Source organism: Phalacrocorax carbo, chromosome 4, assembly GCF_963921805.1.
Source record: "Phalacrocorax carbo chromosome 4, bPhaCar2.1, whole genome shotgun sequence".
NCBI classification, from domain to species: Eukaryota; Metazoa; Chordata; class Aves; order Suliformes; family Phalacrocoracidae; genus Phalacrocorax; species Phalacrocorax carbo.
Window position 1 is genome coordinate 75,723,066 of NC_087516.1, and position 240,742 is coordinate 75,963,807.

General features: G+C 42.2%; 1 protein-coding gene across 1 annotated transcript; it reads right to left on the reverse strand.

Moving 5' to 3' along the window:
• Positions 1-64,653: 64,653 nt before the first annotated feature.
• FAT4 (FAT atypical cadherin 4) lies at positions 64,654-215,243 on the reverse strand. The gene is made up of 17 exons (XM_064450492.1): positions 209,501-215,243; positions 135,960-136,091; positions 132,519-132,780; positions 129,608-129,958; positions 124,479-125,401; positions 123,545-123,719; positions 106,310-106,490; positions 101,636-101,886; positions 94,452-98,801; positions 87,149-87,253; positions 85,122-85,429; positions 81,265-81,350; positions 79,657-79,836; positions 78,668-78,792; positions 77,316-77,533; positions 72,339-72,600; positions 64,654-68,161 (listed from the first exon to the last, which is right to left on the reverse strand). Exons 1-17 carry the CDS (start codon positions 214,784-214,786, stop codon positions 66,285-66,287), a joined length of 15,072 nt encoding a protein of 5,023 aa, XP_064306562.1. The 5' UTR covers positions 214,787-215,243; the 3' UTR covers positions 64,654-66,284.
• Positions 215,244-240,742: the final 25,499 nt, after the last annotated feature.

Genomic DNA, 240,742 nt, shown 5'->3' on the forward strand with positions numbered 1-240,742 from the left:
TGTGCATGCTCTATTGTGAACCTCTGCATAGCTGCTCACTACTTGCAAGAGCCTCCTTAAAGTACAACTTCCTACACTGAGCCTCGTCGCTATAGTGGAGAAGCAGGGAACCTTTCACCACAGGGTAAAAGGTATTAACAAGCAGGGTATTGCTTCCACCTCCTTCTGGGATATGTTTTAAAGAAAGCAATGAGTGTTGCCGTATTTCATATGAAGTCTGATGTGGTAGATGCACCTGTATATGTATATATATATTTGCACACTCAGTCAGGCAGCATAATCTAAGGAACACAGGTGTCAAATACTTGCAAGGTGAAATTAGAACTAAAGCTTCTAAAATGAAAGCACATCTAGATTGCAGAGCTTTGTAGGACTGTTAAGCAGTCAAGCCTGCATTTTGAAGGCTGAAATTTCAGGTTTGGCTGCTAAGTCCTATCAAAAACCTGCTGGAGACGCCCCCTGCCTTTTGCAAAGCTAGGTCTTCCATTTTATATAGCCTGGGGCCAGGAGATAAATTTTCTGGTCTAAGTTGCTTCCTCTCTCTATAACAGCCCTCTGTACTCAGAAAGCAAAACTTCTGCCACATACCTTGCTCTCTTTCCAGATAATTAGAAAAGCTGTATCACAAATTAACAGTTCTTCAGTATCTCTTACTTCTTTTTCTCCCAGTTTTAGTTACTCTAGGCTCATTATTGGAGTAAGGCAAGCAGGGCAGATGCTTGCTCACTATATTTACTGCTTTCCTGTTACCGCGACTTTCTGCTCCCTCCCCAGATGTTTTACCCACTCACCAAATAGGGAGTGCATGGAGAAGAGCATATCAGTTAGGCACATTTGCCCTTTTCAACCGCTCACGGGATTGAGTCCTACTTTGCTCACAGCAGAACAGTGCAGCAGAGGAAAGAGCTGCTCAGAACCCTCGGTAAGCAGCCAAGTCAGAGCACTGGATAGATACTGAGCCTCACCTCCAAGCCACCTCCAATGCTGCCCATAATAGGAGGTTTTTAAGTAAATGTGGAATTTTGCCCCGAGACAGTTTTTGTGACCTATTCTAAATGTGCAGGCTTAGTTTATTTCCCAGACTATCCATGTTGCAACTTAAATTCCACTGGTTCGGTCCCACTGATATAAAATGAAACCGTTGTTAGCTCCCAGCCCTCACGGCATATATCTGCTGGACTACTCTTCTCTTTCTCCTGCTGGGCTGTTTCTTCTAGGACAATGAGGTCAGCATGCTGGCCATGGTTTATGTGGAGGCACACATCTTCTCAGTTATTTCATTGCCTGGGTGTTAAGCCGGCACTCAAGCCTTAAGCCACTTTCATAGTACTTTATTTAATTTTCCTTGTCCTTATGTGAGGAGTTTTCTCCCTTTTAATCACTCTAGGACTGGCTCAACCAGTATTATTTACTCTCCAAACTCTCTGCTTGGAGTGTGTCTCTGGCTCAAGCACCTCTCAGCAGTTCGCGGGTCTGAAATCATAGAATGATTTAGGTTGGAAAAGACCTTTAAAGTCATCAAGTCTGCCTGTTAACTTAGCACTGCCAAGTCCACCATTAAACCATATCCCTAAGCACCACATCTACGCATCTTTCAAATACCTCCAGGGATGGTGACTCAACCACTCTTGCCCATCTTGGTGACATCTACAAACTTACCAAGGGTGCATTTGATCCCCTCATCCAGATCATGGATAAAGATACTAAACAGGATGGGCCCCAACACTAGGCCCTGGGGAACACCACTTGTGACTGGCTGCCACCTGGATTTAGCTCCAGTCACCACAACTTTTTGGGCTGGGCCATCCAGCCAGTTTTTTACCCAGTGAAAAGTACGTCCATCCAAGCCATGAGCAGCCAGTTTCTCCAGGAGAATGCTGCGGGAAACGGTGTCAAAGGCTTTGCTAAAGTCCAGCTAGACAACATCCACAGCCTTTCTCTCATCCACTAAGCAGGTCACCTGGTCCTAGAAGATCAGGTTAATCAAGCAGGACCTGGCTTTCCTAAACCCATGCTGGCTGGGCCTGATCACCTGGTTGTCCTGTACGTGCTGTGTGATGGCACTCAGGATGATCTGCTCCATAACCTTTCCATTTCAAAAACAAACTTTTTGACTGAGATGTCGCTAGGGGACGAGTAAAAATGCTATAGACGTTGAGGCTGAGGAAAGGCAAAAGCATGGGGGAAGAGGAGCTAAGCCAAACTGTAGGGAAGTGTGTAAGGCAATCGGCTCTGACTGCCAACACTGGCCACTCAGCTTTTCCAATGGTGAGGCACAGGCTGTGCTTGAGACTCTTCAGACCTACAATAAGGCCCCAGTTTTTCCATAATTTTTCTTTCTCACCTCTCTCATATCCTTTTAAATCTATATTTATAACTTTTTTTTAAAGAGGTGAGAGCAAGAAACAGGCAATCAGTTGATCATTAATCTCCCATCTTACTGTCAGAAAGGAAAACAGTCTTTTGACAGAGTTAATTTAATTATTTTTATGGGATACTTAAATCTCATTAAGTGCATTATTTAGTAAAAGAAAATCCCCAGGAGTGGAGACACTGGAAGGCAAAACTAAGCCTTTCTTCAGCTGAGCGTTCCCACCTCTCCTGCCCCGACACACTCTGCTCCATGAACAAGGCTCGTGCAACAATTGCTGCGTCGCTTCCGGGGACAGAAATCACACCAGCAGAAGAAAAAGAGAATGGGGTGCTTGAAAACAAAGCAGTAGAAAGCGGGTGTAATTTAAAAGCCACATAAGAAGTGCCATCTGCCTGATAGTAAGTTAATTTGTGTTAGCTGTCTGAAACTATGGTCTGCTTTGTGTGGATCTTCTCCTGAAGGGCTTTGATCAACTGTTAATTGATTAGCTGTTAAATGAAGAGATGAAAGTCTGGTGCACCTATTCCTGGAATCCTTAGGCAGGTAACAAAGGAAAAACAGCAAATGCTATCCGGACAGATTTTTACTTAGGTATTATAATTCACTTCAGGTGAAAACTGGCTGCTTTCTAAGAGGTCATAACAAATAGAAACTCTTACTCAGTCTCTCCTAGAAGACAGAGTATTTTACTGAGGCACAGCAAAAGAACAGAGACTTAAAATGTGAATAGATTGGCTGAGGTATGAAAGGGCTCACACAGAGCTTTCCCTCAAAAGGTGAAGTAGCAGCTAGCTGGAACAGTAGTGTGGAGGTCTATACCTTTTTTAAAAAATAATTTCTTCTAATCTGGCTGCACGAGGTACCACCCCTTTGCTGCTGTCTTGTAACAGTCAGAGTTTGGCAGCACCAAACCGTTTTGTCACTCAGCCCGTAATGGGACGTTACGTGGTGTCACACAGATGGCTGGCACTGGGCCCAAGCTGAGAAATGTCCCAAAGCAATGTTGCCAAGAACAAGTTTAGCACCTCCGCTGATGGGAAATGCTTCTAGGTGCTACAACTCTAAAGTGTTTAAAAGCTCAGATGCCTGTTGAGGTCAACGTACATGTAAAAGACAACAAAGAAGCTGCAAGTTCTGGGTTGCTGGGAGTCCTGGAAACATAGAAGCAACAACATCGTCTGGTCAGCCAAAAGAGACCTGACATGGACATCCACATCTACATCCTTTGAACGTTTGCATTGCAAGGGATGAAGCGGATGGGGAAGGCATGGGGGCAGTGGGGAAGCACGGCTGCATCCTGTTAGTATCTAGTGGCTAAGCACAGAAAAGCAGAGACATAAAAAGAGGAGTGATGTGTATGAATAAACTCTTCTGGAGGAACAAAGAAACCTCTGCCTGGAGTCTGGCCCTCATGACAAATCCTTAATCCATAATGCTTGCCTCAGCCTTGTTCCAGAGCTGGGTTTATTGACCTAAAATGCTAGGCACATGCGAGAGCGTTTAAGAGAGGCATGTGCTTCATGTCACACTTATCTTTTAGAACAGGAAAAAGGAGGACAATTGGTTTTTCTCCATGTTTCAGTTTCAGCCAAAATCTGAAAGGAATAATAGAATAGCATCTAGGTCTGCTCCTTTAGGCAGTTTTTATGCTAGATAAAATTCAAACCAGAAACTATCCTACCATAAAAACAAATGCAGAAAGATAAAAACTTTGTAGCAGAAAGTGGAAAATAATGGTTATGTACTGGATTTCTCCGTAGTTATTTGGGTATCAGTATGAAAGTCATGAACAAAAAGAAATTGAGCTATAACATTTGGAGCTGCTCTGACCGTGCTGAAAGTTTTGATCTGGGCCCTGAAATTCTGGGCTGCTAGTAAAGAACATCTCAAGACTGAGAAAAATCTCACACTGAAAGAATGCGAGATCAGGTCAGTGAGGGAACACTTCCTTGCCACAGCATGAAAGGTTGAACTGGGAGGTGTTAACCGCTTCAAACACAGAGCTGAATCGGGACTGGTGTGATATCAAAGCAAGATGCATTTTCTTCAGAAACAGTTGCCATGCGGAAGCTTTCTGCTCACTATTTTTAATATGAAGAAACTGAGCTGAAATCCAGAGTTGTTATGTTTGGTTTATTAATTTACTCGGTTTGCTCAACCTCATATGTCAGAAATTTCAGAGCATCACTAGAACTACAGATGTCAGCAGTTATCAGCCAGTGATTTCTGGCTCCTCAGAGGTAATTATTCTCTTGGATTCCCCCGTGAAAGGTTTGAAATTCACCATTGAACAATACTGCTTTTCTGCTTCAGGTCCAGGAACTAATTTCTTCTGACTAGTGTAACAGTGAAAGTCAGAGAAGCTGTTTGCTTTTTGATGTTGGATGGTTCCTACCTATCACTGCAGTGCCATAAACTGGTTCTACCTGTGATCAGATCACACACCATAAAATAACTAACACACAGTTCTGCCTACAAATGGATAAATAAAAAAAAACAGGACCTTTTTTTTTTTTTTTTCAAAACAGGAGGTTAACAATTAAAAAACAATTACTGATTTTGGATTTCAAAGCAATATTTTGTGCTGATTTTATTTTTAGTAGCAAACACTGAGTTGCTAGATAAACCCAAAGAAATTTTTTTCATCTCCATATCATCACTTGATTACATTAATGCACTTGAAGTTTAGCTTGAACTGTGTAGGACTGGGCAGAAACAATGGTACTCTCTGCTCCACTTCTCAAGTTAGCTACGATGTTAGGAAGTTCTGCATTTGAAGGAAATTAGTCTGGCTTATGGTAAAGAAGACAAGTTGGATTTAAAAGTTATTTTAGCACACATTGAATAATTTACAAAATATAAGCTGTTGATGCCATAGATATGGAAATGAAAGAGAAACCTCTCAGAAAGGCTACAGATTTTGCTCGTGCTGCTCTAGTAGCGAGCAATGATAAGGCAAGAACACAAAAACACATTACTAAACTTTGGTATACAAAAGAAAAAAAGATAAATTGTGCTTTTAGTGGAAGATGCACTGCCTTTCCTAAAGTGCTGCTACTGAAAAATTCAGCCTTGCAAGATCACACGGGATGTCAGTGCCACACAAGCTCGCCCTGGGCAGGAGAGACTGAAGACTGGGAGGGCTGCAGCAAGCATAAGGCAGATCGACAGATCCCTTCTGTGTCCGACCAGCAGCTGTGCAACCCCCCCGTGTTTTGGGAATAAAGCACTCAGCTGGGACCAAATCATACAGTCCGTTCAACGGTTCTCGCAGTCGTGTGTCTATGAATGGCCTTGTACGCAGACGTATGCTTTAAGTGTACATGTACGAAAACTATCTAGCTCTATATTAATATATTTCACTTCAAAACAAACATGGAGCTTTTACTGTGCCTTACAAGCAGAAGTATTATTTTACTTTAGTAAAATAATAGTATTGTAACTACGGCCCAAAGTTTAAATTACCTATCCTAAACACAAAGTATGTCTGTGTGTCTTGAGTGAAGGCCCAGGAATGACTTCCAGCTCCCAATATAAGGTTCTTTTCACACCAAAAGTCTATGAATAAACACCCCTTGAGTGTACCAGAGTCCTGTGATTTCACCCAGACAGAAACTTAATAGACACATATCATCTGTTCTGGAGACATCTTTTAAAACAGCAATATTAGAATTATGAAATTGATTTTTTTCAAAAGGTTCCACAACCACTTTTCTGACATTTAACCAAAGAGCTCATCACACAGATGAACTTAATAGTATGGTGTTATGCGTTGATCATCTGAGTTATTGCTGATGAGCGTATTATACTATCAACAATAATTAATCAGTTAGCTTAAAAAAGTTAGTATACAGTGTTTTTCACCTCCAATAAATCAAGCTGTATAAAAGCATAAACATACAAGAGAATGTTTATAGATGGAAACTCTGACCTAAGGCTTTAAACAGACTCAGACCACCAGAGTTTTGTCCTCTTGTGATTCACGCGCCCTGTGGTTGTCTGCGTGGCACTGATGACTCCTCAGAGCAAATCCCGAGCAAAGCCCTTTGCAGCAGGAATCTTTAGCAGGGAGAGTGACATCTGAGGTGGCAATGGTGCCTCGTATGTCAGGGAATGAATTTTTGGACTCAAAAGGACAATGCTGCTCAGTAGCTGTCCTGTTAGCTTCCTGACATAACAACAAGCATTTGTGAGGGGCTATACAGACAAATGCCCACGGTCCATTTCTTAGCAGAGGCACTCATTCCAGCAGAAGTTTTTAACTAAAAGGACAACAGAAGTAATGGAGATTTTTTCCTACAGCTATTGGTTGGGCATTAGGGATGAATGGAAGAGGACAATTAGAGAAAAGCCTGCAGCAATCAACTGGTGAAGCTAGTGAAGTCACAATAGACGCTATTTCAGATGGGAAAGAGCTTCCATCCAAGCAGCATAAAACCAGTTTTGCAATTTAAGTAATACAAAGTGCACAAAAGAGCAACAAAAGATTATGCTTTTTTTTTTTTTCTCCCAACTTCTCTTGCCATGGGACAATTAATCCGCCTGAAGGAGGTGGCAAGCTCAGCATTTCAGACCTTTAGTGTTGCATTAATGGGAAGAGAAGGAGAAGGAGAGATGGGACACCATTGGCGAGTCCAATTAACACATCCTTACAACTTTACTGCAAAATACCATTAATTCATTTTAAGAAAGTATTTATTTGTGTTTCCTACTGGTGCATAGCTTATACAGTGTGTTTCAAGACACACTTCCATCAAAGCAAATCAGCCCTAAACAGAAGAAATCTATCTGAGAGATTTTTTCAGCTAATTTAAGTTTCCCTTTGAGGTGGCTTCTGAGGCACAAGTGTCCACCATGCTCTTCTGTCAAAGTTCCTCGATACAAGAAAGTAATCTGGTAGAAGCCTACTGCACCTGATTTTCTCAGAGAGCACAGCTCACAGCCTTGGATACTGATTTAAACCACTGCCTGGTTTTGAAAGCTTCATGCTGCCTTCTGGACCTACGTGAGTTAACGGCAGTAAAGGCGATTTGCTTGAATTGGTCTTTTGCACATAGACTTTAGACCCTCCCTCAAAAAGCTTTAAAACCATTGTGAACATCTTAGTCTTAGCCTAGTAAATCAAAAAGACATTCTGAGTTTTAAATTTATGCTCTCCTATAATAAAAAGTCCAAGATAGTATAGCAACTTTCTCCTCTGTGTAAGCATGAGGCTTTTAGTGACCCGCTTTAGAGGCTGAAGTTCAAGACATAGTCAGCATGTTGCTGACATTATGAACGACAGCTAAATAGTGGGTAGATGGTGTAACAAGTGTATACATATACATGTTAAATCACATATACAAGTTATATTCCTGCAAATATGTTGCTGTTGAGGAGTAGCGTTTGCGTTTCCTAGGGGTTTCTGCATGCGATGTTACCTAATAGAAATAGGTATAAATATAAAAAATAATATATATTTAAAATATAAACTGAAAAAAATATATAAACATATAAAAATACATGTGAAATACTGTTAAAAAGACAAGACAAAGGAAATTCCCTGGGTAACAGGAACGTCAGCGCATAGAAAGAATGCATGTTTTCTCAATGGGCCTTTTAGCCTATTAATGGAAATTTTCACCTCATGTATCTCACCGCACGCCAAAGTTCACAAAAGCCATTCCCCTCAACTTTGGCCGAGGGTGGTAGAAGACCCGGGCTTGTTGTGAGGGCAGCAGCTTCAGGTGAGGACGGGCACACGCAGGTGCCGGGGACCCCCCCAGCCCCGCCGCCGGGTCGGAGGGGTGAGCTGGGACGCTGGCTGCCCGGCCACGGGCACCCTGCCGGCGGCGGCGGCGGCACAGGCGCCTCTCCGCACGCACCGGGCTGCGGCACTGGTCACCAGCTGAAAGCACCAGCTAGTTTTTTTGATCTGGCAGAGCTCTGTGTCCTTTGGTCTGCTTACAGAAACATATATAGGTGACTACGGAGTCTGTAAAAGCTGCTTACATGACTTTTATGACTTTGTTTTTAAATGAAAATGGTATATTCTGTCATTTTTGTCAAAAAGGCCCAAACATTTACTTTGGAAAGAAATCATAAGGAGCCAGAGCTGCCACTGAAATGCAACAAAGATAAACATTACTTTATGGTAATTAATTGATAAAACCTATAAAAAAGTTTCAAACAAAAAAAAAATCTTGTAAGCCTGAGGTAATTTCTTTTATTTCTCTGCCATGAATTCCCTCTTTATCCTTCACACAGGGAGAGAACAAGTGGATTCGTTTTGGTCTCTGGCACAAAGTACATGTTATAAACACTACTTTTTTATGGCCTCTTTAGCTCATTAAGGTATCAAAAGTTTCACTAGACTTCATTCTGCGTAGGGTGCTAGGCACTGTTGGACATAGGAGGCTTGGCAGAGGCTTCTTGTGTTTTACTTGCCAAACCTCTAATGAGAGGTTTGCCTTTGAAGTTTTTGCCTACTTGCTGTAGGACCACTCTGTCCTATGGTAATCCCATTTCCAACGAAAAGCTTAACTAGAAAGAACTTTTTTGACACATTTAACTCTTGGAGACAGAGATTGTGTAGCCTTATGTCAGGGGCAAAACAAAACACAACTCTTTGATTTTGGTGGCAGCAAATGGGTGGGTGGTTGTTTTTTTCAGCAGCTGTCCACTGTGGCAAACATAGCTCTAAATCAGTCAGTGAAACTGTTTCCTTGTTCCTTATGCTCTTAAAAAGGAGCAAGTGAGAAAGCCAGGTTCATATCTACACCCTAGAAAAATTTAGCAAGAGTTTCATCACAGAGAGGCAGCTTTTTACAGTCATGACAGAGCACTGAAATGATGATCTTGGAATCATGCTTAATGGACAAATAAGATTGCAATTTGGATCAATATTCCCTATTTTTCAAGAGAAAGATTTTTTTATTAGGCTGTTAACAACCAAGTTTCAAATATCCCTGGCCTGGAAATGAATAGTGGTACTTCATACTTTGCCAAAAGCTGGGGAAAGTGGTTGGTCTTAGCATGTACTATGAAGATATCCAGGAAGACAAGGTTTTTGAATGAATTTGTTCTTGAAACTCAACAAAGAACCCTTTGGTGACTGATACTAGAGGCTAAAGGATGCCAGAACAAAGTTCACAAGTCAGCTCACTTAAAGGAAATTCAGCTCGGGTGTCCCTATTTACTTACCCATGCAAACTGTTGTTCTGTGCTGGAGGTCTGGACCACTGCTCATATTGTGGATGTCAGATACAAGCAGCTGCAGTCTGCGAAGACTGGACTGCAGTTTTCCAAGGCAAAGGAAAGAAATATGGTATTATGTGGGACCATCTGAAAGCCCTCAGGCAGGATAATTGGTTGGTAAACCTTACGAATTGATTATTCTTTCTCCATTCCAGTTGGCCTTTAATAGGAATTTCATCAATTTCTCCCTTAACCATCTCTTCTTTCTTCTGTTGAGACCCCCCATCTCTTTTTAAAACCATTTTGGTTTTCTTTTTTCAAATTCTTTAAGTCCCACTTTTTCTGTAACATGCAAAACTGGTTTGATTTACTGAATATCACCTTATTTTTACGCCTCTGGATATTCTCATGTTGAACCTTACTGAGGATGCATCCTGTTCTTAGATGAGATTTTTATATCTATATTTAGTTTTTACTTTCATAGTATTTGAATATCCTGGCCAAAAAAATCTGTTCTATAACAAATAAGAGTTACTCAGAATTACTCGACAATGGCAGGCAGGTAAAGACTCCATTGTTTAAAATTAAGAGATTTTTGCTGAATAAGGAAAAAGTCTTGTGCATTGTATCTTGAGTGAGTTTGCCATGATTTTTTTTTTCCCAGATGTTGAGTATGGAGCCTTTGGAAATTTGCTTTCCGAACATGCTCAACAGCTGAAGTCTCTACAGGATTTCTTCATTTAAAGAATGAAACCTAAAGCTCCTATTGTCCTGATCGTTGTCTTTCAGAACACAGCAAACGTTAGGAAAGTCATGTTTAAAACATTATGTCTGTAAAACCTGAAAAAATTAATTTAAACAGTGTTCATGGGAAAGAGGTATTACAACTGGAATTTCACCAAATTAAAGATCAAATGTTAATAAGTCACATGAAACTGCATGAGATGAGAAAAATAGATGTTAAAATGAAAAGGTCAAAAGTTTTATTTGCTCTCAAATTGGTGCATAGATTGGTGCATAAATTTACACAAAAATCATTAAGATATCTATACTGTCCTTAAAAGCTGTGAAAAAGCTGTACTATAGTAATTATGCCTCTTGTGTAACAGTTACCTTTTTTCTATTTTACAGACAGTTACTCAGTCATCCCATTAACATTTCTGTTTCTTCAGAGCTTTTTCTTTTCTCTGGCTCCATACGCTTCATGCTCTAGATACTACAGCTCCCAGCACTTATAAATGATTTACACAGGTTACACAATGCTTCGTTTATGTATAGAAATTATACAAATGCACTGGAGTATGAATTGGGAAAACAGAGTCAGCTTTACGTAGTACATTTTCCAGTTTCCATAGTATTTTCCTAATTCTGTCAAGTTAATTCATGTACTGCTAGACACTTGACTTTTAAACAGGCTTCAATTGTTGGTTCAAGAGAATTATAACGAATGCTATTTGTTCCGCTTCATTATTATGCGTTTGTAAATGGCAACAATCACCTTCCACCAAAGGAAAATAGCTTTGAGGAGAAGAAACAGGGTTCTCCTACTGCAGGAAACTGTGCGCTTTCTTTCATGAACAGTACCCTCGTAAAACTTAACCATGAGTGGGAACCAAGAAGACATACCATAGCATGTCTTAGACTGACCCTGACAATATTTTGACAATAACAGGACCCTGATACTATCGCTGATACAGAGCGTTGTGGGTTTTTTTTCCAGTCATATTTTTTGCCAATCCTTTCCTACTCTTCCATTTCACTTTCACCAGACTCAGTGAGTGACTGCACTGGACTTTACGTGGCTGCCAGATGGTGTTTCAGTTTAAATCACTGAACTAGCCAAAGATTTGACAATACAGGTTATGCTAAAAAGTACTGGAGGCTGTGCTCTACTGGGATAAATAATCACCAAGACCTGCATCCCAGTACGCAAAGTAACCAGTGACGGTCTTGGCAGCTGTCAGGCTCAAAAATAAAAATTTGGAAGCATACCCAAACCATTGTTAATAGAGACCAAACATTTTTTTGGCTTTTGCCAGGTGGTTATTATAAAGCTGACATCTCCCTGGGCATTTCTGCTGTCTCTTCCTCCTCTCATACATCAGGATGCTCATCTGGCCACTAAAGTCAAAGCGTCACACCCTGAACATCATCAGAACCCTAACATTCCCCTTTCTCTTCTCCAAAATGTCCTCATTGTGCTTGCACCCCCCACCTGCACCCAGTAATTTTAGTGAAGGGAAGGTCAGATAGGAAACCAGTAGAATATCTTTACTTACAGGAAAGCATAAACAGGGTGCTGATAAATAAGACTTGAGCTTAACTTCAGGACCAGAAGTTGACCTTTAGACTAGATATTTTAACATTATTTTTCTGCTCATAATTAATGCTGAGCCTAATAATAAGTGTAGCATACTTACCTTCTTGTGCTCATGATGACCACGTGCAAAGTCTTAAGTTCACCCATTGGGCTTTCCCCATGCTGTGACTCCATGGGATGGGGCAGCTCACGTCATGCTGCCCTTTCACTTTGTTGCTGAGCCATCTGCAGCCAACAGGGAGAAGGCCTGTCCCATAAACAGAAACATGTATCAGAAGCAAAAAAACCAGTTCCATAGATACCTTTTCAATATATAAAAATATCAATTAGTTTTATTTACATCTTTGGATTTACACAGCTTGCATTTGTAATGGTGACCTTCGAGTCTGGCATTTCCTGACAGGTAATGACCTGTGAAACTCAGGCCTGGTGGTTTCACCATACCTTGTACCCCGACTAGTCATTAGCTGTCAGGAAATGTCCTCCCCATTGGTCATTACTTCTCAATTATGTTCATTGATTCCACCTGTGAAATGCACCCTGAGTGAATTTTAAAGCATTATAGGAGTGTGTCGATGAAAATATTAGCGATGACCTTTTTTTCTCTCTCTCTAATGGGTGCTGTATGCTATTTTCACTTTTAGAGTTAAGGCTATTTCAACTTTTTTCCATTATATAATTCTCCCCCCTCAATGGTTTATAACTGTGCAATAAAAATTCGCTCAGTTTGAATCTTGGCAAACAAGGTTTTAAGTCAGAAAAAAAGTCACTAAAGCCAAGTTGGAGTTTAAAGAGTGTAAAATAGAAAGGAAACTGAATTTTCTTAAATACATTTTTGTGCATGTATAAATGAAAAACAGGTTAATTCTTTATATTTATTGAACCTTGATTGCCATACAAAATAAGTTCACTGTTGAGCGTGTTTTCGTTGGTCCACAAGTACAGGCACGTTAGGTATATTACTTATTGTCAGACTATGGAATGGAGAAAGGTGGTACCTAGGAAAGAAAAATAATCATATGAATAATTAACTTGAACTTGAAAAAAAGCTCAGAATATGAGGTTTTCCCAAGGTTGTCTACTTAAGTAATGAGGCAAAGCATTCATTTAAAAGAAATGTAATCTACCTCACAGTCTCAAAAATTCAGGGGACCATTTTCCTCTCAGAAATGCACAATGCATGATATATCATATTTTTATCTGATCTTTATTCACTTCTAGGACATCTTCAAGCGATCTACCTGAAACAAGATGCTCTAATACATCTCCTGGTTGCTTTAGAAACGCTTGTGAGAATGGTGACATAGACTGCAAAACAGCCAGCACCTCTGCATAAGCGCATCTAAATAGATGTGATGGTACCATGGTGAAAAGCAAACCTGGAACACAACATGCTGCTCACAAAACATTACTTTGCTGTGGCTAATCAAACCACTTATCAATGCCTTGTAAGACAGATTAATGACTTTTATCATTTTGACCTCAGTGAGGGAAGGTGCTGTTAACAGTAAAGCATCTCAAAGCACCCAGAATTTGGTCATTTAGCTGTGTTAAATGATGTTTTAAAGCCAAGAAGATGAAAAGGGTCTCAGTTCACGAACATGTGAAAGATGTCTCATCTGATATCTTTACACAGTGTGTTTTATGGCTCTTTCCTGTTTAAGTACAGGAGCTATGAGCTCTGGAGTAATTTATGAAAGGATTTTAGCTGCAGTCAAAGTAAATAAGTGCTAGGCCAGAAGCGTAGTCAGAGTTACAAAATTATTAAGCATTTAGTTCTATTGGTGGTCTTCACATATGAAAAATAAAAGTGACTGACAAGGAAGATGAGGAGAAACAATCAGAATGCCAAGACGTAAGGTGAAGCCAATGGTGTCAGGTCCCATACTGAACTCTCGAAGTACTTCTGTTTTGAAAGATGCTCTGATCTCTCCTCTTAGTGGAACAAGTGTTCCTCTGTCCAGTCTATTGCCAATATTTTGTTTAGGGCCCTCGTTATCTTCAGAGCAAAGAGGCTTTTCATCAATCTGCACTTCACTGCTCAGCCAGTCTAGAAGTCAGTTTCTGGGACTGAGCAACATTCACCCGTCCAGTTATGAGATTAACTGTAAATATACCAAAAATTTATCACTTGATTGATTACAGTATGAGCAAAGATGAGCAAAGTCTGAACATCCAATTATCCTTTTCCCTTCGTCTCTGCCTTGGCAAGCATTTTCAGTTTCACATGACGAAAGAGACCTTCTCTTTTTTTCTCATGGTCTGTAATCAATATCTTTAGGACGCTGAAAGCTGGAAACCAGGATGGGAAGGAAAGAGTAGCAAGATGACCACTGTTCTGGCTACCATTTATTCCTGTACCTAAGACATACTGGCTTTTCCCAATCATTCATTTACTTGCCTTTATCACGTTATCAAGTCTCTAAAGGAGCTGTAGTCATATGGTACCTTCAATCAAAACAGTTCAGATTTAGGAAGCTGAAGAAGACTTCCTCAATGCAGTTTCATTATGCATTTTTGCTCCAAAACAACAAGCCTTTATAAAATTCAGTGTAGAATTGAAAACTACTGCTTAATGGTTAGAAAAATGTTCCAAGAATCACAGTTCCTGATCTTTATTGTTAATGTTTCACTATTAATGTTGTCCGCACAGTTGTTCTCTGGCTTTGGCAAGTAACTTACTTAGTTTCTCCTAGTTTCTAGCTTTATACTTTACTTAATTCTGATGTAAAATGTATAATGTATCTAGTATATATTGTGTAGGGTATGTTATATATTTTATAACTGTAGAATAAATAAATGTGCAAGGTAGCCATTGTAAAGAACTCTGAAGGCCTTCAGTAGAGGTGCATACCTGCAAATAGTTCAAAACACATCTAATAACCACATTTTCAATATTTCAGGCAACACATTTCAATACGTCATGTGCCGTTGATAAGGGAGAATTAAAGGAGTACAGTAAATTTACCCAAGAGTTACAATCTCATATAGATGTTTCGTGTTGCACCAAGAATAAGCTGGTGCTATATAGTCCGTACTCTCCTTCAGAGATTAGTAATCATGAGAAAGTAAGAAATGTATTCCATTTTGTACTGTTTCCCACAACAGTCTGACACAAAATATATTAGAACTTTGGCAAGTCCCTAATATAATAAAATGCTTAGTTTACAAAGCAGAAAGTGTGCCCCTTTTTCTTCCATAAATCTACTATAACAGGCACTTGTGGCAAAAAATATGTTTCTGAACACAGAGAAAACACAGATTACCGCATAATCATGATGTAATTGGTTGAAAACGACCACGGCTGTTTTCTGTTGCAAACAGTATAAAAGGTTTTTGACTATTTTAAGTTCAGGATGAAATGAAGTGAGAGGAAGCCTCCGCAGATTTAACTTTGCTGGAAGTCACGTGAACAAATGAAATGAGATCAACTTGTAAAGCAAAGGCAAGTTGTAGCTGGAAAGGTTTCCTCAGCTCAGTAATGGCTGCTGCATTACTAAGCTCAGAGGAGAACTAAAGCAATGTAGACCATTACTAGGTAGGTAGTGGGCTGAATATGTTGCTCTTCTTTTCTACCTTGCACTCTTACATCAGGTTCATGAGGTATGGATGGTAGCTCATTCACTGATCAGCACAGCAACATAACCTCTAAACACACCAAATACCAACACAGAAATGAGTCCTGATCCCAATGAGTGCTGTATGTCTGGCTGTTCCTATGAACAAACAAGGGATCTTTCCAGGAAGAAGTATTAGAAGCCGTTCACAAATGTGTTGCATCAACCCAAAACATTTATAATCATTTAATTTTGGTTTTGGGCACAGGGTTTCCATTTGCGCACACACACAGGCAGACGGATCCTCCCCGTCTCCCTCCCTCTCTCTCTCCCCCCCGCCTCTCTCATGTTTTCTTATAAAAGCAGTTGCTATTTCCTGACTGGCTTTCTTCCAGATTTGTGAACTAATTTAATTTGGCACCTTTTAACTCATTCCATTATGCCCACCACAAACCTAGCCTAGAAGAAAAATAAAGAGAAAAGAAAACATGGGATTGAAGGAAGAAGGGAGAAGAAAACTAGAGAAGCCAGGGAGCCAAGTGTACCGATGCTGGCGTATAAAACATACAGGGCTACCAAAGTGTATGCATAGTGCGTGTAACGTGTTTCCGCAGAACCAAAGGTGTGAGCTAGAAATGGTACGGCTGTGCTCACAGGGTACGGCTGTGCTTGCTCGCAGGCTTCCTGACCCAAGCCCAATGCGGCGCCTACCTGACATTACTGCTTTCGGGCCCCAAGTTAGCATCTGCACGCAACCTTCTTCGGAGCTGCCTCCAGCCTCTCGAGCATCATTACACGGGGCAGACAAATCCCCTGTCTCAGGAGCCTCTCCACCCTGTTGCAGGATACTGCCACCCTCCCGCATGAACGGGTGGAAATTCCTGGGACTTTCTGGAGGCCTTTGGATGCTCCTGCGCTGCGGGGAGGGAAAGGTTTCCCCACTACCCCGCCAGGTGACAACTCCCCCCTGACAGCAGGGAGAAAACTGCAGACAAAGTGTGACCGACACACTGGGGCTCCCACACCGGTGTTGAGTCAGCGCAGCTGCATGCTCCGCCACCTCCCGAGCTGCAGTCCAGCTGTACGGCTAAGGCGCCCCAGCGTCACGATCATGGAAATGTACGGCTGCAGTGAACAGCCGTTGCGTTTCTTTCCCAGGAGCTCTTAGAGCAGCTCAGAGCAGCCCTTCGAAAGGTGTAAGGCATTTGGTAAGTGATATGAATAGTCTGAATTTGCAGTATCTCCTCCCATATATCTCTGGGTGACCGAGGTCTTTATGAAGGTATTAAATATTAAGACACACTTTTTGTTAAAAACAAAACAAAACAAAAAAAAACCCCAAACAATAAAACCAAAATAAAACCAAAACAACTAAACAGATATTTTACTGCAAATTGTAGGTTTCTCATACTACTAGGAAGAAACTAACTCAGCTTCTCAGTCCTGACTGTGTAAAATCACTTCTAGAGAAAGACTCAAAACACCTGAATCAGACCAACTCAGTTGCCTCCTTTTCAACAACTGAAGGATCAGGATCCCTCAGGCAACAAATGTACAATTTATGTGGTGTGATATATGTAAGTTTATATGTGCCACCACAGAAGAATCAGTGTGACAATATTTCTGCACTATTTACAGGTAGAATAAACTTAAACAAAAGGTATTAGAAAATCTAGACCCATGACTTCAGTCATAGTTCATCTTGCCCAAGGCTGCCATTGTGACCCCTCATTCCTATAACACAGCAGACATTTATATCCTGCCTCTACCAGCCTGGAGGGGGAATATTTGAACATCCTCAGATCCTCACACTGCATGTAGGGCTGCATGCCCTACAACCTAGCTCACAACATCCTTGCTGTCAGGACTACCACGAAGAGCTGTCTGTCCCTAAGCCAGACACAGGGGTCAGCGTGCTTGTGCCATGCTCAGGTCTCAGCTCCCTTGCAGCAGCTCCTCCTGGAGATACCTGCTGAGAACAGTCATGGTCCTCGCAGGGACAAATGTGGACACAGAGACTGTGAAATTGCAGGGTAGCGGTGTGAAAGAGGGCCAGCCAAGGTGGAAGGGGCCTTGGTTATGAGTGCAGAACATGGCACACGTGAGAATAGGAGGATTCACCAGCCAGGTCTATGCAAGGATATTGTGTGATACCACTCTGGACACAGTGCACAAGGAGGACATGGAAGAGTAGCACGGGTAGAGCAAGCATGGAGTTAAAAACATAGTGGGTACGCAGTAAAAAGCACCTGACCTTCTCCACATGTGCAAAGAAGTTGGGAACCCAACTAAATGGATGGTATTTGGTTTCTCAGAGTATCTATGATTCTGCACTGAGTCTTCTCAGTAGTTAACCACTATGGGATCAAGAGCAGAGTTATTTAACGTGCCACATGAAAAATTCACGAGTTGCAGCTGAAGTGGCAGAAATAACTGATCCACCCAGCAGAGAGCGAGGCTTACATGAAATTATACGTGAGCTCCCACTGGGACGAAGCCGGGAAGGCGCGCATGGCCGGGGAGGGGGTCACGCCCTTCTGATGTTGTGCGACGAGATTATCTTGTATAAACAGTCACTTGAAATTCATCTCTGCATGTTATCACAGTTAGTCTTGTCAGAAGTGGTGTCTGAACCAATACAGTGATATTATACAGGACTTTCACATTTTCACAGTTCCAAAAAGTCCCCCTCCTCAACAAGGCCCACTGCTTAATGCATTAAGATTGTTGTCGCAGTGAACTAATAAAAAGGCGAAACAAATCTTCCCAAACCGCTGTCGCCTTGTAAGCAGAATTTCCCAGAGTTACCTATCAACATCGCGGCTGGAAAAACATGAAAGTTTTTTCTTTCTCTTCTCAGCGTGGTGCTAAAGAGAAAGAAATCTGGTTTCTGGTTCACAGCTCAGAGCAGGGCTGCGCTTTCTGGGAACGGTCCATCCGTGCTCACCTCGCCTGTCAGGAGGAAAGCAGTCCCTTCTCCCACCTATGTCAGCCTGACGGGCATGTTTATCTCTCTTAAAATGAGGTTCTCTTTCTGTTTCATGAAAATGGCAACTGTAAATTATTTTCATGAGTTCAGAATAACACAGTGAACAGGTGAAATGTCTCAGGAAAGACAACGCCGTCCCTCAGACAACACATGTTCCTACTTAAAATACTGAGAGAGTTGGAGCACATTGTTAACAGTAGGAGCATAGGAAAAAGGTTCTACAGACACAGAGGAAAAAAAAGAATGCAACTTTCAGTCAACTCTAGTGTTGACACCACTATAACTAGAAGCAAAACCTTTTCAAATGGTTGCCTATATTTTTTTTAAAAGCTTGATTAAGCTTTATTCTCAGATCATCAGCCATTGAATCCTAAGCTTGTTTAGGATAGCTAAGAGGGGCATTACATACCTACTTGCAGGAAACCAAAAACAGCTGAAAAATCTCACGACATATGGACTGCCTTACCAACAAGGATGTACAAATCTTTTATTTTAATCTAGATCTGTAACTTTTACACTTACATAAAGGAGATCTTATTTAGGGACTATCACATATATCTTACAGAATTTGCTGATTTGTTTTCATCATGAATGTTCTATCTGACAAACAGGCTAAGTAGGAGAAAGCTCAAGAGAATCCCTAAATAATGTGTTGATTAGAAAATGGCGCCGGGTAGCTTTGTTAATTAATCTCACTAACACCTTCGTCAGCGGAGTTATTCTCTTTGTTACCTACACTGACATCCCTCTGTTTTAGTAACACAACGTTCTTAAAATTGGAAAGAAACTGAAATTCTAAAATTTCTCATCAATAAAGCAAAACCCACATATATGTTAAGCATCTTTTCCCACCACCAGCTCACAGTCCACTCTAATCGACCCCTTCCATTAATGCCAGTGGCCCTAATTTCGATGTCATCATTAGGAAAGCTTTCATTTTTATCAATAGATGTAATGTGAATTGAAGAAACAGATAAAATAGTTATAAGAAGCATACTGTTAAAGTCATAAGTTATTACAGTGCTACCATCTAATAGTTGCGAGTCATAAGTTGTAAGACTGTGATATACAGAGGTCCCTCCCGATAAAATTGATAGAGGTCATAAATAAACTTAAGTGGAGGCTTATCTGTATGCAAGTACACAAACCAGAAAACCTTCTCCTTTTCCTTCATTTGTCAAACTTAAGTTGTTTACAGCCTTCATGGCTTTGCGATACCTTTTCTCCAAAAAAAAGCTTCTTTACACAATACCTTAATATTGCTATATTGAACCCTTTTCGCCACCATTCACATACAAATAATTTTAAATTAGATTTCATATGCATATGTTTCTCTTTGTATTTCTTTCAGGAATCAGTAAAAAGAAAGCTGAAAATTATTCCTTTCTAACTCACTTTACATTGAAACTGCTTTTCTTTTTTTGCCAGAAACAATTCTGCTTGAAATCTTCAGAGTGCAAGGCTGTTTTCAATATGGACAGAAGCTTTGGGGGAAATTCTCTGCATTTACTGAGGCCTGGCAGTGCTGGCAAAAAAATTAGGAGCAGCTGCAAAAATTACTAATGCAAAATGGGGCAATGAATCATAAAATTCGAAGTCAAATATCTCCTCAAATTGTAGAAGTTGGGAAGAAGCGGCAGCGATTTACTTGCACCTCCTCCAAACCAGCACTTGGAAACGTGCGTGTGCGTCGCAGTCCCGCTGACCCGAGCTGGTAAGAAACCAGAGGGAGATGAGAGATGTGAGGGTGTGAAAGGGCAGCAGGGCACGCGCGATCACTTTTCTCTCTAGTCTGAGTACAGTCTCAAGGTGTTTGGTTACAGAAAAAAAGTGCCAAATCATCAGAGGGAACAGACTATGATGAGAGCCATAAATCTATTTAGATTAACTGAAATTTTCACCATTTGGCTTCAAGTAGAACTAAATATTTTTCCTTGCAACTAATCTGTTTTGACTCTATGAAAAACATTTTCACTGCAATAAAGTTATTAAAGTCTTAGCACTTACTGTTTTGTAGTTAATATAGGAACTTTTTTCTCCCCGCCTGCTAGTTTATCTACAATAAATTTCCTTGCGCGGGTTGGCTCCTCACTCTAGTTCTCTTATTACTTAATTTAAGAGAATAATTTATTTTAAACCCGAAACCAAACATAGGATTGAAGAGTAGAGGTTAAGAAATGGAATAAAAAGAAAGCAGACCTTCACCTTTCATTATGCTTGTCTTAAGTATCTGCTTTATTAAACTTACTCAGTGTTTAAGTCTGGTTTATTAAAAACCATCAATGTTTAGCTTATGCTATTTTTAAAGCAGCCTGTACTGTGTAGTATTTAATAGGCTGTCCAAAACATATGAGGTTTTTTTTCTTTTTGAAAAGCAAACCAATTCAGAATGCTCCAAGATATCCATTTGTATAAAATAGTTAACATTCACATAACCTTGGCCAATGTCATATCAAGTTTTTCTTTTATAAGTCGAAATCTGAAGTGTGTTTATTGCGTCTAGTATAGCTACTCATTAAAGACATAATCTCACTTGTTCTTAGAAATCTTAGCACAGATTGGCGCTTAAATCAGTGTTTAACCACACTCTCTATCCGTATAAAAATGTCTTTACACTGTCAAGACCATGTAAAGAAGCACCTGTCCGTACTAACACAATTTTCTGTTCTACTCCTAAGATCTCAGCTGATGTACCAAGAATCACTTATAATCAGCTCAACCATTGCCACTCAGTGCGATCAATGGGAAATTTGTTAACCGTTTAGGTGAGGGCGGGGTCCGTGTATGGTGATTCAGAAGCAGGGTCCAGCAACAGTCACGGTTTTTAAAATGTTACCTCTGTGCCATTGTTCCCATGATGTTCACAGGGAATGCTGCCAAAATAAGGCACATGATTTTGGCTATCAAGTGTTATTAGGTCTGAAGCAGCATACTTGTAGCTTCTCCACTGCATCATCATTTTTAGAAACAAGGAATTTGGTATGAATCACGTACATCTCTTATTTGGTATTGTTTTTCCCTTTCTCTTTGTATGATGCAGTTTGGAAAGCTACAGTAAGAGTCATAATGCCTCAATCCATCCAGGAAAGTCCTGGTTTCTGCGGTCCTTATAAAAATAAGACTACTTAACACATGATAAGAGCAGCTGTATATGATACAAGGAGATCTTTCCCAGCTCTGAATAGCCAGCATCTATAACTCTAAAGACAACAGATAGCACAGGATAACTTTATTTGCCTAAACACAGGGCACCTTGTGCTGTTTTAGATGCTGTAAGACATGACTCTTCTGTCACCTGGCCAAAAATGCAAAGCAATTTTTTAAATCGGTGCCCCTGCCCGAGAGGTGGCCCCATACAGCTGAAACCTGTATCTACAGAAGCCAGGCAGCTCCTCCAAGACTGCCTCTGAGACAATTCCCTTTACCCCCATCCCGTTGTGTCTCCTATGTCACCGCAAGGCTGGCCTGCTCTCAGCCTCCCGGGAGCAGGCACCAGTCAGCCTGCAGCTGCCAGGGCCACACGGACATTCACTGGCATAACCACAAAGGGCACCACTTGCTTCCCTGCAGCCACCCTACCTTTGTCCCCAGCCACGGTTGTTTCATTGCTGGCTGGTTTCCTAGCTCCTGAGGGTGACCAGCAGACCATATGGTCCTTACAGGGTGGGTGGTTTGCAGCCCACGTGTTTTTTCCTTCCCCAGCCTGACTTATGCTTGGCCGCGTTCAGCATCTCGTGTCTGTTTGGCAGGACTCCTCGGTCACGCTGCGGAGCTTCGCCAAGGCCAAAGGCCAGTGGGTTTGGTGGGACCCACCTGCGTCCTCCCATCTGAGGAACCTCTCTGAGCCACCAGCGAGGGCCAACACTGTCATCAGGGACACCTTGCATGTGTAGGCAGGCACTATAAGGGATACTGCCCATACATTGTCCTTTCTTGTAACTAAGCCTTATGAAGTACAGCTCGCTGGAAGTCCGTTTCCCTTCCCTGTAAAAATACACCAGTATTTTGCAAAAACAAACAAAAAGCCCCAAACTTTGTTCCATGTCAGAATGAAAAGTGAGCATTTTTAAATTCCCAGTAGATAAAGCCACGTTTGAGCAAAACCAAATTTCTGGACCTCACAAGTTGCCACACAGCAGTACTGTTGTTGCCCTTCAGTCAGCTCTAATTATGCACTAATTGGATGAGTTTTTGTTTCAGACATTTCTGTGAATAGCCTTAAACTACAGTCATAGCCAAACTTCTTAATTTAAAAAGCTGCTCCTGCCTTTATACTCAAACATATTGCATACCCTTTTGGAATACCCCGGAAAGCAGGTAAATAATTCAAAATTTGTAGCTCTCCAGCTTATCCCCAAATCTAATGTCTAGCACATTATAGAAATAACAGTGAAAGGAAATAAATGCAAGAGGGAGAAGTCATAAAAACAAAGCTCTATGAGGTTCCCATGTAAGGTCACCAGAAGAGTTTAGAGTGTTGTTTTTCTTCTTCCTAACAGAGAAGCCTAAATTTAATTTCTCTTTTCATTTTCTACTTTCTTCTGCTCTTTTCCTCTCAATCTCCGTCCTCCTCCTCCTCCTTTCTTCTCCTCCAGTTTGAAATTCCATTCCCAGCCATATGTTTCTCATTGTGATCCACCTTCCATTTTTGGTCATACAGCAAAATGTGGTTTGAAGATCCAAGAAAGTCAGTGTGTGTTGACACAAGGACGTTGGATTCTAGGTTTTGTCAACACTGAGCTGAAGAGCTTTGGGCCTTGAATCAATTTTAGCCTCCTTGACCAAGGAAACCCTGCAGAGAGTCAGGCTAAGATCAACGAGAACAGATTTTCAAGTGAACAGAACCATATAAGTATATCTTGCACAAAAGGGGAGTGATTTTTATTTTCTGTATGATCTGCCCTTGCCCCAGTATTAAATCCAAACGCTACTCAATTTTGCTTGGCATGCAGCTCTTTGCAACAAAACCAGAAAGTTTTCTCGTCGGTGATAGCCAGTAATGAGAGCCTCAAGACAAACCTGAATTTCGAACATCAGATGGCTTTTTTTTTCTAGAAAACAAGATAAATAACAAACCCGAACAACTCCAATGTCTCCCGGCGATCCATACTGTGAGCAGCGCCGCTGGCAAATGATGGAGAGTCCTGCTCCTTTTCCAGATGACCTGGGAATTTCCTGTTAAAATACTGTGCTCCCAGACGTCTGGGCGCGTGAAAGTGGGTCCCCCGGCTAGCAGCTGAAAGTCCATCCCCTACCTTGCGACTCAACCAGAAACCTGCGTATAATGCTGGGGAATGGAAGAGGGCGTAAGGGAAGGAGAATTAAACTGATGTTGACATTATTTGAAATTTGCTTTAATTCATGCTCTGCCAGATAGCTGAAGACTAATCTGAAACTGTTTATTTTAATGTATCATATTTCTGACTTCCAGCTAGCTATCAGCTGGTGTAACATAAGCTTTAATTTTGGCACCATCAAGTCTTCATTGTGTTTACATTTTCACTCACACTTTCTTTGGTTTTATCCTAAGCAATTTCATGATTTAATGGCACTTACTTTCCTGAATAAGAACAGGTGTAGTTAATTTTTGGAGATGGGAGAGAGACTTTTTATAGACTACCTATTTTCCACGTGTAATTGCTTGCAACGTCAGGGGATTTGAAAGATCCCATAGCTACACATCCATTTCTGAGGGAAAGTGAAAATGAAACAGAGGATTATTTGTTTTTAAATTCTGGATTAAGGATCGGGTGGATCTGATTAAACCTGAAAAGTTTTAATCATTTTTTCTAGCTAGGACTCCAAATTCCACATTGAAAATATCACATTTTAATTTTGCTCAAACAGAGCTATATTATAATCAGGAAACAACCAGGAAAACACTGGCAATATATTATCATAGCAACTAGTAATGAAAATAGATATTTTGCTGAGCGAACAGTTATCCTAGTGCAATCCATTCTATGAAAGAATTTGGATTAATTCATTTGACGCAAATGTCTTGAAGCACTTAGAAATATTGTTTCTTTAAATTAGTGTACACCTACATAGGCAGACACTGGGGGTGTGCGAATCCAGACTAAGTGCCCGCAGTAACCCTTTGCAGCTCCCGATAGCCATGGCTAGGGAGGGCTCACTGCTGTCACCTCGTCGGCTGCGTGGTCATCTTCCCTAGGACAGGACTGGCTGTGGCGCTCGAGTCTCTTCTCGCTCCCTTCCTCCTGCCAAAGGAAGAGCCCAGCTCTAGACTAAATTTACAACTGCTGGTCTGGTTTTAGGATCTGGGGCAGGTTTCCAAGGTGACATACTGGTCTGTTCAGATGCCTCCAAAAAGTGGCAGTGACACGTCTAAGAGGAATTTTTATGAAATTTATGTACATAAATCTCAAGGATTCATATTTTACATGAGACAATGCAGTCTGAAGGTTCAGCCTTTCTAACCAAGGCAATAATGCTGAATTGTCCTAAACTACACTCCAAATATTACAACTCACAAAACACTGTAAGACCTCACAAGTGTGGAGACACACAAGTAGGAGGCAAAATACATCATGACTTCTAGCCAGCTTTCTTGGCTTGAGAAGGTTTCCCAGCTAGACAAAGTTACTCTGATTTTGGAGCACATGAGAGAGATTCAGACAGAAGCAACACACCTTGAACATACATAAAACAGTGCGGGGGAAAAAAGACAAGGGTTTTGCACCTATATCTACAGATTTTATCCTCTTGGGACACGGAGAATTCACATATAGCATCTGTGGGAGAAAATGAAATGTGTAGTGGTAATGAAAACAGAGAATGAGAAAATATAATGAAGGCAATAAAAAGAAAAGAATAGGAGACAACTCCTAGACCTCACACAGCCTCTGTTAAACAATGGGAAGAAAATCTTTCAGGAATTCAGTAAGACCTGAGAAGAAATAGAGGGACTGTCGGAACAAATGGCTGCTGGCTCAAGTTCTGCTGAATGACCTTGACTGTGCACATTAGAGCTAGTCGTTACATCAGGCACTGAAATAGAGAACAGTCCATAAAAAACTCTGAACATTTCCTCCCATAAGATTCCTTTGTTATAGGACTCTTTTGTAGCATTTAGTAATAATTTCCTCTCTGACTAATGTTCTTGTGCAAATTATAATGCCATTATGTTCTGAACAAACTTTTCCCTCATTTCTTAGTTAATTCATCTTTATAGAAGTTCTTCAGCTGCCAGCCGATACTGTAAAGTTATTAATTTCAAGTGACTTTAATAGTGCATGGGAGCTGAGGAGAAGTTTAGCAAACTCTCAAAATATTTCTTTACCAACACTTGACTGAATATTCTATTTGTCCACTAATTTCTTTTTTTTTGCTGGAAATCCTTCACCTGGATCTCTGCCACGGTTCATGGCTTTTTCAGCTCTGACAAGGAAGAATAGGTAGGTTGCCAATAGGACGCACAGGAAAAATTGAGGCCAAATCGGCTCCATTTGCATGGTAGGTCAATCATAGGGTTACTGTAAAACCTCGTCTCCATTCTTTTCTGCACAAAATGTAAATTTTGTTACACATGTAGCAGAGCCAAGGAAGGCAGACAAAGCGAATGAGGAAAAGAGCTGCTCAGACTATTCCTTCCTGTGTGGTTGGCCACATCCAGCTATCAAAGTAAAGGTGTTTCAAGACAGCATGAATTTACCTCTCAACTATTATTTCTTTTCTGGTTGTCCAGAATATTGCTTTCACATTTTCTTCCTTTATACTTCTGTAGTCCATAAGCCCTAACGCACCCTCTAAGTTACGGTCTAGTGGTGCCAACACCTTCACAAATTATTGTTCTCCCTGCTTCACTAGGAGATAACTTGTGCTCGGTCTGATTAAAAAACCTGGCAAAAGATGTAACATGATTGATGCGCCAGAAAGACTGACTTTGGGAATTCATCTAATACTCGCACAAAAGATGGTAGAAAAATATCTATAACGCAACTTGCAAGAAACTCAGGTAGCAGGAGGTACCAGAGTTCCTGTTCCTATGTTTACGGTTGGAATCATGTCCAAGACTGCACTATTTCTTCTAAATAACTCTAACAAAAACACAATAATAACCCTGTTTGCTTTAGAGTATCTGGTATTCAGTACCTGGCAACCACTTGACTGATCAAGAAGAGAGCTACCCTTTTGTTCCGCACAACCTCAGAGGAACCGCACAAATGGGAGCTTACTTATCCTAAAGAAAGTTGTCTGGGGAAGGGAATATTTCATCCTTTTGTAAGTTTCCAAAAAGATTCTTCTGACTGGCTGTGAAAAATCAGCATGATCTCTCTTTTCTTCTGTTTGGCTTTGTTCAAGTTTAACACAAACAGCTTAAATTCTGTGTGGTTACTGGAACAAAATATACTGCCAAGGACTGAAACCATTAAATTTTTTCTTTTATCTGGTCCTCATGAATATCACATGCCCAGACAAATTAGGTTGTTCATAAAAGTCTCAGCTTAATATTTTCCCTGCTAAAAAGAAAGTACTTGTGATAACATACGTAGAGATGCACCCCTCTGCAGGGAATTCATAGCATTTTTTTCCAATGATGTTAATTAAACAGATTCATAAAGGCTGTAGCTGGATACTATTAATTTTGCAAGGCATGTATTTGCCATGATGCCCCGTTTAGCAGCTTGCTCAGGATCTTCAAATCCTAAAACGATGTATCTTCTTTTTAACAAACTAATTACACCAGGGGACAGTTTTTGGTGGCTGGGAGACCAATTAAATAATACCATCAGCCAGGTGCTGCTCACTTATTCACCCCGGGATTAATAGTCTAAAGTAGATAGGGGTACTAGTCCTTCACCAACAGGGGCCATCACATTCAGCATCTACACAAAATGAATAAAGCAACCCACACAAGAAAGAGTGGTGGAGGAGAAAGCAATATGTTGCATGAGCAACCTGGGAATTTAATCCAGCACTTCACCTTACTGAAGGGCAAGGACAAAAGCCAGGGCATTTTGGGATCCGCTGAGATGAAAGTGTCTCGCAAGACTATGTCCAAACGGATCTGATGCAGCCCTTTGCAGTGAACCAGCCCCACACTAAATGTGAGCTGGACCACATCCATCCCCGGCTCGGATGTCTGAGGAAATGGGCGCAGTCTCACCAGTTAGCGTGGACACGGCCTGAATACCCATGAAGGAGCACATCCCTCACAAGATGTGTTGTTGGAGACTAGTTAGGGAGCAGCAAGCGAGAGTGGAAACACGGTTCTTGTGTGAGACTTTCCTCTGCCTGTCTCTACAGGCGTCCTTCAGTGCTGCTTCCCCTGGATACCTCTTTCCTCCTTTCAGCTGGCAGAGGCAATAGGAAGGAAAGCAATGTTTTGTTGGATGCCATCAGTGAAGATAATCCTGCTTATCACCACAGGAGGTTACAGCGAGTGTCTGAAACCACAAGCTGTGAACGGAAGCGGCGATGAGGTGTCCGGGTTCCTGTTGCTGGGACTCTCATGTGCTCAATGTACGGCTGACTGCTGCCGCCGGTCGTGCTAGGTGGGTAGGAAGGCATGGTCTCTCTGTCTCTGAAGGAAACGGGCAAGGAACTTGTTGGAAAGGATCATGAACGGTGGACGGATTGAGCAGTGGACAAAATTGCAGTAGTCACAGAGCATTTCTCACCAAAATGGAGTTGCATCATTAATGCATAAATAAGGTAGGTGTCTAGAGTAAAACTAAAGCCTGATCAAGTATGAGGAGAAAATAAAATATTATATTGAACTCATAGTGAATTTTTAAAGATGAGACCTAAGCTGTATTTAGTCATAGTTTTCCAAAGGTCCAAATAATGCAGGTAAAAATAAAGTATCTAAATGATCAGTTTTGATGAGGAGACCAAGAAAGGAGAAGGAAGAAACCAAAAAAGAGAAAACCTGAAATAAAATAAGAACAAGCCACTGAAAAACATGAATTTCGGGAGGTTTGTATGGAATACCTGAAGTTCAAAGCTTGCTTCTGTATTGAAGTATAGTTCAGCCTGGTTGATTAAAGATCACTGCATGTTTACTCTGTGACTGCAGTTTGTATGACAATAGTGGCAGACAGACTACTTTAGCACGGTCTTGAAAACCTACATGAAAAATAATAACTTTATTTAACTTTTTTTTCTATTAAACAAGCTAATCATTTGAGATTCTTTTAATAACTGTCACTCCAACCAAGTCATTTCTTTCACTTTGTGTTATTTCTGCAGACGTGGAAGCCTTCACAGCCTTACAAGAAGCAACAGCCCTCGATCATCAGTCACACCACAGCTAAATAATAGCCTGACACGCTGATCTATTCTTTACTCACTGCAAACTGCGGTAAGAAAGGACCATCTTGCAGTTTCTTGCTGTTTCTCTTTTTGTGCAAGAAAAAAGCTTACCATCTAACCTGCTCTCTGCCAGTAATCCAAGAACGTAATACACATCTTTCTAGCAGGAGAGCTATAGTCTCTAACAGTGGATCCATCAAAGTCTGGCTACTCTGAAAGAGAAAATCCATTTATGGTATCTTCTGTGTTACGTAAGGGAATTAAGGCAAATGTCTGATGCACTTGAAAGAACTTTGAAATCTCGTGTTACCCAAAGTTTGTTTGTTATAGTGGTGTCATACACTCAGTACACCAAGCGTCAGCTCTTGTGCTTGGATTCCTCCAATACTTTCATGTCATTGTAGCAGCAGAAAATCATTTCCGCATGCTGAACCATCCCACCACGAGATCAGGGCAAACAAAACTTGGAGTTTAGCCACCCAGAAGAGGGAGGGAGCAGATCTGCTGACAAAGGGAGAGATTAACTTTGAACTGCCTCCTCTTGCCCCAAAACACACCAACATCTGGAGCTCTGCTAGTGACCCCTGTGCTCAACAGGACACATTTTTAAAACCTGAGCTCTGACTTTCAATGGCAAAGTTGCTGCTTCAGAACATTTCTGGATGATCTTTAGGGTATCTGGAGCACAGAAAATATCTGCTCTACTTGTTTAATGTTATAGTAAACTCTCTTAGAAGTTTTAACTTTGTAGAGTTTAAAATTTATAATTTGTTTTTAAAGGGTTTCTGAGCATCTCAATTCTTTTGCCTGGACCTCTGACTTTAACTCAGTAGACTTTGATTTCATAGCATATAGCCAATAGGAAGGGGAAAAAAAAAAAAAACAGAGTTTCTTTCTGAATGAGATGGATGTTATTAGTAAGGTTCAAAAGACAAAACAGGAAGATAGGGATAAGCCCTTGAAAGGATAAGTCAAATTGTTAAGCTTCGTGCAGGAATGCCTAACCACAGTAATGAAAGCACATGCAAATGTTATCCGGTTAATTTGTTAATACTGCTGTTTAACTCAGCAAATTTTGTCTGGAGTTGTCTGATAAAGTGCTCCACAATTACAGTTCATCCAACACGTATTAAGAATCTTGGGAGGGTGCTGAATTTCAGTTAGACAGGATTTTAGATCTTTTCCTTAACTTTATGTAATCTTCCCCCCTGTATGTGCACTGCTGAAAACAACCAAGAACGTGGTCACGTCGAAGAAACATATCTTTGACCAATATCTATGGAAGACCTTTGGCCTTACATTTATCTATTTAGGGTGAGGTTTTGCTTTGGAACTGGAAACCTCCAAACATATAAACACTGTGTAGGTTTAATTCTTTGAGTATTCCAATCTAGTTCGCTTGAATTGTCTAACAGCAATACTAAGAAATTAAATTTGCTAATGACTATGTAGATATCTGTTAGAGAAGGAGAAAGAAGAATATATACGTGTACTTTTTATTGTTCCCTTTAGACATCCCGGCATTTAGCACAAAATTTGATTTAGAGTCTTCAAATAAAAATCTGCAAACAAAATAAGAGCAGGCAAAAAAAAAAAAAAGCTACCTTAAATGGAGAAAAACCTCTGCAAATAAAACATACATGCCAACAAGGAGCTAAAACATTAATAGTGATGCGGAAGCAATGAGGATAAAGTACTAGTGTTGGGTATTCTGGGATTTAACAAGACCTTCACTCTGTAAGTGACACTCTGAAAGACTCAGTATCTAGAGAAGCCACAGCCAAAAACTTGGCACTTTCAGCTGGCCCCTTAGTTCCACTTCGAAGTAGCAGAGCAGAGAGATTTATCTGTCTGTCTTTGCATGCTTAGCACAAGCACTCTGTGAGCATTATAAAAACCTGATAATTTTTTGGCAAGACTTTATTGTGAGGGCCATTTCAACAGCAACCCGTACTTGTCTAGGAAAACCAAACTGTGAGCTTATTAATATCCACTGAACTGATATTTTTTATGCAGACAAAAGAATCTCACTTTCAAAATCAAGGGTGAATGGTTTATTGTTTTTTTTTAATATAAATTTGCATCATGCTGTATTTACTAGGTTCATAGGATCTTAAAATATAAAGATCAGGAAATAATTAAACTGCACCTATACTAGAGTTTTTTCATCAACTTTTCTAAAGGAGCAGCTATTTTTCCTTGCATAAGTTAGTATGAAATTTACTAGCCTTTCCTAACAAGGTAAAAAAAAATTGTTAAATCTGCATTAAATGGTAATAATTAAGTTACTGCGCGTCCACAGAATTACGCTTTTCCTGAAGAAAATTATATTTACCAGAGTAATCTCTAATTGTTTTCATAGAAAAACTAGTAACAACAACAACAGAGATTAACAGAAAGATTTTAATAGCAGCACTATTGTTGCAGCTATAGTGGTCCAAGGGCATAGGAGAGGAATCGTTAGTAAGAGGATGCAATATCTTTTCATTAGAATGACACAGCCATAAAACACTGAAAGATCTTGGACAAAGAACACATAGCTCAGAAGAAAATCCAGAAATATGGTAAATCAAACATAGATGTCCTCATACCTCATAGAGGAGCTCTTTAAACAGAGCCCCATTGATGCTGCCAATACCGTAAGGTTTCACCCAGCCAGGTTTCAGACATTGCACAGAAAGGTGTGCCAACAGGCATCTAATTAAATACAGCTGTACCTAGGTATGTTTACCACTTTAAAAGAAACATATTAGTCTGTTAGAAGAGGTTATACTTCATCAAATCCAGGGAACAAACTAAGAGAGATGTCACTCAGTGTGATTTGTTCTTCTGGAATTTTATTTATGACTGCTATACTTAAAGCCGCACTGAAGTGCTGGCCAAAGGCAGACTTAAATTTAAATTTGGATTAACCCCGACTAAAGTTTATCCTGAAGAGGATGACTTTGTATTTATATCTCAGACTCAAGTAAACTGTTTTCTCTCTTATCCTCTCCTTGCACTTGAGCTATGTGGAAGAAACTGAAGTCTACTCATCTACTAAGGAAGCAAAAACAATTGCAACGATTTATAGTCAGACAATCCCATTTACTTGTAATGAAATGTAGGTGTTTATTACTGAGATTAGATTTAAAACCTGAAACTGAGGGAAAAAGCTTTATGGTCATATCCAACAACTCAAGAACTTTGTACATTAAATCAAGATGGCATGCTACAAAGGAGTGGCCAAATCCAGGATTCATTCTGGAAGAAAAATGTGATGAGGGATCACTAGACCATCAATTCTAACGTTACAAAAAGTGTATCTTTGAGTTCTGTTGGCCTTTGCTTCCTACACCTGCCCTCAGCAGGACTCAGCTCACAGCTCTCATCAGTCTTCCAGTCAGCTTGGCATACATAAACCTAACCACTCGCAGGATCAAAACGGCTGCGCTTAAACATACAAACAACAATTTTTAGTTAGTCACATGTTCAAAATAATTTGTTAATATCACTTGCACTTCTTATATACATTATTATATACAGACACAAAAATCTTATCCTGTTGCACAAAATGCTAGCTTTACAGAGGTGCGGATTCACTGATGCTACTGTATTTTGTATTTAATTTTGACAAAGGTGACAGAAGCAGCAAAAAAGAAACAGAATTTTTCTTTTAAAGAGCCAAATGAAGGAAATGCTTTTGAATATTAAAATTCATTTAACCTTAATTTGTTTGAAATGCTGCTCACAAGTATTACAGTGCTATCAATGAAACCAACGGAATTAGGGCATTGCCCTGAAGCCCTTTTTTTTTTTTCAAGTTACAAAACCAGAAATTATTGAGTGCAACTGAAGCTGGTCACTGTGAAGACAATGGAAATCTAAATTCAGGTGAGAAACTATGCAACCGGGGAATCCACCAACCATCTCTTTCTACTATAAGGGAGGTTCCTGAAAGGTCTTTGTTAAATTATGGGCTACATTCGGCCTCATTGTAGAGAGTTCTCTTAAAAATACATGTCTACATTTCCTGTCAAATCTGTGAAAAATGTGTTGAACAGGAACAGCATCCAAGAATATACCACTTCTTTAGCAGTGCCAGACAATACAGTTTCTGTGGGTATTAAGGCGGGGGCAGTATTTCAGACCACTTAACACCATGAGTGAATATCACATGTGCTGTGGAACGGTAGAATATTAAGTCAGAGGGAATAGAGAAAGACTGTCTTGTTAGAGAAGGAAGGAAGATGTCATTTCCCTCTGTTTGAGAGCATCCAAGCAGCATCTCTGACTGTAGCATTCAGATTCACATTTTGTTAAGTTGTTGTGGCCACTTGGCTGGAGAAAAACGAGTTTTGTAACTTGTCAGATCACCACAGGTTTTGAGGTTTTCATTATTTCATTAAAAGAAAGTATTGCAATAAGAAACTGTTTTCTTTTCTCTCCCCAACACAGCAGATTTAAGTAGAATACAACTCTACTTGTATTTTAATCTGCTTACACCTGCAGTGTCGGGGAGAGAAAGAACAGAGGATAAACAAATAGCACTTCTGTATTGTATACAAAGGGGGTTTTATATTTTAGCTGTAATATACATTAATATATTTTCTGTAGAACATCATTTTAAGCACTAACAGAACCAAAATCAAGAAACATTCTTTGTTCATCACAAGAACTCAGATCCTAAACTTCAGCCTGTGGCCTTCTGTCCATGTTGCTTTAACCCCTTCAGATTTTTGTTTAAAACTAAGAAAATAATTTGTGTTAAAATTTTCACTTTAGCTGATGCAAAAGAAAGAATCTTTAAAACTGAGTATCCTGTCAAAATACCCACTGTCCTGTTTTTGTCTGGGATAGAGTTAATTTTCTTCCCAGTAGCTGGCGTAGAGCTGTGTTTTGGATTTAAGATGAGAGTAGTGTTGATAACACACTGATGTTTTCGTTGTTGCTAAGTAGTGCTTACACTAGTCAAGGACTTTTTCAGCTTCCCATGCTCTGCCAGGTGCACAAGAAGATGTGAGGGGGCACAGCCAAGACAGCTGAGCATCTGCATAACATATGACATCATGCTCAGTATATAAACTGGGGGCAGCAATCGCTGCCTGGGGACAGGCTGGGCATCGGTCGGCGGGTGGTGAGCAGTTGCATCACTTATCTTTCCTGGGTTTTGTTTCCATCTCTCTCTCATTGTTTTCCTTTTCATTACAATTTAGTATTATTGCTATATTTTAACTACTAAACTGTTCTTATCTAAACCCATGAGTTCTATTACTTTCACTCTTCAGATTCTCCCCCCCATCCCACCAGGGGCAGAGAGGGTGAGTGAGCAGCTGTGTGGTGCTTGGTTGCTTACTGGGGTTACCATGATGAAAGAGGCTTTGTCAGAGACATTAGGTGACTGGTGGAGGAGTTCTGACTCTGACATGAGCAAGGCAGGCAGCCAGGGGGACAGTCTTCACATCCCAGTTCCTTGCTGACCGGCTTCACCAGACTTGAGAAACATTAATAGCAGAGATCCAAATTTAGTTGTGCAAGATTTCTTTTCTTCTAATGTATGGTTGGACTTGATGATCCTAGAGGTCCTTTCCAACCTTAGTGATTCTATGATTCTATGTATGAACACCACTAATATTAAGAAAGAACTACCTGATATCCTACAGATTTACTTCCTCTAGTTGCTGGAGTTTTACATGTACACATCTGTTTACAGCAACAACTAGACAACTAGTGTTACTGGCTTGTGGTAGCTGAACGGTCTTCTCTGTCAAATAACTACAGCTGTAGTAACTTTAGGGTTTATTGTTCATGACTATGCAAAATTTGACCAACCGTCTGATAAATCTTCCTTTCTAAACTTCTGAGTTATATAAGTAGGGGTTTATCACTGTTACCTTCCTCTTTTCTACTGAATAGGCTGTAAAATACTTAAAAATGAATTATCGTGTAAATTCTTAAACTGAAGTTTTTATGTAAATAGTCCATAAGTAATTTATAGCATTCTTGTTTGTATAACGTTCTAGCTTATTCTAGCTTATTGGCATTTGTCCTATGAATATACTGTTTTGGAAATTATGCACTAGGGTTATAAAACGTTGTTTTCCCAATACACCATTTAAAAAGAAAAAAAAAAAAGAAGAAAATCAGTCTTGAAAGACTTGTCTGGTAAAATATTTTAAATTTAAAGATCATGGTGAATATGTACTTTCATGAGGTAAGGAACCGATAGCTTGTTATTAGAGCAACCAACTTTTGTATAGGTATCCAGCAAAGCCTACAAGGCTTTGGGACAAGCATGAATGTCATTTAAATTACAGGGGCCTTGGGAGTGCTAACCACCTCATACTGACAGCAAGAATAGGCACGGCCTGAAGAAACAGCATCCAAGAAAGAGAAAACAGACTGTATTGAAGGAGGCTGGACAAAATGATGGGAATTGTCCATGTTCACCAAACTTGCCAACAAGAACTGATAATGTCCAAACCCCAGAGCAGGGTGTTTGCCCTGCTGATGCTGAGCTTTAGTGTTTTTCACATTGACGCATAGGAGTGTTTGATCCAAATAAGCAAGCACATACGAAGCAAACACACACGCAGAATCAAAGTGAAAAAATACAGGAACCTTGCTTGCATGGGAACCACTAAGAAAGGTTGTTGCACTTCAAGTCAGTCAAGCATATTTCACTCAAATTAGCCATGATGTTGTTGGGCATTTATTGCACATACAGCTTAAACACTTGCAACAGTGTTTGAGCAGGAGCATGTAGCATGCAAACGTGCTCAGGAAAATACTGGTTATAATTCAGGAAAAACAGCATCATCTTCAGAGTGCTCTCTCTGCTCAAGAAGAGCAGAAGGCTTCTCCATTTATATAATGATCTTTTTTATTTGATCCCTGAATCTGTCTTTCTCTGCATTCTCTCAAGCCCGTCTAAGGCCCTAGGAACATGAAAAATACCAACAGCCATGCTTTCCCTTAGGAGGAGGAGGCTGGAAGGAAGAAAAGGTAGGTGTCCTTATACTAACTCGAACCTGGATAAAAAGTAATAACGACAAAAGGATTCCATATACCCAGAATAACAGGGGGCTCAATTTTATTCTGCAAAGTTATGATTTGGCCACAGCCTCTAACTTGTGTGACAAAAGATAGTGTTTTGTCTTCTCAATGCATTAAATACACATGTATCAGGCTTAAAAAAAAAAATCACACAATTTCCAACAAACAGGCTAAATAATGGATGCAAAAGCATTAAATGAGGGAGGGAAGCAAAATAAAGGCTAAGCTAAACTCTACTGTAATTATAGTCTGAAAAGGTCATAACTATACATAAATCATTATCAGTTTCAAAGTTATATCAATCCCACTATTATTCATGCAGACTTAAAATATCAGTGATGTGACATCACTAGTTTCCGTTTGTTGGTTGATCACTATCCGCAAGCTAATATTGTACTTTTGCTTTAAGTGCTCGGTATATTCTTGATTCTCTAAGAACAAAAAAACATAGGAACATTCCCATTCTTCGTTTACTCCCTCCCATATCTACCCTCCATGGGAGATGGAAGGTATCAATTTGAATAAGGTTATAAATGGATATAAATGTCATCATGACACTGAAGAACCCTATAAAACAATGAAACTATTGAAATATGTAATTCTTCAGATCCTTACTAATAACATGTAACTTAAGCAACTTGGGCAGCACTTTGAGCAATGCTAGAAGTCATGTGCTGAGCAGAGACTTCTTAAATCCCTTTGGCTTCAGTGACACTTAACCACATGCATAAGCTAGAAGGGATCAGGATTTAATTAAAAGCACAATAGACGTTGAGCCAGCATTTTAAAAGCATTCAGGCCCTAGGCTTCCTTCGATCACCTTTTCCCCCTCCAAATCCAATCCTTATGTCTCAAATTTCCAAAATACTGACACTGCATTTTCCATTCTGATAGGTTATTATGCTCTCTTCGTGCTACTTCTTACCTGAAATTCACAAAGGAGAGCTGATGAACAGGACGGTACGTGAAAGAGAATTACATGATCACATAATAAAGGAGACATTATAGACAGAAATAGGAGGTAGAGTGTGTTTTAGATTGTTAGGGGTCCCCAGAACAGTGATTTGCATTTCCATCCCAGCTTTCATGCTAAGTTTTGAAAGATAACCTGTGTAATACAGACACCAAAAAAACCTGAAGCAAGAATTAGAAAACCAAAATAGATTCTACTTTACAGAATAACAATCAGCTTCAAACCCCAACCAAGTGGGGAAAAAGCTTTCCTCTTGTACATCACAGCAGAAATCATATTCTTTGGGATTAGGTTTGTAGGAGGAGCATCTTCAGTTTTAATCACAACCTAGCCTAGCCTGCAGGTTGTTTGAGACAAGATCCATTTGCGTTCAAAGGAGATGGTACTTGGCACTCAAACACTTCCTGGAACTTCTCCAGTTTCTATTGATCAGTGATTGATTACATCAAATAGTGGCTGGGATTTCATATCGGATTGATACTTTGAATGTTGAAACATTACCTCTACCTTCTGAGCAAACCAGAGGCATCTAATTTCCCCCAGCACATCTGTAAATACTACATTACTCTAGCAAGTAAAATTTAAAATCTCACCATTGGACTCCCTTTTGCAGCCTACCATATCAAGAAATTCTCATTCCTCCCTGGATCTCCTGGGTTTTCTCTCACCCACGCTGTGACCAGCGCCTCCCAGCACGGTCCTGTACCCTGTAGCATTGAGCACCGCATCTGGCTCTCAGCTCAGGAAAGCAAGTGATGCCAGGCTCTGACCTGGTACCAAGCTAATCAAAACCTCACCTTGAGCTAAGCCTTACCTCCTGCAGCCTTTCTTAGGTCTGCCTTCACTCTCCTGGGTAAAGCATATACTTTAGCTCACACTCTTTAAAAAGATGAACCTTAAGACTCTCCCAGAATTTTGTACCTACTCTAAGGAACGGTATTATTATTTCCACAGGCTGCCAGCCCTGTGTCCCCTCACCCCGGCTGCCGCTCTCTCCGGGACTGCTCGAGGGAGGTCTAGGTAGGAGGCACACACCTCGCTCACCCCAGGGACCCTCCTGCTCCTAAGCAAGCTGCTCCGCCAGCTCATCTACCATCTCCTGGGGAAGAACAGCTGTCCCGCTGTAAAGGACTGGTTTTAAAACCCCTTCCCCAGCAGCCCGGTGGATTAGGAGTGAGAGGGAGGCAGACAGACGGCAGCACACCAGGTGCTGCAGAGCACGGGTTTCTGCTCCCTCGCTCTGCCCAGCAGGCACGTTACGCAAGTTTGCTCAAAGGCTCCTGACTGAAAAGAGACCCACAAATAAGGTTTCGCTCTCTGAAAGAGTCAGCTGTTCTTGTTGAATCTAGACTACGTGGCCTTGTGCTTTTTTTTTGTGAGTTTTCTGACAGATGTGATGAGGCAGCGTGGGTGCCTTCTCTGTTCACCTCTCAGACCTTAATATATGAATGAGCAAATTAAAGTCTTCATTCTTCCCAGACATCAGACAAAATGGTATCACCAGCAGCCCGCGTATAAACAGATTTCTTAAGTCTTTTCAGAAACTAATCAGCATCAGAAAACATTTAGTTTCCTTCCTCTAGAGAAGTCCTCTTAGACTGGCAATGCTATTTGCAATAGGAAAGGCAGCCAAACATTTTCTTGGGTTTAGTTTTTTTACTCCTTTGTCTACCCAAACAGCATTTGGATGGTTTAGCGCTCTCCCAGCTCAGGAATAACAGTGCTGGCAACTACAAAAACCCTTAAGAGCAGATCAGATACAGCCAGTACTACTGCTACAACAGTAGTCAAAGCAAACCTTGCACATGTCTGCCTCTACAACCTTATTCCTCAGACATGCTTCTGGTTGCTGACTTTGAAGGAAGTGCCTGATGCATCTAACCCACTCCATGAGATTGGCAGAGACACAAGAGAAACTGCCCTATTTATACACACTGTGTACAGAAAGGGCCCTTCTCCCACCCTGCAGGGAGAAATGGGACTGGGATCAAACAGGAACAGCTCAGCTGCTAAAACCGGTTATGACAGGAGGGTTAGACAGGTATCAACAACATTGATTGACAGCTGCATTTCCAGAGAATTTAAATGCTTCATTCTAATCCAAGTAAGTCATTAGATTTAATGTAAAGATATAAAATGAGATGAACTGCAATATGCAGAGTCAGACATATAACCTGCATGATTTTTGAAAGCTTAATGTAATTTGAAGTAGGTTGTTTGTTATTTTGAGCTATCAGAAGGAAACACATCAAGATATAAACTTGTAAACTGCTATCCTAGTGATATATTTAAGTACAGTGCCTTACCAACTCTTTTGTTTGGACTCATAAAGACACACCAACCTTAGTTACTAAGATTAAAAATAAGCTTAGCTTAAGTCAACCACCACGCAAACCAACAGAGTTATGCTCCCTTTCAAATATACTTATATTATGCTCCCCTTGTCCAAATTACAGAGGTAAAAAAACCTCTTCTATTAATCTGTTACAAGAAACAAATAAGAAATCTGAAAGAAGAAAGAAATGAGGGGGAAAAAATGCCAGAGTTCAAGAAAATTCCTGATGTGGAGAAAAGCAAAATATATTATTATAGGAGTAGCAGTAATAATAATAATAACAACAACAATAGAAGTTTCATTCCTTACAAAAGCATGAGCAGCCCTCTTCCAAGGTCCTCCTGGCTCAGCTTTATAACCTCGGTGGAGGAGTGGCTTCCTCACACTTCTCAGAAGAGCCACTGGTCTTCATCAACATGCTGATGGGCTGCAGGTGGCTCTTTCCCCCCAACAGATAATTACTGCAAAGGGGTTTTACCTGGGAAGGGTTCATTTTTTAACCCTGCCTCTGCCAGATCCTGCTTGTAAAGGAATTTGACCCATCATTTCCTCAGATAGGCCATGCACACCCGGAGAGCACTAAAAGGGGAGGCAGAAAGTGGAAGCAAGCTACCATTCAGTGTTTATGCTGCTCTCCTTAGCAGCAAGGCCTCAAAATAACAAAACTGTCTTCAATTGCTTGTAGCATCTACCTTGCTCTGATATCTCTTTTATAGATGTTTTGAAGAAGGTCTGCAGGAGAAGCGAGGTACTTCATTGCTGCCAACCCCAGAACACTGTTCTCAGAGACTCCCTGCCTGGCGCTTGCACAACTGTTCCTTCGGCACGTCAGCATCTCCTCGCCACGTGCAAACCTTGCAAAGCCTTGCAAGTGGCGATCAGCTGCCCAGCTCAGGCTGCGCCTCCCTCAGAACCCCCCAGGAGCCCCCCACACCAGGCTGTGCCCCTGCAGGGTGTAGGGAGAGCCCTCACGCTGCCTTTGTGCACCCGAGCCCAACCTTCCTCTGCCTGCGTTCAAAACTGGCTCCATGTGGCCTGTTCTGATGCTAAGAGCCAGACGTGAGCGCAGCGCCTGGGATAACATGTGCCCTTCTCTGACATCAGCTCTGGCACACCACCGACGCTGTGCTACACCCTCTGGGCAGGAGGTGGCAGGGGTTCAGCTAGCTGGAAGTGTCAGCAGAATAACTCATGTCTGTCTACACCTAACTGCATAGACTGGTTTTAAATTTGGCCACGCCACATACCAACACTTGAGCATTCTGACATCTCTCCAGGACTCAAAGTCCTTTATTCTTGAAGGTGTGAAGATATTTCCAACCTTCTACAATTCATAGGCTTGGGCTGGCTTTTAGGGGGGTGAATAAAGCCAAGGTGGATGTTTTCCCTTTCAGAAAAATAAGGTAGCTCTGCCCACTTTCCCTTTCCCCCATTAACTGAGAAGCTCCCACCTACGACATGAAACACCTAGATAAATTTACCCTTCTTTCCTAAGATCCCCTATTTTGGTAACACGGGTCTGGAACTCCCCACCCAGCCCTTCAAATCTGGTCCTTCACAGTCGGCCATGATGGTGCAGCTGATGACAGATTTTCAGGAGCTGAATGTGCATGTCACCAGCGACCACCAACCGCGGCGTCGCAATACCCTTCCCAAAGCCCTCTAAGCTTAGCACCAAGAGTTTATCTGACTGGTGCCTTCACACTGAGCCATTGGAATGTGGGATAGAAAAAGGCTCTTCCGCTTTACGTGGAATTAATGAAGCATCCAGAGCATGGAGTGCAGCTCTCTAAAGCTGGTGTCACGCCTGGAGGGCAGATCTAGGTTTCGATCCCTTACTCCAGTGATTATTTTTTTTTAATTCAAAATTCATTGAAGGAGGCCTTGGATTCACTGGTTCCATCCTCCTTTGAATCTCAGTCTCACTACTGAGCTGCTTGGCCACTCAGCTTCTTGCTCCAGTTTAATGATGGTGTAATTAGTTCAGGTAAAAAGAAACAAAGGTGAAGGTGAAATTAGCAACCACGTGGGCCTGGATGGGTGGGAAGCAGAGGCTGAGGAGATAGGGAGGGGTGTGCTGAAACTGCAGTTCCTGACTGTCCATAAGAAGAAATCTGTGTGTTGAATTAGGACTAGAGTGACTGGTCATGCTTGTGAGCATGTTTTCAGTAATATTGAGAATTAAGCAGGAGCCTTGGCTAAATACACAACCATGCAATTTACAGTCCTTGCAAGTCAAATGAAACTTTCAAAACTCTCTTCAGGGTGGGTTAAAAGTCCGTAGTTTTTAATAAAAAGAGACATTTGCTTTTACAGAGCTGGACTCTTGGTAACTATATTTCTCTGCTGCTTTGTTATAAGTTTAGCCTGAAGCTATTGGAGGGCTTATGTAGTTCATAGTGAAGTCCCTGCCACTTGTTTGCGTCCAGCTGCCTCCTTTGCTGTGCTGGTACCAGTGCCCTAGGGCAAGTGGACGAGGAACCTGAGAGGAGGAGACTCATTGATGAAAATCAGTATTGCCTTGAGGGGTCTGCTTCAGGCTGTGGCACTAGTTGCACCCAGAGCTGCTGGAAGTGAAGGCGTACCCGAATCCGAGGAAACCAAGTTATAGATGCTCCTGGCTGCATACCCTGGTTGTTGTGAGGGCTGGCTGGAGTGAGGGCTGCGGAGAGGCTGCCCTCTCTCTGACAGAGGTGTCGGGGGGCTTTTTGTTGAGGGGCTGGTGCTGCGCTGCCTGACTCACATCCCTCCCCAGCCAGCAAGGCAGGAATGGGAGATGACTGAGAATAGACTCCATGTGCAGACCACGGTTTTAGGGGAGAAGAAAACACGCAACACAAGAAAATAAAAATTAATTCTCTTTGGAGATGCCAAATACTGCCTATCCAAATAACTCCAATTAAGGAAAGTTAGAAGTTTTATTTCACAGTAGTGATTTTTTAACAGCTTAGGTGCCTAAATTTTTAAAAGACGCATATCCTGCCCCACCCCACCCACCCCCCCAAAAAAAAAGGCGGGGGGGGGGGATAATTCCTTCCCCTAACATTAAACTAGTGTTTTCCAGTTCCTAATATAAAAAACAGTGCCTTAGGAACTGCAGTGAATGGGACTCTGGGAATTCTTGCTAGTGCTGATTCCTGACATAGGCTTTCTCACTCTCATCCAAGTCAGGAGAGTGGAGAGCGGGAGAAACATCTTAAATACAGGAGCTGGACACCCCTGGAGCTGCCAAGGGTGACCAAAGCTTGGAAAAAAAAAGGGCGAGAAGTGAGGACGAACTGGGACTTGTTATCATGACATGTCACCCTCCCTGCCAAAAACACACTTGCCACTGGTCTTTCTAAAGGTGGACAGGCCACCTGTACTTAACCTGGGAAAGAAACATGTATGTAATTATATATGTTTGATAAACAAACATAGAAACTTCCGTACTGATTCAGAGTAGTGATCCACTTTATCCTTTCTCTCAGGTAACAGCCAGTGAGAGAGGTCTCAAAAAGTGAATAAAAGAGGAAAAAAGGATCCCCAGGGAAAGCACTGTGAATTAACGGTTGGCTTATGCCACAAAGGATGATGATTTTTATTCTGTTTTCTCTTTCTAATCTTACACTACTTTTTAATCCTTCATAATGCAGATTTGAATTTACATAAATCCCTAAACTTTCTCAATTCCTGCCAGATCCTTTATATCAGTAATAACGTCTGGGAACGAGTTTCACAAATTTGTTATAACCTGCCAATACATGTAAGAGTGTGTTTGTGTATTTTCTAAGCTTTTTAAGTGCTGTCCTTGTGTTTTGTAGATGATTCTTGTTTAAACAGCCAAGAAAAATAGAAATAGCAGCAAAATTCTATTTCAAAGCAGAATAGGAAAAACACCATTGATACACACATTTGGAAAACAAGGGGAAAGGATTTGTAGTTCTATGCCACAATCTACAGAGTCATAAATCTTGGAGGGAATAGAAATATTAATATTGTACTTTCAGCAGTAAAATATCTCTCCCTTTACCCGTTCCTCTGGTGGATGACCACTGACTGACTTAGCCATCTCCTCTCTCTGCACTGTTTTAAAATGTGGGTACACAGGACACAGCCAGAGGTATAGAAAATTACCTGCACTTACTTTTCACCTATCAAATTCAGAAGAGAAAAAACCTAGGAGTTTAGGTGGGCTCTTCCTCAACATTCATAGCTTACATCTCAGTTTCTGAACAGATATCCCTGGCGGGAGAGAATTCCTTTCTGCTATTCTTGAACGGTGGCTGAAGCCTGGCACATGAGCATTTTATCAGTTTGAAAGTATTTCAAGGCCTACTTTCTCTTAGACTTTTGGGGGATTGTTACTGAAAAATCCTTTGCCAGGTTAAATATTTATGTTTGGGTTTGTGAGGCCAGAGACCCAATTTGCTAATGTTTCATACTAATCCAACTACCATAACCAAATGGAGATTAGATTGGGACGCTCTCACAGAAGTATCATAAAAAATTGCTGTTGTTCTACCTCCTTCTGTTATCATTGAGGATAATTTTCCCATGCAAATGAAAGCTACCAAGAAAAAAAAAAAGAAAAAAAAATCTTAATTTTTCTGTGCTTGAATAATTCCTATAGAAAGGCCAGCGCTACACATGCAGCATCTATCAGAGAGCTCTGACAGGACTGGCAGCAGTTATTGGTCTCCGTCTACTGGGAAGTTAATGCCAGATGAAAACTTTTCTTTATCCAAAGCTTAGATGTTCAGTTAAATAATTACATATGTACTTTATATTACCTATTACACATGACACAAAATATTTGCCTGATTTTAATTAGGCCAATGTTATTTGACCATCGGGGGAAACAGGAATCAGATCAGAGTACAAAAAAGGACAAGTAACATTTAAGCAATATCAGAGTGTGGCTGTGCTGCTATCAAAGCGTCTGTCGGAGTGGTAGTACAGAGGTCCGTGTTTAATGTCTTCCAGCAATTTCCGCATTAAATTTGCTCAACATAAAGAAACAACAGTGGGGAAAAAACAAACTGCTTTTAAACTGGAGCTGGAAATGTTCAAAAAAGGTAAAGAGTATATCGGCCTTGTGATAGCCCATCTCATAGCTTGAGGAGGTCCCGCAGAGTTATACGTACACGTAGCATAACCCAGCCTGGCTTTAGGCTTGCTAGAGTCACAGCAGGAAAGAATTTGCCACATACTTTTTCTAATTGCCAGGAGCTCAAAACATCCAGCAGCAACTCAGTTCCTGGAATCAGGCACTGAATATAAAAATTTTATTAATATATTTTAATATTATGAATTATTTAATTATTTAATATCTCCCATGAAGGAAGCATCTTTCTTTTTGTCTGTATTGCCACAGTGCCTTATCTTCCTGGGCAGAAGAACACAGCTAATCTGGGTTTACTTAGCAGTTATTAATCTTCAGTGTGATCTCGGCCCATTTTGAAGTTGACAAGCACGGAGACTTTCCTCCAGCAACTGCCAAACTGACTTTTAATTACCAGAAAAATATGTTCCCAGATTTACCTGTGTACTTCAGTGACTCTTACTGGATTTGAAGTAGGATGTGTTTTTGCTCTCCCCTACAGTTTACAGTAATTATTTTTTTCTGTTTAGAATTGAAGTGGTGACCCATAATTAAGTGCTAAACAATAAAGGATTATTTGTGTTAGGCTTGGGATTTACAGAAAATTGTTTTACACTGATCTGGGGAAAACCTCAGATGAAGAAGATGATGAGCTGGCTTGGAAGGAAGAAAGGTAATTAGCACCATACGCATTGCATAAGTGTTAGGAGTATTTGGACTGTTGACAGCTTTTGTCTCTTCTTCTCTCCTCCTTTGTCCCTCTTTGCCTGCTTGCTTTAAAGCTCCTTCTGCAGAAGATTCATCAGTAGCTGAATGGATATTAATGGGTTGGGCCATCCTTTGAAAAAACCCTGAAATCTTCACTCGGGACTTTCCCCCCCCCCCTCAGAAGAGTGCCCAGCTGAAAGTGTACTTGACACTATTAGCAGGAATTCCATCTGCCTTCCAGGCAAACGACTTTTTTTAGCAAACCCTCTTTAATATTTGTGAAGTGGCCACCAAACACCATCTCTTTGATCCTATTGCAGAATAGCTGCTCCAAAGCAGGGACTTTCCACAGGGTTAAAAGGTTTCCTCCACAGATATATGCACCATCCTTTAACATATGGAGTTTGAGTAGGGTCCCGAGCGTGACGCACAAGCTTGGGAAGGTGCCTAAGCCATGCTGTGCAGGAGGATGTAATCCTGGAGGCACTGCAGAATGTGACCATTTGAACCCAGCAGCCAGGTAAAGGTGTCAGTGCTTCGCCTTTGGACCTGGAGTCAGTCAAGTACCTGCTCACCTGCCTGGGGTGCAGAGATGGCACTGCAAACCTAAGGCTTGATTTATGATCACACCTTATAAGTGTTGCCCTTATGAAATATTTCACTGCCTTCAGACTGATTAATTACAACCCCTCCTCCCTCCCTTTCCAAATTTATCAATAAGGACTCAGTCTGAACTGAAATTAAGCATAGGTTTTAAGATCACAATCAACCTCATGCTCATCAGCTCATTAAAAACCTTAAGTCTGAGCAGATCTCTACCCAAGACTGGAAAGGTAGCAATACTGAAGACATAAGGTGCTAGTGTCCCAGTCCATCTGTAACCCCCCAAAACCAGAACCCCTCTGCCAGGAGCAATCAGACCAAACCCTAGCTCTGATTTCCTGCCTTTTTCATTCTTATTAGTCTATAATGATATTATATTATGTTTCACATCTCTAATTTTGATCAACAGTGACAAGCCTAGAAAGAGAAGCAGTGGAACAGGGGATCCGCTCGAGGGTCAGGACGCATACGGTGAACAGCTGTATCGCAAACACCAAGGCCGGCTGTGAATGAGCTCATACAGCTGAGGCTGGGGGAAGACAGCTTTAAGGCTACTCAGAATGTCACTGCAAACAAACCCTCTATTTTCCCAGCTGAATCATAGCCGTGTGGTTAGAGACTGTGGTAGAAATACAACGGGATACACCGAAATGAATAACTACGGTTCAGGTCATGAAATCGCTGCAGCACATCTTAATTTCCCCCTGCTGCAGAGTACCTCCGCACTGCATCTGGGAGTATTGTAGTGTGCAGTGGGTAAACCCTTGAGTAAGTTATCAAAAGTTTAGGTGTTAAGTTTGTTTATAGAAACGGGAAAGTGCTTGAAAGTTGGGAAGTTCTTTCCAGTCTTATCTGAATCATCATAAACTTCTTTAAAAGTTTGGGACCACGCTTTCATGAAGGGGTTTTGGTACTTTTCAGACCTTATTCTGCTTGGAAAGGCCCGTCAGCTTTGAGCCTTACTGAAACACAGCTTTTCTCGCTGCATTTCGGTAATGCTGTCTTGCTAGAGCCTTAAACCACTGCAAACGGTCAAGAAGCAATCCCATGCCTGTACAGGATGTGTCTACAGATAGGTAAATGTACAGTTACTTGTTGTTGTAATACGTTCGCCTATTTAACAAAAGCAGCTTTTCAAAATAAAATAACAACATTTGGCATTGTGGCTTTAACAAACGTATCACTCCGTATTTCCTTCAAATTAGCTTGTTTCTTCCGATGATATTGAATGAGCACAGAAGCAGAACCGCCCAAATTTTACCTATCGCACAGTAAAGGCTTTTGAATGACGTAATGACTCCGCTATGGAGTCATTATTTCAGTCTCACTGTTAAGTTTAATTTGCAAGTCACATTCTGCTGCTGGTTACCTCAGTGCGTGTCTGAGATAGCGCAGCCTGAGCTGCTTAAAACTCCAGAAGTGCAGAAGTAACCCTGAGCAAAGCCCACGCTATGAAAATTAGGCTGTCAGCAGAGAGCAGATAGTTTTTGGAGCCACCACGGAGCACGCTGGCTTACTGTAACACACTGACTCTCTCAGGTTTCAGTTCTTCTGCCTCCTCCAGACTCTGCTGATTTCCTATCCGATTAAAACGCAGTCAGTGTAACAGAAGTATTAGGGGAAAAAAAATCAAGAAACAGCAAACCTCAGTAATGTTAGGTTATGTTTAACTGGTACCGACTGAAAGAAGTCAATGAATCTCTGCAGTGTAAATAGTACTGAAAGAAAAGTTGTAGGGAGAAACGAAGCCTCTGTCACTTTAAATGTTATTAATTACAAAAACAAGCTTGGTTGCTGAGTGAATATTTCATTTTGAGAAATAAGGCTTGAAGGACTGGCAGTGCAGTTTGTCACAGCAGATACACTATAACACAGTATAAATAATCATGGCAATGCCGGCCTTCATCACCATCATAAACTATTTATCAGCAAACTGTATTTAACTGAATGAGCATTTTTGCTTGTGGAGAGGTCACCTCTTGCAGCAGAGATTGATTCTGCTAATGGATTTTCCTTACCTCTCTGAAAAAGGCACTCTATGCTTGACGGTGATACCCAGCACACCCGTGGAGTTTTGCACGATGAGAGGCTGGCGACAAAACGTCATCGTGCTTTGCTTCTCTTTGGCGCGTAGGGTACCAGGGTGCTGGATGGTGCTCTGCCGGGCACTGGCCTCTTGGCAGCACAGTACAGCATTAGCTGGGCTATTTTTGCAGGGCTGTCACAGAAATGTAAACACAAAGGTTTTCAATACGTTTTGCATCTGATTCTGATCTCAGTTATCTCAGTGTAAATCAGAAATCACTGCCGGGAAGCCAAAGGAGTTCCACTAATTTAAAACTAATGAGAACGGAGACTCAGGCTGAGTTCTCCCTCTCCCTTTTTTCTGCCAATTACTGCCTTCTAGTAAGGCATATTTTTCCTTATGAGGCTACAAGCCCACGGTGGATTTCACAAACCAGCACTTTGTCTCTTTGCCGCCAAGAGCACCAGCGTGGCTCTGGGGCCCCAGCCCCGTTGCACTGCCCGCCAGGACAGATGCTGCTCCGCTAGGGGACATCTGGCAATCAATGCTATCAGCTGGGGCCCGTCTAGCGCTCAATGCCACCTGAGATAACTCAGCCTCAGAAGAAAGCATTTTCCAAAGCACTGAGGGCTGGATAGTTGCTAGGTTGTGCCCTTCACTCTGTGCTAATACCAGTTTGTCTCTCTGAAAAGGAGTTTTTCATCCCCTTTAGCATTTCAAGGCTATAGAAATGCAAGTTTGACTGACTTGATGCTCTGACTAGTGACTAGCCCAGAGTCTGATTGTAATTAGTCAAGAAGGAAAACAAAAGAATGAAAAAAAGAAAAACCCAAACCAAAAAAAAACCCCAAACAAAAAAAAAAAAGAGAAAGGCTGTGAGGAAGGAGTCATAGGGAGGTAGAGGAACGGCTTCCAGCTGGGCGATGCGGCATCAACCCAGAACCAAATGGGTGTTTTACCTCACCTTTCTGAAGGCTGACAGGCCATACAGAAATTGTGTTGAAACTATTGTAGATGATTAAATTGGGTCAGCTAATTCATGCAGTCTCAGAGGTGGCCTGACTATAATTTAGTACTGGGAATTTGAAAGCAATTGCTCTTAATTTTCTGTTCCCATCCCTGCCACCAGCTCAGTCCGTTATCAAGTCTGTTGGTGAATTTGGGATGAGGTTTTAGCTTGATTACCCCTCTCCCTCCTGAAAAATGCAACCAAATATTCTGTGGCCTGGTCTAATTCCAACAGATGCCACACGGGTAAAAAAAAATAAGGGGGCAGGAGAGGAGAAAGTCACAAAACAGAAGGGAAAAAAGGAAAAGAGAGGGGCCAGATGAACAAACTCACTGCAGTTTGCTATTTCCTTGACAGATGAAAATAGCTTCAGCAAGTAATGTTTTGGACAGTCATTACTGTTTTCTCACACCAGCATTTTGTGGAATGATGATAGTGGAGTTTTACTGGTCAGACTGTCAATTTATACAATGATAATACAATAATAAACATACCAAGTCATGACTCCAGAGCCATGCTGTTGAAAGAGTAAAGCTTTGGAAACACAATGGTTTACTGAGGGCAGTCCTGCCTCCCCCGCCCCCCCCCCCCCCCCATCCCAGAATCCCAGCAAGCTTGTTTATTTTTCAGGGTCTTCTTATCATTGAGTATTAAAAACAACCCTTCCCCTCCAAAAAAAGAACCACCCAGCAACACAAAGAGTGCTCTTGTAAAGACAATGTGCAGATAGCAAGAACAATATTGCTTTTTTTTTTTTGCTATCGTAAGGTCGAATGTTTGCTCCCAGTTAATCCATAAGTCTATCTTTATTTCAGTGAACTCATTCACAATATAAATGCCAGCAGGCTCTTCCAGCAGCATTTATAGAAATAAGGCACTTTGACAACACTCTGCTATGCTTCCCATTATTATGAAACTAAAAGAAAAATAGTTAGGTCTTGATAACCCCATATTTTGGACTCACTAGATGCTGGCTTAGCTTTTTGGTTTTATAGAAAAAGTTTATGCAAGGGACTATATAACTGGAGAGACACAGAAGGGCTCTGCTTTATGTAATGCTATACAGGGGCCATGTGGGCAAACACAGCTAATGCGGGGCTGCTTTGACAGCCTTAAAGACAGCAATCAGTACCTCCTTGTAGTCATGCACTCTGATATACCATCCGAGTAAATTGGAGACATGAGATTGGATTTAACAAGTGTAAAAATCAGTGTTTGGAGAGCAGGTAGACCCTGGGCTTGCTCGAGAGCTGAGGTCCATCACGGCTGCTCACACTAGGCTGCAATGGAAGAGGCCAGCATGGGCATTTTTGCTTTCTGCATGGCAGCGCGTGCCATCAAACCTGCCTTTTTTTGTTTTTGTTTTTGTTTTTGTTTTTCTGATGGTCCCTTCCTATCTGCTATTTAAAGAACAATTCCTCCAAGCAAGACAAAGTTTCATTAGTGGAATATAACAGCTCTCCCAGCTAAACCCATCAAAAATGTGGACAACATGGAACATTTTGTGATTAACGCCGTTGAAGCTGCACACCAGAGAGGCATGTAATTGTACTCTGTGGCATGAAACGCTGAATGGGTGTTATTATGACTAGTATTATACTCAAAACACATAGAAGATTTATTCCCAAAGACTTAGGTGCCTCAACACAAGTGAGCAAAGCAACCCTTGCGCTAGCAGTCCTTTCAAAGTGGCAAAGCTCTCACGAAATTCACATACCCCCATGCAGCTCTAACCCCTGTTAGTATCAGTGAAGACAAATAAATCTGCCTTTAATTAGCAAGGCAGGGGAGTGGGGAATGGTCACAAAGAGAAACACAGTCTCTTCACAGCACAACTTTTTCTCATTGCCCAGTCAAGCAATGCTGAGCACCGTGAGGATCTTCTGTGGACGAGAGAGGGTTAAATTTCTGTTTTGGTGTGCCTCCATCAGCACTTTGCTAAGTGCTACATTTTCTCTGGAGTTTTTCCTAGATTTACAGCTTCTAGCTATAATTGATCAGCTGTACACAGATCACATAAACTGCTAAAAGAAGTGCAGTATAAACAAGCGGAAAAAGTCATCCAAAGCCAGGAAAGACTGAACAACAAAATGTAGATCAATTACCCCAGTTCTTTGCAGACTGTGGAACTAGAAAATGGGCCTAAATGCTGACCACATATCACTACTTATATCGGGGATTTGGAGCACAGGGTTTGGAGGATAATCCTTTATTCGAGGAGGAACCAGAAGGGTGTCTCGGTAGGGCACTATAGCCTGAGTTCTTTTAGGTGAGACTTGCTCTGGCAAAGGGTGGTACATCATCCTGATATATTACTGAGATGAGGTTCAGAGGCAGAAGATTTGGTAGTCTTTAAGTGTCAGTAACTAACCGTTGTCTGTTTTGGGACTGGAGATTTCAGCGAGAATGTAGCACTTTTTAAGTGGGGGAAGGAGGAGGGGAGAGGATAAACCACAGCTGGTGTCCTTAGGGAAAAAAACAGAGAGTGGCAAATCTGCAGTGGGGAGCTCCTTAAGGCAGTCTTTCATGTGGTTCTGCATCAGATGAATCCATCTACTTAGCTATTTCAGCATTTTTGGTTAGTGGGTGACCAGAGCATTTTGGTGTAAAACATAGCATATGTATATTTTTCTCTTTGTTCTTGATTCCTGACCCTAAATCCCACTGGCCCAGGGAAAAGCTAACTCATTAGTTAATTAATGAAGGCTACTTCAGTATTTTTGTGCATAACTTGAAGAAAAGAAAGTTTTGATGTTTTGAGCTGCAGTTTGAGCTGTTTTGAGTGGTGCAGTTGACACACCTGAAGGACAGGGTGTCATCCAGAGAGACCTAGACAAGCTGGAGAGGTGGGCCAGTGAGAACTTCATGAGGTTCAACAAGGCCAAATGCAAGGTCCTGCACATGGGTCGGGGCAACCCCCGGTATCAATACAGGCTGGGGGATGAAGAGATTGGGAGCAGCCCTGCAGAGAAGGACCTGGGGGTTCTGATGGACAAAGAGCTAGACATGAGCTAACAACATGTGCTTGCAGCCCAGAAGGCCAACCATGCCCTGGGCTGCATCAAAAGCAGCGTGGGCAGCAGGGTGAGGGAGGGGATTCTGCCCCTCTGCTCCACTCTGGTGAGACCCCTCTGCAGCGCTGTGTCCAGCTCTGGGCTCCTCACCACGGGAAGGGCATGGACCTGTTGGAGCAGGTCCAGAGAAGGGCCACAAAATGACCCGAGGGCTGGAGCACCTCTGCTGCGAGGACAGGCTGAGACAGTTGGGGTTGTCCAGACTGCAGAAGAGGAGGCTGCGGGGACACCTTATTGCAGCCTTCCAGTACTTAAAGGGGGACTAGAGGAAGGATGGGGACAATCTCTTTAGCAAGGCCTGTTGTGACAGGACAAGGGGTGATGGTTTTAAACTAAAGGAGGGTAGGTTTAGACTGGATATAAGGAAAAAATTTTTTACTATCAGGATGGTGAAACCCTGGCACAGATTTCCCAGAGAGGTGGTAGATGCCCCATCCCCGGAACCATTCAATGTCAGGCTGGACGGGGCTCTGAGCAACCTGATCTAGTTGAAGATGTCCCTGCTCACTGCAGGGGGGTTGGACTGGATGGCCTCTAAAGGTCCCTTCCAACCCAAACCCTTCTATGATTCTATGGCTCTACCCCACCACTTAATCCAGTATTGCTTCTCATGTGTTTCCATTTCAACCTACGAAACTTTGTGGATGCACTTATCCTAAGGAGGGCCTCCCGGCACCTAAATTCAGGTATAAAACACTATCTGAGCACGCATCTCTGATTTCTGTGCCCAGGAGTCTGGGTGTGTGATGGGGGTTAGAGCTGCAGCACACTGGGAAAAGCTGCCTGCTGCCCAAACCCCAGACACCCTGCCACATCCCAGAGAGGTAGACCTAGGTGCAGCTGGGAATGAAGCGGCTGGTTTGTGGAATAATAAGAATTTCATTAAGGTGAAAAGCAATGGCATCTGGTCGTTTTAAAAACAATAGAAAAGTTCTCCTCTGTCCCTTTTGCCCAAACATGTTTTCTTATGCATACAAACCTGGAGTGCAGCATTTGACTGAGCTCTTTTTGTAACAGCTGCTGGAGAAATAGCACCAAATGAAAAGCAGTACACAAAGAAATTCATTAGCCCCTTCTCCAAGACTGAGAGTCCAAAAGAGATAGTTGCTAAACATGGTGTGTCTTTCACCACAGGCCTGGTAGAAACATTAAAACTAAGATCAGCAACTACCATAAACACAGGTTCCTTAAAGACAAGCAGTTTGTTTGCTGTCACTCATTGCAAGGAGAGGAGGCCAACGCTGGAGATCCTTCCAAAGTGTTACAATTTAATGCTGAGTGTTTAGGCTTCAGGATAGCAGATAGCTCATAACCGCACACAGTGAGTAAATAACAAATACTAAAATACTTAATGACTCTAAAACACTGCTGAGAAATTAATTTGCTGTTTATAGCATTGTAAAGACAAACTTGTCCAAAGCATGGGTCATTAGCCATCAGATCCAAAGCTGTCGAGAAACTGCTTTTGGAGCTCGTAAGATTTCTGCCATTTACCTGGAAGGGTCACTCTTTATTGTTAGGACTGAATAAGCCTATAAAAGCAATGCCCGTAGCCCATTGCCAAGGCAGGAGGGAAGGAGCCTGCAGCAGCTCTTAGCCCGGGAGCCAAACCAAGAGCAGGAAACATTCAGAGCAAGAACATCATGTTTGGATACTGTACTGAACAAGACCCCTGTGGAGCCTCTGTGTGTGTGCACCTCTGTGACCATCAGGTAGTGTTACTGCCTTACCATGCTACAGCCTCACTTCTCCTTTATTTCTCTTCTTGTTCTACTCTTGTCATTTGCGTTACCTCCAGCAGCAAAGTCCCTGCTGTGCCGTAGCTACCACACTAATAAAGCCTGCCTCTTTTCACCAAGCTGGTGCCCCTTAAGCTGCTTTGAGACTGGATATGGCTCTGGGCAGTCCTGGTCTGGGCACCGATGGACACAAGGAGCCCTGCCAGTTCCAGCCTGTGAGCTGCACTGAACACCTGGGGTCGTACAAGAAGCCAGGTTTGGTTCTCTTCTGCTTGATTAGATTCTGGAAAGCCAGCTGGGAAACAGAGATGTGGTCATGTAAATCAGCTCCAAGTGGGCTGCGAACACAAGTCCTGCATTGGCTCAAAAGCATCACAGAGGCTCTAGGTAACTGGTGGCTGGACTCAAACTGGCAAGAATAACCTAGAACACATCAATACCTCATGGAAGTGTAAAGAGCTAAACATTTGGGATCAAGATAAGTTGGAAATGATCAGACTTTATAGGAGCAACAGAACATCCTCGCAACATAGCATGGTGTCACCAGACCCTCGCATCTTACCCCATCAGCAGGAGACCTCGCAGCTTTGCTTGTGCTTACCTTTTTATTTTGCTTTAATTCTGCGGTGAGCAAGTAGGTGTGGAGTGCTAGTTTACATCCCCAGCAGAAGAGACGCCAGGGAGCAGCAAGGTGATCACTGAGCTTCAGGAGCACCCGGTTGCACTCTAAAGGGCCGTTCCCTCACTATAAATGTCAGAAATCAGGGATAAAGAGGAAGGAATGTTTCCTACCACAGCCGCTCCCAGGGCAGCAATCTTTGGTGACGTATGGAGTGGAAAATGTGTCAAAGTGGCTTAGCAGGAAAGAAAAAAACACGATGAAGAGAAGGGCGGCTGAGCGACAAAAGAGTCATGAAACAAACATCCAACCACAAATAATTTGATGGTTTGATTTGTTCATATTACACTGCTGACACGGCAGGTTTTTCCCTGCTGACTGCGCTTGCCATATCAGCGCTGAAGTCTGACAAACCTAGAGACTGCTTTCCCTGTAACAAAAGCGATTATAATCAACAGGCAACTGCTTGCATATCGCCTGTATCTAGTTGCCAGATTAGTGTAATCAAGAAAAAGGGACCTTGAAAATCGAGGTCACTTTGATATGGTTTTCTGCAGCAAAAGAGCGGTACAGCCGCTTTGGTGCAGCTGCAGCTGTGGCAATACAGAGCTGCTTGCCTTTCACACCCTCACAACTCAGTGCTGGCTGTGAAAACTCAGAAGCTGTTGCCTTTAATGATCCCGTAGCTGGGAAATTGGCTGAGATCCTTCTTCTGGCAGTGGGATCTGCATAACCTTGTTAAAATAGTTGTTCAGGTAACCCGCGTCCTCTGAAAACGGGGTTGCGTGGCCCAAATCCCTGGATGTACAGCACTGTGCCGATCGTAAGACTCTACCTGGGATCAAGTAAGAAGATTAAAGAAAAAACAGATCTGGGTGATGGTTGACTATTTTGGCATCAAGTTGGGTCTAGAAGAAAGAAAAGTAAAATAAAAGGCTCACGCTGGACGCTGAACCCTGGTGCCTTTCAAAGGCGGACAAAGATTTCTCTCCTCCATGTGGGTTTTGCCCAGTGTGGAAGGTCATCTGGAATTGTGTGTGACCCTCCCAATCATTTTTAAAGCCTCAATAAGCAGGGAAAAGAACCCACCAGAACAAGAAGAAAGGAAAGTACAATAGAACAATTAAGACCATAAAGGGCTGTGGAAAAGGAACCTTAAAAGACTTTTTCCACAGAACTCTCAGAGTTTACAAAAATGTAAAGGACCCCTTGAAAACATTAGGTTGCCTGCTGCTTTTTGTTTAGGAACTTCCATCCAGCCGTCACAGGAAAGATACACAGCCTCTTGGACACTTCCCTAACGGTTCTCCTTTTAGGTAATGTAAATAACATTTTTTACATTAACATCTTATTTATGTAGAATCTTCTGTCTCAACAGATGTCCTACAGCTGTAGGTGTATAAAATACAGAGCAGGGCTGGGGGTGGGGTGAGAGGATTAATCTCTTCCTTACACTTACAAAACTAAGGAGGCAATTCAGTGCAGCTATGGAAGCATTATTAGATAGAAAATATCACATGAGCCAGACACTGGACCCAGAGCTTTGTTTGCTTAAGACACCGTTTGCCTCATCCCTTGATGTCTTGCATATTGCATTTTACAGTCAAAGACGTAGAGAGAAGCAAAACCTTTTCGGGGTAGGAAAGCAAAATAAATTCACAGGTGGCAGCCTTGTTTGCTTCAGATCTGTTTTTTTATCTCCTCAGGGATAGTCATGCCATGGCAGCCAACAGACACGCAGCAGTGTGGAACCAAAACAAGTTCTTCATCCACATAACCCCCTTGCCACACAGTGAAAAATTATAGCATTTGTGGACCACTAATGTTTGTAAGTCAGCTGCCTTTTTAAGGAGCTGGAGCATCTTGTCCAAACCATCAATGACCATGTTTGTTGGGACATGGGTTTGAAACGCAGATTTCCCCTGGCGTGCTGTTTCTCTGCTTACTTGTGAGCCCACCTGTTGCCAGATTAAGCCTTTTCTGACTCGCTCCTTTAAAAGTACAACCAAACTTTTAGAATTTTATTAATTCTGAAATACAGCAGCCTGTAACCACTGGGATCCACACGAGTGGTCAGTGTCTATAAGGGCACAAGTAACAGTTAACGCAGCGATGCTCTAACTGCAGCCAAAGGCGAAGAGGCGTGCCTTGATTGAGGCACTAGTCAATTAGCAGGGAAATGCCTGGTGTGTGTAAACTGTGCCATAATAATTGCTAACATGGGAAGTTGTTTAAATATTTGAGTCAACACTTTGTGCAGCTGGCATCTCAGTGCATCAGTAGGAAGGCAGCCCACGTATACCTACAGAGAGGCACCTAATTCAGCTGGCACGCTTCACCCAGACTGGCCAATTCAGAACTGTACACCCGTGTCGCCAAGGCACAGAAATCTGCTCACTGACGTCTGGGGACCTGTGCTGCTGTTCTTAACCAGCCACGAAGACTCAGGTCCTCAGCTGCTATAAATCAGCAAAGCACCCTTATTTTAAGCAGAGAGGGGCCAGTTTTGCATCAGGACTTTCAACCCTTCAGAGCAAGACCCAGTATGAGGCAGTTAAACCTAGGAATCTGCGCTATTTGACCTTATTAAAAACATTTATCAAGGGTGTATTTTAGCTTTATAACCTGTTGCTTGTTGTGCATGAACTCTATGGTTTTCCTTATTACCTCTGTTTTTCAGCGGCTATAGACTCTGCAGCTTTGTTTTTCACTCTCACCGCTCTACAAAGTCCTAAAATTCATTTATAAGTGTAAAAAGTCCCCCCAGACCTAGACTCCTAAACTAGCTACAGAGAAGTCCAGGACATAGTGTACTGCACGAGCAGAACAGTTAGATACGTACATGTCTAACTACTTCATAGATGGAAAAAGAAAAATAGATACAATTACAGACTTGTCAGTCTCCACTTCTTTTTCTTCAGAGTACTGAATGTCACTTAAAACAAAACAAACAGCCAAGTTCCTTTCCCGTGACAAACTTCCAGGGACATCTTAAAGTCAGAACAGAAGCAATGAAAATCAGAAGGCAAAGGAAACTTTGACAAAGCTTCAGAACCTTGTCAGATGCGATTACTAAGTGTACTCAAATCAATGAGAAAGAAGGGCCCCCTTCATTGCAAACTCCTGAGCAGTATTGGAAGGTTTCACATGCGCTGCTGTCTGCAGTGCTCTCTTAATAAAGAAACTGTTGTAGGTTTTAATGCTAAGAACAGGTGAACAAAACTGATAGTGAGAAAGCCAAATGGGGTACAGAACAGCAAACAACAGAATCTCTGCTAACACTATGAAAAGAAGTAAAAGTGCATATAATTTAATATAATCTCGTTCATAATAAACTACTCCTTACTACAATTAAAAACTTCAATCACAGAAATCAGTTATGTTGAAGTAATGTGAATATTTCTTACTTCTTTCACGTGACTCAAGCTGCAAATTACTTTGGAAAAAAAAATTGGATCAAACCCATATACATAACAGGATTAGAAAAGCCCCAAATGACACCCATCGTGCATGATTTGCCCTAGCTGAAAAGTTATTTCCTAACAAAATTGAGGCTACAAGGTTGGAGCATCACTGGCACTTACCAGGCATTACTTCCTTCGGGAGACTAGGGAACAGTTGTCATCCTCTGGGACCTATTTGTTCCCTCAGGATCTGTTTTCTACTTGCTGTGCTTTGGGTGATGGGGTGGTGCTGTTAGTGCAGCCAGTGCACCGTAGAATCTGTGGGTAATTTTAATAGAAGTGTACTTGATATGGATAAAATAATCTGGTTATTTGGCTCTGCTGTGGCATTTCTGGGAGCCAGAGTTTTATGCAATTGCATAATACAATTGCTGAAACATTGGGGTGCTCCTGTAGATTAGATACATTCATTTTTGGCTTTTAAAGGATTGCATTCTTACATGCTGTTACGTTTAAGTGCTTTCAGTTTTGATTAAACCTCAAACAAAATCGAGTTTCCAGTCTATATGTTGCCTATATACATTCTAATTCAAAACCAGAACAGCAGTCAGCTCAAACTGTACTACGGTATCTCTGAGCCAGTACCTGTTAGTGTAGCAGTGCCTAGGCTGTCAGGGCACACTGCTTGAATGATGGGTCAGACGGGTCAGTACCCAACCAGCAGGCAGTGACTCCTTTCCAGCCCACACACTGGAAAACTAGTATACAATTGGAGGCATGATTATGTGTCCAGACATGGTCTTGGCTCTGGGAAGGGGAACATGTCCTCAGGTTGTACCTTTCTGGCACGGAGGCATATGACAGTCAAGGACTGTCTTTGGCTGTCCTCAGAGCCTCCTTCACTTCCTTCAGAAGATATTTGAGTTTCCTAAAGAAAAGGAATACTTGCTATTGATTGTCATGCTTCTGCTGCCATCATTAGAAAACATGCTGCTTTCCTGCCCTCCCAAAGTATTATTTGCTCACCTGTTCAACCAAAGAGCTTCTGAAGGACAACACGGACAAGAAAGGTGTCTGCAACAGAGAAGATGACAAGCTTTTGCCCATCGTTTTTCTTGGTGACGGTAAGGGGTTCAGACTGAAATGCCAATCAATGTGCCATTGCAAAAGCCCTTTCTCCCTTGTAAATAGGTATTTAGGCAGAAATTCCCAGGCAGCTACGAATGCTGCCCTGGCAATATCACGGGCAATGGCTGCATTTGGGACCCGACCCCAGTCCAAGCATTCTGAGGCTGAGGGCGGGTTTTCTGTATCAGATCTCACCACTCTTTCTCAAAACTAGCATCCTGCCTCTGGTACTATGGTGTAGTAACTTTCTTCCTAATAACGTGTCTTGTCAATTGTAACCTCCTTCTGTAAAGCGGGGAGCCTTATCTCCACATCATCACAGAACTGGGGTTCTCTGCCACGTGGCGTTATGTGGCTCTACAAAGTCCAGCCTCTTTTGATGATTGCAATGAATAGATATAGATAGGTGTAAAAAAAAACCTGTAAAAAAATTTTTCCTTTTGCTTCTTAATACGCTTACCAGCAGTTTTTCTGAGAAACAAACCACTCCAGTTCTCACTTAGCTTTCTACAAACTACAAGGAATTCTTATAAAATCATGTTGTCACATAATGTCTTTGCCAAGGTTTGACAAACTGTTTTAATAGAGACTTACGTTATTAAGCGGGACTTGTATTTTAAAGGAAATTGCAATGCATATTTGGAAGTATACTAGATCATGACACCAGAGTATGCTTTTTGACTGTCTCAACAATATCCATTCCTCATCCACTATGCGTTCTTTTGTATTAATGTTTGGTTTTGGTATTAATGTTTATTTCTTATTCCCTATTTTGCTGTTTTAGCTAATTGCACAAGATATGCAAGAATAAACACTAATTACTAAATCAGACTCTGGATTTTAAAAGACTCGGGGGAAATAAACAAATGAACGGGAAGACAGGGACCTGCTTATTTTCCCCACTCCTTGTCTGAAGGGCTGCACAAAGACTCACAGTACTTTAAGAGCACGCACAGAATTATGTGCAACAGTGGCTTGATTTTTTTATTACTGGGGGGAGAGATGTTGCTAATCTGTTTTCCAATCATGGAGTCTTGCCAGGAAATTTGCACGGTATTAATTGCCATATGGAAAGCATGTTCATGAATGCCTACATACATAGTTTGCTATGCGTACGCACCAACCTATGATATGAGCATAAAACCATCCTGCTTTGTACAGAGAGCTTCTGCTGACATTTTTTTTTCAGGCTACGCAATAGTTGCTGACCACACACACCTGAACTGTTCCCTTGTGTGTGCTGACTGTGGCAATGAGGGTGTTCGATGAGGGTGAGGCTCCTTGGGAAAAATATATAAAATTTTGATTCCATCGTGGCCTTCTGTGTTCTGCTGCTGTTCCCTTCATCTCCTCTTCTACTCCTGGCTTTTCAGTGCAGCACATCTTTTCACACTGAGGTTTCTGACCTTCAGTGGCTACTGCTTTATGATTTCCATTCCAAGCTATCTCACTTTCTTGACAATTTTAACACAGTAGTTGACAGAACACGTGAGTGATCAGAAATATCACGCGTCATCCTTGGGGCTCAGGTGTGTGATATTTCAGATACCTCTAGAAAGACTGTAATCATTTCGGCTTTTAATTGGTATGGCGTTGATTTGTCCTGACTGAAACACATTTTTGCATGTGGGGCTTTTGCCTTTGTTTTCTTGTAGCTGATGTTGTTTGATGAGTCTCTGAAAATGCCCCCTCTGAAAGGATTTAATTTAAAGGCATTTACTTTAGCATTCCTGTTTACCAGTGGCTAGGAGGAGCCAGTTCTACTTATTCCCTGCCTATTGCTAGTTGTGCTTTCCAGTTGTAAGCAACGTCTTTCTGGATCCTCATTTTGCCCCAGGCTGAAAGCGGAGAAGCAGAAAGATTGTGTAAATAGGGGATGATGTAGAGCTGCAAGCAGCCACGGTATGATCCATAACAACCACAAAGAACAGGCAGAACATGCCGCCGTTTGACTGGCAGAAGGCCCTGTGTAGGGTCTTCCCAGAACCAGCCCTTCGTGAGTTCTGAGCTGAAAAAGGGCTTGAGGAGCTCAAGCCAAGTTGGTGGAAACTTCTGAAAATTGCATCCATCCCCCAAATGAAATAATTCCTTGGAACCACAGATTGAGGGCCTTTTTCTTCCCCACTAGTTAGTGGCAAATTAGAGGAACAGATTTTTGGTCATTCATGTGGAATTACTTCAGAGCGGCCCCTGGAAACCAGCCCTTCGCTTTGCTCGGAGGCAAAAGATAGTATTACTTTTGAACATGTCCTCAGCTAAGGCTCTTAAAGAAAAAAAACTCAAAGCACGCTGTAAGAGCTTCTGGCCTTGCGTGCTGTCAGAAGTGGATCCCAGCTGAGGCCTGCAAGGTGGCCAGGTCTGAAAGGTTCCCTGCACAAGATGGCTTCTACGCAGTCCCTGCTGAGGGCATCTCATTGTTAGCTGGTCGTCAAGGGTATTCGCCATTAGTGGGAGACATGCTTGTCAGTATTTTCTTCCCAATGGAGAATGCAATCAACTGAAATGCCCTGCGGTTTTATTTTAGCAGGTTGCCAAACTTTCTGGCGCTGCTTTTGTAGACTCTTTCCCTTACGTTTAGAAGTTGTTGAGAAATTCGCCTCCTACTATTACAATGCCATTATTTATTTATTTTTCGTACATGCTCTTAAATGAAATACATGTGGCCATAAAATTGAAGAGTGATTCTGTTGAGAATTTACTTCACGAAGGCCAGAGATAAAGGTATTTTTAAATGCAAAATCCAACTTAGAAACACTGTCTACTGCTGATTATCTCAGTACAGAAGGATGATGAAACCTGGAAGTCACTGGAAAAAAGGCTGTAAAATTTACTAAGAATCCAACTGGATTTGTTTGCTGGAAAAAGGTCTTGTAAGCCTTGGCTGAATGGAAAGTGAAGTTCATACAAAATACAGGAAAGGCCAATTGAGTGTAAATCCCCACCTTTTCAAAAAAGACAGGCTGCGATGCTTACCGACAACCTGAACACGTGCTGTCAGTCACCCTCATTAAGTGTTATTTATAGAAAGGCAAAGGGAGCACGTTGGGATGAACAAAGCACTGGCTTCACAGAGCAAAGATTGTTGAATGAATATGTAGATGGACACAGAAAACGATAGGCGGGTGAACAGTAAACTGCTGTCATGAGAGAGCAGAGAGAGCAACCTTTTCACTTTCTTCCTTCCCTCAGTCCTACTTCAAAAAAGAGCAACCTTTTTTCTTAACCATCTTTTTCTCCTCATTCTCCTTCCCAAATTTCAAAAGATCTACAACAGAGAATATTAATTAGGGGTCTCCTACAGATTTCAGTTAAGAAAGTGCTTTTACATAGCAACAGTTTAAAATTAAATATTGACACTGCAAGATACAATTTTTCAAATTTATTTAATTATGCTTCAGAAATATAACCTACAATACAATTTAAAAGTGGCACTCTCAAAGTGGCACAGGAGGTGATCAGTAAAACACACAACACATCATCCCAGCTGGCTGGCAAGAATTAAATATGATCAATGTTAGACAGAAGAAATAAATGAAATACAGTAAATTGCTGTATTGAAGCTAGATTAATTTACTGATATCAGCTCAGGGTGCTCTTCACGATCCTCATTTGTGACTCTGATAGAAAGGTTTTCAGTGTATCAGAGCTAGAGGGGTGGTGCCCCAGGGCAGCACGTCTCATCCATTTCTTTGTATAACATGAAGGGGAAATAGAGGGTGCTGGACGTACCTGGCATCACAGGATCGTTCAGGTTGGGAGAGCCACGTGGTCCAACACCCTGCTCAAAGCAAGGCCAGCTATGAAGTTAGATGAAATTCATCAGTACATTGTCCAACCAAGTTTCAAATATTTCCAGGGACAGGGATGCCACAACACTGCAGGGCAACCTCTTCCGTCACCTAACCTCCACCATATCCAATGGGCATTTACCTTGTGACCACCGGAGCTCTAGTCCTCTTGCTGGGCACCTCTGAGGAGTGTCTGGCTCCACCTTATGTCTTTGAAAGTACCCCCTTCCCACCCAAAGCCTTCTCATTTCCAGAGCGGAGTAATGCAACTCCAGCTGGATTTTGCACTGCTAACCAATACTCTTTGACACAGGTTGTGGTCTGCAGCAAAAACTCACAGTCCACTTGCCGATGGCAGATGTTTTCACCAGAATGTGGGGCTTCAAGTTAATTTTTGCTGTTGGGTGTCTATTAATTTTGTGGTTCTTAAATTACATAACTTTGATAAAAATTATTGGAAGGTCTTGAATCAGAAAAATCTAGATTGCATTTCTTTTAATAACTTATCCCCGTACCAGAAACTACAGAATTTCAGGACTCTGGTATGTTTTCCTTTTCATGGGTACACAAGAGAATGCCGAGTAAATCTGCCATATCCCTGTCCATTTTCATCTGAGCAGTCATCAGAAGTAAACATCCCCATCCCCATCTGAGACGCACCAAGAGTTCAGCTGTAGCCCTCTAGAAGAAGGTGGACAGGGGCAGAGTTCCCTCCCTCATCCCGCGGGAAACAGGAGTGTCTCTCTGCAAGCTACTAGCAGAAAGATAGGTCACCGGGTCAAACTGCTGACACGAGATGCGTTTGGAGGCTCCCGTGCTCTGAAGTGAGCAGTGCAGACCGTTTTCCTTTCCACATATTTGTGACTTATAATATGTCCCAGACCTTGACACAGGACCGCGCAGCTCTGATGATGAACGAAGGGAATTATGCAGCTCGCTCCTCACGACTCTAAGAACTTTGGATGATAGTTTCAAATGATTCATTTGGAGCCCCTTTCTGATCCTCATCATGAAAGAATTAAAAAAAAAAGGCAGAAATGGATCATATGTTAAGTGTCAGAAACATCTCTGCTTTTCAGAAACAGGGAAACAAGGAAATCAGTAAAATATACTCCTCTCTATTATAGAAAGTGACAAAATTTAGAGGAATGAACTAAAATTTGATAAACTGTAAATGGCATTAAAGTAATGACCTAAATTTTGTCTAAGTCCACATTGCATATTATTTTCCTTTAACAAAACTTTTTGGTAATCTCAGAATGCTTAACTGGCATAATGCAGTTCTCAATATGTTTGGTGTTAGTTTTAAAAGATTTCATTTGTTAAAGTTTTCATGTGTTATTAAAATCGCTGCTTGGATGTGGTACAGTTTGTATTAAAGAGTAATATCCAAACTAAACATACAGCTTTTTAACAGATGTTTAATTACAGCAGCTTCTCAAACTCCGAAATCATTTGTGGATCTCTTGTTATTTCAGATGAAACTACTTACATACAAATGTGGCCTGCTTTGGCCCATTATCTTTTCACCATTGTGGGGCAAGATGAAGTTGTCAGAATTTTTAGCCAGAAGGAGTAGGTTCTGAGACAAGCTGACCAAAAAACTTGAAAACAGTCAAGTAACAGATAAAAAAAAAACAAACCCTCAAATTGTTTTTCTTTTTCTAAGTCCTCTAAACAAAATACCACTCATTCAAAGTGTAACCTCAGAACTCACCTCTTGCCTGCAGTCTTAACTTTTTCACTCTTTGCATTCTCTGACAAGTTGTCCAAGTTTGATTTATTCTCTCATAAATATACAAGAATGCAGTTATTTATTGTTCAGCCGCTGCTTTAGTAAAGAAAGCTCTTGTTCTCACACTCCGAACTATCTACGTACTGGAAAGCTTCAGCTCTGAGCGGAGGTGGAAGTGTTGGTTAACAGAACTAAAACCAGTTGCTACTAATAAACCCCTATGGGCTAAAATACAGTTTTATTACATTATTAGAAATCTGAAAGTAGGTTTGGTACTTTCGGACATTACCTTAGGCTCAACAATGTCCCAGTACCACCTCTTCTCCATCTTCCTGAGATAGCTGAAGCCTGCTGGTTTTTGATCACGTCAGGGTCGCTCACAAAATGCAAGAGGGATACGCTCCATCCTTCTCTCACCCTTGGTGAAAAATTCATCCCTTTGTAAGGGGCAACAACACTGGACTCAGCGGGACTTCAAGAATTGCACTGGGCTCGTGCTGCCCCTCTGCAGAGAAGTTAATTTAATTTCCACAGTCGTACCAGTGCTGCCTTCGCTGCGAATGAACTCCGAATGCATAATTTTACATCATCACCTTGCTTCTTGAAGCCCATTTTATGAATAAAAAAGCTAGTAAAAGTGAAGATCAAGGAGTGGAAAGGAGAGAGAGAGAAAAGTTGAAAGGTTTCAAATAACACACACTGAAGATTTTAAATAAATATTTTAATTCTATTATTGGCATTTACAGGTAGAAAGCATACAGTATGTTACAAATTTATCAAAATGTGAAAAATATGGATGTTACATAAGTAACAAATGTAAAAAAAGTATTTTTCTTACCTTCCCTGAAAGTAAGAAAACTATTCAGCATAGGAAAATATTGATATAAAAACACAGCTTAGGTAAAAAAAAAAAAAATTGAAGTTTTTACACAGTACAATAGGTTCATCAGATCTGCATGAAAATGTAAGGACTTTGTGAGGTTCTACTTTGCCTAAAACTTTAGGGAATCTGGGACAAACAGTAAGCTACATTAATGAATCTACAAGTAGTTTTCCCTCATATCCGCTCCAAAATGCTAGAGTGCAGTAATTTTCTATACAATAAATAATTCTTCAAAGTTTCCATCATAGAAAATCATATAATGCAGAAAATGCCACTCCAAGGTCACAAAGGCTAGGCAGTGCTTTAATAATAATTATGATAATACTTATTATAGTGCTTCATAATGTCTAAGCACTTCAGACGAGTTAACTAATTAGTCCCCACAACACCCCTGTGAGGTAGGCGAGTAAGTGTTAGTCCTACCTTTCTATAGTACAGATGGGAAAAGGAAACCTGGGGAGAAGCACAGACCGCAGCAGCAGCACAGCCGAGATGAGAGGCCAAGAGATGTGGAAATGGAGGGGTTTCTCCCTTGCTCCCGTTGATCGTGCCGCTGCCGCGAGCCAGGCTACCTGGCCGGGCTGACAAATGCCGATCGCTCCCCCCCCCCACCACTGCACGCGCTCGGCGGGTGGGGAGGGGCAGGGATCGGGGTTAAGCATCCCAAAATATTTCATGGAGATTCAGAAGCTCTCACACAACTTTGTCAAAAAAACAAACTAACCCAAAAGATTTAAAAAAAAAAAAAAAGGCAAAAAAAAGGCAAAAAAAAAAGAAACCCCCCACCCCTCACCCCCAAACAAACAAATAAACAAGCTGAAAAGAAAAAAAACTCCTAAAGTGCTGACTGGCTTGAGCTGCTTCTAGCACCTCTTGTATGGAATAAGACTTATAGCACTGTTGCCAGCAGATATTCAAGCTGATTTCATCACATCCATCATGTGAGCAACTGCAGGATATGGTAGCTACGTTTTCTGAGACACCTTACTACGGTAATTCCTTCATTCACCATCCTTCTTCCATGCACTTCTTATGGAAAATTAAATCCTCAATACTCTTGCATTGTAAAAAAATGTTAGTAGCTGGAGACAATATGCACATCCTTCACAATTAAAAAAAAAAAAAAAATTAGTTCTTTTTCAGAACAAAGCATTATTAATTTAAGAATCACAAACCAAACAATGGTAAATAGGGAACCCTTTTCAAAGGCTGCATGCCGAATATCTTGTTTTCAAATACAATGCATGCAGGAGAAATAAATTCATCCAAGCATAATTAAATTAAAAACGTTTTAAGTCTCTTTCAGCAGCATAATGGTTATTATTTTTAAAGTCTCCTCCAACCAAACTGGCCTGGGGTTCAAATGCTGACCTTTGCTTTTCTACAACCATATAACGGTTCGACCGGCCCCCGTGGCTTTGCACCGTGGCAATACCAGGAGATAAAGCCTATACGTACTGTTCTGCTTCCCCGTCCTTGGAAACAGGCTTCGTTGTACCACCTTTGCTGTCTTCACTTGCTGCTGCTGCTGCTGCTACTTTTTCAGGAAGTGATGCCAAATCTTTGAAAACATCCACATAATGCCCAAAGCCCGGGCCCCAGTTCAAGAGGTTGTCCCAGTTGAAGCTTCCCGCTTGCTGCCCCAGCTTCACAGGCAGGGAGCTCTCCCCCGCACTGGCGGTGGTCGCCTGTGCCCCCACCGGACCCCCCTCGCCTCGGCGGCCAGGGTACCGCCGGGGCTTCAGCCTGGCGCCGTAGTTGTCCTCGTCATCCGCATCGGACTCATTGACCTGGGATAACTTGGGCATCCTGGAGGTGTATGCTATGGGCTTATCCCTGTCGTATTCCATCTCTGAGCAGGTGAAGGACTCGTGGGAGTCGCTGTCGGAGGAGGATTCGGGCGCGGGAATGCCATCGGCCGGGTTCCTCGTCCGGGACAGAGGCCTCCTGCAGTCCTCCTCAGAAGAGGACCGTCCATGGTCTGCGCTGCAGATGCTGGGGTTTCTGGGGCGAGGGGTGTTCAGTCTCTCCACCTCTTCGATGGACAGCCCCACCGGAGGAGCAGAATCCAGAGGGATCTGCCCAATGGGCTGCTTCAGGCGGCTTCCCGGTCGGGAACCATGGCTCGCCATGGTCTGTGGGCTCTTACTTCTCCTCCCCAGCCGAGTGGCATAGTTAAAAATGCCAGGCTGGCAGACATCATTGTGCATCTCCAGTGGGCTCCCTTCCCTTATGGCGAGGTGCAGCTCCCTTGCTGGACTGTGCCTGTAGAAGGTCGACGATTTGGAGAAGGGTGCGGGGCTGTGCCGAGACAGGGGGTTGGGAGTAGGGCATGCCGAGTGGCTTAAAGACGTTGTCCTCAAGCCCTGCCCGTAGGCGGGCTGGTAGGTCAAGCTGCTGGCTCCCAGGGGCATGGGGGACTGCCGTGCGAAGCCCAGCGGGCTGTGCCTCTGGATGGAGAACTTGGGCGTGTGGCTCCGAAACTGCTTGTAGTGCTGGATGATGTCGGCGTCCGAGGGGGCGATGCTGCTGGCGTTGTCGATGTCGTAGTGCTCGATCTCGGGCTCAGGGGAAGCCAGCGGGGCGCTGGGGATCGTCTCCGTGGCGTGCGGGATGTCGGTTTCGTCATAGATGAGATACGGGTTTTCTCTTTCGATGATATCGGGTTTGGGGTTCCCTTCAGGCTGCTTCCTGACAGTCATGTCATCGCCATATGGCGGGATGTTGTCAGGGTCATCAAATGCCACGTTCTCGCTCCCTTTTTTCTTCTTCTCCTTTGTTTTCTTCTCCTCTTTTGGAGCTTTTGACTTCTTTCCTCGGCACTGGTTGCAGAGGATGAGGCTGAGGACCAGCAGCGCCAGGACAGTGGCGCAGCTGCCCACGATAGCTGGCACGGCCCAGAGGGGCAGCGAGAGCTCGGCGGGGTGTGGGGACGGCAGGCAGACGTGACCACCATTGATCCCCGCTCTACACTCGTGGCCCGGGGCGCACGAGACCCCCAGGCACGCCACCACCGCCTCGCACGTCCGTCCCGCGTACGCCTCGGGGCAGCTGCAGGTGAAGCCGGCGTGCGCCCCGGGCTCGCAGCTGCCCCCGTTTTGGCAGGGGCTGGAGGCGCAGGCGCCCGGCGGGACGCACTGGTAGGCGTACCACTGGTTGATGCACATCAGCTCACCCCAGCAGGGACTGCTGGCGCAGACGTTGGGACCGCGGCAGCCGATCTTCACCGAGGGGTCTGTTTTGGAGAGAGTGGCGAGGCTGTGCTTGCCCGCAAAGGGAAGGCTCTCCCCGCCGTACTTGATGTAGGAAATGCAGCCGTCAAAGCCTAGGAGGAAAAGCAACAGTCACGTCGGGACCTGAAGACTGAAGCCGCTGTCAACAGAGGCCAAAGACACTCTGAGCAATACCACGCGAAAGGAGAAACCTTTCGACCAGCAGGTGACGAGACCTGCGGTGTGCCTGTGTGCCCTGAAACGAAAGGGGAAACACAAACACAGAAGCAACAAAATGGAAACCCCGATGCTGCAACAGTGGTGACAGCCTTATTTCTTGATGTGGTTTTAAGCAGTGCACAGTGTGTTAGCTACACACATGAAGCCTCTGTATTTTCACGAGTGAATCTTACGTGTACTGAGCTTACACTGGTTCCCCAGACTGTGATTAATGTACAAATTTCTGTGATATTAACCATAGCGGTGCAATATTTAAGTAATCACGTATATCGCTAGAAGGACGGCCTACTCACAGATGTTTCAGTATCTGACAATCTGTACTGAATCATTTAGGCTCAGGTGTAAGGAACGTTTTGTTGCTTCTGTTAAATATTTCCTCTTACACTGTAATGACTATTTTGTTCGTAAACTTGTGATAATTTTGGAGGCTCATATTAGATAGGGACTGAAATCTACTTTTAAGAAGAAGATTAAGTAAAGGCTGGTCACCCCTGGTGCTTCTGGAATAACGTCTACACATGCACCTTTTAAAATTAATGATTTTCACATCTCATCTGCGCACAGAAATGGAGAGTGAAGATAAAAAAAGTAATTAAGCAATTCCTCTGAAGATATATGCATGATACTTATCAAAATGATACCAAGATATCTTGGTTCTTTTAAGTCTGCCAAATAAGAATTCAGAAACAGGCCATGGTTTTTACCTTCAACATTAAGATTTCAAAGCAATGAAAATACTCTTAAGTGAGTAAATAGAATGTACCAAAACCTGCAATTGAGATGCTGTAATTAACATATGTTTTCTAGAGGGCCTGTAAGACATTTAGCACTCCCACTGAATTCATTAAATCTGAAAAAAAACAGGCAGTTGTAAGCAGAAGCCGAAATATAATTTGAAATGTTGATCTGGCTTTTAAGAATTCTATAGGCTGCGCAGGAGAAGGAACTACTGCCCGATTAGGAAGTATCTACCTCAAGCTTGGAGACTGGGAATAAAGTTAAAAGTGAGGAAAAAACCTTAATATAAAATGCAACGAAATAACGGAAATGTTTTACCTGGGTAAAAACAGGTTGCTCACACATAGACTCAACTCTGCTGCTCACTGAGCAGATGAGACTTGGGGTTTGCAATGCAAATGGATACTTTTGTGATAGTAGCGTGCTTATTTACAGAAAGACTCATCGAAGGAAGTCAGGAGGTTATATTCTCAGATTTTTATTATAATGTAGTTTCCCCTTGAAGCAGAATTATTTTGCCAAAATACTAAGCGACGAGCAAATGGCTGAATTTTGCAGAAACATGGTATTTTCTAAAAATATATTGTTAAACTGACTCAATTTTCAATTTATGGACCCATTTCACTGAAGCTAAATGAAAGGCTCCATTGTTCAGTAAATAAGCCAAGAATTCAAGTGGTTACCATAGGGAAGCATCTATTCTAATAGTATTTAATGTCTTTAAAGTGAATTTGAACAAATATTCCTTCTAATGACTTCATTCAAGATACTTAAATGGTTTTGTTTCCTAATTTTCCCACATTCCTAAAGCTTATCATCCACACGGAGAAACCTGTGTGCAAGAAAACATCAGCTTCCATTCCCCTTTGCTTGTGTGCTTTCCAGTTTCCCCTGTTCCAAGCTGAAGTTGCTCTCGTGCCTCTGCTAAGCCTCCTGTCTTACTGCCCCCTAAAATCATGGCAATACTTTTACGTTTCTGAATCGTGAGCGGCCTTTCCCCAGGCTTCCCACAGCTTGGCTGTAGCCCCGCCAGTGGTGACGCCGAGTTTCAGTGCTGGGAGAGCCCAGGGAGGTGGGATTATCCCCAGCCTCTGTGCGGTGGTCGCGTGTGAGGTCGCAGGAAAATCCAGCCTTTTGCCAGCCTAATAATTCTTTGTGTTCCCAAGATTCAATCCTTTCTGCAAGGGTTTTAGGACAGTGCAACCTCCTGCTGGCCTCTGCTCTGAGCTGTGACAAAATGGCACACAGAGATGTGTTTCTAAGTTACGCTCTGAGTGTCCACATGTGCACTTGCTGTAAGAAACATGTTTGCTTCTCCTTAACTTCTGTCCTTGGGATGCCGTACGTGGTGCCAGGTTTACAGGACGATATTATTCAAGACCAAATTTATCAGGTATTTCCAATAAAAATAATCACCAAGGAGAAGGAAAGTGCCACTACTCAGTTCTGAAGCCTCGCACTTGTGTGAAAGAATAAACAGGAGCAAATTTTCCATACATGAGAGTGTCAGTGAAAGATTAATTTCTGCAAACGTATGCTGGGATGGAAGAACGGCCGCTATGAATGGTAACTTTGTGAATAATTGTGGAAAGCCCTGTAAAAATGGGTAGCACAGAGATAAATGTTATGAATATTTACTCTGTCATGAAATAGTAAATACACTCAAGTTGTATGACATTACAGATTTATAATCTTCAAAGTATGTTGGTTTAAAATTTGAGCACCCTCTGATGTCAGAAATGAAATATGAGCGGGTATCAACATCAAATACATTTCACTAAGAGCTGCGAGTCAGGTGGTGTAAAGGGACATGAAAGAGCCTTCTAAGTTCTGCAAGCACGCTATTTGTGTATTATTTCCATTCTGGAAAAGTTGTATTTTCTTTCACCGTTACTTAGTTTCATTTTCTCCAGTTTTTACATTCCCAAATAAAGAGGAAATTGAGGATTTAGGTTCAGGTGGGAGCCCAAGCAAAATGGACAATTACCTTGCCACACGCTTGGTGGTCCCTTGCAGCAGTGATGTGATAAACAGCAACAGGGATTTTGTCAGCTCTACCTGGGTTTGAAAATGTTATTGGACAGACCAGCTTCACAGCCCTGGAGTTGTCACCCGCATACATTTTTGTCTGCCTTTAATGGTACTGCAAATATTTTTGACTCTCTGAGTTCATGCAGAGTTTTATACCTCCCCCTTGTAAATCCTTGGTATGTCGTACACAGTGTAATCTAATAATAAAATCAAATCAAATCATATGAATCAGAGATTTTGGATTGTGTTTTCCTAATGGAAGCCAGACAATCCTAATTTGTCTGCCACAGCATCAGGCAGTGGTGAGGTTTTAGCATCCTCAATTTTCTTTTTTCCAGCTTTTTTAAAAGCCTCTGACTTTTCCATGCATACGTTGCTCCTAAAACATACATGTAAAAACGGTAAAGGTAAGCACAGAATTCGTATGACTTCATACAAATTCACTGTACACAAATGCGAAGCACGGATTTGCCGCACTCAACCATCCTTTATCTGGTCACAGGGCTTGAAGACAGGAAGATTTTTCAGTACAAAAGCTCTGTGAAACCTACGTGCCTGCATTGTCTGGAGTATCTCACAGTTTGTAGCTAAAATCACTTCCATCTTTACTTATCGCTGGGGAATGATATCAAATATATGTTATCTACTTCTTTTGCCAGGGTCTAAGAGAGTTGCTTTAACTCTTAAGGGAGACTGATTTACCTCTTAACAGTTAGATTTCAGTCAGAGGGTGGTTCCTTATTGTCCTTGGTTTCTGTTGCTCAGAAATAAATCCTATTCTTCATTTGACAGCAGGATAAAGCAGGAGGAAGTTGGAGTTTCAGAAAGTATTTTAATCATATTAAAAACAGGCTAAATCCCGCAGTACTTACCAAACCCCTACAGAGACAAAGTTCTCATTTAGCATTTTTACCCAAGTAAAAGATTTGCTTTGATTTTCCAGATTCTGACCCAGGTGAAGAATAGATCCTTTCTTCTCCATTAGCATAACAAAATTATAACAACTGATTTGACAGACAAGCAAGCAAACCCACTCCCCGCCTCCAGAAAGCTGTGGGGACGAAGTGCCTGCTTTGGAAACAGCAAGGCTGCAAAGTGTATTGAAGGAACAAAGTCTGCAATCCTTCCTCATTCAATGTGCAGCTTTCCTGGCGAACTATGGAAGTACATTAGAAAATAACAAAGAATTACAGTACATTCTGCAACCTTCAACCAAACAGAGACCCTTTCTCTTCTCAAATCTGCTTATGTGCAGCATATTAAAATAATAATAAAAATTACCTGCAACTGTACTCTTGAAAGGTTGGCTGGATGGGATTCCTCCCAAAGAAATCGTAAGAACATTTAGTCCACCAAAGTCTTGCGTGGCGTGGAGAATCTCTCGGCTATGAGTCTTGTCGACCGACAGGATAGTAGCGGACCCGTTCTTCTCAATGAGTACCGAATGCCACTGCCCATCTGCCGCGTACACTTCTGGGATATTTCTTTCCACTTTCCCAGCAATTCCAGCATCGGATACGTAATGCACTTTCCCACCTTTTATCTGATCAGGAAACAGCAAAATGTATGATTTTAAAATGATACACACGTAACCACTTCTGTCCACACATAACCAATGTAATGCCTATTCAGCAGAGCTGCAGTAACACATGGCTTCGGTTGTAATAGGAAGCCTGGGTGTATTTTTTCCCAAATAACCATTTTGTACTAAAAATTCATTAATTATTTAGTACTAAAAATTTGGGCACATTTAAATACATCACTGTATCGGTAGAAAACTTGGAGCTGCCACCCACTCATTCCGCGGCTAATCTCATACGAGAAAAACCTATTGAGGGGCCAGCAACAGGGCATGGACGTGACAAAACATTTTAACCAATGAAAGAATAATTCCTCCTCCTGCTTCAATGCAAGTGTGGAAAATGCTTTGCAGAGTAAACAGATGTTGTCCTCGCCCAGAAAACTTGCATCTAGTTTTCATTTTGACACGATTCGGTATGTGTACAGCATGGCAGGACTTGAACAAGACTCCCATTTCCTACCTGTTTTTGCTGCTAATTTGCATTTTGCAGAAAACCAGTTGTGTTTTAGAAACCTTTCTGAAGAGGTGCAAAGTGTATTATCTTGTGCGAGTTTTCAAACGGTGCTTACTTGAGCAAACCGCTTTTAAACCCGTAAGATGTTAGGAAAAAAGGTTTCTATTCAATTCCATGAAAAATGTTTTGGCTTTTCCTCTAGGAACAACGCCTCGCAATTCTACCGAATCATGCGATGCAGGATTTCAAACCTCTTACTAGCTCAATATTAAATGACCAGTGCAAATTCTGCATTTAAGATATAGGCGTTTAAGAAAACCCCAACATCCAAACCTGCCAGCTTCTCAAATACTGGATAGGAGTTAGGTACGTCAGGCGGCCTCCTAAGGGTGTACAGATTCGCGTACAGCTCATACAGGGTGGCTCTGCAACTTGTTGGAAGTTTCCTTCCATACTCTGCACGTTTGGCCATACACGTTAAATAAGCCGACCGTTTCCCCTCCCGCGTTCCTCGCTGCAGCTCGGTCGGTCCGTGACGCGTAACACGAGCGTGCAGAACGCGTGCACGCGTAGCCCAGGAAAGGTCGAAGCCCCAGGTTTGTTGAAAGCTCTCTAAGCCTCGCGTGCTTTGTTCCAGGAAAAATAACGTTCACCTGGGAAGAACTGCGAGGTGACACACTGGCTACAAGAATGCTGCTCTCGTTTCCAGAAATTGTTAAATGCTCTGGATTTACTTCCTTAGTGATGCAAGCTGAGGACTTTGTTCATGCAGATCAGCTTTAATATGGCTGTAAGACCATGCTCATGCCTTGGCAGCAGCCTCAACTGAGCGTATCTAGCACGTATTCCATTTGGATCAAGAAATACGACGGTTAATATATGCACGCACTCCATCTATACATGCAATAATTTGGACTGTTTGAAGACGCATTGTTTGAGGGGCTCTGATAAAGCTGCCCCTCAGAGGAGGGATGCGTTTGTCACTGGCAAACGCAGGTGGCATACACCTGAACCAGCACACAGGCACAAAGAAAATCCCACATTTGGAAATGCAGTCACACAGACATTTGTAGCATATTAAACAACATTTGCCAGAATCAAAAGTATTTATAAAAAGATTAACTGGGTGGAATATATACGTATATTCATGTCTGTAGCCTGTAACCGGTTTGTTAGTCTTATTTTGTCTTTTATGCTCCATGAAAATACTAGCTTGTATTTTGGTCTTTACGTAAGCAAAAAGAAATACACCGTATCAGACAATATCCTCTAAGCTTATGGGAAGACTGAGCACAGAATCGTAACTTCTAATCCCGCATTAGAGAAAAACTGTAGAATTATTTACCTGTCAGCAACTGATATTTTGCATACTGATTTATGACTCTCTAGCTCCATTTCTGTTTCTTTAAAATTGCATGTGACTAATGCTAACAGACTCATAAATAACATACTAGTGACTTTTGGAAAATAAAACTTCCAGAGACAAGACCGGGCCATGACTTCTTCAACCAGGAAAAAATAAGGAATGTTCATCTTGGTTCCTTGAAGCACAACATATTTCTAAATTTGAAACAAATGCTGATGCTGGCAATATTGAGTAACACCCATTTCTGGGTTTTATTTAAACGGCAGAGCAACTGACAAGTAGAATATAATGAAAAGAATGAACCACTAAAGCAAACATATTCCTAACTACAAGAATGATTCAACTTTACTAACACTCTGAGCCTGCTTTACTGAACAAATTGCTTCTTATTTGTCTTAAATCTGAGCACTAGCCTTTACAGATTTACGGCTCACTGGATGAGATACCATTCAAATGAATTATGTTCTGGTTTGTTCCTGCGACTCAATATGTGCATAGAATTGCAGAATGGTTTGGCTGGGGAAGGACCTTTAAAGATATCTAGTCCACCACCTCTGCCACGGGCAGGGACATCTTTCACCAGATCAGGTTGCTCCAGGCCCTGCCCAACCTGACTCTGAACACTTCCAGTGATGGGGCATCCACAGCTTCCGTGGGCAGCCTGTCCCAGTGTCTCACCACCCTAACGTATTCGTCTGTTAGCTCATATAGGTTACATGCAATCCACATTCTCCACTCGTACAATTCATAGATCTTAGAGCTACAGCTTTGCTAGTTTAATCCGATTTCTGATGAGATGTTCAGCCAAAACAAGGCAGACAATTTCACCTTTAACCTGCGGTATTTGTCCCATTACTTCTACCTGAATTAGCTGCAGTGGGTATTATTTGTGGGAGAATAAGCTGTGACAAAGAGCCTTACGAACACGGAATCCCCTACCTTCTTCCTTTTTGTGTGTTTTTAGGGAGACATTTTCCATTTGAATTTGACCATTGCTTAGTTTAATCTGATAATTTCTGTATCTTTCCTGGACTAAGGATCCCTGTATATCATAAAGACCTCTCTCGCGTTTTTTTTGGGGGAGTTTACATCCATCTTTTAGTGAACCAGCTGCTCGCAATCTTAGTGGATCTGATTTATTACCATTTCTCAAAATTTTACCCCAATCCCATCTCACCAAAACCAGTTAACTACAGGAGGAAAAACGTGGAGGCACGGCGGTAGCCACAGGACTTTTAGGTTTTTCCCTAGCACAGTTTAATATTTAAAAACATCTGGCAGGTTTTCTCTGAATGCTTACACTTTGGATAACAGCATACTAAAAGACCCCCAAATCCAGTTATAAGATTGTCTACTTTGAAGACTGAAGGGACAGAAGCTCCTAAAGCTCATCTTCTGCACTGGGAGCGGACTGAGATGCCAAGGAGACCTACGCGTGGGTTGGCTTCGCTGACATCGTGGGCCACCGCCGAGGGGAGTGCTTGTCGTGATACCTCCTCCAGGTATGAGCAGCGGCGCAGAAGCCATCCTGTACTAACTACAGTTAAATTACTACGGTTTTATTAACTAGAATCATCTGGGAACTTTTCGGCAATAATCGGTACAGTGATGTTACCTCTCCTCCCTCAAACTGCTGCTTCTGTTACTAGGCAAACCTCCCTCCACTCTTTGCCCTTGCACAGCTGGGGCTGGGACTTGACACCCTCTGCTTGCTTGTATAACTTCACCAATATTAACAATAATAAGACTGTTTGCATAAACACACCACTAGTGGTTTCAGCCAGGAAAGGCAACTCTCTCCTTTTTTTTTTTTTAATAATGCTTATAGAGCTGACCTAGCAAATTCTACCAGGGAGAAGAAGGTAGTATTTGTTTTTTCTCTCCAGAACTCAAAATAATGAGATCTTATCTGCTAATATGACTGAAGCAGAAACCTCCTATCAAATGATGCAGTAAAAGTGTACTCCAGGGAGGTAATGCAGACTTGCTTCTTAAAGACAGCCGGTGTGTCGGGAAAGCTCTGTATCTCTGACCAGGCAGGTGAAGAATAACCATGGGGATGAAGCTTAGAAAGTGTGAATTTCTGTATGAGTTTCTTTAAAAGTCAGGGAAAAAACTTGGAAAGCCTTACAGCAGTCAAGGAAACTTGGAGCTTACACCAACCCAATAAAGGGGCTTGCCAACATCACTGCTGTACTCATTTAGAGTTATGAGTAAATGGACTGAGTCATAGCCAGGAACTGAACCATCGCTTTCTCTTGAGAAAGGTAACTTCTGCAGCAATACACTCTTTGGGAAAAAACCCCAAAACTGTGTGGCATTTGAAGCACTAATTCAGCTATGTATCTCCAAAATAATTTGATATTGACACTGGTCTATGGGTAACCTCACAAATTCAAGTTATCCCTCACTTCCTAGTTTGATAAGCACGAGCCACACCAGTAGGAATTAATGAAAACTTTTTGGCAGTTGTTTGCTTGGCTTAAGAAGGGTCTGGGTTCAAGGCCCGAAAAATCAGAAGATAAAAGGCCAGTGATTAAATTATTTGTTCTGTAGAGTGTAACTTAATGATGATAACAAATATGGCAATGAGTACTGTTCCTGTGGCCTTAAAACAGTCATCATTTGGAGTCTAGACAAAACTGATTAGATGCAAAACCATCAAGATCTTCTGATACCTTGGCAAATAGCAAGGGAATTGTTGAGAAGATGAATGATACTGGAGCAGTGCCTAGCCTTGGTTAAAGACCTAATATTTTATAAAGGAAACAGCAAGAGTAATGGAAAAATGTGATTTTGATCACCACGCACGAGGCAGTCCAATCTAATCAAGCTCAGCATTAGCTCTAATCTTACCTTCACAGTAGTGAAGTTGCTGCTTTCCTGGACGTGAACTAAAACACCGTTCTCGCTTCTTGTCCTGAACTTCACTTCCAAGCGGTCCGCGCTCGGGGGTCCTGGGCCAGCGCCTCGAGTGCCGTGTCTCATCACGTATTCTCGCTTCTTGTTTGGGCTCATGTGGTAGTCGAGTCGTCCTTTGCCTTCTAGCGATAAGGCAGTGTCGGCAGTAATATCTGGGACAAGGAGAGGGAAGCGCTGAGTATGCAGCTCCTTACAGCTATAGCGATCATCTGCCTAATAACAACCATTTTCTTCCAGGGCAGAGATCAGGTTCAGAGCAGGTCAGGGACAGAGCAGGAGTGAATAGTAATTTCTACCCCTCTATTCTTTGGCTTCAACCAGAATGTGCGTTTGAGAGTGGGAGTGTGCTAGTAATTTACTGCTGCTATCAGTCAATAGTAAATTAAAACTCGCCAGGGAACAAGTGAGGGAGTAAGGAAAAAAATTTGGCTCTCAGAACTGTAATTCCTTCCCAGGGATGTTACTGTTTCCATTACTGCAAGCAGGGTTTCATGATATATTGAACTCTAAGCTCTTCAGGGCAGAGATAATGACTTTCTATTTGTTATGGCATAAAAAAAAGAATAAAAAATGGCAGAGCATTGACTACCAAATGCTGTTAAAATTATGGCTAAATTCTTTTGTAAACCAGCGCAATAAAAGCATATAAATCAGCCAAACAATAATGGGACATGTAAGAAAACAAAGCCCAGTCATTATGCTACAACTACATGGAAATAAATCACGTTGCCCTCCTATACAATCCTATACTGATTTACAGAGCTATCCATATGTGAGCTAATAACCCCAGAGTGTAAATGGCTTGCTTTTGTTTACATTTACCATATTTTCTTGCATATAATCTGACGGTCGTTTGCTAAAAAGGCCTACAGTTTGGAGAAGCCATAAGCACATGAACACAATGTATACATGAGGCGAAGGGTTTTCCTTTACCCTCTTACCTCCCCGTAGCAGACAAATCCCTCCTCTGGGATAGCTTTATTTTAGTTACTGATTATACTTTATTGGGAAGCAGTAGTTTTAAATGAGTTCAAGTTACCTGAAATGCAACATACAGACCAGAAAATATAATATATGTAACTTGTTGCTATTTTTAGCTCAGGAAAGGACAAAAGTCCATTGTGGACTTTTCCTTCAAAATTATTTAAGAGGCAAGCATGCTGCTTGTTTTCATTATTTTATAAAATCCGTTATCCCATGCCCCTGGAAAGAAACCCTTAATGGCATCCAGTTAAACCACAGTTAGGTGTACATTAAAGAGGAAACCAGTAAAACCTTCTCCATACATTTTTCACAGTGCTTTCCCGTCAGTCCATCTTTGCAGTGGCACTGCTGCCATGACCAGTGATCAACACAGGTGCCACCATGTTGGCAGGGGCTGGTCGTGCAAGCACCTTCTAGTCTGGGGCATCTGAAACCAATCAGAAAAGTAGATGCTGAAGAACATACGCACAAATAAGCCAAGAAACTGTGCTGGGAAGCGTCCTCCCCCCAGAAATGCAAAAATGGAGAGGCTTTTCCTCATACACAGCTCATGTTTCTAAACAGATGCCAATTTTCAGCATCAAGTGATGACAGTCTTATGAAACAGAAAGGAAATCGGAGACAGTGAAACTCCTATTATCTGTTACACAAGAGAAGAAACTATTCTAGGTGCTTTTTACGCTGCAGATCTCCAGAGGCGACTTATCACAACAAACAGCACGAACTTGGGAGTTGGAAGAGGAAGGGTGAGCTAGCAAATCTGGACGCAAGGCTGACCTAATTGCTACAACTCTGACTTCAAACATTGAGATGAAAAAAGCAATAGAATCACACAGTCCATCATTTCTGAAAGGCCTCTCGGAGGGTACAAGGGAAATTCGGTGATACTTGAGAGGCAAAGTGATAGGACAGACGTTGTGGATTAAAGAGAAATAAGAGGGGGTAGAGATTTAGTGAACCGTACGAGTACGGTCAAACCCAGGTGGAATATATGAAGAGATGCAGTAACAGGGCTACTCTGTTTCAGCCTGCAAAGCAACATCAATAATAATTGGCAAGAGAAACGTAATGATGCTGCTTTTTTGAAGCCTCTGCAATCTTTTGTGAACCTTTTATTCAAATTCACTTTCTTCTTAAAATTTTTCACACTTGCTTCTTAAAATTTTTCACAGTTTTCATTTTTTTTTACAGGAGCTAGCTGAAGGTGTCTGAACGGAATAGCATCTGACTTTAATGACAGCTTCCTCTGTTGTAAACGTGGTCCATTCGATACCATATATAGCAGACGTACTGATCTAAGATTCCTTGAGCTGCCAAAGCCTGGCTGGGCTCCAGGGGACGTCCGTTGACGGCAAACTCCATTATACAGCCCACAAAATCATGGCTTTCCACCTGTCCTCTCCTTTGAAGGATAGGCTCTACAGACCTGATGCCACCAACAGTAACTCGATTTGGTTGTACATCGAGAGTCCTATAAAAGAGTCAGAGAAATAATTTATCGGTATCAGACGTTAAGATAGCAATGACAACAGAGGAACTGTAACAATCAGCTACGGTCTGCGGCTAAAATTCCTCTGCCAGCATTTGTGTTTTACATTTAGAAGGGGAGACAGAGAGATCAGTAGCACTTGAACTAGCAGTTATAACGGGTACAACTAAATTCACACTCAGTTACTGTATGGCAAAATTTCTATTCACTTGACTAAGCAGCATGCTTGAAATCATAATGAATAAGGTTTTGTACTCAATTACTATTTAATTTGTAGATGATATTTAAATAGCTGGAAGATGGATTCATTAATTTACAAAGATATAACACCTTTGCTAGTGGAGAAACCACATGTGACAGGAAATATGGTTGTGCTTACTGTAAGAAATTAGCCAAAGTGATTGGGATTAAACTTTTTGTTATCTTCAAAGAGGATCTAAAGATGTGACAGGAAGGCTTCTGAGTTAGTTACAGTAAACACAAGAAATAAGGTTTGTTCTCTGTATGGGCCAATTTTAAGAAATGAAAACGGTAAAAGATGACAGCTGGATATTACTGAAAACAATGTCAAAGTATTCACTAGTTTGTTTTTTTTTAAAAGAAAGCGGTAATCAGGTGATGTTATTTCTTCCACATTTATAAGAAATGAGAGGTGCAGTTTAAATAAATAAATAAATATTACATACAAGATCCCAAATCGAATCCCAAAACTGAACACGGGAGTGAGACATAGGTGCTGTTAGAGTAATAACATTTTGAGTCTCAGCCTGGTTTTGACAAGATAGATATGATTCAAAATATAAAAGTGGAGGAAGCTTTGCTAAAGATTTGTAGGACTAAATATTGTAGAACTTCAAACTGTCAAAGAGTAGCACTGTATATTTAAGAGCCTGTTGACTATAACAAATACATTTGTGTTTTATTGTCTAACTAAGATTCAAAAGTTGTCAGTAATTATGAGCACCTGATATTCTCATTTGTTAACTCTAGATTATGATGTGAAATCCCCATTTACACCGCAGTGCAGACTACCCACAGCCATCCATTTCTTGTCTGCCACCAGAACCTGGGGACAGAGACAGAGTCGAGAACTGGGGACTTCTGAATAAACTCCTTGTCATGAATAAATGCCATGCAGAAATGCAGCCTCAGTTAGAAAGCAGCAGTACATATAGAAAAATTTGATTTGCTTCTGCAAAGACAGGAGAAAATGACGCTTTGGAGCCTTGCCTTTGCAGGCCTCTGAAGGAGGGCATCTGAGGTATCTATCTCTTGCTTGCAGATGGGCTAAGGGCACGTAATCATTACTCCAAACTTCTCTGGCTTTAGAAGGTGATTTCTTTTTCATTTAACTTTTCATTTCACTCCAAAAAAAAAAAAAACCACCCCACAAAATGAAGAGTTATTTACCAGTCAGTAGAAACAGCAACATTGCTAACAGTGCAGTAGCCTGGCTCCTGATCCTCAGAGCAGGAATCCACCGTCAGTGATGCTGCCTGCAAAAGCCACACACATAAATATGCTGAACGTTACATGGCTGTAGTCCCCAGCCACGTTGAATACTTATGATTAAATACATTATATCAAGGACTTGGCTAGAATGGAGCACTTGTATATTACTCTGTCACTCGGGATTGCAGGGTGCTTCAGAGCCACTGATCAGCTACATTCTCCATCAACATAGTGAATACCAAGTTGTGGATGCTAACGGAGAGTGAGCTAACCGACTGCTTCAGAATTAGTTAAACACAAAGTTTTCAGATTTGGGTAGGGTTTCTTTCATGTTTGTTTGATTTACTCCTCAAACCTGCAGTTATTTTGGCTCGTACTGTATCCTACTCTTGATCTGAACAGAGAGCTGCTCCCTCCAAACACGAAGGACATTCCTTCAGGGGCTTGACCGTGACATTAAACATATTGCTTAAACTTGATAAAAAGCACGTTAGAAAAGCTGGGAGTACAAACACTTGAGATTGTAAGTTAAAAATAATAACCAACCACTCAATAATACTCAAAGAGTAACCAAGTGGACCTGATTAAGGTAACCTTTGGGCTGATACGTCACGAGGGATGTTTGCCCCACGTTGGCTACGGTGAAACACGTGGATACCTACAGGGGAACCAAGCTGATGGGACCAAGCTGTCGTTCAGAGAAGTACCAGGCATCACCAGCACTTCGAGCAGTCTTCCTCTTTATCATTACCTCCAAGTCACAAAGCCCCAGGCAAACACGTTGCCTCATTACCCATCTCAGTCATTTACACTAAAGCAAATCATGGCACTCTTATTTGTAATCTGTAAAAGTCTAACCAAAGCTTTCACTAAAATAATGAAATAATGCCTGCTGATTTTAAAAGGAGTTTTTATTTTACTCCTTATTTAGCAAAGAATTTTCCCCACAGCGATTTATTAATAACAGATGCGGAGCAAAAAACCCCTGAAGGTTAGTTATTCCTTAAAACAAATTTTCAGAAAAATAAACATAATCTCCAAATTGTACATATCAGCTTCTCATGTTTCAACTAGATGTGTGGTACAGTTTTACGGCATATTTAAATCAAACGTCACTTCTTAAAATGCCTCAGTTTATATTTTGATTTAGATTACCCTACAGGAGCTGAGCAAACAGCAATAGTTATCAGTGCGGCATTACTCTGCAATGGCTTTTCTTCCTGCCTGCACCTAAGCTCACTAACAACGTCCTGTTGAGATCCCCATGGATTGTCCATGCTGTTTCCAAATACCTGCTGACCTGATGCATTGTATTGACCAAATGAATTAATAGCTCTTAGCCCTAAATCGTGCCCTACGGTACGCCTAAATTGTTCAATTTGCTATTTTAAATGAAACCTTATCTTGAATTTCTTTCCATACATAATGAGCAAACTGCTTCTCCCAAGAAATGTCAGTCTGCAGTTCCAAAGCAGATTATAGCCCAGTACAAATGAAAGAATTCATAGAAAGAATAATAAGCTGGCTGGTCTGTATGCCATCGCACACATGCCTATTTTCCTTCTGAATATCAACAACAAAAAATGAAATCAGTTTTTTGTTCTTAGCTCAATCAGTGTAATCTCCCTAACTTACATCGCTATGCGCTGTGAAAGCCAAGCTACAACCCCAGCTGAAGGGCTAGATATTTGAGAATATATTTTACTTGGACCAGAGTTCATACAATTTGTTTTCTAACGTTAGTCAAATGTTCCCGCTTGTTACTTAAACATTACTCTACAGTTACCTTGCTGCATTATGAGACTTTCTATCCTGTCACTCTGCAATAGCTCAGGACTGACAACTTAATGATTTTACCAGTTTCCGATAAAATCCCACTGTGCTGTAGGAAATGACAGATTCTGAATTCTGGAGGGGGGCTATTTTATACAGTTTTGGACACCTGGGAGACATTTTTCCTGCAGCAGAAATATCTAAGACAAAGGTGACTCTTTCCACATAACAACTGTGTTTGTAAACAGCTGACGTTACTGACGTTTTTTTTAAACATTTAAAAAAACCAAACAAACCAAAAAACCAAAGGTATAGGTTGTCTTAAACATTTGCTTTCAGTCTGAAGCATTCATAGCTGAAATTTTCTGCAAATAGTCCTTCTAATGTTACCTCTTCTTCTATAGTCTAGCCCTCTGGCATATCTACAAGTAAAACATCTTCCTGCTCTATTTTTTCTTAAGTGTATTGCATTTATTTGTTGAAATTTCTAAGGTGTGCACCTACACTTAGCCATTTAAATCTTACTGATAGAAATATCACATTAATTTAGCTGCTAAAATGGGAACCTGGAGCCTTTCAAGATTTAGGTGCGCCTTAGGGCTTTACCATTTGGAAGCTGCGATGCAAATTATTAAGTATCTGATATTAAGGCACATTAAAACACAGTTATTACTCAACTTCACAATTATCCTTCATCTGATTTGGATTGATAACACATACAAGCACAAACAAATTGGATTCGTAAATCTAGCTGAAGACTAAACCATCCCCCCCGTCAATAAATGAAGAAACAGGTCTTGCACTACACAACTGAAACGCAGTTTCGGGCTCAAGGGTCTCTAAGAGAGAAGAAAAAAGCAGTATATAGGAAGGTCAGGAGACAACCTTGGCCCTACAAAGAATCCCAGACCACAAGGTGGTACATCCCTCTGCGGCTCTCGGGACATTTGTGCCTACAGACATCTCACCCCAGACCTGAAGCTCTTCAGCAGAGCCGCCTTCTGCAGCGGTTCACGATGGGAAATCTCTCCAGGGGCTCAGGGGGAGCCACACTGGGTAGAACAGTTTATTCTTATATTCCCTACATCATTTCTGGCTTGAAATATATAAAACAAAGTGTGGAGCCCCAACCATATATTATTCTTATATGACTTGAATTTCAAACACGGGAAGAATATGGGATTCCGCATAGGCTGGCTGTTTCTGCCTGAGAAGGGAGCTGTTGGGCAATAGTTACTGATTATGGATGGCAAATAGATTTGGTTTCATTTCTAACTCAAACACTGTGGAGTCAAAAGCTTGGCCTGAACTCAAAGAGCATTTGGTTTATGTTCTGCTTTGGAAATAATATTAAAAAATGAGAGAAGATGAATAGAAAACATTTACTGGAAAAAAAACTGAAGGCAGGAGAGGGGTCAGAGTACCAGGCATATGGCAATCAGTTGCCCCAGTCCAGTTTTTGGCAGAATTCCTCCCCTCAGATACTTTCTGGGGGACAAAAAGTAATCTCCCTCCCTCTCCCCGAAAAATCCTCTCAGTGTAGCACCTTTGAACTTCTTACACGTATGCTACAGAGGAAAAACAGGCTTCCAGACCGGTGGGGTTGGTAGAATCCCTGAACTAGCTCAAGGAGGTCAGGGATGGCTGGAATTATAAATTTGTCCGCTTCTATTTCGCAAATGTGCAGAAAAAATATTTTGAGGCCTTTTGCAGTTGCTACGGTTAATTAGCCTTCCCTGATAATCACCCCTGTAATCTGCACCCGTTAATTAGCCTCATGTGTAGTAATTTATTTCCTTAATTATTCCTAGTTCTCATTCTTTCACATTTAGAGTGCAGGGCATTGCACATGGTTTTGTTAATTGTTCTTTATCATCATCATACTAAAAAAACCCATTACAGGTCTTTGAGTCAGTTGAAATAAGACAGAAACGAGGGAGGTTTTTTCCAAAGTCAGAGGTTCTGCCAGCAAACGGAGCTCACGTGGAAGCCTGAGTGACTTGGCTGAACTTGTCTTAAGTTCTCATTTTAGCATTTCTTACCATTCCAGCCCTCCGGGCAATAACTGTGTGAAACTGTCCATCAGACACCTTCTTAGTTGTAGAAAGCTTGTACGTGCCACTGCCAAGGTTGTAGGAGAATCTCAGCCTCTCTTCTGCTATTTCCAGGGCCAGAAATTCTGCCCGCTCTCCCGTTTGGTTATCATAGTTATACAACATTAAGGCGTTCCTTTTTATAGTGGCAAACTTTATATAGATGTAATTATTGTTTGGATCCATACTGGGAAACTCCATATATGACAACTCTTCAAATCCGTAACTGTTCAGTTCACAATGATTCCCAAAAACACCTGCAAAATGAAAAGTAAAATCTGGTACCAGATAGTTTTTTCCTCACTGAACGTCCTCCCAGAAACATGGTACTGATGTGCTCTAGACAGGGCTACGATACACAGGCTCTTTAAGAAACCTCTGGTGTACGATTAAAGGCATGTAACTTGAACAGAAGAATCCTGTTACCCGTAGGTGGGCATTGAACTGTATAAAACTACAACTGAAAATTGAGTTACAAATGACAGTTACATCTATTGAAAAGCAAAGTACATTTCATTGAGCTCTATGGTTTCTTTAGAAAACAAAGGCGAGTTTGACAGCTACGTCAAACACAGTTGTTAATTATCATCAGGCGTTTGTTAATGAAGTTACGGAAATAAATTTGCAACTTGAGCTTATTTTTCTCTTTAGAGCTGTTATCTGAACTGTTTCTCAATTGGTGGTTCATTTTTTATACTTATAAGCATGTGTGATTAAAACATTATGCCTTCTCATGTTTTATTGACCTGAATATTTTGGTGCATTCTGCATACTTCTTTTCAGATCTCTGTCACATAATTTCCCTTGATATTGTTTTTACTGCTGCAAAAATGAGGAAAAAAGTACTTAATTTATGAATATTAGTTACATTTACAATGGACTATGACTATATAGGAAATGAATAAACTCAGAGGAAATGTAAAACAAAGGAAATAAAGCAGAATAAAGAAGTTGTTCCACATGTTAGTAGACAACCGTATCCAGAGGTAGTTACAAATGTGTACTGAGAACTACACTTTTGTGTGAGGGTTTTCAGCAGCCTTAAAACACTGTAGATGATTTCTCAGGTTTATCTGTTTTTTGATTAATCTGTTACGTTTACTTTCATGCTTTTCTATGACATGAAAATTGACAACGACAATTCTGGATTAATCTGCATTCAGAACAAATCTTGCTGCAATTATATCGTGTTATCATCTGTGGTGTTTTATGACTTTATTAGGTTCATTCCACAAAACAAATTTGGGATAATTAAATTCTAATAATTATTAAACGGCTTTGGCAGCACTGTATGCTTCTCTGATTCTCAGAACAGTACTCTGGTTTTGGAACTTGTAGCTTTATGAATATACCATAAACTGAATGGGCAAGTACTGGTCTGGGCTAACAACGATGTTTTGATTCGGTCAGGTTCTCTTAATCGAATCTACTATACATAAAAGTGCCAATATCTAATGTTGTGCTCCTCACTTGCAGAATAATGTGGGTACCCTCTAATTCTTGCTTTACAGATATTTTGACAAGTTATGCAAACTTCTCAAAAGAAAACCAAGCCCTCTCTGCTCAACATCATCCCAAAGTCCCTTTTTCTAGTTTAAGATTATGACGACTTCCTTGCACTTTGCAAGTGTGTAGGATGTAAGAATACGGATGTTATTTACAGTGGCCTTACTCTTCAGATCTCCTAAAAGTGTCTATTATTAGGCAGGAGGGCAAGCGCTGCTCTGAGCCCTCGGTGTGCCCCCCCACGCTGCCATGTGCTTCTATCTCCTGCTGTGCTGGCACGAATACTGGCTTCTCCCTCTTGCAGCTGGGGAAAAATGGAGATGATGAGGCCAGGAGACGACCAAGACCTGCCCACGGACCAGGATCCATATACACACCTGTCGGCTTTATGCAGTAAAAATAAATAGCGATTTGAGAAATGTTACTAGGGAAAGCGAACATCAAGCAGAGGGGAGGAGAAGCGTACTCACCGAAGGGGCAGTGGCAATAATACCCTTCCACCCCACTTTGGCAGGATCCACCGTTGAAACAGGGGTTGCACTCACAGTAATTGACAGTGGAGTCGCATGTTTTCCCTGTAATTAGGGAATAAAAGCAATTTCCAGGTCAGAGTATTCAGGCCAATAGCAAAGTCAGGCTGGTATTTAAGTAATGAGCTTATGAACCAATGCTGAACGCATGGCCAGGAGGGAGGGTGCCAGGGACCAGCTGTAGCTGTGGGATGGAGAGAGGAAACACAGACACGATGCTGAGCTGCTCCCAGCCCTGACACAGGCATGATACACAGACCAAAGAAATTAACTTTACTTTTCAAGAGTCTTATTGTAATTATCTCATAGAGGTGGTTCTATTTTTTAAAAATTATTATTAATTTTATTAACTGATATCTGCAAAAAAGAGATCATTAAATGAAAGAAGAAGCTGAACTAAAAAAAAAATAATAAATTTCCCCCCCTGTGGAATGCAATGTACTTAATAGTGTGAAGGAGATACAGACAGCCCTTGCTGGACCCTCTATGAACACGGGATGCCGAACACAGGCTGCTATTGTACATTATACGATGTTTCTTATTTTTCCTCATCAATTACAACCTCCTTCCTGACTAGGAGGGACCACAGTCCTCTGGAGCTAAAACAAATTACCCTGGATACAGTCCTTTTTCGAGCAGACATTGTCACATGTGGTAAATATTATTCACCAGAGAATAAACTGAAATCACGTAATTCATTTCAACAAGGAAGGGAACCAAGAGAAAAAGTGAAGATTTTAACAGATGCTGAATACTGACAAGGGGATTCTTTGTACAGAACTAAGATTTTCTTTGTATGGAAACTAACTACAGAGGCATTGGTCTTCACTTCTAAGTTTTTCATTGCTTAGCTTCTATCAGTGTAGCAACATTTCCACTATATACCACTGCCTGCCTTCTGCCAGCAGTGCCAGCCTTCACTGCCTGCTCAGCAAAAACTTGAAAATACCATCATGTTTCTCTCCAAAAACTGGCAAAATCAGCTACGCTCTTCCAGACTTCTCCTTGAACTTCATCTAGGCCAGGATACATACACATAGCACAGGCTAAGACTGCCTCTTAATGCTTCTCATTGCACTCATAAGGAATTATTTTATTCCTCACACCATATAAATATAATGTATGTTTAAGTTAAAAGTGCCACATGAGCTTGCATAGTGTCCGTTCTCATGTGTCACATATATCTTATAATTGTTACATCTCACATGACAGCAACGTGCAATACATGGCCCTTAGGGATTGCTGGTCCCTACAACTGCAGAAAACCAGGACTGTACTATATTAACTCTGCTCGCTTTTTCAGAATTTCACAACTTCAGTCACCTAATTAAGTAAACCTCTTTTTTTCCACTCTACTTTTCTGTTTAACCTAAAGAAGTTTGCAGGCAGCTCTTCCGTGTGAGCAGCAGCCCTCCATGTGCGACTGCAAGCAGGATGGAAACAGCGCTGGAGGATTCCTGTGGTTAATACGTAACGTGTAGATTCACCATAAATCCAGGAATCAGCGTCTGAATCTAATTATGCTTTTGGGGTATTTATTTATATTTTATTCTCTAATGGGCATGACTGAAGGATGAACTAGTTTTTTATGTCAGGTTTTGCTGTTTTCTTTATTTTATAATTAGGGTGTATAGTACAGATCTTCAACTCACCGAGGAGAACACGTACCAAGAGTGAGGCAGAGATGCTTAAAATAGCTGTGTTGTTTCTTAGTTTTCACAAAAACCAAGCGTAGCTGACAAGGCTTACTTAGTTTTTCGCAATTCAATCTAACTAAATACCCATCTTTTTCTCAGCTAACATTAAAGCTGGCATATTTGCTGAGTCAGCAACAGAATATGGCTGTTTATTTTAGCTGCACATATTTTAACCAGTGAATAACAACATCATCTTCATATTTAATAATTGTTTGAATAATTCACGAAACTAATAAAAGCGTGTTTGCATTTATTCCAACTGTTTTGACACAGGAGAAGACGAATACTCTGATTTAACAATTCATCAGAGCTATTAAAACTAATATTTATTTAAAATGAAGAAGAAATTTTGGCTATTTTTTGCCATTCACTGAAGTGCTAAAGACCTGGGAAAAACCTATCTATTTACATTTGGAATTACGATCCAACAAAAGATGTCTACGAAGCTTATTTTCCGTCTGTAAACGCACGCTAAGCATGCTTATCCTAGAAAGCAAGAGTCCTTCAGCCAGATAACAGCAGGACAAAAGTATAACTTGGGAATGCTATTCTAGTTTATCACTATGGTTGTGCTGTGTAAGGGTTTAACAGAAATTACTTTGATAAAGCAAGATCATTAGAAAAACCTGGTAAACAGATGATAAGGGTTATAAACTAGAAACTGATAAATAAGTAGGTAAACAGTATCATGTAATGTCATGGAACTACTACCAAAAGAATAGACACTTCTTTTTATTTAGTATATAACTCATTTTCTATTAAAAAAAAAATCCTGGTATGACCCCCTAAAGCTCTTAAAGACAACCATCTTTTTCTCCTGCTTTAAGACAATTTTTAGTTACACTTTTTTTTCTTCTAAAAGATGCCAACTCTCCTGAATTTCTTCTCCTATGTGCATCCCTCCAGGCAACCTTACCTACCAATTACCTTACATCAGCTTCTTCTGAAGCCAGTTGCTGCTACAAGGCCTCGTTCCCTCTTTTCTGCAGAATCCTGAACTTCATCAATTTATCCAAATTTCCTGCTACTGTCAGATCTTTGGTCTTAGACTCCTCTGAGACAGAAACTCTCGCGCATTCCTCATCCATCCTCTAAGAAAAGGGCTCCATATTTCAAGCTATTATTGGCAGCCTGCACTGCTTACTCTGCCGAGATCCAGACGGTTTCTATCAACTCCTGGTTTTTGGATGGTCCAACAGTGCTCAGACTGCACCTTCTTCCTCTTCCCGTTTCATCTAAACCACGTTCCTCCTGTGCTCCTGTTTCATCTAAACCACGTTCCTCCTGTGCTCCTGTTTCTTCCCCTCTGTTGTTATTGCCCAGACTTGACTGGCAGAAATGGATCTTTCCAGACATCTGAACAAGGACATGTACCTCAGAAATAATGGAAAAAGTTAGACTGGAGGGACCTTGGAGGCCATGATGTCCAACCCCCATTCAAAGCAAGGCAACCTTCGAAGTTATGTCAGGTTGCTCAGGGCTTTATCCAGCAAGGGTTTTTCGTGTTTGTCTTTTCTTCACCCTGGGGACTCCTCCAGGTAAGTTGCTGTCATACCAGTTACACTGTACTTGGTCCTGCGACTTCTACTAAACTTTGGCTTTTTTAACACCTTATTCTTCTAGCAAGTAGAGCCATCCAGGATGGCAGCAGGTTGTCCTACCACCTTCAGCGACCCCCCTCACAGCATGCTAACGCTAGCTTTCCAGTACCTTAGGAAAAGCGTGTATTTGTTCAAGTCCACCTCGATGGGCTACGGGTTTCATGGGTTACAGACACAATAAGGTGTGGTACTAAAGATTTAGATTTGGAAAAACAAAACATAGCTTGCAAACCCATTGTTTTTATTGTTCTGCCCAAGACATTATGCTTATATCTAGACACTATTTTTTGTGGTGAGGAAAAAAAAAAAAGAAAAAAAGGAGTTTTAGAGAGGACTGTTTTTCTTGAGCAGAGAATTTACACAAGTACTAGCTACTTTGAAATTCGCTCTTGCACAGACAAAACAAATCATTCAAGGAAACTTAATGGACTGAAGAAGGTAAGAAACTGTTTGCCACCACGCATAAAAGCATCCTCATCTGAACCCAAGTGCTCAGTTTTACTGCTTACCAGAAAAATAATCCAAAAACCATAACCTCACAAAACTAAAGTAGCTTTGGTTTCCAGAGGTCATTTTCCACAACAGTCTGCTGATTAAAGTTTTACAATATGAATTTAAGAGTAATCTTACAATAGACCTTTATCCCACCTAAGTAACGTGCCTTGAAAAAATGAGATGTGTGTCTTTTCAATGGCTTACACAAGTCAATTTTCAAGAAGCGTTTCCACACATTTGGACTACTATGCACTTCTCAGCTGGGGAAGAATTTTATTTGGACAGCATAAAGAATTAGTCCAATCATATACGTTTGCTTAGTGTTTCAGGGTACCAAATCCAGCGAGGGGAAGGAAACATGTCAGCCAATGATTTGGGAACCAGGGAGACTCCAAACCAGAGCCACCCCGGCAACATTCCAGTTGAGGTGAACGTTGTGGTTAGTTGAGTTTATAGGTCTCTTCTCAGCTGAAACACTGAAAGATTGGGGTATTCACTTTTGCGTCAGAAAGACCTTTGTCTGAAGACCATGAAAATTAGGATAACGCTGGATAATTGATAACAGACAGCATTGAGCACTTAGCATTCATCACCTCAAACCGATGATATCACATGCAGGGGCTTATGCAAAAATCTAACTTCCTCCCTTTTTTTTTTTTTAATTGAAAAATGTAACGGGAACGGATACCAGCTGAATGCTCGTGGGTTAGATTTCAGCTGATTTGAGAGTTTTAGTTTTTGTGGTTCTCTGCGTCCACCTTTCAAAACGGTTGTTCTAATATTTTAATCTTGCATTTGAAACAATTTCACAAACCTACATTCCTTCATCTTAATGAGTCCTGGAAAACAGGAAATGAAGGGTTCAAAGGAAGGGCAGACAACTACTGTAAATCACAATGTATATTCCCTCCAGAAAGTGATTATTTTAAAAACAAAACCTGACCATCATTAAGAGATGTAATTATAACAGATTGTTTAAACCTTAATGATGTTGCTCTGAGGTAATCAGTCTTTATAATCCTTTTCAGTGAAAAGAACTATATTACCTTTGCAGTATGATGAAGTGAAATGCAGCTGACAAAACATAATAAATCAAGGAAAAGTAAGACTCTCAGTTTTCAGGTAGGCCATTATAAAGGTCTACAGCTCATGTACTCTACGGTGAACAGAGAGCCTGTCTCAGAAAATACTAATTTCTACTTGTATGCAGTACCGTGTAAATATTTTTTTACCGAGCATGCAAATTCAATTATGAGACTGTATTTTCATTTCAAGAGAAGCAGCAAAGCTATGTATATGGTAAACTGGATTAGAAATCTGCTATTTTGGATGTGGTTTTGTTTTTTTTTCTGATGCATTCAAGGTTTATATTCACAAAGAAACAGTTTCAGGCTTTATTTTTACATTTGCTATGGCCATCTTTAATCATATTTGAATCAGGATTAAATGCCCAAGCAGCTGTGTTCTCTTTCTGCTGGCAGTATAATAATGACGTAATAGTCTCTACATCAAGCATTCTCAAACAATCTGTATTCTGACATTTGTTTGCAGAACCTATTGAATATTAAATTTGCAGAACTTCAAATATGCTTTTGCAGACATAAAATGCCTAAATACACTGAATATTAATTGTGATCCTACCTAATAAGGTCTGCTGATGTTCATCTCCACAGATATTTTGGTTTTTGATTGCATACTTTGGTGCCATTTGTTTTCTGTCTTGATCAATTAATCTCCAGACACTTAAATAATTCTTGATTCTGCAACAGCCAACCCATTTAAAAAGACCTGACTCTCAAATAGAAACGTCTGCCTCAGTGGCAGCCTATTTTAAAGTTATTTGTGTTGACAAGGAGTTTAAGAAAGCTCATATGAGATGCCACATTTAATTCATGGCATCAAAGAAATCCAACACTTAAAAATGTAAGACTCTCTCATCACATTTTCTTAGTTAAAATGCTTTTTTTTTTTGAGCTTGTCACATGTAGGGCTTTATTTTTAGTTGACGTAAGGGTTGAACATCAAGATACGAGCTTTAATACCCGAAAAATATAGCTGGATGTTTCTTTAATACTTCAGATTATAGGCTAGAGACATATACTATAGTATGCTGCTAGAGTTAATGAAGTGTTTTGCTTCATTGCAACAGCAAACATATGCCTGTGTAAACTCTGGTGCTAATGACCTAAAGAGTTACAGGAGATCGGTGCCCTAGAATTATTTCGCCACGCTCCTGGCAAAATCATTTGATGTACTAATACAACTTGAAATAAAACCCTGGACTGGTAACTTAATTAGAACTGCTTGTCAATTAACAGCAATTGCTCCTAACCTGAGGCTCAGCAGTACGTTTGTGAAGTTCACACAAAAGATCACATCAGTGTCCTTTATATCAACAGACCTTTCACCCTGAATATGTACCCGCTGCTGTAGCTGTGTTTTAAATGAAACAGTTAAGCCTTTATTTTGAAATTGATTAACCTTCTCCTTTGCAATAAAATGTATAATATCTTCTGTACTAATCTGGCTTAAGAAAAAAAAAAATCAACCCAAAAGAACAATCAACGCCCTGATCACTCCACTGGTTACAAATGAGTTTTAGTGGCAGCGGTGGCAAGCCCGAACACCCACACCGTAACGAGCACGGCTGTGCCGACCTGGGCTGCCCTGGGGCATCTGCAATAGAGAAATACTCGTCAGAAAAGGTAATGAAAACCTTACCTAATCTGCCGTGGTTACATTTTTTTTATGATGTCTGTAAAAAGTGGCCACAAGCAAAGGTTAAAATTGTTCAGACCTTCCTTAAATATCGTACTCATGACAGAAGCAAACACCAGCCTGCTTTTCTAGGGACAAAATGCTGCTATGGTTGAATGTGTAATAAGTATTAGAGAAAAAAATACTCGGAAGAGGTAGAAACGCTGCAGACATTTCTGTTGTTAATGAAAAAAAAAAATTACAAAGGGACAAAACACAGAACATACATGCTTGATCATTTTGCCTGAATTCTGGTTTTTCCCATATCCTTCAGCTGTTTTCTGTCTTGTATGACTGTAAGCAATTTGGGGCAGAGGCCAATTTTCTTGCTTGACACACTCCTAGCAGACTTGAAACGCTACCGTGATATGCATAACAATACAAGAAGAGAAAAATCATACTTAAGCATTAGAAATGGTTTCTACATGTTTAATAAATTAAAATAGCTCTTGTAAAAATCTTTCTGTTCTAATATAAATCAGGTACGTGAGATTTGCCTGAGGATAGAGCTAAAACAAAATAATACTGTAGCCACCTGGTCTTCTGAGTCTTCATAACTACAAATACCTCCTTTAGATTGACCTCTTCACCTCTTGGGGATGCTCATATTCAGAAATTCTGTGCTAAAAAGGCATGTTTCTGCCCTCTTTCTATCTCTTCCGGACTGCAAGATACAAAGAAGTAAAAACGTACCTGTATACCCGGTTTTACAAATGCAGTTGAAGCTTCCAGGGAAGTTCTGGCAGGCGGCACCGTTTTTGCACGGGTTGGAAAGGCACTCATTGACGTCCCTCTCGCAGGCCATGCCAGTGAAGCCCTCTGGGCAGCTGCACGAGAAGCCCCCCACCAAGTTGTGGCAAGTCCCATCATTGTGGCAGGGGGAAGGTAGGCATTCGTCGATGTCCGTCTCGCACAGGCTCCCATCGTACCCTGGCATGCACCTGCACACGAAGGGCCGGAGGGGCTCGTTGGCCACGATGATGACAGGGATGCTCTCGTGGCTCTTGAGAGCCGGGCTCACCGCCAACCTCCTCAGGCAGCTCCCTCCGTTTTGGCAGGGGCTCTGCAGGCACCAGTCGTGGTCCACAGCCTCGATCCGCACCCCGCTCTGGCGGAAGAGGACATCTTTGATGCTCTCGAAGAAGGTGGCCACGCCACTGGGATTCACGTACTGGCTGTTGCCACGTTTGACGGCCGCCATCAGGAAGGTGTGGTTGCTCTCCTCGTACAGCCCGTAGAGCTGCACAGCAGTGCCCAGCCCCGTCAGCTGGGAACTGGCGATGCGCAAGAAGTGCAGATAGTGATTTGTCAAGAAATCCCGCACGCTGTGGGCGCTCAGGCGGAGGAGGATGCTGTTGTCAATGGTGGCGTTGCTGAAGCCCGCGAAGAAAATCCGGACGCTGCTGGTGACGGCACCATGCAACCCATCGTTGCTGAGGACAGCCAGGTCAAACGTGCCATCCGTGGACCTCGCCTGCGAGTGCAACTCGCAGGTACCCCCTGGAATGCTGAAGAGGCTGGTAACTCCTGAGGTGAGGGAGCACTGGAAGCTGTCTAACACATCTGGATCCTGTGGCTTTACGTTGCCCAAAATTCCACCTGGGAAGAGGTTGCCATAATAATGAACAAAGATTTCTACCGTTCTGGGCTGAGATGGGTTGTCGTTTTGGTCTATTACCTTGATCTGCACAGTTCCTGTGGAAGACATCTGAGGAATGCCAGAGTCTCTCGTAATCACTGACAGGTAGAAATCGCTGATTTGCTCCCTGTCAATCTCTCTCGTCGTTGTCAGCACGCCAGCGGTACTAAGGCTGAAGTAGCTGGTTGCAGGGCCAGTGCTGAGCAAGTAATAAGTAAAGGGACCTTGGTTTGGAGGGAGATCAGGATCTGATGACTGAAGCGTCATCACAAGGGTTCCAGCACGGTTATTCTCCATGACTTCTCCTTGGCTGGTGGACAAGGTAGGGCCATTGTCGTTGATATCTTCCAAAGTTACCAACAAAGAGGCGCTTCCTGTGGCAGACGGTGTTCCCGAATCGACGGCCAGCACAGACAGGTTGTACACAGGCAACGTTTCTCGATCCAGCTCGGCAGTGACCGTCACCTGCCCTGTCTGCGGGTTGATGGAAAAGGCACTGTTGTTGTTGCCAGACCCAATGAAATAGGAAAACCTGCTCCAGCTAGGGACAGAATCTGAATCAAAGGCACTCACAAACGTGACATGGGTGCCTGGAGGAACACCCTCGCTGATGCGTATATTGTAGGTTCCCAAGGTAAATACGGGAGGATCGTTAGCATCCAGTATAGTGATATTAACAGTTACTTCATCTATATCTGCACCACGAATGCTCCCCAAATTTTTTGCGAGGACTTTCAGAGAAATTCGTTCTTCTTTTTCTCTGTCAAGAGGCCCTGAAACGTAGATCTGGCCACTTTTCTCATCTATCTGGAAGCCTTTCTTTCTGCTGTTGCCAAAGATAAGGTAGTGGACTTCTCCATCAGTTCCCATATCACGATCACTTGCAAAAACTTCACCTACAACAGTACCTTTGGCGGCTGCCTCAGACACCTCAAAATAATAAAGCTTGGACACAAAACGGGGCACATACTCATTTGTCCCTTCTAGCTGGATGTTGACACTAGCGAAGCTGCACCTCTCTTCATCTGGAACATTAAAAGCCTTTACCGTTAGATGGTAACTTTGCTTTGTTTCATAATCTAAAAATCCCTGGGTGGTGATCGTTCCTGTATTGGGGTCAATGACAAAGAGGTCACTATCTGAGGACTGAATAGCATATGCAATCACAGCGTTAGGTCCAGAGTCAGCATCAGTGGCATTTAAACGAATAACGGTTGTCCCGCTAGGGGCATTTTCTAACACATTGGGAAAGTAGTCCTCAGGGCTGAATGCTGGAGAATTATCATTCACGTCAACGACACTAACAGTGACACTGCAGTAGCCTGTTCTGGACACCCAACCTCCGTCCGTGGCAGTAACAACTAGCTCATGCTTTTGGCATAACTCAAAATCGAGTGGTTTTGCTAGCGTCAGTGTACCAGTAGTTGTATTAATAGCAAAGATGCCAGCCTCATTTCCAGAGGAAATATTATACCTGATTAAGCCGTTCATAGCGGCATCTCTGTCTCGGGCTGAAACCGTCCTGACCACTGTTCCAACAGAGTGACTCTCCGGGATGGTAATGCTCATACGGCTTTGAGAAAACTCAGGTGTATGGTAATTTTCCTCTGTTACTACTATTTCAACAGCTACCTCAGATGAGAGTGGAGGATTACCTTTATCCTTTGCTTTCACTTTAAACAGAAAGTTTTTGTTCAAATCAGCCATTAGTGAAGATGCCACAGAAATCCAGCCTGTACTCCTGTCCAGCCTGAACTTACTAATTTTGCTTTCATCAGAGATGAAGTACTCCACTTCAGAATTCAACCCAAAGTCTTTTTCGTCCGCTGCAGTAACTTTAATTAAGTTTGTGCCAACCTTCACATTCTTAGTAACGGGAGTAAAATACTTATGAGCAAGGAACAGCGGTGCGTTGTCGTTGCTGTCTACTATGTTAACGGTGACGGTCGTCTCGCTCATTAACGGAGGACTGCCTCGGTCCGAAGACGTAACGATGAAGCTGTGCCTATTAATGTTGACATTGCTTGAACCGCTGGAGTTTTGGTACCTTAAATACTGCTTGTTGAAAATTTCCCCTGTGGTTGCATTAATTCGGAAGAACTCAGACTGGGATTTTATGAAGTAAAAGACTTGGCCGTTCGACCCTTCATCGGGATCGGTGGCTGAAACCTGGGTGACCTTCAACCCAATCCCAGGAAGCTCAGGACACTCCAGGTAATAGGATGGCTTTGTAAATCGTGGGGCATTGTCGTTGATATCCGTGACAAATATGGTGACATCCGTGCTCACCGTCCACCCGGAGTCGTGTGCAGAGACCCTGATTCTGTAGCGGTCTGTGTCCTCCCTGTTTAGGGGTCTGCTGATAGTTATGTCCCCCGTGCTGGGATTTATGGTAAACGGGAGACTCGTATCCCTTATGGAGTACCTGCTGACCGCATTCACCCCAATGTCTTCATCTGACGTCGTGACTCGAGTTACCGTGAAACCCAGAGGTGCATTTTCGGGCACAGAAGCGCTGAATATCTGGGAAAACCTTGGAGCGTTGTCATTTTCATCCAAAATATTAATGATAACTTTGACAGTCGTGCTCTGGAGCGGGGTGCCTTTATCTGAAGCTTTTATGGTCAGTGTGTATCGAGACAGTTTCTCCCTGTCCAAGGGCCTGACGCTTCTGATCTCACCAGTGGCTCGATTGATACTGAAACTATTCTCCATGTTGCCCTCAATTATTTCATAATTTAGCTGTCCATTTAGACCACTGTCCCTGTCGACAGCAGCCACTGTCAGTATCTTCCGCGGAGACAGGTTCTCCGCTATTTCTGCAACGAAGGGATCTTGTTCAAACTCCGGTGCGTTATCGTTGACGTCTATCACTGTTACTTCCAGTTTCTTATATGAGGAAAAGGGAGGAAAGCCCGTATCTCTGGCCTCAATCCAAACCACGTATTTCTGTATGGCTTCGAAATCTAAAGCCCGCCCGACAGAAAGCTGTCCCGTCACCTGGTCAACCAGGAAGGTGCTGCCCAGGTTACCGCTGGCGATGTAGTAAGACAAGGAGCCTCCTCTGGCTGAAGACCCAGAGACAGTGGTGACAACCGTACCGACTGCTTGGTTTTCAGGAAACGTGAAGGTCTCCTGATCCGCCTGTACGCGAGGAAATTCTGCTCTGTTCACAAACCTCACGGTGACCGTTGTAGAGTCTGTCTTGGGGTACCGTCCGCCATCCCTCACGTGAACAGAAATGGTGACTTCGGACTCTCCTGCCAGTGGGTTCGCAGCCAGGATCGCTCCCCTCGCTGGATCGATGTGGAATTTCTCAGAGTTTTTCCCCACGAGGGAATAATGCAGCTCGGCATTAGAGCCAGCATCCGCATCAGTGACGGTCACAGCAAACACGAACGAGCCTGGAACGGAGAACAAAGTTAGGGCATCTTCTGATGCACTGGTCATAGGAAACACAATGCCAGCTTTTCACCTGGAAGCACTCGAGAGGGCCCCCCTCCCAGTATTCGTCCTGGAGCAGTACGCTCTTCTGTACACTCTTTCCGAGCAGTATGCTCGGAAAATGAACTGCTTTTTTTGGGCTTGAAGGGGTGTCAGTGGCTGCACGTACATCTGCACTGGAAAACAGAGACCTGCAACTTTCTGGAAGTCTAGCATCCCATTTCTAGAACATTCATGTTATAGAAGCCATAAAAACTAATAAGACTGAATGCTAGTTTGATTTTTTAAAATTACTTATAGTTTATTTATCCATGTAATAAAAACAACCCTGGAATTCAACGAGTATTGAGGTTGTATAAGTGAGCAGGCAGCACCCATGGACATTTCCCCTACACACCCACCTTCCCTTGCAGGCAGTTTTCCTCCTATTCCCCAGCTGCTGCCCCTTTGTCCCCAGTAGCCTCTTGCTTTTGATTTTGTAAATGTATTCTGAGGACAGTAACTAGTGGGACTGCATTTGTAAAAGCACGGTGGTCCTCTGAGATTGGGGTAAAATCACACCGAAATACAAAACTACCGCACACTAGTGCAATAACGTGAATATGTTATGTTTCAGGTCTTTCAACTTTATGCTTCACAATGAGCTTGACTATACGGGCACCATTTGCTTTAACCTCTGTATTTGCCTATCTGCAAGGAGAATCCAGGGTGTTCTTTTGCACTAGGGTTTACAGATCTAACGCGCGGCCTGCACGCGCACAGCCTGCCTTTCACATTTGACACTGTCCAACCAATTTGCAGAACACTCTGTCGATGTTTTACTGGCACTGGAATTTAGAAAATACCCACTCCTGTATAAAAGTCATGTTGTTTTCAACCTCTTAAGGCAAAATCATTTACAGGCAGGAATGACTTTGACAGCATCCCCTTAAAACTATACTTCATGTCACTATTTGTCATGTGCAATGATTTGTACTCCAGGGGGAGGAATATGTAGACAAGGAACAGTATTCAAACCCTTGTGAGAAACAGGACAGGAAAAAGTTAAGATTTTTCACTTCAGTTAAGCAAATTATATTGTTAACTACTATTATCGCTAGTTTCCCCTTTTAAACTTGATTTAAAAAATAACAAGGAAATTAAGCTTTTTCTTTCAAAATGTACACTAGATATTCTGTGATTGGAATAAAAGCAAAAGTCTTGATCAAATTTTGAGGGTCTGTTTTTTTTGTTTGTTTGTTTTTTTAAGAAAAGCTATTTCAGACACTGCATCGGACTGCAATAAAGTTGGGTTTGTTTTGGTTTTGTTTTGTTTTGTTTTTTTTTAATGGACACCATGCCTGCTGGTAACATCATTGTCAAAATAATGTGAAAAGAGATTAACATTTCCTTTTAAATGAAAGTGAACTATCAACCGAGGAAGCTGCAAATAAAAAAGTGCACGCATCCCTAGGTTTTTACTGAGTTACAACCAGAGTAAACACAGCTGAGGCTTTCTGTATGTTTCAATGGGTTTCATACAAAAAGCATCCGAAAAGATATTGCCAAAAAAACATTGGTTAAACTTATGTGTACTCCCTCATGAACGCATTTAAAAGAAACACCCCAAAAAGAACCGCACAAAGGCACAGTGCCCTACTCAGACTACACAAAGATTCACCAATGCAATAATAAAGTAATTTCATGATGCTGTTCAGGAAACAGGGAAGAAAAGTAAACGCACTCATTCTTCCATAAAAAGGAGAAGTATTTGCAATTGTTTAAAATTTAGAGAGAAAACACAAGACATGGAAATAAGCCCCTTTTTTTTGTTGTTCTTTTAAAGCAAATTTTGTTTTGTAAACCATTTGTCTTGGAATCCTCTCTGTAGGCATCACATATCCATGTATGCATATGCATGTGAAAACACACAGTGTCGCTGACTGCCACAGCCAACCACTCTGCCTGTAGTTTGGTGAATCTGTGGTAATACAACGATCATGTTATAAAATTGCTTTTACTGTTTTGCGATAGTAGAGTCCTGATATTAGTCCATTTTAAATCTTGGGGAAAAAACCCTCAGAATAGCAGAATCTTTCAGTAAATTCTCTCCATCCTCACACAAAAACACATATTCTCCTTTTTTTCCCCTTGCAATGCAAATTCTTCAGATAGTATGCGAATATTAGTATTTTTGACTTACCCATTTCTAATGTATTTATTTATCGTGCTTGTTCAAACATAAACTGAATCAGAAATTAATTCCTGCACTGAGTGAAGTCATTTTAATCTGGGTGTAGGTTCCACTAAAGGAAGGTTGCAGCGTGGCTTTACTTTTATTTTATTTTACTTTACCACTTGGCTCAAGGAAAGGCAACATATTTAACATCTAATATAGATACAGCCTTTTTGGAAGCGGTTGACAAAATCCTCTTTAAGAATTGCTAAGGGTGGAAAAGGAACGTCTACATACAGGAAGAGACCTTCAGAGGAAAAAAGAGGGCACTGCCTTCCTAACCCTGGCAAAATAATTTAATCACTCGTTTGAGCGGGCGCTCGTTTACACCACGTCTTCTTTATGTAACTGCAGGAAAATAAGTGAATTTGGATGGAAGGAACAAACTAAAAAAATGGCTAAATTGCAGGTGATGTATTGAGCTTTGCCGTTATTCATTCCCATCCAACACAAAGACAACGAAACCTAGAAAAGAGCTGCAGAGGAATATCAGAAACCTCTCTTGTGGCACAGCTTTGCACTTCGTTTAGGTGTTTACGCAATCTGAAGCATCCCAAGCACTGCCACCGGTCAGGTTACCTGAAGTGGTAGGTGATGGGACGTGGGTGACGTAGGGATGGTGTTGAAACTTGGGCGGGTTGTCATTCACATCGGCGACGGAGACGAGCACGCTGGTGGAACTGGAGAGAGCCCTGGGGAAGCCCCCGTCACTCGCCACCACCACCAAAGTGTAGTTCTCCCTTGTCTCTCGATCCAGGAGAGCACTGGTTATGATTTGTCCTGTTGATGGGTTGATTGTGAATTGCGAATTGCCACCGGTAAGCCTATAGCTGTTTGAAAGGCGAAAACAAAGAAGGAAAATTCAGTTAGTATTTCATAAGGTAGCCCGCTGCCTTAAGATAATAACAATTGTCTATTCTCTTCAGACCACCGTGCTGATGGGTATCAACCCACAGATTTTCCTCTGACCGTCCATCTGTCTTCACTTTTTCTCTCTTTCATATTTTCAGACCTGTCATAAATGACATTTATGGGGATTTAAAAGTGTTGTTTCTTAACACAGATAGATTTCTAACAAGCGAGGAGCAGACTGAGCCTTTGTACATTTGGAGATACAGTTGGACATACTTTCTTGTCTTAGATCTGGCACTTCAAATCTGGCCTTTCGACTAGTCTGCGCTGACCCTTCTTACCTACGCTACCTTTAACTCTATTCTATCTTTAACAGGACTGCTCAAAAATTGCCTACTGGAGGCATCCTCTATCACCTATTTCCCTGGGCTAATGCACTAGGCGTTACTCCAAAAGGCTGACATACCTCTTAACTAAATCCACAGAATATAATTAGAAAAAAAAGCCAACTATTTTCTGAAATAAAAGGATGACAATTTTACAAAATAGTACAAGGATTTATAATTCATAATGTTTCCTGATACTGAGCTAAGTTTTGCTATTCAAGATTTCAATGTTAATTCATGGGAATTCATAGCAAATTAGCAACCACAGAGCCACGTTAATAGAGACTAACCGGGACCAGAATTTGACCCTTGACTGGTGTATATGTATGTGCACACATTTGTGCGTGTGTGCGCAAAAATGTGATTTGATAAGAACTGACTGTGTGCTTACTGCAGTGTGTTGGCCAGGCTACCTCCGGCTTCCTAGCACAGTGAATTTGTCCTTTCTCTTTGAACACTCACCCAGCTTGCATTTGTACAGAATGAATATCAAAGATATGTGGAGCACCGGGCTCTGTTTTTAAAGGTAACTGATTAATATTAAGTTTTTTATTGATTCGGATAATGTTTTCTCTACAAAACAGAGGGAACAAAATCTGGCTAAAATGAACAATTCTCACGTTCAATTTTTTAACCCTGACAAAACCCAACAGAGCTGCGACGAGCATTGCTTCCTCAGAGAAGCCTGGTACAGCACAGTAGCAGCTTTTTTGAGGTACATGATTCTATAAAAGATTCAGAAGAAAACGGCTTTTATGAAAGGGAGTAACATTCCTGTCTTTACCTTTTTGAAATCAGAACAGGTTATGACAGAACTGATAACACAGGCCAGAAGCTTTACGTAGAGGATTGATAGCCAGTCTGTGTAATAAGCTGTGGCAACTTCTCCTGTTCAGTCATTAACCTCTACAGGCCGCCACGAGCATACTTTAATTGCTTAATTATGATATGATGGCATACGTAATTATTCTCCAGCCATGGCAATGTGCATCTAGGGTGGAAAGAACGTGCACAAAGCCTAAAGCGCCACTTAAATCTCCCTAAATACCAGCAGCACGGGCAAGCTTCATCTGTGATTTGCAATGTTTTAACCCCATGTGAGGTGTTGCAGAAGACAGGGACTTTCTCTTTTACCTTTCCACACAGATAGAATGGCTCAAGCTTTAGCATTGGAAAGATGCTATGAAAACCTTGCTTTTTTAAAAAAAAAAAAAGACAATAAAGACTAATTACACATGCCATAGGATATTCTGAGTAACATCTGAGTACAACTGCATGCAAACCACTGGACAATATAAGTGTGTCTCAGCACAGTTAAAAAAAATTCCAAACCCAAGCCAAAAAAAAGAAACAAAGCCCCCAAACTTTAATGGTGACAACTAGCATAAAAGGAATTTGACTGAAGCGCTTAAAATCTGGCCTTTCAACTAGTCTGTGCTGACCCCTCTTATCTATGCTATCTTTAACTCTATTCTGTATTTAACAGGACTGCTCGACTGTGGCCTTGCCATTAACAACCTCATCAGCCTCCTTTAATATCTTCACAGGTTATCACAAGGAATAAGAGAAAAAAAGTCAGCATGTATGGATGTGTAACAGTTTTGCAGAAGATTATCTACTTCTTGCGTGACACAGTCCATGTTTTGACTTAACATTAACATTTTAGCAGAGGATTTTACATACCGTCTTTGGAAACCAAAGGTCTGATTTGGAAACAGGCTCTAACAAGACTGAAAAGGAGTTCTGAGGGCTCAACACCTCTGACAAGATGACCTTATGTGCTCTGGTCCCTCTAGCTTTTGCCAGTTTCGTAATACCAGCCATATTTTAAGGTTTGCATTACTCTAAGTGCTGAATCTGGACAAAGTCTGTCCAAGAAAAACAAAGTATGTTCCTGAGTCTAAAAAGTGTAAAACAAAACCTGAAAACATTTTTTAAATAGCTACTTATGAAGGAAGAGAATATTTTTATCAACTATTCTACTATGAGGTACTGAGTGAATGACAAAGACTAATGGCCGAGATATTAAAGCAATTCAGCCACACTAAAGAAATCCGATAGCACCCTGATAATTTCTGATTATGGGATGCAATCATTAAAATTATTCATGCTTTGTATGGAATTCTTTTTTTCTAAAGGAGCTTGCCAGAAATAGTTTCTTAGAGTAAGAGTGAATAGAATTAAAAGCTTCATTGTTTCACAATTTAATAAACGGTAACTCTGGATGCTTTTCAAATATTTAAAGATGTCAGAACATAAAGTTTCTATTTTTGGCTTGTAGCTAGTTGGAAAGAAAATATAACAGCATATTATACACACTTGCTTTGCCATAACATAGTTCTGTTTTACTTTACTTCCTTTTTCTAAGAGAAGTGACAACCACAATGATATTCTTATTCTCTTTGAAGAGTGGGCTGAGGTGAACTAACAAAAGTAAATAAAGAAGCTACCTTTATATCCCGCTTTGCAAGTTTGGAAACAGAGGTACAGGTGTTTGTAGTCACAACAGCTAAATGTGATGAGATTACCTATGTGTCCTTCTAGTTAATAACCAAGATGAATATGCTTTGTATGCCATTAGCTTGTCACTGCCGCTCAGCATCTTCGTTACTCTTGTCTATGGAACTGGGAATGGACTATCCAGCCCAGTGCCCAGTTAAGTTGCATCAACTGAGCTCTGCAAACCAGTTAGCTTTTAAAGCAAAAATGCCAAATTCTAACATTTTAACTGGTTTTCCAAGCAGGATAAACTTTACGGCTCGCCTGGCGTAATTTGCATTCTAAACTTGCTTTCTAAACCAAAGACATTAACTGTCAATAAATTTACCCAAGGAACATGTTGGCTTTCAGTGAAAATTGCTTATTACATGCGAAGGCGTGAATGCCGCGGCAGGGCAGGCAGTGGTTTCTGTTGACCGTTCAGCGGTCCGCAGCGTCTCCCGTAACACGTGTGCTATTACCGTGTTGGGTGATATCGTACCTGCTTGGCTAGGTTATTATAAATGCATCCAAGTCTGTATAACCAGTCATCAAAACTGCAGTTAGGTTTGAAAAGCCATTTAAGGTTCAAAATAAGATAGCGAAGTCTTCCCCAAACATATGTAGGCTATCACCGAATTAACATTATCCACCAGTTTGGACGTTTTTATGCAAAAATGTGATACTGATTTCTACATTTGCCTAGCTTAAAAATTAAAGTTTAAAGATGACTACGGCTGCAAAATACATTCTGTACTTTTTTTGTAGTTTCATATGAAGTTTCAACGTAAGTGGAAAAAAATTTATTATTTAACTCTGCCCTAAAGTCAGCTTTTGTAGCAAACTTGAACAGTACCTCCTCCTCTTCCACACCAAGCCCTTCCTGAAAGCTCCTTTGATTAATATTTAAGAAGTCTGCCACCCTCCAAGAACAATGATTTCTAGCTTCTTCAGGAATACATTTTAAAAGATTTTTATTACATCTATTAACGATATCCTTCATTACAAGGCCTCAACTCTCAAAGCTACACTAAAAAGAAGGCAAAAGCCTTTCCAAAGGCTACACAAACCGATGGCAGTCAGTAATGATTATCATTCACAGCCTATATCGTATTTCTTTATGTAGAGAATGTATGCATAAGGACTGCAAGCTGAAGTGCTTAATCCATTTCTGATATTATCTGGAGTTTCAGGGTTTTCTTTGGTTTTCATCTTTTAAATTCATCTACCTCTACACTTATTGAGAAATATAAATCTAGCCTATTAACAGTTACACTCAGGTGCAAGTTAACCTCGCTTCCCTTTCGCTCAGTAAAAAACTAAAATAACACTGCAACTCTACTTGTCCGTAATATAACTCTAAAAGCCTATTAACAACAAAAAAAGCCAGATTTTCCAAAATAATTTAGCTACACACACAGAGCTGCCCTTTGGTGCCTTACCGCTTTATGGCATGTGGGTGATGGACACTGGGGAAAAAAAAGTCTCCAGGCAAGGTATGAGGCGGTATTACATAAAGCAACAGTAAACGACCTACCTAATAACAGCATTTGTAGAAGCATCAGCATCTGAGGAGTTTACAAGCAAAATATCTGTCCCCGTAGGTGCATCCTCCGGAACAGTGGCAGAATACACGTTAAAGGCGAATGTGGGAACATTGTCATTGACATCATCCACCGTGACAGCAATGGTTCCAGTGCCAGTGAGGGCAGGAGACCCTACGGGAAAGAGGGATACAAAATGCTAGAGGTTACAAAATGCCACCATGCTAATCTGAGGTCTGCCATCCCCGATTTAAAGCCTAGTGCTTAAGCATGTCACCGTTCACAGAGCAAGAAAGCCAATCCAACGTACAGGACAGGGTCGGATTTGTTCCAAAGGCATCTCAACATAAAGTACAAGTTGTGAAAGAAAAAAAAGGTTGTTATTTTTCTTGCTCCATCTAATTCCAGAAACACTTTGTAACACAAGCTTAGCGGAAAAAGATGGTCTTGGAATCACTCAGAAGCCTTCCTGTAACAATTAGGACCAATTTGAACATGTGGTTGACTTTCCTATTTCTCTAAGAGAAGGCGTTCAAAGGTGGCACGCTGACAGCCCGGAAAACTCCAGCCCTCAATTTATTTATCCACAGAACAAATAGAGCGGAAACAGTGGCAAACCCCAGCCTTCTGCGCAGCTTTTCCACTGCCGGTCGCACCCCTGACCTGGGAGACCGTCTCTGAGCGGGTGAGAAGGCTGCACAGTCTCCAGCCCCATTCAGACTCAATTTCTCTATAGAAGCAACCATCTCTAGCAGCAAATAATGCTCGCTTGGATGAGATATTGGCTTACGGGAAATCGGACTAGCTTATTTAACCTAGGGCTTTCATCTTCCTTGTTATTCTAATACTTAACTCTGGACAGCAGAAACGAGTGAGAAAGAGCATGTTTATTCATAAGCAACTTCTCAGTATTTATTCTCTTAAGCTTTTCCTTTGTCAAATCCAAAAAAAGAGAATGAAGAATTTTACAAGTTCATGTTAGTTTTGCTAGTCTATTACGCTTATGTTCAGCCAAGAATCAGCAAGACATCTGCTAACCAAATTCTTCACTGAGGGTCCCTGAAAAAAATGGGATCATTCCTTTCTTTGAATATATAACCAAAAGTAGGAGAGAGTCACAGTGGAACATAAAACCCACGAGTTATGGCCCCTTTTACTCAAAACACAAATGATGACCATGCCTGTTTTATCCAAGATCGCACCGCTTTCCACTTCAATCTCAAACAGATACAACCATTCACCATTTGCTGGGCTGGGAAAACAGCGATGATAATGAAATGCTTTGGGCCAGAGACTGGTTTGAGTCCTTGCCTCAAGGCAAGCATATTACATGGAGCTGTCATTTGATGAAACACAGGCAGCCCCCATGTGACCGCCTTAGTCCTTCCATCCCAGCAGATGATCAGGTCGCTGCTACCCAAGGTTATCGCTGGACCTCAAACTTTGGGCTGGGAAGGAGGGGGGCTCTGCTCTTGGGTCTCATGTGGTCCTGGCAAGGGCTCCAGGCATTCAGCTCTCGTATAAAAGAAGAAATAACGACCCATTTTCCCACATGTTAACCCTTGGTGGCCGAAGTATCACCATGTTGCATCGCGGGAAGAGGCTGGGAGCAGCTTCTGCACGGGAAGGAGGTTTTTCACCGCGAACTACTTCAAAGTAACTTGGCTTAAGGCACAAACGGACTGAACGAAAGAGCTTCCCATTGAAAGGCGCTATAAATCTTGCAAGGCTGACTTTGAAGCCTGTTGATCGGACGGGCCGGATCATGACACCGGGGGAAGAAGGTGCAAGCCAAAGAGTATAGGTTTCACGCCACGGCCGCGCACAATGGAGGCCTTTCTCTGCTCTAGTCTGAGGTAATTCATTTTGCCAATTAATATACTTTCAGCCAGGAAGGTTACATTAAGGCAATAAGTCTGACTCATTTTTTACCCTTTCCCCCTCTCCTCCCCGATTTTGTCATTTAGCCAAACTCTTATAGATAGAAAAGACTGCAAAAGCATTCTTGATTGCTGAAATATTGCCCATGGAGTGTTTATTATTACTGCATTAAATGAAACAGAGTCCTCAGTGGTGTTTGCTGCATGTGTCATCAAGCTCTAGCCTTCCAAACACATTTAATCGACATTCATCTCGCAGCTAATGAAATGAAAAGTTGAAAGTTGTTAAGTTTCACAGGTGATTAAACCATTTATACATAATTCAGAAATTAAATCTTGGGTAAGTCACAATCAAAGATCATCAGTAATGCAATTCAGTCTGGAAAGGAAAGCTAACTTGCAGCTAAAACCTGACAGTCATTGTTGTAAATGTATTTGCTAACACAAAGAGCCGACGCCGGAAAATTCACACTGTTGGTTTATTCACAAAAATGAACCGCAGCAGCAGCTCCTCCAAACCGTGCCTTCAGAGGCAACCCAGCGTCGGGGCAATGGGACTAGCTCCAGCGCAGCTCTGCAGGCTGGCCCTGTCCTGGCTGGTGGCACCAAGCTCGGGCACGGTGCCACGCTAGCTACGCTCACAGGGCTGGTGAAGAGAGGAGAATGGGAAGAACGCGTTCACGTCTGCTGGCAAAGCACCGCCTGGGCAGCAAAAGGCTGCAGTGGGCTTCTTCGTTCTCCTACATGGCCATCAAATCTTCAGCCACATAATGGAAATGGTCAAAAGGGACGCCAGATGTAATGGGCTGGGGATATTCTCCTGCTCAGGGTTACACTGACAGCAGCAGCTTTTGACTCAGCCATTTGACCCCAACCAGCCCCGGCTCCCTCCCCTCTCTGAGGAATCTGAATTTGCAGGGTACCAAACAAACGCTCCAAGGGTCAAACCCCAGCCCTCTCCTCAGCCCCCTGCATATCCCATGCCGTTATTCTCCCATTCCACTTCCCCATTGGATGCGCCTACAAGGCACTCTACAGCGCAGTGTGGACATACTTATAATTAGCCTCAGAGACATGAACAAACCAGCCAAGGTTGAGCACCATAGTAATAAAATTAGCTAGGGTAACGTAAGTTACCCAGATCTCATTCAGTGCTAGCCTGTGGCTGCCTTGTGCTCACAGAAACATCCCAGAAGTCCAATATTAATTCAGCTGTTTGTAACATCCCAAGTCACTGCTCTTCAGTTCAAAACCCAAAATCTTTCTCATTTTACTTAGATGGAAAAACTCACGCATCTGCATTGGTTTCCTGTCTACGTAGCTATCCAAATATGTTTTTTTTCCTTTAAGTAAAACATCACGTCCACAAATTTACTCTTTTATTCTATTATACTGAAAGATAAAGTTGCAATTTCAGAGTCCTCAAAGCTTTTATTCACTTGAAATTAAATGACTAGCTCACATTTCTGCAGTTACTGAGAAATATAAGAAGAGGAAATTACAAATGAAGTAATTTTCTATGGAAAAGAAATAGCTTGGGGCCAAATTCTACCGTCCTTAGTGAACTTTCAGTGAAAGTTGTGCTTGTATAAGGACCACAGAATTTGGCCCCTGGTAATAAGTAGGTTTCCTGAAATGTACATGTCATATTTGTGGTGAGAGAAGTAGTTTCCATGGTCAGGCTTAGTTCCCAGATTTCTTAGTTTTGCTTCGATAGCAAATCTTTCCCAATTCAGTTATTTTTATAATGCTAGAGCATCACCCCTTTTTTCTTCAAACTGCACTTAATATTTTGCATAAATAAGTGTAGCAAATTTTGCGTAAATTCTGAAATATTAGCCAAACACTCAAGATGCCCCCAAATAATAAAGAAGACATGTTACAACCTATATAACATTGCTCTACACACCCACACAAGCCTCCGAGTACTCCTCCAAACAGCCCCAAGGGCTAGAGTCACAAAGAAACACACACCTTTCCCTTAGTGAACTTGCACTACAATTTCTACCAATTTTTCATAACAATCTGAACTATTTTTCAGCAGAAGCAGCAACTATTTCTTTGTCAGACACCTCTTATTTAGAGCATTTATTTACTGCTATACTACTACTAGGGTTTGGGTTTTTTTTTTTCCATTTTTCAAATCCCGAAATACCATGTCTCTCAGAGGCTTAGGATACCCATGTTGAAAAAAGTTTTCTAGAAAGGTAGAGGAATGAAAGAACGATTAAATGATTAATAACTGGAAAACATAAAACTAACTATGTGAACTAAATGGGAGAGATTGGATTGACTGTTCAGTGAGTATCAAATCTTTAAAACTTAAAAGACGATGACATTAATATATTATTATTATTTATTATTTGATTATTATTATCCTTATTTTGAATTTCCCATCTCTGCATGCTGTGGTCTGTTTCTGTGAACCGAACAGTTTATCTTCTAGCTGACAGCTGTACATATACATTAAGCAGACAGTCCCACAAACGTCCACACATCATTGTTGAAATAAAGATTAACCTGGGATAGTGTTAAAATAGTAACTCTGAGTTCAGGAAGAAAATTGCTTCCCACGGATGTTCTTCCAAAAATTTAAGCTTTTTGCTTACATCTGCAAGTAAACATGTGTCTGGGGACGAAGAGAAGGAGCAGACCTTGGGAGCCCACTCCTAGGAGGCCCGCGGCGGAGGATGAGTTACAGGGGGAGGATACAAGAGGCCACCCCGGGCTTGGCCAGCCCTGGGCTGTGGTCCTTCTGCCCACACAGGACATTTGAGGAGGTGACATGAAGAAACAGGCGTGGGGGACTGTGGGGTGCGCAGGTGACAGCATGGGGGCAGGACTTCTCTTCCCCCAGCAAGGCGGGACTGGCAAAGATCCACCAGCTGGTCTTCCACTCCACTCACCGCCGCTTGTTTGCAGCTGATTGCCACAAAAATATGATGGTATTGGAAATGTGCCAGCTTAGAAGTCATAGTGAGCCCTCTCAACCTTTTGCTCACCCCACCCAGGAGAAGGGGGATGAAAAATATTGGCTACGTGCACCAATGCAAGTAGAAAAAAGGAAGCTAAGTGCACAAAGGTGACGGGAGAAATGTCATTTAACCTGACCACTTCTGCTTCCCAAATGCAGGATAACCAGCAAAGAGAGGACAATGCACATTTCTGGGTGAAGTCATCATGAGTCACTCATACCCCCAATTTGTGCTAATGCTCACAAGCCATGAAGTCATCCAAAAGGGGAGCACCTAAAGACTGCTGTCGCTTCTGCCTTGGCCTACTCATGCATCCTTCGAAGGGAGCGCCACCCGCTGTCTTCAGCCACCCTTGTCCTGGGGAACAGGGAAGGCAAACTCTCTCAGCTCCCTGTAATCCCCAAACGCATGGCACCGTTCAGCTCTCCCCACCATAGCTGGACACCAGCACGAGCGAGGAATGGTCGGAGTACTTAGTGGACTGGAGCCGTAAAAGAAAACAGTTGAAGGAAACTCGCAAAGCCATTTACATTCTTCAAGAAAACTCAGGAAAAGATGATGCTATTGGAAACTATCTCGGCTGTGTGGGACTGTATGGCTCACAGTAAAAATTAGAAATAGGAGAACGCGTTCATCACATTATCCACATATTGTTTGAAGCTTTAATGGCCTCTGGGTCCTGTCTGTGGCATGGTTAGGCAGAGCAGATAGTAAAACTATCATTCCTTTCAGAAAGCAGGAACTCAAAGTTTTTGCCAGCATTAAAATATCAAAATTAAGTGCTAGAAAACTAATAATAAACTTCAGCAAAAAAAATCTACAGATACATTTATCTAAAATAATATAAAAAAGGATTAGACTTAAATAAAATGAATCTAAATGACTAATCAAAACTCATACTGCAGGCAGTTTACCATGTTTTGTGATAAATTAAACACATCATTATCCTGAAAATTGGAAAGCGATTTAACAGAAAAGGAATTTTTGCTTCACTGAAACGTGTTGCTTTGCAACAAAGCGGATTTCACTTCTCCAGTCAAACACTCAGTGAATGAGTCCCAGGACTGGAAGTTGTATGTGTTATTACAGAGCATTAACTTTTTCACTCAAGTAAACAGGGCCTTTCTCACAGTGAAGCGACCAATCTTTCTAAATGCATTTAAATGCAGACAGAGTGTGCTGAGCCTCACACAGCTAGTGAGTTTTAAAATAAATATGGAGCTAAAGTAAGGCCAAATGCAACTAGCTTGCATTACACTTTGAATTTCTAGTGCACATGAAGCTTGGTTTGAAACATGGATGACCTTAAATTAATTTATTTACCAGGAACAGAAAAGAAAGTGCTTATGCGAAAAGAGAAAAATAAGTAGTTCTTTTTACAAGATTGCACCGCAAATATTTGTCCTGGCTGGAAATGTTGATTTTGTTTTATTTTCCTCTTACTCAATTTTTTTTCACTACAGGCTTCCATACTAAGTCTTAAAAAACTGGTGAACCTGGTATATTTTGAGACAAAGGCTGAAATAAGCAGTTAATAACCGAACATAATAAAAAAGCTTAGAAGCTAGCCCTACTCTCATTCAGTTCAGCAGGTGACTGGTGAATGAGACCATGATGGAACCCAGATTTTCCAGATTTCTGAGCGTGTCAAACCTGAGTTTTTCTCACAGTTAGGTACAAAGCAGTAGTTGTTCCCAAAGCCTGTTTAACAGAACCCATACTTGGACAAACAAGGGAACTGTTGGGATAGATCTGCACTTGTGCGAGGACTATCCGACAACAAAAAGATTTTTCTGTACTGCATCAGATATAGAAACATAAGCCATCAAAAGTAAACTAAGAAATGGCTAGACGGAGTCCAGCCTCATTCAAGCAATGACACGTCCAGCCACGCTTAGGCTGATGCACGTGCACAAACACACATACTCACACACGTTTTGACAGTGCAAAGGAAATCCTTGTCCCAAATAGTGATGCAAGATGGGATCTCTCATCTGGTTTTATCCACGTGATTTTTCAATTTGGGTAGTTTCCTATCAAAATTCCGGCTGACTGCACCCTACGAATTCACTAAGCTTGCAGCTTCACAACAGGAGCAACATTACATTGCTATACATTTAATATGTTGTTGAAAGGATGGGACTTGCACACACAGAGACAGTTTTATGTCCCCTGGTGTATACTGACATTTCCCTAACCCTGTTCTCTACCTTTGATCTGCTCATTGGAACAAGTTACCTGCAGCTGTTTACCCAGAGAGGTTAAAAAAAAAAAAGCTGTGGCACTATTACAGAGCTCGACCTACTGGAACACAGACTGAGAACACCACACATGCAATAAAGCAATAGTATAGTATATATTTAGCACAACTTCACGTTGTTCCATGTAAAAATTTCTTTCTACACATACACGTTACCATAAAGTTATCACTTACACATCTGAAAAAATGCTAGGAAATATATTCCTCCAGTTTAGCATTTTTCCCATTGCTGCTTTTGTTTGACGAATTTCAAAACATAGGAAGGAAAGGCTGAAAGAGTCCTGCTCCAGCGCCCACAGGGTAAGCTGGATACAGGGCTGCTGACACGAGCAGATGCCAGTTAGCGACTTGGGGCTGTCAGGTTTTGTTCTCCTTCTACGAAAGGCACAAGCATTAATCCCATATGCCATAAACCCCTTGACATACACTTGTAATCTATTAACATCGAAGATATAGGTCACTGGAGACATTGCTCAGAAAAGACACAAGTATCGCAGGTTCCTTAGCCAGAACTGCCCTTAATCCCAGAGCAAGAAGTCACCTTCTTCCACATAAAGGTTGGACTAGATGATCCCTGAGGTCCCTTCCAACCTGGGATTCTGAGATTCTGTGAAACGCGTTTCAGAAAATGAATCTTTAAGGAAAATTCTTTGCAGCTGAATTTAATGCTCATAACAAAACCTGGCGAGTGGCTGGTTGCAAGGGTGCATCTCCCTGTGACCACACTGCCGGCGCTACTGGGGGGGTAAGCATGACTGTGACCACGTGCACCATCAAAGCCTCTGGTGACCAAAGTACGATTGAAGAAAATGGAACCGCAACTTAAAAGAAAGGCAGAGACATTTAAAAAAATATTTTCTTAAAACCACCAAATTACTTCTCCTTGTTATAAGTTATTGCTGTAAACAGAAAAAAAATAGAGAAGCTGGCTCCTGCAGGCACTGCTGACTAAGGCAATTTTTGACTGCTTGTGACTCCTGAATATCCCACAGCGAAATTCCTGTAATGCATGATTTTGAATTATGCTTTAAAAACACCCTGTATAAATATTGAAGATTAACCAGCAGGATAAGTGTTCAGACCATATGTGCACGTTTGACTTGTTTTATCCTTGCAATTAAGGCTTCCTGAAATTGTAGCTTTGTATTTAAGAATGAGCTAGCAGACTTTCAATTCATAAAGTGTAACGTTTAATTTCAAAAATACTTTAAGATCACCAAGACTGGAAAAATCTTAGCATAATGACTAATCTAGTTATCTTATTCTTCTGCAAAACAGATTACATTCAGTGAACTCCTTAGCACATTTGGAGCAGAACTGCACGTAAGAGTGATGTAAGCAGGACGGCAATAATTTTCAATTAATTTTCATTTAAAACTTCCAATCTAATCACAGCAAGTTGGATGGATGAAGAAATAAGAGAGGAAGTGTAACAGCCTGAAAATGCACAAACTGAAAATTCTTTCTCCCTTTACATTTTCAATCATCTACTAAATCCTGCATATTAAGCATCATATTCTAGTTTGTTTTCCAGTTTAAATAAATGTACCTGAAAGTTTTTTTCAAAGAGATATACCCATTTTTTCCCCTGAAACTCACACCAAGAAATTAAGAAATAATAGTAAAGCCAAAACCCTCGAAAAAAAAACCCAAAAGCCAAAAAAGAGCGTCAGGACAACAGTGAAGACAGCTTAAAGATCTGGCAGTCACATTCTCATTCATTTGGATCAGTATTGCACAACGTTCTTCTGTACCATGGCAAAATTAAATGCAAAGTGAATTGCTCTGGCATATTTCATATGTTCGATTCTCACTTTTCCATGGCTCCCTCTCTATATGTTCACAGCAAGCTGTTCACTGGCAACGGTGCCTAACTGGCTGCCCAATTCAATAAAGCTGTACAGCAATGGTGGTAGGGCTGAGAGAAGGAGAACTTAAGACCATGCATGTGAGATAAGACTGAGGGTCAGGACAATAACTGGCTTGTTTAATGAGCTTCACGCTAATTTGAGCAGGCCCCTAAAGTGACTTCAATCCCATTCATATTTGCTACATATTATGGTAAGCGCCCACAAGCCTTTTGTGAACATGGGGGTGAAATTCAAGAAATTAACTCAAGATATAATTGCACAGCTTGAGAAAACAATGGTATTTCATCCAAAGCAAGAAAGGATTTTTTCCCAAGTGTGTGATGAAAATTTCCATCCCAGCATGGATGGAAATAAAGGAGAAAAAATATCGCTACCAAGCAGATAAGGTACTTGAAAAAGAGAGGTAAGAACTTCTTTGAACTGTATCTTCCCTACAGTACATAGTGCAGTTGATCTCAGCTTGCCATAGATCAATACGTTTATCATTTATGACTGAAAATATTTCAACCTTTGATCAAATAAGCCTGTGATCCTGCATTACGATGATGCTAGTTGCTTTTTATTAGATTAACCCTTTTAGAAAAAGCACAAATCAGCTTTTACAGTTCATGGCACACACATCCCTGGCAAAGTGGGTGTTTGTACCCCTTTATTTCTATTTTTTTCCTTTGTTATTTTTACAAGGTTCTTGTAAGAAACTCTGGATAATGAGAAACAACACTGAATTGCTGAATATCCCGTTTACCTCATTAGTGATAGCTTGAGAGAATAAGAAATACCATCACCTACACTCAGTCTTTTTAGGTGGCATAAAATTATGTTCCTTGAAGGAGGCAACAACAATTCTCACCAACATTTACGACTAACCAAAAATGCTTAATAAATAATGATGTTTCTACCAGTAGCCTGGATTTCTTTTACTTATGAGGAATGCAAAGAGGCAAGAGATTTAGGTACCTAATAAAACTTGATGTTTTCAACTATAATTCCAAGAATGTCTTGGAAGAGGGACTAAAACTTTTGGCTGTGTTTCTACATCTTATCTTATGCTTTCCTAGACTCTAGAAGAGAAGTACATTAACCTCATTAGGATTCTGCTTGCCTGTTTAAAAAAAAAAAAACAAACAGCCAACTAAACAAATATAGGATTTGCATCCATACTGAGGTAGAACCTATGGAGCTCTCCTCAACACCCCTTGGGCCTGAATAACATTACTATATTTTTGTGCGGATAGTCTGCGGGTTTTTATACTTCAAAGCACAAACATGCACACACCGTGCTTGACGCCCCCCCATGGCAGTTCTGCCATAGCTGGCTCTCTTCCAGCACCCCAATTTCTGAACCTTCTTGCCTCTGTCTCCATCAATGCAAAATCTGTGAAGACCTGTTTCTAAAGACTAATACTTCTAAAGGCTATAGTTTAGTAACTGGTCGATTTTATATATACATTAATAACAGCAAATTAGAAGATCTTACATTATTTAAAATAATTTTCCTTCTTTTTCTTTTGTTGAATGCAGTGAAATGGAGAACAGCTCACCCAACAAACCTCAGCTAGAAGTTTATCCCATCCTAAATAAGCCCATCAGTTACTTGCTGGATTCTCCATGATCCCAACAGAGAGCAGAAAAGGAATTACAAATGTGAGAAATATTTAAATGGAGGGGTGTGCACTTAAATTAAGCCCTTTTAGAAAAGTCCACAAGTACCTCTAAACTATAGAGAATAACCACCTTTAGCACATGTTTCCAACTTCGATTGCCTTGTCCAAATAACATCCGTCATCAGTTTGAGTTTGTTTCAAAGCTGAAGTTCTGTCTATGATTTTAACCTGAGTGAAAAACTAACTTGTGTTGTTTTCACAGATATTTCAGCTTGCACTGACCAGCCTGAGCCCTTTGCCAGCCTGAATATATGTCTCTGCTGCACCCCACCCCAGAGAACGTAAATGCTTGGATCTAGCTCAGGGGACCTCGCTGAACTATTTTGAAAACAGTGATCTAATAATGAAGGTTTAACTCCAAATATAAAACTAAATCCCTCAAAATGGTATTCTGGGGCTGGACTGTGCATCTCATGGGGCGGTCCCCTGAAGGCATGGGCTAATGCCCTCATCTACTTTGAGGAGTAAATGCGTCACATCATATAGACACGGACATGCTCTCTTCCCTGACAATTACTCTCCAGGGGACATCGGACTGGCTTTGCTATAAACATGCTTCCTAAATAGCTTTTTGAGCTTTTGTCTTCTAGAGAAAAATTAAAAAGCGCTAACAGTTTCTAGGCTCTGTGAAAGGGTAAGGTCCCGCTATTAGCTTCCCACAGCTACAAGAATCCTCTCTCAATTCTCTTCTCGACTGCTTTTAGATGCTGGTAAGACAAAATGAACTCTATGAACTCACTGATGAGTCTGTCACCATTTCAGTTCTCCCACTGTGTGATTTAGAAATATTAAAAGAATTATGCAAAACTGCTAAAACGATAGTTTTAGTACCAGTATTAAAAAAGCAAAAATAATAGAACTAGTATAATAGTAAATCAGTAAAACTAGACTCAAGTAGACAGCATTGACATGGGGAAGAGCTTGCATAAGGGCAAGGAAATAAATGGAACGGGGACAGAAACCAATGTTCATTTTGAAACAGCTGTGGCATAAACCAAGGCCATAAAAGAGAGCAATCATTACATAAACTGCTAAGCACCAAGGTAAGCACACATCAGCATCATTTAGCGCACCGAAGCCTGAAGTGATGTTTATGTTTAGACATAGCAGAGAAAGCTTGGAAAACAGGACATTTCTAACCAAAATTTGTGAGTTGCTTGTTTGTTTTGACATCATCAAGATTTAAAAGTAGCCAAATTTCTTTTAAAAACACAACTCATTCTTTTAACGCAACATCTTTTCACACTTTAGACTGACTGTTAAGTAGAAATACAGTGTGTGCTAAGGAAACAGGATGAGTATAAATGTCTTTAAGCCCAGCAACCTTAACAACGTTAACGTTAACAACATTAACCCTCAAGACTCTTTCTTACCATTACTAGAAAATACAGTCGCCCTTTACTTGTCACCCGAAACAGTAAAATATCTTAAAATGTGTTAAAACCCAATACAACTACGCTGCCAGATTTCATCTGATTTTAGGATTGAAGGGAACCAAAGTCCTATCCCAAAAGAGGATTCCTGAGGAGGCTATAACCCCTCTGCTTGGATGCCCTCCTGCATTCTTGAAGGAAAGAATGCATAAGTTGGGGACCAGCATTTTCTAAAGAAAAAACATATGGTTGTTTTTTATAGAGGCCAGGGATGTATACAAAGAACAGCTAACTAAATATAATAATCAGTCCACTGATTAATTTCTTGCGGAACTATTTATCTAAATCGGTAAATAGATTATTAAAAAAATAAAATTAAAACCCAGAGGAACACAGCTTCTAATTAGAAACTTCACTTTTTGCTTTTGGTTTTATTGTGGCAATGTGCCATTCTGACCAACCAATGCAAGAGATGGTGGTTGCAGTTTATTTAAACAGTAGTCCTGGGCAGCTAGCAGGTTTCCAGATGTGTTACTCAACATCCCTGCAACCAATAAATAAAAGGAGGAGGACTGCTGGAATGCTAACTTTCTCTCCAGAAAATTGCTCAAAGAGTTAAAGACAGGGATGATAAAAGCAGCTGCACCAGTTCTTGTCATGGTGCCAGAACTGAATGTTTATACAGCGCTGCGTCCCCACCAGATGGGGTGAAAAAAAAATTTTGAATGTCTCTTTTCCCAACCATTTTGCCATGAAGAAGGGTATAGCGAAGCAAAACAAATGATTTATGTGGTAGAAACAGACCCATAAAGACACATTCAAATAGTTGCATGTAGGTTTCTTGGCCTTTATGTTAGCAGACGTTTTGGGGAACCATCTGCAATCTAAACACTATCATGTTATTCCACAGTCCATCATTTTGCCTGTCATTATATTTATAGTTCACTCACTCTGGTCTTACAGCTTGTGCTGCAAGAGGGGCTCTAAATTGGGATGAGTAAACTTTGGAGTTGAATTATGTTTTATTTCTCAGTCTAAGCCACAGGTGTACAGCTCTGGAAGATGCCGAACGTTCCTAGTGATGGATGCTTTGCGTGTCTTTGTAAATCCCCACTGCCTAGAGTGGCAGTCTAGTACCCGAGACCCAGCAGAAGTTAGAGCAGAGTGAAGTGCAGAAGTGAGGGAAGAGTGATGATAAAACAAGGTTGAAATCAAGAAACGTGGTGCAGACTGGGCATGAAGCAGGCTGCATAGCCACAAATCACTGAACCAAGAGGGAGGGAAGACTCTCTGCCGACCCAAGATCTACCCTGAGGATCAGGCGGAGGATTAGCAGGCAAGGCCAAGGGCTAGCTGGGCCAGAGCCAGGACGATGCATATATCATGACTGACTTCTCTGGGCCTGAGGGGAGCCCTTGCTTGGGAAAGCATTTTTTCCACAACTGCCTGAATTTCCATCGCTGGTGCATGTGGTCCCACCAGCGGTCCCTGCCTGACCTCCCCAGCATGCTTATGAGCTGCTCAACTCAATAACAACCCTTCTCATGCACCCAGGACTGAGATCTGGGCTCTGGAAGAGCATGTCTGCCCGGCATGACGAGGCAGAGAGATTTCTGAGCCAGCACGGGCACTGCATGCCATGCAGCTCTGCCGGCTCAACGCTATGCGGGCTGCTGCTTTGCGATGTCCCAATCCGCCACCCACTACAGACTCAGTATGTGCAACCAGCCAATCAGTGCTATAAATCCCATAAGGTACTGAGGGTGAAATAACAGCCATTACAAAAGCATCTGCCCCTTCCAAGGCCACTGATTGTTTTCCGTACATTGGACTGACGCCTCCAGATAAAAATAATGAAAAATTAAAAATCCTCCTTCTCCCATCAACTTCCCCATACACAGGCTAGGGTAACACTATAAGAACCACAGTCGCAAGTTGATGAAGTGATATTAAACATAAGAAAAATAAGAAATCCTTGGTTATGTATAGGGAGATCAGGAAGACAGCCAAAACCAAATTGAAAATTCATCAGTTCTTATGTCTAAAGGTGCTTTTAAATATGTGTTGTGTTTGCTCCCTAGAGAGAAAGGGGAGAGTTGGCATAGACTTCTACAGCAGGAAGATATCGTCCTTCAGTGTTTTAAACCAGTCAGAGTAGCCTATAAAAACTGAGATGCAGATCCTAAGAAAAATGGGAAGTGGGTTGGACAGACAGAATTTTGCCCTTCATGTGCTACCCAGACAGTTCCAGAGTTGACTCCATCTGGATGTCTACCATGATTTTTATCTATAAAAAACCCACAACCCTAAATGAGATGCACCATATATGGCGAGACTGTTGCTTGGGCTGCTAAAGACAATCCGAAAGACTGTTTATTACAGATAATAAAAGCCAAACTTGAAGTGCAAAGTATAATAACTTTCCCTTGATTTATTGTCAAAGATAATACGATGTGGATAATTTCAGACAAGTCTGCTTTCTTCAACATTTTGGCAGGCACTGCTTTCCTACAGAGGAGCACTACCTGTTTTGCCTGTGTGTTTCTCGTTGAATTGTCTCTACGCAAAATCCTTCTTTCTAAGCATTATCAAACAAACACAAACTAAGACACTCCAAAGAAATAGTTACATTAGGCAAAGAGCTGGACATGCCCGTGAGAGTTTCTTTTATAAACCTCTAGTAGCTGCTCAAGAACATAATGCTTAAAAAACTTTTCTTACCCATTTCAAGATTGTGTCGTTGCCGTCTTTCCGCTAGTACAGCCAGAACTACCTAATTTAACGAAGCAGGCACCAACTACCAAAGGTCAATGTGTTACCACCTGGATATCCATCACATACCCATACTGGTAGCTTTTGTACTGTTTTGTATATTTTAAAGTAATAACATTCTTCTGATAAGCTGCAACTCTTGTAGGAAGGCTTCCTCCCACATAATATTTTTCTAACTCAGCTGCCAAATGTCTACAGAAGTACTTGTGCAGTCTATGTACGATAATGTAATTCATAGTAATATAAAATTTGAGACGCAGCTCAACAGAAATCCCAGAGTCTGCAACTTGGTCCGTTTGTTGCATGTTATTGTGACAAACATGACTTTTTAAGAGGTCTCCAGTGAATTATGACAGAGTGTTCTTTACCATCTAGACTGCTTGAACTTGGTATGACTAATTCAAACAAAACAGGAATGCCCTAGAATTTCTTAAAGTACTTTCAATATGTTACATACTTAAGTGTCCATTACGACTAAGGTCCACATCCTGCTTCCACAAAATTAAGTGAAGTTTTGGCATTGACTTCTACAGAAGCTGAGCATTTTCCCGTGATCTTTTAGTTTTGATAAATCATGACTAGCATAGTTTTAAATGTATTCTTTGATGGCAGGAATTTAGAGCAAGTTTCCAGTCTAATCAGAAGATATTATCTAACATTATTCACAAGGCTGGTTGAAAACTATACCAAATCACACTAACTGTGGGTTAGTCAGATTTTAAACTTAAACACAGTAGAACAGTTAAATTTAGCTTGAAGTTAGTACTGGACATCTGCTTCTGCACACTTGCTAGAACCTTTTAACACTGATAGGAGGGAATATTAACTTGTGAGTTACCTTTATGAGAACACATAACAAAATTAAAGCAAACAAACCAACCACCTTCAAACAGTGTTTAATCAGCATGACACCTATATGTTTAAACACAGAAACTAATTAAACCTGCTGCTATTCTTGTCAGCCACTTACAGCAAAGGCCTCATGTACTAAAGTCTCCCCCGGATTATCTGAAACTCGGACATCTCCCAACACAAATTAACATTTCCATTTGGAATGGTTGGGTATATCTCCTGGATTTGTTGTTTTTTAGGAACCAGAGTCTAGGAAAAGATCGTGCTCTTGTCAAACTTTTGGTTTATACGTGGTGCTAGTCATGGGGAACAACTAACTTCTTGCTCCTCTCCTTTTTCCAGGAAGGACAATAATTGTTGGCTGTGTGACACCCCTTATCAGTTCAGACTTAGGGTATTTTGTATGTAGAGCTAATAAGCTCTGTACAGTCCTAGCTGACTCCTGCCAACTTGGACTGGGAGAGTAAACAGACATCAAGGATCTGCTTTCCCTTACATATTCAGCCTCAGCTTCTGCAGGAACATAAGGCCGTTCAAGCCCAAGCAAGTCCAAGTCACAAATGAGCAGTTTCCAGCTATAGAGTAATGGAAAGCCAGCGTAAAAAAATACAAAGCATACAGTATCTCTAGCCAAAGCACAAGACAAATGATACGTCAAGTCCTAAAATTGTTTCACAGCTTCAGCTGTGCTCAGTCTGTGAAATACCTGAGCACTGCTGCAATAGGAAAATATAAGCCATAGATATTGTCACTGACACAAGATACTGCACACAAAATGGCAGACAACAAAATTGTATCCACTTGTCAACAAGCTGGGTTTGCTTCTATTTTTATTATTAGACAGCAAGAACAATTCTGCAGTAAATTAAATCCATCAGACCGTGGGGGACCGGAGATCAGTCCAGAATATGATGCAGGATGTCTTTGTTACTCATATTCATACCAAAATCTGAAACCAAAGTTCTGTGCTCGGACACCTCAAGTGGAAGAGTAATTAATCTTCCTAACAAGCATTCGTGTCCTGTTTTAAACTGAGGGATCTTGGAATACATTTGGGATTCTGGAGCAAATGGATGACCGGATGCTGAGGAAAGCAGAAAATTGAAATGTTGAAATGTAAATTGCCATTACTCTTCAGGGTTGAGATTCTGGTAAGATTAACCGAGCAGTCCATAGCTGTTTTCTGGCCATTGAATTAACCTGTCTGCACATTTCTGATAACTTTATATTGGGTTTCATTGCCATTTATATTGGGTTTTTATTGCCACGCATGAGTTTCTTATGACCCAGATAGGACCACTTAATACTGTAGGGTGAAAATCAACCTACCTAAATCTGTAGTGAGTCCTACTACTATCAGATGACTAGGCATAAAGATAAAATCCTGACTTCCAGAAACCTAACTCCCTTTGGCATCAGGTAAGCCCAGCTCACCCCACAGAGATCTAAGCTGAAGCTTGGGTACCCATCGCCATCCACTAAAGTCTCAAATCATCATGAAAATACTTTTTTTCTATCCAGAATGCAATGTTTTCAAGTGACAACGCGTTTTCACCAGAAGAGACTGCCCATTTGCTTTACCTGCATCAGCAGCTGTGATCAGTAGTATGTACTGCTCCTTCGCCTCACGGTCCAGGCTCTGCATCAAGCGCAGCTCTCCGCTGGCTGAGAGAGTAAAGGCTCCTTCTTCATTTCCAGCCACCAGAACATAAGTAAGCTTGCTGTTTAGACCTTGATCGTCATCCCTTGCTACAACCTACAAAAGCAATGCAAACACGTGGGAAGAAATGTCAAGAACTGATGAGTGCAGGGTCACTTTATCCCAATTTTATTGGGATAGAGGAAATATTCTCTATGACAATAATCCAAATTGATGGATTGAATTAATCCAAATGCTTTAAGGGCTAGTATAAATTAGCTATAATTGTTAAAAATGACTTAACACAGCGGTGATGGACTTAAAAGCATAGTTTGAAAATGTAAAATAGTTGATTGCTTATTTTTCTCAAGCATAAATTCAGTAAAGACTGTGTTGGGGCTCAGTGCAAACTACAGATGATCTGGTAGAGGCTGAGCTCCATATCAAAGCAAGCATTGCATGTCCTGCCAGCTGAATCCATTTAGTGCTCTTTCAATGTTTGGCACAGAGCCTCATCCCATGTAGGCAATGATGAGACTGAGAGATTTGTTGCATGAATGTTGAGATTGAGATGAGAGATAGAGCAAACTCTTAAAGTTCCAGTGTAGCCAGGAATGTAGGTAGGGAAAACACAAACAAATCTTCAAAGCATAATATAAATTTTTGGTAAGAAATAAGCAAAAAAAACCGGCACCCAAACAAACACAAAGGAAAACAACCCAACGACCACTGCATGATAGATTACAGCCAAGAGGTAACTTTTCAATTGCCTTGCACCTTTTTAATTTTGGAGGAAAGACACTATATATTAATACTGTATACTGAAGCACGCTAATAATTGTAAGAGATATATGCTTATTTGCTGAAGGTACTCACCTGAAGAATAACTTTCGGGAGCGTCTCCAAATTCTCAGGGACGTTCACAGAGTAGGGAGAAAGTTCAAATGTAGGAATATAATCATTGGCATCCTTCAGAATAATACTGACTGTTGTGGTATCGGTCCTCGGGCTGCTCCCGCGGTCAGCCGACTGAACAGTCAATGTATAGGAGGGCTTTTTCTCTCTGTCCAGAGGCTTGGCAACCGTTATCACCCCCGTCACAGAATCGATCCGAAACTCATTATTGGCATCGCCGCTCACAATGGCGTAGCGGACCTGCCCATTTGTACCTTCATCTCCATCTGTAGCAAACACCTGGATTAAATCTGTCCCTGTCAAAGTATTCTCCACCACCTCCACTTTATAAAGTTTTTGGGCAAAAAGTGGGTTATTGTCATTAATGTCCAGGACTATAACCACCACATCCGTAGATGAAGAAAGGGATGGCTGGCCCTTGTCTGTGGCTACCACAGTCAAGGTGTAGTTGGACACGGCTTCTCTGTCAAGCTCCCCGGTAAGCCTCACTTCGCCGTCAATAGTGCCAATGCTGAATTTGTTTCCCAGAGGCCGGAGCAGACTGTACTCAATGTAGCTGTTCGGACCGCTGTCGGGATCGGTCGCCTGCGCTTTGAACACAATCGTATCTATCGGCGTGTTTTCCGGGACGTAGGTCAGCTTCGGGGAGATGAAGCTTGGAGGGCTGTCATTCACGTCCAGCAGAATAATTGAAACTTGGGCTGTGCTTGTGTACCTGGAGGCCGGGAGAGGGGCCATGTCATGGACTTGCACGACGAGGCTGTAGAAAGACTGGCTTTCCCGGTCCAAAGGCTGCCTGATGCTCAGCACCCCACTGTTGTCGATGCCGAACTGCCCCGCGCTGTCCCCGGATGCGATGCTGAAGGAGAGCTGCGAGTTGGAGCCTGGTGGGGTAGCGAGAAGAAAGGTAGAGAAAATATGACTTCATCCCACTGACCTAGAAATAAATGTTTCTGGCCTCATTTCGTATGGAAATGAGGACTGTACAATCATGCTGCCTGTTCAGCCTCCTCATCACCGTTTTTAAATCCATCAGCTAATTTCAGCTGAGTTTCACAGCGGAGCAGAGGCCTTTGAAATATTATTTTCTGACAAGAGTTGAAGAGAGAGAGAAGGAAGCCTGTTAACTGGAGTGGCCGCAGAGGGAGCAGCTAGCAGAGCTCATCATTCAGCAGGAGCTACATGGTGGCAACGTGCAATTTTTCTGCATCTACAATCGTTAGTGATAAAGGTTTTGAAGGGTTTTCTTTCAGAAACCAAGACTCAATAGCTCTGCTGCTCACCGAGCAGCTGTTTTCCTCTGTTCTCCCCAGTCCAACTAAGCGACATTATTATTAATGTAATTATTTCATGAATTCTTCCACCCCATTAAAAAGAGCCACAACCAGAAACTCCCAAGCCTAGCTGGAGCAAGCCAAGAGTGAATGCTGGGGAGAGGTATGCTTCCCATATACGGCATGGTATTCCAAAGTATCAGATGTACAGCCCTCATCTTATAATCGAAACATAACTAGCAATTATGGTCAAGGGAGAGATTTATAATTCTGGTAAGGGAAATGCAGTCTGAATCTTGACACAGCTGTGAAATGACCTTAAATATGCCATACAGGAAACAAATGTACGTTACTGCCTCAACTCCAGAGTTCGCTCTAAACAACTAATTTTTGGGAACATCTAATTGAAATAACTCTTCTCTCATACATATTTTAACTAATTTTGAAAATTTTGGTTACTTGCTTTAGGTCATAAAGACCACGATTTAGGACTAGTAGATTAACAGACCATTTGCTACTAATTTACCCTTCAAACTTGGTTTTTCATGCAAAGAAACCAAACTGTCTGCTTAAGTAGCTGATTACTTTGCTATGCGTTTTGTCATTTTTACTCAGAAGCTCCTTTCCCTCCAACTGAATTGTTTTGATAATAAAATTATTCCTGCATTAGATTTATTAATCTCTGCTGTTGCTTATGTTCAGACTTGGGAACTCTAGTCTTACTTGTCTTTCCCCCAGTGGCTACTCTAATTAGCATCTTTCCCTTTCTCCTCTTGTAGGATCTTAATTATAAAATAAATAGAACAAAACATGAAAGACAATACTTTAATGTAGTTAAAGAAATTAATACATTTATATGCCAGACATTAGTGTTTCTACGTTACTTTGATCAAATGAAGCACTGTGAAAGTTTAATGCTAGTCTGTTTTTGTTCAGCTGTATTTTCAAATGACTAATTACATGGAAGAAAGTCTTCTGATCTCAGTGAAGTACTTTCTGGCAATTCAAGATTTTTGTGAAAATAGAGATGGGTAGGAATTAGATCTTAAAGGAGAAAATTACTTTTAAAATACCCTTTTTTTTCCCCCCAGTGCTTTCTATGGTGGTGTTTGTTCCTATAAAATTTACTGCTTGTTCTTCTTTGTCTCACCTCCACATACAATTTCCTTCCTTGTCCTGTATTCTTATAAATTTTGATGCTGCTAATGCTTATATAGATTAAACTGTGAAGCAGACAGACAGTTGACTAAATATCAGTGAGGCCAGGAATGCCACTTAATGAATTTTTCTTTTTTAAACACAGCATGCCAAGCTGGCACCGTGCGCCTCGTCCATCTCCTCTCCCCAGGTTTGGAGCTGGGTTTTTCTTAGGGAGAATGTAGGGGCATCCTCTTTGCTGAGCTTTGGGATTATTTAATATGAGAGTCAATCTGATAAAACTCTGAGAGCTCAGACATGGAGCCACCAATTCATGATAATGCTCTTTTAAGGGTCTTGTTTCTATTTTTGTTTATTTACTAACAGGACAGAAAAAATATCCTACCCCCACCTCCCCCCGTTCTGTAAATATCTGTAGAGACTAAGTGGGAAATCCCACCCGGAGGAATATCTTGCTACACTTTTTAACAAATAGACAAGCACATGCTTTGCTTTGAGATTTTTTCCTGTTAATTGGGTGTGGAAAAAAAAAATCTGAGTCTCGAAATGAACGTGTTTAAGGAAACTGAGTTCTTTATTGCTCTGTAAATAACCAAGAGCTGTAGCTGATATCTACTACGCATCTGTATATGAAACTGTCCAAGCCGAGATAAACAGCTACTGTTTCCCAAGGAATGTGTCAAACACGAAAATGGAAGCGGGAGCAGTTTCACTATCACCATGCTTTTGTCTTTTATCAGTGTTTATCCTAAAACAACAGGCATATCTTATTATAATACAATGCCTTTTCAGAGCTCCTTCAAACTACGGGATCATATAACAAATAATCCACGAAATCGTATTTGTGTGCATTGAGTGCACAGTGAGGAGTACAGCACTAGCTATTTCTGTACTCTAGATAAATATAAGATGACACAGGATAACAAATTTTGGCTTGAACAGAAACGCCAATAGATCATAACAGTTGCTGCAGTTACAGTCCTATGGGGGAACTCAACCTGGCATGCTCTTCTGCAACTTCTGCCCTAATAATTTTAAATCCAGCCTGTTAGAAAAGTAAGAGCGCCAGAAAATACAAAAGACAAGATATCTGACTTTTTATTGCATTGCTCCTCAAATACTCATTTGCTTCCTTGATAGCTGAGTGCATGATGAATGTAGTTCATGTGCACTGTGCGCAGATGGAAATTAAAGTATGAGGTGCAAGAGAAAAGGAAAACAGACCCTTGGTAAAGTGAAATTAACTTCCAAAAAGATTTTAAACCAAGCATTGTACTCCTAACAGGAAAATAAGGAATAAAAAAAGGAGACAGATTAGACACAAACTCATTTATCCAGAGGTTTGAGGGAACAATCCCTTCCCTGGGTAGGCGTGATGCAAGCACAAGTTCCTCCTCCAACTTACAGTTAGTTTACATAAAATAAGAGCTTTAACAAGAGCGGTGGAAGAGAGATCCATGCAAGAATAGCCAACATCACCAAGATATAATTTCTGACTTGTTGGCTTATCTTATGGAATCTCTTCTCGCTCACTTTCTCAGTTTGATCTCAAAACCAGCTGCACAATTTTTTACCGTGGAAAGTTCTATCCATCAGCACAAAATTTGTGTTCCCACAAAAATGTTTGAGTTCAACAACTCAGCATTTCCTGGGGAAAAAACTATTTTACTGAATAATCTTGATCAGCTCAATCGTTTTACGTGCATAAACTGGGATTCCTTTGAAGCACGTACATGCTCTGCGTTTGAAGCACACGTTTCAGCGCAAGACATTTCTGTAGGCTTTGCTCAGCCGGTGTCAAGTTGAGAGGAGACAAGGTTGCTTAACACGTCACAAAAATAACCTTCACCTGCAAAGTCACTATGAGCGTTTTGAATAATTTTAAGTCACACTGACTAATGTCTGTGGACACTTAAGAAAACGCTGTATGCTATGGAATGATTTTTATGTATTTTATGGCCATATTTTATAATTATTATTGCTTGGACATAAAATGCATAGCAGAATGGTTAGGCAAGCTATAAAGATTGTATCTTTTACACCCCAACACATTAACACCTTCTAGATACCATAAATAATCCCAAGATTAAAGCTTATTTTAATGAGAAATTTTCCCATGTTCTCTTTTAAACAGTTTTTTTAGCCTCCACTATCAATACCCTGTAGATCATGATTCTCTTCATAATACATTTAAAAGTTACAGTATATTTAAGATGATTGCAGATGATGTCTGATATTGCCAGAACCTTATTCAGAATGTATTATAAACTTTAAGAATAAACCAGTCTGAAAGAACACTTAGGTCTAATTTAAGTGTGTAACCTAAGCACCAGGGGAAAAATCACGGTGTTCAACTTCTGTAACATGCACTAGGTAAAATATAGCTCTGCAACTCATTTCTGCAGCAGCAGTTAAAAGCAGTATTTGACTGTATCTTTAATTTATCACAAATAAAAACAGGGAAGAAAACACCTGCCTAAACCTAATGTAATATATGAGAAAAATAACTTCCATTTACACAGCATGCAGCGAGTTTAAGCACATGATGGCATCCCTAAGGATAGCCTTAATTTGCCCATTCTACTAGCCCTCCTGATATGTTCTTAAGGTGAAATACATATTTATCATCAGGGATACAGAATATGAGGAAACGCCTACCATCATCTGCATCAGTGACACTGAAGTTGAGAATAGCGGATCCTGGAGACAGGTTCTCCATCAAAGACGTGCTGTATGAGGTCATGCTGAACACTGGTGGGTTATCATTGATGTCCAGTATATTGAAGTACACTCTGATGGCAGTAAATTGCCCTCCCCCGTCTTCTGCACGGACAGTAAGAATGTAATACTGCTGTGCTTCGTAGTCCAGCGCGCGAGTCAGGTTGAAGACTCCGGTGACAGGGTTCAGGAAGAAGATACCCTCTTCATCATCTTCACTTACGGTGTATGTGATTTCCCCGTTGATACCGGAGTCGTCATCAGTGGCTAGAATGGCTGCCACTAAGGAACCTGTACGGCACGACAGGACAGCAAAATCAGGCACTCGCAAAAGGCGGCTCGCTGGCATGGTCAGAGCCAGCTCACCATCAAGCAGCTCTCAAGAATAAGGGGCATCCTCCAGTAGAAATTCAAGCCTCAATACTGTATGACTAACTGCAACGAAAGGTTTTCAAAGCTGAAAGGAACAGCACTCAGTATGATGTTTACTTTAAAGGGCTACTAAAAAAAAACAAACCCCAAGAAATGGCCAGGAATATTTGCCTTTATCCTTAAACGGGAACATGTCCAGAGTAGATCTCAACTGGGGCAAAAGTTCCTTTTCTCCTGCTAGGTATTTTCTTTCTACGACTCAAAGGACGCCCTCCTCCCCACAGACAAGTATGAGTTCTGAAACCTTCTAGATATTTCTTTCTAAATGCAGAAACCAAAATGTCAGTACATACCAAACATCCCGGCTCTGCTTTTTGAAAAAGTGCCTTCGCAGGGTAACTGCGGTTAGAAAGCTAGAAACCTTATAGGGGTCCGTTCTTCACTGTTTTCTGAAATTCAACTCCTTGTGAATTTGTGCCATTGTTTTCATTTCTGCATAGCTGCGTTCTCATGACTGACCTACCTTACTAAAGTTTGAAAGTTAATGTCACTTTTTAGTATTTCGAGCACTAATTATAATTAAGATCAGCTCATTTCCAAGAAAGTAAATCATTTAATTTCTTTTCCATGGCACCAGATGAATTACATGCATTCCATCACAGTTAACTATTTTCCAGCAACGTGACAATGAAAGCCATTTATCACCAGACCAAAGAACAGCGCTACAACTTCCTTTAACCCAGCTGAACACGCTGGTATCTCTTCCATCCGTGTGACTACCTCCCGCTTTAACGTTTCTGACTGTGCGGTAACCGGGGAAGAGGGCTGTCCCGAGGCTGGACGGGGTTTATCAGCCCTCCAGCGAGCCTGCAGCACAGCGGGGTCAGGGCAGCTCAGCGGAGAGCCTCGCTGAGGCCCAGGGACGGTACAATTCCCAAACGCAGCTGCCAGACTGCAAGGGGAAGGAGGATTACTCTCTGGGATGGAGTGTGGAGCCCCGAAGGGGAACCCTCGCAGTGCCCACCCTCCGGACGAGCGTGCCAGCTGCTTCGGGACCACCGGAGAATGGAACAGGAGAAGCTGCAGCACTTCAGGGATAAAAATCAGCCTGTTCCCTCCTTTGGTGTCTATCACTGCTGAGCCGGGTATGAGGTACAAACGTACACCCCATAAATGATTAAAGAGAGAAGCCGCATCTTAACGTGGAGGGAATTATGCTCGCCATTTCCAGGGTTATTCCTGCTAAAACAGGCCGAGCCTCGGGACTCTGAGTGACAAGAGAGAAGAGCGTAGCTGGGCATCAGCAACCAAATCGCCCCGTGCTACACAGACGCCTCGATTACTTCCAGATCAGATTCCTGAGGCAGAGCTGATTGCACTGTAATCCTTTAACACAAAACACCACTGAATTTTGGGACTGTGACTGTGGGACAGCGTGCAAAAGTTGGAGGCATGGGGGTAATCCTGGTTGCCCCAAGCTGAGCCTCCCACGCTTATAAGTCAAAGCCCTAACAAAAGCTTGAAAGCAGTCACCATGTCATTTACATCTCCTTTGTCTTTTCATGCTTTAGAGCAAGTTTCCAAGATGCTTCAGTTACTAATACCAGCAGATACTGCTTTTATACTAGCACTCTGTACACAATACCAGCAACTATTTTTTTGCAAGAAATATTAATTTTTCATCTGGCGATATATAATATAGCACAGCTTTTGAAAACATTTTTTGGTCTAAATAGTTTCTAGCTTACAACCTAACTTTGAAACATCAAAACACTCTTGCACATGAAACAAGCTTTAAAAGGAGAAAACAACGTAAGTGGTAGGTGATCAAGTTTAGGAACCAGAATTAATTATCTAAAGGTTAGATTTTTTCTATAAAAACCTTGTCAAAAAAGGAGTCAAAGATAAGATCAAGGACATACGAGGTTAGGGTTAGTAACTGAGCACATATAGGGAATATTACTAAGGAATCAGCGTATTACTGCCTGCTCAATGGTCACCCATTTTGTGATTCTACACTGGATGAATGAAGCACTCTGAGTCATATTCACTGAAGGTGGCTTGCTAAATACTAGCATCACCATTACATCTTTTTCATGGTAGGTTATGCTGTTGCTGTCCTGCAGGTTGCTCCTCCTCCTACTTTTCTGTTTGCTATTTTTTTAGTGGTGGCACTCAGAGGCTTCCATCGGGATACAGGCATAATTCCTATTCTGCGTCTAGGATTTATTCGAGCGGCAACCATTTCTCTATTTCCCATTGAAAATAAATTTGACCTCACTAGTGATACAGATTTCCTAGCAAGCAGATTTTCAGTATGATGTGGTTCCCTCCGTTTCTTTGCCCCACCTGACAGACACCTTCAGCATCTTCTGCTTCCTGCCCAAGTCAGACAGGTCTGCTAACCCCTCCTCCGCGCGGCCCTTTGGACTGACAAAATGAAAAAAATCAGTCAGTTTTCGGGCCATTTCCCATTTACCTGGAGTGGCATCTTCTGGGATGTCAAAGGAATACACTGGCTTGGAGAATTTTGGGATATGGTCGTTAACATCGCTAACAGTGATGTTTATTCTCATGTCTGAGGACTGCAGGCCGTCATCAGCACGAACCAGCAAGGAGTACTTGGAGCGGCGCTCCCGGTCCAGGCGCTTTGTGGCTATCAGGTCTCCCGACTCAGGGTCAATGTGGAAGCTATCATCCGCACCGCTGATAATAGTGTATGTGACGAGGGCATTGGCTCCCTAAGCAAAAACAGAAGTGGTCAAATCAAGTTATTTGCCAGGAAAACCACATTATAATTTTCAGTAAGACAAGAATCATTCCAGTAACTGCGCTTGGCGAATATTTTTCAGAACAGTTTCCTTTAATAAACAGCCTTCCTGCCCAGTCTCTGCTTCAGTCCCCCAGTAAAGAGACAGATGCACACTGTTTTTATTTGAGACATGAAATGGCGCGATTACCCCGATATTCTTTGCTCCACTGTTCATACAAGGATCACATCCAGTCAATATCGTAAAGCTCTGATACCCGTTTTAATTTCAAGCCAGCATCACTGAGCAGTGTAACATCTTCCCTCTTAACAGGTATCAATGTTTATTCTTCTTGGTTTATACGCAAAGGCTAAACTAAATCCCTGCCAGTGGGATCAGCTCTGCCTTTCCCGCTCTCTGGAGATGACACGGAGGGAGGAGGAGAGGGAGGGGTGCAAGGAGGGAGGACCAGGGGTGGCCACGCAGCCCTCCGCCAGCCAGCAGGCATGGCAAGAGCTGTGGCTCCCGGTCAAGAAAAACTCACAGGAGCCAGTCTTGCAGCAGCCCCCTAAAGGCTGGTTTCTGCATGGAAATACGTTTAGCCCTGTAAATAAGCAGCCCCAACGTGACAAATCATGTGTCATTAAAATCACAGTTCTGATCTCTTGGGTTGTGCTGTAAGTCAAAAGCATCTGCTTTTGGGTCAAAGTATCTCATTTGTCCTTGGAAAAAAAGGATTCATATGGACTTTGAGCATTTTGGTTAATAGGAAAAATTACTTTCCCTTAATTTACATAGAAAAATTATCACTTTTTTCTTTCCTCCCCTTAAAGGTTGAAATTAAAACTTAGGAAAAAAATATGGAAACCTTCATTCCAAAAACACTGACAGAGTGTGTTCTGCCTCAGCCCTACCCCATCACAAACACTGACAGAAGTCACCTGCATCCAGTCTGTATCATTGATTATTAGCAAGAAAAACCAATCTGCCTTACAGGTCTTAGCTTTGAGGGGTACATCCCTAGAAAAAGGGATGCTACCTGAGCTTGGTTTTCATCCACCTCCTGGGGATGGGTTGTGCAGTGTGATGCTGCAGCCAGGGGGTGGTCCAGGGGACTTAAGCAGCTGGCTAGAGCACCCAGCATGAGTTTGGGTGACACTTCCCACAAGAGCCAGTGCTCAGCTGTAATTTTTGCTGCTTAGCAGACTGGAATTGGTCTTTAAGGGAAAACAGAGAGAGACCTAAGATCCTGGAATCATGTCCTTCTTTTTCCAAGACAGGTTTAAGGGCACTGAAGGTCTGGTAACCTCCAACATCGGATATATGTACCTATACCCTGCATGCTGACTGTGGCACTTCTGTGGTGAACAACAGATAAAAGAGATCGGAGAGAAAGAAATTCTATAACTGTTTCAAACACTCTTGCCTAAAAAAGCAAACTAACAGAGATAAACACCCGCTCATATTTGTGAGATGAGAGACAAGCGTTAGTTACCTGACATCATGAGAGCACCTCGTGCCAAACCTTTTCCTCTGGAGTGCTGTTTCAAAGAGTGGACTGAGCTCACTGATAAAATGATATTTAGAAAGAAAATAAGCTCCTACAGGTGCCCAGCCCTGAAGAGCTGCATGCAGGGCTTCAGCATATGCAGCATCTGTGTGCCCAGGTGTACCTGGGGGATGTCACATGCCTTCCTCCAATTGTACAGCTTAGCAAAAACATCTGATGAGAATTTAAGATTTCAGAGGTGACCACACTCTTCACCGCTTGTTTGACTAGCCACCCTCCTCCTAATAGGGCGCAGCTAAAACTGCAGCCGTGTGTGATACTGGTTTAATCAAAGTAGTAACTTTACATGAGTTAGGCGAGAAGCAAAACAAAATACAGGTATGAAAAACCTATTAAAAAGCTAAATAGAAAATTCCCATCGTCAACTTCAAAAAGTTGCAAAGTGCTGAAGCTTTTTTAATTCTTAAAGCCTTTGTTACCACTTAGCACCGAGAGAATGTCTTTACATCTTTCCTCAGATCTCTACAATGTCCTTATTATAACAGACATGGGTTTGAAATTTGCTGCCTTCATAGTACCATTTAAAAATATTTCTAAGAGGGGTCCTTGTACACAACTCAGCCATGAGTTTTAAGGTCTCTGTGACTTACTCTTTTGAAGCTAAACCTTTGATTCTGAAAGCACCCGTGCATGTAGCAAAGGGAGCATGCTGTGCTACTGAGCTGCATACATGGGTTGCAAAGAAAGAAACCAGAAAAGCGTCATGTTGCAGGAACATTATATGAAAAACAGGGAGCATTCACTTACTTTCCAGAAGAAATGGATACATCAAATTATATGCAGATATATTTGCCTGAAGCATACAAAAAACCTGAACTATCCCTCACTAAGCCAACTGGCTGACTGTTTAACATCATTTGCTCAAAGGCTTTTGCTAGTTTCTTAATAACTCTTTTGTTGCAGTGACCTCACAGTAATGAATCTAAGCGGGCAAAACAATTTTGCAAACTGGTTCATGGACAGAGCACATATTTTGGCATTATTTTTTTCCCCCTCTTTTTGGTGAAATAAAACCTCCTTTAGGAAAGGATAATATTCGTATACGTAGTTCTAGTCAAAGGGTGAACAGGCATTATCAAAAGTTTTCTTGTTCTCCCAGGCTCATCTTGCATGAATTTTATTGCACACCTTGAAATTGGGCTCAACCACAATATGTCTGCTTCAAAGTTAGTTTAGATCTCAAGCTGTGGTCTTAAACTGAATGCCAATAAATCTTTATCAATAGCTGCGCAGTCGCCGAGTCATTGGGTATGGTGGATGATGAGATTGATAACAAGAAGACCATCTAAACCCAAGATTTTTGGCATTTTTTGCCAAGAGTGGAACTGCTCATTAAGAGATGTTAGGAAAACATTAACTCGTTATATACAAACCAATAACCAGCCTTCAAGTAATAGAGTACCTGTCTCACTTCCTCACATGTCTGTGACTCCATGATACCGAATACAGTTCTGTGAATGGGCCAAACACAGTTTAAAGCATGACCACAATGACTCCCAAGGCCAAGCTCTCACAAAGGGAATAAGGGAACAGGTAAAAACACATATTTCCAGAATGCCATTTTTAGTACAGATATTTGAACATGAAAGCGTGCTCCTACCTCATCAGCATCCATGGCTGTCAGCTGCAATATTTTAGATCCATCTCCTATGTTCTCTTCCACGGTCAGATCAAGCATATCTGTGGGGAATACTGGTGGGTTGTCATTGATATCCTGAAGTGTTATTTCCACCTGTAAAAAGCAGGAATTAGAAAAAAAAGTTGTGTGAGCACTGTTAGACACTGATTGGACTTGAATGTTACAAATCACATAATTTTGAAAGCAATCAGATAAATTGTTCTTAATCACATGAATTAGAGCATTCCCAAATCACACCAACAACAGGAAAAGCCCCACCAGATATTAAAATTCCACATTGTTATAGAATACTCATAGGAAAGCCCCTAACATAAATAAAGTTAATTTGACTTGTTGATAGCAACTGATTTTAAATGGTCCTAGTCTAGTTTATATTGGAAAAGATCCACTGATAGACTGTCATTGTAATCCTCAAAGTCAGCCCCTGGAGGATAGCTGCCAAGTCCCGGGGCAGGTGATCATTCAACCATTAAATGCTGCCTGACATAAAGATGAGGTGGTGTAAAATTCTCTCTGAAATGTTTATATATTGGCAACTCTCCGTTCTGAGGGAGGAAAAAACACCCTTGCACTTTTTTTTTTTTTTTAAAATAATCTGGTTTTCCCTCTCACAAAGCTCTCCTCTAATTGCAAACACAAATGTTACTTTAGAAGCACTCACTAGCATCTACTCTCCTTGCCTATGCATACCTAAACAAATGTTCTTTTCACATGTGACATTTGTATGCTTTTCCAAGTAGTAATCATAGTTTCTGAAAGGTTGTTGCGTGTTATTTATTCCTAGTTTTTCGTAAGCAAGATTGCTGCCCAGCTGATGCTAATTCAAAAAGCTGCAGAGCTGTTTTCCCTTGCTGTTGGGTATGACATGTAATATTCCAAAAAAAGAAGGAAAGAGAGGACACAGCTGTTTTACATTTATAATGAGAAAAAAGGCTCATTTTGGACTCAAAATATTAAATGGCCACCAAACTCTGAAGACCCACTAATGAGAAAACTGAGTAGCTGAAGGAAGTCTGTCCTTATTGCTCATCAAGGAATATGGAAAGCTAGACAGGGCTGTTGCACAAGGGAGGCAAAGGTATGGATGACTTAAAGAAGATACCTTGGTTGACAGACAAAATATTATTTACACTACAGGACCTGTCATGCCATTATTCACAAGAGATCTCTCTGCACTTCTTTGAAAATATACGGGTTCGGCCGCTCTGGATATAATCAACAGAGACACCTCTGCTGATCTGAAGACTACCATTTCTACTAGTCACCTGCCATAATATTTTCCTTTTTCGTTCTCTTTTGAGACAGACCACCAATTGCCAAGCCATTCTGACTTGATCACCACGATGATCCCAAAAATACGCACTTTAGTGACAGAAGCTTGGCTGTCCCCACAGAACAACGAAGTCACCCAGGCTCACTTGCTGTATCTTTCCTCAGGCCCTCAGTGGCTGCACCCTAGGGCTACTGGTCCTCTGTGGGCTTCCTGAGACCACATGCTGAAGGATGCTTCATCCTTCTGTCTTCCCAAAGGCAACTGTTTCAGAAAGCCTAACATTTCCATCAGTGCTAGACTTTGTGACAGAACAGATTTGGTGTGTCGTGCTACTGTTCTTCATCAAAAATGGAAGAACATATACATTTATAAAACATATAAAATGAAGAAAAAATAAATTGCTGTAGACATATAAATACTCTGAGAGTATATTTGATCTTCACAGAATAATCTCTTCTGCCTCAGAGGACGTTTCTAACGTAGAGAAGGCTGCAAGAAGTTCAGCTGTTTCCCTGATAAGCCTTTTTTCTCCAACAGGATGTCTTCAGAGGGTGGAGAGATCTAGACCACTGTGTCCATTATGGCCACATTGGTCACTGGTCAGTATATATGCCATGCATGAAGACACCTTCTCCCTGGGGATCTACGCCATCCTCGGTCACCTCAAGTAAGTGAGCTTTCTTTCTTTTCATTATTTTTATTTTTCCAGTTTGTGTTTGGTATTTATGCCCACAGTAGGCTACTGTTACTGTCAGCCTGCCAGAACTTTTCCACAGCATTAAAGAGAACTGAAGTGTCTTAAAAAAAAAAAACCAGAGGAAATGTTACATTAATAATATAAATATATCTTCTGGAAGTGCAGACAAAACGCTGGTCTTATAGGCCTTACAAGGCCTTTTATGGAAGGCCATTATTTATTTGTACCATATTTAATTCCTTTGACCATTCATAAATGGTACATAAAACACTTCATGGCCTGAGCCAGATTAACCCAGAAGGTTTTATCATCAAATTTAAATCCCTGACAACAGAAGCACAAGAAGCACTGACTGGAGCATCACAAGCAATGATTCGATGGCTAACTAACCAGGCACAAACTTTCAGAGAATAAAACAGCCTACGTCGGTTTTTCACGGTGACGGCTGCATCTGGGCGACAATTAATCACAGAAACACAGTAGCAATGACAGATGAAGGATTTTGACAGCTATCCTTGCCAAGCACGTCCTGCCCCGTGAACTGGCACAGCAAACTATGTATGCTTTTCTGCTCAAAGTATAGGATTTCCCCAGACATGGTTTCAAGGTAAAGCAGCTGCGCAGCTCTGCAATTTATTTATTCATACCATATATGTCACGCACAGGTAATGTTTCAGCTGCAAGTGACATTTCATCACCAGAACCCATTTTCATGATGAGAGATTGCCCTTTGTAAAAATCATATGAAAAATATATGACAACTTCTGGGGTTTTGGGTTAGAAGCTGTGCATTGCCTACAGCTTGCATAATGTAAAATAGTCAGAATCCAAAAATACAGATGGCTAAGGGTTGTGAGACAAAAAAAAATTAATTAGAAAGTCAGATTCCAGAGAACTGAAACAAAGGAGAAGTATAATAGAGGAAGTAATTTTACCAAAAAAAATCAGTTCACAGGCAAACAAAGACGCTATATTTTATACTGAAGATGTGCTTTAGATGGTGGAAAAATAAGAAATTCTCAAATAAAGAAGAGGGTTTTTTAGAAAGAGATCACAGTATTTTTCAAGAGCTTTTACACCATAATTTACTATTTATCCACAGGGCTTAGGATAATGCATATTGCTTCATAATTCACTGTTGGCTAAGTCTAATTAGCATCCCTGTATAAAGCTATCTTTTTACTTCTGCTATAACGTATTACTTCAGCCTACGCACAGTGCTGCAAACCTAAGGGATAAGATACTGGGATGTGCCTGTTGGCAGAAATTTCACTCAAGTAATACATGTCTGAGAAAGACTTGAAAAAAATCTTCACATTTTCCCCAAAACAAGAGAGTCCGTTAAGTTTTATGCCAAAGGCTTAATTCAAGAAAGAACACATCCTGAACGAGTTCGGGTATAAATTGCATGTCCAGTCTTCTATTCAGGAGTTCAGAAATTAATTTGACTTTGAAGTTCAGAAGTTCCGACCCCGAGCAGAAGCTCACGGGCCAACCACAACCACCAAGTTTTTCATTGCCACAGGGCACTAGAAGATTTCAGCATGACTTATCACATCTTTACTGGGGAGGAAAAAGAAAACAATCTACAAAGCTTTAATCAAAAATCTAAATCCCTCCCCAACCAATTGCCTCTATCCTCTTGCATAAAGATATCCATGTGTGTCACTCGGAATCTTGAAATACAGAGTTTGATTAATATCACATGCTACCAATTATTAATTATGTGCAATTCTGCCTCAGACTTAATGAAGGCAAGGCGGCCATGGCAGTACTACTTGCCATCTGTACCATGAGCATCATGTTGAGAAGGGTCTACAGAAGGTGTGCTGTGCTCTCAGCTTGCACCGACAGCAAAACACCCACCAGTGACAACAGCAAGCACAAGAATAAATATCTAGGAAACGAAAGGCCTTAAAACCTGAAATATGCCACAGGAAGAAAAAAGGGAGCTTAAGGGATTTGTCCTAATCTTGGCCTCAGGAACAAGAAGGTGACAACGTCTGTAGGAAGCAACATGCCCAGGCTACATGGAAAGTGAAAATCACCACCCCCTTCTCCAAATCTATCCAACTTGGGGAATATTCTTGCCTGACCTCAAACCCATCAGTCAACGTGACTCTAGGATGCAAGCCAGACACACAAACCGGTCAACTGAGAGTGTTCCTTAGACCTCTCAAAGTACTGCACTACGGCCAGACTCTGATCAAAACCAGCCCTGAATTTCTGCAGAAGCCATGGGACGGTAAATAGTCACAGACACTTCTAGATCTGTGAAGACTATGATGGAAGACTGATTAATTGATTCAAAATTTGGCTTGCTTTATTTGTTCAATGAGAAATGAAAAGATCAGAAAGCTTTGTTCTATCCACGTGTGTGTGTGTGCAAATCTCCACAAAATTACTCTACTTTTGTACAAATTCTACTATAATGCTTTTTTGTCACACATTTAATATGTCTAGAAAAAAACCTGAAAATTAAAGCTTCCCTCAGTTTATTCTGCAGAAAAATACACGTTGGTTTTTTACTATGCCTTGTAAAAGAAGTACAATAATTTTACACACCAATTTCTATTCAAACTATCTTTTGGTGGTTTTTTTCTCTGACTTTTTATTTGTTTGTTTTATGTTCAATTCAACCTATATTAAACTAAGACGCAAAAATACAGACACACAGCAAACCACAGAGATTAAGCAAAAGCAGCGAGTCAAACAATACCACAAATTTCCCCGTGGCTGAATCAAATTTCTCAATTCTACAGGCTGAGTAACACTCTCTCAATAATGCCATGCCCCTGCCACTATTACAGATGGTCAACCCATCCTCGTCTGCGACAATTTGATTGTTGCAGCCTGCTGCCGCAGGCATTTTCAAAGCAGAGGAAGTATTAATTACCTTGATCTTGTTAAGTCTCTTATTTGCTGCTCAAATTAATCTCTTGTGCGTTTTCTCCATAAACAAATTCAGAACAGACTGAGGCAGGGCAGCACTCACCTCAACCGGTTTTGCCTCAATTTACTTTAAATGTAGATGTAAGAAAAATAAGAGTTCTTTTCTCCATTCAGACAAACCTCAGGTCTTAACAGATATAAGGAATCATGCCAGGACCTCACTTCATAAAAGCATACAGTATCTATTTAAGCATTTAGGGAATGAACCTGAACACAAGAAGTCACTGGGAAGCTTGCTGTTATTTCAAAATGTTGTCTCTACTTTGAAGAAAGTAGAAAATACACACTTTGAATGAACTGATGGCATTTATGAGGAGTCTATGTTAAAGAGGCTCTTTACAAAGAGCGACACTGCAGTGTAAAGTCTTCAACAGCTTCATATTTTGCACATGGTTCTGGAAACAATTTACTCTGGGGAAGCAAGGAGAAACTCAATTATGATGGAAACCAAGAACAAAAAGGTGGCTGTGTTTTTTTTTTTTGTTAACCAAAATGAGTACGAGTTTGAAAAATCTATTCTTATTCAAAATAATTTGTTGAATTAAGAAACAGTTGCTAAAAGACGAAGATTCATTTCTCAGAGCAAAAGAACTGCTCCACTTCAAAAATACTACTACCCCAGACAATTCTTACTGACCAGGCTAGACAAATTCCACGCCTAACATAAAAAGCTTAACATGAGTGTTTTATTCTGGAACAAGAAATTATTTTAGTGACCAAACTTACTGGGTTTATGAGCTACAAAGGTATGTAAAATAAAACATTCCACTGGAAGGCAACATGCCAAATTCTATGCAATCGTAACGCCTTCTATAAAGCAACGGGCTCAACTCGCCAGAATCTATCCTCCTGTTTTATTACACCTATTAATATTTATTTTTATTTCAAGGTGAGGAGGGTTTATAGAGAGAATACTTTTCTAAAGTTCTTCCATCTATCAAACAAAAATGGGGGGGGGGAGGGGGGGAAGATGCCACAGGAAACTTGCATGAGCTCATGTGGCAGCAGCAAGTTTCACTAGGAGCCCCAAAAATGCATGCAGTAATTCTTCCTTGCAGCCACCCTACCCACATTACATGCTTGATCAGAGATCTACAGACAGAACACGATCTAAGAAGAAAGGAGCTCCCAGATGCCTCACCCATTTGATACTTCTTCAAATGCTACAGTTATTTGATTAAAGATCAGAGAGAGTGGAAAGGCTGCAGCTTTTCTTTCAATTTATATGTTGTCGAGTCATTCTTTTCCTCATTGCTTGCTGCCGGGATGTTCACTGCCTCTCTCAAGGGATAGCATCTAATAATCTACAGGCAGCTTTGGAACACATAGCCCTGAAGACTTTTGTTTATGTTTAAGCCATTATATGATCCCTCATATTAAAAAAATTAAGGAGCCGCTGCTTCCCCTTTGCTGCGGCAGTGCGTTATCAATTTTAACAGAATAAAAGTGATAGGACTCTATTCCTCATCCCTTGGTTAATATTCTAAATAATACCATTCATGATGACAAAATAGATAAAATTCAACTATAAATTTATCACATTCCTGTAACTAACTGAAGAAGCTGGCAACACTAGCCATTTTTCTCCTGCCTCCATCACTTTGTCCTTTTTGTTCATCCAGCAAACTACACTTCGCTAATCCAGAAAAACACACATGTATGTGTAGATTCCTTTTTTATTATGTGAGTAATGATATTGGCTGCTCCTATCAGTGAAGTTATGGTTATACTAAGTGTTTGCAGGACCAGGGCATGCATGCTTCCTCCAAACTGTGAAGGCAAGGGAACAGAAAGATTATGTATCAGAGCACAAGCAAGCAAAAAAGGCATTTCCAGAAAGAAAAGAAAAAAATACCTTTTAAAAAAAGTATCTTGATATTCCTAGAAAATCTCTAACATAATGTTTCTCATATGGTAAAAAGCCATAGACTATCCTGAACCAGTTTCTCCCCTTGCTCTAAAATACTGGGAAACAGTAAGTGTGGGGGCAAAAAATAAACACTTATGTTTTAAAATTACTTGAATAACCAATAATAGCGGAGCTCAGGAAGGTGGAAAACCTGGACTACAGACCATGAATATTTACAATTTCCACAACAAGATGGAAAGCCCATTTACAAAGAAAATGTCTTGGGACAAGGCAATAGCTTTTGCTTCGGCAGGGGCTGAATGAGGCATCTGAATATCCCATTTTCCAGGAGGCAAACAATCCCAGTGCATGCTAGTACAATAAAAATCGTACTAGTCTATTGTGCTGTGGGCCAGAAAACCTGTTAAATAGAAATAGAAAGTTGTCAAGAATCCCACTATTAACAGTGGGAAGATTGCAGCTGGGGTGAAAATGTGAAAAAAAACCAAACAACCAACCCAAAACAAACCAACCTCTAAAAAGGCTCTGTTTGGGAAAAAAAAAGACAAGATGTCCAGGGGCAGCAGCAGTCACTGGATCTTTCAGTTTTGGGGTAACCCCTTTGAAAAAAAATCAGTGTAGTGAATATAATCCAAACTCCTTCTAGTACAATTCAGTCCCTAATTTTAGGTGACAGTGACAAGCGGTTAGGCAATAAATGGATGTGTCGGGCATATACTTAGACCACAGACACTTTGGATCTCTCCACAGAAGGAGACCAGGGCAAGACTCAATTTCATTGTCTGAGGTCAAGAGTACCTTAACGGAAGAGCGGATGTGAAAGCTGTCCCGGGCTACACGACTGCCCACTCCAACCACCCCAATGCAGATCAACTATCAACCCTGCAAAAGACAACAATTTGAGCCCATCTAGAATAAGGATTATAGCAATATTTCCTTTTCCCCTCACAAAATCAGGAATTACTACTGATTACCAGACTTGAAATTGTTTGGAAACTTAGGGCTCAATGAATTTTGTCAACATGCTTCATTAAATAAACATGCAAGGAAACATGATTAATAATATTTATATGTAGTGCTGGAATTTCCAAGGTAACTTTAATCTGTGGGCTCTAATTCCAGTATTTTAACACCACGTAACTCTCCTGGAGTCAAAATCACATAGCACAGTTCAGTAAGGCTGTTTGATGTTTTGCAACCAAACTCACTTTTATAAAGCATCAATATTTTCTAAAAAATACCGGGAGATCAGAGTGAACTCAGAGAATTAACTGACACTATCTAAAAATCATAGAATCATTAAGTAGTTTGGGTTGGAAGGGACCTTCAAAGACCATCCAGTCCAACCCCCCTGCAGTGAGCAGGGACATCTTCAACTAGATCAGGTTGCCCAGAGCCCCGTCCAGCCTGACATTGAATGTTTCCAGGGATGGGGCATCTACCACCTCTCTGGGCGACCTGGGCCAGTGCTTCACCACCCTCAACATAAAAAATTTCTTCCTTATATCTAGTCTAAATCAGGTGTAAATCTGCTTTCATCATTATTTAAACGATGTCACTTTCTTGTGTTGTCTCTAACACTCATCTCAGTGCTGCAAAGAAAACCTGCCATAATTTGTTTCTTCTTTCTCTCTCTCTCTTTTTTTTTTTTTTTTTTTTTTTTTTAAGGTGACCACTGGGAGTTGCGCTGCCTGGAGCCTTGATTAAATGTTTCACTGCATCCAGAACACTTCATCATGCAGCATAGCCAAACTCTATTATGGCTTGCAAGTGACTCATGCTTTAGCTATGAGAAGACCATAATAAAGAACATTTTACATAAAAATGCCAAAAAGGTTGGTAATTTAATCTTGATTCTAAGTAGGTATGCAAGGTCTCTGCATCCAGCCTGTGCAGACAATAAGGCATTGTCTGGAAATGCGTTACCTACTGTGGTTACATCTGACTTTTTGGCAAATTCCAGATGATACCGCCACTGAAAAGAAATGGCTCATTCTTGTGAGAGAGCTGCAAATACCACTTTTAGCAGACGTGCAGTATGATTTATCCATTCATGCTAGGGGTTCATCAGTACCTGGGCAGAATGTTTATTAAAATCAGCGACATGGGAAACGGCGTTATGAGCCCATGAGTAAACACATGTGGCTGATAAATTGTGTCCCCCTACATGCTCACGGAAACAGACGAATAAACACCAGAGCAGCATCCAGAAATTAACTTCAGAAACTGTTCTTTGCAGCACTTACTCCCCGCCTGCATATCATACATCACAGAAGGGGACACAAGTGGTATCCTGACACAGCCATTAATGAAATAAGCACTGGAGCTGGGCACTCGCCCCCACCGCTCGGCGGCTCCCTGGTCCGAAGCCAGAAGCAAAGATGCCCTCTGGGCTCCCCAGACTGACTCCCTCCACTTCAGCCAAGCCATTCGTGTGTTCAGATACCCCGCCAGGTCACTCCAGGCAAAGATTTGTCACGACGTTGTGTTACGCATCCCGGGGCACAGGGAAGGGAAGGGTCCGATCTTCAAATCTTGAGGAAGGGCAAGTAAAACAAACAATTCAGGCTACGTTTCAATTACTGATTATTTATTGCTCAGGCGCGTTACATGCACGCAGCAACGACTGACGGCATTCCTCTGGCAGAGGCAACTACTTCTGCCGACCCCGCAGAAGGCCACTAGCCAGGACAGGACATCGGTACCTCCGCTCCCAGTCCCGAAACACCTGCAAAGGCTCACTGAAGATGGGGTGCGATAACGATAAGCAGGGCTTTGGGGCCTGGCTCTGTTGTTTCAAAAGCCAGAAGAGAAAAACGTGATTTTCTAAACACAAAGCAAGCCACGTTGCCATTCCCACTCTTCCCGAAATCAATATTTTTAAGTAATTGTTTAAGTGCTACATCATTTACTGCTGTCTAAAAAGAGGCACGGTCTCACATGCAACAGAGGGAATTAAGACTGGGTTAAGGAATGCACTGCTCAAACCTTGGCTAATTTAAGAAAGCAACAGCACACTGATTTTAAAACACACATCAAAACATGCATAATCATATACATGGAAACCCGAAATAATCCAACTTCACAATAAATGAGACATAAACATCAAAATAGTACAAGGAATAAAAATGATAAGAAATGCCACAAGCAGACATGGTTTTTTCCACCCTTCACCACCAAAACCATAATGAAATACAGGTTATTTTGTCAGTACTGGTAAATGAGTAACATATGTAGCTCAGTCAATATTCATACAGTATAAAAAAAGAGATTGATTGTTCGAATAAGTTATTTTGAACTCCATTTCAAGAGGACCAGCTAACATACCAGGACCTCTCCCAGGTCTGCCCAGAAATGGCAACCCAGCAGGGCCAACGCATGGTTGGGCTGGCACTAAGGACCATAAGCTGCACTAAATGCACATGGCACCCACGTGCACGTATGTATGTATACGTGCATATAACAAAGGCCGGTACCTGCTCAGAGTAGGCACAGGGAGAAGGACATGGCAGAGCTGTTGCATGTCCCCTCTCCCACCAAGCCAGTCCCGGCGGGATGCTCGCCTTCCCTGGAGAAGCTGACATGAGCCCGACCCACAACTGGAGAGCATTGGTCTTCCAGCCTGTGCTGGAACAACATCTCAGAGAGGTTTGCAGCACAAGTTATAGCCCAGGCAGTATTGCATTCAGTTGGTCCAGGAGACCTTGAGTGCATACACGGCCCAACTTGTAATCTCAACGTGATAATGCACTGACCTGGAGAGCACCATGGGGGTATGCACATCAGCAGCCACTACGTGTTCCAGAAAGACCAGTTTACTACAGCACATGTTAAGAGGTGCAATTGCTTCTTGCGATGCTGTCAGAGCACTGCGCATGGTGAGGAGGGCAGGAAGAGCAGAGCAGCTCCATCCAGCAGCTGGAACATCTCCCTTATGAGGAAAGGCTGAGAGACCAGGTTTTTTTCAGCCTGGAGAAGACTGAGGGGGGATCTTATCAATACTTATAAATATCTAAAGGTTGGATGTTAGGACAATGGGACAGTGGTGCCCAACGACAGGACACGAGGCAATGGGCACAAGTTGGAACACGGGAAGTTCCACCTCAATATGAGGAAAAACCCCTTCCCTGTGCGGGTGCCAGAGCAGGGGCACAGGCTGCCCAGGGAGGCTGTGGAGTCCCTTCCCTGGAGACATTCACGCCCCGCCTGGACGCGTCCCTGTGCCCCCTGCTCTGGGTGTGCCTGCTCAAGCAGGGGGTTGGACGGGGTGATCTCCAGAGGTCCCTTCCAACCCCTGCCATTCTGAGTCCGTGATCCATCCCTCAAGCGCTGAGTCAGCAGCACTGCTTGGCCACTACAGGGACCAGAAAAACTCTTCCACGCATCCTTTTACTGCCTATCCATGGGTGCTGGAACTTGCACACACATGTGGTCCTGTGTCATTTTCCCAGGTAAAAGGGGTGATTTTCTCATAAAGTTAATAATTCTTCTGTATCTAGCAGTACCTCTAGTTACAAAACCTATTCCAAATACCTGCCAAACCTATACAAACACTTGGCAAACACTTGCTAGTGAGGTTTTTCTTTTTGGTTTTTTTTTTCTTTTTTTTTTTTGTTAAATACTGAAAACATTATACATTTGGGAACCATTTAGTTTATAACTTTGCATTTAATTAAATGAGGTCTACTGCCATGTAATAAGAAATGGATTGAATTGGTAAGAACATTTCTGTCCATGCCAGAAAAAAATAAAAAAAGAAGGATAAAGACAGAAAAAGTAAGCATTAGCATTTTAAGAATGGGAATATCACACCTTTAAATTAAATAAATCACCTAATTAAATTTACAGGTGTGACATTTAAGACACATTCAATCATCAGGACAATAGGATAAATCCAGTCCATCACTGAAGTCTGCCCAAAGAGCAGAAGAAAAGCTCTTTCCCCAGAGCCATGGTAGAAAAAGCATTGCTATAGTCACATAAGAAACCACAGGGGTTTTATTCTGTGAGTGGAAGGGAATTAAATATATAGGACTGAACGCCGACTGATGTTTTGCAGTCTTACAAGGATTTTATAGTGGCACCTTTCTGAGAAGAAACCCTGTATGAGTCCAAATACATTATAGCAAATAAAACACACAGGGCCAAAGTGTTATTTTCTAGTTTCACATTAAGAACAACACAGCCATTTTCTAGAAACGCCTAAAAGCTTTCCCCCACAGCATCAACAGGCTGCAAAGCAGGGAACTGCAGGGCTAAAAACTCCAAATATTTTCACATCCTCCTTCAAATTTCAGGGAAATGCCCTCTCACCTTATTCCTCGTTTGCAGACTGCAGTCTTCTGCAGCAGCTTTGCATTTGCTCCTGCAGCATGGTGCGAAGGGTGTCCCTTCCCTGTGGCCACGGGCCACTTGCGGCCAGAAAGGCTTTCTTACGTGGCCACAGATGGATCTTCTCATTGTGGCTGCCCTCAGCAGACCCAGCTGACCATCAAAGCTATGGTGGCAGGGTCTCCTCTGCCAGCAGGGCAAGTTATGGGTGCTCAGAGGATCTCAAAGGGGTTTGATGAGTTTGCTTAGTGCCAGTGAATCCACACCGCTTGGCTATATGCTGCGGACCTGTATTCCCTGCCTTCCCTCTCTCCTGCATGGCCATGAAATCTACTGCAGATCTGCTCAAGCATCGGTCACATGAGACTTAAAAAATACTGTACATTCTCTGGAGCATTTTAGGGGCAAACACTAGTCCTGGAAAGGCTAAAACAGGTTCAACTTAGATTCATGCAGCTTCATTCTTGGTGTCAGGGAATTTGCCAAGGAGAGAGACAAGGCTTCAGCCTAATCAGATTAAGGGGCGTTTAGAAACATGAGGTTTTTTTATTTGTGGGACCCAGACAACAGTCCCCAAGCGCCCACGGTGGGGAGCTTTACAACGGCTACGACAGCAAGTAAATCAGAGCTGTTTGGTTCTTCCAAAATAGGAACACATGCATTCAACTGGGGTCCACCGGCACAGCGTGACTGAGTTATGTCCCCTGAGGCACCAAAGGCAGCAAGAGCCTTGCTCCACCACAGGGTCAGGCAGCTGAGAAATGGCTGGAAAGGCCCTTCTCCTCCTCCTGGAGGAAACAACAGCTCCATGAGTACTGTCAGCTTGGGAGAAGGACATCAGAATGCACATCAGTGGGATGAGCGCTCATGAAGGTAAGCCCTTGGACTCCACTGCCTCTCCTTGGCCCCCTCCCCAAAGGCCTTCCAGGCTCATCAAGGATCTTCCAAACAATGAAAGAAGTTAACCCTGTAGGGCTGCAGGTTTGGGGAACTGATCTTTGGAGAAGGAGATCCTTCTGTTTCCCTTTTCTTTCCCAAACTGGATCTTCAAAATACGTTTATGATGCTTTCCCTGATGACTTCATCAAAACTGAGCAAAACAGCCAAGAACTTATATTTTCTGGGCACACCAGCCCTCCTTTATGCAATTTTCTCCTATATATTAGAATCTTTGTTTAGGCAACTGTATCTTCATGCAAATCTTACCGCAGTCATCTTTTTGGTCAATCATTTCTATATCACCTCTACTACAATTATTAAGAAAGTCCTTCTTGCTAAGAGTAAACTGCTGCAGTGTTTATTGGGCCAACTCCTACACTTGGACAAAAAAATAATAGGTCTCACATGCCTCTAAACTTCATTTTTTTGCCCAATGACATTCAACTGGTCTACGTTATCTCTCTTTAAAAAAAATTGCTGTTTCTAGCGATGAGGTTTTGCAGTAAGACCCTTCTTGAAGCTGAATAAAGACCACTATATTGGATCTTTAACAAACTGGGAAGATTCAAATTTACATATAACTACAAACTTCAATTTCCAGAAATGTTCTGAATAGTTGAATAACATTTTTTTTTTTACCTGGGAATGTGGAAGGTGGCTGAAACTCAGTTTAGAAAATTTTTCGTGTCAGCCAAAACCAATTTTATTTCCTGCACTTATCCTTTGAATTATCTTACTCAGCCATTGGACTTTGGATTTGACATAGAAGAATTTAGAAAATCAAGCATCAAAGACTCATTAAAAGGTACCTTTCAAACTTACTGTTTCACCACTCCTGTGTGTGTATATATATCTATGACCTTGCACACTGAAGAAAAAGAAAGTGAAAGAAAACAGGCATTCACAGATATATCTGGAACAGTGTGCTTATGTGGGATTCTTATAGTCATCTTCCTTAATAAAGAATATGAAGTGTTTTATTTGAGCATAAATTCAGAGATTTGACTTTTATTGGTTTCTAAAGATCTGCTACACCTTTCCTTCTATGTAGAACCTACATCAACCTACGTAGTTACACTCTCTGGCCTCCACAGTCAATAACGAGAACTTTTAATAGTCCAAATCCTATATCGACACCCAAGTGCTATATTACAGCTCTCTCTCCCAATACCAATGACTGTGCACTGCAGCCAATCTCTCACTGTCTTCAATGCATTCAAAGACGACTCCTTAAGGGAAGAGCAAAGAGAGACGGCAGACATATGTATACAGAACACATGAGCAAGGTGAACTTATTTAACAGTCTCTCTGGTCAATACCTTCCTCAGAGGGTTGACTGATATGCTTTTTCCTTTTTCTAGCTTTAGCATAGTACAATTCTAGGCTTCCTGGGAGAAGAGGACAGAGGTTAACGCCTGGTAGTACACGCTGTCCTGCAGCCCTCCCATGGGACACTCCACGACTGACCTGGGGACAACTTCACAGCCAGCTGCTCCCAAAGGCCGTTAGAAGAATGTGGTTTTATTGTGGATAGTATAAGCAAGCCTTGATTACCGAGTCAGAAATATCACCAGCAGTTGACAATTCTAGTACAAACACAGCTGTTAGGAAGGCTAGTTGGACTACCCCAGACAAAGAATGACTAAACCAAAGCCTCCCTTCAATCAAGTCAAAACTAACTTTGAGTTTTGATAATCTTAGTATACTTTAAAGGGAAAAAAGAAGAAAGAAAGAAATACACTGGCATTTCTGCATATCTTAATTTTAGTGTGGCAGGAAGCAGAAATACCACAAGAGAACGGTTCTCATGGTATTTCCAGCAGAAATGAAACCAAAGAGACTTTTCTTGCTCAGGTCCCTGTCTGATGTCCTGACTAAAGCTACTCAGCTATTCCTTGCATTATAGCATTTGGGTTTTTCAACTATTACCCTGACCATGCCAAATCTTTGATCCTTTGAAAGTTCACCACCACTGGTCATTACTACAAGCCTCTGGATTTTTAAAAATGTACGAGAAGGATTTTAGCAGTGCTGAGAATCGCCAGTTCCCTTCTGAGGAACATAATCAGGAAAAAAAAAAAATCAGAACGAATGTTCAAATGGAACCATTCAGAAATTCTTCACAAAGTTTAAGCACCCTGAAATACATGACTAAAAGACATCTTTCTTTGGAAGATTGAATCTAAGCTCAATTTCTCTGCATGTATCTTTTGTTTTGCTTTGCCGTTCCTCAAAGATGATACATCATGTCTTCAATAAGGTGTTTATGCTGTTGCATGCAATTTTTAAGAAAAGTATGGTTTATCTAAGTGATTTTGTAGGTTAAACTAAACAGCATCAGTCTTGCTGGTTTTAACTGAATCAAGAAGTTCTATGCACTGGATGTACAAACTGGCCCAGTGTCCATGTGGAACAGATTAGAGGATGATCATTCATTGTATGTTCACAATTGAAGCATTTCAATAGTTTTGCAAACAATCAAGAAAAAAGTATTTTGAGGACAAAATTGGAATGGTTTACAGTGAAATGATTATAACATATTAAAGGGTAAAAGAACAGAAACAAAGGGTAGGCAGAAGTTAATATATTAAACCAAAGTCATCTATTGAATCTTAGTAAGAAAATTACAGCAACAAACCTGGGCACCATGGAGACATCTGGAAAATAACGCTGCATTTTTCTCCCCCCTTTTTGTACTGTTTACCACCACCACCTAAAATTCTGAATCTCAGCCTGGTTTGATCCTTCCACAGAGTATGACGCAGCTTGTGTTTTTCCCCCCAGCATAATGTAGAAGAATGCCAGAGCAAAACTTTCATGTAAAAAATTATTTTCTAGGTATGAATGTAGTAACCCTTAAAGCTTTCTGAGAAAGTCATGAAACGGTGGAAAGAAGGAAAACAAGGCAGCCAAAGAGTTCTGAATAATTAAAACAATGGCAACAACTCAAAAGCTTTTGCTAGCTCATAATGTTAATGGTGACAACATAATTACCAATGTATCATCATAATAAACAGTTAGTGATAGGGCAACTGGGAAGGCGTTATGCCTCAAAGACATCATAGTGGGTTTTATAGGGGTTTGCTTCTCTTTCTACAAGTAATTGCATATGAAGTAGAGATGTGGATGCTCTGTTTAAAATATTCTACAGCTGAAAATTGAAATACCTAACTAGAAACATACTGTCTGAAAAGCGCTATTAGAATTCATGAGAAATTAATATCACCAATTTTTATGTTTATCAATAGGTGCCTACTACAAACTTCCAGCAGGCTTCTCAAACATGATTAAAGGCATCTTTGTGATCACTGTATTTGTCTTGCAGGGGAAAAAAAAAAAAAAGGGACAGAGAAATAAGGTGATATGATTGGTATAGTGCAGTTTATGGCAGATCTGGCTGCTGGCCTAAGCCCTCATCATTCCTCATTTTCACAGTCAGAATGTGGACTATCCAAAAGCTGTATGGACACTAATGACAAAGGGAAGAAGGAAAACTCTCATAAGAAATCTCTGTCTTGCTCTCAGCCCCCAAAAAGCCCCCAAAAGCATGTGTATAATGCAGTCATTCCTTCAGTGATTTCTGTGACCAAACTATAGTATGGAGAAGCAGAAGCTGCTATTAATACAGAAAATACTTCAAGGTACAGCAAGATAAACAGTGTCCTTATTTCGGAATCCTAAGGTACGTCATCTAAAAAAGACACACCACAATTTGAAAATCCACAGTTTGCAAGAAGCAGAAAGATGAGAAAATAATTATACCTTAACTTTAGATTTGTTACGCTATCACGGAAATGTAATACCACATGCTCAAAGTTTATTCACCATCTATTGCTATAGTGATGACTGTAACAGTGAAATAATCTAAGCTACAGTTCCTCCCATTCCAGAAATATATGTAAAACAGAGCAGACAGAAGTTTGTCAAGCTCTTCTATTTACAGAACAAAAAAAAAAATTCCCAGTTTGTGTACACTATTACACTTTTATTCCATTTACTAAGTAAATGCATATCGTACAGGCACGCACAGGTTCAGAATAAATTAACTGATTTGCAGTGTTTTTCTGGAATTTACTCAGTTCTTATGTGGACAAATGGGTTTGAAGCCAATGGAAAGAAGTCAAAGCAAGAACTCACTGAGAACTGGCTCAGTTAATCCACTAGCAATCTTACTTGTGCTTTCCTGAACACCATCCAGCATCTTAACTGATGCCGCCACAAACCAAATAACACACAGTAGCTTAAACCTGTACCTCCATTTATAATGGCTCTGAATTATTCTGCTTTGCAGCAATGATTAAACACAGATGCCATCACTGCTACCTGTTACCACTGTGTTATGGAACAAAAAGGAAGTGGGGGAGATCATCAGCATTTTTGAAAATTCCTTGTCCGTTCAGCATTTAGTGACTTACAACCACTGCTCTATAACATGGTCTGTATTGCAAGCCTAGCTGTCAAAAAAACAGATGAATTGAAGTCTGAAACATTTGAATGAAGTTATTAAACTCCTCAAAGGGTAAAGAAAAAGTAGCGCGTCTGTTGCCTTTCATTTATTCTTGGATATTTAACTGGCATTTAAAACCATAAATCCTGAATTACAGAAACATCATAATACTAAGAGCCTTGAAAACAGCAGAATAAATGTTAAAAGCCCTGCTCCTGCCTAGGACATTGCCATATGACATTCTAAGAGTTATAGTGCCAGTGTTGGATTTGCCTCCTTCACAGACACATTTCAATCAAATCCAAAGCCTGAAGGACAATACCATGTTCAGTATGATGTTGAATGAAAATGCATTTCATTTTTATGTCAAATTGTGCTATAATAAATTCAGGTGTATCTAACAATCATTTCACAATGTGCTAATACCACATACTATAAAAGTCTCATTCTTCTTTAATAGCTGAATAAACGGATAGCAAATTGTGAGAAGACTTAGATGCCTAAGTGTGATAAAGAACAAAACTGATGATCAGGGAAAGCTTGCATCAACTTTTATCAAACTACACTTTTATAAGCACCTGTGCGTATTCAGGCTGCATCGAATAGCCTGGCACAAGCCTTGAGAGCAATTTTAGATGTATGGGTGGTCAGTATTTGGCTGAAGCTAGTACAGAACAAGGCAAACTAGACTTAAAAGCAGTTTCTTTCAGTTTGGCTTTTTAAAACCAAGCTGCATCTCATTTTAGATATTCAAGGAAAGTTTTGACAAATACCATCACTCTCGTTAACTCACTAACCCACTACCGCCAACCTTTTAAAGGAATTTTGTTCGCTGTATCTCAGAAACTGGACATTCTCAAATTTGATTGAGTCACCAACACTTCTATTTGAGATGGGGTGAGTTTCGATGCTTAGGAGAGGTATGTTAATTTGCTCAAACCTAACGGACTCAATGAAAGCCCTGAGCTGCAAACGCCTCTGCAAATACAGCGTGGAAAAAGTTAAGCACCTGCCAAGCTGGTAAAAACCTGTCCCTCCTCTTCACCATACCTTGCATTACCATTATATTCGTAACTCTTAATGTCTTCATCTGCCAGGTCAACTTAATTTACAGTAACTTTCCCCAGAGGATTTTTGATAGCTACAGACAATGAAGTTAAGAAGTGCTGCTCGCTTTCTACAGTCCTGTAGAAACATTCTCATCTGTATCGTTTGGTAGCAAGCAGTAAGCCCGAGTTGATCATGAAACAGGCAGGGAATGGAAAGCTTTGATGCTGGAATAAATACGGTACATTTGTCATACGTAACCTGGTCCTCAGCCCTCTCATCATTAGCTATGGGATGAGCTAACTGTGCAAATGACCAGAAACTCATTAAAATGAGACTTAATGATGCAGAAATTAAAAATAGCCAGGAAGCCATTTTCTGCAACAGAAATATTTAAGGTTGTTCTCAACTATCCGCGGAACGTGGGACATGTAACAGTAACAACAGATCTATGTTACCACCCTGACTTAAAAAATATTAAGGATAATATAAATTTCTTGTAACTTCAGACATGTTACACCTTGCTTTGTGGTTTCTATCTGCTTATTCACAGAGCTTTCAATACAGTATTTAAATGCCTTTTTAAAGGCATCTTTGCCTTTCCTTTGTGCTTTATGGATCAATGACACGCGCCCTGCTGTGTGTCGTTTGCTGATCTGTTACATTTTGTCTCAGATGAAGATATTTCTTAAAATGATGAATTATAGATTGCTGGTGTATTCAAAACATCTTTCTGCTAACTATTACCTGTGCATTTTTTCACACGTATTTCTTACATAGGCATCACCAAACAACACAAACCAGCTTTCTTACTTCCTGAAGCCCAGTAACTCACATATGCTCTCCAGCCAGGCCATGGTAATTCCCCAGCGTGAGATGGTATGCAAAAGGCTGTAAGTATTTGCACTCTGCTTCAGGGAGAAAGTTACAAGTTGTGATTACAATAATTCAGGTTAAAATAACAACAGTAAAAAGAAATGAAGGGGAAATATTTCTAGCAATGCTAATTGATGGCTGGATTCATATTCTGTTTTCAGTTACCCCAAAACAAATCCTGAGAGACTCCAGCAAGGTTAATGCTGCGCAGACTAATGTACTTGGTAAACAACCACTGAATGAATTAAAATGAGCCTATGATACAGGCAAGTTAAAAGGGTTAATTGAAACCTCTTTGTGCAGAAATGCAAACCTCTCAGATCTGTCAAAATTAATGAGAAAGACCAGAAGAAACATTACAGCTCTCCCGTCTAGACCGCCAGAACCTACAGTCTGCCTTATGTTAATAAATGCTATAGAAAAATCTACTCCTTTCTTCTAGCTGCGGTATTTGTATTTTACAGTCTGTTACCCCTTCAGTGCAACAGAGAGGACCTCACTGAATCCACCACCGTTTTAGACATCTTTGCTAACCCACGTTCTTGAGGCCACAGTAAAACTCCTAACTTGTTACTAACAGCCCACAGAAACACGCACAGAAAAGTAATGAGCATCCAAATCGGGGTCCGGGCTGCTGCCAGGCAAGCAAGCCCACAGTCTGGGGCTCGTGTTCAGAAGAGAGCCAAGATGGGACTGAGGAGCTGGATAACTTTATTCAGCCAAAATTTTCTATTTGCTAGAAAACAGTCATGGATATTAATTTCAAAACAATGAATCCATGGAAAAAAGTTCTCATAGTAAGGAAAGAATGTGCTAATTAAAAAAGTAACAGTTAAGTCACACAGCCTGGTTTCCTATACAGCTCAGCTCTGTTATGGCCCTTTTGTCCATCAGTCCCAAAGTCTCCACCATGTGGCTTGAAGAAATTGGGAATGTCTCCGGAGGCCGATTTAACTTTGAACCTCCGAGCAAATACAAACTATCCATTAGCACCCACAACAGAAGTTCACCTGAGCTGACTGGAACTGGGACGATTCCCTTCCCTCTTGCCATTTCTCTCCACCGGGAAAGGCTGACGTGAAGCTCAGGAGGTATGAAGCAGGCAGGACACAGCTGGGACATTAACAATTCATTTTTCCAGCGCGTGGCTCGCAGCAATGTACCCCCCGAATCCCTGTATCTTTAGCCTACTGAAGCATCAGCAAGCACCCTCACATAAAACTTGTGTAGGCAGCAGCACATCTCAGAACACACAGGTCAAAAATGAAGGCTCGACTCTGATGTTGCTTTATCTTAATTTTCTGTGCTTCTACATATATTGACGACCTAGAAATTTCAGAACCAGAAAAATATCCTGGTCATGACATATTTCAACTTATTCATTTACACTCTACTGAAATCATTTCATGTTCTTCTCTGGCGTTTACTGTTGAAAGCAAGGCTGATACATGCTTCAGAGCGAATGGGAAATTTTCATGTGAAGTTTTTGCTCTGCCAGTCTCCTCCACTACTAAAAACCAGATGCACCTTGCTAATATTCCAGGGTGACAGTCCAGGTGCAACTGCACAAATGGCCACAAAATCACAGACTGGCGGGGGTTGAAAGGAACCTCTGGAGATCACCTTGTCCAACCCCCTGCTTGAGCAGGCACACCCAGAGCAGGGGGCACAGGGACACGTCCAGGTGGGTTGTGAATGTCTCCAGGGAAGACTTTCTAACCCATTTTATATATTGAAAATGACAAAGCGAATGGAACTGAGAAGAACTAGCTACCACGACACATATCCACTTCTATCTACTTGACACTTAGAGCACTGACATACTGCAGAGTCTTCCTTCAGCCAGCGGGAGTTTGAATTGCCTGGGAATTAAATCTGGCTTATTAATTAATTAGAAATTAATTAATTTGTTGCCCAGCCAAGTTGTGGATGGCCCATCCCTGGAAGTGTTCAAGGCCAGGCTGGATGAGGCTTTAAGCAACCTGATCCAGTGGAAGGTGTCCCTGCCCATCACAGTAGGGTTGGAACTAGATGTTCTTTAAGGTCCCTTCCAACCCAAACCATTCTGTGATTCTATGATTCTCATTATCCTTCTTTTTACATTACCAGCAAAAGGAAATATTTTACTACCTCTCCCACCCCCAACGGCAGCTATCCCCTCATTTTCAACATGCAGGCTAAGTTGCTATTTAATAGGATGTGCCGGCTTCCTGCACCCTGTGGTCAGTGTAGCCAAGCCTTCTTGCTCAAGTCCATGCTCCTCCACTGCCTGCCTCACTCAGCTCCCCCATTTAACAGCTGCTTTTCCAGAGCCCATGGTGCCCTGTAGATTCGGGGCTGGAATCAGAACAGTAAAACACCAAGCATCAGGGGGGAAGTTGTACATTTAGTCAAGGTCTTTCATCTGAGAAAACTCCTTTTAGCCTTGGAGAACCACTTTCCTGCCTATTAAAAAAGACGACCTTCAGAAGAAAATAGGTGTTAGACCGCAAGAAGTTCAATCCAGACCAGAACCTTACAGACGCCTTCATCCTCAAGAGGTATTTAGTAAATAGACAATCTTGTATGCGTCACAAGTCGATAAATACAGATCTTTCTGCACTTTTTTCCCCCAGGGAGGGAAAGTCTACCCTTCTCCTCCAATTTGTGAAGACAACTACCTGAGAACAAATTCTTGCAAATGAAAAGCTGCATAATACCCCTCTGACCGGCGTACTCGCACCTAATGTTACTAGAGAGAAGAAATTAGCTGCTGTAGCTAATTTAGACAGAAGAATAAATGCAGGACCTGGAAATAAAGTCGTGTAGAAACACATCTGGTCATAGTCAGTTAAATGGGGTAATAAACACTATGCAGAGTATGGCTAAACACTGCCTCTTCCACTCTCTCCATTTCAAGGAAAATTTGCCTTGAGTGCCTCTAACAAAGACCAAAACCTGGAGAATCACGGATGCCTAGTGATGCAACTGGGGGGAGGGGGGAACCAAAAAAAACCACCACAGAACCTGATTGTGTCCAAACAATATATAAATAAAACTAACGAAAAAGTAAATCTGATTTACCAATTCATAGTAAGTCTCAAAATCTGTTGAATTACTGCTGGATAAATGTGGAAAAGAGGAGGAAAAACCTATCTTGCTAAGTAGTCATCACCAAAATGGTCATACTTACAGAGAGCAAAGAGTGTATGGCAACTTAAACTGCCAGAGCTATATGGAAGATGACATTATATAGAGGCAAACAATTAAAATTGTTTATAAACACTTTGCTTTCATGAAATGAATTAAAACCAACAAATACTCATAATGTGCTTTTCTTTAATAGCTTATACTTTAAGCAATTTACTGTCTACCCACATGTTTCAGTAAGTATTGTAAAATAAGGAGTATATGCTTTGCCAAGCATTAAACAGCAGTTTACTAATGATTACCATAGCTTGTATGAATTCAGAATGAACAATGACTGTATTTATGTTTAGCAGTTGAACACCTGGTTGTATTAACTTTCTTCCTGTCTGTTTCTTTGAACATTGTTAAAGATGGCTGAGAAGCAGGTTTAAGATTTTTCCACTATTTTGTCCAGTTACTTTTAGCCAATGTTATTCCCCCTGCCCTTCTTTGTAACTTACAGCGGCATTAGTCTTGCTGATTTTGCACGATAATTTGGGACCACAGCAGGCAAGAGGCCTCTGAAAAGCTTTCCTGCGTGCACTGAAGTGATGCCACCCCGCCTCTGCGAGTACTGCAGCCAGCGCATGGCAGAAGGCATTGCGTTTCAGATCCTGCTCTGCCACCCTGGTGTAAGGGGCCACAAAAGTGCAGGGAAACCTTTCATTTCTCTGGGCTCGATACTGACATTATGCTCGGACGGGAGAGCGGCTCCAAACTGCCTCCTCATGCTGGCTGCTGAGCTGCAGGGCTGCTTCTCCCCTCCCGAGCCCGTCCTGCCCACCCAGGCCCAGCTGCCAGATAGGTCTGACCCAGAGCTGGAGGGAACGAGGCAAAGCAAACTCCTTCCGTCTCCCCCACGATCTGCAGGCTTCAGACGGCAATACCTTTCATGCAGAGTAGCGGCAAAGCCACAATTGAGGCCTACGATAAGTATACCCTACGTCAGTTTTAAAGCTTTTCCCATCTTAGCCCTTAGAGAAAAAAAAAAACCAAACAAATGAAAAAACTCTCACAAAGAAAAACCTTACAAAGCAGAATAAACTTCCCAAGGGGACTTCGCAAGCCCACACACGGAGCACGGCACGGTGGGGCACAGCCAAGCAGAGGTGACCGCCGAACACGCCGGAGGAGCCCGACAGCTCCGACACCCCCTTGGGTAGCGTTCTGGGGTCTCGGGCGGCCTCGATGTCCCCACACCCAGGAGACACGAGCTACGTGCCCAGGTCATGAAAGTCCTGTTGGCACCTCTGGTAAATCCGTACCTGCTGCCACGACTCCTCCTCCTCTCTTATTGTTCAGGCTGATGAGCGTGCACTTAATGAAAAGTAGAAATTTAAATAGGAATCCTAAATCAATTTTCTACTGACAGATAATTACCTAAAGTAGTTTGACACATAGGAAGACAATCTTTTTCCATTAAGGTTAGACAAAAGTCTTTTCCTACGTTTCTAGCAGTCCCTAATAAAACACCATGGATTAGAAAGCAGCTTATGAAGCATATTATCATAACTTACTTTGCATTAAAGATCATTAAGAATAGACAAGTAGCTTCAAAATCATATTTATCCATTGTATTTCAGTAAGAGCTTGATGAACTTTAAACTTTTAGTTCTTGGGCTTAGTATACAGTGTTGTTTTAATAGCTTTGTAACTGCAGATTTAGAAAGTGTGCTGCAAACCATGGTTTCCAGTATTTGTAGCTCTTGAACTTACAGCTACAACATTACAAATACATTGCTGAACTAATAGAAATCATCACAGAAAGCATATCAAATTCTGCACTGATTTTTATACTGTACAGCTGTTAATCTCACTGGTACTTCCTAACTAAGCTTTCTGTACCACACTTACTTGATATCATAGTAGCTTATCAAATTTGTTAATTTATGTACAACGACAACTCAGCTTCTCTGATTATTCTTTTTTTTTGGTACATTTATGTGTGCACCTTATCAAGAGTAACTCTATTAACACCACAAATTCGATAATCAGTTTGACGAATAACATCAGACTACACAGAAACAGCAGCACTTTAATTTTTTCCTTCCAAACTTGAGCTTATTTCCTGGTATTGAAATCATAATTAAATTACATCAAAATTCCTGCTGGTGTAAATCCTATTGACTTCAGTAACTATGCCAGAGAGTGGCCCATTATGTTAGTCATCTGCTACAAAACAGAAAACAGTAACCTCGTAACAAAATAAGGCCAACTAAAAAGATTTATTTTACTCTTACCACATGCCCCTTCAGATTGTGTAACTGCGTACAATGGCTATGACACCATCCTGTTTCTCTAAAACGTGACTAAGAAAGCGTCGATTTAAATTCTCAGCCATATGGTTTTTTTTTTTTCCCGTAGGCACAAAAACCTTCTTATTTGCACAACTTACGCGCCACAGCAACAAAAGCTGCGTGTCTCATTTGGCGCAGGGCCAGGTAACACTTGCCAAGCGCCAAATGCTCCAGTAACCCAGATAACCTTTACAGAGCTGATGTACAAGAGAAAAAAGCAGGTTGTTACTGCATTTGCTACCAGACACAGCCTTGAAGTCCATTGGATTCAGGACAGTGCTTTAGAGTGAGCCGCCATCTCAGCAGACCCTACTGGAAAATACACCTGCACTTACAGGCTACAGTTTAAAAACAAAGAAAAAGAGGAAAATTTAATTCCCAACAATTTAGCAATGCACATCTTAAAAACAAAAATAAATTAGTACTTCTGTAATTCTGTATCATGACACCTGCTCTTAAGCCTTCGCATGCGTTTGCGTGCACCTGCTCAGGGCTGCAAACAATAACCTTAAAAACATGACCAGAGATCATCCCAGAACTTCTTCAAGCCAAGCGAAAAAAAGACATTACATTCATGCCGTGGGTATGAACCCACTGACGGGACTGAGCTAATGATCCACCGGACAAAAGTTCAGTTTAAAATAGGTGTGTGTAGTAGGACTGGGCTTTCCATTTTCAAATACAAAAAGGTTCGTGTGAAACTGGAAGAGCCACCTTCCAGGAATGTATTAGCAAAAGAAAAATCTCCACTGGAGAGCTCCATCGTAAGTATTCATTGGCTAGCAAGGGTGTTTTACAAACAGAGAATTTAATAAAAATGTTCTGTTAAATATACTTCAGGAAAAGGTCTTCTCAAAACAAAAGGTTTATGGTCAGGAAAAGCAAAGCGCCACATTTTAAACCAAAGAGATCTGGCAGCATTAACCCTCCCTGATGTTTTAGGAAGAAGGTTTCTGAAGGTATTGAATTAACACTTAGTTCAGAGCAAACCTTGACCAGCTGCAGGGGGATCTCAGTAGGAGGGATGGATAACAATGATGGATTTCAGCGGGAGTTTGAAATGTGACATACCTCAATGCTGAAAGCAACCGAATATCCTCAAAGCCTATATAAAGTCTCACAAAGATGATTTCAAACAGAAGGTAAAATGTATTCAGTGTTTAACAGAGAACGCCTGTTTATTCCCTGCTGCCAGCTCCACGCAGAGCGGTATCCTGCGGGAACGTCTGCTCCCGCTCCCCGTGCCCGCTGCTGAGATTATTTCAGGGCTGGCAAACGAGAGCTTTTATCTCAGTTTCAGTCTCGGCTCTGCCAAGTACATGTGAACCAAGCGGAGGAGGTCCAAATATTTTGCTAGACATGAAATTTGTGCTATCTGTGCTCTCGCCCTACCGAAGCGGCAGCGGTACACACCTTTGTGGTGCAACTTCTACTTGCTAATATACCCCATTTTTTGGAAAATGCTGCGAGATCTCTTCCATTGTTTGTAGCTCCCTCGAAATACAGCTGCACAGTTATAAATGGGTTAACACGGCTACGGGTGTGTTAATGTAACAGTATTAATTAAACCTGATTTATTGGGAAGAGTCTAATACCGCTTCCCTTGGCAGAGTATTCATGTACTTCCATGGTCGAATGTAGGGTTTGCAGTGTCCGCCGCTTCCTTAGGGAAAGGAGAAGAAAAGATCACCTGAGTTATCACTCCTAACTTCACCCACAACTTATTTCCTTCTCTTCTAGCTACTAGGGCCAGTGGTCGTGCCACAGAAGGCACAGTTTTCCAAAAATCTACCTATTTCCTTCTGTTGACTCAGGTCACTGTCCCTTCCTAACCTCTCTACTTTTATTCCACTGCCCTTAATACATATTTCTCTCTGTGTATATAAGTAGGCAGATTAAATACCGGCTAAGGCATCTGGCTTCTAACCACTGAAAAATTAACTAGCTCCCTTAGGCTTTCTTCATTGGCCTTATTCTCTCCCTACAATCTTCTCATAATTTTTATTGCTCTTCTTTGCATGCTTCAGTATCGTTCCCAAGCAAGCAGGCAACGCTGCAGGCAATGCAGCGTGACAGCTATGCGTAGTCAGTATATTCTGATGTTTCACAAGTGACCTTCCAACACACGCCTCTGACATGGGAGGTACGAGCTGTTTAACATGTCCCTTCTGGAGAGCAGTTATGCCCCAGCACTGTTTCCATGTCATGACGGATCACTGCTGGAGGAGAAGCAAGGGAGGAAAGATTACCTGCTCATTCCCATGCCATTGGCATGAGATTTTATGTAGATTTTTTACTAGAGGAACACAGAAAAAGGAAAAAGAGATGCCACCTAGGCAACCAAAGAAAGGGTTCATGGGCACCTGAAAGCCAACAAGCAGATAAAAAACAGCAGAAAGACAACTGCGTAAAACAGACCTAATTTCCTGCAGCAATGGAGCAACAGACCACGCGTATAGGGGAAAAACCACAGATGTCGCATCTTTCTACTAGAGGGGGTCTTCCCATGTGAACACAAGCCACTAGTGTGCCCCAGCTGTAGGAAAGGCAAACAACATGCTGGGGCATAAAACCGGGAGTGCCACACGTATGGCATGAGAAAGAATCCTTCTGTTCTGTTAGTCATAGGCTCACCTTGGCTACAGCACTTGGATCAAACTGCAGTACAGGAATCCAGTAATAGTGCGGATCCAAAGGAGAGAGCTCAGAACGGGGGAGCAACAATGACCATAGTCAGTGTACATGACCCACCAACTGAATGATATTGAAAGAGCTGAGATTCTGTCTAGAGATGACTGGGAGAAATATCTGTATAGCCTTAAAAGCGTGACAAGCAAGGGCAGAAATTGTTCTGTCTAAAAACAAGAGGACTTAAACGGTAATAAAAGCAGCCTTGGTCAGCAAACTGAGGAAATGCTGCAGCACTGGAAGGGAGGAGAGCCTAGGAAGGAGCAGGAGAAGCCACTGCCAGGAACAATGAAGCCACACCAGGTCGTGCTGGAAAACCACCCTCCCAGCCCGCTCTCCTGCACCGTAACAGTTCAGGAAAGAGTTTAGCTGAACAGTTACTCCCTGCAGTTGATCAGACCAACCCGGTAGAGACCTCGGTGAGAAAACTGAGAGGGCAACGAAAATGAAGCTTCAGACTGCAGATTGGCACTTGTCTGCATCCCTTTTAAACTCTGCATAACGCAAGCCTTTATTCAGGGATATTTCAGTGTCAACACCACCTTGAGCACTATCACCAATAAAAGTCAAGACTTCATACAAAAAACATCTGCATTTGATTTGCTCTTCCTGCAGCTCTGCACATCACCGCCACAATTACAAACAGAAGTATTTGGCTCCACGCCTTGCCCTTTTATTACTTTACTATGCTTCACTGCCAATCCTTATGGCAACAGAACTTGCAAAGTCATGGACTCTTACAAAAATCTTATAATACTAAAACTCTGTACAGTGAGATTCCTCCTACTTTTGGACACCGTGGGGTTTCCAGGTATTGTTTTTGTTCTCATCTCATTTTATATTTAATATAATTGCCAGAAATATGAGTCAACAATAATAATTTGAAGATTTTTTTTTTTTCTTCAGTCTTCGGTATTTCCTTTTTGCTTTCCCCAGCGCACTCTGCTCTGATGATTTTATTCATACTGCAAACTCCTTGGGGCAGAGGCAGTCCGTACTGCGTGCTCTGAATCTGAGCTTACAGAAGAAAGCAGAATACTGAATTGCGATCCTCGCTAGCACACACTGAACACTGCTTCACCACTTGACCTAAGCATTGTCCTAGGCTATGGCTGACCCTACAGCCTACCGGCGTAAAAGGTGTCCCTACAACCACCGCAGAGCACTTCTCACACCATCACACACGTTCCAGCCAGTTGCCTGCTCAGAAGCCCTCGAGCCGCTGCTCGTGAGCTGCCCGCAATGGGTAGGTCAGTGCAAGGAGACGGGAGGAGTAATAATAGTAGTTTAACAGATGATAAGCACATTACAGAGTTGAGCGATAAAGTACGTCAAAAGCAAATAGCAACAAGATTTGAAAATTTTCCTTTAAAAGTCTTCCCAGTGCTGCGAAATGAAGAGGGCTGCCTTGTGTGGTGCTTGCCAGCCATTCAAAGTGTGTGCCATATGGTGTTTGCCTTCCAAAAAATGTACCTTACTTGTCCAAAAGCTGGACTTCACTGCAAAATTTTTGGTTTATTTCGGGGGCTGCTGCTGGTGGTGTGTCTAATCCTCCTGCCCACAATTACTTAAAATGCTTTTAAATAAATATGAAAAATCCTACAGAGAGATCTGTAAGAATTTCTGTATTACTCACATTTGTTATTCAAGTCAAACTTGAACAACAAGAAATAAGCCATTTAATAAAAAAAAAAAGCCAAACCTCAAATAGCTGAAAACAGTTTGGAGAGCACTCATGTAGATTTTTCACAGTGAAAAACAACAGAGACACAGATGAGACCCAAACCAACAGCAATGCCGTTTCTGGGAAAGGCAAGCCACCGCCGCGGGCACAGTGGCCGAGGGGCAAGGTCCTAAGGCAGCGCTTCTCATCAGGACCCACCAACACCCAGCACTGCCCTTTTTTTAGCCCAAATAGCCAAACCCTCAAAGGCAGACGGTGCTTTTAACTTTCTCCCTGGAGAGAAAACACCATCCCCGTAGCGGGACCGCTGTCTTTCCGGCAAACATAAAGAGGCCATCAGCAGGGCATACGCATCTTTCACGTGCTCACCTACCCCATTTATTTCAGTCGCTGGGACAAAATTCGTTTTTATCCTTAATGGTTTTTGAAAGATTATTTATTCCAGTGCTAAGAACTAATCATCCCCATCACCTGAAGTCATTTAAGAAGAAAGCACAGTAGGTAAATGCTGCCATCTACACATGGCCAACTGAAGGCTTTTACGCCAGGCCTGACCGTGAAAATACAGGGAAACACACTGCTCCGCTCCCCTCCACAACCAACTAACGCTGTGTTTTAAACAGGCTCCTGATGAAGCTGAAACCAGCTTTATGGGGAGAAGGAATGTCCTGGAAGACTTAAGTGCCATAAGAAAAGTATATATTATCTAAATCTGTAAATTAGAAGCATACATAAAGTTTGAGTTTGCAACTACTGTGTCAAAAACAATCTCGTCATTGAATTATCACTTTCTTTTCCTGACCTATACACACAGATTACACTCTGCAATCTCTCAGCTGTCAATTATACATTTATATGACACTTAAAATAATATATTTTAAAATAACATTTCATACGGCAGCTGTGTTTACAGAAGGAAATATTTTTATAGGGCTCTTAGTAACAAATGTCTCCCATTTCTGTAATTTTGCCCTTCATTCTAATTACCCCCATCACTTGCCTAATGAAATCTGTCCCTGGTAGACAGATTATCATCTGTAAAGTTCAGAGAACAGTACTTATCTATTTTGGCATACCACCTGTAAAGGACATTAGGATTTCAAGCTTCAGCTACATCCATGACAAACCATTCACGAAAATACAAACCTTCCAAATTACGACTTTACTCAAGATTGAACCTATTAACATTATTTTAGGTGACAGAGTACATGATGAAAGATAGCCTCTTCCACTTCTAATCAAAGAAACAGAGACTAAAACACAATTTAGAAAGGATAATTAAATACTGTCTCAGGTTTGGTTTTTTTCTTTGTGGGATTTAAATCTATTTGCTGCCTTTACCTAACGTATGTGTACATACCTGCATGGGTTTTCAAAACCCATGTGCATTAAAGGCAAATATTGACACCATGGCGTTAAAGTTGTAATCTACACATTGCTATAATGCTCTTATACAGTATCAGCCAACCCTGACAGCAAAAGATCAAAGATCTCCCACCTTAGACTTACAGATTTTATAAGAAACTTCACGTTAGCTGAATAAAACCTGTGGCTCGCTCAAACTTCCCTTAACAGCAACGGCTTCTGAAGGTGCAGTATTTATTTATCCCCACACTTTGCCCTCTTCGGGTGACGTATCCTCCTCCCCACAGTTACGGCGGCGCCTGAATATTTTAGCAACTGGGTGTCTTTTACATGCAAGAAGATGCTCTGAGAAAGGCAGCCAGTCAACCGGCTTCTGCTCATGTTTTTGAAACGGTGCATTCCTGTCATACCCCCACGCAACACTGCAAATAGCAAACCCCTGTTTTCCATATACACTAGGCAGCAGCTGAAGAATTGTAAATTAAAACCAAAATATATATTTGCATGAAGCTTTCATTATTAACTGAAATTATGACCAAAAAAGATTCAGAAATGAACACAGGGCCTGGAAAAACATTGTCCTTCCTGACACTGTGAAATACATCCTCTTAGCTGAAAATGGGATGCACATCAAGACAGCAACGGTGGATAGGAAATGAATCTGAAATCTCAGCTCGGTACTGGTTTTGGCCTTCCTTGCTCTCGCCAGAACAATGCAAAGCCCTGGGCTGCGGAGAAAGCACGTGCCTTTGCAAACCACCAGAACATCTCAGGCAGGTATTTGCTAGAGAAAGACAAATGGCCATTGCTTCTTGTCAAATTAATGGAGAAGAGGGAATAGGGAAAAAAATAAAATCTTGTAACTGTTTCTTTTTAAACCTACCTAGAAAATTTATAGGATTAATTAGTAACTAGTAGGTAGAAAGGTAAGAAGCTGTGTAAAAAATTCCTCCCATTGACAGCAATTCATTCGTAAATGCCTTAACTCATTTTCCAGCTCAGAATCCATTTGTTTCTATTTGGGGGCACTGCAGCTTGAATAGCTATTTATTAATTGTACTATATTTCGGCTTGGCCTAAAATTTGGGTACATCTGAGTTATTCAACCCTGCTAGGATTAGCAGTCCTAAAAACAATGCCAAGTTCTTCTGTCCTGCATTACAAACATGAAAAAATAAGGCTGGAAAAATCTGGAAATCAAATAGTTGGTTCATCCCCATGCCCAAAGAGAGGATCAGCTGTACCTGTGGTATCCCTGACAGGCAATTCTGTAACCACTCTAAGAAATATATACTAAAAACCATTTTACAAACTCCCTGGACATGCCCTTACAAGGCATTACTAACTTTGCTATTAAAAAGCTGTCCAAGTGCCTAAGCAATCCCTCCCTTGATGCAGCAAGCCCAAAATAGGGTTTTTTGTTGTCCAATAGAGAGGTGGAGCTGCAGAAACCACCCGTGTTTGATGGCTGGCACATCTCCTCTCGGTCTTCCCTTCTCTTGCCTGCTGTCGTTTAGGTGATGGGTACAGAAACGGTCTTCCTCCACTAACGGGCGTGAAAATAATTTCTGTTTCAACACACAGTCAGACAACAAGTATTTGAACATTCTCTCTGCAGAGCACTGACATGGTTCTTATCTTAGATAGCCATGATGATGAAAAGCTATTTGGCCTTTTGTTTACTCTCCAGATGATCTTGAAGTAATGTGGCTGATTGAATGTTGTACCTCTCCTGGTGCCTTCTTATCTCTTAATTGCCTGTACTGCTATGTAACGGCACGAGAATGATCATACTGGGTGAGACCAAAGGTTCACCTGCTCAGGCCTCCAACACGGCTGTAAGCTAGAGCCCAACTTCAATTCCATAGTTATTATTTGTGAAAGACGTGATCTATGAAAAGCACGTATAGAAAATTTTCTTAAGTAAAATGTATTTTATTGCTGGGTTTGGGGCTTGTTTGGGTTCTCCCCCCTACCCCCATAACTGGGGCTGAAAAAGCAAGTCTAAAACCATGGAAATAATACAAAAAGCAAGCACAGGGACACACATAAGAATAATTCCCTCTACACTCGCCCAGCTTCCATCCATTTTCAGTTCAAGGACTATGTCAAGCAGGATGTGGTTTCTATATATTGTCCAACATCCCCTTGAACCCACGTCAACTTTTAGCACACACAATGCTTTTTGGCGGGGAGCTCTACTGTGCAGCTCCATCAATTGTGTAGAGCACCACCTCCCTCCATCTCTCCTGGAGACAAAACAAGCTGCTAGCTCCTTATACCACTTTTTTCTTTAAACTGACATGGTATGTGCTGCTTCAAGTAACGCTCTGGTAGACCAAGTAGTCCTATGCTCATCTTGATGGCCTGTCCCTCAAGACCCAGGAAAATTATTTCAGAAACAGGATCAATGCCTCAACAGAATTTACTAACTGAATACCGGATTAGGATAAAGCAAACTACTCTCTGGATCTAAGAAAATGAAAGAAAAATTGATCTACCAGGTGTGCAACTGTTCACTACTTTGCCGCTTCTTGCGATAGCTACCTTCTTCCTGCCTGGGATGTGACGGAGGGACAAACTTAACACCGGGGTAGCAGCACCCAGGGGAACATCACTGAACACTGACTGTAAAGCAGAGCTCTGGAGACCAAACCCTGCTCCTTGGGGGGTAAAAAAAGAAGAATTAAGAGAAAGGAAGAGTGACGAAAGCAATTGTCTTTGCCTCATTATTTGCAAAGAGGTCTTTTAATTGCAAAAACGGCTGTGTAAATCCAGTCCCAAAGCTCGGAATTTTTTTACATCTGCACAGGCGGATATGCTCATACATTACTTTTTTGTGCTGTCTACCTCAAAAAATAACTTAGTCACAAACTACAATGATTTCGGTTTTCCGTTGCAAATGTACATTTTTCTCTCCCCACACAGGATATTGGTAAGACAGAGGCACACATGAAGAGAGCTACCTTCACAGCTCACTCGCACAAAAATCCCACAGATCCATCTCCAACTTTTACATCAAACAAACAGGAAAGGTTAGAAGCAAAAATAGCCAGTGCTGGAAGTTTACAGATGACACTGGACTCTATATTTTGCACTTCGGGTGCTACTTCTATCACTTCTGAGCTCTCCTGCTGGTGAAACAAGATCAGGTTTTCAATAAAAAACAGCTGGCTGAAGCTAAACCAAGGCATGTGATAAATGATATTCATATTCATGGCAGAAATATAGCCAACACCATTATAAAGGAGGGGAAAAAAAAGAATTACCTTTCCAATATCAGCATCTGGAGGTTCTCCTTAAAACTACTGCATTTAAAAGTATTAGATGGGTAAAGTACCAACACTAGAGAAAATTCACCTTTCTATCCATCCATTGGTAACAGGGAAGGCCATGATCACGCCTACTTGGGGCTTCTGATCTCTAGTTCCCTGCTTCTGGTAAAGGAAAGGGAGCAATTTAAAGACATAAACTGCAACAGGAGAGAGTGTTTTGTGTCAAATACGTAATGCCAGAGGTCTTCCGTTAGACCTTAAATGTCCTTATAAGCAGATTCTTCATGCAAATGAGTCAGTAACTGCATCTCACCTTGTTCTAACCTGTTATGAGACTGCCCGTAAGAAAAACAACGACCACCGAAATGAGTTAAAAACAGGTAAGGTTTTCCTACTTGTGCTGGAGTTACATAGCCTTTTAGAAAAGATTAGATATCTTTGAGATGCATTTTAACAAGCAGAGGACCTTTGTGACCTGTGAAAGCCAGGCTGGGCATCACGGTGGTCTCTTTGGCCTTGAAAACTGAGGCTATTCATTGACTAATCCCCCCTTCATGGCCACAGGAGACGGGCTCCTGGGGAGCAGCAGGAGTGGTGCTCTGACACACAGAAAACCCTACCGAAGTTTGGGAAGCACGGTTTATGTGCTTGGGGTCCAGCTGATCCTTGTGGATACTCAAGGGAGAGCTATGAATAAGATATACTGGGGAAGCTTCTCCGAAACACAAAAATCAATAGTTAAAAGAATAAATAGCAACTTCCAGAGGTAATTAAAAACAGCCATCAAGCAAATTACATTAAAAATCTACGGAGTTGGTAATTAATTTAATAGGAAATGAATAATAAAGGCCGCCTCCTGTGCATCCAACTTGCGCGCTGTGGCTCCAAGCATTACACAATTGCGTGTTCCTGGAAAACAACAAACTTGCTGCCTGACCTGCCCAGATTAACTTTCCATTTCTTAGCGCTCCACGCCTGTCTCCGTTGTACACAGGCAGTAGTGGCCTCAGAAACAAAGTAGACTGCTGAATATAACAGCAAGGTGGAAAGGGTAAATTTGTGAAAGCACAGCCGTGATTTATTTTTTCCGCACAAAGAAACTTCTTTCTATTCTCCGAGATCAAAAATGGGTTCCTGCCCCCAGTGCCGTCAGGACTTTTTGAAGTTACCACTCTGGATCTCCAGCCACCTATCTGTGCAGGTTTCAATAACCTTTACTTCTGCTTAATAATTCAACAAAGCAAAAATTTGCTATTGGCAATCTCTAATCTGAAGGAAAAACATAAAGCCTACATTTTGTTTATTAAAACTCCCAGGGCGGGTGGGAAGGGGAATATCTCTCTCCTCTTTGACCCTATTCAGGACTTTGCTTTGGGGACTGACAGGAGGAAATTCAGTCCTGTCCAAAGCCCTGGTTATAGGAACAACAGCTGACAAAATTGCAGGCCTAAGGGTTAAGACGACAATGACAAATATGATGAGGTGACATTGGTGACAGCAATCTGCTCCGAAAGCCCACGTGCCTGCCCTGGCAGGGGCAGTGCAGAAGAAGAGAGTCCACGCTGCTCAGGTCTGAAAGAACACAATGGACTTCAAGGTAATGATTTTTTTTCCCCCCTTTTTTTTGGTACACGATTGCAAACTCTAGGAAAATTAAACTCTGCTTTAAATACTGCCTGAAGGCCAGGTCAGGCTGCTGTGTGCTGCAATAGCCTGACCAGCTCACGGCTCTGATTTCACCCACCAAAGATAACTTGGCCAGTTGTCTGCTGTCGTCATTTTCCCTTTCGATACCTACAATTATTAATCTGCTGCTTCAGGTCTATTAGGAGAATACCGTGAGGCAGGACAGCACCACAGCCCTCCAAAACTGCACAGCATCAATCTTCCCTCGGTTGAACCCTGGCATGAAACTGTACTGACATCATGCAACCTGGAGCTGCATGGAGACCACAACCTAAAATTTAAAACAGAAGCCGTAATAGGATACACTTTCATTTGCTACCCCTCCATATTTAATATAGAGGACATTATCCTTCTGTCTTATGGCAAAGTTGCTAGGCTGGGGTTTTTTGGGGTGGTTCTTTTTTTCATTCTTGATCTTAATCCATCTAGCAAAATGTCATCAGCGATGACAGTACAGCTTTCGGTAAAGGAATTATGTGTTAACTTGTGCTCCCTCTGCTGCTTCCACTGCAGTACAGCAAAATGCAGCTTAATCGATCCTAAAGATCGCTGGGTTTTCTGCCAATCGCTTTGTTCTATTTCACAAATTTTTTTCTGCCTTTTTTCATTAAAAAAAAAGAGGAGGAATTTTAAAACAGAGTAGTGAAGTATGAAAATAGGAAGGACTTTAAGCAAAGTTATTTCCGAGATGACAGCTCCAAATGGGAGTCTAAGCCACTCGGGACCCCAAAAGCCCTCTGGCCCAGCTGCACAGGTGACATGCACTGGGGCTTGAGGTGTCCCCTCCCCAGGGGGGATGCAGAGCTGGTCAAAGGATGCATGAGGGACCTGCGCTTGCAGACACCCGCTACTCATCCCCCGCGGGCTGCCGCCGTGCCGCAGCAGGCATGTTCCCAATGCGGCGATCACGGGGAGCCCGGCTTTCTGCCTTTGGCGAGGACACCTTCCCTGCATGGCCACAGCCTGTTAGGGGCAGAAGGGAGGGAAGAAGTTGTTTTAAACCTTTAGTCAAATGGTAACCATAAAACTAATTATAGTTTTCCATTAAAATGTAAAGGTCGGCAACAAAGTCTAAAGAAAGAAGCATTTCTGCAGAATTACGGATCATTCAACCCAGTTACAAACAAAGCCATTCAGGAGATGGTTTGGTCATTTATGGTTAAGCATGCCCTTGGTTTCTACAGCTTAAACACCAAGTAAAACAACAAGTGGTACTAATTAATCATTACCAGCATTACTCAGACCCACAGCAAGACTATTAAAACCAGTAACAATTTTCCCCTTTACTCATAATATTTTACATAAAAGTAGCCAATTGTCTTTACTGTCAGAAAGAACCTAATTTTAGGAGAAATACTGAAAAGGAAACAGGAAGAATGTCGGTGAAGAAGGAAGGCTATGCAAGCACACATACGCATTCATTTGCTTTGAAACCTACATCCTGACTGTCTCAGCGAGTTCAACAATATAAATAGAATAAATCTAGTAGGTCTAAGCAATGAAGCACAAACCTTCTATACACGTATTTTGCCTTGCCCCTGGTATCTAGTGTTTTAGGACTGCAGGTTGGATAGGTTTCCTTTTTCTGTGTTTGCTTGTATTTTTTAATAAAGGAACTCTATGGTACCTCATAACTCACAAGGTGCCATGATGATCAAGAAGGCAGAAGACCCATTTGTGCTGCACGGGAGCCACGACCAGCTGGAGCCACAGCGCCCACCCCCGGCTCGGCACCAACCTGGCCGCCGTGCTCGTACACACCCAACTCTACTGGCATCGACACCATGAGCCTTATTCAGTGTAGAAGTAGCAAAAAAGCCATACAGATGCTCAAAGTTACAGCAGTAAGATTTAAGCCGGCCAACCGCAAGGAGCGTCTGTTGCAATCCATACACATTAAAATAAGCAGCAGGAAACCGATATGCAAACTATCAATAGTAAAACGTTAAATTCACGTTATCCATCTTCCCTTCCTGGAGAGAAATTGTGCTGACAGGAAAGGCTGGAGGCTGTGCCTGAAGTTTCCTAATCTCCCACTTTAAACTGGATGCTGAGGCCTTGCACTGACCTGGTGATGCTTTATATTTTTTAAAGGGATGTGTATAGAAATAATTCTGTTAGAAATCTATTTGGCATTCAAAAACAAGGGAAGGAAGCCTATCATTTACTGACCATAACTTTAAAAAAAGAGAGGGTGTGTGAATGTATGCTTCTTTGATAAATCTTCTTCCCATGTATACACCCATATCAGCATTTCCTCCTCCTGCCGATTTCAGAACAAAAATGTGCAGTCTAAGTGAACTTCTATTTTATGCCACAATAACCTATCATTCCGTGGTTAACAAAGACCACTTGGAATTTATTTTTCTAAAAGAAAGCTAACCAATCCCTGTAATTCAGAAAGAATTTTTCTCATCAAAGCACCGCAGGATCACCGAGGAAACATTTCGGAGCTCAGCATCCAACATGTGGGCATTATGTGCGACACAAAAGTATTCTGGAAAACTCAAGCCTCTGGTATGACACTGTAGCAATGATTCAACTTTTTGGCATGCTCTCCTTCTTTGATCATCTGAAAACCATCTGAGATAACCTCCAAAGAAGATCCGCACAAGGGTGTCCCTCCCTTCCTTTCTCCCGACAGAGAACAGTAATCTGCTCTTTTATTTCTACTATAAAACAGGACTACAAAAAAGCCAGCAAGGAAAAACAAAGCCTGTCTGAAAACCAGAAGGCCAGATATCCAGCACGAGCTTCTCGGCCAAGCTTGAGGGGATCTCACAGCTGGCCGCTGCCACGTCTCCGGATGGCCACGGCTTCCATGTGCTTTTACCATCATCTCCATCTTCTGGCTTAGACAATAGCAACAGCTGCAGCAACACCGAAACCTGAACGAAACAGCCTAAGGAATGTGCATGTTTTCTGGTGTAAGGGATTCAAGTAATAACACGGAAACACTTGATGGATATTGCAGCTCAAAGCCACAGGGCGACGTGCAACCTTCCAACGCAACAACACATACAAACAAAAATGACGTTATTCAACAGGACCGAGACTTTTTGACCGTGATATTTGATAAATGCAGCCAAAACATCATATCAGGGCTTGATACTGACTACAGGAAAAATACTTGGGGTGCAGGGCCAGACTATTCCAGACTGCTAAACAAAAACACAATCCTCAGCTGTTTTCCCACTTCAGGGTATTCCACTCTGGGGTAATTTTCCTCCCCTCAGTAAAGTGTCGCCTGTTACCACTTTTTCCCCACAGAAGCCCCCCGGCCAGAGGACCGGACGGAGCATGCAGCCGTGGAGGAGCCCACAGCCTTTCACCTACAGGCTGCAGCTTGGAGATACCAGCCAGGCATCAGGTCACTGGAAACCATCACCCTCTGGCACCCGGGGACAGGGGTCGGCCACAGCACACCAGGGGTGAAGGACCGAGAAAGACAGATGCTGAATTACCTACAACTGCTGAGGGCTTTTTAATATTTAACAAAATAAAGGAAGAGTGGTTGCAAGGCATGTTGACACACAGGCATGGTTGGTTTAGGTTTTGTTTTGTTTTTTTTTTTTAAAGAAAAATTATAAACGCCCCAGAGAAGCTGTGGATGCTCCCTCCCTGGAAGTGTTCAAGGCCAGGTTGGATGGGGTTTTGAGCAACCTCGTCTTTCTGGTCCCTTCCAACACAAACCTTTCTATGATAAGTGTATTTTCAAATATAATAAAATGTCCAAAGATTATATATGTATGTCTTGACTTTTTACAGGAGCACTTCAGGAATCAAAACTGGTGACACTTCAATTCTTTGGGGAGGAAAAACCCATCGGGCTCTGCAATAACTCAGTTTCTTTTCAGGATGTAACACTCATGAGAGCAGATACCGAAATAAAAGCTCCTTTCTCTGAAACCCAGCAAGTAAAACTATTTGCAGAAGCCTAGTTAAGGGAAAGATTGTAAGACATCATCCCAGTCCCTCGCACCGTAACACCTCTGTCGGTCGCAGAAGCACTCGGCCCCACCTTTCTCCGAGGTGACAGGCAAGAAGGAAGGGCAGGACCCTCCAGAGGCGAGGGGCGGGCAGGACCCGCATGCCCCACCTCACACAACCCGCAGCAAACCCAGCTCCAAAGGCACCACCTAGGCTTCACAGGGACCGAGCCCAGTCCTTATCTTCCGAGGGCCATTACAGCTACAAGGAACTCTTTTGTACTTGCAGGAACAGCAGAAGACAATATGGCTTTGCATATTTTCCATAATTCAGTTGGCTAGTTTCTGTAGAGCATTTTTTGCCTCTTTCCATCATCCCTGATGCGGACTCAGAAGGAATGCCAGCAATGCAGGTCGTGAGTGCTGAGAGTTGAGAGAAGGGGTGGAAACACAAATATGAATTCATACTTTGCAACTGAAAAGATAGATGATACCAACAACTTTGTTCTTACATGCAAAAGACTGGTTATTTCAAAAGCTTTTTTTCCTCCTCATCCCGAATTTATTTCTTACTATTTACTTTTGAACTAGCATATTTCTAAAGGATATCTAACAAAAATCCTTGCCAAATATTTTCTGTCTTGATTTCCTGAAAAAGCACATTTCTGGTCTTTCCAAACTATGGTCCCTCCTTAAAAAAAACGACCTTTGCAGCAGGAGCAAAAGTGCCAAAAGCACACAGCGACCCAAAGAGGAAAAAAAAAAGTTATATTTTCCTTAAAAATGAAGACATGCAAAACATGATCCACAGCTCTGAAATCTAGAAGGCAGAGCACTGCTGCTCCACAGCTAACCATGAAGAGGACAGTAATTTATCTTATTGGTGATAATGCCGCATCAGACGGAATAACGACGCAGGGCGCCGACCTCTTATTCCAAGCATACGTCTTAATTTGGCGAGCGGAATTTGTCCTGTTGTATTGTCCTGCTGATGGAGCTCAGCTTTATATAGGAGTTCTCTGCATTTTTGGCAACCGTTAGCAAGTCATCACGATTTTTCATTTTCATAAGTATGCTGTCAGGAAACAAAAACAAGCCAAAAGCCCAAGTGTCAAACTTTGTTGAGTAACGTATGCGCACAGAAGAGCGCTGGGAAGCCAGCTCTGGTCAGACCACTGCACCTTATTGAAGATTTTCAGTACTTAAAGGGGACTTATAAGAAAGATGGGACAGACTTTTTAGTAGGGCCTGTAGCGATAGGACAAGGGGCCGTGGTTTCAAACTAAAGGAGGACAGATTTAGACTGGATATAAGGAAGCCATTTTTTACAATGAGGGTGGTGAAGCACTGGCACAGGTTGCCCAGAGAGGTGGCAGATGCCCCATCCCTGGAAACATTCAATGTCAGGCTGGATGGGGCTCTGAGCAACCTGATCTAGTTGAAGATGTCCCTGCTCACTGCAGGGGGGTTGGACTGGATGGCCTCTGAAGGTCCCTTCCAACCCAAACTACTCTATGATTCTATAACTAAAGTCCGCTCCTCACTTCACGGGCATGGCTGAACTCTGTTTTAACTCTACCAGGGTTACTTTGCTTCAGAGTATCTATCAGCTGCCCTGGGAATTACCCAGGGCCCAATTTATACCCATTACTGAATTTATAACCCAAGTTATTTGGTGGGTTTTGTGGGTTTGTTGGTTTTTTTTGTTTTGTTGTGGCTTTTTTTTTTTTTTTTTTAAGAAGTGGCAGTACTGGCAAGCCTTAAGCTTCTTTATATTGCGGTTCTTAATTATCCATTTCCAGTAAAGCCACATCTCTGTCTGGGCACAGCTCACCCTGGCATCCACGCTGACAGCAGGGGCCAACTAACTAGAAGCATCCTCGGTGAGCACGAGATGCCAGCCAGGGAGACAGGCGTTAACTCCCGTGGTCGGACCTCTTTTTGTGAGCACTCGGTCACAAGAATCCCTTTTGCCCACCGAGTCACTTAAAATAACTTTTCTCAATTTATATGGAGCGAAGACTAAATGACTTCAAAAGCAACTAATACTGGCAGATGAAAGGAAATAATCTTATAGATATGTGAAGGAACTGGCTGTTTCTTTGATTACTCTGCAAGGAAGGAGGTCCCTAGCTCCATCACTTCATTAACATTGGCAATTTAACAGTGTCTAAAGGCCCCCAAAGTCTATTCACACCCATCAGACAACGAACTCAGTAGTAAATGACAACCCCCCAGGAGGAAAGTACATGCCTTTCGAAACCCAAGATGCAAACATATCCACAGGACGTAAGCCCTCCGCCTTCTACCGTTTATATTTTATTTATTGCGCTTTCAAATCCCAGCTGCAAAGCTGAAGAGAGAGAGAGATGTAGTTTCTCATTAGCGAGAGCAGTAAAACCTGTGAGAAGGAGCTATAAAATAATGTCCTACATACCTGTGCAGAAAACCCCCAGGATACCACATAAACTAGGATTGGCTGGTATTTTTCATTTAGCTAAATATGAATATGAGTTTTCCTGATCTCAGTTGCGCCCTTTTGTTTTATACTCCCGAGTTCATTCCTGCCTCCAAATTCTTTCCCCCTGGGGAAAGGTTATAAACTTAATCCTGGAGTTTGCTTCACACATCATTTGCAGCTTGTCAATGGGTTTTTGAATGTCATCATGTGAGGAGGAACATTAGGTGGGGGAAGGGTCTAAAGATTTCATTTTGCTAATGGAAAGAAGGATGACAGTAGTGCTGCAGTGCTGCTCAGGGCTGAAAGAAAGTTGTTTTTTTAAAAAAAGCAGATTAATAAAAAGAATGTATGATCACATGCTTTTCCAGCAATATAAGTGACTATAAAAGACCTTTTTGGTCCATGCTTAGTCAATTATTTTGTTAGTACTTTTGATCTGTGAGATGGAGGATGAAAAGACATTCATTAAATTAGCTTTTTTTCCCCATTTCTGTCTCAGTTACACAGTAGATTTTTCTTCTGGACAAATCACCTCGTGGCTCAGTTCAACACTGACACGTTAGCAATGTGCTCTGCAGATACAATCTGCCATGCTATGGAAAAAACACTTTCCTTAGAGCTTTAGCTCTCAGGATGTTGCTACCTGGTAGTGGTTGCCAGATATCCCTGGCTACAGGCAAATCATTAGCTGGAAGAACTGGTCTTCAGAAACAGATTCTGGCGTAAATTGTCTTCTAGTTATGTGATTTGGTTATTTTTCTTAATTTGTCCTTACTGAGAGCATTTGCGTGTCTTAACAGTTTATACTATTACGAGATTTTCTCAAGAGCAAACTGTTCTCGACAAGCACTGAACGCTGAACGCTGTACTTTCTCTAACATCACAAACACTTCCTAGCAAACAAGAGGGAATTTTTTTGGCATTCTCTCAGGAAACACCTTCATTTACAGGGAGGAAAAAAAAACCCACGTTATCTTAATGCCCTTGCTACATGTAATTTAAGGAAGTGCACATCACATCACACCGACCAAAACCACACTGAGCGGCAGTCGGTAAAGCTTCAGGGTTGGATTACACACCGGGCAGCTTGTTACACACCAGGCTTGCTTGTGCCTTCAGGCTGACTCCTGCCCTCGGGACCACGAAGAGATGTTTGACTATGAAAAGCTGTTTGACTTACGGGAACTCCTCAGTGGGATTTTCCAGACCCTTGGGGTCGGTTGCTCTCACCCTCAGCGGTGTTCCCAGGGTGGGTACCGCCCGAGGGGATGCAGCCAGCCTCCCCACCATGGCCACCTCCATGGCTGCTGGGCAGGGAAGATGAGGGTATCCCCTTCCTCCGGGCTTCCCGAAAGCCCTTGCCTTGTGGCAAGGATGGAGCTGAAAACCATGCAGAGAAAGCAAGCCCTCATCTGAAGTCCCATTAAAATGGATCATCTAACTATCGGCGTCCCCTCCCCTAAAGCTGTGGCACTGCTAAACATAACACACAAGTCTCATCTGCCATACCCTCAAGCGAAGCCAAATTATCCAGTAATTGTTATTTCCAGTCGTTGCTGTATAAAGCGGCCGGCGGAGATGCGAGGTAGGGACGTGCGCTGCTGTACGGGGAGGAGGGGGCACGGAAACAAGACCACCGTGCGCGCCAGCAGGAGCGCCGCCGCAGCTGCCGCCTCACCTCCCAAATAATTCAAAGACGGGCATGGTGACGAGGAGGTCTTTTATCAACGTGGGGTCCGCAGCACGCACCGAGGAGCGTGCACGAGGCACACCACGGACAGAAAACAGACGACGATCCAAACAGCAGGGCCGCTCCTCTCCGGATGCGAGCGCGTCAATCACAGGATGCAGCTGCGACGCAGGCAGCTCCCTGACAAAGCAGCCCGACTCTTGCCTTGCTTGCCCGTGCCAATTTTAGACAGGATTACCTTCACGGGAATAACGAGACCCGAGAATTGTGCCGGGCAGGACCTAAAAGATGCTTTGATTCACAAGGAAAGCCGCAGCACGCTGTGATTGCCGAAGAGCAACCAGGCTAGCCCCTCCAAGCGCCTTTGGCACAGCCGCTGCTAGACCCGCAGCAATCCGCCCCAGAACATACGACACTACACCGGCATACACTGATGCTTGCCTCCAGACAGTAGCTTCTAACAGATAATTTACACAACTAAGCCTTTCTGCTAAGAAAATTGGAGCAAGCCGTGGTTTGTTCGCTTCTCCTTGTCCGTTTTTAAGAAATACATTTCCCGTGAAATAAACGCATGTGTGGTTTATAGGCAAGCTCCGCAACCACTGCATTAGGACCAAACATGGAATTATGTGAGAGCCCGACAGTGATTCATTTTAGGCTTGAAAATGAACAGTAGACAATTAGAGCAACACTGCAGAGCTATGAGGTGGCTTTTGCAGCTAGAACAGAAATTCTCCCGTCCATACTGGACCACACTCCACCGGTCTGCACAGCGCCTTCGGTAAAAAAAGTTAGTAGAAATGTAAGATGATACGAGCCTAGGGGACAGCATTGGAGTGAGGCTCAGAAGACTCACTTCTCTGTGCCTGTGTCTTCCCAAGCTATTGCTCGACTTGTCTGGTGAACGGTGAGGATTTCTGGATCATAATCTGTACTGTTTCCAGTAGGTGGAAAGACAGATCACCACTGGCAAGCCAGCATTGCTAGGCAGCTTCCTAACGATTACAACGAAGCACGGCCACTCCATAGGAACAAGCTGTCCCATACTAACGGTGCCAGAGAGAGCTTGTCTTCTCTTCTTGAAGAGATAACAGTAACATCTTAATCCAATTAGCACAGCACAAAGCAAGAGTTTGCAATTCTAGGGTGGGTGTGCTCTAATGCCTCCTATGGTTTTAGCAAACGGAAAGTTTGCGCTAGATTAAAAGAAGGTACTCAACATTCATTTTTGCTTAACGTGGAGCTAAGCAGTGTATAGGAACGTATGAGCTAGCAATGGCCAAAAGCAGGGATGATGTCTATCCCCTGTGGATAATGTCTTTGCTTGCTTTGAAGGAATGTTATGTTTCTCAATGATATCACTAAATTACTGGCTGGTTTTCCATGTTAAAGTTACTGTGAAGTTGAGGTACTTCAGCAATTGTTCTGACTGGCTGCCAAGCCACTTAATCAGTTACATGCAGTTTAAATAAAAGCTGTCTAACTTACAAGAACTACATCATCTAAATTGTCTATCCCAAATTGCAAGTAGAAATATGTGCCTTTATTCTAATAATGCACAGAGGAAAAAGTTGAGAAACTACGTAGAGAATGAGCTTGCTCTTTGAGCTCACAAAATCCTGCTGCAACCAACGGCAACGGGGTTTTTACTAACTTCAGAAAAATCAGAAATACACCACGTTACACTTCTGCAATATCCAACCACATAACCACTAAAAAAAGTGCCAAGCAACTTGGGAGAACTATCGGTGATAAAAGCTGAAGATAGAGAATAGATCTACTCAAGGCTTAGATTAATACAAACAATGGAAGTGATAAATCAGAGATTCCACCCTTTCAGTGCTCAAGAGGTTAGAAAGGGGTAGACATTAAAAAACCTGAGGCTTTCCAAAGAGTCAGAAAGCGTGGGGTGCAGAAAGGCCAGCAGTAAGGTCTAGAGCCTGGGGGCTGGCAATGAAAATGCTTTTTGGTCTTGCTTTTTTTATTGAGGCAGAAATGAACATGTAGCAAGTAATTGGAAGTCCTGTTGATGTCCTGACAAATAAAGACACATGTCTAGGAATGACTTTCCACCCCACCTCCTCTCCTGTTGGAATAATTTCATTAAATATGCACAGTGGGCCGGATCTGAAATTTTTCATTTAACTTCAGACAAACTTAAGAAACACGTTGGATAACAGCCATAACGCTATGAAACAGCTTTGGAATTAAAATGGCAGTTGCCTGCAGAAATACTGATTAGCAAGAACAAATTTTCCATTTTTTGTGCCTTCAGTTCTTTACAGATATTGCTGTATTTAATGCAGTGTTGCTACATCACATTTCTTTATCCACAACTTACAGCACAATGATTTGACATGTTCATACACTAGCTCCGAATTCAATGAAAGCAGATTTTTTTTTTTTTTTGCTTGAATGAGTAGCAATAACACATAGCTTTCACTGAACACTCAAAAGTAATCTTCTCCTGACGTGATGTTCCTTTTTCAGTCAATTCTTTTCCCTGCTTTAGAGGGGCACTGAGCTGCCAGAAGGGAAAGCGGCAGCTGCAGAAATGCTGCAAGCAGGAGTGACCTGACAGCATCGGCTTACTGGGACGTGCAGGTTACTGGCCCACAAATCAGCTAAAAATGGATAATCTGCCGGGCAAGGTGATAAGATTACAGATCAGACCAATTACAGTTGGCAATGCTTCCCAGGACTAATCGATTAAGGCACCATAGGTCTAAGCCGAGGACAGCATTTGACAACTGATCTGGTGGGTGCCAGGGAGAGCGCAACACGCCTCGGCGGGAGCCAGGCTTGCTCTTGGGTGTTCAGGCAGACCACTGGAAGATATCCAGTAAGAGGTACCTCAGGCCGGCAGGAGTCACTTGCTGCCACATTCCTGTCCCGGTTCTGCAGCGCCCACAAGACTGTCTTGAGCCTCCAGTGCACCAAGACCTCCCAACACCTGATCTTCCTCCATCATCTGCATCAGTTCGCTCCCACCACATAAAAGCATAGAGAGACCCCCATTTCCATCCAGACTGAGGAGCTCGCAAAGCACAGCCGTGCTCCAGCGCTCACAACTGCCGCCTTGTGAAATGCGGCGCGTTAGTTAAAGCCATCATGTTTAGGAATCCACATTTCTGATAATAATGATGCCATTCATGATCACTATATTACTAATTACTATATTATTGATAAAGTACTTCCGTTTAGCCAAAATAATTCCCTACTTCTGTTCCCCCCCCCTCCCACTAAAACAAGGAATCTGAAATAAGTGTTTTTCCACGGTGCCATCCTCAAGGCAATTATTTTGCTGCAGAAATGCAGTCAGGAAGAATAACCTCCCCACGGTCTCTTTGGGAAGGCAGGAACTGAGTGAAGCCTTCAGAAAGCCAATCTTTCAGCTCCCATTCTTCCCACAGACATCTCAAATCATCTACTGCATTTCTTCTGCTCATTTGACTTCTAAAGCTCAAGCAAAGCAGGGATTCAGATAAAAGCCAGTGGTAAAAAAAAAAAAACCACCCAACAACTCAGCTACTTCCTATACTGATCTTTGTGCAGCACTAACCCCAGGGTTTTTTGGATGCCGGGGAGTGTGGGCTGCTTTGCTTTCAGTCAGCATCAAGAACTGCAGACTTTTCTTTGGATAGCTGTTACAGGCCATTGCAGAGAACAGTTCAAATTCAGAGCAACAGTGTAAATTGTTGGAGAGCTACATGCATGAACAATAACTCCAACTCTCTCGAAGGGAAAATTCAGCTCACGAATATCAGAAATTTGTTTTAAAAATTTTAAAAAATATAGTACTTGCACAAGACCAGCTAAGCAATTAATGAAAAAAATAAACAAATTAAAAAACCCAAAACAGTAATAAGTATTGCAATGAGAGAAAAATGAGGTAAGCATATCCCAGATGAGCATCATTCATACACCAGGAGAAACAAATAGCTTTCATCTAGTTGCATATCTTGGTATGCATCCACAAGCCCACTACGGGCAATTCAAAAGAATTAATGAAAATTTGGCTGTAAGATGAGACCACGAAGATGAACTTAACTCTGTTGTCACCTATGAAGTCACAGCCACTGACACTGCAGTAATCCCACAATGCACATTAAGAAAGGGGCTGATAAATACAGAGAAATATAAGAAAATGGAGTTATTTGTTTGCTAGTCAGGCAAAAGCTTATAATACAGAGCGCAGTGAGCTAGCTACCTCGCTACCCTTCCTCTGGCCTCAGAGACTGGAAGGAAAACCCCAGCCATCATCTCTTGTCACGCTGCTCTCCAGAAGCCCACAATTAGCACATCTCATTCTCTCATAGTTTCGTCATTATTTTTGGATAAGGAAAGTATGCTTTCTTGATTTTTTCCAGCTTCCAATCAGTTTCCCAGTTCTAAATGACCTGAATTAGTTAAATGAAGAAACTTCTGACATAGCAGAAAAGGATTTTGCTGCCAAAACCTATTAAGTACTTAAAAAAAAAAGTTTCTGAGCTTTTGGGTGGTGATTTTTTCCACATGCGGTGGTGAAACCTTCAGGACTGGGCGACACAACCAGGCGCGGGACCTTGAGCAAGGAGAGGGGATTGCTTGGCTGCTACTGGAGGTATCCACCTTTCGGAGCCCAGATGCCAAGATAAAATCCTTAAGGACTGGCAAGAGCCTTCTCCCAGGCAACATTTAAGGGCCAAACTTGTTTGGTTTGGCTCTTGCAACATTCCCTTACCTGCAAAACCACAAACCAAACAAAAATGCAAATTGTATGTTATTTTAATAGCTCACAAGATTAGGCTTTCACATACTGCAACTTCACTTTAAGTGCGGGCTACTTAAAGGAAAAATTTATTTACTTTGAATAACAATCTTGTATCCTGCATGCGATGCTCAAAAGGGACCAAAACCTCCCTGGGGAAGAAGTTGGAAAAAAACCACTGCATTAGAAGGAAACTTGGCTACGGGTAGAGCTGCTGGCATCCAGTGAGAGTGGGAAGCGATGGTAGAGGTAGAGGGAGGGATGAGAAAGACGAGATTAATCAGGTAAAAGCAGAAAAATGATGATTCAAGGTCTTGTGGGCAAGTGAATAGGGCTGTGACCGTGTTGGGAATGAGCACGCACGAGCGGAGGGGAGAAGAAGGTCTGAGACATGCGTGGCAGAAGCGGTAGGGCTGCACAATGAGCAGAGGGTGCGGTGCGCACAGTTCCCTTGCAAGAGAAAGGGCGAGACCACCATACGAAAACTGGTGCCCCCCGGTGTGCCTAAGGGTCTGCCTGGTTACCTGTCAAAGTCCAGGACCCATGCAGGTGAAGGGGAAACAGTTGGACTGATGTATTCATGTGAGCACACCTCAATGTCCAGATTACTTTTAACCACACAGTACAAACAAAACAGGTGTCAGAAGAAACAAATCTTTAAAATAATAATTAAAACCACCTTTATTTATTGTTCTTAGCCTGTAGTACTTACTAGGAAATCTTGGGAAAACACATCTGGATTCCCAAGATTTCTTCTGCATGAGCTATTCTTCAGCAGCGAGGACGATGAAAGGGCTGAATGAGCATCTTCTGTACCCTTTCACAGTATGTTTGGAGGACAACACCTTCGGCTTCATTATGAGCAAACTATTTCTCACTTAAGGACAGCCCTTTTTACTATACTAGTATTTCTCTGCCACCGAGGAGCAGCAGCCCTTCAGCCCTGGGACACTGCAGCTACTGTTCCCTCTCTGAGCTTTGTTTTCCATCTTCCCTTGTTTTTCCCAAACAAGCCATGGTGCAATCACTGCTCCTGCACGCTCCCCTCCCCAAACACCAGCTGTCAATACCCCCTCGCCCCACCCCTGGATATGCGAGCACTTCAGAGTCAATCTTCCCATGAAAATCAAGTCAATGACCTGCTCTTCCCTGTTCCTTGAGAACCAAAAAAAAAAAAGGCGGCCATAATTTTTCTTCCCCTCAGTTCTCACGTGTTGTTAATGTTCACTCGACTTGTTAGGCAATACAAAATGCATTAATTCCTCCGAAGTGAGTTCACCATGAAAGATTTAATTGTGGCTGATTAGGCATAGTTTTCTCTTTCCCCACCCCCCTCTTTTTTTTTTGGTTGGAAGAAAAAGAAGAGCAGAATGCAAAGATATTTTTCACTCAAAGCCCACATTAGCCTTATTATCTAATCAAGTGGAAAGGCCTTTGTCTGCCCTGGCCCAGCCAAAAAAAAAAAAATAGCGCAGCAATAAAAACCTTTAAGATTTTTCTCAATTCTTTGTTATCCCAAAAGACCCAAGTTTAGTCAATTGCTGTCACATCGCTGGAAAGAGAGGAGGAAAACAGAAAAGGAAGAAAAGACACTGTCGTAGCTGTTTAAGAAAAAAAAAAAAAAGGCACTTTTTGTAACCCATGAAGAAGTCTGGTACACAAAATTACACAGTAACTTTTAAAAGATTTGCATTTAAAAGATTGAATACAGGTCGCTTCCCTGTGACCATAGAAACATCAGAAAAGGTGGAAAATTCAGTCTACTGAACTTCAAATGACTTTATTAAAGTGTCACTAATCAGAACCCAAGGACACAAGGTTTTAGTGTTTGGGCTAACAAAGTGAATAACCCTCAAAAGTCAAATGACTCTCTAAGAGCATTACTTAAAAAAACCACACACTTGTCGACAGCAAGTTAAATAAGAAAAACTTGATGGCCTCTAGGAAATGAGTAATCCCATGCAGCTCACAAGAACACAACTGAACTGTCTCTGAAACAAGGAAGATACGGCTCCTGTGAGACAAGAACCTCCAAAACTCTCCGATATTATACTACAAGGACAACCAAGCTTTTGCCTTTTTGTGACAGTTTAAGACAAACTTTAAATGAAATCTACAAAATATTAATTTGAAGTTAAACACCACATTTAATGAAACGTGGGGACTAGGACAAATATCTAACAAGTTTCATTAAGAAATGCTGTTTAGCCAGATCAGCAGTTCCAGGGCACAGGTAGACGCTGGCAAATCACTGAAAATAAGTTCCCTCCACATGGAATATCATCATTAGGGTTGGAAAAGACCTCTAGGGTCATCAAGTCCAACCATCAGCAGGTTATCTGAATCACCACCCATTGAATACATTCATTCACCTGGGGCACCACCACTTCCTTCAGGCATCACCTCAGACTGAGTTTTGTCCCCAGAGTTATACCAGATGCTCCGTGCTTAAAATTCGGTGTTCCTCCCAACACAACACCTTGCAGCTCTGGTCAGTTCTCTCAGTTCACAAAGCAAGGATTCTTCTCAAGAGCACCACCCTTTTGAATCTTAACTACTGCATCTCCATTCTGTTTTGCTTGCTCAATTCTTTCTAAATGGTTCTAGTGAATAGTGACCAGAGAAGGGCAACGAAGGCGGTGAAAGGTGTGGAGAGCAAGTCTTATGAGGAGAGGTTGAGGGAATTGGGGTTGTTTAGCCTGGAGGAGGCTGAGGGGAGACCTTATCGCTCTCTACAACTACCTGAAAGGGGCTGTAGCAAGGTGGGGGTTGGTCTCTTCTCCCAGGTCACTAGCGACAGAATGAGAGGAAATGGCCTCAAGCTGCATCAGGGGAGGTTTAGATGGGATATTAGGGAAAATTTCTTTACTGAAGGAGTGGTCAGGCATTGGAACAGGCTGCCCAGAGAGGTGGTGGAGTCACCATCCCTGGAGGTATTTAAAAGACACGCAGATGTGGCACTTCTGGGCATGGCTTAGGAGACATGGTAGTGTTGGGTGGACAGCTGGAGTTGATGATCCTAGAGGTCTTTTGCAACCTTAATGAGTCTATTATTTTTGCCATTGTTTTGCACTTTATAGGCTGTGGGTTTTTTCTGGTTGGAGGGGGTTGGTTGGGTTGGTTTTGGGGTGGGTTTTTTTTTTGGGGGGGGGGGTGCGGAGGGAGGGGGGTGTTAAACTGAAGCAAACAAAATATTCTACCTTAGAAAAACACTCTTCATAGCAAAATTAAGGTGTATCACTAGGGAAGATATGTTTGGCACACCTGAATTCGGGAAGTGCAGCAAACAAGAGCAGGTGGGCAGCTCCTGTTGATAAGCACATGCTAAGGTCCCCCTAGACTGTTGCTCCTGATACGCAGAAGCTGATGCAGTTGTGTGCCTTCACTGGAAGAGCTAACTTTGCTGTTACCTATCCAGTTGAATTCAGCATGCCATGAATATACCTACATACACTTTCACCTGTTGTTCCACACCATTTTGGACTTAATCTCTACCCAGTCTTAACTCACAACTTAACTCTACCTGCTGCAGACCCACAAATACCATGTCCTGCTCTATCTAAGCATCCCCCTCCACAAAAAATCATCTGACAAACACCATTAGGCTCTCAACTTAAAACCTCGCTCCTGCTGAAAAAGCCTACCAAAAAAACCCCAAAACAAACTACAAATGTTACATAGGACAACATCTTTCTCAAAGATTTCTTTTCAAAATGTATCTAAGCTCCAGGCATTTCAGTGCCCTGGCATTACAGCTGATGGTACTTACCACGTTCTCATTGATCCCCGTCACTGACTTTTGCTTTTGTTTGCTGTATCTTTTAAACCAGTTTACAGTGTTTTATAAACAACCTCTAGTAATAGCACAGCACCCTGTAATATGGATTTAACAGGTTTAAAAGTTAACAATATGCACCAAGCAGGTAGCTTTCAGTACTGAATAAGAAGATCTAGAAGGTAGCAACAATTTAGTTTGTATATTCAAAAGTCTTCATTACGCTCCAAAAGTAGCGTGGTGCAAACAGATTGACCACACCAATGCCTGCCTTTTCAGAAGTGAGATTATACTCTAGTCATGTGAGCTCTTTAACTACACCAAGTAGCAAGGCAGCACAATATCTAGCTGATAGAGCTCTAATCCTTAGGGATCCTTGAATGCCAATATCAATCAAAATTGAGAATTAAAATTAACAAAACTGTTAGTTTTCCTACTGCCAGGAGAGCCTGTGAATAAAGAGAAGTGGAGAATCTGCAAGGCAGGATTTGTGAAAATAAAGGGAAGTGCTCAAACATTAAGGAGGACCAGGGAAAAGCAATTTAAGAGTCAGAGAGGAAGAAAACTACCTTTAGACATGACCATGGGCAACACTAGGGCTCTCTGACCTTCAGCAACCGGGCCCCAGCTAACAGGGCAGATGCAGAGGTTTCAAGTACTGGTATAGATAGCTATCCCCCAGGGCATGCTGCCATATGACTTACCCCTCAAACTACGGGGAAAAAATTAGCATCATCTATCCAAACCTGCCAAATACGAATTCGTAAAGTTCATTAATCTAAATTAACAGAGGACTAATATTTCCGACACATTCTGGGCGAGCTGTCATGGCACAGACTCAGTAATCTCCTTAGCGTGACAGAGTCCAGGCTGGGACTGATGCCCAGTATTGTAGACCTTAAACAGAAGATATCCTTCCCTATAGTAGCCTTTTTCTGCTTTTTTATTGATTTTCCTGGGCTATGACAGAAAGCTATCAGGGTAACATTATAGGGAAGAGCAATACCTTCAGGAGTTACCAGTATGCTATCCGTAGGAAGATAGGTCATCCTCTTCAGAAGCACAGTAGCAGCAGAGCCATACAGATCTCTCAAAGGTGACGATAGGATGATTACACTCATTTCTTTGCTGTCCTTTACATAATACATAATGTGTGCTGCTATGTCTAAGATCTCCTGCAGTTGATACTAGCATTTGGATTGAAATGTTTATCTATATAAAAAGATATCTCAAAAAAAAAAAATCCATCAACATGAAAATTTTTAAGTGTATGAAGCCTGTAAGGAGAGAAACAATTCCTTTCCCTTTATTAATGTATTATTCCATATATTTAGCTGACACAGGGACACACATACGTGACAGACCTGACTGCAATGTTCTCATCTAGGTTCAACTCTCACAATTGCATGAAATAGTTTATTATTTCCTTCTTCCCACCAACATGCATGTTCTTATGCTGTTAGGAATGAACATAAAATCCTGGTGAAGAGAACAGCCTAATAAAAAAAAAAACCCACACCACTTAAATCAATCCAAATGCAGACAATTCCACGCACTCTGCCTTGCATTATGAAACTTGTCCCAGCCATAACTGAGTGGCTGATCCAGTGTCTGCCCAAGTCTCACAAACCTCCATCACCTTGCAGGCAAAACGTTTTAGATGCACAAACCTTTAGTAAGATATTATACCATAAAGGGAATTGATATGGTTTTACTATGCTAATTATCATTATTTTTTTAAAGTTTCACTGTTAAGAGCAATTTAGTTTAGCAATTAAGTCTTAAATATCAAATTAGCTATCATGCATAATTTCTCCAGAATTAACCCTCTGTATTACAGATGCATCAATCAGTAGTTAAGCAAGCATTAAGTAACTACAACACAACAAGTAGCTCCAAGCTAATTAATTTCTTAGGTGTCACTGAACAAAGGTGAATGTTTTTCAACTGAATCATGGAAGTAATCTCACTGGGGATGAAAGCCCTTTAAACACTATTTTTTATTAGATCACTTCTTTCGTGGGTTTACTTGATGATTATCTTTATTTTGAAGTATTCAGGAATTAGTTCAGTCAAGGACAGTGCTGCATTCATTCCTACCCTTTACTCAGCTAGAACTATTTTTGGTCTAAGAAAGTTTAGACTAAAAAAACCACAAATTACTTCTTTCGAAGGGGTAGCGTGTTTGTCCCATGAATTCTCTAAGTACAATAAATGGATATTAAAATGGTTTAATGCTACAAGTGCTAATTCTAAATTCAGTCCAAAGTGGGGCCCCAGTTAAGGAATTAAATTAAGAGAGTTGAACAAAATAAGAATACAACATATTTTATATATATATAAAAAACAAGAAATGTACTTGTAACTGCAACTTAACTGTGTCTTTAATTAACTCAGAGAAGCTCTGCAGTTTCCAACCCTTGTTTTTGTAAGATTTACCGCGTAGGAACAAACCATTATTTGCGCCACCGTATGATCAGGCAGAACCTTCAGAAGCAACAAATTATTTCCACTTTTGTGGCTGCAGCCAGACATGCTTCGTGAAACCAAAGCGGGGAGATGCCTGCCCAAGGCTAGCAGCCGGGCAGGTAAACATACAAGAAAGGAAGAAATGTTGAGCTGATTTAAATAAATAAAAATCTTTGGTTAATTACTTGTCCTCGCAGTAGCCAAACACTCAGGTCTTTTTTGTCTGTGCTCTTTTCATGTCAGCGGGACTATACACAGTTCCAACCTGGTTACTTCAGACCCTGAACAGAGCAGTTATGAATGTACCATATAATGGGATAACAGCTAATGCACATAATCCGCGAGTAACAAAATAGGCCGAGTAAAGGAGATCTTTCTGTTCTGCCTGTAAGAAACCGCAGGGATGCACTGCGCCGCTTGCTTACCAAAGAGGTGCCAGTGAAGCCTTTCTAAGAAAAGTTCTTTGGTTCTTAAAAATTGCACTACTTCAGCAGTAAACTCACAATGAAGAGAGAGCGCTCATTTGCATCAGCTTTAAACATCCATGTTCTAGTGCTACAAAGCCTATGGCTGATAAAGTACTCTTTCTCCTTAGCAATAATTGTAATGAAAATGCAAAGATCTGGCAAGATATTTGCTTCTGAAATACTTCTCTATTACCATGGAGAATTTGGAATATCCACCACTGCACTGGAACAAAATGAAGATAAAGGAGCTTGAATGCTACTATTATTGTTAGGATCTCTTTCTTCTTTTTTAAAGGCTCCGTGGATTTCAAAGGGATAAGAATTAATCACAGAAATAAATCAAATACTGCTGCCAGTAACAGAGCAGGAAGAAGTGTTAAATAAAAACAATAAATACAAATGACTGCACACTAAAATAAACACACACAAATGTATAATTAACATTTGGAAATAAACAGAAGAGTAAAGTACCTATGGGTGCCATCAGCGACGGAGAAAGCTTGAGTACTATAGCAAGAAAAATAAAATATCACCTGTCTTCTGAAGTAAAGGTTTGTTACCTTACTGTTTTTACATGATCCTCTCGGGCCAAGGCCTACATTCTTACACAAGGAATTACCTTGCAATGCTTTCACGTTGGGCTAGTTGTTTCACTGAGGTGCAACGCTTTCACTGTGGGTCGTACACAAAACGGAGAGCGAGGCGGTGGCGATGGTGGGAGCCCTTAGGGCAGGCCTCCTTCACTCCATAGCGTCACTGCACATGCATGCAATGAGCTCAAGGCCTGACTTTCTGCCCGAAATGATGCTTTGGAGATGTGGGCTACAGGATTCGGAGCCAGGGCAAAGGTGGGGGGAAAAAAGGTAAATAGAGCAAGCAATGATGGTTAATTGGGTCAGGGGCTCCACCTCGCCTCTTTCCCTAGGGAAGGTGACATGATATATCATCCCATTTTCTAACACCTTGCCCTGAGCACCTCTCTCCAGCTCTCCTATATGAGGCATTCTATACTCTGCAAGAGGGACACCGGTGTTTATCCACCTTGCCAGGGTACTCAGTAATCAGGAACCCTCTCTGTCTGGGGAAAAAAAATCACTCTGTAGTCGGCCAAGTGCTCATCCTCCGTGACCACTGTGGACAGCCTTGACTTCTCCTGAGCCGTGGGATCCATCTGCACTCCTTCATACACTGCGCTCCCATTATACACCCAGACAGGTCTGCATTTGAAATGAGGGAGCCGTTGCACGAACTAAATCCTTAGATAACGCTCTTATATTTTTGGCATACTTGTTGCAAGACACGGTTAAAACCTGACTACTACAACATTTCTGGCTTCAAAATAATAGCTATCACACACAAAAGTAATATTTTTAAAAAGTTAAGAACATGGGTTTCTGTTTGATAAAGAAAAACGTAAGCCTCTATTAAAAAAGATATAGGGACAGAAAACAGAATTTTTAAGAAAAATAAAAAAAAAATTAAAAATAGATGAAGGTTTACTACAGAGAAGATTCTAAAGAGAATAGGGTTATTCTGTGGCTCCAGTTACATCAGGGATACAGCATGGTAGACAGTATGGTGGCCCTTCCCATTGAGAGCAATTCCAGCCTTAGAGGTACCCCTTCCCTCCCAAACCAGGCACACGAGAAAGGAACAGAGTCCTAGGAGATGCCTGGACACTCCAAACCTACCGAAAGCTTTGAGACTCATGTCCAGTGCAGGCCACTTTCAGAAAATAAAGCCGCTATCCTGATTAAAGTTAACATACACCAGCCTGGAATAGGATTTACATTCCTCAGAAGGAAGTAAATCCTCAAGGTGAGAGACCATCACACTACCACGCCATCATCCCACAATGTTTCAGAAAGCCAGGGGAGCCAGACAGAACCTATCTGCCTGTAACACAAACGCTCCCTCAGAAGTATATGTTAGGCTTGGCCTTGAACTTGTAGATTTCTGACAACACTATTCACATGCTGTAAGAGACCCAATTCCAGCATCCATCAAGATAAAACTAAATATCAAATGCTTATGGGTGTGCGAGCTAGGACTTGTGAAACTAGCATTGGTTGAGTATAACAGCTTAGAGGGAAAATGACTTTTAGGGGACTCGGGTGAGAACACTGAGCTGGAAGCTGCTGACAAGAATTGGCTGTGTAAACCCACAATGCCACAGTTATAAAGTAGTTTTACAAAGTGCATATTTTTCAAAATATACGAATTAAAGTCACCACACATTGAAACTACCCTGCTGTACCTTTCCCGTCAGCCTGTACATAACTTCTTTTAAATGGATTCAGAATTACCTCAACATCACGTAAATTTTTGTATTTTAAAAGTTATGGTGAATCATATAGCTATAACCTACTACTCTTCTTCACGTGACTTGGGGGAGGGTTAGGAAGAAAAAATAAAATCACTGCAATTTACAAAGCACCACCAGCTAACACAAGGAAAACCCTTCCCCAAATGAACAAAGTTTCCAGGAAGTAAACCAGGGGTCTTGAGAGAGGTTAAGAACAGAGAAACACAACTAATATCGCCAAACAGGAGCAAAAACTGTGGTGTCCCTCAAATCACAGTATCTCCAAAAGGTTTGCATCTGTTACATACATTGGGCTGTTCCTGTTGAATCCAATTCATACAAGATCGATCGACCCTCTTACTGTCCCATTCCCCCCCCCCCCCCCCCCGAGTGCTCTGCAGGCTCCCACATGCGAAGGGGGCATTCTTAAATAAGCTCGGCTGACCTCTCACTATCCCATAAAATAAAAATCAAATCCCAGTTTAGAGAGACAAAGAAGATGAGATTTGTTATATCAAAATATTTAAGAACATTTTTACAAAAGCATATGCTTTTTGTATGTTACTCTAGTTTGAAAAAGTAATTTCCACAGAGCTGAATTTGAAAGAAACACTGAATGTTATGCAGACTTCATTCATGAAATGCTTAATTACACATTTCAGCATGCTACAATCATGCTGGCAGTCACCAACAACATGGAGTTAAAAGTGGAATGTGACAGCCTTTTCCAGCTATGTTAGGCAGGGTGCCTTACCTTTCCCTCATTTATAAAACAACTTTCTCATTTTCCCAGATGGCACCAATGAAAAAATTCACACGTTCACAGAGGGCACATCTCAAGACTCCTTACTTTTCACTAGGCATTTAGCAACATCAAGCCAGAGCGATGCCATTTGGCTTAGAATTGGTAATAACTTATCAAAGACCCAGTTTTCAACTCCGGTGTTGCAACATATGTAAAAACAACTGTTGGTAAATCATTCAGTATAGGTGTTATTTTGTCTACAACCCAGGGAAAATGACAGGTTTTCTCTCTCCAGAAAACACCAAACGACTTGGAGCATATATTATATTCAGATTTTGACAGCTATCCCATGGAAATTAATGTTTCTGGCTATATATAGTATATTGTGAAATATTCAGCTGTGTTTCTATTGTGCACAACAACAACAACTCCAACTGCCTCATTTCTACATTCCTTTATAAGCATTTTATATGCTCAGTGGGGGGGGACAGAAAAAGAACTTAGTTAATCATTAAGCTTTTTCTTTCTAAAAGCAAGCCATGCTGCCTGTCCCAATTAATCAATGTCTGTGGGAGTCACGAAGGAAATCTAATGCACCATTTCTGTTTCAGAATCCTTTAATTTAAAAAACCAGAAGTCTTTAGAAAAAGAAATACACAGACAGCTAGGTATTTGTTATAATCATATTAAAACATATTTTGGAGTGGTGGTGTAAGACAGTATCTTACCCTAGTAAAAAAAATTCTTTCTTTTCAATACAACTTTCTTGCATGAAAATTAAAAACCTATTAATTAACTGAATTTCTTCTAAAGAGAAGACTGCCATATAAACTTGGTTAAACACGAATCACCATTTATTATGAGTACACCATTTATTTCATGCCCATCCATCTGCAGGTGAACTTGAGGGTCCCAGGGAGGTAGACATCTTAGCACCAACCTGCTCTCAAGCATGTGTGGTGGGTTGACCCTGGCTGGACGCCAGGTGCCCACCAAAGCCGCTCTAGGACTCCCCCTCCTCATCCGGACAGGGGAGAGAAAATATAGCAAACAGCTTGTTGGTTGAGATAAGGACAGGGAGAGATCACTCACCAATTACTGTCATGGGCAAAACAGTCTTGACTTGGGAAAATCAGTTTATTACCAATCAAAATCAGAGCAGGATAATGACAAAATTAAAACTAAATCTTAAAACACCTTCCCTCCACCCCTCCCTTCCTCCCAGGCTTAACTTCACTCCCAAATTCTCTACCTCCTCCCCACCAGCAGCGCAGGGGGACGGGGAATGGGGGCCGGGTCAGTTCATCACATGTTGTTCCTGCTGCTCCTTCCTCCTCAGGGGAAGGCTCCTCACACTCTTCCTCTGCTCCAGCACGGGGTCCCTCCCATGGGAGACAGCCTTCCACAAACCTCTCCAATGTGGGTCCTTCCAGAACTGCTCCAGCATGGGTCCCCTCCACAGGGTGCATCCTTCAGGAGCTGACTGCTCCAGCATGAGTCCCCCATGGGGTCACAGGTCCTGCCAGCAAACCTGCTCCAACCCGGGCTCCTCTCTCAGCAGGGCCACGGGTCCTGCCAGGAGCCTGCTCCAGCTTGGGCTCACACAGGGTCACAGCCTCCTTTGGGCACCCACCTGCGCTGGTGTGGGGTCCTCCACGGGCTGCAGGTGGACATCTGCTCCATCGTTAGCCTCCCCAGGCTGCAGGGGCACAGCCTGCCTCACCATGGTCTTCACCACAGGCTGCTGGGGAATCTCTGCTGACACCTGGAGCACCTCCTCCTTCACCAATCTTGGTGTCTGCAGGGTTGTTCCTCTCACATATTCTCACACCTCTCTCCAGCTGCAGTTGCACAGGTCTTCCCCCCCCCCCCCATCTTAGATACATCCCTAATGGGCTCGGCCTTGGCCAGCGGCAGGTCTGCCTTGAAGCCAGCTGGCACTGGCTCTATGGGACATGGGGGAAGCTTCTGGAGCTCAAGGATTACCCATTTTAGTAAGCCACCCATTTTATTTTTACATAGGAAATATTTTTTTCCTGTAAGCTGGGAGATGGAGGAAGCTCTAATTTTATTAAAATTTTAATTTAATAATCTATATAAAAATTAATCTAGATACAGATATATTAAACATAACTATATATTATAGGTAAATATCTATCCAATAATTAAAATGTCTAATATTTTCTTTTTAATAATACTTAAAAATATTTTCTTTTCCTGCCAATCCTGAGGAGGCCGCCTACAAGAAGTCTTGGTGCTATCAGAAATTCAAATTGTGTTAGCCTTACACTAGTCGTCCTTCTGGTCTCCAAGGAACTGGCCAGAAGAGTGAAGACAACAGGATTTTGTAGTTAGGTCTTTCTGTGTGCGCACACTCGAGTTTTTCAACAACTACATTTTCTAAGCCTACCTCTTCCCCCCCACAAAGAACCATTTTCCTAGGTGAAAGCAGCTACTAGTAGCTGGAATAGATGTGGTATGTGTACAATTTTTAGGCTGTTTACTGCCCCCAAACTACTTTAGATGGCTTCTCCATTCTTTTTACCAGCCTATGTAAACATCAATACCTACCCCCTGACTTAGGTCAGATAAAGCAGCTAATTTTTGTCCTTTTAAAACTACACCATGACAGAAAATACTCTAAATTAATATTCGATAAAGCTCCCCTTTGTGTTTAAATTTTATGAACAGCAAGCTATGCGTATGTTTACAAAGGAATTTCTAGAGCTTTACTGACTTCCCAACAGAGGCTCCTACAAAACTGTTCTCCGTTAAGTTGCCCTGTAGCCCACTTCACACTATAATTTATCACTAGTTCCTTTCCTTGGAGTACTGTGTTAATACCATTGTCTTATATTGCTTTTTACAGAGCTACATCCATGTAAAGTGCCTAATTATAGACTGCAGAACGTCTTGATTTCCTTATTTCCTTGGCAAAGGCAAGTTTTTTTGTTAGATGTTTAGTGTTTACCCTGTGTCACTTTCAATAGAGATTTTAATTTACACAAATAGAAGGTCTTTCTTATTTACTCAGGGCCTCATTTTCTGCTTGGTTATAGCAATGTAAATGAAGAGTAATTTAATTAAATAAAATATAGTTACAGTGATGGAAAATTAGCATAACGCAAAGAAAAGCCAGTCCACTGTTAGTAATAATTTCTTTTATAAATTCCAGATTCTCATGCCTATACATCCTTTACAGAGCCAAAGCTATAACAACAATGATACATTTTCATGGAAGAAAAAAAAAGTAGCATATTCCTGCTCACACAAAGGGCTTTTTTTTTTTTTTTTAAGAGCAAATGTAGCTGGGCTGCATTTATTTTTCTATTTGTATAGTAGCAGCCACAATTAATAATCCAAATATTATGGTGTATTAATAGAAGACACTGTTTGCAAATGCGAGACCTCAAGGCATCAGAAAAGCACATTCATTCTTATAGCACTGAATTTCAGAATGAAACACTCTCCCCCACCATCAGTTTCAGGCAGCTCTGCTGCACCAAAAAAAATACTGTTTCAATGTCCGTTTTAAAAACATATATACGGGGTGATCACAGAAGGGGAAGAAGAGCATTTAGAAGACAATAGGCCAAAACAGCACTGTTTTGGATGAAGTTTGGTCTTAGTTATTTACAGTATACTATTAGGAATATATCTTTGCAACTAGATTTTTAATATATTAGTTCCTATGAAGATCAACTGCAATATCTCAACTTAATGACTGCAAACTGAAAAAGATATTCAAAATGAAATTTATTTGCCCTAGCATGAAGTCTCAAGTACCATCTTTCATGCTCACCAGCAAGAGCATCCTGCAGATTTCCAGCTGTCACAAGCAGGAGAACACTACTGCCATCATTTATAAAACAAGAATCTTTAAGGCCTTCTAGTGAAATTGCCTGCTTAAGACTTTGCTTTAAATAGATATAGGGGATAATAAAAAAGTCTTGCCTCTACTCCCTCCTGTTCAGCCCTGCTCTGGTGGATGGTGCTGCTTACGGGCATAACAGATCTGACAGACTTGGAACCACCACTATGTCTGGTGACAACTATTTCTTTCTGCAAGCAATTCAAAGTTCAGACAGACCATTTTTAGATAGCAGCAGCCAGTTAACTTCTGCAACAATAAATAACAAATGCTAAGAAGAACTGGACTTCACTCAGATTAAGAGTCTGTGGGACTTGCCCTTCCCCGACGAGCAACCTTACACATCCCTGTCCTGCGGCAGCTTGGCTTCCTCCTCTGCCAAACAAGCTGCAGACGGACTCAGGCACTACCTCCTCGGAGGACAAGACATTATTTACAGGTATGTGTGTACACACACATATATACATGCTTATATACACACACATCACATAAAGTATGGTAATAAACAAATAATTATGGTCAAAAATGACCTGAAGAACAAGGAGCCACGAAGGGGCAACGTAAGAGGAGGGCTAGCATTGAGGTTGGCTATGAGCAGAGGCGGCCACATGCTTTTAAGGCCTCTCAGTCCAATTTTTAGGAATTACTTCCAGCAATGCATCGGGATTTTTCTGTTAGAGATAAGAACCAAAGGTCAAACAGCATAAATCCCCGAGGACACATTATTGTTCATTTGTTACAGAAACTTAAAGGGAGGGCTTAGCTCCAGCCTTTGGCGTCCTACCGAGCAGGAGTATTGAATTTATACAACTCTTTTCCTACACTGTAAAATGTATTAAAATAAACATATTCATGTAGTTGTCTTCCCTCTTACCCCTCTCGCACACAAACGCAACACAGTACTGAGCAGACAAAAAAAACCAAAACACCAAACAATAAGAGACACCTTTATCAGGCTCAGCCATCTGTGTTCCTTTAGTCTGATCCAAGTATTTTGGCAGGCATGTGCGCAGCTTGCTCCTACCCAATATCATCCTGCCCTGCAAGAAAATGTCCGCTCCCACTTCCTCCCTTCCACCAGTGCACGGGTCAAGCGGCGTCCTCAGTCTGTCGATTACAGGACTTGAAATAATAAGGTATCGGTGCTTATGTTTCATTAATTACAATCTCAGCACGATCATTTAATCTTATTCTGAGTAACTGCAACCCCACTTGACAACACAACACGGAGAAATAAACAGACGATAAAAACCCATGCAACCTTCAGTGCTGACCATAGGAATTATTTGCAGTTAAGGAATTTATACGTTAAAAGTACAGGAGTTGAGTGCTGTTAGAGAGAGAAAACAGTGGAAAGAAAACCTCTACTCCGTGTAAGATCACCACCGCCATAAATTAGTTTCCAGACAATCTGACATGACCCTACTGGGGTTAAAATCTGGATTTTCATTAATTTGTTCACTGACATCATAAAGGTTCAAATTCTTTTCTCAAAGCAGACAGGCATAAAAACTTTATTAGGCAACTTTCAAAGGGAATAGAATTGTGCTTAGAAAAAAGTCATTTAAATACACACAAACAAAAATACAGGTCTCGAAAGAATAAGAGTGCAATAAACTACTGAGTTCGCCTTCTGTTTCTAAACAGCCTTGTAATTGCAACATGTCTTCATATTTCAGACAGCATGACATTTTGATGGATTAAAAAGATTTGTTGTCTTGAAAAAAATAACGTGGAATGGGGAAAAGCACCAGGAAACCAGAAGTGTAATAATATAGAATAAAACCCCTATGGAAAACTCAAGCTTTAAGCACATATACTACAGATGTGTGCCATAGCTCAGGCATCTTATTTCTTCCTCTGAACTATTTCAGTAGAATTCCTTAATTTATCAAAAATGATCCAAAAAGGACTTGACATCAGGAGTCCTCAACTCAGCTTTCTCTCTAGCTCCCCAAGGAACAATTTATCTCCTAGTGCACTGCAAGGGAACCATAATCGTATATTTCCCCAAACACAGTGCACACCCACACCTCCAGCTTAAGTAGTGCTTTTTCTACCTTAATACACGTATATGCCCCGTGTTGTGAACTTGGGTTTTTCTCTCCCCAGCTGCTTCAGGATGCTACACATCAAAGTCTTGTTTTGATAGCCAATTGCTATTGCTGAATTTATTTCAGCACTATTCAGTGTTAGATGCCATTTAAACTAATTTGGTCTAAGCACAATATAAATGCTGAACACAGTTTAGAAAGAGGGCTACAGATGTGGGTGGGTGAAACATATACGCCTTCTTAGAATTAATAGTCTTCTCCTGGATTGTATTTCAAGAGATGCTGCAGCTACTGAAACTAAAACTTTTGCCTAAAAACCCAAAGAGGACTAGACGTGAAGCCCCCACTTAAAAGTTTAAGTTAATATTTTACTTATTCATATTCTAGACAAAAACACATCTTGAAAAGGCTTCAAAAGCACTAAAATGGAATATACCTCCAAAGGAATCCTTAAGGAAAAAACTTAAATGATTTTATAACTAAAACTAACACTCACTAGCAGAACTCACTAGGTGAAAAGCTGTCTTTTGTTCATTCTTCGCTTCGCAGTAGATGTTAAACTCGCATCAGCAGCAATATCTGCGCAGAGCTACGAATCAGCCCGGAGCAGCCCCACGTCTGACGCCTGGCGCAAAGCCACCGGCAGGACCGCAGACCCTGCTCCCGAAGGCAGGGCGTGCACGCCGGTGCCGCAGCGCTGGTCCAGCTCCGCGCTCCCGGGGAGGGGACAGGAATGAATGGCAAAGCTACGATGGAGACCTCCGAAACCGGTCACTCTCACAGCACAGCTCGTAAAGCCACCCCCCGTTCCCGTCAGCGGCAGTGACTGTTGTGCTCTGCACTGATAAGCTGCCCCACAAAAAGATATACCCAACTAAGGGCCTGGAAGTGTGTCAAAGAGAACTTGTAAGACACAAAGTCTCCAGCTCATCAGTTTTATCAGTGCTGTTCATACAGAATTAAATAAGAAGTAGATGACATGCATCCACACGGACACTGGGCACGGCCGGCTGGGCACCACGGTACAGCTGTGGTACAAAACCCCGGCTCCCAGGGGAGGCAGGAGCACTTGACCTCTTGCCATGCTGCAGCAGAGGCCCAGAAGACACCTGCCAATGTCAACCCTTGAAACAGCAGCTTTAGTGTTCTCTTATTACCTTATATTTATTTAAAAAAAAAAAAAAAAAAAAGGGTCAGGTTTGGGGACATACTGCAGCACAGGCACACGTGTGCCACACGAAACACACAACGACCTTGCTCAACCTTCATCACCTATCTTGTTTCTTCCACAATACCTGTGACACAAGTGCATACTACTTATTTCCCCTCGGAATTTCCTAAAAACTAACACAAAGAGTCACACTGCCGGGCTTCCCTCGCCTTTTACACACTCCTTGCTCGTAAAGGCAAGCTGGGGCTTGACTCCCGCTTGGGAGCAGTCCCGATAGGTACCTGATGAGAACTGAGAATGGTACAGGCAGATCCTACAAACTACAGCGTTGTTTGACCTAGTTTGGTTGTTTTCCAAGCGCATCCAACTAAGTACTTGAAGAGAGAATGATTTTGACCCGTGCATGTACATGCGTATTTTGAAGACCATATCTAGCCATGAGGCTGGAAAATGCAGATATATGAAATCAAATAAGTTATAATTTTGTGTTAATGCTTATGATACTTTACATACTGGCCATACAACACATCTCAAAGCTATTCCCATTTGTCTCACCTAAAGATCTGTGAGAAAAATCCTTTCTTCGTGTTTCAACTCTATTAGACGATCCAGATCAACTTCACGTGGCTCTTACGAGTTAGCTTCCCTCACAGGGCTGCTGCAGGGGACCCAAACTTGGCCAACCTCCAGGCCACAGAGTAGAGAGAGGGAAGGTAATGCATTGCGAGATGATGATCTTCCCCAAAAGAAGGAGCCCCCAAAGCTCCTTCCGTCTGTCTGAGCCTCAGAAGCTGCTGAATGTTTTCACTAGGAGCACACCTTTCTGTCTGTAGAGCTGGATGGTTGCGTTAAATATAGTAGAACCCTTATACAGTAATTGACGATCACTATGTCAATACAAGCAACCGCCTATTAACAGTGTGTATGCACAAAGACTGCAGAACATTAAATGCTAGGGCAAACGCTTGTTTTCGTTACTTTTTGCATAGCTGTTGGCACATAAATTACCACTTCATAATAGGCTTTTTGAAATTCTTTAGCCTTAACTAATGTGAGCATATGTATTTTTACAGTGCAATCATAGCTATGGGTTTCCATCTGTTCTACTGTCCTTTTGGTATGTTATTGCTCTGAGGAAGTAAACAAAAATAGATCACTACAAAAACAAACCTGGGTGACAGTCTAGACTGAGGGTCTAGTTAAAAATAAGATTTATTAGAACAGAGAGAAACATCGTAGTAAAACAAAGACACAGTTTCTCTAACATATCTGGTATTATTCTTGGCAAAGTGAAGTAAGGCTATAAATTTACTGAAACAAATCAGTATGGCACATCAGTACCATACTGATCTGGCATAACTCTTCCTAACTACAAGAATATGTTAGGAAAACTCTTTGTTTTACTTCAGTTTTAGTCACCATAAATTTCTTTTCTAATTAGAACCCGAGAGTATTGGGCTTGTCTGCACACAGGTTTTGCACAGACACTATTACATGGGTAAGAAACCAAACTGACTTAACAGTAATGCCACTCCCCAGTCTAGACACAGCTAAAACAAACTATACCAGTAGAACTATGTCATGCTAAGGGGTTGCTTTGATATAAATTAAACAGGCATCTTGTTATTGGAGGGGTGGGAAGTGGCCCTTGGAGTGGTGGTTCAGCAACACCCAACCTCTGAAAAAACTCAGAAGAGACCATGGAAGTGGCTGAAGCCTCCTTCCATCAGCCAAAAGGGTACGAACACCTTCTGATAAGATGCAGTCTCAAGGTTCAAGATATGCACAGGAAACGGGAAAAGACAACAGCAAAGATTTCAGAAGCCGACAACAACAGTCTTATCCCGGCAAAGCTAGTGGTGAGAGCTGGAGACACCAAGAGGGCGGGCAGGCTTTGGTGACCAACACCTGCAGTTCTCCCAAATGAACAGCCACCAACTGCTACACCTAACACTAACACGTGGAAAGAAACCTGCTCTCCAGCAGCTCTGGGAGGGTATCATTTTACACGGAAAAGGACTCGCTTATTAACATCAATAGAGCCCAAGAATCATTTAGAGATTTGTATGAAGAATTTAACACTTAGCAAAAATAAGCACATGAAAATTTTGCTCTGGTTTTTGGCTATTATTTCTCGTGTTTGCATTAGAGATGCATGAAAAATAATATTTTCCATAATAAAGAATGTTGTTTTTAAAGTCTGGTGATTTTTAACATAAAAATTATGAAGTGACCTCACATGCAAAAGTGCCCAGAGGCTGCTAAAATAGCAAAGAAATGGGAAATTCTAGATATTAAGAAAACGTAGCAAGGCAGAATTAAAGAAATTAGAGAGGATGAAAAAAGGGACAACTTTGAACCAAAAACCACAAATAGGTTTGGAGCCGTTTTTGACATAAGGCACATTCATCTCCCGCTCTAGTTCAAGGAGAGCTTAGAGACCCCTTTTCAGATCAGTGCAAATGACAGCAATAACTTAAATAATTACACGTTTCTCAGAATCGGCAATATCAGCACTAGGAAGAAAAAAAAACTGGCTTTGGAGCTGGGACAAGGCAGCAGATTTTCATTGTTTACTCAAACGTTTCATAAGTAGTTTCCTTTGTCAAGCTACAATTAATGTGCCATGTATCATTAAAGAATAAAACAGTTTATAAATAGAATGAATACAAGGAGTACCCCATTGTTCTTATTTGTACTGGTAAATACGAGACATGCCAGATAGGACTTCTGAAGCGGGTTTCAAGTCCTCTTACTAAATTTGAATCCCTCCACCATTAGCCAGCTTGGTTAGAAAAGCAACACCTTCAGCGTTTTGCCCCACCAACCCACCTCTCGCCCTCTCAAAGGGATGTTAGGCCTAGCCCCACATCCCTGAAGCGGTACCCAGTCCGCAAGGGATGCATCGTGCTCCTATGGCTCAGGCAGCCTCTCCTACAACGTATACTGTCATTCCTGCCTAGCAGCATCTTCCCTTCCCTAGCCTGGGTTTCTGGAGCTCTGCACCAGATACACACAACAGAGGAGCAAGTTTCTCAGTACCTCCATCTCACTCCTAGGTCCAGCGAGGACCTGCAGGGTGCAGGAGCGACACAGAGCTAGCTAAGCCACAGCACCTAGGCTGGGCTGAGTCAAAAAGCTCTACATAAACTAGTTATATCATGCGATAGTGGTTTTATGGCCACGGCTGCAGTTCACACTGAGCCAAGGTGAAATATCCTGTGATTTTCTTTCCAGGAGGAGAGGGCCATGGTTTCTGCCTGTCTTCATTAATTTCCAAGATCTTTACTGTGCCAGTAATAAGCATTGGCTAATATCCCCATATCTTGCCTGATTAGAGAGCAGTTCTTTCCTAGACCATGGATTGCACATAGACTGCCCCAACTTGCAAGTCCAAGATCCCCAATAGCACCAGTCATGAAAGGCAGCACAAGCAGCAGCTATGAACATGCAAGTGCAGAAGAAAACTGTGTGTCATGTTCTCCCGATCTGAAAATGAAGAAAATCACTTCCCTTTTGAGAGCACATTAACATGCACAGGTAAAAAGTGCTACTAGGACCGTTGAACTGCCTCTCCAAGTATTTCCATTTTCAAATCAATACCATCACTAGATCTTCCACTTAAAGTTTATACGCTTTCCTCATTTATATCCTCCTCTCCCTTTGTTGGAAACTATGAACGTACTTAAAGTATATGAGAGATGTTTAACTGAACAAGTGGTTCACCTCCCAAACAGTTACCCTCTCATTTGCCATACATAATATATATGCTAGCGCCAGTGGCCCCTAGCAAATCCACTGCTCATTTTAAGGAAGCTGTCCACTGAAGGGTTAAACATGCAAACTAGAAATCCTGCCTAATTCCGTTTAATCCCTAGTAACACAGCACAGAAGATGAGGTATTGTCCCTGGGTTCGTATTATTACTGCCAGCCAAGGAACAGGGTACAACATATGACCACCCAAAATATCCCACAGCATACGATCATTGTTTTGGGAGGCAGAATTTAATAAAGTCACGTGGTTTTCAAGTGATGTCAATACGCATTAGTCACTCTATATTAAATATAAAATCATGATGGCGAAACCCTCAGCCCTGCCTGAAGAGGTTAAACGCGAATTTATGTTGGAGAACCAAGAGAAAGGAGCTAAGCAATAGCTGACTCTTTTCTTTTAGCAGTAACACATTAAAAGGTGTAAAAGGTCAAAGAGAAGGGCTTCCTTCAGGACACCTACATTATTTTTTCCTTATCTGAGAAGAACAGTGCAACACCTAATGATTAATACAAGAGGGAGAAAAAAATAAGACTAATCACGGAATGCATTCACACAATGTCAAATCATCTGGTTTGTCACCGAAGATTACACAGAAATAGGCTAGAAGTTCAAAATAGTTAAAAGAAAGCTTTCAAATTCAATAGCTATCCAAAATCACAGCACTTAGCTGTAAAGTAGAATGGAACAAGCACTTGGGTTTTCTTTGCAACTCCTAAAGTATCTGGTACTTGGAGCTAAAGCTTTACCTCACAACTTGCACTTTTCTGACCCCCCCTTTTCTCTCCATGTAGTAGAACAAGCACAGAAACATGTACAAATATGAGACCTAGTGCTAAAAAAAAGTAATCCACAAATTGTAAATAAACTGTTCTTTGTTTTAGAAAAACCTTTGCTGTTGCTTTACTGAAAATAATGTAACCCTTCAGTTTCAAGGCACGTCAGCTGCTTTGGGTTCAGAAGGGGATTCACTGCCATTGCACAGCTCTTCCCTTGGCCCCTCTCTTCAGAAAGGGCTAGCATACAGCCCCAATAGCTATGCAATCAGTGGATCTGTAGACTGATCCTATAGGGCAAATCCCAGGGGTGGATAAGAAAGACTGGAGAGAGACTTTTTCAGTTGGAGCACTGGGTGAATCTTTTCAATATAATTGATATTTAAAAAAAAAAAAAAAAAAAAAGAAGAGTTTAGTGACAGAATTTGGGTGGGGGAGAGGGCGGGGAGGAAATCACACCATTTTCCAAGGACAAGGATTGATTCACTTCTAGAGTAAGTGTTTTCACGCAAGCCTGCTCTTCTTTTGTACTGCCTGCTGGCTAGACAAAGCCTAGTCACCACTTCGAAGCTGTAAATAGCTCTATTTCACACCAGGTATCTGCCAGCCAAAACCATTCCTGAAGTCTACATTAGACAAAAGATCTATTAACTTCCCTGCTACTGCTGCTCTCTTCATCAATCGCAGCCAGCAAGCTGAACACTGCATGGCCCTGAGAGCTCAGAGGTTCACTCGCATGTCACAGCACGATTAAGATGACGCCTGGCATCAGGGCAGAAGGCATGGCAGGCAGTGAAGAAGAACACAGAAGTTGTAAAGCATATCCTATTACTGTTTTTCCCTTTTCTTTAGCCATAGTCAGAAACAAAACCCAACATACCCTTCATTAGAGAAGGAAGAAAAAGTACACAGTAATTGAGCATTTTCCTCACAAAAAAAAAAAAAAAAACAACAAACAAACCAGAACTTGTACCCAGCTTATCTGTTCAGAAAGCTGTCAGCTATAGTGGTACCAGACCTACTAGGCTTTGCCTGCAGACCTGCATCAGTGCTTTACAACTTACTTCTCAAGTGGGAAATCTAAAATCAGTCAGTCTTCATCTTGCCATGTACATATGATAAAAAAGTTGAAGACCTTAAGGGCAAAGGAACACTTAAGGTTTGTGACTTCAGATGTTCTACAGGTTCATGCACATCATTGTCCCTCATCAGTGTTCTGGTTATACCACCACTCAAACCATCCCCTTAAAACCCAGGGCTGCAATAAATCATTAAACCTTCTGAATTACATATTTGATACACAAAGACTTTAGCATGAACATGCTTTAAGGTGGGTTTCCAAAGATAAGAGAGAGTGTTCATGTACTTGGGTACTGGCTGGTGGTTGTTTTTTGTTGTTTTTTTTTTTTTTTTTTTTAATGAAAGAAGATTGGCAGCAAACTCCAAGACCAAAACGTGTGCACTGCATACATCAAATCAAAACCAAAAAACAGTTGCCATCCAAAAGCAGCATGGAAAAAAGCTGCATTGCTTATTCAGCACCCACTGACAGTCAGCTTGCACAAAGAATGTCACTGTAGTAGCTCCTGTTCAAGTGTGGGACAGCAAAAGCCATTCCAGAGAAATCCAATCAGTCAAGAGAAAGACTGCATATGGTTATGTTTTCTAAAGTTGATAGCTGATTATAATTTATAATCTATTTCTAAAGAAGCACAGTAAGCTAATTGCGTTTGGGAGAAGCATTTTAGAAGCTATAAAGATACAACCAGTAATATGAAATCCTAGCTCCCAACTATTGCTTTCAATGTTCTTTACAGACTAAAACATTTGCTTTTGATTTCAGGAGTGGTTTGTATTCAACAATGTAAAATTTGTTTAAAGTTTCAATGGTTGTTTTCTTCCCTCCTCACCAAATATTTGTATTAAATACTTGTATGACGTACAAGACTATTGCAATCATAGGGGCTCCTATGAGTCCTTCTCCAGTCAAGAAACTCTTCAGTCATGCAGGCAGACACAAAGTTAAAGGACTGTGACCCAAATACCCACTGACAAAGGCTTAACCCTTAAAACAGCTGTCCGTCACGGTGAAATATGATGCAATAATAATAAAAGAGAAAAATTACCCAGGCTTAATCTTTTACAAATTACTAGCAGGGTACAAAGACCTATATAACAGCAATCTTCTCATAAACATAGCATGAACTATTTAAACCAGCAGCACTACTAGAACAGGTCATTTTCCCAATACACTACTGCTCTTCAAAACATGATAATCCACAGCACGTAGCGCGCACACTCGGGCGCTCTCACACGTGCCAAGAAATCTGAGTTTGAACAGTGCTCAAACTCCCTGCCTGACAATTACTTTGTAGAGCATCAGTCACTGCCAGTATAGGAGCGAGGTTACATACCTATACAGATCATACTTGAACTACAACAAAACAACAAAATAGTGACTACGAAGAGAAAAAGCTACCGCTGCCAAGTAAGAATTGGAAACCCCACATCTGCTAAAACCAAAAAGAAAAAACCCAAGCCATCCCAGTATCTTTGCTGGCTCAAAACTAAGACAGAATTCCCAGGAGGGAGTATACCTGGGGGTAACACCTGGCACACATCTGGCTGTGCAATATTTAAGTAATATGCTCAGCTGGTGAGGGAAACGGTTGAACCACTACACGCTACCAGCATCCTCTGCTGGTTAACCCACTCAGTAGTCCCAGCCCCAAACTTCCAAAAACTGCAAGTTAAGTGGCTCATAGTGAAGTGCAGAAGGCAGCTCCAGAAGATGGTGCAATTTAAAACACAAGGCTCCCTTTCACACCAGGCTTCTCAGTATTCCCACAGAAAACAGCAAGAACAGTGTAAACAATCAGCTCTGTGGCTCAGTTACCAGACAGAGCAAATAAAACATTTGTACTTCACAGATGATGTTTCAAACCTGCTTTCCTCCCTTTGCTCCTCAAGCTAGTCACGCAGAGACCATTTAAAGTCCCTTCAGTCAAGGCAAATGGCTTTGTGATTTGTGATAAGGAAAGTTGCCAGCTAAAAATGTTATATTTTTACCGTCTGTCACACCCAAGAACAGAAACAAGACCATTTTCATACTCATCAGTGAGGGTAAAGTAGTAACCTAAATCAGATATGCATGAGGAGACCTATCTGAGGGACTTAACCAGGCAGGGACGCCAAGCACATCCAAGACTTGAGACACCAGATGAGCCGTTCAGAGAGCAATCCCCTACTGGCCAGTTCTCAGACAAATACTGGCTTGATGACTGTAGCGAAAGAAGTTCAGTCATAATTCACAGAGAAACAGAAAGACTTAAAGTAATTAACAATTGCTACAATGAGAAAGCACGCAAAGCTCCAAAATGCCTGTGATTAACGCTTTTAGCACCTGAAGTGTTTAGTACCTAAAATTTATCTGACCAATATTGGGCCTACAGTAGCCAAATTTAAGCATTATATCTAATACCTAAGCCTCTCAAATTTCTAAAGGCGGCCTTGAGGAAAACAGTTTGAGGTATACTAATTGAAAGGTTATCTTTAACTAATGGATCAGCAGACTTCCGCTGTGCACAGTCTGTAAAACAGGAAACAACAAATACACAAAACAGCTCATTTAGAAAGCAAGCGGGTAAATAATTACTGAATAAAAGCTTTACCTCTGCTCGTTGTGTGCGGGGCAAAACAGATGACTTTTCAATGGCATAAACATCCACCAAGTAGAGACGTGCTCCTTGCTCCCTGTCCAAAATGGCAGCGGTCTGGATGACACCAGTATGGCGCCCAATGGTGAAGAGGCGCCCGAGACTCTTATCTTCGCATCGGACGGACACGATGTAATATTCCACCTGAGCTTCGGAGCCCCGCGGACTCGCCGCTTCGATAGATATCACGTTTGTCCCGATAGGCTCGCCTTCTTTTAAGATGGTTATGTATTTCGGTTGAGTGAAGACAGGCCCATCAACCCCTTGCAGAATTATAGTCATCTCGGTGGTGGATTTTCTCCTTTCAGGGCCGAGATCCGTGGCAGAAACTATGAGATTGTATATGAGTTGAGAAGGCACCAAAGCTGACGCTACTCTTAAATCCCCGCTATAGCGATCCACAATGAAGGTTTCCGTATCTCCATTGATTATTTCATATTCCACTTCTCCATTAGCGCCCTCATCAGGATCTGCAGCAATAATTGTCGTTAGGATCGAACCGATCACAACCGAGGGGTCGGCTGCAAGAGCATTTTGCGATATGAACATGGGAACATTGTCATTTTGATCCGTCACCAAAATGGTCACATTCTTCAAAGCAAATCGCCTGGACTCCACAGGAACAGCCTGATCGGTGGCTTTGACTGTTAACTCAAAGAGATTAGCAAATTCGCGATCTATTTCAGCATTGGTAAATATCGTCCCTCTCACTTCATCTATACGGAAATGATTACCCCTTGGCATCTGTTGAATGATTGCGTACGTTAGCTGCCCATTAATATCCGCATCTGGATCATGAGCAGTCACGGAAATGACAGAGCTACCGACAGGAACGTTCTCAACAATAGATTTAAAGATGTCCCCGGGAGGAAAATTAGGAGGGTTGTCATTGAAATCCCTAACATGTATTACCACTGACATTGTAGATGACCGTGGTGGTCTTCCTTGGTCTTTCGCCGTTATATTTAGCTTATACAGAGATTGCGTCTCAAAGTCCAGCTTCTTTGCAAGAAAAATACTGCCGGTGTTGGGACTGATGCTAAAGGTCCCGTGATTGTTTGTCCCCGTAATGCTATAGTGGAGGTCAGCATTGTCACCTGAATCAGAATCAGTAGCAGTGACAGATGACACAAGTTCACCGACTCTCATATTTTCCAAGACATCCACTAACAAGGTTGATTTAGGGAAGGAAGGACTGTTGTCATTTTCATCCAATACATCAATGCTCAACATGCAAGTCGAACTTAGGGAAACTGCTCCAGAGTCTACCGCTTGGATGACAAGCGAATATGATGCAGTAGCTTCATGATCTAATTTGCCTACTAAGGTCACTTGGCCTGTGCTACTATCTATCGCAAACTGGTTTTCTTCATTTCCCTTGATTACAGAGTAGTGAATCAATCCATTAACCCCTTCATCAACATCTGAGGCAGAAACTCTTAGAACCTGTGTCAGATTTGCTGCCAATTCTGATATAGTAGCTTGGTACAGATCTTTCAAAAACTTAGGGGCGTTATCATTGATATCTTTCATGTAGATTTGTACAGTTGCCTGATCCTTTAAAGGCTTTGGCAACCCCTGATCTGTTGCTATTACAGTGAGACTAAATACTGCAGCTCCCCTTTGTCTCATAAGAGCTTCTCTGTCAAACTGATGAGTGCTTCTTATTTCCCCAGTTACTGTGTTCAGCTCAAAATCTGGCTGCATATGCTCAAATGAATACCTGACTTCACCGTTTGGCCCAAAGTCTTTATCTACAGCATTGATTTTACCTACATATGACCCACCTCTTTGCTCTTCTTCAAAATAAAATACATAGTTAGTACTGTTGAACAGGGGCCTATTATCATTTACATCCTCCAGAATTACAGTAACGTTCACGGTAGCATTGAGTGGCTCTACTGCTCTATCAGAGGCAACCACCAGTAAAATATATCGCTCTTGAAGTTCACGGTCCAGTTCACTCTTTATATACAGCTGACCATCTGGGAATATGCCAAAGGCATCCCCAGTATTTCCTTCCATTATACTATAAGCTATTTCACCGTTCACTCCCGAGTCTTTGTCAGAAGCCTGCACCTTAAAGAACCTGGAATTCACAGGCTCCGACTCCAAAATAGTAATTTCATAGGAAAGCTGGTCAAACACAGGCGGGTTATCATTTACATCATGGACAGAGACAGTCAGGATGAAGTTTGACGACAGCTGTGGCACCCCCATATCCGAGGCCAGAATTTCAACCTGGTAAGACCCAGCATTTATGTCAAGTGGCCCTGTTAAGCTTATGGCACCCGTTTGTTCATTGATTGAAAACAAGCCCTTTGGGTTTTGCTTAAGGCTGTAAAGGACCACACCATTAACACCTTCATCAGGATCAAGAGCTTTCGCCTGGAATATGGTATGCCCAGCTTTCCAGTTTTCAACCACATTTACACTTTCCACTGCATGAATAAAGTGTGGGGAATTGTCATTTAAATCTTTGACCGTTATATTGACGATAGCATCTCCGGTTATCGCCCCACCACTAGCAACCACCTTCAGCTGGTAAAACGCTTGCTCCTCCCTGTCAATAATACTGGCTGTCGTGATCTGCCCCGACACTCTGTTGATGGCAAACATGCCCCTCTGGTCACCTGTCGTAATAAGGTAACTGATGTTGGTGTTGAGGTCCATGGTGGAAGCAAAAACAGTACCTACATGGTAACCTAGGGCAACATTTTCAAAGACAACAAAACTGTACACGCCCTGGCTGAAAACAGGTGGATTGTCCTGGGTGTCCAAGACAGTGATGGTGACAATGGCTTGGTTCTGTGACTGAAGATGGCCACCATCAGTGGCCACAATCTGCAACTGGTAAGCAGTTTTCTCCTCCCTGTCAAGGGCTATTTTGGTTGTGATGACCCCTGTCTGGCCATGGACCTGAAATCTGGAGGTGTCTCCAGCTGAGATGCTGTACTTGACTGTCCCATTGGGTCCCAGATCAGGGTCCGTGGCAGACACTGTGGTCACATAGGTTCCGGCTGGCTCGTTCTCTTGGATATGGGCAAAATACTGAACAGGGTAAAACACAGGGCTATTGTCATTCACATCCAGGAGACTTACGTTAACTCGGGCTATTGAGAAAAGGGGAGGAGAGCCTAAATCAGTGGCCAGGACCTGCAGGGAGAAATGGGCCTGCTCCTCCCGGTCCAGCTGCGAGATGGTACTGAGCTTGCCCGACACAGGATCCAAGCGAAAGATCCGCTGGGGGTTCACTGAGGAGGGGCCGACCGCTGCCAGCGCCAGCTCAGCTTCCTGCAGGGAGAAGCGGACAGTCCCATTGTCCCCCAGGTCCCCATCAGTGGCGCTCAGGACCAGCAGCTCAGTTCCTGACGGGGAGTTTTCAGCCAGGGACACCTGGTAGCCCTCAGGTTGACCGAAGCGAGGTTTGTTGTCGTTGACATCCAGGATGTTCACCACCAACTGTGCGTAGGAGAACTTGGGCTGCACCCCCTGGTCGCGGGCACTGATGTTGAGCACCACCTGAGAAGCAGTCTCCCGGTCCAGCCCGCTGGAGACGGACGTGCCCGCGGCATGCCCAGTGGTGCCACCCTCAGGGCCGGCCGTGGTGACCAGCCCGCTGTGTTCGCTGATGCGAAACCAGCCAAGCTCATTGCCTGAGACAATGCTGTATTTGAGGTTGGCGTTGAGGCCCGAGTCCCGGTCTGTGGCACTCAGGCCCCGCACGTAGCTGCCCGCGGGCACCTCCTCGCTGATGTTCACCCTATAGACCGACTGCCCGAAGACGGGGGGGTGGTCATTAATGTCATTCACAAAGATCACCAGGCTAGCTACTGATGAGCGGCTGACAGGCGCTGCCACGGTCCCATCGGGGGAAAGGGAAGAAGTGGGGGAGCCTGGGGGTGGCGGCGGCGGGGCCCCATAATTATCAGCCACCGCCACCGTAAGGTTATAAGCAGGGATGCGCTCGCGGTCCAAAGCGGCTGCTACCTTTATAAGGCTGAGGTTGGGTACCTTACTGCTGTGCACCTCAAAGTGCCGCTGCTCATTTCCCGCCAGGATCGACACGGAGATGTTCCCGTTGGCTGCGGGGGAGTCAGCATCGCTCACCGTCAGCAGGGCCACCACCGTGCCAGGGGCCGCGTTCTCGTCCACGGAGGCAAAGCGGGAGGTGGCCGGGAAATAACGAAACTTCACCCGGGGCTCGTTGTCATTGACATCGAGGAGGCGGATGAGGGCCTCCGCCCGGCCGCTCAGCGCCGGCACCCCTCGGTCCATAGCCTGCACTGTCAGCGAGTACTGCTGTCGCATCTCGTAGTCCAAGCGCTCCCGGATGCGGATCACCCCGCTCTCAGGGTCCACCTCAAATGGGAGGCTGCCAGCCCCCTCCCCACCACCACCACCATCACCTCCTTCCAGGCGGTAGCGAATATCAGCATTGGTGCCTTCATCAGCATCAGCTGCAGCCACCTGGAGAACGCTGGCCCCAACAGGCGCATCCTCAGGCACTCGTGCCTGGTAAAGAGTCTGGCTGAAGATGGGCGGGTTGTCATTGATGTCCTGGACGGTGACATTGACCTGAAGGTACCCCCGCCGACGGGGCTCGCCCTTGTCCTCCACTTGCACCAACAGCTGGTAGGTGGGGGTGGCTTCCCGGTCCAGCCCACCCCGGGAAACCAGGTGCAAGAAAGCTCCTTCACCGCTGGGGTTGAGGGTGATGTTGAGCCGGAAACGCCCCTCCTCGTTGCCGGCCACGATGCGATAGGAGCCGTGGTCTACACCGTTAGTGCCACTGTCGGCGTCAGTGGCCGTGTCCAGGATAAGCTGGCGCCCGCTGCCCGTGTCCTCCTTGAAAGTCACCACGATGGAGGGGTCGGGGAAGACGGGCGCGTTGTCGTTGAGGTCGAGCACCAGGACGCGCACCTCGCTGGGGTAGGTGGGTTGGCTGGAGAGCACCACCAGGTCCACCACGTCGCTGGCCAAGCTCTCGCGGTCGATGGTGGCGCGGGTGTGCAGGGCTCCCGAGGTGGCGTTGATGGAGAAGAGGGCGTGGTGCTCGCTCAGGCGGTAGGTGAAGCCGGGCCGGGTGGCGATGGTGCCCACCCAGGTGCCGGGCGGCTGCTCCTCCAGCACCTGGAAGACCTGGCGGGGCTCCGCGGCGGCGCCCAGCGGCGGCAGCAGCAGCAGCAGCAGCACCGACAGCAGCGGCGGGGCCCCGCGGCGGGCGGGGGGGCGGCCCATGGCGCCCCGGGGGGGCAGCGCCCCGAGGCGGGGACCCGGCGCCGCCGCTCTCAGCGGCGCCCCCCGGGGTCCCACCTCCCCCCGCAGCCGCCCCGTCCGCTCCCGCTTCCCTCCCGTTCTCCTCGCCCACGGAGGCTCCGCTCGCCCTGCCCCACCACCGCGGACGCGAGCAGACCCGCGCTCACGGGGCGCTCTGCTGCCGCCGCCGCCGCCGCCGCTCCTCCCGCCGCCGCTCCGGGGCTGGGGGGCGGCCGGGGGCGCCGCGCCGCATCGCCGCTCACCAGCCGCCGCCGTTACGGCCGGGATCCCCGCGCTCCGCCGCGCCTCAGCCGCCGCCGTCCCGCCGCCGCCACCACCACCACGACGACCATGCCCGGGCGCTCACCGGCGGTGCGGGACGCGGCGGGGTTTGTAATCCACGGCCGCGGCGCTCGCCCCCGCCGCCGCCGCCGCCGCCGCCGCCGCCGCCGCCGCCGCCGCCGCCGCCGCCGCCGCCGCCGCCGCCGCCCGGCCCCAACTTTGCCCGGCGCTCATTGATCCCTTCCCTCTTGACGCCCGGGGCCGGCTCCCCCCTCGGCCTCCCATTGGCCGCCCCGCCCGCCGCCGCCCCGCCCGCCGCCCCGCCCACCGCCCCGCCCAGCGGGGCCCCGCGCACCTGGGGGGCCGCACCGGCCCGGCGCGGAGGGGAGGGGGTGGGGAGGGGGGTACCGGTTCGGCACCCCCGGGAGGGAGGCGCCGCTCCCCGCCGAAAGCCCGCCGTTGTTGCGTGGAGCGGGGAGGGTGCCGGAGCGGCGGGACCCCCACACCCCCCCTCGCTCACGCCCCGGCCGGGCTGGGGCGGAGCGGCGGCGCGCACACCGGGGGGACGTGGCGGAGGGCGCTGCGCTGCGCCTTATTTTTAAAGCAGCTTTTGAAGGAAGTTCAGGGCTGCGCGGCGGCCGGGGCGCGTTATCCCCGGGAAGATGCTCCGCTGAGCAGCGATAAACTTCTAAGCACCCGCAGCGCAACCGGTAGCCCGGTGCTGGGCGTCCCGCGGCCCCGCCGCCCCCCCCGCCAGCCCCGCCGCGCTCCAAGCGCGGGCCGGGAGCGCCCTCTGCTGCCGCCGCACCGCCCGCCCGGCAACCGGCGCTGGGAGCGCCCCGCTAGCGGCCCGCGGGCCGGGGCGTGGGGGGAGCATCACGCGGATGCAGGAGCATCACCTGGAACCTGCATCCTCGGCCTCGGTGGGCTCTCCGCCCGACCGAAGGCCCACACTTCCCTTCATCCCCAAAAGTCAGTGCCTTTAAATGACCCGCAAAGCCCTAATCCCGCCTGCCTGCGGTCACCGCCGAGCGTGAGGGCGGGGACGGCCCCGCTGCCAGGCGCTGCCCGGGGAAGCAAAAGTCCAGTTTTGAATTTGCGAACCTTTAAATACAAGCGCGGATGTAAACACGGCGGTCAGCTAACCTGTGGGCAGCAGTTAAGCCGACAAGGTAAATCCAGCGCAGCCACGTAACAAATCAGCAAACACGGAGTTTATTTATCCTTGTGAGGTAGCTGATGAACCTGGCAGTGGATTTTCCACGGGGGGAAGGTATGGGTAACGTGGAGTTGGAAGAACTGTGAGAATAAGTTGTCAAAGGTGGTTTCTTCCCCCCCTATTCCCCCCAGATTTGATGAAAGACGGGAGGTGGAATAAAGATTAGCAGGAGCCTCGACTGGAACAGGTTAGTAAGGAAGAAGCGGTGGTTCCTGGCCCCGGATGGTGTTATCATCTAAGGCAGAGAGACGCTTCGGGCCATTAACTCCTGCAAATCCCCTTTCCCTTAGGCAGTGCAGCCTCCCCCCACGGCCAGCCCCGGCCCCGCGGAGGGCCGGCGTGGCTGGGGAGCCTGGTGCCCAGCACTCCTCCCTGCACGGCCACCCCGCGCCACTGCCGTTATCGCGGGGGACCTTCCCTCTCGGACGCAGCTGTCCTCAGCCCGTGTTTAGTTTTGCGCTTTTCAGTGTCTGCTCCAGGCATGGAGAGGGGCTCTCGTGCCCCAAAGCGCTCTGCTTTTTCTAGCTGCGCTGGTTGGTTCAGTAGGAGATAGCACGTTTATCTACAAACTATTCGGGGAAACACTTTCTTCTCCCCCCTCAAGGGGCTGGACGGTAAACCGATGCGACACCTAAGAAGGGGTGGTTGGTCCTGTCTGACTGCCTGGATCACATAACGCTGTTTAGGTCTTGCACCAGTTCTTTGATATTTAACTCCATCTACAGGCGTGCGTCGACCTTTGCCTGCAGTGAGCAATTCACTGGGTCTTCTCGAAAGGCAGCCCTGCATATCTAGGTGGCTTCTTCATTTGTATTACAAAAATGCCCCCAGTTTAGGTGAGGTCTTTAGAATCAGCAGGGGGGAAAAAAAAAAAGCAATCTTACTGTATTTGCAAAGAAAAAAGAATATATGGGGTGGAGGGGGAGGATTACCAGCATAAGTTAACATCAGCCTTAGCAAAAATAACTCTTCAAGCATTCACCATGCCTTAATCACTAAAGGTTTTTCTCACTACACGGGATTTTTCACATCTGCCAGCTAAGCTTGAGCTCCAAGTCGAAAACACAGCGCTGAGAAACATGGTGGGCATCCTGATACCCCCCTGGAAGGACTTTGGTCCTTTCACTAGCGACTAGATCAGAATGAATCATTAACCAAGTATTTTCTGTGTGAAACAGACACAATCTTGTCCTAACGTTGTTCAAGCTATTCTGTGCCCGCAGCTTGCACTCCCCTCCGGGCTCTTCTCTCAAATGTCAAAGTTAAAAATGCTACCGCAAAAGCATGCAAATTCAAATATACGAAAACTCAACATCAGCCTTTTAAATGCTGTACACCTGAGGTAAGCCAACTGCTCAAAATTCTGGACAAGAGAATATCTAGAAGGCAGGTGACTCTCTGGGCAAGAGTTTTTAAAGCACCAGGTTTATGCTTTACTGGACACTCACAAATAACGCCCGTCGATATCGGATACCAGAGTTACGATACGTGCCCCTTGCACTGTACTAACGCAAAACGATGCATTGCAAAATTTTGCAACTGACATATGATAATGAACCAAACACTATCTATTTCTCAGTTTACAGGCCGTGCAATTTAATATTTGAAATTATATCGCTGATCTGGCATGACTGTAAATGTCAGCAAGTGGTTTCGGAAACAGAATTTGCTTAAGCCTTTTGTACCCATGGATGTAAAGCTAGCCGGGATGTATTTCTAGATACGAGCCACCCACAAAAGAAAAAAAATTTTAAAAAAACCCTTTAAATTCCCGAAGTGTTTCAGTATTTCAAAATTCCATTTCATAGGACTCGGAAAGTGTTTTTTTAATCACAAAGTTTACACAAGATTATATAAAACTTTACAGACAATTTTCAGTTACCAAAACAATTTCAAGCAAAAATTTTTTATAACAGTCTCATTGCAGCTGTATCGTATTTTTAATGTGGGCTTCTATTTCAAACATAGCCAAGGCTAGGAGACGTTTTTAAGAACAACAGTTTTACTTTATTCTTTTTTATTTTTGAAAATCGTTATTTTAATGGCTAAGAAAAAAAAACAACATTGAAATGGAAGCAGCTATGGTAGATATAAACCAACACAAACCTGCCTGCGCTGTCACTGCTACTGTCAGCAAGATGTGTTTTCAATGAGTTAATGGCAGAGCGTGATAAATCCCTCGGGATCTGTTCTCTCCTCCATCACTGCCCCTAATTTTGCCTCCTGAAAGCCGAACAATTTGTTTATATGAAGATACAGATGTGACTGCCACAAACGCCGCGTTATTTCTGCATACCCGTGGCGAACAGCCAGGCCAGGACAGAAGGAAGAAAAGGCAATAAGGAAAGCTTGTTTGCCAGCCACAGGATCACAGCCGGAGGCTCTCCCAGCTCCAGGCCTTGCTGAGCAGCTCGGGTGAGACCACTGCCAGCTGCGGTGAGGGCTCCCCGCCTTGCCTGGAGAAAGAGTGGTTCCGAGGAACTTGCTGGGGTAGGAAGCAGGAGAGAAATCATTCATCACTCCCAGCAGAGTTTGTCCCTGTTATTCAGACCAAAACTAACACAAACCTATGGTTTTGTTGGCATAGGAAAGCTGCTAAAGAACTAAAGCTTGTGGAAAGCATGACCATCCCCAGGGGAAGAGCTACCTGAGATACTTCAAAAAACTAACATTCTGGGCACTTTAAGAAAGTTGGTTAGTTTTTTTTATTTGCTTAGCCTGAGGGTAATAAAGAGAGAGAAGAAAAAAAGAAGAGAGGTCTTAAAACCCAGGGAAACTCCCCAAATTCTCCCCTGAAGCCCGCTGGACGCTTTACATGAAGATCTGATTCCTCTTCGCAGTTCTTAGAGCCTACAAGTAAACTATGACTGGGAGACACCCTAAGCCAACTCTGCTTCACGTTGCATTAGCCTAAGTCTGGAGTAGCTCTGCTCGTGACAGTGGAATTACTCTGGTGGTACATCAGTGTAAGCGTGGGTAGAGTTTTGACCCCTTTTAGATTAACGCAAATAAATTTACACACAGCTGAGGCTGTGCAAGGAAGCATTCCACCGCTTATAACTTGTAAGAATGAAAATAAAGTGAAGAAAAGGTTATTTGGCACTTTTCATCTTGCCTACAGCTCTGCTGATAACACAGCCCAACACTTCATCAGGCTTTCACCTCCAGATACAGAAAAAGCAATCTAATCCCAACACCATCCAGCTCACACTCCACTGCAAAGTCTTAATAGCGACCTCATGGTGTCCAGTGTCAACAGATCAACACATCTGGCTGTCACGTTTAATGTGTTTCCAATGCTGTTTTGCCTAAAGTGGCCAACGACGCTGCTGAAATGTTGTGCTGGAAGGCACCGAAAGTAGAGAAGCAAGCGGAGGGCTCATGAATGAAATGAAAAGCATTAGAAGGGAGGGAGGAAGTTAATTTTTAAGCATGTTTTCTTCCTGCGTAAGCTAAACGAAAATTGGGTGCGTACCTATTATCTCACACAGTCCTCAGGGGTCTCAGGCTTATAATCAGACATTACGACTGGCAGAGAACTTTATTCTGCAGCCAGAATAGGAACCGGCTAAAAATTCAGCAGATCTGGCGGGTGGGTTTCTGTGTTTTGTATTTGATGAGCTGAAGGCGAGACCACAAAAGCCCAGTTTGATGCACCACGCTCCTGAGTAACGCGGGGCCTGGCCATTGGGCATTTGCATTATTCCTTGCAGGCAGCTGGAATCCCGCCCGCGCTCACATCGTTATGGTTTATGGTTGGACTTGACTATCTTAAAGGTCTTTTCCAGCCAAAATGATTCTGTGATCATCTACAGACCCCAGCTTCATTTATGGTAGGAGATGTCAGAGTCCTTTTAGGAAAGACTTGATCTTCTCACCTGCCTAATGTCATTCCTGCAAGGGCACTTTGTGGAGCTGGAAGCTCTTCAGAGGACCGCCTAGGTCTTCCCAGGAAGCAGTTTATAGTTTCACTAGAACGATATATAAAGGAAACGTCACCACACGGCTCCAGGAAGATATTCCTGTACTCCCACGTGCAGCAATCAAACCCATTTACTTCTTACCAGCACTGCGCTGGGGAGGTTTGTAGTCAGGAAATTAGGCAGATATCTTTTTAAAATCTTAGTGCATCCCACAGATATACCAACAGCCACCCTCTCGGCGTGAGCTACGCTCCTCCTTCCTATAGACACAACTTTATGCTGTATTAAAAAGCGTTTTGGTCTGAGCGAAGCTTCCCGGCAAGCAAAGATAACCAGTAATGCAGCTTGTCGGGGGACGGTACCCCTCAGTTTTGTTTTCATACGGTGTGTGCTGTATCTCCGTCAGAAAGCGTTCCAAACGGCTCCGCGCAACCGACTGACCGTTTTGCAACGCCACATCTTGCTGTCGGCTGATGGTTTTATCAGAATTAATTTTATTTCCTTCTAGACCATTGAAAAAGATCCGGAATGGTATTTGACGGAGACTACATGGCTCCTTTCAGAGCCGCTACAAACACCTTAACAGAATGAGGATCTCATTAACTCATTTTTTTAGTTTTTTCAGTCTACTTGTGTTAGTGTATTGAACACAGACTGCTCTCTGAGCACGGATATTCTATCAGGATTCATATGGGATTAAGTTAAATACTGTAAAGAACCCTAGTATCGCTGCTCACAAAACCAATATCAAACTCAATTTTTATTAGATTTGTTTCTTAGGTAAATCCTATTTTTAAATACGTTACAAACCAGGTTGGCGTTCACTGCGTTAATTCTGTGCTTGCACACCACAGCAGCCTTCCATGACTGTATGATAGACAACAGACTGACCAGTCTGTCCTCTCCAGCCTGTGCAAATGTGTAGCGTTAATATTTGACTGTCTCTTAGTATTCCATTGATATATTCAAGGATTTGTTTAAAATGAGCATTGCAGGTCCTGGAAGCCAAGAATTATTTAATATTGTTCTTTCCTTTTTTGCCTTTTTTTTTTTTTTTTTTAAAATGCACAGAATCCAGAATAGCTGTTTTGCTGACATTATTGTATCCGGCCATCAGATGCCAGGAAAAGAGACTAACTATACAGTGAGTCCACGGCAGCTGCCAAGAACAGAGGAGAAGTTTCAGACCATTGAAAACAGTTAACAAAAATATTTGTTCTCCTGGCAGAATTATACACAAAATTTAAAGCACATACTTATATCAATATATATCAGTCATTCCTTCAAGCCGTGCTGCCTTATAGTGTTAGCGTTAAGTAGAAAGTCAACAAGCCTAATTTTATGATCTCAAAATACGATACAGGCATCTAAACTAGCACTTGATACTGGGGTTAGGATTTACGTTGCATTTGTAAGTCTCCATGTTTGAGGTTGAGTGTCTACACTCCTTTTATTTGGGGGAATTAACTTCATTTTTATTTGTCAGTTTTGAGGAGGGAATGATTTCAGGGAGGACCACATAGGTTTCCAGTTACGCAGCTCACCAGGGTTTCCTATGTTTTGTAAAGCTGCACCATTTTACAGCAGCCAAGATGAGAGCTACAGTTTTTGACTTGTACAGTAAATACAGCTTTTTGTTATATTTCTCTCTTCGGTTTTTGTGTTTGAAGAAAACAAATGTTTTCCTCATCAGTGGCCTAGTGTGAGTTTTTCCAGGCGCTTTTACCACAGGACCAGTCTTGCCATTACTCGCATAAAGCAACATTTGATAACTTTTTATTTGTTGTTGTTAAAGCCTATATTCCATGTCTCGATGCCAGTCCAACCAGCTTGTTTTATTGGCCTACAAAACCCCCCAGAGGTGATATTTCTATGTTCTGGCAGGACTTTATTGGAAGTGCTACGACAACCAAATTGCTTGAGAGTTGTGAACATCCTCAAAGCGGCCCAAGAGATCAGGCTTCAGACTGGTTTATCACAGGCATATTCTGGAACCCACTGCCCCCCAGAGCTGTTGTTTCAGGCCCTAGACTAGCACAGTAATTGGAAATTCTAGGTCTTATAATAAAATTGTGAACTTCCTACTAGAAAACTTGATGGCGAAGGTGGAGTTTACTAATTGTATTCTGCTAAATACAGAGTTGCAAAGGATAAGAATTTCCCACCTTTTCTTACCAGCTTCTTGTTCAGTTTCTTGATTTCCCAGAATATTTTCTTATCTTTTTATCTGAAAATTGATTTATTTGTCTTATTCCTCTGCCTCAGAGACATTTCTTTCTTAAGAGGGTGCAGCATCTGTCTGCTGCATGAGTAAATCTAATTCTCTCTGGTTCTCTTACCAAGCTTTTCCTCCATTGGTTCCATCTACTAACTGCATTGAAATCTGTAACACTTTGCATTTCAGTTGGGGGCAGATACAGTGGAAAACACCTTTGCTCCATTGCTTTCTCTTTTGATGTTACAGGAATGAAATATTATTATAATTTTTTCTCAGGATGCAGTCCAGCACTCATTGAGGCAGAAAAATGTCAATTTCAATCAATCGGTATTGAACACAACCTTTTCATTATTATTTTCATTATTATTCATCATAAAAGCAGAGGTCTGAGTACATGTGGCCAACTGTAGGGTGGCAGGTGAGTTAGAAAGTTACAAGCCAGCCTGTAGCCAAGAGCAAGCGAGGCAGCAGTGCAACTGCAGATAACTCAAACCTCCTGACAGGCGGGTTGCTTTTCCACAACTGCCTCTCACAGGGACCTTCAGGAGTCATCCATGGATCTTCTGAGGTCCGCATGTCATCAGCTGAAGGATATATTTTCAAATCTGTAGGCATGAAGATAGGCAATTGCTACTATTCCTGGAAAAGAGAGGGAGAGTCCCTGGGACTCACATCATCATAATCAGCTCTGCCCAGGACATTTTGATAAACACTGCCATTGGGCTCAGGCCTATGACCTCAACGCAGAAAAGTCTTTCTGGAAGTTGATATGATACGGGAAATCCTATCTGCAGACATGGGCAGCGTTATTATGTTCAACATGCACACCCACATTTCACTGGTTACAGAAACAGCTGGCAGAAGTTATCTATTTCTTCCCTCCCTTGCTGTGTGGCTCTGCACTTGTCTCCTACCCAGGCTGCAGGGGAGCTTGCTATGGCTCATACGTCACTGGAAGCAGAGTGTATCAATAAAAACAGCAAAATACATATACATCATGGAGCCCTGTTATTGATATACTGTCTTTAGTCCTCATAACATTCAAGTTTTCCTTGTTCAGACACTGAAGAATTTAGACTGGGATAGTCGTAATGTGTTACTGAGGACCATGTCGTCCCAGAGAGGGACAGCAGCATCAGCTCTTTCGAGTCTGATTCATTTCTCCATTGCCTTCCCAGTCACACTAACGAGAGCTGAATTCATCTTTTGATATTTAGCACTTAATAGACTCGCTGTGCTTGGAAAGAAAAAACATTAAAATGTTTTTCCAGCCATGTTTTATAGTCTAGGAATATACTGGTCTGAACTTGGTAGCTTTATTTTTCAAGACCTGTCTGCAACAGTATGTTTTCTTTTTCCTTTAACAGCTAGAGTACTCAGCAGTGCTCTAAACTTTATATCGTGGCTATGGCTTTTTTTTTTAAATTAAGGTTGTGGGTTTGGTTTTTTTTCTTTTAATAGCTCATGGCCTGGCTGTTGGTGAAACCCTGTTGAAGTCAGCAGCTGCCCTGTTCTTAAAGGTTTTTGAAGACATCCTGTACAATTCAGGTGCTAAATTCAGCATTATCCCACTCAAAGTCAGCTTCCCATCAAATTAACAAAAACTGCCATCAGTTCTGAACAGGAAAAAAAAAAAAAAAAGGAGAAAAACCAACAGAAAACATTGCACAAAATAATCCTAAACAAGTAGAAATCCTACAGTTCCCAGACAAAACTGTACTGGATCTCTGGCTCTTATTAAGGACATCTTAACTGGCCAGGAGAAAAAGGGACTCTCAAAGTGACATAAGGCTTCTTTTTTTATACATTTCTTTCAAGTTTTGTTGTTCCAATTTCCTTGTCACAAGATTTAAAAGCCTAACAAGCAACAGAAGGCTTGCATCATTCTCTTTTCTATTTGCACGGTAAAACTTGAACAGATCAAGCTAGAAGTTTGTAAAGTAACTGGGAGATACTGGAGTAAGCAGGATGTATACATATCGTTATGGCTTGGAGAGTCACAAATGGAAAGTGCAAATTAGAGAAAAGCTTTAATAGCGTTCCAAACATAGTTTGCCACTTAGTCATAAAAAAAATAACAATGCTTTCAGCAATTTTAGACTAACAAATGTACTAAAGCTGATTTTTATACTGAAACTGTAATTTCCTGGGCACCCACAAGATGGTATAGTTCAGCTGAGAAGCAGCATAATCTACGCCGAGTTACTAATGCCTAGATCATGAACATACAGCGTCGTTAACTAATTACTAATTAATTTTACTGGTGTTTCAGAAGATCAATTTCAACCTTTTTTTTTTTTCATAATCTGTGTAAACATTTGGAGAGCTTTTCGTTGTTTGTGTAGCCTTCGCTATATCTTTGAAAGAAAGTGAATGAATGCATCTCATTGCTCCTTCAAGCAGTTGTATACCATACTCTTGGATGGCACGCTCTCATCTGATGTGTTTGGTAATGGGATGCAACTACTGACAGTGAGACATTGAGAAAACAGCCTACTTGTCTTAAATCCAATAAATCTGTGATACAGCTTAATACACCAGTTACTGTGAAGCTGCTGGGCTTTTTACTCAGTCTTCATTTAAAAAAGCACAGCTGTCTCTAAATCGGAAATACATCCTATTATCCAGTGAAACAGCCCTGCACATCTACAGATCTGAAAGTTAAATCTGTTCTTCAGAGTCCAGCAGCTTTACTGATAGCCTTCCTGATGCCAAGCAGTGCTTTACTAACTTGACATGATGCCATTTCTTCAAGGAAGAGAAATAAAGTACCCATAATATTTTAAATGTACTGTTTCAAGCAGCAAAGCCATTCATCTCAAAATGACCTGGAGCTCAGAAGAATAAGATTTTAGTATAAATTTGGCCTAAAATGGCAGCTATTTCAGCATGGATGTAATTAGAAGATAAAGCAAAAAAAAAAAATCTAGGAAAAAGTCTGGTTAAAAAGGTTTTTACACATACATTACCATAATTTATATGTTTTCAAGGGCTGTCTCCACCAGTCATTACACTGCTGATCTGCAGAGCTGAAAGCATCATCTAAAAGCAGCTCCTACTTCCCAGCATCCTGCAATCCTCTGATCAGATGCTGTAAAGAAAGCCCTAAAGCAGCCTAAACCTCTATCTTAACCCTTTCCATAGATCTTTACTTACAGCTGCTCATAGACCCAAATAAATGAGCTCATATTGAGCTGTTGATGCAGTGATAGCTAACAAGGCTCAGCCCCTGCTGATTATCTCCTCAGGCTCATCATTGGGATACCTTGTTGCTCACCCCATCTTGCCAATAGGTAATAATCTGTGAAGAAACAGCAGGAACTAAATTTAAGAGACAGTATCTGCATAACATTCAGAAACGTGTACTCTCTCTAGTGTGGAAAAAAATGCCTACTTCCCTCAAATTTTTCAAAAATACCATAGAAAAACTGTGAAACGTTCAAGTGCAAAGAGCATGCAGGCTCTGTACTGAGTTGCGTGAGATGTAAGTGGTGCGTAGGCCTCACCCTGCATCGCCTTAAAGCAAATTATTATGTTTCACACTCGATAAAAAAATAAAGATCTCAGAATTAAATCAGGCTTGGAATGACACAGAACAAGACTTTTATGTCTTTACTTCTAGTACCACACGGTGATTTACTATGAAGGCTTTTTGATACTAAAAGGAAAAACCTTGGAGCCTTCAGGCTGTACAAGAGGCGAAATGCATCATGTTTTATGTAAATAAATATTTCATCTTTCACTGATTAAGTAACTAAGGTAGAACTTTATTTTTACAAAAAATGGCGGTGATATGAAAATTCTAACATATTACGAAGGGTCCCAAAGGGTAAGGCATAGTCACTTTATATCGTTACTTAATGTCATCATACAAAGTACCTTCATTACTCTAAGGTAAAATATAACCGACTAAGTACTGAATGGGAATTGTAAATGGAGGCTGGAACTCGCATCAGGTGGTAATAAATGAAGAACAATTACTTATCACTGGAGAAGCAGCTGTAATGCCTATGTGGCACCCCACGATCTCAACTCCCCGTGGGCAGGACGGCCATGCGGGCCTGGGAGGGAGTCGCCAGCGATGCTACCGGCAGCGCCGTGGCCCCGCATCCCCTGGTGTGCCAGTCTCCTCGTCTCCCTGCAGGGCTGCTGATTCCTCTCGCAGGGAAAAATAGTGCAGGATTTCAGGAGCAGCTCTACGACCTTTGTAACAGCGCCGTTACAGCTGAGATGATATCCTCTGGGGACACCAGGGCAGTTCACATCCCTGAAACAATAGCGGGCTTCCTGAGGAAGAGCCCCACGACACCCTTTGCACTCGCATTTTCAAGGTTAGCTTCACCAAAAAGAAAAAGGTAAGAAACATTTCCTTAAAAGAGTGGCTAAGTCCTGAGCAAAGGGTGATCGAGAGCCACTTTCTCCTGCAACCCCCGCCCTGGTCACGGCAGACACGTTACTACGAGTTAAATGCCAACAGCCACTCCCGAGGAGAAATAAGTAAGCTCTGATTAGCAGAATATTGCTCTAACCTTTCTGTACAGAACTGCCCCTTGAAGCATAAGGGGAATTTGATAATACAAGATGACGGATTAAACCGGGTTTGGGCAAAATGAGAACTTTCTCCTGAAATTTGTTCATATGCATGTCTGGATACACACATGAGCACTGCAGTAAACACAACGTAACATGAACGTCAACGGAAAGTTAGCCTTACCACTACTTCATGTCCTTGGGTTAGTCTTGCCTTAACTTACACAACCTCAAATAGAGAAGCTGTTTTTCATTAAATCATATCTGTAGAGACACAATTAGGCAAATAATTCACCAGAAACCGCTTACCCCTTCTTCTGAGCGACCACCTCCTGACGCATGTAAGGCCTATCCAATACATTTACAACACTGTTTACTTCCTTGACCTGGACCTGACTAACTAACACCCACGTGAGATCTGTGCCAAATTCTTTTGATGTGCAATGTTACAAAATGAGTATGAGACAGAAATGTGTTTCATAGGGAGGTTAATGATGTACGCTAAGAAAGAAAGCTTCATCAAATGTCTTTCATAAAATCAGCAGATAGTACCTACCAGAGGAAAAATATCTAGGGGTTGTTGGTAACTACAGCACTGTTTATAAAGTTTTTCTTTTATTCCTACCAAATTCTGTAAAATTGACAACATTTTTTATGGTTTGGAAATGTGCATCAGTATTAAAATGAATTTTAAAAAATCAAAGGAAGAAAAAAAATACATTGCATATGAAAGTTATGGTAGGTCTACCAAATCAGAAATTAAGTCCAATATGTAGAAATTGGCATCAAATACGTTTTTCCGTTAAAACATAGAGGCAGTTTGTCATTAAGTTCAACAGCAGTATTAAGGCTTTCCTTTAGAACATTGGTCTTGAGTATAAGCTGTGCCATTGAAATGTCATAAAGAAATAAAGAAATCTGAGATGCAGAATGAGTCCGCCACTTTGTCAGATATTGGTGTTCTACTGAACTGTTCTACTGACACTCAGTGTGGTGGCGTTGGCTAGTGACAGGATGGATCATCAGCTACTGAAGCAGCTTCTGCTTCCCACATATTTAGATTTGAATTTCCTGGGAAATAAGGGCTTCACCAGCATTGCATTCACTAGTGCTTATACTACATTAGCTCATTTGTCATGCTAGGGTTTTTTCTTTTAACCAGGAAATAAATTCTTGGTTGTTGTTGAGCGCAAAAATCAAGTGGGTGTGGCTAATTTGCTCCAATTTTATCTATCACTGTGATTTTTGCTAGGATCCAGTGATCTTGCGTCCAGTGACAAGTATTAAGACTGACTCATTGACACTGACGAAAAGCCAACAGTGGAATCCTGAAATCCTCTGAGGATCTGGGAACTAAATCCCGGGCGGCGGCCACGCTACCCAGGTAGCGACCAAGGCAGCTCAGACTCCCATTGTGACGTTCCTGCCTGAGATCTGACGACACACATCACAGTAATGGGATCTGAAAGGGCTTTCAGTCACCGGGAAAGTGAATAAGCAGTGTGCATCCTCTTAGGGTACCAGAGCAAACCAAGGCCTGAGAAGGCATAATCATCTGGAATTAAATGCTGCATGCGGAGCCAAGAAATTAAAAAGGAAGCACATAGGTTTTGTGTTTGTATGCTCTTTGTAAGCCACTTTTTCTCTCTGTATGCTGAATCCAGAGCTGTGGCTTCCACCACAACAGTCAGCAATGACCCCAGTTTGTTGCACTGAGGAGGGCCCCAGCAGGCGTATTCCTCGCACACCACCTGGCAAATCGCCTAGCACAGACCCTTTCGTTCTTGTAAAATATAAAGTGAGACTCTTTTGTTCTGTGTCTCTGACATCACAGCTACAGTCAAGCATAGCCAAGTTATACCGGGGCTGATTTCATGCATTCAGGTACCTCTGCCTTGACGCCTTCCCCAGCGCCTGCTCTCCATGTGCATTCACGCAGGGAAAGCGCCTGTTGTGCACAGCTGTCGAACGCACCGAGAAGTTGAACCCCCCCCTCAGAGCACTCCCCTGAATGGAGAGCAAAGCCCATCCGATGCTCCTTGACATGTCAGGTTTCAGGTTGTTAGGTACCTTAATAATAAACCTCTCTGGTACGCATAACTTCACGTGGATGGGTATATATACGTGTCTGTCTCTGTCAAGGAATGAAATAGCAACAAGAACAGAAAACCAGAGCACAGAAAGTATTTCTTTTATACCTCCTCATTATTTGAAATTCTTCTGGCGTGGTAATTACTAAAATTTCTGCCTTGGTTTTCCTTAGGGAATACTTGATTCACAGACTGCAGTACGCACCCCTTGCATTGTTTCAGAATAAATGTGGTTTTGAAGCTTTTACTACGGTACAGGATCACCTATACTAGCAAGGGTGGTTTTTTTATTTATTTGTATGCAAGCTGTATTTGAGGCTAAACCGCTTCACTTTCCTGAGGAATCGCTATCCATATGGAAAAGCCGCTGTCCGTTACATCTGATCTACCCTCTGTTTTACAGTTGACTGCTTCCATTTAATTTTGAGGTAATGAGAATGAAAAGCCCCAATTAAAATGTTTCTGTCGAGTTTTCAGTTATTATTATTTTTTCCATTACTCCCCAATATACTTCCTGAATATGTCAGGCTCAGGAATCTGTAGGAATTGTAACACAAAACTCACACTGAAGTCAAGTCAGAGAGAAAAGAGTAAAGCTGCCTTCATTCCTGTGAAGCACTGGCAAAAGCCAATAAAAGCTGGCATTGCAACAGTGATGGGTGGCCTGACCGCAGCACTCGGAGCCGTACAGACATGTTTTCATTTTCATTTGGCCTCTCTGAGCTTGGACTTCAGTGGAAGAACCAAAAGGATTGGCTTCCTTACAAAGCAAACCTACCAGAACTCCTTTTCTAGTGCGTCCATCACCCGAACGTTCGTGGTTGATTTGAGTCACTGTTTTGAGGCACAGTAGGAAAGCGGCTCAACACGTTTCGGTCCCTTCATGAAAACAAACATAACTAAATCCTGCATACACAATCCACCTGGAAGGAGAGGGTCCCTCGGCCAGCCGAGTCCTCTCCCAGAGGAGGGACAGCATATGCTCAACCCTGGGGAGGCATGGCAGGTATCTAAGTTTTGGCTACTTCTGCTTTGGCAGGAGTGTTCTTTCATCTCATGATCATTTATTAGAAGAACACTCACAATTACATGTTCTCTAAATCATGTTATGAAGTTAACCTGGTGTGCAAACTTACTTAAACAATGATTTGCTCTTAAAATACTTGTCTTTATGATCTGAGACACATTTTAAAGCAAATATTTACACACAGTACACTGAAATAAACATTTTCATCACTGCAGTTTTGGTGCCTCTTGAAACCATCACTGTTTATATCATAGTGTTGCTGCGCACCAGGCTGGATTTGAGGTATACGTGTAAGTACAAAGGACAATCATGCTTTCAGAAAGGAAGTTTTGTCTCCGTGTTTACAGGCAAACCTTTCTTCCCATCTGGGCTTCTGTTCTCTCTGGGGGCTGCTCCTGCCAGCCCAGCTCGGGTTTGCAGACGAGGTTTGTAGCCAGACGTACCGCAGCTTACACACTGTCCAGGTGACAGCACAGGCTACATGGTGGGCGTACCCAAACATTAATTACCTTGTTTTCTACCTTCAAATTTACCTCATAAGATCCCTGATAGAGCAATGACCTTAAAATAGGAGTCAAAGCCTGGAAAGGATGCAGAATACCCATGAAAGCAGAGAAGCCTTTAGTTAGGCACGGCTTCCTTGCCCTTGCCAAATGTGCCTGGAGAAGGAGACGGGTGTGCTGTGGACCTGGTGGCTTTGCTGTGGCAGTCACCCAGCCCCTGGCCAGGGACAGCATGGCTCATGCCCAGCTTCTGCCCCAGATTTCTGTAGCATCGAAATGTGGGTGTTGGGAAGAAGGATGAAAGGCTGCTGGGGCAGAGAGCCAGGCGCGGTGCCGTAGCGATGAGATAGTTGCCTTCCTTGCCCTGGAGTTTCTCACCATTGAACTGTTCCTGCTGTAGGTCATGTTTTCTTAAAATTCACACAAAATAGCCTGACTTCTCTTAATGTCTGTCATTTTCAATTTTCTGTTGGAAATCTGCAGGAGTAATTTTGCTGTGTCGGTGTTAGAGTGAACTGCTATGTTTATGTTTCTAGCCTTGCGGGGTAAATCAGTTTTGAAAGCCTCTGCTCGGCGCGCAGGAGGCAAACTGCTCTTGCATGCAATCTGTGCAACCAGAGTTTCTCAGGCTGTTACAAACCTGAAGTTGTAGGTAGAGAATTGTACCAGGTTTGGCAATTTAGAAACAGCGTAAAACTCATTTCCTGGTATTGTGCCATTAGCACAGGGCTGCAACATCTGCATCTGGTGCTGTATATATGCTGAGGGGATAAACCTTGACAGGTCAGGTTTTGTTAAGGCATCGTCTCCAGAGCAGGAAGTGTCACACGCTGTCATCTCAAGTTGAAGGCAGTACATATGTCCCACAGCATCCTTTTTCTTAGTGTTACCTCTACATATCAAAGTGAACCAAAGCACTGCCAAAATCGCTGTGTAAAAAGCACCCGCCTGCCCTTTGGGGTTCCCTTGGGCGGCACAAGGGAGGGCACAGGCTTGCAGGTTGGATGCAGGGGAGGAGAACCACAGCTCAGCTGCCTGTTTGCCTGGAAACCTGGAATTGTTGGTGGGTATTTCCCAGAACGAACTGTAATTTGATAAGTGTATGAACTTCTGTTTCTACAGAATGGTATGTGCACTAGGAAGCATGTACAGTGATTAACACTGAGTGCTGTTAATACCCAGCCCTGGGTCAGATTAATTTCAACAGAAGCATTTTTCAGCAGAAAGTGCCATTAAAATTGGATCTGCAATAGTGCCTTTTCCATTCATCTTCTTTTTGCAGAACTCTCAGTTTCCTCTCTCACTACTCACCTCGTTCATTTAGATTTTAAGCCCTTCAGAGCAGGGACCGAACTCGCTCCATGTTTAAACCATCCATTCTGCAGTGGCATCCCTCCTTGTTTGGAGTCCCTTTCTTAACTATAATCCCAGGTATAACCTTTAATTAGAGAAAATACCTTGCAGAAATATTCTGCATCACTTGCCCAACCCTAGCTAAATGACAGAAAACATTAAGGAAAATAAAAGGCATTTAAAGAAGAAAACCAGAATGTGGTATAACGAGCTTTTGGTGTCATGTCATCATGAATCAAGTTTTGATAAATCATTTCCTGTGAAAATTGAAGAATAAAACCCAAGGACTTGTTCAGCTGCTTATTCTGCTGTCTTAGATCTGGCTTCTTTCCAAAGAGGGTGCACAAAAAAGATGTTAGTGCTGCATTTCAGATCCAAGTGCCAATATCAGTAAGTATTTTTCAGAAAATAAAACTTCATTGTTAACCAAATTTATTTAAAAACAAATCAGCAGGACCTCTTTGTAATTATGTATGTGCCTAGCTATTTGCAAAATCTTTTATTTATCTGTAATCCTTCAGAGGATGTAGTAGAAAAGGGCCAGTTCCTCTGAGTTTCCCCCGTTCTGAGTCTAAAAGGGTTTAATTGTCTGCACAGATGTTGGTCTCAGCAGGGTACAGTAGCTCTCTGTTATTTTTTAAAAGGCGGGGGAAAAAAAGTTAAAGATTTTGTGAAAACTAATACCCTTACTATTTTCTTGGAGCATCTATGTAAATCCCTTTTCCCTGTCTCTGCCCACATCTGAGCATACAAAAAGACTGACTATATTTCCAAATGGTGCTGGACACAAAACCATCTTTCTGCGTCCCCCGCCCTGTGCCAGCGGAGGGGCCAGCCGTGCGCTCAGCCCAGCCCAGCCCAGCCCAGCCCAGCCCAGCTCAGCCCTGCCACTGTGCTGCAGCCACTCTTGCATGCCTAGTGTCTGGCCAAGTCGTAAAACAGCACTGCGATGCTTTTTTTTTTATAAAAAGGCAATAAGAGCTCACTTGAATCATGTACATCATTTTTAAAAATGCAAATTACATTGGAAGAAAATATCTTATTTCTGTTACACATATAGGAAGGAACCTTCAGCAAAGTAAGAATGACCACCTCCCAAATAAGAAAGAAGGAAAACTGGTAATGAAATGATGAAATGAGTTTGTCAGTTGCCTTTCCAAATCTAATATAGCACTTACATATGTTTTTAAATTTTGTAAATGTAATTTGGATTTCATGCTTTCTGTTAAATTTAATACATTATTGTGACTGGAAGTCATCTGCTAATATGTTTTCACAGCATTCTCCAAAATGGATGATAACCTCATATTTCTTCATTAATTAATATTTCACAGAATTCTCCACTCATTTCATGCTAGCTCTTGTTGGTTCTGCCAGAGTTATCTGAACCTCAGTTACAACTATTTCCCCGTTTTTCAAAATAATTGTATCCCCAGAAAGCTATTAATTACATTTAAAAGCACTACCATTAGCCAAGGCCTTAATTATGCAAACATATTCAGTGTCCCCATGACATTTAGATAATCAAGGTGGTACCGTCTAAACAGCAGCCCTATGATTAGGTCTTTCTGCCCTTGGCTGAATAATCTTCCCTGCACCTGTTGTGCCCCACAGAAATAATGGGATATCTTATAAAATAATAAAAAAACAACCCCAAACAACGACTCTGACCCCAGTTCACTCCCTGAAATAACATTCAATTTTCTCCATCAGCAAAGGACATTGTCCAAGATACCTACGGATTATTAGTTGGCTTTTTACAGGCAGAATTTTGAAAGATGAAAGCTATCCTTACCTAGTGTGTTTTCTTTCAAATGTCTGTTTATAGATCAATTATTAAATAAAAATAAATGAAAAGGTCCTCCAGTTATGCGGATCAATATCCAACTATTCACTGACAGAAGGGAATCCCCATAAGGCACAATTAAATTCTGCAGCAAGCAAAACCCACGTACACCAGCTTTCTCACCGCTGTCAAATGGGATATTCTGGAGGATACGTAATATCTATGTGGGATAATGAATAAATGCAGAAAAATAATAATTCATAGCTGGTTACTAGAACAATAGCTTACAATCCTTGATTAGGATCTTTGGGTCCCATTTTCTTTGGATTATAGTAGTAAAGCAAAGTGTTTTGCTAGGAAGTGCCGCTTCAGTCCTCATGCTTTGTTTCATCGTAAAATAAAACTGTGGCATAAACATGATATGCTGCAAACTGAAAGGTTATTTTGCTCAGCAGCGGTCGCTGCAGGTGGATTTGCTTGTACTGGGTGGACGTGCCACCTCCTGCACTGGAGCAGGTGCCTGTGGTTCCAGCAAGGCTGCCCAGGCTTTCCCCCCTCCCCGGCACCCGCAGGAGGTACCGCGGGGACCCCATCCCTTTGTCCCTGAATAAAGAAGTCTCAAGGTAATAAACAACACGGACTCTTGCTCTGTTATCAACATCGATTTCAAAATCCGTTTGTGCTACTGAACAAACCCTGTATGAATTCCTTCCACGGAGGTTCCTCCTGTTTATCGTCCGCCTGCGCTATTCACTCCTTTCCTATAGCGACTGGAAAGGCAGTGCTCGGTACCCTCGATACACCTTGATTCCTTTCTGTTTCCAAGTCCATGTGTTGCCTGAGAGCCTTGCTGATATCATGATAACCCTCCTCTTAAAAACAAGAAGGCATCAATGATGATCGCACGCCGTGTGCGTCGCGGGCGTTAACCTGCGGAGCAGCGCCCTGCTCGTGCACCCCGCTCTTCGGGGCATCACGCCGGTACCAGCGGGGCAGCCGCAGGCAGCCGCGCTTTTATCCTTTTATAGAGCTCTCTCCTCCGCGTGTCTGATAATTGGACATCCGCCTCTTCCTTTCATATTGAAAGTTAATCCCATTGAGCCAAATTTCGCCTTGGATTCTGGTATTCTTGGGAACGCTGCACCACAGAAATGAAAAGCCTTGTTATATTCGCTGCTAGGTCCATGTTAACCGGTGTTTTAAAGCAGAGCTTTCTCATCATTCCTCCTAGAGCCTGAAATCACGTCTGAAAGCTTGTGGTGCCATGTGTCCGCTTCAGACAACAAATACTTTCCTCATCATCGTCTGCAGAGCATCTCGCTACCCTTGCTCAATGGATGCCTGGCAAAACTGATTTTCTTTCTACCTTCCAAAAACCGCCATTTTGTGATTCTTACTATGAAATGTGTGATTCAGATGATGAGAGAAAGATCTTGCCGTTATTAATATTGATGACTGTTTCTCCCTCCTTGGGCAAGCCTGACTTTCCTAATTAACAAAATGTTGTCAATGCTGCCTGGGAATACGGGAACCCACAAAATGGTTTTATAGAATTGGCTGTTATACTTCTGTACATCAAATGCTTTCCAAGGTAACGGCATCTGGCATCAGAATCTGGAACACAAATTATATTTGGTAATAAAGGCAAAAAATCAATGTCTGTACTGTGAAGAGGAACGGGAGTATTGCATTTTTTAAAATGTAGTAGAGTACCAGAGATTATTTAAGCATGAATTTCACTGGCATATTTACTATCATTTTTAAGTGAAGAAAATTTGGAACAACACTGACCTTATGCAAATTCATCTATTTCCAGGCATTTCCATATGTCCAGTTATTGTAAATTTTTTAAAAAATATTTATATAACATTAAACAAGCCAAGAGCTTACCATACAATGTTGTATATATTCATATGTGAAAGACTACATGTAAAAGGAAAGGTTTCAAAATACTGAGAGAGCTTAAGAAGATAAAATGTTCATCTTCCTTCTACTGGAATAGAAAAATTCCCAGGATTTCACCTTGTGGATGTATCAAGTAGGTTCTTGCAATTGCCAAAATATATTTGTAAGCCAGTAAACCAGTGAGGATTACATTTCTAGGCTAATTAATAAGCAAGCAGCGTGCTTTGCTCTGTGTTTGATGCAAATACTGGAGAAAACTTGCAGTATCTTAGCTCATACGCCGTATGTAGCCTGGAGCGTGTCTTGCTTCAGCTCCTGAGCAGGGGGCCTGAAAGAATTACCTTTGGATGGGATCAAGGACGTGAGATTAGAGTTGCCCTGATCCTTTGAGCTGCTCATATCATCTGACACCTTCAGTCACATTTGTTCTGTGATGATTTTCCCACTGTCCCTTATGACTTAGCGATACATAACGATAAAATTAAGTCAGTTTTAGCAGTCTTGAAGACAGTCACTGACGAATGTTTATTTGTATCTGTACTCTTATTAGTTTCCCCTCCCGGTTCCCCTTGGGCTATATCTACGTGCCCTTTTTCCTTCGCAGGTTCAGGTGGGGCCGTTGCGTTCTGTGGCTGGCGCTCGGGTACATTGACTTCTCCAGCGCCGAAGCATTGACTCCTTGTTCAAAAGCTAAACAAAATGGAGTGATTGTGTTCAATCACTGAGCCGTGCTTTGAGGCTGAAGAGCGGGCTGTCTAAAGTTGAGAGAGCTTCTCCTGTCATCTCCATCTGTCAGTCACAGGTACTATAGAAGTTCCTAGGCTCCATATCCTCACCTTGTGTCTTCTGACTGAAAGGTGATTTAAGAAATTCTCTGTTCTCACTTAAGAGTGAAAGAGTATTGTAATGTCAAGCTGAGATTTATTTATGGCCAGCAAAGACAGGGAAAAGCCATCATTAAAGATGGGAAACCCTGGACCCGACAAAAGCCTCTCGCGGTCTCTCTCTCTCGCAGTTCTCCGTGACTACATCAGCAACGGTTACGGCACTTCCTTTGGATCCAGGCAGGAGAAGGAAATGGAAATGAAAGGCTTTGGCTGCTGCCACAAAGGTTTCAGCTCAGTAATGTCTCTTGTACAGCCGGAGACTGCAGTAGCCTGTGTTTACCCAGAGAACTCTTCAATAATGTACGGTCGGCTGAGGAGTGTGTTATAAATCCGGTAGGATTGAAACAGCAGGAGATAGGGGCTGCTTTAATATCCAGATTGGCTCAGAAACTTATGCTGTGAGGGTTTCCCAGTGTGGCATTACCGTCACAGCAAACCTTCCATTTTGTACCCATTAACACTCCCCAAGAAGGAATAAAAGGAGATAAAATCTAAATTTTCATTAAAAGGAGCACGATTTCTCTCCGGCAGTCCATAAAACCCCGTAATTAATAGAATGGAAGCTGACAGAATGCAAAAAATTATGCTTTTGCCAGGCATAGATCTAGCCGTCCCTGAATATAGTTTGACTGTTCTGGCTGGCTTTGCAAGGCAGTGACATGGCAAATGCTCTGTAACTGCGGAGGAAAACGTCGCCCCTGGTCAGCACAGGCAGCGCAACTCTCCCGCCAAGAACTGAAAAGTGCCATCTCAGATACAACGTTCTTCTCTAAATAATTTATTCTGTGTCACACAGATTGGATTAAAAATAAAAGATGGGATTAAAGGGTTTCCATTTTCTTGTCTTTTTTTTGTTTTTGTTTCTCATTTCAGACATTGAAAGGGACAGAAAAGGAAAGAATTGTCTAAATATCATAATACCTTTTCTTCTTATAATTACAGTTATTTGTCATAAATACATATCAACGTATACCTCACTTATACCTCTCTGTTCAAGTGCTAAGCGTACTGGAGTTAGTGATGTGCAACTGGCGGCTATCAAAGATTTTTTTCCAGCTACATTTTTTGTTGTTGTTGTTAACAAGGAAACCTGTGCATACCTGCAAATCTCATAATTTTAAAGCTGAAAAAGATGTAAGTTCCACAAAGGCACTAAACTTTGCTTTGCAGTTTGAAACATACAGAAGTTTTCTATGGCTTCTTTCACTTCTGTCTTCCCATGTTTGGCCGCGATGGATGCGCCTGGGTGCATGTTACAGAGAGAGAGGGAAGAGGTATGGGAGCGGGGGTCTTGAAAGTAGGGGAGACAGAGGAAAAAGGAGTTAGAACAAGTATGGATGTAAGTGGGTCTACTTAACACCACACACACACACTTTTTTTTTTTTTCCATTTAGTAAGAAAATTCAACTTCACCTTAATTTAAAAAGGATGAAGTAGACCTACATAGATGCACACATCAGCATTTGACATGCTGATGTCAAAACTCAAGCTGTAATCTCTCCTCTGCATGTGAAGAGCTTTTATTTGTCTTGGTATTTCTTAGCAGGGAATTTCATTTAGCATACATACACAGTCATGAGCTAATTTTGATTTCAGTGGGAATTCCATAGACACGAGGTGAGAAATAAGGCAAGAAGGTTGCTCTATGGCAACAGCAGGGATGGAGGAGGAAATGAATTCAGTGGTACAAGGGCTGCCTTGCTCTGGGAGGTCTGTGTGTTCCCAGATGGCATACAACGTAAGGAATGCCATTGGAAAAGTTAACACGTGGTCTCACAAGTATGTTTTTTCCAGTTTCTGGAGAGGGTCATTAGGGAGGGAGGGTTGAGCTGCTGTCCCTGTAATTGCTCTGTTGGTGGAAACTTCCCTCAGAGGTGCTAATTACCGATCAGTATTCAGCCGGGCCACGGCACAAAAGGGCACAGATTTAGTACCCCACCACAAACGCCCTGATTCATCCAATCTGTAAGCATATAGGACATGCAGTAACAGGTTCTGGCTGTCACACATCTGGCCAATAAAGTTTCTAATGACCAAATATAAATTGTTCTCTGCCTTCCACATAATGAAGGATCTAAAATACTGGGTGGCATAACAGTTGGCAAAGAGGAACTGCACTAGGCATTAAGCAAGCGCAGGATGTGGCCCAAAGAATGAGGCCGTAGTCTCCTCTGTAGCACTGGAAAGAATAATTATTGATAAAAGTGGCATATCTGAGATATTTTTGCATGGCTTGCAGGTCTTTCCAGACTCTGCTTTTTAGATTTAATATAAAGAGCTCCATGATAAGGATTACCTATCTGTGTGTCTGTATATTAGAGGTATTTTTCTGTATGTTAAAGACTTTCTATTCAGTTCTAGGTGTATCTTCTTTAAAAAAATGGTGTCATCTTGTGCCTGTAAAATTCAAAGAATTTGAGACACATATGATGATTAGATTTCAAATCAATGTCTTCATGTAAACCTAAATATGAATATTTTAAAGTGAAAAGAAACCGTGGTATTCTGCATTACAGTTATTGCTGAAAAATATTTCTACTGCTCTGGCCCTACAGGACTTCTGATATTTGCCAAGAGAGCCTAGTCACACCTCATTGCGGGAGGAGGAGAAAATACCTTAAAGGAAATCTGAGGCATTCATATTAATGCCTTCAGAAACACAACCCTATTTTATCTACAGATGTAGGTAGCTTTGCTGAATCTCCATCGACTCTGTTTGGAGGGGAAGAATGACAGATTTCTGATATTCTTTTTCTTAGACCTTAGCACTGAGTTAAATAGGTTTTTGTTTGCAGACGTCAATGACTTCTAAACAATGCCACCGTTGTGAAGGCCTGCCCTCGACACTGCAGCTGTCTGGAGTGGCCTTCCTTTTGAGGAAACCGCTCCCAATTATCTTTCCCCTTAATGAGCATTCCTTATTTCTGAGAAGTTGTAACCTAGAGGCTGAGGTTGTATTGTTATGACAGCACAACTCTGTATTGATGTCAAGCTTGTAGGTCCCTTATCAGTTGTCTGCCTCAGCGTATTCAGACTAGGACAAACATCACTGAGGCGACTTCATTGACAAAAGTCCCTGTAGCACTCGGAAATCCTCGATGCTATCAGGGAGTATCAATAGACAGGGGTATAACATAACAAACTGAAACCTCATAGCCCCATATGCTTTTGTAACACCGAGACCTGAATTTTCCTCTGTGCAGCGCTGTAGGGCCTGCCAGCAACGGGGGATCCTTCACTGGTGTGCAATGTCCTACAGCTGGCTCTTCGGCGGTGCTGGTGGCTGCTGTGGGCTTTCTCGCGGCGCACCGAGAAAGTTTGTTACGCTGGGAAAGACTTTCCCATCATTCTCGAGATGCCCCTAACTAAAATAACTCTCTTCTTGCAGAATTAATTTGCAGCTTTAAACTGTGGTTGGCTACCATGGCAAAGCTGAGTGCTTTGGGGCTGGAACTAGATGATCTTTAAGGTCCCTTCCAACCCAAACCATTATATGAGTCCACGGCCAAGGTCCATTCACCAACACCTCATTGGTAACGATTCTGTGTCTAACACACAGATGCAACTCTACAAATATGGTCTACAAATGGTCTACAAATATGACCATGATGAATACTACTCCAAAAGTATATTTTTGCCTTTCTCAAGAATATTTTCTCATTAACAATGAAAAAAACAGGCTAAAAAATCCAAGTATTTCGTGAAATAAAATTGCGAAATTTTATTTGGTCAGCCACTTCCTTTAAATTTTGATTTAAAGGATTTTATAGTACTGCATAAAAATACATTTCAAAATCAAAAGTGACTTTGAAAGAGAACATCAGAATCTTACCGTTAGAAAAAATGCAGAAGTGAATTATGACATCTTGAAAGGAAGGTATTTCTATTTTTTATCCTAAATATAGGAGTGTTGCAGCTAATAGTTTCAGATAGGCAAAACTGTGACTCTGGATGACATATAGGTATCCTCTGTTCCTGAAGGAGAATTAAACGATTTTTTTCCTTCACAGCCTTTAGGTGCATGAATTTACATACATCATACGCTGTACTATGGTGGGTTTATAAGGCTGATAAAAATTATGTATTAAGGTCACATTATGTTTTGAAAACCATGTGTGGAAAAAAAGCACACAGACGGAGAAAGAGACAAAAAGGAAGTCATCATCTGGGAAAAAAGGCTAGATTTGGCAAACAAGGCTCAGCCCAGAAAAAAAC

Excerpts from the sequence above, each read along its gene's own strand:
- FAT4 (XM_064450492.1), bottom strand. The coding sequence starts at position 214,786 with ATGGGCCGCCCCCCCGCCCGCCGCGGGGCCCCGCCGCTGCTGTCGGTG. Across the intron at positions 106,491-123,544 it reads GATCACAGCTGCTGATGCAG|GGTCTCCTGCCCTCACTGGC; the intron begins GTAAAGCAAATG and ends TCTTTCCCGTAG. Across the intron at positions 98,802-101,635 it reads CCCATCACCTACCACTTCAG|GCTCGTTCGTGTTTGCTGTG; the intron begins GTAACCTGACCG and ends TCTCCGTTCCAG.